The sequence below is a fragment of the Manis javanica genome, chromosome 13 (assembly GCF_040802235.1).
Source record: "Manis javanica isolate MJ-LG chromosome 13, MJ_LKY, whole genome shotgun sequence".
NCBI classification, from domain to species: Eukaryota; Metazoa; Chordata; class Mammalia; order Pholidota; family Manidae; genus Manis; species Manis javanica.
In genome coordinates this window covers 74070382-74294058 of record NC_133168.1, presented here as the reverse complement: position 1 = coordinate 74294058, position 223677 = coordinate 74070382, and the positions used below count along the sequence as shown (strand labels likewise).

Genomic DNA, 223677 nt, shown 5'->3' with positions numbered 1-223677 from the left:
CTAAATTTTCAATTTAAATGCAGGGGTTGTTGCCCAGGCTCAGGCCTCCAGCCCCAAGCCGCTCCAGTCCCCAGATTCCTTTTCCACCTACTCTGCTAGAGCGTCCGCTCCTGCAGGACAGGCGCCTTCTGTCATCCACCACTGGGACTCCCAACCACCCAGCAAGCGGTCCCATAACAAAGGGAAGTAGGTTCCATCTGCGCATTTCTGGTGCCTGGCACAGCACCCAGTGCATCACAGGACTTCAGTACATTCAGTATGTAGGTGTTTTTAATGTTAACATTGATGAACTATTATAGTTACATTTTTGTCTCTCGATTCATGACGGCTTAGCATGACTGATTTCATTGCTCTTAATCATGGTTTTAAAAACAATGACAACCCAAATCTTCAGAGGATTGCCTTTCACTCTGTCCTCAAGACTGAATCTACATAGCCCTTCTTGCATGTCTTTACTTTAAAACGAGTTACAAAAGCAAGATTAAAGTTTTACTGAAGATCCAGTTTAGAGTGAGCTATGTAACATTCTTAAGTTTGCTTACCACTTTTTCAGGCCCAATTGTGATACATGCCACCACTACTATGAAATCTCAAACATATATATACATATATATATATACCCCCATATATATGTACATAAATAGTATGCTATACAATACATAATACAATATCTATAGTATGTTTTATATATATGTAAGGTACTACAGTGATACCCTTTTACACAGATACCTGTAGTACCTTAGCATCTTACCAAGACTAGTATATTAGCAAAAAATCAGTGTGGGTTTTTTTGAAAAAGAATTTTTGTGCCAAGCTGTGCTGTAAATAGGGTTATGCCTTTGTTATAAAAACAAAAACAAAAAACTCCTAAGACTAGTTTTTTAAATCATTCTGAGCACAGTGCTGCATTTTACTTAGAATAAGTCATGCCCACCCCACCCCCTTAGTGAGCTTTCCACCCGGATTCCTGTGTCAATGCTCAAAGACTTCACCAACTCTGCTCTCTCCTCTCCAGCAGCTCCCAGGCAGTTCCGCCCAGCTCAGCAGAGGCAGAAAGAGAAGAGTACAAACATCCCAATCTGCTCATGACCAGAGGGGCTGATTCATTTGCACTCCAGCATACACACAGAAAGGCAGACTCAGTGAAAGAGCAATAAAAGCCTCACTCTGGTGAGGAGAAGCTGAACCGAACTTATACCCATCGGTTTATTTTTTCCATAATGATACAGTAACATCAATTTCTACCTACTAGTAAAACACAAAAAATACTGGATACCTACAAACGGTAATTCTCCACTAGGACACAAATTACTCCTCATTTCAGACATTCTTTTATACAAACAAAAACAAAGGTCCTAATAATGAGACCCCAGGACTCCAAATCATTAAATGATGGATAAAAAGTTACTCTATTTTTAATGGTTAGAAAAATGTGAATGAAACTAATAGAGGGAAGGCAGTGGCCTCCAACATAGAAGTTAGAATAGAGAGGGTGGGAAATGTGCTAGCAGAAATCCACAGATCAAAGCACACCCCACAGCATTTCCTTCTGGAGGTCGGGCGGTAAGATTCAGGCAAGCCCACATTGCTTCATCCCTGCTCTGACTTCTCATTTTGCCTCTTCACGATCCTGCCAATGTGAGGGCAGCTTTAAAAAATGAGACCCCCTGAGGGAGTACACTCTTCTTGCTAGACAAAAAATTCAAATATTTCTGCACCAAAACATCTACAGACTGGCCGATTGTCATCCTTTCATTGCTCTATTAGGTGTCCAGGTGTGAGTTTTAGAGAACTGCAAAACCAAAAGCTGCAGTTTCTAAGTGATTTTCAGATCCCTTCCAATCGATCAGCACACATTTTGCACAGGACCTGGAACCGAGCAAAGAGAATCCATGACTGAGCCAGCAAGGAGCTCCTCTGCCCTCTGCCAGAAGCTTCTGCTCTGCATGTACTTCCAGGGGGTAAAGTCACTCCTTCCCAGTGCAGTTCAAGGGACCCCCACTTGGGGGAGACTTGTCTGAGCTCCACCACCAGCCTGCCCTAACCTGACAGTAAGATACTTCCCTAAGGTCCCCATAAAATCTTGGGCAAATCCTTCCTGTAGCACTATCTCCCTACCTATCTGCATCTATATATTTGGTTGATTACATGTGTATTTCTTCTCCTGTGACCTTCTCAAGACCAAGCAATAGTTCTTGCTATCACTATATCTTCAGCACCTGGAATAACACTGCACATAGTACATGTTCAGTAAAATGTCTGTTGAAAAATATGAACTGGGTGGACAGATGAATATGTGGATGGATGGATAAATGGATGGATCTAACTGGGGAAATAAGCCCGTCACTGTAGTACAATAGACTCTAAGCAGATTCATAAGGCACATTTTTTTAAGTGTAACAGACATTCTAAAGAGTCCAAGATAACCAAGGTAGAAACAAGTAAGGAAGAAAAACTAAATAAAAAATAGACATTCAGTATGAGGGGTTAAAGACATTCTCATATTATGTGAAGCTTTATGTCACCAAAAAATGTTAGAAAGAACAGATAACTCAAATTCTTATATCGACAGTGGAGAATCTTAATGGCCCTTTTGGCTGTTCACATAAATACACTTACACACCAACAAATGAAAGACTCACATTATTCTGGTTAAAATAAGAGAACAGTAATCACAGATAAATATTGAAATAGAGTTTGAAATGCTGATTTTTTTTTGAGAGACGACACTGATGCACATCTGAAATATTTTCAGCCAATTGACTCATAACCAAAGGCCAGAAGTAAGTTCTCAGAAGTCAAAGACCCATCCTTCTGAAGTGTACATTTTCAAAGTAGTTATGCAACAACATAAAACCCTTGAGTTGGAAACATCTTTCAAAGTCACCTAATCGAACTTTTTTCTCAGAGCAAGATTTTTCTCTCCATCAATCACAAAAGCGTCAAAGGCTTGAATTTCCCAGTTTCATAAGGCACTCTATTCTGCACTTTGACAACTCTTATTCTTAGGAAATCAATGTTTATAATAGTTCCAAGCATGCCTCCCTAATACATCTACCAAAAGTTTTATCTAGGACTACATGAAATAAATGGTTGCATTTGAAAACAGCTATTTTGTGGTTCTCCCCCAGAAAGCAACAAAAAAATCTTTAAAAAATTTTTCCCACAGTCATCTTCCTCTTGCCCCCACTCCCTCCAGACCTGGGTAGTATCAGCTGGAGATAATTCCATTGGAAGATTTTCCTTACACTGGTTTACTTGATGATTCAGATATGATTAGAGAAGTTTCGATTAAGCTAATCAAGGAATTTGAAATCATAATTTCAGAATATTTTTCCTTCAAATATATTTCAAAATATAATTAGTAATAAGAAAAGAAATTTACTGTTTTATTTTCCTAAAGAAACAACATTATGTGTTCATAGTGACCAGGATTATCCACCAGTATAAAAGGAAGGTGAAACTTTTTTATTTAGACTACTGCTTTTCAAAATTTCAAGTGTATAATCCATCACTTGAAGACCTGGTCAAGCTGCAGATCCCCAAATCAGTAGATTCAGGCTGGAACCTGAGAATCTGCATTTCTAACAAGCTCCCAAATACTGTGGACGCTGCCTGAGAGTGGACCACACTTTGAATTTCAAACTCTGCTTTGGAAGTCTATAACAAACTTAAAGAAAATGACCAAGAGAAAAGATAGGGATGTTACTTTCAAGCAAAGATAACTAGCCCCCCTGGCAGATACAATTAGCAAGTATGTGAGTATGTGGTGATCCTGGTATTGTGGGTTGAATTGTGTCCCTTAAAAAGATATGGTGAAGTCCAGTAAAGTTGCAGAATACAAAATCAATACACAGAAATCTGTTGCATTTCTATATATTAATATCTAGCTGAAAGAGAAGTTAAGAAAACAATCTCATTTACAGCTGCATCAAAAAGAATAAAATACCTAGGAATAAATTTAACCCAAGTGAAAGAAAGACTTGTGTTTTGAAATCTATTTGAGACATTAATGAAAGAAAATAATATGACACAAATAAAGGGAAGATACACCATGCTCATGGATTGGAAGAACTAGTATTGCTAACATGACCATACTACCCAAAGCAATCTATGGAGTCAATGCAGTCCCATATCAAAATACCAAGGGCATTTTTCACAGAACTAGAATGAAAAAATCCTAAATTTTGTGTGGAAACACAAAAGACCCAAAAAAGCCAAAGCATTCTTGAGAAAGAACATAGTTGGAGGTATTGTGCTCCCTAATTTCAAACTATACCATAAAGCTATAGTAGCCAAAATAGTATGGTATGTCACAAAAATACACAAATCGATCAATGGAGCAGAACGGAGAGCCAGAAATAAACCCATGCTTACATGGTCAATTAATCTACAACAAAGGAGGCAAGAATACACAGTGGGGAAAGCACAATGTCTTCAAGAAATGGTGCTGGGAAAACTGGACAGCCACATGCAAAAGAATGAAACAGGACCACTGTCTTACACCATACACAAAAAGAAACTCAAAATGGATTAAAGACCTACATATAAGTCCTGAAATTATAAAACTCCTAGAAGAAAATATAGTAAACTCTTGAACATTTTTTTCTGGGTATGTCTCCCCAGGTAAGGAAACAAAAACAAAAACAAGTTGGACTACATTGAACTGAAAACATCTACACAGTAAAGGAAGCTATCAACGAAATGAAAAGGCAGCCTACTAAATGGGAGAATATATTTGCAAATGATATGGCCAGTAATGGGTTAGTATTCAAAATATATAAAGAACTCATACAACTCAACACCTAAAAAACAATCTGATTAAAAAATATGCAGAGGACCTGAATAGACATTTTTCCAAAGAAGATATAGAGATAGCCAACAGGCACATGAAAAGATGTTCAACATCACTAATTATCAAGGAAATGTAAATCAAAACCACAGTGAAATATCACCTCACACCTGTCACATGATGACTATTACCAAAAAGATAAGAATATAACAAGTGTTAGCAAGAATGTAGAGAAAAGGAAATCCCTGTGCACTGTTGGTGGGAATATTAACTGGTGCAGTCTCTATGGAAAAAAATTAAAAATAGAAGTACCATACAATCCAGTAATTCTTCTGGGTGTTTACCCAAGGGAAATGAAAAGACTAATTTGAAAAGAGATAGGCACCTCCATGTAACATTATTTACAATTGCCAAGATACAGAAGTCAAATAAGTGTTCATCGACAGATGAATAAAGAAAAGGTGGTATATATACACAATGGAATATTACTCAGCCATAAAAATGAATGAAATCTTGCCATTTGCAGCAAGAGGAATGGACCTAGAAGGTATTAGGCTCAGTGAAATAAGTCAGAGAAAGAAAAATACCATATGATTTTACTTATATAAAAAATCTAGAAAACAAAACAAATGAACAAACAACAACTACATAACCGAGAAACAGACTCATAAATGAAGAACATGGTGGTTTCCAGAGGGGAGGGGGTTGACTGAATTGGTTATTCATGTGGCTGCTGCCTCATCCCATTTATTTGCCTTCCCCATGGATTATAGACCTGTGCTGGAGTTGTCCAATGTCTGCAGTTGTTTGATATATGTTTAACAATTTTCTTGTTGTTGCTAGTGGGTAAGTATATGAGTTTTCCAGGGCCACCTAGAAAAGTACCACAAACTGGTAGTTTAAGACAACAGAAATTTATTCTCTCACAGTTCTGATGGTCAGGCATCCAAAATCAAGGTGTCAGCTGGATGGGTCCCTTCTTGGGGGCTCAGAGGGAGGATCTGTCCCATACCTCTCTCCTGGTTCTGGTGCTCAGCAATCCTTGGAATTCCTCAGCCTATAGCAAAAGGGCTCCAATCTCTGCTGTGTCATCACATGGCTGTCTTTTGTCTGCTTCTGTGACTCTCCTCTTCTTAAAAGGACACCAGTTACATTGGATAAACGGCCTACCCTCTTTGGGTATGACCGTGTCTTAACTAATTACATCTGTTTCCCTAGTGGAACCTGCATTTTCAAGGGCTCCTGGGGTGTTTGAATGGGGCTGGGCCTTGTTCTGCACCCTGGGAGACTGACTGCAGGTGTTTTTCAGTGAGAAGGAAATGAGTTCAAATTCTCATGGGATGTATTAGTCAGGGTTCTCTAGAGCAACAGAACCAATAGGAAGTGAGTAAGAGAGAGAGAGAGGTTTAAAGGAATTGGCTCACAAGATTATAGAGGCTGACAAGTCCAAGAAATGCAGTGTGGGCTGGCAGGCTGGAGCCCAGGAAAGAGCTGCTGTTGCCGATGAAACCCGAAGTCTGTCTGCTGGCAGGACTCTCTCTTACTCCACAGAGGTCAGGCTTTTGTTCTGTGTGGGCAGTCAACTGATTAGACAAGGCCCACCCACATTATGAAGGGCAATCTTTCACTCAAAGTCCACCAACTTTAATGTTAATCTCATCCCAGAACTCCCTCACAGAAACATTCAGAATAACGTATGACTGCATAGCTGGGCAGTGCAACCCAGCCAAGTTGACACATAAAATTAACCTCCACACAGGGATCTCATTGAGTCCAGCACTGCGAGAGGGCAAAAAAGAGAGGAGCAGGAGGGAGAAGGGGAAGGAGGAGCAGGCTGGCACATTCTAGGTTTGTATTTCTCTGAGCAATTTCTTTAACCACCAGCATTGGAAGCTCTATGTGGAAATACAAAAGCTCTAGGCTCCATCCAAGAATAAGTAAATCAGAACCCCTGGGGTAGGACCCTGCTGTCTATGTTTTAAATAAATTCCAAATAAATTCTATTAAGCAAATTATAAATAAATATAAGTAGTGTAAGTATTATAAATAATATAAAATATACAATGTATTTATTATATATATATCAATCTATCTCTATATTAAAGTAAATATTTACATATAAATATGACATAAGCCCACTGCATAAATATTACATAATAATGGATTTATATGAGAAGTCATATAAATCAGTGAGCGAGCCAGAGCCCATTGTCATGTGAGAGCTTCGGCTTTCTTGGCATCTTTGTTAAAATTCTGCACCTGGTGCAGCAAAGTGCCTTTAAGACATTATACTGACCAGCTGACTGCACAGTTAGACTGTTAATTGTCCATTTTACTAAACATGACTGTCAGAAAGCAATACATGTGGGCCTTTCTGGGAGGAGGCTGACAAGTAACAGCTTCAGCAGGAGGTGGCATTTGAGAGACCAAAGGGATATCAGAGGTTAAAAGGGTGGGAGGGCACTGAGGGAGAGGGAAGGACAGAAAGCAAAGGTGTGTGCAGGGCTCGGGGACAGACAGTTCAGATGACATGGTCATATTGCACAATGGGTGGGGATTACAAAGTGAAGCATTTCAATTGTCAGTCTGTACTTTGTGTGCAAACCCCAGTGGCTCCTGGATGGCCCTGAAGTTACTCTTGTCAGTTCAGAGTCTTAATTTTAGATTCTTAATACAATACAAACTATCACAACGAAAGAACAGATTAAAATGCATTTTGGAGTCACCTTGGTTCCCTAGCAGCAGCACAGAGTGGCCAGACACTGTCTGTCTGGGCCTGAAGCCCATGCCATGTCAGGAGAGAGTTTTAGCCTGTTCACATCTGAAAACTGAGCACTTAAGGCTGGACGCTGTCAAACTCCCTGTCAGCTGGCAGTCTTTAGTGTGATTCGTGCTGACCAGATCCCTAGGCAGCGCGTTTCTAGGTCCCGTTTGGCTGGGTGCTGGGGAGGCCTGGACACATTAGAGTATTTCAGGCCAAACCTCTTCATGTCCCCTGTGGCCTGCCAGGTCCCGACGCTTCTGTCATTGTTTGGTCGGCATCATGGCATGTTTCCAAACTGGCCGAACACCTGGGCCACACGAGGGCAGCTGTGGGAGAGTGAGCTGCTTACCTTATTTGGGCTCTTGGTTTGCCCCCGTTTTCCCTTGGGAAACCAAGGTGCTTATCAATATGAAATAAAAGTAGCTGGACAAAGTGAAAAATCAGACTAATGCATGAGGGTGCAGATAGCACTTGTCCTCCAGCTATAGGCTGCCAGGCAGCTTTGGTCCCCATCTTTGTCTTCTAGTCTGTGTCCTGCAAGAGAGGCGGGTCGGGAATGGACACCACACACGCCCCAAGGGCGCTCCTTACAGCTGGTGTCCAGAGTCCACTGCTCTCAGGCTTCCAAATTCAATGATCTCATCTCCTAATTATTACAAGTTTTTTTTTTTAAAGCCTCCTTAGCCAGTAACTTTAGGACGTGGCTTGCAAATCAGCCTCCCCTTTCCAAGAAGAGGCTCTTCTGCACTCTAATTTTAATGGAGATAAAAGTTGGTTTTAAAATAATACTCATGGTGAGTTTAAGAAAGAATATTGTCAACATCAGAGCATAAAACAAACAGCAATTTAAGATAAGCATTAGAAATCTCTAGCTTTATCATGATAATAGGCATTGAAATGTTTACAGAAGAATAATAGAGATTTTTTAAAGATGTCTCATTATCAACATTAGCCGTTGCAATCATTGTAAAGTAACCTCCTCCCTTTATTTTGAGCACTTTCAGGACAACCTCAGTCCAGGAGAGATTATTATTCACCTACTGTGTGCATAGCTCAGTGCTGGTTGGGAGGGAAGGGTCATTCTTCCCTGGGAGAGTGCAATCTGGTTAGGAGATCAGACAAAAGTGGGTAACAGCTAAGTAGCAACTTGAGGCTGTGTCTGCTCTGCTGTCTGCCCATCCTTCTGGACCCAGCCCGAACCCCACCTCCTCTGAGACAGAGCGTCAGCCTCTCTGGGTGGCCTGGCTCACCCTGCCCCCGCTAGGCACAGCCTGCTCACGGCTTCCTGGAGCTAAGCCTTCTCTTTAGACCTGATTGTCTCTGTGCGACATTTGTCCTCAAGCTGGATGGCCGCAAAGATTTACATTGTTTTGCATTCTAGACAGCAACTCGCACAGGAAAAAGACTCAATCAACAGTCATGTGATCAAGCACAGGTTTAAACTTGAGGAGTCACCACACCTGCACAGCTGTTAGCTCCCAGGCAGCTCAGAGAAGAGAATGACCCAGCAATCAACACCAGTGTGACAAGTTACAAGCTGGAGGCTCCAAAGGTGAAGGACAGTAGGTTATCTATTTTCTCATCAAGACGAGTCGTAACTAGCCTTGCGTGTTCTGAGCTAATTTCTAACAAACAAACAAACAAACAAAATCACCTCAAAACCCCAGTGCCCCCAGACTATCCAGGGGAACAAGGCAGGGAGGGGCCGGAAGGATTTTAGAAATGTTATTATTCTCCTCAAAACATTTCCATTTCAATGAATACAATCACAATAAAGCCAGATCTCTAATGCTTATCTTAAATTATTTGTCCTATGCTCTGATGTTGACATGTTCTTTCCTTAACATGAGTTTTTTAGAAGTCAACTTTATTTCTGTTTGAAGTGCCTAAGAGCCACTTCTACATTCAAGAATCAAAGTGAATCATGGTTATAGAAGTGTTTGTAGCAGTTCTTTACGTCTGCTGGAAGTGGATTTCTAAATTCTACCAAGTTTCCATATGTACAGCTATTATAAAAAAAATTCTACCAAGCTTCCATATACATATATAGCTATAAAAACAACACGATGTCCAGGTGGTAAATGCTTCAACTCCTTGTAGTTTTAAAATTCTGAGCAACAGTAATTTTACTGTGATATTTGGATTGAAATAAGATATGGTAGTTTTTTGAAATGGATCAACCATGTGGCTTCTGAGCTACAGAATCCTGCCACCATGTGCTCAGAAGAATTCTCATTCTGATTGGCATTAGGATATGGATGGCCCTGTCTCCCGGGGCGCAGCCCTCGCAGCCCCCATGACCCAACAGTACATTCTTCCGCCTCCATCAGCTGCTGACAGGTGGCCTCGTGGACATGTAAAACAAAGTGCTACATCACAGGTAATTTTATACCAGTTAAGTACAAGGAGTTTTGAATTAGACTATAAATGCTGCAATTCAAACAGCTTGATGTTCAAAATGTATTCCTGCAAATTGTCTCATGGTCTTGAGGAAAAGCCTTGGATTTGATGTGAGGGCTTTTCTTTGTGATCTGAGACTCACTTCGGCAACCAAGAGCCACTCTCTGACTGTCTCTATCTCATTTTCTTAGTGAGTGTTCTGAGAATGATGAAGCTGTGGACGAAGTGTCCTAGTTCAAGGAAGCTGCTGTCCAAATATCTGGTGCAGGTGGCTGTTTTTAGGGACCTCAACTGTGTTGCCTCTGGCTGCTGCACAAGGAGTGAACCCAGATTCCACACTGTCACAGGGAGCTAAGAGACCAGCTTAGTGAAGGACTTCCAGAAAGATTCTTCACCTTCCCTTGCTGGCTAGACCACAGGTTTACAGCTCAAACTGAAGAAATTCTTTCAGCTTTAAACTGAAATCCACACGTACAGACCACCTTAAGACCATTCATTCTGCCCAGCATCAGTGCAGATGGAACCCTACCGTGCATGGGCACCTATACAATGATGTACACGACTTCTCAATTTCTTCTAACTTCCTCTCTTTTCCTCAGGAAAAATAACACAATGCTTTGCTCACTAGACCTATTTTCCAAACCTGTCGTCATGATCTCTGTAAGTCTTTCAAATGATTTCTAAGTTTCCCTTTCTCTGCAGCTTGTGAAATCTAAAAGAGAGGCAGTATTTTCTTGGCCCTCCTTGAAGTTCACACATAGGGCTGGACACATCTTTATATTTTTGAGTTGCTGTTAGATTTCAAAACTTTTCTTCCTAAATTCCAGTTCCTTTCTCCTGGCCTTAGTGAGGAATAGGAGTTCAGGTTCATTTGCTCTCTTTTACACCTTTACCTCTTGTAAAAATATATATATATATATATATATATTCTTTGAAATATTAGTATTTTTAATGTGCTCAGGCTCAAAACAAGCTGAAATACATTTCTTCAAAATACACGAGCATTTCAAAAAGTTTAGAGGTGTTTCTCACGCGCAGGAAGTAGCTAATTCTTTAGTTACTGTAATTCCGTTTACCTTGACACAGTGAGGCTCAGGCAGCGCACAGCTAAGCCTGAGGAACTCTGTCGGCAGGCTCCTTCAGTTCGGTACCCATTCTTCCTGCACACTTCAAACCATGACACAGTTTTGGCTGACAACTTATTCCCAAATATCTTAGACTTTGAAATACCCTGCTCTTACTTAGATTTAGGAGAACTATATCTTACAGATAAGCGAAATGACACAGGGAGAGGAGAGGCACCATTTATTTATTTATAACCTATTTATCGAGCACCATTTGCCGTCCAGGACCTGTCTGAACTCTGTGAAGGATACCAAAGAGGAAGAACAAAGAGATGGCAGATATTTTTATACCTATACCAGTTACTGAGGGTTTCTGGTTTAATGTGAGAACAATCATATCACTTGAGTGAATTTTTGAACAATTCGTATATTTAAAGAAATTAGACCTCTGCCTAGTACATAATAAGCAAGAATTCAATAAATAGTAGCTATTACAATTATCATTACAGCTCCCTCTTATCAAGATACTTATATTTTCTCTAAAACTGTAGGTGAAGATATCCATTTGGTTATCAAAAGCCTCCTTTATAAATAATATAAAGTATATAATAATCTATTAATGCATAACATTTTATATTTAGATTACTATGTTATATATTTATAATATGTTGATATATATTATAATTATATATATAATTATAATTATATAATGGCATTTTATATCATTATAATCTTTTATGTTGATACAAAAATATTAATAAGTTACATTTAAAGTAGTGAGAGTAAAAAAAGTCCAGAATTGCCCAATAAAGATATAAGGCAAGTCACAAATGTGAGCCATATCTGAAATTTTTAATTTTCTAGTAGCCATACTAAAAAGGTAAAAAGAAGCAGGTGGAATTTTAATAATATATTTTATTTAATCCAGATAACCAAAATACCATAATTTCAGCAATGTAAAGCTTTATTAATGAGATATATTACTTTTTCACACTATATCTTCAAAATCCAATGTATTTCACTTTAATAGCACACCTCAATTCAGATGAGTCACATTTCAGAAGCTCAGTCATAGCCCATGTGTAGCTATGGTTACCATATTGGACAGCACAGCCCTAGATGACAACTGATATAATAATTATATAAACTGTTGTGCTTATTTTTATTGTCTTGGTTGCCAGGAAACCCACAACTAAATTTAGTGCTCAATTATAAAGCACCCTAAGTTCCTCTCAAATTTATTTCTTCTTTCTAAATGAGTTTGAGTTTTCTTTGCATTGTATATCCTTTACAGAAGTAAGTTAATGTTAATAACAACCATAATAAGAATTGCCTTTTATTGTTGATGACGATGATTTCTCAAGCACTCACTGTGTATGAGGCAGGGTGCTGTGTGATTTACATGTATCACACAGCAAGACAATGGCAGAACAGAGACTAGAGCCAAGGCTTGATTCAAAAGCCCTCACCCTCAATCATTTAACTCAGGATGACTGTGCATACCACTCTGCCAGGCGCCTCACACTCACTCCACCTTTGAATCCTCAGGAAAAACTTTTAGGGTAGTTACATTGTTCCCATTGTACAGGTTAGAACTGAGACTCAGAGGTCGGGTTTCCTTCTTGAGATCCAGCTAATAAAATACAGAGCCAGCCTATGAACTCAGATTCTAAGTCCATTCACTTTCTAAATGCTCCCTGCTTCAATTGTGTAAAAAATTATGCAAAACTAACTTTAAAGGGTCAAATCCCTTTTGGAGATCAACACATCACAAAGTTACTAACACTAACACAACTGAGTTCCTTTTATGAGCCAGTCACTACCCCCCCACTACCCAAAACTGCTGGGGATTCACAAGTGGATTCGACAATTCTCTGGCTTTCTGGAGTTCATAGTGGAAGAACTGCAAAGTGAAGGGAAATGTCGCAGACAGTAAGTGGAAATTCTCTACTGGATTTTCCATAGGAGGTGCTAAGCAAATATTTGTAAATAAACATATCTAGCTAAGGCTCAAGGAGTAAAATAAATCAGGAAAAATAGTTCAAAGCCCTTAGAATTCTGAGTGGACTCAGGAATGTGTTAATATTGAGCCACCCACTTAGTTCTCCTAAAATGCTGTATACACCCACCCGCATGTGCTCCCATAAGCTGTCTAAAAGGCAAAATGCCCATGAGAGGAGACAGCCCACACTCTGTCTCGGTATAAACTGATACTCAGCACCATCAGCTAAATTGCTCTGGTGGCTTATGGACTACACAGGATGGGAACTCACAGCTGTTTATTGTTTGGCAGGGGCCTGTGAATGCATTTCATCAAGTCTAACACACAGGGGCTGTTAGCAAACACATGTGGGAAACGTACTTTTGTTCTGTTGGGTGCTATCATTTTTGTTTTCTCCCTAACCTTGGGGCTGGCCTCAGACTTTGATAGCAAATTAATATATGAGACTTGCTGCCATGTAAAATGATTATGCTTTCATACAGGCACCATCTTTCAGCCCAGGTCCCTAATGCTCTCTTCCTGGGACTACGCAGGCAGGCAAGTAGAGAAATGATTTACTAAAGATCATTGATCAGGAATCAGTGGGGTGTTGTTGGGCCTGCAACCCCCTATTCTCCATCCCAAAATTATATCTGATGCTATTAATATCAGAGTTTTAAGCCTAACCTTTCAATAACATCACATTTTTCCTGCTATAGTGTTCATGATTATCCTTCCAAAGCCAGTGATTCTGAAAGTATTCCTTCCATGAGACTTTGGCATGAGTAAGTCACAGTTTTCACTGGAAGACTGTGTTTTCTGTATGCCTACCAGAGACAGTTTTCTGGTCAGGCTATTTTGGTTTCAAGGAACAGAAGCATGCTCTAAGTGACCCAGGAAAAGTGGAGCTTATCAAAAGAATGAGGGACATGGACCCTGACGTAGAAGGAGGCTGATGGAGGAGCTGAAGCACGGCATCTCCCTCCACTTGTTCCCTCTGGCCAGCTTCCTCTGCTAATCATAGCCTCGTCTCTCTCAAGGTCTCAGACTGCATGGCTCTGATGCTCACTCATGACACCCTTTCAGCTGCTGCCGCAGCATTCACCAATTCACACTAATCAAATCAGACATCACTGTTTTGGCCTAACCTGACTTTTAAGACCAGGTGGCACTGGCCAGCCTGTGGCTTTGTTTACCTGGGATCAGATACCCAACTGCGGCCCAGTTGGTTATGGATGGGGTGGGATGGGAATGATGTGGCACCAAAACCATGCCTGTCTAGCCAGCAGGGACCCTCAGTGGGCAGTTTCCCTTGGACGTATTGTCGTGGATGACATTTGAAGGTCTGCCTTGCCCAGTACAGACAAGTAAAATCACATAATATGCCAATTAACTAAGAAACAGCAAGGAATGAGGTATCATGTCAAAGAGGAGAAAAGGGAAAATAAATCAATTTAATCCAGCTGGAAGAACAGCTGAAATTAACATTACTGCTGCTTTGTGCTAAGCACTGTGCAGGCATTTTAATGCATGATTCCATCTAAATATCCTAAAATAGCCTGAAAATAAATTTCATTAACCCATTTTTATTTGTAGGCACTGAAGCTCAAAGACATTACCTCTCTGTGTGACTCAAGATCATAGAGCCAATAAGCAGTGAAGCCAGGGTTTAAACCCAGGTATACTTGACTCCAAAATTCTTTCCACAATAAAACACACAGATAAAGAGCTAGTAACATTATACTATTCTACCTGCTAAAAAATTTTTAAATATGGCTCTTCCCTTGCAGACCTCTGCTTATGGCTGAACCTTACCCATATTCATATGAGTGAACAATACCTCAGAGGAGACTTGACAACACTATAAAATCATTAATAGTAAATCACTGGATTATTACAATATGAATACTTATTACCTGAAAAAGGACCAGGCTTTTACAATAATTCATTTTAATCTACTATATAAATAATTGTTGTCAGTACCCAAACAATTCAACCTGGTAATTCACTGAACCAGTCTGCTTTTGGAATTCTCTCCGTTTTGACTTTTGATCTGAGTTTAAGGAAATAAAAATATTGGCGCATTTCTTTACAATGCAAATATCAACTTAATTAATTGTATCAGTAAGACACCATTAAACTCTGCAAGAAATAAAATATTTTTAAAACTCAGACCCAATTCTTAAAAGATTTAGAACAAAATGAGTCTAAAAAGTAGGACAGTGCCCAGTGTTGATCTGATGCACACTAACGCAAAAATGCAAACTTTCACTTGGGTAAACATGAGGGAGAAACACTGCCTGTTGATAATTTGTTTTATCCTGTTAAAAATGGGCACTGTCGGATATATTTCGGCCAAACAACTTTGCAAGGTTAAAAAAGCAAAAGCAGATACAAAATGACTTGTAAAATAAATATCAGTTTAGGCATAAGAATAGATAAGCCTTTACAATTGTCATCATAAGAAGAATCATAACATCTAACATCGTCATGTTAATTTACCTTTATTGTTCAAAGAGTCTTTAGCTTTCAGCTTTGAAATGGCCAGAGCACATGAGATCGGAGTTCTTGGTTAAAAACAAAGCTAATTCTAACTCATTTAAGTAGAAAAGGAATTTATTTTTATTTAAATATTAGCCCCAAAGATGTGTGGAGGAATGTTCATAGCAACACTAGTCTAAGAGCTCCTCGGGGACCCAGGCCATTGACAGTGGAAGGAGTTACATGAATTGGGACCAGTACGGCCTCCTGTGGAAAATAGCACCTTGTGTGAATAAACCATCAGCAAGCACACAGAACATGGAAGCCCCACACCAAAGAGTACATACTCTACGATTCCACCTTCTTCAGGTTCAAAACGCAGGCGGAACTGGTGAACGGAGTAAAAAGTCAAGGTGGTGATTTCCTTCTGGGGGCAGTGGGGACAGACAGGCATGTGAAGGGAAGTGAGAGGCATCTAGGGTTTTGTTTCTTGAAAGGAGTCCTAGAAAGAACTGGTTCACCTGGTGATAATTAAACCAACTATCCTCTTATGATTTGTTCAGCCTTGTGTGTGTGTGTGTTCTTTTTCAATAAATGATTTTATGTGCAGAAAACTGTGTGGCTTCAGTATTGCTAGGAGGGCTGGCAGACCAGGCTCTGGGCTTCCCAGGGGGGCACACCATGCTGAGGAAATGCCGGGACGAGGACACTGCTGCAACCTCGGCCGCTGCCAGCAGCCCATGCGGGCAGCCGAGGTGAGCAATCCCCTAGTCCCAGTGCCCCCACCCAGACAGGCTTCCTCCCCACCCTGCCTCCTGCACCCAAGGCTGGCTGGGCTCTGTCTGATGAGTGGAGCAGTTTCAGGGCTGGTGTCTGGAGTGTTCACCTTCTGCGCTAAGAAGCCACATGGAGACACCAGGCGGGAAAGACCGTCAGATACTGGGCCGGTAACAAGAAGGCAATGCCTTCTACCACATCTGCGTGGTACCCTGTTCTGGGGCAGACACTCTTTCAGATGACTCCAGGAAACTTGGGACCAGCTGCTGGATATGTGGAATGACTTAAAAGATGTTTTAGGAGATGTTTTGGTCCTAGAGAAGGAGAGATCCCCAAAGACAGGTCCCCAGTAGAGGGGCTGAGTTAGAACACGGAAGCAGGGGTGGCTAACCGGTGTTCATTTCTTCGCTGTGATGTTTCTATTTCCCCCTTTCCATGATCTACTCTTTTGGGAAGAAGTTGACATTTGAGCAGTGGGAGTTATGTTCCCCTATCTTGGGTGGATGGGGGTCCACCAAAGTTATTTGGAATTCTTGAGCAGGGGAAGTTGATAATTCTTTTTTGCATGAGAAGTTTTGTGTCTAAACAATCAATCAGATGCAATGTTTTAATTTTTACAAACTTAGTTAAGTAGTTGACATTTATTTAAAAAATAACCTAAGATTCCAGAGAAGACCAGAGTTGACTATTTTCCTGTGGTCTTGTCCACAGTCTCGTTACAGTAAACCCAGACATAGCTATGGTTTATTGATGTTAAGCGAGGGAAAACATGTATTTAGCAAATACTGATGAGGGGTGGAGTTTGGGGGGGGCTTCCAATTATATGAACATTTTAGATGTTTCACACATTTTGATGGCTGGCTGTTATGGAAATTTCTTAGTTTATATACAGACTTTTAATGATAGTAAGACAAACACCACCTTTACCAGATTTAATACTGCTAGACAGAAATGAACACAAGGGACTAGATTTTGAAGGGTGGGAGGATGAGGTGGCTTTTTAAAGATTTATAGGCTTGTAGTGTATGTATCACCCCATATCACTGCATTTGAGATCTGGGCCTATCACTGCACTACAAAAAAAAAAATTCTGGGACCACTGTCACTACAAAATTCTATTATTACTTTTTACATATCATGAATTTGCAGGCAAAAGTTTATGAACTTAACCATTTCTGAACATATTTCAGTTTTGCACTTGAAACAACGATTGTGTTTCTTGTAGGACATTCAAATTGATTTAAATCATATCATAAACATATCTGAGTGTCTCTGCAATGTTCTGAGAGGTGAGAGCAGGCATTTTAAACCTGCAGGCACAGCCCTGAAGAGTCTGTCCTCAGAGCTGGGGCAGACCGAGGGACAGAGTCTTGGGTCCAGGAGAGAAGGGTCCACAGTCGGGAAATGGAGAAGCAAAGCCTCAGTTATTGATTCTAACCTATCAATCTGAGGGCCCAGGTATTAGGAACTAAAACTCTAGAGAAGAGAACAAACTAAAAAGCAAGCTCTAGTAAGGATCAAGCATTCGGGGCCCAAGCCCCACACAGTCGATGTGTGTCGGAACTTGTTCCTCTTTGCCGGGTCTCATACAAGCCGTCAGGTAGTCTTGAACTTGCCAGGTGAAACAGATACCCTATACTTGGATTAGAAACTTGACTTTTACTCCTTCAGTCCCTGACCCCTAGCCATTACAGTCAACTCTCCTGATAAGGGTGGGCACCTCCAGGCATGAGAGAATAAGCGTGAATTCTTGGAGTCTAACTGGCATCCTAGAAATGAGAGAATTCTTACAATAGATTGAAAAGAAGGTTAATCCAGCCTTTTGGCCATTCTACAGTCCCAAAGTTGTAAAATCAACACAGCTGAATTTTCAAACAAGAGCCCCATTCTTTTACACACTGTCATCTCTGGGGACTAACCTTTGATATTTCAGACTTGGCTGGAAATTAGTTAATTGTGAGGCCTACTCTCATTACTTGGAACAAAATCATGTTTTGGAAATAATGTTTGAAAATACCTTTGGGTAAGACATGGGATTGTTGGCTCTTTAAGATGTGTTTATCATGCATTTAATGAGTGGCAGTTTGACATGGGTCTTACTTTACTGTTCTCAAGAGAGTCTTAGTAGTATTCTTAGTCTGGAAAAATAGACTCCTGGCATTCAGTCATGACAGGGAAGGAAGTCAGGAGATGGTGGTAGCTGAATGTGTATTTGGTAACTATTAGGTAAGTTAAAAGCCACATTAGGCTTAAGTTTTAGATACTTAAGTGTCCCAGGAAAAGTTTGAATATGGACTGTTAAAACAAACCATGTCTCTCAGCCCAGACAAGGATTTAATATGCATGTATGTTAGTGTATACATGTAATTGCTAGCTGTCACAGGCATGACAGGTTTTTAACACAGCCTCTATGGGTTGTAAGGTGCACGTATTTCTACTTAGCATTTTAAATAGATTTTGAGCACAAATAAGGCATAGGTAATGGGTAACACAAAGTCAACTTTATTTGGTCCTGTAAACCTCAGATGTCACCACAGCTAATTTTCTTGGCTGAAGTGTTGTGGAGAAATGTGGCCCTTGCAGACCCCTCATACCCAGACACCATCTGCCTCTGTGGGACCCTGAAGCCCCTGGGTGGGAAGGTGACAAAGAAGGAAAGCTTTTTTGTTCAAGGAGTACAAGACTGATCAAGGCAAATTTTCCTATCTAAAAATCATATGAGGAGTTGGAGAAGAGAACTATCCGAAGTCCCTTCCTCTTCCCCAACTAAGTCAGCAGAGACGTGAGACTTTCCCTCCCATTATCAGTGCAGTGACATTGTTTTCCTGGGTTGTCTACTTCCAGGAGACAGGTTCATTCAGGAGAAAACATGTAGCAGCAGGAAGCCCTGAAGAGCTGAAGCACAGAAACCGGATGTGATGGCATAGCTCGAGCAAACTGTATCATAAAAAGTCACAGTATCTCAATGAACTGATTATTGGTCATGCTCCCGGGAATGGTTCCTCAAATTGGTTAGTATCATGGTCTTCAGTCAACTGCATCTACTGGTGTACAATCCACTCAGCAAACTCGGCGGCCACGAGCCACAACTCGTGCTGACTGGGCTGGAGGGCACCATACGTGACAGGTGTTGACAAGAGGAAGATAGAGGCTCTGCCTTCAAGAATCTCAGACCAAAAGTTAATGATATAGGAAATAAATATTATAAGCATCTCTTTAAATTACAAGACATTTGGAGTACTAGTAAGTGGCAATGCATCCAGAAAATGGCAATGGGGATAAGAAACTAAGTCATAAAAAGAATGATCAAAAGATGAGGGTTTTGTTCTGAGAGCCAGCAGACTATGAAGGGTGCAAGGTGTGTGTATATGGGCACAGGTGTATGTGGATGAGTGTGATATGATTGCTATTTTCAAGTATTTGGAAGTGTATGTAATGAAAAGCTGATACAAATACCAAATAATCAGAGAATAGCAAATAAATTATAGCACACCCATGAGATGAAATACTATGGAGTCATTAAAGCCTTGTATGGGAATATATTTAATGACGTGGAAAATACTTCATGAAGTAATGCCAAGTTAAGAAGGCAAACACATATGTATATATGCATTTTGAATGTTGTACACATGCATATGGTATGATTTCAATTGGTAAAAGTATAATTAAGCATAAAAACATCACCACAAGTATTGAAAGCATTTGCTGTTGTTTGTTTTAAAAGTCTCTGTTCACTGAGTTTTCAAATTTTCCTCAATAAAAAAAGTACTGCTTTAATAATCAGGGAAAAAATACTCTAACACTCTAAAAGTACTCAATATCAGAAGGGAGTAGTAAGAAAATCTCTCTCTCTCATTTTGTGTGGCTGTGTATATTCCCACAGACTTTCTGAAAAGCAATTTGGCAATATTTAGTGAGTGCTCTAAAATGCTTATACCCTTGACTCCTCTTGACTAGTACCACATCTAGCTAGTTCTTCTATGAACTGACCTCCAATGAGCATAAAGAAGTTATTATCAATGCTATTTATGGTAGTTAAAAATTGGGAACTTAAATGCCCAGCAGTAGAGGAATAATTAAATAAATCATAATATAGAATAAGGCATTTGTAGTCCATTCACTAAAAATAATGCAGCTCTTTCAATGACCTGGGAATGTATGGTACAATATTAAGCTTATAAAAGAAGGTCACACATACCCACAAATACATATACATATCATCTCAAATATGTAAGGAAAAATGCATAGAAAAAACTGTCTATGGCTAGAGGGATTTGGAGTAATTTTTTCTGTTTCTCTTTATTTTTCATTCTCCTAAATTTCCACATGGAGCATATATATATTTCTATAAGAAAAACTTTAAAAAATTATAATTCATAAATAAATTTCTTGAAAAAGAAATAGGAGGCCAGCCTACTGAAGTTGCCTACACATTGCTATAACCGTGGTCATATCGCAGACTTTGGGACATGGACATGATGGCCCATATGGCAGAGGGGACCTCACCCTGCACTCTATTTCCCGGCTTCCCGGACATGGTCTCCCCACTCATCTCCCCATGGGCCCACTTTCTCCTCCTTTTCTGGTTCTTTGGAGTCCCTCAACTGTGTGATGTTGGAGTGCTACACTGACCCCAGCCACTTCCTTGTTTACACCCACTTTCCAGATGATTCCATCTACTTTCATGGGTTTAAACAGCATCTCCGTACTGATGTATCTGAATGTGTGTCTCCAACCCAGGTGGACCCCAGGCTCCTCTGAGACTCACTCCTGTCAATGCAATTATTGCACACCTCCTTTGGATATTGAATAAACCACACATCCCCCAAACTGAACTCCTGACTTCACCCGCATCCTTCAAAGAAAATACCAGACCAACTGAACCACCACATACCTGCTCGACCTGCAATCCCTCCCTCTTGGGGACATGGCAACCCCATTCTTCCAGTGGCTTGAGCCAGAAATTTGGAGTTAATTATAAATGTCTCTGTTTCCCTGGAAGCCTGCTTCCAATCTTTCAGCAGAATCTTCCAGTTCTACGTGCCCGACATCCAGAGGGAACCACCTCTCAACACCTGCACTCCTGCAGCTCTGGCCTCAGCTGCTGGCAATGCCCCCCGCCCCCTGCCCCGCCTCCCATCCCACTGCTGCTGCCTCTGGGTCTGTTGCAAGCTCTCCTGTCTCCCCTCGTCTCCCTTTAGTCTACTCAGCACGGCAGCAGAATGTTATTCCTCTCCCCAAATGCTCAATGCTTCCCATCTTGCACAGAGTAAAACTCAAAATTTTTTTTGATGGTCTAGAAAGCCAGGGAGGGCCTGGCCCTCTGCCCGCTCGCTGACCACCTCTCCCACACTCTCTCACCTGCCTACCGAGCTCCAGCTACTTGCCATGCTTCCAACACCCAAACATGGTCTTGCCTCGGGGACTTTGCACTGGTCTGTTCCCTCACTGCAGCACTGCCCAGGCCTGTCAGGCTCACTTCCGTCTCTGCCCGAATGTCACCTCTGCAGTCTCATAACATCCGATGCCACTCACCCTGCTTCCTTTTCTGAATAGCAAGAATCTCTACCTGGTATGTGACACATTTCCTTGCCACTCATCTGTGGGATTTTTAGCCCACTGGAGTGTACACTCCATGAGGACAGTCATTACTGCAGCCCCAGGGCCTGCAACAGTGCCTGGTATAGAATAAGCAGTCAGTATTCACGACGTAGATGTATGAGGGCTGTAAATGGTGAACGAACAGTTATCTGGAGTTCAGGGCACCTGGTAGCCACAGGCAGGTCATTTGAAACCTGACGTGCCATTTCTATTTCCTAGGCCAAGTGTAAGACCGTAACGTGCGGGCCAGACCACACATTGCAGGCACCGCACGAGTGCACACGCTGGAAGCAGGAACAGACAAAAGAAGTGTCCGCTTTACCCAGGGCAAAGGGAGAGAGTCTGATCCTTCACATGTCTGCTAAGGGTATGTGGTGGCAGAGCTTGGCAGGTCTGCTCTGCTCCAGTCCTGAAAGGTCCTCCCCACCCTCCAGGGTGCAGTGGCCAAGGACTTCCAGCAGGAAATCGGACCGTTCATTTGCTTTCTTAGAAGTTTGAAGGCACTGGGACAGCTGAGAAAATCTCTAGGACAGCTTTAAAGGATGACATCAAGCTTATGATTATTCCATTTAGGTGGTAATCATCAGTGTGGGCCAGGCACTTTATACACCTTATCTTTAATCCTCGCAACAATGCCAGGAATGTTCATGCACGTTTTCCTGATGTAGAAACTGAGAGCAAATGCTCTGGCTAAATCCTCAGTCCATGATCTCTTTCTACTGTCTTCTATGCCTCCCCCAGCTCAGTCCCATCATCAGGCCTCTGTGTTATAAAGAAGGTCCTGATTAGCTTGTTACAAACAATTTTTAGAATATACCCATCATAGACATTAGCCTTACCATGTAGTTTTATATGATAAAGAAAACCAAATTTGACTCCATTTAGATGACACATAGAAAATACTCAATTAATTCACTTATTCATTCATTCAACAAATATTCAGAACCCCTACTGTGTGCTGGCACCATGCTGGGCACTGGAAATAGAGCAGCTAACAAAACAAGAAAAATCAGCTTTCATTTAGCTTATGCTCTATTGATGAGGACAATAAGCAAAATCAATGGGCAAATACATGGTATGTCAGAAGGTGGAAAGGGCCTGGGACAGGGTAGGGAAAGAGGGTGAGGCGGGCAGAGTGGGGTGAAGGCTGGGGTCTGAAACTGAGTGGTTTCAGTTGGACTCACTGAGATGGCAGAGAGGAGGAAAACCTTGGAGGACAGAGGGCAGCGGCCACGCTGCAGCTGGGATGGGGTGCCAGGAAGAGGGGCCAGCAGCACAAAGACTGAGAGGGCAGAGCTCCTGGTGTAGTTTGCAAGGTGAGGTCCTCTGTAGGGACTTGGGATTCTCAGGATCACCGTGGCCGCTGGGTGAGAACTAGGGTGGAACTATGGGGCCAGTGAGGAGGTCACAACAACAGTCCAGATGAAGAAACAGCAGTGCCTTGGGTCAGAGGCAGGGCTGGGACAAGCAGTTATTCTGAAATAATAACACATAAGGTTAGCAAATAGGGAAGTTAGAAGACTACCCTATAAAGCAGATATTTCACTTTAAAAAAGAGCATGAGGAAGTCCATTCACCATCTCGCCTGGTATGTTTTGATCCACAGAAACTAAATTTGTGCACATCACTTCAGCACACTTCCCTATACAAGTGAGGTAGACCCATAGACAGATGTCTTACAAAGGTTATTATCAAACAGCAAAACAACAAATGGGTTTTTCAAGCATGTTGAAAACCTAGCATGAATAATGTGTACTTTCTTTTCTGGTCAAATTTTCAACAGTGAAATGTCCCTAGAAAGTCACAATAAATGGAACTATGGAAAAATATGTAAAGGCTTCTGCCAGAGTTAAACACATGCATCCATGAGGAAAGGACCTACTGTATGCTGAATGGCTCCAAAGTTCAAGGAATTTGCCTTCAAAGTTGTTTCAGACAAAGACGCCTCTGAGCTCACATTCTTTGGTACGGAGCATAATGATGCTTTGCAAGAAGTGGAAACCATTTAGGAGCAGAATCAATGCTGGGCTTCTTAGGGACAGAGAGACACTGGCGATAGCACACATGGAGCTGCTCTGGGGAAAGCCAGGCACATGCTCCCACACCATGAGCGCTGGTCCTTGTCGAACCAGACCAGCCACTGGAACAGCAAGACCTAAGGACACTGGCTATGGCACATGGCAACACCCAGCAAATATTACCCTTGAGCTGACTTCTCTTTGATTTAGTAAGTCCACGTACATCAAAAAGGCTGGAAAGCAGTGGAAAATTTAATGGTAGTGTACAGAGAGTATGGGCTTTCTGTTTTCCCAAGGTTTTTTTCCTGCTCAATAAAGTATGTAATGTATTACTATTTTTTTCCCTGTGGCCAGTCCTCTAAAATGTCTTCCTTTCTTGTAAAACATCAGGATTGGGCAGGACTTCAGCAAGCATGCCTGTCCAGAATCCTAACTATTTTCATGAAGATGTGATACCCAGAAGAGGGTGAAGTCCTTTGCCCAATATCACAAATTAAAAAAATATGTATAAAGACTATAGAAAACTAACTGAAAATGTACAGCTGATGCTTAATCGTCTGAAAACTGAACTCATTGCTTTTATGCATATTGATTGATGCTGCTACGTGCCAGGCAGCCTGCGAACTGTGGGATGGATAATGAAGAGCATGAACACTGCTCTCAAGGAGCTGACAGTCTAGTGAGGAAGACAGACCATTCAACAAGTAAATAAAATGAAGTGCAAAGATGTTCCTGTAGAGGAGGCACAGTGCACTATGGGAGCAAAACAGAGAGATTTAAATAGTGTGTGTGTTGCAGGCAGGGTGGTGCTGGCTTGGCAGGTGTAGGGAAAGCCTCACCCATTATCTGCCTTTGAAACACACCCTACTTCAGCCTCTCTCTTGCCACCCGTCCAGTCCTCTGAGCTAGGAGTCAACCTTCACTTCTCTTGCTCCTTCCCCCTCATGTCCCCTCGGTCGTGGGGCTCCGCCACCGGGTTCCTGTCCGTGTTGAGGATGTCTCCTCGCTCTGTTCCCGTCTGGTCCACCTCTCCCCCAACTCTCAGAAGAGTCACATGGTTCTCCTCCTGGGGTTCAGTCTCGCTGTTTTCAGTTCTGACCTCTGTAAATTGTTCTGCCTAAAACGCAACCCTGATCACATGAGCCGTGCCTCAGACTTCTGATGGCTCCCTGTAGGCTGACTAACGGTAAAGTCCAAGTGTATCAGCATGGCCCCAGCACGTCCAGGAGTCAGTCCAGCCTACTGTTCCTGCTTCCTCCTTGCCTCCCCGCTCATGTTCATTTCACAGGCCACCCCCGCCAAACTGCTTATACCCTCTTGGAGGACAGCATGCACTTCAATGTATCTTTGTGTGTGGACGTGGGCCCGTCTCTGCTGTCACTGACTCCCCCTCCCAAATGTGCCCTTCCCCCAGCTTCGGTTGGTGACACGTTGATGCTTATCTTCTTCAAATCAATTCAGGCATCTGCCATCAGGAAGCCTTTCTTGGCTGTCTCTCCCCCCAGCAAGCTGAGTTACAAATGCTTCTCTGTGTTCACATAATACCTGAGACACATACAAATAGTTGCATATTCCACATTAAATTATGATTATTTGTCTATGGCTCAGTCTCTCTCCCCAGCTTTTGACCTCCTGGAGGACAAGGATTGCCTCAATTCATCTCTGCATGCCTAGCCCAGTCCTGATACATAATAGGATATCAATACACGTCTGTGTAATGAAAGAATGGTCATCGCAGCTATTACACATGGGTAGTGTTCAGCCCAACAACAGAAAGTGATATTAGTATACATGGATGTAAAATAATGGGGTGTTGGTTTCCCAAAAATGTAACTTGGATTTAAGCTCCCTGAAAGTTACTGGTCTTGGCTAGACAGATAATAATAATACCTAAAGTTGTCTATATTTCCAAATACAACCACTGTTTGAATTACTAAAGAGATATAAAATTGATGTGCATACTGTTGAATATATTAAGTGCTTAAAATAATGCAGCATCAGTCCTGAGTCATAACCTAACTTGCTTCTAGAACAGTTTGAAGTAAACACACCGCTAGGAAACTGTCACCTGGGCAGGGTTCCGTGAATGATACATTGCCTGGTGATGTCACCATTCAAAATAGCAGATTACCAAGATGACATATTTATCTTCCTTTCTGGAAGGTCTGCCTTCAAGGACAGGTTTGACTGTCTTCAAAATTAATTCTGATTTTATAAACACTGCTAGGAAATTTAAGGAGGTCTTTGGAAAGAGAGGAAGTATTTAGATACAAAGCCGAGGCCAGCCAGATTTTAAAATGATTACCAAAGGGAACAAAGTAGCTATCAATAATCTACAAATTTTATAAATGAAAATGGACCGTTCTTCTCTAGCAATGTGTAATCTGAACTTCAAATTACAAACTATACAATAACTATGAAGAAAGAAATACCAGCCAATCCCTACAAATGCAAACCTATATACCACTTCTCTTGATGTAGCACAGCGAGGGAGTACAGGATTTTTACACTGTGCTCCAGGTGTTTGTTTATAATATGGGTGTGGAGGAAAACATCACATCACAACACGTTATATATTTCCATGTGAGCTCTTCTTTTCTGCCCTAGAACTTTTTCTACTTTCCTTCTCAACCTCTACTTTTAAAAGTCTATCTTGTCAAATTGTGATAAATTGTTACCTGAATGTCAAAGAACTTACTACCCAGAAGTAACTTCAGTCTTCTCTAAGTACATCCTTTATGGAACAAGTTGAATCTACTCTTTGTACTTCTGCAACCTTGAAAAAAACAAACAGGGAGGGGGCTCAGCAAAACAGTTGGATTATTCCCAAGAAGGTTCAAGCCTATTTTTAAAAACATTTTAAATGAAATATTGCTCTTAACTTTAAAAAAAAAAATGAAAGTGTATAGTTTGGTGCAGAACTCATCTAAAAATAGGAATTTGGTGAAAACAACCTTTCTGCCCATACACTAAAGCTGAGTGTTGGTGTGTTTGCATGTTAGGGAGCATTTAACCACAGGTTGTGTGTTGAGCTGCATGGCTGGAAAATGACAACATTGGCTCAAGAAAAGAAAAAGAAAAACATTTAAAAAGAAGTCTTCGGTGAAGTTCTTTCACAAAAACTAAAGTTTGAATGTTGAAACACTTTCAAGAAATTGTACATATAGTGAATAATGATTTTGTTTCATGAATGTGAACCTTCAAAATGTCTACAAAACATAATTGAGCAAAATGATCTGACCTTTTATACCTAGAATGTTTTAAAATGTTTTATGAAACCTAAATATGTATTCTCTTTTCATCATTGATTATCCTGTGCTCTGTTGAATCTAACTTTAAATTTCTGTATGTTCCCTTGCTGTTTTCTTTCTACGTGGTTGGGGATTACCTTGCGGAGGGATGGTCCTTTTGTCTTAAGGACGGGGGGAAGAAACCCAGGTAAATAAATATACATGTTGCAGTAGTGGTATGAGATGAGTGGGTGAGGAGGTATTTTCAGTATAAGTTTAGCTATAATGAACTTATTTGTTTGTTACTTTGGCTCAGCTCATTAAATAACAAAACCACATTTTATGTGATTTTGTTAGTATTTTTCTTTCAAACAAAATAGAAAAATAGCTAAGAGGCAAAAAATGATCTGTGGAGGGCTTATGGATATGCCACTGTCAGTATAATGACGGCTTAATTTTAAACTTCTATGTCTAACAAAGAATAGACCACGATGATCCACAAAGGTGCCTTTCTAGCTTAGTTAGTCCTACATCTGTGGATCGACAATCCTTCAGAAATTAAGATACCACTTAATAATAATGTAATTGGCCACAGAACCATCATCAAAAGCTATTATAAAAGTATCTCCTAGATTCAACTAATCATTTTCACAACCTGGCAAACAAATAAAAATTAAAACTGTTAGGCAATAACTAGTTCACCCAGGTAAATGCTGGGAATAATAAACTTTTAAGAAGTCTAGGTTCCTAAGAACAAATTAAGGTAGTTTCAACATCTGATATTGAGCCCTCTCTCTGACCAGAAAAAACATTTGGTGTTGCAAGGGGAAGTGATTTCATTAAAGATGTAAAAAGAATTTAAAATATCCTGTCATTTGCTCTGTAGCATTTATGTGATAGAAATACTGATACAAATGTTCACCTTTCTCCTGGATATTCACACCCTGACATAGTTATAAGTAGTCTTCGATCCATAGGCCCATACAAGGTAAGACATGGTTTGAACATAGAGCAGCAAAATAAAATTCTCCTTTTGCTCGGGGCAATGCACTTGTGAGAAACCTGATGGCTTACATATAATTTTACTGGTGGCTCAAACTCATATTTAAGGTCACAGAAAGTTCTGATATTCAAAACATACTGATAGTTACATTGACCTAAACAGGCATTGACCCAAACATTGAAAGTGTGTAAATAGCTCCTCAGTGGCATTTTCAATATACCTACAGAGAATTTGTGGCCCTCAATTTTCTTATTGAAGTGAGTAAGGCCAACTTATTGATGATTGTATTTTAAAGTCTCTTCTCACTTTTGCCAAAACCTTCCCTATAATAAAACAGGGAAAAAGAAAATGTGCAAAATGGAGGTGGTTAAAAATAAATCTGCAAAGAAACAGGAGCCTGTACGGAGCACACATTGAAAGAATGTCCTAATAGAATGACTGTCAAAAAGCCACATGGAAAAGCAGTCCATGTGAAGATAAAGACGCCCATGATACTCAGACACGGAACCAGCATGAGGGATGGCTCAAGGGACTCTGATAAGAGAAGGCTAGAGCAAGGGTTTTCCAGGGGACTGGGAGCAAAACATGCCAGACAGATTGGATGGGCATACAGTTAAGTTATGATAGTGCTGTGGGGACTCAGGGACGAGAGAGACGAGGGCCCAGGGACTGTGGAGGAGATTAGAGAGGGTTTCATTGTTTGTTTTTTAAGAATTACATTAAAATGATGATAGGTTCACAGTTGTTAATTTCAGGTTGAGGGAAGTTGGTAAATTGCTTCGGTATTTGTTCCACCTGTACTTTTCCATACAAGTGATATCTTAAATTAACATAAAATAATGAACTATATAATCAGTTACAAGTGGAACTTCAGGACAGTTACAAGCCCGGCTTCAGGACAGTTTCCACACAGCACAGCTAAACTATTAGTTTACAATGAATGGCCTTTTCAACAATGATTGCTCATAGAATGGAAATAGGGCATCCTGATTAAGGGATGCATTACAGCAGACCCACGGGCCTCTGTCTCAGTTCTCTAGACCACAGCTGGAGGGAAGTCATCTCTAAAGTGTCACATCTTCAGCGATGTAGATAACAGACCTGGGATAACCCACAGCACTGGGTGACATTGGTCTGGGAAGGAACCACTGGGGCAGAAGGGGCTGCTGCACATGTCTGAAGGACTGCTATCTAACAAGGGAGTGATCCTTATCACTGGAAACACGTGTGGATCACCTTCTATAAGCAGCATGCTGGAGTTGCATTCAATTCCCACTTTCTTAAGTGCAGCTTAGTATGCTTGTTTTCTCCTTTTGAAAGGAAGGCCAACAAAAACAAAACCAGTTACCTGCTCAAAAGAGCCATTTCCCAGGTATGACACCCAAGGAATGCGGATTCAGTCCTCTGCGGTGATCAGCCCTTCCACAGATGTTTGCTGACAAGGACAACCTCATTTGTGAAAGTATACCTTGTTCCTTTCACTTTTACTGTGTGTTTATGTAACCATAAAAAACATGCAGTGTTCTTGTGCTTGTTGTTTATTTCAGAGATCTACACAATCCACTTTGTAAAGTTAAATACAGTTTTGGAGATGGGCAGTAAAAGTTAGAGCACAATGTATAATATACCTTTTTCTCAAAATGATATCTACCAATCTCTACATACACATGCACATTATATGGGTCAGATGAACAGATGGAATAGAACTTTCAGAAATTGAAATGTTTTCTGATTATTAAGCATATCAGCTTATTAATGTTACTCTACTTATATACTAATCTATTGAAGCTTAAACTTCAGAATAGGGGGGGATAAATGTTAAAACTGTTCAAAGTAAAAGGGTCTCTCTTTATTTCTTCTGTAAATAAGAGAGAGATTTAAAGAGAAAAATAGGAGTTCCTCCACTCCTATATAACTATGAAGTAACCAGCTCAGTTTTGAAAACCAGTGAAAAAGATGATCTCATCTGTAGTTCTTCATAAAACGAAGAGAAAGAGCATATGAAAATCCATATTCAAGAGCATGTAAATCCGTTGCTACCTGGGATCCACATGTCCTATGTGGTAAGCTACCACTTTTAAATCAGATTCAGTAAAAATCGTTTTGCATAGCTTTCTAGGAACACATGTACCACCCCAAACAAGGTAAAGCTGCAGAAGGAGGATCACAGAGCCACACTGGGCACGTAAGGAGGCAGAACCAACCACACGGGCTTTTCCGGTGTTTGCATTTCTCTGGTCAAAAATACGGGCACCATCTCTCCCTAACCCAGCCAGTCACAGTCTCTGCACACGATTTCCTCAGGAAGGTGGTCAAGACGGGAATGGCACACAGGTGCCGTCCTCCAAAACATCTCTGCGCGCCAGTGGCCACCGGCAGGGAGCATCACGGCTCTGCATCAACACACAGGGGAAGTGGAAACGCCACTTCTTTTACGCAGATCGTGCACTGGAGCAGGCCTTCTGTGGTCACACCCTGGGCTAGCTGTCGGACTGGCTGGCCTTCCCCGGAGGACTTGGCGGCTGCGTCCCAGGCCATCGCGGCCCTGCTGCAGCCCGCCCCGAGGACCGCCTCGCCGCCCCGGTGGTGACCTGGCCGCGTGGGGACAGGGGCGGCCCCCCGGGCCTCCAGCGCCCCGCGGGCTGCTAGCGTCCCCAGCAACCTGCCACGCTCCCGCAGCCGCACCCAAACCTGCTTGTACGCCCCTCCGTCCCGGAGACTGCGGCCCCAGAAGGGAATGAACCCCTCTGTGGTGACGTCAGCGAGAATCATACCTGCGGCGTCGGTGCGGCCGGGAGGCTCCTCCTTGGGAGGCGCGGCAGACAAGGGTGGGCTCTGCCGCCCCCTGCCGGCGCTCGTCGGTGTGCGCCTCTGAGGAGCGCGCTGCGAGTGTCCGGGAAGTGGAGCACTTCACAGGCACCGTTGAAAATGAAGACTGGCGTCGGTGGATTGGAGTCAGGTCTTAAATGCGTCAGAGCTGTTGCCTCCGGGCGCTGGGATCGCCCAAGGGAAGGTAGTTCCAGTGCAGCTCTGGAAACTTCAAGCTCTTGCGGGAAGCCAACTTTCCACATTAAACATGTAACACAATCTACTTTATCTACATCTCTCCAAAGGAGCAAGCCTCTGCAAAATGAAGCTTTTATAAAGAGGTTTTTTATTTAGGAGAGGAAAATGTTGGATGTGCCGATTCCTTGTCTACTAGCTGTTGGCTGCTTTGAAAGCTGATGCCCTTAAAGGCATTTAGGGATATGAATAATCAATGAGGAAAGAGACCAAAAAAGGAATGTTTTAATCAATTGCACAGGGTTTTACTTGAGCACCACCACACCGTCTGCAGGTTTGCGAATATAAAGTGGAAATAAAATGTGCAGTGTGCCTCCTCCAGGAGTTTAACTTCTGCTTAGTTTCATTCTAAAACCAGAAAGCAAATAGAATCTGCACGATTAAGTGGAAAGCTCAATACGAGAAATGGAAATGTGCAAACCCAGGCAGAGGGTCCCTGGGCATCCCTGCCCGGGCTGGTCCCTGCAGCACACTTTAGCCTGTGGACTTGGGTTTGGAGTCTGCTCTCTACCAGCCCTTGACTTTGCTCCTTGCTAAGGGCCTCCTGTGATCGCAGAGTTCTGCAAACGCAGGAAGTGCTCCACCAGTGCTTATTCTGGGTGCCGCAGCTGCTGCTGATGGCAATGACCGGAAGCTGACAGGCTTCTGCAGCAGCGGGCACAGGGCTGAAGGGCCTGGCTCTGGCATCTGGTGCCCCTCCAATCCCTGACCCACACAGCCCCACTGGCTGTGTGACACTGGTCCCACTACTGAACCTCTCCTCCTTTCTTTATCAGTAAAAGGCAAACAATAATAACAGTACCTCCCTCTTAGGCTCAGGATGAAAGTAAATGAAAGAATGTGTTGAAGGGGCTTTGGACAAAGCCTGGTGTGTGGCCAGCACTCAGGCCGGTGCGGCTATTGTTGCTGGTGCTATACGTAGGTCCTTCTTCCCAGAAGTAAATTGCATTGCAGCAGTTAAAAGCAGTCACTTGAAGCCCAGGTAATTGGGTGGAAACCTGGCTCTGCCAATTTCCATTGGCATAACTTGGGGCAAGTGAGTTTCAATTTCCTGACCTATAAAGTGGTGTAATAATAATAGAGAAAACTCTGGTCATTATTTCATGATGTGGGGTTTTACTATACTTAATTCATAGCGTTGTTTGTGCCTGGCACTGAGTGGATAAGCCTACAATAAATAGTACCGAGTAGTAAGGTATCTTTTTTTAAAAAGGCTAGATATAGATTAGCCACCAGTCCTTAAATTTCCTCTGAAGTAAGAATATGCTTTTGCCTTTTTCACCTTTCCACTTACCTGCTTAGCAGACCAGTAATTCTTCGTGAACTGCCAGTGCCCAAACTCTGCCATATAAAGGTTGGTGACCGTCTGCAGCCTTTTCATTTAGTCTGAGTGGTTCTCATGCATCAGTTTCAGGGCAAGGGCCCTGAGGACTTGGTGGTGATCACTGTTGGGTATGGCCTCGGTCAGTAGAAAGGCTTTTAGAGGAAGTGCAATAATGCTTTAGTTCTTGTAGTTATTCAGATACCTGAACTTGGTTTTGTGAAGTAGGTCAAATAAAACTGAACGATGATTGCAATAACCTGTTACTCCTTGGGTAACAGGAAAGGATTCTGGAAGGAATTGGGTTGGCGAACCCCCGGCAGGAGGCTTAGCAGTAAGCTATTGGTTAGCTATCCCTTCTCTATATATCCTTCAAGACAATATCCATACAACTTTTTGAATTGGAATGTCAACTTAATGCATTTCTTTTTCCCTCTGGCATTCTGAAAGGACTCAGGAAACCAGGTTAGAATGATTCAGAAAGGGGCTTTTAAAAATCTAGGCAAGTGTTTTCTGTTGCCATGCTCTAAGACTAAGCACCCAAGAAACTATTCCTTTATGAAAGTCAAATGCCCCAGAAAAGGATTTCCTTTTCTCCACAAAGGACAGCCTTTTCTTTTCCGAGGAGCCTGGGGCCCCCAAGTGTATAGCATACTCTGCCTTCAGTCCAGTTCGCCTCCTGCACCCCGCCTGCCAAGGTTATTTTTCCTTCTCATGCTCCTGCCCCAAAGTGCCCCACACACTTCTGAGCACACCAGGCATTGCAAAGTCTGTTACCCTCAAGGGCCAGGCAGGTAAAATGAATTCTGATGAGCTAGCCAAATATAATTTTTTAAAACAGTCATTGGCAAACTAAATCATTGCCATCCCTGCCAGCCACACAAAGCCAAGGTCACGGTCCCTCTCTCCTCTGAGCTCCCTGACCCAGATTTGGCCAGAGCAGCTCAGGCACCGGTGGTGCTTCCAGCAGGGATGAAGCCAAGCAGTTGGCCTGCCCGCTGGGCTAGGGCACCATGCAGACATGATCAAACCAGGCCACCGAGCGTCCTCCTGAGAAGCTGGAGGGCCACCAGGCTCTGGAGTCCAGACCACACCTCCAGGCGGCCGGCCCTCACGTTCCTCCTGGTGCCTCGAGTCCTCTCCTGGACTGGTCCACAACTCCTCTACCTCCACCCGCCCCCGACCTCAGCCTGTCCACTTCAGGCTCTGAAGATGAACACACCTTCTACTCTGGGGGATGATGCCACCAGTTTCCTGCCTTGGGGACAGCAAAGCCCCTGTGTCTATGTCACAATTCTCATCTCTGGCATGTGGCTCTCCTCCTCCTTCTGGCCTGGCACTGGAACCCACAGTCTCAGCTTTTCCTGGTTCGCCTGCTCCCACCAGCGCTGCTCTGAGGCTCACCCCACTGCCCCTGCCCCTTTCTCCCTGCTGCTGCACAGCCACACTGCTTGGAAGAGCAGTTGTCTGCATGTGTTGTTCCCTTTTATTTCCACTGTCTCCTTGGTGTGGCCTGGCTTCTCCCCCACCACTCTGCTGACCCCTGTTGCTAGATTCAATGAACATTTTTCAGTCCTTAACCTTATCAAGGGACACTTTGGTTGAACAGGAGTAGGAGCTTGGGCAGAGCTGATGAACTGGCTGTTCTATAGCTGGGGCCTGATTGCTGTCTGAAGGAGAGGACCACCCCCTCCCTCTTTCCCTCGCCTGACTGGGCTGGAGACAGAGGAGTTGTCTCAGGAGAAAGTTCGGGGATGCTGACCCTGTAATGCCTAGTGAAGCTCAGGGGTAGAAAGGGGTGACTCTGGCTAGGGGAAACCACTCGTGATCCCTGACACAGGATGCACTACCAGGGAAAAAGGACCTTCCCCCACAGGTCTACCCAAACACCATGACACGGGGTTGGAAGACTACAGGTTGGAGCCAGGATAAGGGTCTAAGCTGGAAATCCTTTCCAAACTGACCACACATTTCTGACAATTAGAAACTGCAACTCCCCAGACTCCTAAGCAAGTTTTATGTTGTACCAGATGGAACATAATGTTGTTGGGGCTCATCTCAATTAGCAAAAGCCTCCTTTTCTGGGTACAACAGAATAAATACCTCAGAATAAAGAAACAAGCCTCTCTACCTAGGACAGACATGTGATACTGGGGTGTTTTGACACTAGTAGTGGGTCATGGGGGAGGAGGGCAAATCTCTGCTTGACCTTCAGTGGAAGCAGATGTCTTGAAGCTATTTGGCAAACTCCAAGGACATGATCTGTGCCAAGGTGGGAAATGGAGGTTTCAGGGGAGTACTTCTGATAAGCTGTAGGAAAGGAACACAAGTGAACTGATCCAGATTTACACTGAAACCAATGAAGCTTAGGCTGTGGACGCCTTACTCCCATGGGCCCCGTGGCAGATAGCATTTCCCAAGATGGTGGCAAAGGGACCGCCCATCACAAGTGCTCATCTTACACTGTGAGGTCAACACGCCTCCTGCTGAAAAGCGTCTCTGTGTGTTCTCCCCTTGAGCCTGGGCGACCTGTGCCCATGGCTGGGGTGTTGCATGTGACTTTCTAGGCTAGGTCATAACAGAGATAAGACTTCTGCCTCATTCTCTTGGAAGCTCGCTGCCACTCTGCCAGGAAGCCCAGGAAACATGCAGACACTCCGGGTGTTCTGGCCCACAGTACCAGCTGGGGTCCCAGTGACAGGAGGAAGGCTTTGAGATGATTCCAGCCCTCACAACCTTCTGTCAGCAACCTCAGAGGGAACCCATGTGCAAGAACCACCTGGCTGCGCCAGCCTCCAGAACTGTGAGAGATGATAAAATAATTGTTCTTATTTTAAGTCACCATGCTTTGAGGTGATGATTCATTCCACAGCAATAGACACATTCAACAGACCCCTCTGAAGCTCTGGAAGGGCCCTAGCCGTGTATTCATGTGATCAAATGCTTCTGCAAAATTTGTAAAAGAAAGATATTTTAGCCACATGGTTAAAATCTCTGTCTCTTTCCACCTGACTCCCCTGTCTATCTCTTCACATTAAGTGGTGGTGGAGTAGCCGTGGACATTTTTGGGATTCAGCTAAAGGCAAATTGAGTTGGGGTTCATTTAGTTTGACTTCACTGGGTGTATTCATGTGGTATGGAGTCACTTCTCTGTAAGTTACTGCTGGCTCTCCCAGTGTAAAATGGCTTCCAGAATATTCCTATCATTCACTGTGATGACTTACCTGTGATATGACAGGGATGTGCAGGACCACAAATTGTATCATGATAATGGGCTGTGATGTTGGATTTGAAATGTACAAAGCCAGAAGAGACTCCGTGGGAATTATTCCAAATCCTACAGCTCTTAGATAAAAATAGTTTGATGTAAGTTTTCGTAAATTTGACAACAATCCTAAAAATTTATCTTTCATTTTCAGTAATGACGTATGAAACTGAGAGAAACATTTACAACCTATCAATCATTCAATGAAAGAGAAAGAATGAATTCTTGTTCTGTTCACTCATAGAACACAGTGTTTTAAAATCTTTGTTAAATGAAGACTTAAAGAATGCACCACCCAAAATATTGGGGAAAGACTGTTACAGAGGTGGGCCATAGTTTAATACAAATATGTTCTTCATAGTTTAATACAAATATGTTCTTTTCCTGGGTTTTGAATATTGTATACATAGACTGTGTGGGGAGCCTGGGCTATTGAGGCTGGTTTAGTAAGGCTGCAACCTCATTTGTTCTCACCCGCTTGGACATCCAGGTGCGGTGCATTTCACTTAAATTCTCGAAAGTATTTGAAACTGTTGCCCACTTGCACCTTGAGAGTTCTCACTCCCCTTGGCTTCTCTGAGCCCCTCCTGACAGTGCCCTCTCCAGCTAACTGTTCCCCATCAGCCTAGAAGACTTGTCTTCTTCCAGGAACTTGAGTTGCTCAGAGTTCCACCTAGGCTCACTTTTCTCTCCCAGGGTGATCTCATCCACTCTCCTTGTTTCAATACCATGTACCTGTTGGCAACTGTGATTCTCTTCCAGCCCACACCTCTTTCTTGGGATTGAGAGCAGCAATCAGTAAACTTTTCTGCAAAGGGGAAGATACAAAGATTTCATAGGCTTGCTAGCCCACCCACCACCTCTGTTACATGTGCTCAACTGGGCTGTTGTCATGTAAATGCAGCCAAAGCCAGCAGTCAACCACTGGCGAGGCTGTGTGTGGGTATAACTTTATTTACAAAAACAGGAGGTTACCCCGTGGGCTATACTTCACCTGCTCTAGACCCAAGTAGCCAATTGACTTCGGAAAATTTCCACTTGGACTTTACACAGTTCCTAAGCACAACATGTCTCCAAACAAGCACATCTCATCCCCTCCTCTGTGTTCCTTCGCCTTGAACGATGCCGCTATCTGCCAGATGTCCAAGGTGAGAATTCGGGCACCAGCCCTGATTTCATTTCCCAAATTCAGTCGGTTAGAAAATCCTTCAGTTTTGCATTCTAACCATCTGCCCGATCCAATCCCTTTTCTCTTTCTCTGCATCTTCTTTCAGACCCCTCTGTCTCTCACCTGCTTTCTCCCTGCTGCTTATGATCCCTCACCGCACTGCAGAAGGGTGGGGCCACGCCTCCACTTTGAAACCTTTCAATGGTCCCTGCTGGTCTCTGGTCCAAGAGCCCTTGATGATGTACAGGCGACTGGCAGGATTGGCTTCCAAAGATTTTGCACCATTTCCCCAGTTGCACCTCAATCACTTTTAGCTGCCTGGACCTCTTGCCTCTGGGACTTCGCATGTTCATTCCTCTGCTGGAACATGCTTCTCCTCACTGCTGATATCTTCTACTTGTCTTCTAGGTCTCGACTCAGCTGCCCCTTCCTCTGGGAAGTGTGTCTTCACTTCCCGAGGCTGAGTGAGCTGTTACTCCGCACGCTCCAGGGCAAACTGGATGTCAGCTGTCAGAACACTGGCCACTTGACTTCACAGTCCAACTTACGGGCACGCACCATCCTCCCCCTGTTAGGGCGCAGACCCCAGAGGGTGGGTATGAGGGCTTCTTGCCTCCTGTTTGCTCAGGCCACCCACAGAACAGCACCCAACACCCTGCAGGCCCTGAAATGGCTCCTCCACCAGGAGGGTTGCTTGTAGCAACACTTACCTCCCTGGAGACTCCGGGCCTTGTCCCAGCCTCATGCTGCACTCCGGGACCTTTGGACACCTCCTCTGGACTCTGGGGCTGCTCTTGGGGTCCAGTGGGGTCCAGTGATGAAGGGGGCAGTGCCTCTGCCTGCCTGGTGTTTTACCTGTGTGCAGACATGGTGGGGATGTCCCTGGAGCAGCCGGGAGGCTGGAGCAGACCCGGCCTCCTTCAGTCTCTGGATTGCAGGCCCGCATGCACCAGTTGCTGCCCGGGTGGCATCAATCAGGCCTCAATAACTGCCTGCTCTGGGAGGGGGTGGAGGCAGTAGACGGGCCTCTCCATCCCTCTCACACTTCCCTGTACTCATGGAAATCAGTCAAACGCTGGGTTCTGCTCCCTAGTTAAAAAATTTTAAAAGCTTAGACTCTTAGACAATTTTCTGTGCTTTGGTAGTTCTCTTTAATATTATAGGAACATTTACATCATCCTCTTAAATATATGCATATATACCCAAACATACTCACATATGTTCCAATATATATGCACACACAAATACACACACACAAATGCTATACACACTTGTATGTATGTATGTACATGCAAACAAAAGCATATATGCAAACAAGCGCACATACAAATATACACACATATATGCAAATATATCCATATAGAGACATATATTTTTACTTTTTATCTTGAAATAATTATAAACACACAAGAAGATACAAAAAAAATATTGAGATATCCAGTGTACCCCTCACCCGGCCACCCAGCCTCCCCCAGGGGTAACATCTTACAGAATTATAGTCCATCACCAACACTAAGAGAGGGTCATTGGCACAACGTAATGAACGAGGCCACAGACCTTGCTCAGATTGCACCAGATGCGCTAATTTTTTTCTTAAAAGATTTTAACAGTTCCTACATATCTTGTCTCTCCCAAATACTGTGAAAAAAGACTTTTGTCTTAATTAGCTAAGAGAATAATCAATTTTAGAGATGGAAAGGATGATTTGGTTTCTCCGTTTTATCCACAGAGAGTGGTTCTTGGGTGTCCTCCTGCTGACTCCATGCAGGCTGGTAAATTATCTGGGAGTTTCTGTCTTCTCGGCTAGTATTTTTCTTACGCATGTAACAAGTTTAATAAGGACATGCCCAATGAGGACTAACTTTTTTCACAAATAAATAAACATCTCAATTCCCACAAGCACAATTCAGTTAAGAAAACACCGCCTTTCTGAGTACTGAATTAGTCACCCAGGTCTTAGGAAGTCTCCTGGGCTGGTTACATTTTAACCCCTGTGCTGAGGGAATGGCCCTGCTATCTCCTTACCGAAGCTGAGGGCTGATAAGCGTCTCATTGCTGCTCTCAGAGATTGAGGAATAAGGGCTCACAAACTTCAGACAAAGGTAGAATGAAGAAATGAAAGCCACCATCAGATTACTGAGAACATGCTTCCTAGGTGGCATGTCCTGACAAACTGGCACAAAAATGTAATTTGCAAACCCGCATCAAGGGCAAAGATGACCTGGCTAAGAACGCTCACAACAATGAAGGCACACTTTGTTTGAGCCGTAAACATTAATGTTTTGCTGTTTTTGTTTTGGAGTGGCATAGTTTTATTGGGCTATACAGAGATGTTGTGGTGAAGAAATGAGCTATCTAGAGTGACAGCTCCCAGATGGCAGCGCCTGGGCTGGAGGCCCTCTGATGGAGCTGGGGGACAGTGGAAAGGTCCGGGGGGAAGGGTGACAGGTGCAAATGTCAAGGTGCAAAAGGCCACAACTCAAGGTCTGCACAGTGAGAAAGCACATCACCTGAGAGGCTGTGACTGGCTATAGCTTCCACTTCTAGCAAGGTGGGCTCACATGAGATGCAAGGGAGACTCCACCTTACTCTCCCGGTGGGGCTGCCATTGCCTGGTATTCATGACTTTCCCTGGAAGGTACCTGTTAGGAATTGGCCACTTTAATACTGGGAGAGTAGGAGATGGCTAATTTGTCCCTTCCTCAGGGAACCTGGGTGGATCTTGGTTGCAGGGCCCTTGCTGGGCAGAGCTCAGGAACTTAGACCCATTTCCTCCTTATGCGGCTGTCTTGGGCCTGGCTCCAGTGGGCAGCAGTCTATGCAAATCTTCAGTTGCACAAGTTTTGTGGAGCTCCTGTAGATGGAGACTGGGGGAGGGTGGAGCCTGGGAATATACCTTTCATATGACCCTAAAAGAGTCTAACACAAGCAGGTGGTCAATAAATATTTAAGGAATTGAACGCAGTAAGACTACACATCTCAGGATTCGTTCAACCCGCTGATAGAATACAGAGATGAACTCTATGCCTTTCCTCAGTGTTGGCTGTTCTTTCAAGTAGAAAATGACTTTATTTGAATTAATCGTCTTTATGGTCTGGAGCAACATCTCTGCCACACATCCCCCTGCAAGCTCCAGTGTGGGATTCCCCCCACTGCCCTCCCCCGTGCCCGTGGTGCCTCTGCCCTCCTGTGGCGCTGCTGTGTTTTGAAGGCGGTGAAGGATGTACAGTCAGAAAGCCATGGGAGGGCAACCTGATTTACCAAAAAACATTTGTGGAATCACATGCATTCTGGAAGCTTCCAGGAGGAAAAGGAGCAAAAGGCATACCGCCATCACCCCAAATAAAAAAAATAAAACAGGGAAAGGAAAATTATGTGGATATAGACTTTCTGATAACGTCATTCCTGAGGTGTCTTATCCATGAGGCAGTCCGAAAATATTTCAGATGGAAATAAGTGGATACTGGAAACATGTATTAGTAGAGTCTGCTTTTTCCCTAAAGTACTTTCTCAAACACACCAATGTTATCCCCCTTAAAGGATGTTTCAGGTACTTTAATAAAAGAAAGTGCCCAGGTCTGATTTCTCATCCAGCTTCCACCCTGCGCCCCTTTAACAAACCAGCAGAAGAGAATAAAGGGGAGGGTTTGAGGACAGAGGAAAGCCAGGGTAGACTAGAAAATCAGGAAACATGGTGAGGCCGTCTTTACCCCTCCCAGTAGTGCCATCCTCTTGTTCTGGAGAATTCTGCACAGCACTTCAATGCCAGGGAATTCTGCGGGAAGTTCCATCCAAGACAATTTGGTGCCCACCTCTTGTTCATTAATTTATAGAAAGGAATTGCATAACCTGGAGAGAGGAATGTTTCTTGTTCTTATTTCACATTTAAAATAGAGTTGGTCGAACGATCCCTGGATATTTTTGAACACTGGAGTGGAGGTTTCAAAGCAGGGACTAAGTGGTCATTCTAGCCTTAAGCCAGGGAAAAGTACAGAATCAACAATGAAAATCAAGACCAACTCTTTAACCATAAGTTTATTGCTCTTGCTTTATGAGAATATAATGCACTGTGGGTGAGGAGGGAATATAATGCACCGTAAATTCACTGGGGAACAAGAGCCGTATTATTTTATGACATATTTATTATCATGGAAACCAGGTGAGTGTGCTAGGCACAAAGGACTTTTGATAATAATGAAATATTTTAACTTATGTAGCAATTTCTACACTGTTTGGTAGGATGTGTGGATGTTAATGACAAGACCTAGCTTACGTTTAATCAAAGGCCTAAATATTTTGTCTATTAGACTTGCCCTTTGTTAGCTAAGTAACCTTGAAAAAGTTAAACTTCCTTAGCCTGTGTCCCCCTATATAAGGTGAGGGTGATAAAATTACTGCTTGTTTTGAAGGTTGAATGAAACTATACATGTGTACCACTTAGAGTATCTGGTGCAGAAAAGTCCTCAGTCAATGTTAGCTACCATTGTGGTGGTGTTGTTGTTTTAAACTCAAAAGAAAGGGAAGGGAAGAAGATGTAAGGACACGAGACAAAATGAGAAAGCTGATGGAGGGGTAAGGAGAGGAACAGGGAGAAAAGAAGGCTCCTGGGGCAGGTGGGGGGGGGCGGGACCACGCTCACCTCTTCCCAGCATCTATTGCAGACAGACTGTGCTCGCAAACATTTTGTAAGATCCTCCCGTCAGGGTAATGTTTGAACCCTTGGGAGCCCAGTGGCAGTGGGCCCCCAGGAGAATCATTAACTCCATGTGACTGTCTTGTTTGTGGACCTACTTCCTCTCATGTAAGTCAGCGACCTCTTGGGATTGGGACACACTGTTTTCAGGATCCTGACAGCCAGTCCCATAATGGATCATAAGGAAGTGGTCTTTCTACTTCTTCTGTTTCTGAAATCAGGTAAGACGTAAAGATTTTTTTCACTTGATCAGTGTTTTTTCCCTTGCAATGTGTTAAAAAAAAATACACGATGGCTTTAGGCACAACTTGTTTGATTTAGCCTTTGTTTCATGGGAGTCCCAATTCAAAATCTAAATATAAGACTGAGGAATTCTTGAGGAAAGACGTTCAGTTTCCCTGTGAATGCTGGAGACAAATGGGCAGAGTAAACAATGAGTGAACTTTCTAAATCTAAAGATTGGGCCAAAATGATGTTTACTTAGTTGACAAAAGAGCGTAGATAGCTAACACCCCTACCAGTTGTTGGTTTCTTCGCCTGACTCTCAGCTCAGTTAATTTAGACAATTTTTGTTAAGGTATCATTCTATTCACTTTCAAATGTAAGCAATGAAATATCTCCTTGATTGCATTTTTCAGCCAGTCCACAGTTGTATTCACCAGTTCTGTGGGCTATGGCTGAAATAAGGCTTCCCATACATCCAGATTTGCTCCTTATGCCTGGAGAGGTCAAAGGCATCGCTCTGCTAAATGATGTTTGCATTCAGTAATCCAGCAAGATTCACTTAGAGCTTGAGGCAGGCCGGGCACATTGTACACGTTTTATTTATACATGTGTGTGTGTCCTTTACTCATACGGCTTATCCATGAGGCAGTCTGAAAATATTTTAGATGGAAATAAGTGGATACTGGAAACATGTATTAGTAGAGTCTGCTTTTTCCCTAAAGTACTTTCTCAAACACACCAATGTTATCCCCCTTAAAGGATGTTTCAGGTACTTTAATAAGAAAGTAGGGTAGCGTAGGATATTTCATAGATGAGGAAATCCATTCTTAGAAAAATCATATTGTCTTCCTGTGGACCAAACTCCCAAGTATAGGAAGTAAGGAAGCTAGGATTTAAACCAGGGCTTCCCAAGGGGGAATGTGATGCACTTCTCACTTCCTAAACTGTTTAAACCTTCCTTAAAATATTCTAAGCATGTCCTTATGGTTCTTTTTCTTTAATTTTTTTTTGACAGCTTTATTGAGATATCATTCACCTACTTAGAGCATACAGGACAGTGGTTTTCAGTGTATTCTGAGTTGTCCAACCAGCACCACAATACAGTTAGAACATTTTCATTGCCCCAAGAAGAAACCACTCCTCTCAGCTGTGACCCTCTGCCCTCCTTCCCCTTCCCCCACCTCAGCCCCCATCCAGCTCCCCAGCAACCACTGATCTACTTTCTGTCTCTGATTTGCCTCTATTTTGGACATTTCATACAAATGGAATCACACATTATGCCTGTAGGTCTTCATCTAAACAAAGGGTAGATACTTGAAATTCAATTTATAAATTGCCAGAGAAAGTTTTATAAGTTGTACTTTAAATTAGAGGCAAAGATATTTGAATTTAGTGGAGCCATTCAAAGAAATAGCAGAGAAAATACTGTGCAAAGATTCTTGTGGGAAGTGGTTATATGTGGGGTGCAGGCACGCTAGTCTATCAATTTAGCCTATGGAAAGCAGGGCCTAGAACACTCCGTGGGTCACACCCCAATGTCAGAACAAACTGCTCTTTGTTCAGCAGGACTAACATATGTCTTTCACCTCTAGAGGAGAAAATCTTTCATAAGCTCTTGTAAGGAAGGCACTTATTCTCACTTCCCGTGGAAGTGTTTCCATCTCTCCAGAGCACTGAAATGAGTGGTGAGAGGGCTTTTACAGCTTTGCTCAGTGAGAGATGCATAAGCCGTTTACATCTCACAAACCACTAAGTCTTTTCTTTCAAACACACAAGCCTGGGGACACATATACACACCACAGTGATGACAAAACAAAAACCTACATTATTGATGAAATACACTTGCTTTGGTAGCAAATACATCTACAATTGGCCTAGAATATAAAAATACTTTTCTTACTAACAAGATTTGTTTAATATTTCTTGGTCAACAAATAAACCGTATATACCCCATTATGAGCTCTGGAGTTGAAGCAAAGAAAATAGTTGGGGAAAACTTTTCAAGAAAAAAATGCATTCTCCTTTGGAGTATCAGCTCATAAGGTGGGTCTCAGTAGCTAAAAACAAAAAAATATAACATAACTAAAGGTAACTTAATTAAAGGGTGATATAAATGGAAATGTTCTTGTCTTGATATTTATATCCAGGCCTACTCTACTTTCTAGGAACTCTTCAGAAAGTTTAATTTAACTCTTTGTAGGATACGCTTTATTGTGTTTGTTTTTTATTTATTTATTTTTTTAGGAGAGCAAGGAACAGGCTTTTATTTAGAAATAAAGTGAAAGGACAGAGCTCCTGGCTCATGCCAGGAGGGGACAGGAGAGTCCCTATTATATTTGTTTTTTAAATCACATCTTGATCTACAGAATTTATCAAAACCCCACTCTTCTTGGAAATGAGAGTTCAAATGGGGAGAAAATGCAGGGTGAAGATATGAGGCTCTAAAACATCTATTTCTCCATACTCTTTTGATACATTTGTCAAGTGCTTTTTGGCATATCAAATTTAAATTGCATTAGCCCACTTCCTGTTCAGTATCCACCCTTCCAGTTTGGAGTATTTTGAGTTGAGGAATTACAGAGTGGGGGAGAGTGCGCTCCGGAAGGGGGCTTGGTCTCTTTCTCTAGAGTCCGTCGCCCATGCAGTGTGCATATTCTCGGGGTCGGGGATGGCCTTTCTGCCAACGCAGATCTGACCCTTCACAATCCTTCCGCCTGGATAATCTTCATTGGCATCCAATCATGCTCTAGAACATTCTCATCTTTTAAAAAGTTCCAGGACTGCATATGCCTCTAGGAAATGGTCATTTCACAGCCAGGCATCTGGGGAGACTTGTCTTCTCCTGCTGTTCCCATTGCCTCTCCTGTTCAGTCTGGCCTTGGTCCCCACCACTCCCCTTAGAGTGGTCAAGGTTGCCATGTTGCCTAATCCCATTTAAGCAAACTTTAGGAAACTTGCTGTCTTCATTTTATTAACTTCTTTTGACCTCTCGCCCTGTGAAACTCACTGGTGTTCACCTGAAAAGGATGGAGGCTGACACCCCCAGGCTTGGAGCAGAGCTGCTAAAGCCAGCTCTGGTGCTTGGAGGGGCCTCGGAACAGGGACCCTCTCTGCAGCCGTGCAGGGGAGCATGGCTGAGGCCCTCCTCACTGCAGAAGGGCCAGAACAACCTCCAGATTCTTCGCCTCCCATCTTATCTCACAGGAAAATTAAGGCCAGTGTTTGTCCCAGGCTCTACTTTCTTTGTAATTTCCTAGAAATACTAGATACTTGTCATCTTCCTGGAAAAACTGATTTCTCTTATATTAAATCTCTTCTATTAAAATCAGTTTTAATTAAAAATTGACATCTCTGATAATTAATAGGGAGGTGTCACTGTACTAAATCCCAGTATAAAAATGGCCTTTTAGCTGAGATTTTGTCCATGCCTTATTTATTCTCAATGTCATCAACTCGTCACATTTTTTGTATGTCAAGGTAGAGCCATTCAGAGAAGGCTTATGAGGTCTGTTTAAGTGACAGTGTGACAACCAAAGTTTATACTACTGGGAATTGAATAATAGCCTCCAAGTTGTATCCATACCCAGCGATGGACAAATCAATACTGGTGACACAGTTGCTACTGGTGGTCTCCTACTGTTTTCTCTTGACATAGCAATCAATAGGCAAACAGATCAAATGTATTCTTATTCAAGGTTTCATACCCATTAACAGGGTGACATAGAAGTTGTTAATTCATTCTAATCTATTAAGTTATCAACCTGGTCGGGCTTTTACTGTACTGCAATCTATTACTGAACCTTCTTCTGACAAAGCATTTTTACTCTTTGTTTGGCCACCCCTTCTGCTCCCAGTGAAGCAGCCAGTTTATTGGGTTATGCAAAGCAGAGAGATGAAACAGTCACAATAATAAAACAATGGTGCTGATTAATTTTATCAACTGTCCCACTTTTATCTTCCATTTGTAGGTCATGGAGATTCCCTGACTGACTATGTAAACACCCAGGGGGCTTCCCTGTTCAGTTTATCTAAGAAGTACCTAACAGCAGGAAGTGTACAGGAATGTGCTGCAAAATGTGAGGAGGAAGCCGGATTCCTCTGCAGGTATTTCCAGTGCCTCTGCACCTACCCAGAGAGCTGGCTCTTGGAGATACTGTTATTTTGATAACAAGAAATTTGTTCTTGGATATATTCATAAAAATAACATTTAAGAGGAAAGAAGAATTTCATGGAATCAGAGTTTGGAATCTGTGTTTGCTCCCATATCTGAAACCATAAGAACAATTTCTTGTTAACATTTATTAGTGTTCCCTTTAGAAAAATATCCCCAAAGTAAATTATTTATTTTTACACATGACATCAGCAGCTATTGCTCTGAGCTCTCATTTCTGACATCATCATCAGTAAATATTTATTGAGGGTCACGTGGCTGGAAGTGTCCTAGACCCTAAGGAGCAAAGAAATCTAGATACAGTGATCTAGCATATATGACATATATGATTGATATCAGTATATATAACAGATCTTTGTATAGAGGCAAGATCCAGTGCTTGCCCTTTGGATTTATGGTGTAGTTACAGAAACTGGATAAAGTGTAACAAGTTTTAAAAATATGATGTGAGATATTAATAAGTGATAATCAACAGGGGTCCTATAAAGATTCAGCAGAAAGAACAATTCCTAGGGTTGAGACAGCTGGAGAAGCCCTCAGGGAAGAGGTGGGAGTGAGGTGGGCTTTGGAGGTCAGTGGGATCGTGGCACTGCCCTGCAGGAGGGACAAGAATGGAGGACGGTGGTTAAAGCAAAGAGTCCAAGGAGGAGATGGGCTGGAAAGGTGGCTTCCATTGCCAGACTGCTCGCCCACAGGCAGGATCACAGGACGGGCAGGGAGGTGTGAGGTGACCTGGAGGGTAATGCAGGGGGGAAGGTGGAAGGGAGATGATAGGAGTCCGGAGGTTATATATAAACTATCTTGGGAAGGGATTCAAAGCACACGGAGTTGCTTCTTTCCAACACAAAAGCAAATATTCTGGCATTTATTTAATTAAGGAAATAAGTGAAGAAAGTAAAGCTGTCAAAACAGAAAGAGAAATTTTGGAGGGGGAGAAGGAGAAAGGAAAAGAAAAGCAAGAGTAACTGCCCTGCTGATGTCTCCTCTAACAGTACTTCACTGACACTGTGCCACATTCATTGAAAGTAACGACTGAGCTGCTTGACCCATCAACAGTCACGATTACCTTGAGTCTCTTGCTCAAACCACTTTGCTCTCTTTAAATAAAGCCAACATTTGTTTCTCGCCTGATTCTCTTCTGCAGGGCGTTCCAGTACCATAGTAAAGAGCAACAGTGTGTGCTGATACCTGAAAACAGCAAGTCTTCCCCGGTCATCAGGATGAGAGACGTTGTTTTATTTGAAAAGAGAAGTGAGTACAAGGTTTTCTCCTACCCCCCCTTCCCGTTCCTCTTCTTCCTCCCCTTGGCCCTCTCCCGCCCCTCCTCCTCCTGCGTTCTCCCCACCACCCCAATCCCCCACCGCTCTCCTCCTCCTCCTCTCTGATGCCTGTCATTCATCAGACCAGAGAATGGAGCAGGAGTGTGTGGCGAGATTGAATCTGGAGTCAGGACAAGGTTTGGCCACCAACCCACTTTGTCAACTTGACTATAGGACTTCACCTTCTGGGTTTCATTTTTCTTCATTTAAAAATGGAAGTATTGGGTTTACAATCTCACTTCTACCTCTATGACCCTGAAATTAAGATATTCAGATATTCATTTTATTTTTAAGGAGGAGAAGGGGAGTCTAAACGTTCCTTATGATCTTGGCTGTTCTGCAGGGACCACAGTCCTTGGACTCTCACTTTTAGACTGAAACCTGGAGGAACAGGAAAACTGAGGTGTTCTAAATCCCCAGTAACATTAGATGGGGACAAATCCTTATTTTTATTCTTAAATTTTCTACATATTTACAGTTGTAGTCTGTAGTTCCCTCAGGTTCTGAAATGTCTTTTGAAAATGTGCAAGTGTTAAGGTTCCTTTTCCATTGTTTTCCTTGAAAATTCTGGATCCATAGTCCTGTTGTTTAGGATAGCAGATAGCCTGGATTCCTATGGAAATTGTATGTCTTTATGTCTTTTTGGATATGCAAAAGCTTCATTAAGTATGAATAGGGATTTAAGTGACTGTATGATGCTTTTAAAGCTACATTCCACTCCACTGTTGGCTACATATTAACGTCATCTATAATAACAACTTAGTGTTGCAAATATTCTGCACCACAGGTGTTGAGACAAGAAACAGCCTATTTCATGTGTTCTTGACAGTGACTTGCGACATTCTCTCTAGACTCACCAAAATACGCTAAATAAGATTTTACAAAGTATTTCTTTAGTTTAGGATTATTTCTATGCACTGGTTCATTTTAGGTTTAACTAGTTGTGCCCCTGCTGAACTCCCTTCCTTAGCACTGTTCATCTCTAATTTTTGAGATTAAAATGCACATTAAATCTAAAGTTTATCTGTTGAAGTTACTAGTTCTTACAAATAGTGATTAAAAGATGTGCTCATAGAATTGCCTAGATTTTCAAAACAGTCCTGGTGGGCTTTTCCCTGCAGAATGCTAACATTTAAATATGTCATTTGTAAATTGTTAACCAGAAGGGACATGGGGGTAACCGCTAGGCTTAGTTTAAATAGTTGAATAGTTGCTTATTTTCAAGGTGATAGGAGAAGAGCAAAAGGTTATACAAACTCGGGTGGGTACATACAAACAGAAGAGGGGTAAAAAGTCAAAAGTCAGCCATTTTTTGGGTGCCTGTTTCTTTACTGTGGCATATCGCCCCAGTGCTGAGTTACCTGCCAGGGGTTTTCTGGGAAAAGTCAGCATCAGATCACATTCCTATCTGCCATTTGCTGCCATGGCCACCGCCACCAATGTGGGCTGAGCTGCCATCATCACTGGCTGGTCCCCACACAGGCTGGTCTGTAATTTCCCTGCTTCAAACCTTATGCCCTGAGAATATAACCCAAATGTGTATGAAATGCTACAGGGGGCTGCATCATCTGAGCCCGCCCCATTTGTGGGCTTCCTTAGCTTTTTTACCCTGGGTTTGTATCTGTTCCTCGCACATGCCAAGCACATGCCCTGTCAGCCTGGGACCCTCCTCTGCTCTCCCTGAGGCCAGCTCCTTCTCATCGCCCAGCTCTGAGCTCAAGCACCACCTTTTAAAAGTCTCCCCTGACCCCTGGGCCTCTGAAGTACCTTGAGCTTCCACTTTTGGCAAGGGTAATATGTCTACTGTAATAACATCTCTCAATGCAGATAGATCTGCAATCTGTATACATAGTGGGGTTAAAAGCATTGATTGTTGAAGGTGTGTTAGAAGTACTTTCTCCAGGCAATGGAACAATTTATTTAAAAACTTGGCTAAGTGGAAAATCATAAAAGATGATATAAATATACTTAGATATTTTATATGTTCACAATAAATGTTGAAAACACACAAGTTTATGTTCCCACCTTCTGCTACAGAGCAGAGGTTTTTTCCTTTGAGTTTGGGGCCACCAGCAGGAGCTAGCTGGTGTATTCTTTGCACAGACTGTGTTAAGTGCCTTGCCTATGAGGATCAGTTTCCTTCCCTTTGAAGTGAAGCAAGGTCTAGAGACATCTGTTAATCTAACAGTAACACATCTTTATATTTTATATGACTGGATTGCCCTCAGTGCATTTGAGAGCAGTTTTTAAAACTATTCATCTCTTTCAAGTTCTTAAAAGCATTCAACTTAGTTAAAAATGAACAAATTTTTTTTTCCCATTCATTTCTTAAGCTTAGATCGTTTTTAACCAAATGTAGCTGTATCAAAAGTTTTGACAATAAAACCAGTTGACTCTTGATAAGCATGTAACCCCACTGGTGGGAGCAGAAGCGGGTGGCCATGCTGGAAAGCAGTTTGCCAGCCACAGGTGCCCACCCTTCCACATGTGGGACACGGTGGGCACCTGACTGTGTATTTTAAAGGCAGGATGGAGCCCATTGGCTGGCCAGTGAGTTGGTTAGATGGAGGCTGATTGAGAGCATCTGCTGCCAACCTTTAAGGTAAACCTTAGATAATTTTAGAGCCCCATTTGGAATTTTTTCATGTTTAAAATACTGGGAGCATCAAGAAATGGAAATGGTTTAGATTTCTTTCCACCTCTGAAAAGCCTGCTTGCCACCTTGTCTAAAAGTCCCTGACTTCATTCCCATTCACTCGTGTCAAGCAACTTGTTTTCTCTGATATGTGTCACCATGAGGCTATCTCATTTCATAATTTGTGTCCGTGATGGCTTTCTGTAACCGGCCCTGCTGATTCCACCACAAGGTAAGCTCCGTGTGGGTAGGGCCTTTGCTCTCTACTCCATGTGCCCCCCAGCACCTAGCATGGTACCTGGTACACAGAAAGATGAAAGCTTTGAATAAATGAGTCAGAGCACCAGACGGCTTAGTTAACTGCACCTCCTAGGCTCATATAAGACTGTCATTTTAGAGAGTAAGAAAATGGTGTCTTCTGGTGTGCAAGTCATCTCAGCATGCCTGAGCAGTGCAGGCTTTCCCCACGCTGTTCCCTGCTGCAAAAGGTTTGACCACTGTGGGGATGTCTTTCAGTCTATCTTGCAGAATGCAAGACTGGAAATGGAAAGAACTACAGAGGGACCGCATCCAGAACGAAAACTGGCATCACCTGTCAAAAATGGAGTGACAGTTTTCCACACAAACCCAAGTAAGATCTCCTCTCTCACCTCCACATGCACCCATTAACACTTTGAATGACTCCCTCCTTCTAAATCGAAGCACAACGTGTGAATAAGCAGGCACAGAGGGAGCCTTATTGATTTTAATGTAGAATGGTTCAGTTATTCATAGCATAAAAACAGGAAATGGTGGCTTTCCACTCAATGCTGTGTATAGGCTTTGCTGGAAGACCTAGAACACTGGATGCCTAAAAACAGGACAATGAAACCATGAATTCTAGGCTGTCTGAGAAAAGACTCCCCAGGAGTTTGCTAGGACTGAATGAGTCTAAATCAAACATATCAAGTCAGAGCACTCACCATGTTCACCTTGATGTTGGAGAGTGAAAGATTTTAAACAAAATAGATATGAAAGACGGATTATCTTGCAACTTGCCGGTGACTCATCTTAGTATCATAGTGTCATTCTTTTTGTATTTCCCCCCATATGATATTAAGTGGCATTCAGTTCTCATCAAGTACTCTTATCAAGTAAGAATTTAGTGTCTATTACCCTGCCCCCAAACGAATTGCCTTTACTGCTTCTGGATCATATGGGCAGATCTACAATTCCCAGGTCATTAAGGCTTCTAGGGCAGAAAATGATTAAACCAAGTGGCCAAGTAAGAGAATGTCAGAGGCCTTGGTACGTGAGGAAAGCAAGGCCCTGAGAAAGTGTAATGTATCAAAAACAAGGACATAGAAGAACCAGAAACAAAATCTGCCATTTTATTCTTGGGCTTTTGATCTAATTTGTTATCTCTGCACAGCAGCCCATCTTCAGAACTGAAAATGAGCCAAACACCATTAAATGAGCCAAGCCAATTCTGGCTGGACTTCAGAGACCACACAGCATTTGACAAAATCAGACAAATCTGATTTTACCTTTTTGAGATGCTGTTTATTAAGGGTTCAAACTTAGGCAAAATTCATTTTGCTTTTCATTGCTACCCTTCTGTTTTCTCATCTGTAAAATAATATCTTTCTGATGAAGTTTCTATTAAGACTAAATGAACGTATGCATAGAGGTTAGTGTAATGCCTCATGCATAGTTCATGCCGATAAAATGGTATTAATTACTAATTCTTACAGAGAGCAGGGTGTTTGGAGTGAATCAAGAATTAGGCTGGCTTTTGAGGCCTTTATATTTCTACTGACTGCATAAAAACACTTGGCTCTACTTCTAAGTTTGTGTCTATGTCACTTTAGTAGTAATGGTAATATAAGCTACTGTACTGAAACACCTCATTAATAGAGAAATTGAAAATTGGACAATGTAAATGCTACAGCAGAGAGCTGCAATGCATTTGAAGGACAGAAGCTTGAACCTCAGGTGGGAAATAGAGCATCTTATCCTGCCTTGCTGAGAGCGCACTGATTTTTAAAATATAGTCAAAGTGATTCTTTCCTATCCTCCACAGCTATTCACCTGATGACTTCCCTTCAGAGGGGCTGGAGGAAAATTACTGCAGGAACCCAGACAATGACAAGAATGGGCCCTGGTGTTACACCACAGACCCAGAACAGAGATTTGACTTCTGCGACATTCCAGAATGTGAAGGTCAGGAGTGGCTCTAGAAAACCTTTTCCTATCTGCCCTTTATCTGTAAAGTCATTTGCTGGAAAACAATTTCCCACAAGGATATTGCTAATAATCAATTAGCGCTGTGTTTGACAAAATTGAGTAATGCGTGCTCTGCTTAGAAAGGACCAAAATTTTTCTCAGACCCCCATTACTGACTGAATTATTTTTATTAAAATGCGACTTCAATATGTGCAAATATAAAACTAGATATAAACTCTAGATGCACACTTTTTATGCTTAAAGCTCCTATAGAGTCTAAAGCCAACAACAGATTTGCAACTGAATAGTTAAAATAGAACCACAAAATCAATAAAATTCATATTAACAGTATTGATTTAAGGTGGTAGACTTTGTTGTTTTGTTGAAGCGAATCAATGAACCAGTTTTAAAATCAGCAGTCTATTATTTTAATGGACCAACAAATACAATAGTGCATCTCAACAGTTCTTGCTAAAAAATTTTAAAACATCCTATTGGAAATACTTTCTTCATTTCACATTTTCTGCTACGTTTATTTGTACAGAAGAGGAGGGGAAGGGATGAAGGCAGGATTTGTGCAACATCGTGGGGAATGTCTGCACAGTATGACAGCTCCATTCTCCCCTCTGTATCCATTTCAACCATGGGGATCCTTTATTTGTTATGAGGTCATTTGGTCCTTTATTGACATAATAGCATCCTTTTTGTATTAAGTCTGTTTCTGTTTTCCTTATTACTCCATAAAAATTACTCCATTGCACCATGTTGTTTCAATAATTGTAAGTCAAAATTCAGTTTTTAAATAATGTAAGAAAGCAAAAACAGCCAGTCATGCTTCTCAGTACAGGATGCCTCCTGGTCTGTGGGGAATACATTCTAAGGCTCCCAGTGGGTACTTGAAACTGGATAATACAGAAACTGTGTATACTATGTTTTTTCCTAAACAAACATACCTGTGATAAAATTTAACTTATAAACTAGGCACAATAAGAGATTAACAACAATAACTAGTAATAAAATGGAATAATCACAATAACATGCTGTAGTAAAAGTTGTGTAAATGTGGTCTCTCTTTCAAAATACCTCACTGTACTGTACTGACCCTTCTTGTGATGATGTGAGATGATAAAGTGCCTACAGGTGAGACTGAGCGAGGTGCGTGGTGTGGGCGTGGTGACTAGCCTTAGGTTACCACCGACCTTCTGACCACATGTCAAAAGGAGGATCATCTGCTTCCTGACTGTGGTTGACTGTAGGGAACTGAAACCACAGAAAGCGACACTGTATTAACGGGGATGACTGTAATATAAAAAGAGACGCATTGTCATTTTAGATGAATATTGTCTTCCACTAAGGTCGTGAGCACAGCACAAAAATCCTGGAAGGGTGCCAGCTTGCTTGACAGTCATCTGTATGATCAGAATAATTTCATAGGAAATGTTTAATATCATTATTTCAATGAAGGCACCAAATGTTTAAACCTCCTAGCAGAGAACTTGCAGACTTCTGAGAAAGTGTGCACTCTGCTCCCCACACACCTCCTAGGGCCAGCGCATCCTAGTTACATGGCCTTGTGGAATTTCTGAATGTGGTTGTGATTATAATAGTTGAGGGAGTATTGAACAAAATATACTAATTTTACCATTTAAAGGAGGGAGTGACTGTTTAGATTGTATTAGAAAATCAAGTCTTTATTGCCAAGGGATTGCTGAAAATAACATATGGATAAGTGGCTAGTAGTTGTTGAGACACTTCTAGAGGGATTGAAGTTTATAGTCTTTTTTGCTTCATCCATTTCGGTTTCTTTCTTCATTTCTTTCCTTCTTCTCCATGCTGACCAGATGAATGTATGCACTGCAGTGGAGAAAATTATGAAGGCAAAATTTCCACGACCGTGTCTGGACTTGAATGCCAGTCCTGGGACTCACAGAGCCCACATGCTCATGGCTACTTTCCCTCCAAGTAAGTCTCATGGGGAAAGAAACCAGCTGTTGATGACTCTACAGCTGTATGGGGCATCTCCAGTTATTTAGAAATTTAAGCATTCCTCAAGAAGTGAGCACACCTGATGTTTTCGAGTTTCAAAGTTGCATCTTCCCACATGACTGCAAAAATGACATGTACGTTCTTGCTATTTAAAATGTGGCTTAGAGAAGAGTGGTAACAGTTGAAAGTATGTTAGAAATGCAGAATCCCAGATTCTCTGAATCTGAATTGCATTATAACTGGGTTCCTGGCTGATTCATACGCACATTAAAATTTAAGCAATACAGGTGCATCTCACCTGTGCATTCTCCAATTATTTCTTTCTTCTCTTTATTCCTCTCCTTTTCCTTCATTCTGATGAGATTCAAAGCTTCCCAACTTATGATCTACAGATGGGCTTTAGGGCTTTGGGGAATCTCTCAACATTTTATGTGCATGTATATCAGTACATATTTCCAGGGTGAGGATTCCTAACTTCCATCAGATTCTCAAGCGGGATCATGCATTTATAATAGGAATAAGAGTCCCTCATCTAGAAGGTGATCATTCCTAGAGTAAGGTTTCTCAGGTCTTTTATTTTACATTAATCATACTGGAAAACATCTCCCTCTCTGTAACCACTTCTGGCCTTTCTCCTCATTCTATGATGACTGTAAGTACACTTAATTTTTAAGCTGAAGGGGTATGACTAAAAGTGGCAACTTACAAGTTTTGACAAGAAATGAGACTGAGCCATAGGTTTCACAGAGGAACAGCTCCACTGAATCTCCGCACCTTCCATTCCAAACAGCTAGTTTGAAACAAGGCTATTGCCATTTTCCTTTAAGGAAGAAACACAGTAAAGCCCTGAAGGCCAAGGAGAGGGTAAATTCACTTTGCAGAAATCAGAAGAAAAAGACTGCTTAAGCGACTGCTGGTTGCTCTGTCCATCCCTCTTCTAAGTCTGAGAGAGGGATGTGAAATGAGCCACAAGAGTGGCATGCATCTCACGTGCATCACGAGTTGAAGCTCCTGGGTCCCTGCTGGGCGTGCTCACTAGTCTGTATTATCCAGCTAGGTGCTCACAAGAGCATAGCTCATCCTCTTAAGTGTCTATAAGCTTGAAGGCTAACTACCTTCTGGTAGGCCAGAAGGACTATTCCTTTAAGTGACAGAGATGCCAACCTCTTGGTTGTATGGTTAAATGAGTATCTCTAGTCAGCAAGGACTTCATGTTTAAAAAACTGTTATTATTTGCAATTGAATAACTCGAGTTTGCTTACATCGATTTTCCAAATGGCCAAAATAATAACGTAGCTGCTCCTGTTCTGCAATTTTTGCACATTCAAAGTGTTAAAAAAAAACAGCCCTTAGAATACTGAACTCATCATCTTTCTTATGTGATTGCCATCTCTTGGAGGACAGCCTTCATCCAGTCACCACTTGGAGTGGCAGACTGCCTATCACACAGCAGATATTTTCTCATTTGAAATGATTCTCGTCTGTGAATGTGAATGTTCAGTACTGCCAATATCTTTTGGACCCATTCAGATTTCCAAGCAAGAATTTGAAGAAGAATTATTGCCGTAACCCTGATGGGGAGCCCCGTCCATGGTGTTTCACCACGGATCCCAACAAACGCTGGGAATTCTGTGACATACCACGCTGCAGTAAGTATGGCTCACATCCAGACCTCTGGGATCCTCACCTGCTCTTGAATCAAGAAAAAAAATGTATCAGTGCCTGAGCGCTATGCCTAAAAAGTACCCTGCTGGTCCTGTGGGATGTAACTGCTTTTTAAACGCAATTTATCAGTTTCTGTAGCTAACTGATCAGAGCATCCATTGATCATGTTGTTTGCTTGTCTGTTTGTTTGTTTTTACTATCAGAGACTTCTGTCTCTTCTGAGAGTAGTTGAATGAAGGCTCTTGGGAGGTGTCTCTGATTCCCTACTTTTCTCTAATGTTAAAGGGAAATCTCATGATCTCTGGTACACAGATTTCATTATCAATCAGAGTTCTTTCTGATTGTTATTTTGTAAACAAAGAGGTGTCTCTGGATGTCCGGTTTTTCACTATGTCCACCTTATGAGGAACACTGGAAGAATGGAGTTCAAGGGAAGAAGATAAAATGGCAGACTTAGGAATAGCTCAGAAGAACCAATTTTATGATATTTTTCTTCTATAAGAATTTGAAGCAAGGCACTAAACATTTAGATAAGGAGAGTCATCAAAAGTTCAAAAGGACCCAGCAGGCCCTGCGACTGGCCTCCACTCTCTGCTCTGACCTAGCCGCTGGGTTCTCAGGCACACTCCTTCTTCATGAACATCAGTTTCTCTTTTTGTCATCCCTTTTTTCTCAAGAATTTCTTGATTTCTGGATGCACACACTTTTCCTTGGAGAAATTTTTGCCTCCTTTCCATGAACTCCTAACAAGGAGGAATAGTGGGTGTCATTTATGGAATGAATGGTGGGTGTTATTTGGTTATGTTTACTCAGTGAATGATTTGTTCTTCGCAAAGGAAGCTGGATCATTGGTATATGTGAGGATTCAGGGTGCGGGTGACACATGTTGACCCATACCATATATGACAAACTGAGCAAAAAGAATGCAGAAAGAAGCATCTACTCCAAAGGTCTTGTGCCTGGAGGAGTTCCTCCTAAGAGGATCTCATATACAAAGATGCTACCAACTTGGCTTCATTTGAATAAGGTAAATGATCTTCAACTACCAAATTCCAGGAGAGGATGAGTAGAAAGGAAGATAGGCTGATGCCCCCTGTACCCATCCTCATAACATCATCTGTGTGTTCTTTATTTTAAAAATATTCGTTGTATTATTACCCCTATTCAAGCAACGGCCCCACCACCTTCTGGCCCAACATATCAGTGTCTGAAAGGAAAAGGTGAAAACTACCGAGGGAATGTGGCAGTCACTGTGTCTGGGCACACCTGTCAGCACTGGAACGAACAGACCCCTCACAAGCACAACAGGACCCCAGAAAACTTTCCCTGCAAGTAAGCCTGCCTCCGGTTGCCCCATTCCCTGTCTGCGGAATGGAATGTGAAATCCCACTGACTTTGCTTGAGTTTTAGTTACCATAGGAGGCTAGGTGAAGGTGTTCTGGAATGAAAACTTGTCAAGTAATATGCAAGGAAAGTGAAATTTTGAAAGTGATTTTCCGACAGCACTGGTTCCAAAAGTGTTCCCCAGAGCAGCAACTTCAGTGCCATCAGGAATGTGTTAGAAATGCAAATTCTTGGGCCCTACTCCAGATCTACTAAATCAGAAGCTCGGAGTGGGTCCCAGCAATGTTTTGATAAGCCTGCACTGTGATGTAAGCACTTTGCAAGCACTTAAATTCCAGGCTGTTCATGCTTCAATTCCATGACTACAAGGGTCCCTTTTTGAGGCAGGAACAGTGTGGAAAACCCGTATTGTATTTTTAGCATATAGCACAGCACCCAGAACATAGAAAAAGACCTATTTTGCTGGACTATACTGTCAAGGGATATATTTCAATCATTTACCCAAGAGAAGCATCTGTGCCAGGATTCTGTGGAATACTAGAATCCCGCTCTGCTTAAGTACCCACTATTATTCAGTTTGAGTACTTCTAGAGAATTAGAGGGATCCATATCTGATATCAGCAGCAGCAGGCAGGTGTGCACCTAGGCTTTTTGGAAAGCTCACAGAACTTCTTTTTCAGAAATTTGGATGAAAACTACTGTCGTAACCCTGATGGAGAGACAGCTCCATGGTGCTATACAACAAACAGTGAGGTGAGGTGGGAATACTGCAAGATACCATCCTGTGAGTCGTCTCCAGTATCCGCGGAACATGCTGATGTCCCAGGTAAGAAAGGGCCGGGAGAGCTTACGGAGGATACCAGTGCTCTCCGTTTTCTCTTCCCTGTGGAATCACGAAAGACAGAAGCTTTGTTTCTACTTTAATTTTGTTCTGGTCAGAGAACATGCTCGAGGATTTCCATTGTTTTAAATGTGTTGGGTCTTGTTTTGTGGTTCAGAATAAGGTCATCTTGGTGAATGTTTTACATGCTCTTCAAAAGAATGTGGCTTCCGCTGTTGTTGAGTAAAGTGTTCTATAAAGGCCAATTAGGTCAAGTTATTTGCTATTGTTTAGTTCTTCTGAATCCTTACTAATCGTCTCTCTTTTGTTCTGTCTATTACTTAGAGCTGAATGATGATCTCTCCAACTTCAGCTATGGATTCATCTATTCCTGTTCAGTCTTGTGTTTGCTTTAGCTATTCTGAATCTCTTGGTTAGGCACATAACCAAGGCAACATAGAAAAAGAACTATTTTGCTGGACTATACTGTCAAGGGATATATTTCAATCATTTACCCAAGAGAAGCATCTGTGCCAGGATTCTGTGGAATACTATAGAATCCCTCTCTGCTTAAGTACCCACTATTATTCAGTTTGAGTACTTCTAGAGAATTAGAGGGATCCATATCTGATATCATCAGCAGACAGGTGTGCACCTAGGCTTTTTGTTATGCTTAGGATTGTTATGTCTTCTTAAAGATATGACCCCTTTATTCTTTGTAATGTCTCTTCTTATTTCTGGAAATATTCCTTGTTCTAAAGTCAACTTTTGCTGATGTGAATACAGCAGTACAGCTCTATTTTCACTAGTGTTCATCTGATGTTTCTTTTTCCTCAGTCTTTTAGTTGAGATGGTTACATCATTTGCATTTAATGTAATTATTAATATGGTTGGATTTATATATAACAACGAGTTAGTTATTTCTAATGATCTTACTGGAACTTTGTTGCTTTTTTATCTTCTTTGCCTTTGCATTATTTGAGTACTTTTATTGTCTTTTATCATCACTATTCGCTTATTAGTAAACCAATTTTTAATGGTTTTATTATTCTTTTCTAAGTTTACAATAAAAGTCTTTAAGAGATCACATTCTACCTTCAAATTACATTATTTTACTTGGTGTATAACCTAAGAACCTTCAGTATTGTACTTCTATTTCTTCCCTCATAAAATATTGTGTTATTGTTCTCAAAGAGCTTGTGTTATGAACCTCACAATACATTATACTATTTTTGCCTCAAGCAGTCATGTTTTAAAGTGACTATAAATTAAAAGTGTCTTTATTTATTTATTTAGATTCTTCCGGGTGTTCTCCATTTCTTTTTGTAGATTTTAATTTCTACCTGGTATGATATTCTTCTGCAAAAAGCTTAACCTCTAACATTTTTTATAGTACAGGTCCGCTGATGATAATCTTTCAGCCTTTGTGTGCCTGAAAAAGTCTTTATTTTGCATTCAGTTAAAAAAAATAACTTTGTTAAGCATAGAGCTATGGGCTGAAAAATTGTTTTTCCTTTTACTCCTTTAAAGATGTTAGTCTTTGACGAGAACTAGGCTTGAGATGGATTAATGATTGTGCATTGAGCATTGGCCCCCCTATACAGAATTTTATTGTTGTTAACCATTCAATCAATAAATATGAGAGATGCCCTCTCAAAAAAAAAATGTTAGTCTTGAATAGTTTCCAACTGGAAATCTTACCTTTGTTCCTCTGTATATTTGATATTTCTTTTCTCTCTGACTGCCTTTAAGACTTCCTGTCATCTTTCGTTTTCAGCACTTTGATTATGGTGGGTCCAGGTGCATCTGTCTATTTATTTATGTATTTATTTGTATTTACCCTCCCTGAGGTTGTCTGAGCTTCCTGTATTTGTGGACTGTTGATGTTCACTACTTTTATAAAATTCTCAGCCATTGCTACTCAAATATTTCTTATTCCCTGCCCTATCATCACTCCCTGATTTTCTTTTCTGGACTCCAGTTTTGTCTTGTCTCATACCTCTTATACTCTTGCTCTGCTTTTTTCTCCTTACCCTTTTCTTCCCTGTGCCTCAGTTTGGATAGTTTATGGTAACCTGTTTTCAAGTTTTCTGATGCTTTCCTTGGTTGTCTCTAGTATGTTGATCAGCCCTTTGAAGGAATTCTTTTTTTAAATTGATATACAGTTTTATTTTAGTCCATTGAGGGAATTGTTCAACTCTCATGTCATGGTTTTTATTTTTAGCATTTTCATTTTATTCTTTTTCACAGTTTCCATCTCTGCCGAAATTCTTCCTCAGTACATGCCTGTTGCCCCCCCTTGGTTACGAGATGCTCTAACGTACTGCTCATAGTCATCACACTCTGTCACTTTGATAGTCTCTGCATCTAGTCCGATCTGAGCGGGGCCCTGTGGATTGCTTTATTACTCAGTTTTTTTCCCCTGGATTTTTTGGTGTGTCTTGTAAATTTTTGAATCAAATATTAGACATTATACACAGAAGAACAGTAGAGATTGCAGTAAATATTACTTATACTTTAAAATGGGCACTCCTCTTTTATGTCAGTATGTTGTGTGGGTAGTTGAGTCAATCTCATCAGCAGATGAACTGAATTTGAGTTTTGTTGTTACTGTTTTTATTTCAAGTGCCCCACAGGTTTCACATTCCTCCCGTGAGGGGCTGCTGTTACCTTGTGCTTTGAGTGCCATCTGGGGATGCTGAAGAGTTTTCTCTGTATTCCTGATCCGGCCTCAGTTTTTAGCTGTCACTGCATGCCTGCAGCACAGAGGCTGTCTCTCTAAACTTGACCTTGCTGATAGACTGCTGTTTCTTATTACGCAATGCTAAGCTTTTGGTAGATGCAGGCATTCTCTACCTTCCTGGTCTACCATTAGTCTTAGACAGGCTTGTGCACCTGGATTTTGAAGGCAGTTCTTTCTCAGTGTTCTTGCCTCTTCTTCCCATGGAACTAAATTCTAACTTGTATCTGTGGTGGCTCTTGAGTGGAAAAGCAGCAGACTTCTGCTGTGTTGGTAAAGGGCCCTGGGCACAAGAGAATTTTCCATCCCACCAACAGGGGAAAAGATTTTTGCTTCTTTCCCTCTCTGAGAAGCAATGGATCTTTGCCCAGAGTCCTAGATGCAGAGCCGTTTCTTGCCCCATCTCCCAGCAGCTTGAGGCTCTGGCTTTGTTTAAGCAAAGGGTCTCAAGAAACGCACAAGGGTTCCACATCTGCACCCCCTGGCAGCTAATCGCCACCTGGAGGCTGCACCAGCGAATGTGCCTCCCTCTGTTCTCCTGCCCAGTGGTTCTCATGAATACCCATGGAGATCCATAAGAAAGAGCTTGCATGTGAGCACAATTTCTAATTATAAGCACTCCAACCTGCTAAGTTTTTCCTGAGTTTTGAATTAAATATTTACAAGAAAAATTAGGTCATTAAAGTTCTAGAATGTGATGGATCTGTTGTTTTCTTCACATATCTGCCTGCCAGGATGGAAAAGAGAACAGTGATAATTCCCAGAGACTACTGCTCTGTTTGTCATATTTCTGTGTTATACTCACTATTCAGCTGATTTCTCCTATTTCAACTGCAGTGCCACCTGAACAAACTCCTGTGGTCCAGGACTGCTACCAAGGTAACGGACAGAGTTATCGAGGCACATCATCCACCACAATCACAGGAAAGAAATGCCAGTCTTGGTCATCTATGACACCACACCGGCATATGAAGACCCCAGAAAAATTCCCAAATGCGTATGTCTTTGATTTTAACCATAGAGAAGCAATGTGCCAACTTAAATTTCTGTTACAAGAGCCATGCTTTAAACCAACTTCTGAGGATTAAGTTCTCTTGACTCTAGAATGTGAGGCAAAATGTCTTAGGTACCTTGCTTTTGAGCAAAAGCTCTGAAAGAAGAGAGGTTAGAGACTGGCTATCTTTCCTGAGTAGTTTTGTGGAAGTGGGTGTGAGGGGGCAATATTTGGAGTGCTGAGGTCACTCTAGTGGAAAGCTTGGGAGCGCAAATGACCAAAAGCTTAGAAACAGCACTATCCCACAACACCTGCTAAAGATCAGTGCAGTCTTTTATCTCTGGAATTGTATCATCCCAACCTCCAACCCCCAAAGTAAAGTTTGTATTTTCACTGGGTCACACACACACACACACACACACACACACACACACACACACACACATATATATATTAATAAATATCCCATAACTTGTACAGACACACTGGGTCCCAAGTACAAGCAGTGTGAAGGAATACGAGTTGCCAGGACATGAAGAGCAAAAGCAGAAAGGCAGATGAGAGTCAGGAATACACAAATGCTGACTGGCAAAACGGACAAAAATTCTGGTCTGAATCAGACCAGCGTTTCTACTATAAATGGCTATAAAATATGCGCAAAAATTGTTTTCACATGATGAACAGATATCACATGACCAAGACCTTTTAAGAAGGGAAAGAAATTAGATCCACCCCATAATCACCCTGGCTTCCTTCCTGGAGATACTTTCTGGCCTGCAGTGCAAGGAGATGGAGCCAGCATTGTGTGGGACCAGGGAGACAGAGACGGGGCTTCAGGGCCACTGGGACAGTTAGGGCTGTGTAGGCCTGGAAGTGATGAGAAAAGATCTGTGCAGAGAAGCAGCTTCAGGAACATGCATACAAGTTTCCTTGAGTCTTTGGCTGAATATAAAGCTGCACATATGCAGAAAAAGATTCCACAAAAGAAATTTGTTTTCTAGACAAAAAACAACTCCTGGGGAAAGAACATCTACAAGGGAATGGTGAGATAAATGGAGTTTACAGAACTCAGAGCACTGGGAGAATGTATTCAGAGAACTGATACTCTGGCTAGAGGAGAGGAGACACCTCATGGAACACTGGGCCTTCACTAGAGAGTCTAGACAAGTTGCACTTTAGGAGTAGGATTAGTGTATTTCTAGAATAAAGGCTACTTTAGAAACACCCTAGCAAGGCTTAAAAGCAATCCCCAAAGAATAAAAATAATCTCTATTTAACTATTTAACTTCTAGTAAATTAACTGCCTGCCAGAAGAAAACTCAACTCTTTAGAGGAAAACAACATGATCAAGTCACTAAGGAATGTTGCATTACAATATCTGGCATAAAGTCAAAAATTACTAGACATATGAGGATCATTAAATGTGATCCATAACAAGGAGAAAAATGAGTCACTGCAAGGAGCCCTAGAAATGATAGAAATGATGGAATTAGCAGATAAATTTTAAAAGCTATTCTAATTGTGTTCAAGGATGTAAAGGAAAACATAAATATAAGGAAAAAAAATGGATACTCTAATGAGAAAAAAAACTATGAAAGAGTCAAACAGAAAAGATAGAAATAAAAAAGTATATATTTTAAATGAAAAATTTATTGGGTGGCCATACCATCAGGTTAAACATCACAGAAGAAAAGGTTAGCTTGAAAACACTGCAGTACAAGCTATACAGATGGCAGCACAAAGGAAAGCAAAGGTGAGAAAATAAAACAAAAACAGAACTTCGTGGATAGACAAAAATAATCAGAAAGGTTTAAAGGAAAATGTAACACTATGCCCAACTACGGAATAGAGTCAGGTGCACATGGACCATTGACCAAAGTCCCACCTTTTTTTTGAAAAAAAAAAAAACAAAAAACAAATGACCTTGAATCATCAAAAAATCTATAAATGAAGAACAAAGTTGGAAGACTTACCTTGATTAAAAAACTTATTATAAAAGTTAAGTAATTAAAACACAGTATACAAATAGCTAAAGTAAACAAATAGAAAAAGGGGTAGTCCAAAAACAGACCCACATATATATGGTCAATTAATTTTTCTAGATAGATGGCAAAGCAATGCAATAGAAAAAGGAAATATTTTCCAAAATGGTTCTGACAACAACTGGATATCCATTTAGAAAACAACCACCACCAAAACCTTGACTCTTACCTCCTGTCTGAAATTAATTTGAGAAAGCTCTTAGACCTAAATGTATAAGCTAAAACTAAAGCTGAAACATAAAGCTTCTAGGAAAAAAGGTAAGGAAATATTTTTGCAACCTTGGGGAAGGAAGTTTTTTTTTTAGACAGGACCTGAAAAGCAGTATTTAAAAAATGTGTAATTTAGACTTCAAGAAAATAAAACTTCTGCTTATCAAAAGTCATTGTTAGGAAAATAGGTAAGTCACAGACTGGGGAAAAAACACTCTCAATCCATATATCTGACAAATGGCTTGTATTCAGCATATGTAAATATTCTTTCCACTCATTAATAAGAAGACAAACAACCTAAAAAAATGGGCAAAAGAATTCAAAAGGCATTCCACAGGGGATGATGTACAAGTGGTCATTAAACATCTAAAAATGCTCAAAGTCTTAGCCATCAAGGAAATGAAGAATTATATGTATAACTACAGCTAGATGCCACCATGACCACCAATGGCAATGGCTGTTATTAAAAGAACAGACAACAACGAACAGTGCCAGGAATGTGGAACAACTGCACCTCTCATGCACACTGGCATGTGGATGAAATGGTACAACCAGTTTGGAAATCAGTCTGATGGTTTCTTATAAAGTTATGTATGCATCTACCCTACAAATCTATGATTCTATTCCTGGAAATTTATCCAAGGGAAACGAAAAAACCTAAGTCCACAGAAAGATCTGCTAGAATATTCATAGCAACTTTATTCATAGTAGCTCCAAACTGGAAACTGCTTCAATGCCCATCAATAAGACCATGAGTCATTTTGGAATACTATTCAGCAATACAAAGGAACAAACTACTGATACTTTCAAATTGCGTGAATAAGGCTCAAACCACTATGCTAAGGAAAGAAGCCAGGCACGAAAGAGTGTATATTGTATGAGTCCCTTCATATGAAGTTCTTGACAAGGCAAAACTAGTTTACTGTGAAGGAAATCAAGCATATTTGCTCCTGGAGGAGCAGCAGAGATGGACCGAGCAGTGACCCAACGGAACTTTCTGTGGGTGATGGAAGTGTTCTCTATTAGGAGAGTAGTGTGGGTTATAAGGTGTGTGCGCTGATCGGAACTCATCAAATGACCTTTATGGTCTATGCGTTTCAATCCATGTCAAGTCTACTGCAATTTTCAAAAAGTGCAGGAGCCTCTTTCAAACAAAAAGCCTTTTAACACATCCAGTTACTCAGAGATCTGCTGAAGGGCTTCCTCATACTGTGGGCACAGGCCCAAGACTGTCACTTGTCTGTGGTATCTGCAGACTTAGTGTTGGATCCCATAATATACAATATACTTCAATTTCCTCAGACAGCCACAAGTCGTGGGTCTAAATTGTAAAGGGGATTCCAAAGCTGTGAATTCTGAAAGCTGGGGACCCTGTCCTGGGGAGGCTCAGGGAGCCGACTGCCCCGTGTTCCCAGGCTCCCCACCTGCTGTGGCTCTTATGACTTGAACACTAGCCCTCAGCTCTCTCACGTCCCCTGCTTTACCTGGACATCCCCCTCACTGCCTCAGTCCCACTGTTGTAAGTGTCACCCCCACTCCCTCAGCCCCAAGGCAGAAAGCTGGTGCGGTAGGCAGGGTGGTGAGAGAGACAGGTGAGCTCCTCCCTGGCTTCCACAGAACACACTTAGAGTAGCAAAATCCTGCCTGGAAGCTAGCCTTTCAAACCTTGAACCTACTTCATCTACCTGGTGTGATATTATTTTCATGGCAAATGCATTGTATTTTAGCTACGTTGTGAGTAAATAGACTAAGAGGACTGGCCTGGGAACATCCTCATCTTCTACATAGTTTCTTCCTTAGTGAAATGTTAGTTCCAACATACATAGTGCTACACATTCACATATAGAATGTGTATATGGTATAGATACATTTCTACGTGCATAGAAAAAACTAAATGCTTCAAAATCAATACTGGTTCTCCCTAGGGAATATACCTAACATCTCCACGAAAAGGAGAACATTCTGATACTTTCCCTTACACATTTATATATTATTTCAGTTTTTATATGGAGCATATGTTACCTTTTTAAAAATAAAAATTATAATTTGTTTTTTAAATCAAAAACAGTTGTTCAGAAGTAAAGGATCACCTCTGATTGTGGCATTATAGTAATAATTGACTCCTTTGTTATTGTTAATGGACATATTTCCAAGTCACTTGTTAACATTTTGTTGTAACAAAACTCAGGGTGCTGGGGTGCCCCTGAAGATCCGCTCAGCCCTCATGACCTGTAATGTGGAATTTGCAGTGGCCTGACCATGAACTACTGCAGGAATCCAGACGAAGACAAGAGCCCTTGGTGTTACACCACTGACCCGAGAGTCAGGTGGGAGTACTGCAACTTGAAAAAATGCTCCGAAACAGAAGGGCAAGTCCCGGTCTTCCAGCCCGGTGCCCAAGAACCAAGTGTGGAGGACCCTTCTGAATCAGGTATGACGCCTGTTGTACACATACACACTCTTGGGCATCGGGATGGTGAGAGATGGAAATCTGACCGATGCCAAAGGCTTCACTGCCACAGGGAGCTTGAAGGCTGGCTGAGGGGCCGTCACATGGAAGGAAGCTCCCGCAGGTCATCTGGGGGCCAGGGCTGCCTCGCTGATGGAAAGTGGGTTTTCTTTAGGGCTGGAAACCTAATTGGCTGTGAGGGATGGATAAAGTTTTGAGCCTGAGTGGATTGAAAGGTTGATAATGATGGCACTGACCCAAATGAGACATTCTAGAAAAGCAAGTCCCTGCTTCTTTTTGGAGGAATGGACACTATGAGTTTGGATTTGAATATGCTGAATGGTATAGGATAGTCAAGGGACGCTCTCCAACAAACACCTGTGGCTATGCAGTGGCTGGGGAAAAGTGGATATGTGGCTTGAAGGTATGAACGTGGTTGTCATCTGAGGTGGGAGGCGAAGTGTGATCATACTCCTCTCTGCCTCCCCGGCCCTTGCAGTGTAGCTCGGAGTGCTTAGCGTCTGGTCCTGCAGCTGCTCAGCACCATTGCAGCAGGAGAAAGCAGAGGGGCTAGATCTCCCCTGGCCCCAGCAGGAGAATTCAGGGGGGCCCACGACTTGTCTAACCACACTTGGATAATCCAAAATCCCCCCAGACACTAATGCTTAAATGAGAACTTGGCTTGAAGCTGAGACTCTCTTCTTCCCTGAGGTGGGGCTTGCTTCCTCCCCATGCTGTAGGGCTCCCCCCGTTTGGCCTCAGCAGGGTCGGGCCGGCGCTCCTCCCTCCTTCTCAGCGAGGCTCTGGGCTCTGCGGCCGGCCCGTGCGGGCATCCCTCCGAGAGAAGACTTGAGAGGACCTCCCACAGCTCCACACGTGCACACCCCACACCCGGCGCGCGGGTAATTTACACACCCTGGCCCCGGCAAACACCAGAGGTGCAGGCTGCCCAGCACGGCAACCCCCTGTGCAGAGAAGCCAGCTGGCCCTGCTTTCGCTTTTTGGATTTTCCAAGTGGTCATCTGGTGTACTGGGTCCCCGTGCGCATCACACATCAAGTTCACCGAGGGCTCCCGTGGGAGGCTCGCTCTCTAGGCTTGAGATGACGCCACGCTTGGGGAAGGCGTCCCAGGATGCCTCTTCATACCACGCCCACCCTGAAGGGTGGGGCCGCACAGCACAGTCCAGCCAAAATAACATTTTTGTATGCAATTATTTTCAGTTTCTACTCTTTCTGTCTACCTTGATGAAAGGGAGCTGTTCAAGAGCCTTCCACCGTTCATAGCAGCCTCCTGGATGCTTGTTATTATCTTAGTGTATTGGCCAAACTGCCCATTTTAACATCTTGGTTCGTGATGCTTTCCAAGTAATCTTTCCAGGAACTCATGAAAATAGGCAGTGTTGGCGGGACTGCGGCATTCCCGGGCTCTGCAGGGCGTGTTCCAGGGTTATGACCGGAGAGCCGCCGCGCACTAGAGAATCCTGACCGTGCTGCGTTCATTCCCAGGACTGTGCAGGAAAATAAAACCACCGTTTTCTTTGCCCTGCAGACTGCATGTTTGGGAATGGTAAAGGATACCGGGGCAAGAAGGCGAGCACCGTGACTGGCACCCCCTGCCAGGAGTGGGCTGCCCAGGAACCCCACCGACACACCATTTTCACTCCACGGACAAATCCACAGGCGGGTCTGGAGAAAAATGTAAGCCACCCTGATTTGGACTCTGTTTTGCCTTTTGCTGACCAGTCTTGCTGAACAGAATTGGCCCCACATGACCAAAAGTCAGCCTGGGCTGCTCTTTGATGTGGGGTGGGGGAAGGAAATGTGCGAGAGATTTCTGGAAACTGAGCTACACCACGCTCGGCCTCAGCATGGAAAGTAGAGGGCAGCAGGCCTCCGTGCCTGTTGTTACTGTCTGCAGGCCTCACCTTTCCTATTCATGACATTTCCTGCCTGCTTTTATTACTTCATGCTGTTTCCAGTTTCTAGTGTTTGTCCTCTGGGTTCCAGGGATCAAAGATTACCTTCATGACATTTTAGTCAGATTTTTCGAGAAAAAAACTTAGCTGGCCTGTTAGGACTCCATGCAGTAGGATTTCCCCATGTCACCCCCTCTCTGGGATGGCTTACTTTGAGGAGTGTGTATGGGGAGGGCAAAGAACGGCATTGCCTGGCTATGGCTTGACCCGTGGAAAGTGCACATCATGGGAATAAGTATGTTTAAAGCAACAGCAAAGTCTTTGTTGCGCAGAAGACTGCTAAGTGAACCAGGGACCAGATGTGGCCATCATGCACCATGGTCCTCTACTGCGGGGTTGTTAAGAGCTCTGCTGCCAGAGGCTGCCTGGGGGCAGCCCTTTATATGAGCTCTACCTTAAGACCCCTCAGGGTCTCCACCCTCCCTCCAGGGAAGTGGCTCATATGTGGAGCTCCTTTTGAACAAGAAGACATGGCCGATGGCATACTGAGTCAGAGGCTTTATAACATCCTAAGAAAGAACTAGTCCTCCCCCCCAAAATAGGAACCCTAGCTTCCACCTTCAAAGGACAGTACTGAATGACCTGGGCCTCAGGAAGCCTTCTCCCTTGCCCCGCCCCCTGTACACCTGCCTTTTTTTTCCAGTACTGCCGGAACCCAGATGGTGATGTTAATGGTCCCTGGTGCTACACCACAAACCCAAGAAAACTTTTTGACTACTGTGATGTCCCTCAGTGTGGTAAGGTGCTTCTCTTTCTGGAAGGAAATGATTTCTCAAATGCAGGGCCACCACCACATACAGCTCTACAAGAGAAGGGCTGTGAGCCGAGCACCTCAGAAGGGGTGCTGTCTCCCCCTGGGCCCTCTCTTCATCATCGGCCTCTTGATCCGCTCTGCTGGTGGCCCCTTCCCCTCCCCTGGGCTTACCTTAAATAAACTGAACAGTCTTCTGAAAGAGCTTAGAGGGCTTCTAATCAGCCTCAGGATGGTCCCACTGAACTCTCCAGGGTCTGGCTTATGAGGCCTGAAGAGCAAAGTTAGATGCAGTCACTCAGATGGGAAGGTTTCCTTGCAACAGCTGAAAGGAAAACATACAGCGTAAAACAACTAAGCTTATACATTGTAAACCTATAAATTATCACCCTAAAATGCAATGAAAAGTCATGCAGACTCCCATTTTAACATCTTGGCCTCTGATTATTTCCAAGTAATCTTTCTGGTAATTTGTTCCTAAGCCCCAAATTGCCTTCATTCTGAGAGTAGTGTTCATTAGCCGTGCATGAGCTGTGTGACTTACAGAGGGCTCATCTGGGTTCCTTCCTCCTTTCTCTGAGACTTTTCTAGAGAGTTAGAAGCTTGGGTCAGGAAGGGGGAGTTGACATTATTATGAATAGTTGGGACGACAAATCCATGGGCAGGTCTGGAGAGCAATGTTAAGCCACTTGGACTTGGACCCCGTTTTACTTTCTGCTGCCCCGTCTTTGCAAACAGAATCTGCCCTGGTTACAGAACGCCAGCCTGGCCTTCTCCTGTGCACAGTTGGCTTGTGTGCTGTATCTGCCATGTGGGGGGCCTAGAGCTCATGGGGAGAAGCTGGGGCTGCAAAGCCACTGGACCAGCATCTGGAGATGGTTGTGGGGAGTCCAGGGTCTGCCCTTGGGCCACTTCTGGGAAGAGCAGTAGGAGAGAGGTGAGGGAGGTAGGAAGGGTCTACTTGGCCGTTGTTACTGTGCTGTCTGGATTTAGGGGAAGTTTATAGTGGACTCTTTCTGAAGTGGGTGTGTTCTGTTCTGCAGCAGCTCTTGGGGCCTGTTCACCTCAAAGTCCCTGAATGGGGTGAGTGCCTCCCCTTCAGCTGGTCACTCCCTATCCTCAGCTCTGTCCCTTCTGGTTCACCTGCTGCCAGGCTGCCTGCTTGGCAGGATTGCCTTTAAGCTGTCATATCAGCCTGACATTCCTGCTGTGGCTGCACAGCCATGCCTGCGATTTGTGCACCTCTGACTCCCCCCTGAGGGGAAGGATAGTGACTCCCAGGGCCACCCTTGGCCTCGGTCAGATACCCAAGCCTTCCCAAGCATGAGCCAGGCCTGGGTATCACCCCTCTGCAGGTAACAGGTCTCAAGGGCAGACCAAGTGGAATGATTGGAACCTTCTCACCAGCTCAGGGTTAACCTCACATCCCCACATCACAGTGAACTTGGGGGAACCTCATCATCTACTGGGAAAATCCTCTTTCTATCCCTTCTTCTTTCTGCAATCTCTAAGAACTTTATTCTTTCACATCCTGGACTTGGGTGAGGGTACCAGAATTATAGAAGACGCTATTTCCTTTGAAATGTACATGGGGAGGTGGGTCTTAGTCCTCCGCTGGGCATCTCTTGGGCCTCAGCTGAACCTGCCAATTGAATATGTTCTGACTTACCCACTCCTTACAATGTAAAGATTAAAACAGGGATCTTAGCTGTTTTCTTATTTTTAGTGCTTAGAATAATGCATGGCATATACTAAGCACTACATATATTTGAATACATATTTGCTAAATGAATAAATAAATTAAATCATCAATCACAGTTCCTCCAGTACCCCAAGTCACAAGCTTGCAAGGGTGGCTAAGGAATTTTTGATGTGCTTGTGTGGTTTAATCTAATTTTATTTGGATTTTTCAGAATGAGAAATTTCTTTGGGGTATGACTTTGTCTATGTAGGTTTTTGCATTTTTTTCTTTTTTTCCTTAAAGATCGTATTTCTCATTCCCTGAGATTTTGAATTCTCTATATTTAAGCAGAAAATTTCCTAATAATCATTTGCCTTAATTTCCAAACTTGACATTGTTTCTAACACACAAGGAAAACTCGTCTTTAAAATAAAAATGTACCACTGATGAACTTTTTAGGCTATACATAAACTCTGTTAAGCACCTCACCTGAAAAATTTGTGTAAATACAGGGTATTATTAAAACAAATAGCACTGTATGAATTGTACATGATTAAAAGCGTTAAGTACAACAAACTGAACTTAACTATAAGAACTATATTCTCTGATTATAAGAATCAGAACTATATTTAGCCCAATATTCTGTTTCTCAGTTTCATGAAAGGATTATATAGATTTTTTCTTTATTAACTTCAAAAATTGAAGGATGCCCACCTAAACATAATTTTTTATTTGTGTGTTGTCTATTACTACTATCGAAACTTGGGAAAAATATTCCAAAGGAAGCTTATAATCTTAGTATTTAGTTTGGGCTTTGAGAAGTCAAAAATTCAGTGCTTTGGCCATGAGCCATTAATTTCTCTTGAGTTATATGACGGAACTGCTATTTCCACTTCTCCAAATGTGACTCTTTTTCCCACTTTGTGCCACAGCATCCTCTTCATTTGATTGTGGAAAGCCCCAGGTGGAGCCGAAGAAATGTCCTGGAAGGGTTGTAGGTGGGTGTGTGGCCCACCCGCATTCCTGGCCCTGGCAGATCAGTCTTAGAACAAGGTAACAGCTTTTCTAGAAACTATTCATTCCATCCTTCTGTGTAAGCCCTGCAAAACCTTTCTGCATTCACACAGAATCCACAAAGCTCTGGTGTTAGTACCCACCTCTGTATTCTCCTAAGCAGGAAGAAAAATCATAAAGATTACAAGATTATATTTTTTTCTAGATTCTCTACTTTGAAAATAGCCAGATTTGGAGTCTTTTGTTTGCTTTGGACAGCTTTCATCAAAACGGGTAGCTGCAGCAATTTATACTAAGTGACGGTATTTCTGGAAAAGCATTGAAAATACCTATGTAAGCTGGAGGATTATGTGGGTATCCATGGTCTCTTTGTAAAATGAAGAGAAAGATACGTTTAGAAACATGACTTCTGGGGGGAGTCAAGGACAAAATGATCTATAGTCTTTCACAGATAAAGATTCTATTTTTTACACTTTGGTGAATCATTAAACTTAATCAAAGGGTGCCCCCCTGTTCACATACTCATCTTCTTCAGTGTAGGGTAGCTCATGATCACCGTAACCTGAGGTCTGATGCATTTGGGTTATTGTGTCAGCAGTATGGGCCTTCCTAAGTTCGGCTTCCTGGGGTCTCATAATGCCTGTGAGTGACAGGCTCCTCCACCCGCCCACGCTGCTTCCCTGTCTCACTTTGAGAGCCGCACATGCCCTCAACAGTCGCTCTCAGTTGCTTTCCTTCCATGTGCTGGTGAGATGCTATCCAGTGAGCTTGATTCCAGTGCATTCCATTCTGGCATGGGGTTGACTTTTCTGTCCTTTGCCTTATCATTTAGTATCTACTTGCTATGCAGAGCTTCACCTCTCACGTATTTCAAACTCCTTCTTTCCCAAACTGCTCTTGGGCCTATTGCCTGACTATGGATGTGTCTCCTACCACACATGTGCTCTTCGTGCTCTTTCCATCACGATGGGCTTTGGAGGGGTTCACACCATGTTATGAGCCATCTCATGCCAAGAAGTCCTATAAATTATAATAAGCGTATTAGGAGACATCCCCCCAAAGGGCATTTTCCCAGGTAAAATTAGCAGACTCCCATGAGGCATGGGAATTCAGGACCACATTTGGCTCCTGAAGAATGACTCGTCAGGTCTTGCATGGATCTCGCCAAAAAGAAACAAAATGGTGTCAAGGGGATGGTCTGTGGCTGGTCATTTTTGTTGGAGTCCAGGGCCAACAGGTCAAAGCCATGGATGTGGGCTCCATGTTGGAGTCACATGGCCTTGTTTTACTGTGGACAGGCTGGGCTTGAACCTCTCCCAGCATCTAAAGAGTGGTGTGGATAGAACCTTCTGGAAAATCGGCTACTGAAGCACAACTCAAAGTGTCTTTTCTTTTGGGAATATCAACATTACCAAAGTTGAACAAACACTTCTTTCTGGTTTTCTGTAGAAATAAATCATCAGATTTGAACTAAAATCCTGGCATGTTTTCCTTCTAGATTTGGAAAGCACTTCTGTGGAGGCACGTTAATATCCCCGGAGTGGGTCTTGACTGCTGCCCACTGCTTGGAGAGGTATGTTTAGGGGACACAGATATGAGGACTTGTCTTAAGGATTTCCTCCTTCCCTCTCCTCCTTCTTTTCCTTTTTCCTTTTCTCTCTTTTCCCTCCTTCCTTCTATGGCAGCAACACCAGGCACCAGGGAGTGGGTATGAGGGCCGCTGGATAAGAGAGGACAGTGTTTCTAGAGAGAAATGAAGAGGAAGGACCCATTTCCAGTGGGTCTGCAGGCCTGGATAAATGGCAGGACAGAGCCACCCACTGTGACAGGCACTGGGTCCCTGACTCCCCGACCTGGGCATTTGTCCGTGTGCCAGCTTCAGGGCTGGTTTCAGTCTTCCTCTGTGGTCAGACCAAAAGCAGCCTGGGAACATCCCTTAATGGCCAGGTTCAGGCAAATCATGAACTTTCTTTCTTGCCACTCAGAGGTCACTGACTGTGGGCACCACGTGGGGAGAGGACGCAGCATTGACGGCGCTGAAGGGCTCCTGATGGGGAGGCTGGCCCTGTTTTGCTCATGACATCACTGTCTTCTGTAGGTCCTCAAGGCCCACATCGTACAAGGTCATCCTGGGCGCACACCAAGAAGAGATACAGAATGCGGATGTTCAGGAACTAGACGTGTCCAGGCTGTTCTTGGAACCCACACGAGCAGATATCGCCTTGCTCCGGCTACAGAGGTAGGAGGCACCTGTGGCTTTTACCCTGAGAGGAGTGGAAACATCTGTCTACACCTGGGTTTTATTAGTTGTAAGAACTGTGCTGGCGAGGCACCACTAGGACATGAAAGACACAAGGGCTTTGGGGAAGAGCATTGAACTTCACGTGAGAAACCTGGCTCAGCCCCATTCTGCACACACGAGCTGTGCTCTTGGAAAGGACACCAGGATTCAGTTTCCATCTGGGGAAACAGTGAATTGAAACATGAAGTACATGGGTAGCCCTAAAACTCTCTCAGTGTCAACAGTCAGCTAATATGCATTCAAAGCCAGAGAATTATTCAGCCTTCCAGACTGACAGTCTTCTTCTCAACATAATGACCTTTGGGGGAACCAAATGAGATGGTGAATTTCAAAGCACTTAAAAAAACCGCTGTGTGAACACACACACACAATTCACAGTATACAAATGCAAATGCTTCTTTTATCTTTGGTTTTAGTTTTCCTGTTGAAATGGCGTTTTATTAAGCCTGACAAAATGATACTTTGCTTGTACCACTTAAAGTTAACGATATTTGGAAACAGACCTCAGTGGAGACAACTAAATAGTCATAAATGTTTAGAATAGGCCAAGACCGTTACCAAGGCCCACAGAGCACTTCAGCCATGTCCGATGGATCCCAAAGACAGCGAGGCAGTGCTGACAGTGATAAGGATGGGCCAGGCCAGCACAAGAAGAGAGGTTGTTTTCTGAATCCCACAGAGTCAGTTAAGCAAGAAAATAGCAGCTCAGAGGGTTCTGGGACCTCAGAGCAGATGGCATCGAAGGGCGCCCACACTGTACCTGACCACAGATGGGTGGGACAAGTCCACTAGGAGGGCAGTCAGCTCTTATTTTAATACGTTCCTTTCAGCCCTGCCACCATCACTGACAAGGTGATCCCAGCTTGTCTGCCATCCCCAAACTATGTGGTCGCTGACCGGACAGAATGCTACATCACTGGCTGGGGAGAAACTCAAGGTGAGAGACATTCTGTGACTTATTTAATGAGTTGGTCTTGACCTCCAGCCTACGGGAGAAAATGAGCATTTGTACAGATTCCCACCAGTGAATGAGGTCCCCTCCTTCTGGCCTTTGTCTGGGCCCCAGCCTTTGCCCCCCTGATCAGTCACGGAGGGACATGGGTGAGAGGGGAGGTACTGTTCCTTCAAGTCCCTTAGCCCAAAATACAGTGTTAATATTGGGTCCCCAGGTAAGTAGAATTTTGACAGAAGCCTACAAATTAGAGGTGCTGGATTATTTTTCAGGTGAAGTTAGCTATACTGAGTTCCCAAACATGGTGTAAAACAACGACAAAAACTATAGTTAAACTAATGTTCCCTAATACCCACATGTCTGCTGTGGGTGTAGGTGAGAGAGGACGCATTCACACAGGATCCTGCATCCGCACCTGTACTGCCTTGAGGGGCCCCATCTTCTCTCTGTGGTATGCCCGACAACTCTTATATCCCTCTGGCTTGAGCCAAGAAGCACCATAATGAAGTCTTTGGTTTCTGCCTCCCTGTCTTGGGAGAGGTGGAGAGAGCATTGGAGTGGGAGTCAGGAGCCCGGGAAGGTTTTGATTCTGCCACTGGCTGAGCAAACTGGCCTTACCTCTTTTTACCCCGTGGCATCTAAACCCTTCTGCATAAAATCGATGTTTTTTTACATGCCAGCCTTTGTGTAAGCTTTCATTTCAAGAAAGGTTTTCTGGTATAAAAAGAGGTTTAAAACTATTGGTATAGATCATTTCAAACTTGTTTTCCTTCTTTCTGCACTTTTCCTATGATTTTTCAAACCTTATCTCCTGGGTTTCCCACACTCCCCCTTTCTGCTCTGAGAAGCAGAGGGAACTCAGCAAATGAGGTGTCACCATAGATGTCCCAGGCTGTTCCAGTGTGTTGCACATTAAAAAAAATTTAAACACCACAAACCCCTATGAGCTTAATATTTTGGTCCCATTTTGCACATGAGGGCTCTAAGGCGCTAAGCAGGTGCAGCACAGCCCCTCAGGAACTGCATGTGTTGTGGGTGTTCGAGAAGGCAGACGGCCCTGAGCTGGAACCCCGACTCCCACATACCAGCTGCAGGAACTTAGAAAAGTCACAGACTCTTTTTGAACCTGTTTCCTCAGCTGGAAAGTGGGCTGCAGGCCGTTGTGGGGGAAACCATTAGAAAGTGTATGCAAAGGCCCGAGCACAGCCAGGTCTTGTTAATGACCGGGGGCACACTTGTTCCCAGTGAGTTTCTTTTGCAAGTGGCAGAAAATTCAGTGTAAGTTGGATTCAAAGCAAAAAAAATGAAATCCTTTGGGAACTGCAAAGTCTACTAGCTCCCATGTTGTCCCTGGGACCAGGCCCTCTCCCGCTGCGCAGTGGGCACCATTCGTGTGCACAAAGGCGCATCCCTGGCAGTTCAGATGCCACAGCGGCAGTGGCTCTGCTGGAAGGAATAAGGCAGGCTGCTTCCCCCAGACCCAGCAATAGCCTACCTGGTCCTGATTGGTCTGATGGGGTCATATGCCCACCCTGAGATGATCACTGACTGGCTCAGCCCTGCATCACCTGCACCCGAGAATGCCACGCCCACCCAGAAGGGGCCCAGGGTAGAGCCCTCTGCAGGATTATGGGATGGAGGGTGAAAACTTGCTAAGCAGCCAGAAAACCGACAGATGTCTTCTATATCTGACTGATTAAATCATATGGATCTGGGTGTAAATTCTGGCTCTACCATCTTCCATGGGACATTAGGAAGTTATTTAATCTCTCTAAACCTCAGTTTTCTCATGTGTGCTACCCTATCAAGTCCTTGTGAGGATTAAGACGCTGTGTATGAAGTGCTCAGTGCTTTGGCGGTGGTATTTTAACACCTCCTATGCTCATTATATGACCACAACTGTCACCACCATCACCATTATCATCACCACCAGCACCACCAGCACCACCACTATCACTATTATCACTGTCTTGCCAATGGGTTTCAGCCCCAGACAAGTTCATTATGGACTCAGTGAGACTGAGGAATGACAATGGAACGTTCTTGGAGTAAAAGAATTTATTACCTGGCTTGTTCTCCTGGCGATGGGTGAAGCACTAGAATCATGCCTGCATCCCACAGTCCGCAGGTCTGTAATCCTCCTCGTCTCTGCCTCCCGCAACAGTCCTGGGCAGAGCTCTTTATACAGTGACTAGTCAATAATAGCTTATTGCCTACAGGTGTGGGAACATTAGCCTAGCTGGAGGCCAGTTACATCATCAAGTAGGTTAGGGTCAGGTGGGCATCCTGGCCATAGGCACTTCCATTTTCCCCACAATCATCAACACCCAACCCTCTCTGTCATCACCGTCATGATCAATAAAGGTCATATAGCCTCTGCTAGCCGAGTCCTGATGGGACCCAGGCCTGTCTGACCCCAAGCCCATTCTGTTTCTTCTGTCTCACCTACCACCCACACTTTTCTAACTACTGTCCTGCACAGAGCTCCCCCATCTCCGGCCTCACCCACATGTCTCCTGAGAGGATGATTCTCAGTATATTCATTGGACCAGGCAGAACCACAAAACATGAGTCAAGCCTGTTGACCCGTTTTCTCTGTGTCAACAACATCAGACCAGTGTCCTCAGCCTCTTGGTGTGAGGTCAGAACCTCCAGACATTCCCTGGAGCCTGACTGTGATATTCCAAAGCCAGGTAAGTGTGAGGCCAGGGGCTCATTCAGTTCAACCCCTCTTCAGCAGTCACTGGGTGCTTTCAGAGGTCCTGCTTCCTCCCCGCGCCCCTGCACCCACCTGGGCTTGGCCTCAGTCACCCCTCAGCCTCCGAGCCCTCAGAATTGCCATCTCTACCTTGGCCACAGGATGGCAGCACGTGCACACAGACCACATCAAGGAGCTGTGGCTTTTGTCACTAGCGTCAGGATGTTTGTCTTCTCAGAAAGCAGATGCAAGAGCAGAACACTTGAATAATTGCCAGCAACATATTTTGAGACACCCTCCACACCCCTACTCAATTCAAGTAATGCACCCTCACCCCTCAAACTCAAGGCTTCCCTGCTCAGGCCCTGCTTCCAGAGTGGCTCTGCCAGCCAGGGTGGGGACAAACCTCTGCACAGCGAGGGTTAAGTTTTCCAAACTCTAATTATCTAAGTGTATTCAAAGTCTTTGGAGAAGAAACAGTACCTCATCTCTTGGCTGCTAGCAAAGCAAAGATTTTTGAAAACTCTAGTAAAAAGCTGGCCCTGCAAAATTGGAAAACTGGATTATTTGTGAAATCACCAAGATATACCCGGGTGTGTCCATCTGGAAAAACAGCATTTCCTCTGGTGATTTTACAAGTGTTCTATTTTAATTTGCCAAAATAAAAAAAAGGAGTTTTTCACAAAAGAAGAAATATGAGTCAAACAAGCACATGGGAGAAGGTTTACTTTCCCTAATTGGAAAAGAAATCTAAATTAGGAAATGAACTAGGACAATTTCTACCTATTATTAGAAAATAGCTCATATATATAAACAAATAATTTTAAAATATTAAATACTCAAAAAGGATGTGGTGAAGTGATTTTTTTTCTAGTGACATTTTATATTGTCCTATACTTGTAGAAAATAATTTGGTAATTTATGGGGAGCCATAAATAAGTCTATATAATTTCTGGGAACTTAGACTTAAGAAAACAGTAAGGAACAGAAATGACTGTATGAATAAAGATGTGGAACATCAGAAGCAACTGTAGGAGCCAACGAGCGTGGTAGTGCAGAATTTGGGCAAGGATGTCACAGACAGGTTCAAATCCCAGCTCCGCCACCTAATTGCTGGGTGATCTTGGGCAAACTGCACATCCTCTCTAAGCCTCAGTTTCTTTAACTGTACAACAAGAATGACAAAAGTACCTATTTCATAGGCTGATTAAATTGGGGATTAAATGAAATGCACCAGAGACTGAACTCGTGTCTATAAAGGTTAATTCTCAGGAAATGATACCTATTCTTTTTTTAACATTGTGGAAAAATATAGATGACATAGAATTTACTATTTTCACTATTTTGAAGAGTACAATTCAGCAGCATTTCGTACATTTCAAATGTTGTGCAACTTTCACTACTGTCCCCAGAACACTTCCCCCAACCCAAAAGAAAATCCCATACCCTTTAAGCGGTTACTCCCCATTAAAATATTACTTGTGAAGTTGTAGCATTATTTTTAAAAAAGTCCTTATAATGTAATATTGTGAGATTTTTTTTTCAAATTGTGCAATATGATGTAAGTAGTAAAAGAAACATACATAAAAGCCTGAAAGACAATACACAAAAACAGTAGCAGCTGTATTTCTCAATCTCACTTTACATATTAAAAAATTTTTCTTTATGGTTTAAGAAAAAGGAAAAAAAAAACAAAAACAACCCAAGTCCAAAAACACCATAAAGAAGCCCAGATTATTAAGTTTAGGTTTTGGGAATGTGAAATCTTATATAATGTTTATACTTTCAAGGATCAAAAGAAAGAAGAGTGCTAGTGTCTTAGGAACTGACACTCTCTGTTATCCAACCTCATGGACAAGCGAGAGATCTATCATTATTGCTCTGTTGTTCTGGAAGCTTCCTTGTGAACACATTTTGTATGCAATAACCATTTCTCGGATTTTCTTGAACACAGGCACCTTTGGTGCTGGTCTCCTGAAGGAAGCCCAGCTGCCTGTGATTGAGAATAAAGTGTGCAATCGCTATGAGTACCTGAATGGAAAAGTGAAGTCCACGGAGCTTTGCGCTGGACATTTGGCCGGAGGCACTGATAGTTGCCAGGTAAGCAGAGACTAAAGAGGTCTAAGTTAAATTGTGCTGGCCTGTCTTTGCCCCTTAGACATTTCAGCTCCAAAGCAGCAAATTCAAGAAGGTTTTGTCAACCGAAGACCAACCATTTAGGTCTGTCCATGAATGCCGCTTCTGATCATCAAGGGAGTTCTTGGATCCTGAGCTCCAGATGGGTTGTATGGAGCCACAGCCTGCATACCTTCTGGGAATGTGCTGGGGGGATGGGACTTGGGTCGTAGCTTTTCCAGTCAGGAGAAAAAGGAAGGTTTAGGAGACAGGCCAGCTGTACCTACTCTACAGTTGTTCTGGGGTTATCCTGCCTAAGAGAAACCCCAAGGCAGGAAAGGATGAATACAATAGTTCCAAGGGAATTTTTCCCCAGGAAACACTAAACTTTGTTCTGTTGACTATACTTTCCTAAGTACTGAAGCATGGCAGATGTTCAAATAATATGTTAATAAGTTCCTCTCTGATTGGAAACGAATGTTTGAATACTGGGAAAACTTGCTTTTGCATAATAGAAGGATGACCTCCCGTAACACCAGAATGGTTGTTTGACCCTCACATGCCTTCTCCCCTCCCTCTGTACAGGGTGACAGTGGAGGGCCTCTGGTTTGCTTTGAGAAGGACAAGTACGTTTTACAAGGAGTCACTTCTTGGGGTCTTGGTTGTGCACGCCCCAATAAGCCTGGTGTCTATGTTCGTGTCTCAAGGTTTGTGACTTGGATTGAAGGAATAATGAGAAATAATTAACTGGATGAGAGACAAAATGAAGCATCAACGTATCTAAAAGCTGGAACAGGAGTAGGGAATTTAGCATGCTCAGGAATAATTGACAATAATCAAACTAAGACACTGTACTTAGCTACCATCTACGGCCAAGCTGCAACATTTTTTAGTATTATTATGGATAAACTTTTTGCCCATGGACTGCTGCATCCTGTAATAATAAGGTACTACAGCTGTGACAGTTCTTGGAAATAAACTCTGTACTTCAATTGTTTTGATCTTTATTGTTCTCATGTTCTTTGTTCATGCTACCAATTTTAAACAGTGTAACTCTAACAGGCTTAAGTGATTCTGTACTTTCTCATGGAATAGTTTCATAAAGGATAAGAAGCCTGTAAGATCATAGAGAAGTCCTAGTAAGTCACCCATATATTTACTATATGTCAGCAAAAGATAGCTTGACATACATCTTTAATGTCTTTTTTTCTGGCGCTGACAAGAATGTTTGCAAAACTGCAGCATGTATGGGGAGTCATAAGAACTGGTTCTATTCTTGGGGATGAATTGGTACTGACAACTTGACTTTAGCCCAGCGCATGGAACAACGGGCAGAGAGTTGTACACCGTGAAGTGAACTGGGCAATTGAAGTACGAGGCAAGACCAGCTGAGAGTCAAAATGTTATCCTGGTTCGCCCTGGAGTCTAGGAATGGTGCCAACAGCCTGCAAAGGAACAACGACATATATTGAAGATAGAGCACCTAATTCCCATCACTAATTGGGTGCTCGGGGATGCAGTACACGCTGTCACATGGGAAGAGTGTTTTACAGTGGCACATGTTGAAAGGAAGATAAAGAATAAACATTGGATTTTTCTTGAGAATTTAAAATTTTTTATTGTTACTGCAACCAAATTATTAACTCAAAATACAATTCAGAGGTGAATAGTATCAAGGAGCAAGTCATCCTACAGCAAAGAGAAATGCAAAGAAAGCAAAAATGTGCATGAATAAAGGGTGAATGCAGTATTAAATCCTCAAAGAATGGTGTTTAGCTCATTGAAAAACAACACATTCATACTCATTTCTGATGTGCTTTAAGGATTAAAGGCTTACAATTAGCACACACATCATACATATTGTCACGTGTTCTTCCTCATTGGCAAGATTTCCCTTTGTTGCCCATTTTGATTGTTCACACAAAATAATTCATTAAAAAATTCTGCATAAGATACACACTGAATCTGAAAATATAACAAATATATACAGCAGAACATCAGAAAAAGATAGCATATTTGTATTTAAGCTGCACATTTCAAAGTCTCAGTAACAAAAAAGAAAGATCAAATCTCTTATTCATGTCTATAAAGTCACTTAATAAAGCTTCTGCCAATTCTTTTACACGTGGGTATAATCAACCTTTCTTTTAAGTTAAAATGAAAGTTTCTTTCCAAGACAAGTTAAAAGTGTCAAGATTGAATGCGAACTGTCCATAGTTTTCACTCTTGACCACAGGCATCATCATAGAACTGAACACACAAATATAAGATAAATACCCCTTTATGAATAAAATCTTAAGACTCACAAAATCATACTCCAGGGGTTTTGTTCGGTAAAGGATTGAATATATGACTAAGTATCCACTACAGGACCAAAACTATACCAGATCACCTCAGGACCAAACCTGAGTTTATAAATAATAGCGCCAAATCCTGAAATTATACAGCAGATTTGTTCTTATGCTTGGAACAAGCCTGAACATGTCTGCAAACCCAGATGCTATGTTGCTTATGGACTCAGGGTGAGAAGAGAAAACAAAGGCTCCATCCCATGGGGTCCAAGGTCCTTAGATGCAACCTCTTCATGAACAGGATTCCCAGGTCTCCATCCTTCTTGGAATTTTCAGAACACTTAGTTCAGAGCCTTAGTTCCTTGATCGTGTTTGATGAGCCATTTCTGTTCACTTTCCCCACATCCATGGTCTGCATATCCTACATTCTTGATGGAGCTGTCCTGAGGATTTGGTGGGGGCTTCTCTCACCCCTCTCTAACTGAATGGGTCAGAGGCACTGCTCCAACTTAAGAAAAAAACCTCAGGAGGAGCTTGCACACAACAGGCTCCTGGCTAAACCGCCCACCTATTATGTGTTCCCAGAAACTTCAATAGCATTATAAACTCTAATTCACCCAACATCATATAAAAATACTCTGGATAATTTGAGTGTCTTTGTACAGTATTAAAAAACACTTGGAACTGCACAGCATAATACAGGTGGAAAGGACACACACACGTCTCTGCAAGGCACGTTGGCTCCTTGAGGGCATCCGCTGAAGAGCTCCTTCCTTCAGTCTGCAGGGGGCCTCAAAGGTGAGCATTAGAAACTTGGGGTTTTCTTTTTCTGCCACATTTATAGGAAAATGCACTAGTTAAAAAAAGGAGAAAAGAGAAAGTCCTTATGCAAGATTTTACAGCTACTCAGAAGAAAGTTTTCTAGTCACTATTCAACATCAGCTGTTTTGATCAAATACATTCATGCATAACTACTCATAAAAACCCAACTCAAAGCTAACAAAAATAACTTGTCTCCAGGTTCACTTTTTAAACCTGCTTTCAGACCCTTAGGCAGGTATTAATTAGCATTACAGCCTATGAGTTCTTTATGAATTTCTACTGAATAAGAGATGGGAAATGAACTGCTCATGTGAGCAAAAGACAGCTGGAACAATATAATGATTCAGTGAGTTTTAGCAGGGAAATTGCTAACAAGTTTCAGTGATTTGGGGCTATGGAATTTTTTCCCAGAGTAAGTAATGATGGAATGCAATGAATGTGGTCATATTCTTACTAGATTTTTTATTTCAAGGTAGGGACTTGGCATAAATAATTAATTTACCCAACTTTTATGAAAAGTTGCAAAATGAAAAAATGAGAATTGGTGTAACTAGAATTTTCATTGGTATAGTTCTTCATGCTTACATACTGGCTGGGTATTAATTTTCCCTGTACACCATTTAGATGCCCTTCTGCATTCCAAAATTCTAATTTTAATGTGACTGAATTGGTAAAAGCATCCTGATCTCAAATGACCCCTTCTTTCTCCATTTTTTTTCTTGATGAGTTTGAAAATCTGACCCCTGACTGGTTTGGGAATCAAGAATGAGTGTATTACTCTCACTATTTAAACAAACAGCCATACATGGAGGAGAATCCGAAGCAAGAAGGCAGTTCCTCTTGCTAGAATGTTGGCATGGTGTGCGAGCATAAGTGGGGGCCGCCCCAGGATGCAAACGGAGCCTTAGAGCTCTTGAAGCTCCAGTGACACAGCTGCAGCCTGTGCCACCAGCAGTGAGCACTGACTTCCTTCTTACTTTCCACCCCACAATCCTGACTGGGATGCTCTCCTGGGCATCCAAGCCTGGCTACAGATCCTTTAGGGCACATCACCCAAGGGAAGTCACCCTTAGCATTCCGGTATCTTATTTTAAGATAATTCCATTTCCTTTCTCATCATGTTCACCTGTATCATTTAACTGTCTTGAATATTCTCTCTCCTGGTCTCCAGCAGGGCTACATGTGAGATGACAGGGCTGCACACCAGTCACTCTGCCCCGGCTCTACACCCTGACACAAACCAAGCAATCTTCTGTGATGACACAGTGAGAGAAATGTTTCTCCTTTCTGGACGAAGCAAAACCTTACCGTTGTATATCCCTCAAGAGGACTTCACACGATTTGCCTACCTTTTATACATTTCTTAACTTCATTTTGTTTTACAAAAATAATAGCACCTTAAAGAAAATCCTCCACCTCATTCCAAACTCCAGGAGGTAGCATTGTTCCAGGGTGAGACAGAGGTATAGCTTTGGGTGAGGAATAAGCCTCTGATGTGACTTCCAAACAAGCTTAAGAATCTAGGATACCTGATGGGGCAAACTTTACCTGTCTTCTGCTGGTCGGTCCTGTTAGAAGTCAGCTGCTGGGATATGAGCTGCTGGATTTATTTGGAATACACTGATAAGCCTTTCTTAGGAAAGTCCTGGGATGATTAATCAATCTTATTTTTCAAAATAGCATCACGAAACAGGGCAATAAAATCCAGTGAAATCACTGTCAGTTTTAAAGGTTTGGTAAAGTACCTGTTAGACACTTAGCAAGGGTTGCCTTCCTCGGGGGTGGGGGCAGTGAGGTGGAGGGACTATGAAAAGAGAAATTTCTAAACCTACCAGGGGGATACTCAGTATTTTTTTTTAATCACAATCATTAGGATACAGCATAAAATAATAAAACTACACAAACCAACCGAGTCACAGCTGTTCCCAGGACGACCCCAGTCCTAGCTGTAAAAGTTGTGAAATCTTTCTGAGCGTAGAGTTCCTAGTATCTAAGACAGTGAACATAAGAACTTCTATTGCATAAAACTGTTTTGAGTATTAAATGAAATTATGCATGTGAAGCCATTGATCTCACAGGTACTTAACAAATGTCAGCTTCTGGTTTCTTCCCAGTCAACCAGTGAACACAGAACTTTCATGAAGTTACTAATAGTTCAGTCTTGGAAATATTTTTGATACAGTAAAAAAAAATTAGACATTCACAACCTAAATTTCCAGGTGATTATTTAGAAGATTGATTTCTATTGTTAAAATTACCTGTTAAATTATTTTTTAACATTATACAAGTAATACAAGGTCATGTGTTTCAATTAAAAAATAAACCAAACAATACGAAAGTCTGTGGAGTATAAAAGTGATGCCCTTCCTTCCCCACCCTCTTCCCAAGCCATCTACCCCCGGAGGGTGTGTATTATCATTTTAGATCTTCTCCTGCACATCCTCATATTCATATTCTCTCTTCCTATCTTCATATTGTGAAAAATTTCAAGAAGAGAAAATTAGGAAGAATTTCTATAATGTGAATTTTTGTTGATACAACTCTGAATGTTTATTAACTTGCCCTGCCCAACATTTAGATGCTCTTCTCTAAAACTTAATCTCTCTCTTCTTCCCCTATGTCCTTCCTATCTGTCTGTCCATAACTATGTATCTATCTATGTATCTGTGTATGTATACATGTATGTATGTATGTATGTATGCATCTATCTCCCCACCTAGCTACAGAGAGGGATTGCTATTGGATTTATTTGTAAATAAATACTATAACACACTGTTCAGCAACTTTTCACTTTATAATCAATCTTGAAAATCTTCCCATGTCATTTCATATAGACAGATATTTGTTACTTTCATCTCTGTATACTAATACTAATTTCATGTTATGAATAATTATCATTTCATAATGAGTCTACTACTGATGCCAATTAAGTTGCTTCTATTTTATCAAATCATCAATTCCTTTCCTTTAGATTGCTTCTGAGTTTTAACACTTTACTTGAGAATGTTTCCCTACTCATAACCACATTTAAAAGATAATATATATCCTTTTATAGGTTTGGGTTTTTTTAACATTAGCCTTTTAAATCTACTTTGAATTCTTTGCTTAAGATGTGAGATGGGGATTTAATACAACTTTTTCATTGTGGGAACTCCATTTCCTCGAGGCTGGCCCTTCCCCTGTTGTTTGAAACGCTGCTTTTCCTTACCTATATATGTGTTTACTTATATAGCCATATTCATTATATTTTATTTATTTGTCTCATACAATACCTGCCCAGCTTCTCTACGTCATCCACTGTCTCCGGCAAGGCTATCCCCCTGGTTTCAGGCAAAAGCATCACGAGGGCACCGCAGACAGACGCCAGGATCCCTGCGGGTGGGGAAGGCATTACGGCTGGGGGGCCCTCCGCCCTCCGCGCGTCTGCCGCCTTCAGACGCCGCCACCTTTCGGGGACCCTGTGCAGCCCGGTCCCCCTCCTCTGGGCGGATGCCCACCATTCACTCATTTAACGATTTTTCGCTGAGCACTTACTAAGCCCCCACCCCTCAGAGGCGATCACCTCCTGCTTCCCAGGGGCGGTAGAAGCCCCCCCAGGACGCCCCGCAGCCCTTTCCCGCACTGGAGGCTCACTGCGTCCTCTCCCCCCGCCCCCCCGTCCCCCTCCCGCCTGTCGGGTAGAGCCTTGTCCCCACTTGTGCGCGTGGCCGTCCCTGGGCCCCTCACCGCGGTGCCCAGTCGCGTCTCTCCAGCTCCCCTGGGCCGCACGCAGGCCCTCGTGCCTAGGGAGCCCCCTCCCGGCCCCACCTTGCCCTCCATCACCCCCTCTGCTGGCCTTCGGAGCCTCCCCTTTCTTCTACACCTTTTCACATCCTGGCGGTTTGCTGGTAGAAGACCCAGGGGCCCCTGCCTCTCGGCCTCGCCGCCTGGCTTCGTGGCAGCAGAGGCCACTGCTCAGCACGCCCGCCTCCCCGCTTCCCGCCCGGGCCCCCCTCCAGCACCCCCCAGCCTCCTGACCCGCTCCTGTCCCTGTCTCCTGACCCGCTGCGCTGTGGCCCTCCGGGCTCTGTCCTGGGCCCTGTTCCTCCTCCTCACTCTGGTCTGCTTACTGGGGGGGTCTCGGCCGCTCCCACATTTCGGTGGTTATCCCCATTCGGACGGCTTCCAAACCTTTGTCACTGGGCCTCACTGCTCCTCTGGCTCAGCAACTCAGGCCTCCTAGCTTCTCACGACCCGACCTGGATTTCCTGAGGCAGCTCATGCCAGAAACGGCCAGACGGAATCGCTCTGCGTCCTCCGGCAGACCCGGCCTTCCAGGGCTCGCGGACCCAGGGCCGGGCTGCTCAAACTGCTCCTGCCAGGGCCTGGGGCGCCCCTCTCCCTGCCCGCTCTGGGCCTCACCCAGTCAGCCGTCCAGTCTGGCCAGTTTAACTTCTATTTCTTGGTCTGTCCACTCCTCAGCAGCCCCACTGCCAGACCCTGAAACCCCGCCACCATGTCCTCGTCCCTGATGACACACGCCCTTCTAGCCGTCTTACTGCTAGCAGTGTCTCCCTCCACTTCGTTTGCATATTTGCCGCGGGAGCCATATTTCTGAACTGCAAATCTAACCCTGCCAACCCCAGCTTGACACTCTTGGAAAGCTCCCCCTGCTGTTCGGATCAAGGGCAAATCCCTGGCAGGTTGGATCTGGCCCCAGGTGGTCCGGCCCCAGCCTGCCTCGCCAGCTGCATCCCCTTTCTGGCCCCACCTCCCCCACTGCAACCCCTCCTTCAGCTCCCGGATGCTGAGAGTCCCTTCCTCCTCCTGCTCTCGGCCCGCCCTCTCCGGGAGGACCAGCCCACACTTCTCCCAGGGATAACTGCTGCTCATCTGCAGATCTCAACCTGGGCATCCTTCCTCCTCCCTGATGTTCCCCCCTTGACTCAACCGGTCAGGTGTCCCGGGGATGTGTGACAGCACCCTTTACTTCCAGCCTTTACCAGGTTTCCTCCCCAGCCAGACATTGCAGTTAGGGCCTGCCCTGTGGTAGGAGCACCCAGCTTCTCCAGGACCCCTTGCAGGCCAGCAGCAGTTGTAATGACTGGGCTCCTAGTCCACTATGTCTTGGCTGAGAAATGGCTCTCTCTGCTTTTTCATGCTGGCCACAGAATCCACACAGAGCATGTGGATCAGATCCCATGAAATAATGTGAAATGATCTTTTTCAAAGTTCACTAGTGTTGAATGGCTAGAAGCCAGCTGTTAGGATTTTTAAATCACTCAGGATATATGCCCCCATGGACTCCACATTTTCACTGCGATTTAAATTGCTGAGCAATGAATGAAAAACATTCTCTGCCAGGATTAATGTGGAGGTGGAGGAAAGGTGAGTAAGAAGTGGGCCAGTCGGTGTTCTCTCTTGCTGAGGGGTGCAGAGGAGGGTGTGGGACCTGGGCAGCGCGGCTGGAACACCGTCGGACTGAATCACCCGAAGCCCTCCCTATGCTGTGGTCCTATCTATTAAGTCTGGAGTAGGAGGGGCAGGGTATGAACTTAAGTGCATCAGAGAAGATCTGGTACATATGCAAGGGGTTCTGTGTCCTCTGTTCTCCCAGCACAGCATACTTAGCGTCAAAGCAAATGAAGATATGTCAACAGATGTAGAACATTTAAAAATGCAATTCATTTTTAGTCTTTTAAAATTTTTTTTCAAAGTGAGGTCCAGTATATTTTTAAATATACTATAGGTCCAATTTGATTCCCCAATATCATAAAAGAATGTCATAGTATTCAATTTTAACTCAGAACCTAAACAAAGAAAGCTAAATTGAATACTGTTCATCACAACCCTTTAGTATAAAGTAAATTGAAATTGTTTAGGGTTTCAGTTTTCACTGTAATCAGATTGGCTACTTAAAAATGAAACAACTTGTCATAAAAAGATTAGATAGATATCATTAATATAAAATCTAATTTTCATTATAAAGTTCTATTAATGCAAAGAACGTAGATAAAAGTGTTTAAGAACAGTATATAAAACGAATTCTTACCGAAGATGATAAGAGGTAGTTCTAGCCAAACAGCTGCTAGCCGGAAGAGTAGAAATGGGGCTATGATCCCCCCAAAATCACACAAGCCTGAACAAAGCGAAACTCCAAAGTTTCTGTTTTAAATGAAAAATATTTAAGTAAATTCAGGATAAGTAAAATATGCAGATATAGAAGTAACAAGGAGAGAGTAACAATATTTTCCATTTCTATAGTTTTTAACTCTGAAAACAACTTGTGCCTCACTCTAAGCAGGCATATCCATTGGACACCAGGCCACACCTGAGTAAATACTGCGCCACATGTAGGAAAGTGAGGCGGTCTACAGTGTGGGTGAGGTCATTTTCCATCAGCAGCTCATTTCGTAGCCTGCCTGGTCTGTGGCACCTTGTTGTGACGGTAAGGTGTGCCCATGAACAGTCCCCCAGGAACGGAGGCCAATTTGCAGTGCACGCATGCTGTTTCATTTCATCCTCCACTGACCAGCTGTTCACAGCTCCCAGACGTGGAGTGTGGTTGAAATAGAGGCTGTAGCCTTAAACAGGGTGAGGCTGATAAAGACCCATTTAACCCACCTCTGAGCAAGTACGATAACCAGGTTTTCTGTTTCCAAGTCTCATGGCACTTCCCCAAACCATGGTTGTGTATAAAGATACTGATATGAGAAATACTTCTCTCAAAAAATGTTTCAATGCAGAAAGCGGCTATAACTCAAAGCATATCTTTGTTACTGACTGAATTCAGCTCAGGCTAATATATCATGAAGCTAAGGAAGCTATTTCATGGTTTTTAAGTCAAAACATTTGGCTGCAGAATTACTTAGGAGAAATCATGACATATATGTTAGAATTACCGTAATGTTGTTGGGTACAATTCTGAATTTACCAAATAAACAATTTCAAAGGCCATGGTAATCCCTAGTCTTCCCAGGGTAGCGACTGTGGTCCTCAACCATGGTATTCCTGCAGACACAGAAAGTTTGGAAGGGAAGAGTCAGGAGTCTGCTTTCAACAGAATTTCATACACCAACAAAAAGCATTTGCTTAGTATTCTCCCAGCCCTAAAGTCTTTGCTAATTTTAAGCACAAATGATAGATACTTTCTAATATTGCAGCCAAATTTCCACAGCAATAACCACCACCAAGATGATGGCTCATATTTAGTGAACTAGCTGCCTTTCTTATAAACATATAATTCAAGAACTGTTTGTAGAGCAGCTGCTACAATGAAAACCAGGTTCCAGGCATTGCCTTTCCTAGAAGGCCTGAACACCCTGGCCTTTTACATGGAAGGAGTCTTTGGTTAAGCCCTTGAAAACTGCCCACAGTCTGGACCCCTTTTGCCCCCTTTCTGCTCATACTCTGTAGTGATAACACACAGAAGAGCTGTTTCCAACCCAGCAGGAAAATCTGGACACGCAACTGACTTTGTTTCTAAAGAGTAGTAAGGCTTCAAGGACTGGATCTCGGAAAGGGCCACCTATGCCTGTGATGTCACTAGGGGGCATTCATTCATTGTCCTCATCCCCAATCTTCCTACTTCCCCCAAGAAGTGATCCAGAAGGAGCCAGATTCCAAAATGCTAGTTGGTTCACTCATGTAAAACTGAACAATTTCAGGGCTCCGGTTATATGAGGAAACTCTTCTGCATAGGAACTCGTGGGAAATGCCAAGTGCTCTCTATGAAATATGTTCTTCCTTTTGTGTTTTAAGGGAAGAAGGAGTAAACCATTTTTGCTCTCAAGTCAATAAATTTCTTAAGAAATCTGTTTCTTAATCAAGGATGTGCAATTTATGCCATCTTTTCTTAGTGAATTTGGTATGAGGACATATGCCTGCCTGACACAGAAGCATGTCTGTTCTCTGAAGCAAAGCTAAGGACGTCCAGCATGTGTCTGATTTCCGTCTTTGAAAACAAATCCTTACCCTTTTATACTTATTTAGGCTCACTCAGCACTAAGGGCTCTCATGTGTTCTCTCTAGAAAATATTTAACAAATTTAAAAAGCTAAAACTTACTAAACAAAATAATTGCCGAGGAAGGCAAGAAGAGAAAAAATAAAAAGGTTTAAGAATCCAGATCATCACAGGGAAGCTCCAATTGATTATATTTTGATGGCAAACTGGCCGAGGACATCCTGGTATTTTTCCCAGATGAGAGCCCCTGTCGCTGTCACGTTATCAGTTAGATCAGGGAGTGAGCAATCACCAGCACTGCGCTGATGCGCTAGGCTGCCATCTGCTCTGGCACAGGTCAGCTGTAAACACGTGTTTTATTTAGGCTTTACTTTTTCATTAAGGGAGGGGGACTAGGAAATGCATTCCACCACTGCCTTCACTGAGCAGGAGGTGCAGAGCCAGGTGCTGGGGAGTGGAAAGTGAGAGCCAGTGCCCAGATTCCCTGGGTCCGAGCCCAAGTGGGCCACCTCTCCCTGCTCCCAGCCTGCCCAGAAGAATACCACCTGCTGCTGTGAACATAACCTGATTGTCCAGGTTAGGGTCATAAGTTCTAGGTTTTTCCTACTGAGTTAAGACTGCTGCCCATGTGAGTCCCTGTGACAGCTGCAAGGACAGTTTAAGATCACAGCTGAGGCTAGGACTGTTTGCTGGGAAGAACCAAACAACAATGAGAAGCCAAATTAAAACAAACACACACACACACACACACACACACACACACACACATGAGAAACATATGTGGTTAGCACAGCGAATACAGATAAATACCTAGTGGAGTCAGTAAAACGTGCAGGAGACACTGTTAAGCTGATACCCTTGAGGAGACATGGTCTGTCCTACACACTGACTTGCATTTGAATATCTCTCAACTCATTCCAAGCAGTAGAGGCCAGTGTCTGACTACACCGGGGGATAGAGATTTTGTTAAAAAGGGTAGCAAGAAATCCCAAAGGCACTGCCCTGCCCATTAACTAAAGAGTGAAATGAAAATAATTTCGCTTGTGTAAATGATGTGTGAATATTATGTGTGCACACAAAAAACTTTTGGTTATCCCAGTAACATACTAAGTTTATCTTGGAATGGCAATAGATATCTTCTGGTAGCAATGATAAAAGAAACACATGACGATTTAAGAATGAGTCCTGAAGCTGGAACTCCCTCCCATGGGGTCCTGAGAGCAGAGAAGGAGGGTCTCTCTGAATGGAGATTTGGTCAAGCTACTAGAGACTATTGGGAATAATACTTTAATTTTTGAAGAAAGGATGCAGGATTTTAAATATAATTTCATGTCTCCTGGGAATGTACCACCTTCTCCGAGTCCTGAAATAAAATGCAGTGAACATTCCTAACAAAGATATGTAAATAAAGATAGGCGGACTTTTCATTTAAAGAGAAATGAAACTAAAAGACAACTTTTTCATGTCAGGAAGACTTATCAAAGTGGTAGGCTTGTAGCCCCTAAATAAACCCAAACAAGCCCAAATTAAAGATGGCAGATGGGTATGGATAATGAAAGCTCTTAATTATTCAGATTTTAATTAGTATTCAAAAATTTGGGTCAAAAGTACTGAGTCTTCAATGAGCATACAACCAGAACGACTTTCTTTTTCTAGAATTTCATTCTTCAGACCATAAAAATTCATGCTTAGTGGAGGAGAAGCCAGTTAAACTGTTCTCTATGAGGAAATTTTGGAGCTCACTCCTCTAGAAGACTAATCAGTATTCTGTGCAGGGGCTATCTTCCTGCTGATACTGTAGAGAGCTAGGGAGAGGAAAAGTCTTTCTAATGTTAATTCAACAGCCCCAGCAACCAAGTCCAAATGCTCCCTTAAGTGGAAGTAAGGGCTGTCTACCACAGTGAGGAGCCTCTGTTAATATTTGGGACTCAAATGGAGCATTAGGGATTTGAAGTTCCTCTTGCCAGTCAATCATGACCGAAGGGTGGCTATAAAAACAGCCAGATCTGCAGAATAAACAAATATAATGTGTCCAGAAAAAGAGCGATTAGTTTTCAATACTGCCAAAAACAATTCTAAAGCTTAAATCAGGGAAATATGTCTACAAAATTAAACTGATCAGAACAAACAGAAAAGTCTATGCTTTGCCTTATACTTCCCAACATAGGAAAGTGTTCTCTTCAAACTGGCTTGATTTCCACTCAGTTACTTCAACATCAGTTTGAACACATGGTCTTGAAAGCTGTGAGATTGTGCTGAACACAACAAACAAAAATCATCCCAAACAGACTAAAGGCAGGTGAAACCTTCAAGGGGAAAGTTTCATTGTGAAATAACAGGCTACACTTAAGCCATTGATCTTTCTACTTTCCTAATTTCATGTGCAATGAATAGTTAATTCCTACTTCATATGTGATGAGAAGAGAAGACCTCATCTTAGGGGACTTCATTCCAAAATTAAACCTTAAATTATACAGCATCGAAGTAAAATAGAAACAACAGCGAAATCTCCAGTGTTCCAGATCTGTCACCCTTCTACTTAAATTGTATGTGATTCCTCAGTACAGGAATTATGTCTATCATGTTCTCTAGACTACCCCCATTCCTAGTTTAATAGTAGCAACTAACAGAAACTACATAGACACGTACTGACTTATACTGATTATACAGATTCCCCAACACTCAGAATGTGTTAACTCAAGCTACTGGGTTGAATGGTATCCCTCAAAGTTCATGTCCACCCAGGACCTCAGAGCATGACCTTATTTCAGAATAAAGTCTTTGTAGATGTGATAGTTAAGACACGGGGACGAGAAGGTCATGTGAAGATGAAGGCAAAGACTGCAATGCTGTCAAGGAATGCCAAGAATTGCTGACAACCATCAGAGGCTGGAAGAGGCAAGGAGGGATTCTCATCTAGAACCTTCAGAGAGAGCACAGCCCTGCCCCCACCTGCATTTCAGATTTGCAGCTTCAGGAATGTGAGGAAGTGAATTTCCATTGGTGCAAGCCTCGCAGTTTGTGGTAATTTGTTACTTCAGCCCTAGGAAACCAATTTGCTTCAGGAAAATGAGATGCATGTAAATAGTTGTGTCTGTCATCACTACTCTGATATGACAGCGGACTTTACATCTCTTTTCTCTTCTGTTTACAAGATGACCATTTCTGTAATTTTATTTAAATAGGGTCCATCTGATGTTTTGGGACTTCATAAACCTTCATAAGTTACTAAACTCGGTTATAAATAATCTGCCTGTTTTGACTCAGTTCTTGCCTGATCCTCGGAGGATTCTCAAAGACAAGACAGCCTCTCTTGTGCTGACACAAAGGACTACCAGAGAATCCAGCTCTTTCAGTGACCCCCCAAGCCATAGCCCCTGGAACACAAAATAATTAACTTGCTCTAATTCACAAATTCCCTGGGAGTTTGAAAGGCCTTCTCTGTCTGGTGCCTGCTCTGTTCCATGGCAGAGATAATCTGGGTTGTGTTAACAGTTTGGAATCACCCACAACCTCTGTACTGTGCGTCAGTCACCAAAACCCCCAAATTTAAGTCTGCCACATCTCTGAAATTACCCTCTCCCGTGCAGGCCTGATGCACATGGCCTCGATTCCCACTCTCAGCATCTCTCCTTCCTCATGGCCATTTTTCAAACTCCTGCCACTACGAGGAGGCCACGCTCCTCCTCCCGATGCCCACAGGACCATGCCCAGGCCCCTGGGGTGACCTGTGAGGCCATTCACAGCTGGCAACAGTCTCTCTGAGTCCCCTTGCCTGGATATTCCCGTGATAACAAAGGACATTCAGCTCCTGACCCCTCAAAGGGGGGGTCACACTTCCAAGAACTGTGCTCTAGTTGGGAAAAGTCACTCCTGCCCTCCTTTGTGCCCCATAGATTTCTTTTCCTTCTTCATACATGCCCAGTTCTCACCTCTGGGAAGCTCTTCCTGATTAATCATTTCTTGGACCTACTTTTTTTTTCTATTTCTGTAAGCTTATAAATAATTCTATTAATTCATTTATCACAGTGAGTTATGAGAGCATCAAAGTGTCTATATCCTTACTAGGTCATGAACCTTTAGAACTCAAGAAATATGCTTTTCTTCCTTTCATAGCCTGGTGTTTTGCATGGGGCCAGTGATAGAGAAGATGCTCAGGAAATATGTTAAGCATGGCCAACATATAGTATCATAAAAGTAAATCAGAGAAAGGTGATCAAAAGTAAATGACATCACTATGAACTAGATAATGCACATCCATTTCCTCCATCAATAGACCTAAAAATAGAGAAAACAGAAAAATCTGTAGAACCGATCTCATAAGCAAAGTCATTATGCTGATTAAGCAGAAAATGAGTGACGTCACTAGAGGGTGCCTGGCACTAAGATTTTGATGCAGTGGTACATTTTCTAAGGACAAGAGGTCATCATTCTTGAGTATTCTGATTTCAGATTTTTTTCAAGTTCTTAGCTGCCAAACAGATCTGGGGAACAGTTACCTTCCGACAAGAATGCAGTGACAAGGCATGCCACTCCTGCCACTAGATTGCTTGCTGCAAAGGGAAGGCGTCGTCCAAAACGCTCAATGGTGAGTAAGATCAAGAGGGCTCCTGGCAGTTCCACAACTCCTGAGATGAAAAAGTCGACATAGAGGTTGCCTCCTATAATCCCCAGGCGCATGACGAGGCCCTGATAGACCACTGCACTTGTGAACCTGGAGCAATATTGAAAGACAACAGAGAACAAATCAGAGATGACTTCAACCTGCTTTGAAGAAAGGGATGCATTGTAAATTTGACACAAGCTTTTGAATCATCACAAGTCAAACTTACCAAGCAAACATAAGTATAAGTGTGCACTTCCTCATTTGGGGAGTTCTCACCAGATCTAAAAAGGATGGATTACTAACCTCCTCATCTGTAACAGTGATCTATATAAGAGAAGCAGATTTCAGTAGCAATATATAGCAAGAAACACCTGCATATTATAGATTTGTCATTGACCAGATTCAAAGCCACCTAACCAAATGATCTCACTGAACTGACCAGGGTCTGCCCTATCAAATCTGAAAACCTGAGAATGCAGTCTGGTTATCCAGCCTTTTTTAATAGTCATATTCACAATGATGAGTCTGCTGCACTGAGAATCCATTCCTAGGTGAACATCCGCAGTACCTTATACTAAGCTGCTCTGAGTGAACAAGGGAAGAAAGTGCGTTCTAAAATAAAATACATTTGTGCACTTATTAATGTGGAGGAAATGGGTGTAAAAGTGGCAAAGTAGGTGGGGTCCTTTATTAAATCCTCAAACCTTACGTTGACAAATGAGATAGAGTAATGTTAAGTTCAAAAGCAAGCGTGGCCCCAAAGGTGTCGTTTGCTCCTGTCTGTTTACTGGTCTTGCGCCTTTCTGGTCTTCCTTCTTCCGTGAGCCCTGGAGCCCGTGGAGGGCAGGGGCTGTATTGCAGCACCAAGCCAAGTCCCTGGTGCTCAACCAGTTTTGGCCACAGACTGAGTGTTCAAACAAGAAGTCAAGTGTCTTGGCCACAGAGTGTGGCCCTCAGTCTTTGTCCTTCTATTCAGTGAAAACCCTGACTGGTAAAGATGGGACCCCTCCTGTCTGATTATCAACTTCAGATCTGGTCCAGATTGAATGGAAATCTAAGCAAAATTTCCCCACACCTTTGAGCCAAGTTTCTTCCCAAGCAGCCACAGGCATCTGACTTAGAGGAAATTCACACCGACAGTACCTTCTCAATCACCTATTTGAAACATTATGGTCACCCGAAGCTTGATACTTCCTGCCCATGCCTGCTCCAAGGAAAGTTTCACACACACACACACACACACTCACATGCACACACTCACACTCACACACACACACACACACACACACACTCTCTCTCTCTCTCTCTCTCTCTCTCTTTCTCACACCAGAAGACTGCAACACGGATGTCTGTGGGTCATTTCCTTTTCCTGCATCTTTCCAGCACTGCATTTCTTCTATACCAAGACACATATTTTTCACATTTTATCAACTCTTCAATTGGGATGCATCTTACAATGGAGCTGGTAAGAAAGCAACGTGTCACTGTTTAGATATTAGATAGCATGGTTTTTTTTTTATTTCGTGGCACATTCAGTGATGAGGTGTCTTAAAACAATAGTGCCTTGGAGTCAGTGCAACAACAGCAGTTTCCACGGCAGCACCCATGGAAGACTGCTAACTGATTCCACCACCCATTCCTTCCTTCTCCCTTTTGATAACAGAATCCACTGAATTTTAGTTGAGCACATGGCTGCTTAGCTAAAGTCACATTTTCTAGTCTCCCAACTATGGGTGGCCTGCGGCTAAGATCTCAGGAATGAGGTGGGCGTAGGAGCCAAGTGTACACCGTCTGGACCCAACCCTTCAAAGAAGAGATGGCCTGCTCTTCATCTAGCACCTTCCACTTCCTGAGGAACGAGAGAAGCTGCTGGTGAACCCACTTCATCTACACAACCTGTCACTGGTGGTGGTGGAGAAACCAGGTAAACAGAGCCTGGTTCCCGGAGGGCCTCAGGGAGCACAGCTGCCTCCCAGGCTGGGCTGCTCACCTCCAGGGAGGGAGAAGGACCATTTTTGTTTTTGTTATCACTGCACATTTTGGGTCTCTGTTTCAGCAGCAAGTTGGCCTACACTCTAACTAATACAATGCTTATTAAAAGTCCTGAGCTAATCTTCTAAATTCTAAGACCCCAATGAAGGATTTATTTATTTTTTCACATTTGCTGTTCCAAAAATAAGGCAAGAATACTAAAAGTGAAAAGACTTAGTATATTACAACAATATATGATTACATGGTTGGTTATCAAAATGTTTTCCACAATAAGTTTCTATATATTGCTCACATTAAATGGTAACTTCTATGGAGTGTGTAATACTTGCTGGATTCTGGGCTAAGTACTTTACATGGACTAGTTTATTTAATTTCATCAAAACTCTCTGAAGGTAGTACTTTTATTAATTCTATTTTATAAATAAGAAAAACAAGGCTTAGAACATTAAGGATTAGACAGAAGGAAGAGAGCTGAGCCCGGATTTGAAATCAGGCAGTTGATGGAGAGCTGACTTCTTATTCCCTGCACTGCACTGCTGCATGTATAAGAAGCTCCTTATTCTAGAAAACTGCTTTGTAGTTGATGGTCACTTCTATGTATTTTAAAAGAAGGATATTATGCACTTGACTGTAATCTTTAGTTAAAACTCTGTTTCATAAAAAAGTTATTTTGACTAAAATAACTTAGATTTTGAGGGTCTTTTGATGCAGGACTAAAACCACTCACAGTGTGAGGGCAGTTTCCTTCCGTGGGTGAATCACTTTCCCAGGGGTTCTTTGCTTTTCACTTGGGCCTTCTCTGCAACTCAGACGTGGCTTGGCCCAGTCATGCTCGCTGCAGACACCTCTGCTCTCTGCAGGGAGTCCCTGATGGCTGCTCAACACTGGACACATCTGCACCACTGTTCACCCAGCGCTCACAGGTGGCAACTGTTTTCTTTCCTTCTCAAAAGCAGTATTCTCAACAATTTATTTATTACGGGTTCTCTTACTTCCTCTTCAGGCTTCTGATTTCCTGCCTGTAGCTATGACTTCTATCCACCAAATCAGACTGTGGACAAATTTGTTTTCTTTCAGGTCCCAATGTCCACATCTCAGCATTCAAAGGAAATCATACATCATGTATTTCAAGTTCTCTGCTCAGTTCAGGTAGATAACTTGACATCTATGCACCTTTATACATTTTTCAATTACTCATGGTTCTTAACTCTTTCTAACTGATTAAATAACTAAGCATCTCTTGCCTTCATGTTAGCTCTGCAGATGTCAGTTCTTCCCGATCACCAGTCTCCAGGCTGGTGACGTTACCACAGGACCACCCAATTATGACAATAAGGCAACAAAAGTCTGATGGTCTAACCCAGAGGTCAGCAAACTTTTCCGCGAAGGGCCATACCATAAGTACTTCGGGGCGTGTGGGCTATGCAGTCTTGGTCAGAACAATTTAACTTTGCCATTGCAGTGCGAGAGCAGCCATGGATGGGTGCATCAGTGGAAGACTGTGGCTGGGTCCCATAAAACTTTATTTACAAAAATAGGCAACAAGCCAGGTTGGCCCACAGGCTGTAGGTTGCTGACCCCTCATTTCCCTTACAATGAGGGAGAAGTTGAGACACAGGGAGGCTAAGCAGCTTTCCCAGCAAGGAGTTGAAGCAGGAGGTCGACACCGAAGGCCGCATGGCTAACCATCACGGTATACTCCTTCTCCAGAGAATAATATGTATTTTATCATTTAAAAGTATGCTTATATCATCTCACTAATGGTTCTCACACAGCAGTGGGATTATGATGGCTTTTATTTTCTTCTTTTTGACTATAAATATCCTCTTAAATTAAAATGTAAACCTATATTATTTTTTGTAACAAAAAAAATAGCTCACTTTTAAAGTAAGGGATTTAAATGAGACACTCCTGTACCTTTTTGCTGTTGACTCAGTATCATTCTTTCTCTGTCTTAATAGAACCCCCACTACACCTACCCAACCCTCTCACCTGCCAAGTCATCAATTCATGTTCTCTGCGGAGCTGACTCGGTTTTCAGTTACAGGGGAGGGCCTGATAATTAATCGAAGCCTAGTTCCATTCTCTGTGCTAGCGATTGGCCATGCGACCCCATTCTGAACTATGGAGGAATACGTAGGTGACCCAGTTTGAGCCAAAGAGAAAAGGGCTTCTGGAAAAGTCCCTCACTGCTCTTAAGTCAGAGGTTCCTGAAGGCATCTTCTCTCTCTCTCCCCTCTGGGAGTTAATGAAGAAATGGTGGGCTCAAATAGGTCTCAGCAGCCACCCTACACCCAGGAGGGAACCGGTTCAGTGATGAAGCTGCCTGTCAGCATAGCAGACAGAGGGAGAAACCATGGCCTGATGAGGTTGCTGAGACCCAGGTCTGGCCAACCCTACATGATGCTATAACTCTAGATTTCCAGATACACAAGCCAAGAAATGTGCTTATCGTCTAAGCCCATTTAATTTGATTTTCTGTTACATGTTCCCAAAAGCATAGTTATCTGAAGAATTCAGTCCAGAATAATGCTTTTGCATTAATAACTGAATATTACAGGCAAAATAATTTAGTACAAAAAAAGTAAAATAGTTGCTTCAGTACTTAGGTTTACTTGATAAAAATATTTAGTATTTGACTTAATTTCAAACTTTAAAAATTTAGAACCAAACCATCACATGACCTCTGGTTTACCAAAGCACAAGCTTAATGCGTATCCTCTACTAAAACACTATGAAGCACTCGCCAAAAACGAAGGTAATCGAGACCATAAAACCAATCTTCCCTGTCCAGCGAATGAGAGGATTAGTAGTACTTCCAAGTAGGCAAGTGTTTTGCCAATTTAAGAACAAATCCAGCTGGTCTTTGATTTACTAACATGTTCTCCACGATGACGCAGATAATCTGAAAGATGACCCACTTTCTGGTGCCCAAGACCATGAGAGACTAGAAGGCGTATCTTGGATGTAATTCATCCAGCGAAGTCTTGGCAACTTGTGGGCCATGATTCCTGCAGCTATAACTCTTTTACGACAACTCCCAGCTCTGCACTTTGAAATTAAGCCATGCTTTTTTTCTATTGCCAAAGGGTTCCCAAATTTTGCCTCGTCTGAGTCAGATACAAAGAATAGAAATGGTATATCGGGTTCCTATACCTACAGATAGATAGATATCATATGAAATGTGCTTTGTTGAGATATAAGTGACATACAGTAGAATTCAGCCATGTTAACTGTATTTTGACAAATGGGTCAAATGATATAACCACCACCACCACAACCGCCATGATATGAACATACCACCATTACCCAAAAAGTTTCCTCCTGTTTCTCTACAGTCAATCCTCTTCCCCCACATTTGCTTTCTGTCATTACAGTGTGCCTTTTCTAGAATCTCATATAAACCAGGCAGTACGTTGTCTTTTGTATCTGGCTTGTCATTGTGCCAGTCCCACATTGATGTCATCTGCAGGGTGCCCACCTGCTTTAATGTGGAAGGCACCCAGGCGATGCTCTTGGTACATTTGTCTGTTTAGAGACTTGTTGCTTTGTTACGTCACTTGCAGAAAAGGGTGCTGCTCCAGGGAAGCCGCATGTGTCGGTTTACTTGTATTTATTTACTGAGCTGACTGCTGTTTGCTCTATCCATATCTTAGCTGTCTTTTAATTCTGCCAAGATTTTTGTTTTACACAACAGTGATGTACCCGATTTTAAGGGAGTATTTTATTCATCTTTCTTTGATTAATTTAGCTCTATTTACAGTTCTTCCTGGAGACTTTCTGAAACATTTCTTCAAGTTGACATTTTAATTTAAATCGCCAAAGAAGAGAAAGACATTATAAATAGCAATCTGTTATAAATAATGGTGTTCAAAGCTCCCCCGATGGGGGACTGGTTTCTAGTCAAGAAAAACAACTATCGAGGATCAGGCCAAAGAAGCTGTATTTCACTCAGAACATTTTCTTCCCAGTATATTGCTTAAACTCTATGAGCCTTACTTCTCTCATCAGTAGCATGGAGATAGTAACACATACTTCATTCCTATTTTGAAGATTCAATTAGGTAGCCTGTCTGTATACACACACACACACACACACACACACACACACGTCTGGCACACCGTAGTGCTCAGTAATGGAGGCAGTCAGCATTAATGTTATTTTTATAACAGTTTAGAGCTATTTTACTCCCAGATGATAAACCACCTGGTACTTTTTATCTTTTCAGTTAGTAATTTATAACTGATGCTATAAATGCATAAAGGGTGAATGCATTTCAATGAATCACTTTGCAAAGAGAACTGTCATTGTGCTTTTTTTTTTTTTAGGAATGGGTTTCTTTTTACATTGTATTTTCTTAAGTATACCAGATATTTGCTGCCAATTTGGCTCTGCTGACCCGGCGGGCCTCAGGCAGGGAGACTCCTGTGAGTATACACACAAGCAAAGGACACGCAGGGAACTTGCCACTCAAAGCGTGCTCCATGAATCAGCTGCGTGGCCATCATTTGGGAGCTTGGTAAACATGCTCCACCCCAGACTAGGGAATCTGAATCTGCATTTTAACAAAATCCCAGAAGATGAGTGTGAAAAGGACTGATCTTCAACAGATTACAAGCTCTGCCTCACCTGCTGCTCTTAGCGTTTATTCTTCCCGGTCTGGGCAGGAATGGGAGTTCTCTAGGCTGAGGAGGGGATCCACAGGGTCTCAGCCCCTCAGCACCCCATGGGTCTGCCGCAGGCAGGGGAGCAGAGCTGGGCCCGGCAGCCTCATCTGCAGCCTGGCAGGGTCACCGGGGTGTTACCAGCTGGCAGCCTCTCCATCAGTTGCCATGTTTCATAACGGAAAGTGAAGCCACTGAGAAGGAGGGATTTCTCCAGCCTTGAGTTTAACGCTGGGATTCAGCCACTGCAGCCTCCCTACAAGCTCTGTTTTCTAGAAGCTTTTAAACCCTAAGTCTGTGTGAATAAAATATTACTTGGGGACTTGGGGCTCACTGATTTGGAGGACCAGGGGCCACCTTCAAAGTTAAACTACCCTCTGATGAACAGTGACTGTGAAGGGGTATGTTGGCGGGGGGGACTTGGTGAAGGGGGGAGCCTAGTAAACATAATGTTCTTCATTTAATTGTAGATTAATGATAGCAAAATAAATAAATAAATAAATAAGTCAAGGTTAAACTACCCTCAGGCCTTTTATGCAAGCACCAGGGGCTGAAGACTGGGCATGGGAGGGGGTACCGCGTGACTGTTGCGTATGCCCATGATGCCCCCACCAGGCGCGCCCGCTTTGCTCAGATGAAGGAAGCACCCGAAGGACGGTCCAAGTGTAAGTGTGCCAAGTGTGCCCTGGCCTGCTTCTAGGTGGCAATAGTGCCGCCAATATCCATGAAAGAGAATTCTTCAAGTGACCAGTAGTGCTTCTGGGAATTTAAAAAACCTCATTATACTTTAAAAGTAGATAAAATATTTACCATACAGAGTTCACCACAACCAGCCCCGTCCAGTAAAAATAGAGTGTGAGTCACATGTCAGTTTAAGTGTTCTGCAAGCCACATTAAAAAAGGTAAAAAGAAACAGGAAAATAAATTTTAATAATATGTTTGACATATTAAAATTATTATTTAATCTATACCAAATATCATTCCAACAGGTAATCAATATGAAATTAATGACAGATGTGCCTTATGTCATACTAAGTCTCTGAAGTGTGCTACCAGTTGACTCTTACTGCCCATCTCAGTTCAGACTAGCCACGTTTCTGGGTTCCGTGGCTGCATGTGGCTAGCAGCTACCATACTGGACAGAGCAGGTCCAAACAGCCTCAAGCCCAGCCAGCTCTTTTGTTAGGATGCCCTATAGAGAAGATATTTATTCCATTCCCTGGAGTCTGGCCTGAGAGAGTCCCCCCGCCTCCGCAGCTGGGCACGCTGCCTAGAACAGTAAAAGTGCATCTAATGGGAGGTCTCCCCGGGGATCTAAATGCAGCCTCAGTGTTAGCAAAGGTTAACGGGTTGCAGCTATGGGTCACATGTTGGAACATTTCTTCATTTCTCAATAATAAATTTGAAAGATTTTTTTTGGTGTGGGGGGGGTGGTGTTAAAGTAAGAGAAAGAGAGGAGAGAATGTTTTTTCTGCTCTCAAACTCAAACCCTAAAGATTCAGAGTGTAGGTGATGTTGATGGGCTGAAGTAAACACATCAGTGTCGATAATGATCATTACTGACACAGAAAAGTTCTCAAATGCTAAAGAACGTCCAGCATCTTAAACTATAGTTGCTTGTTTGCATACACAGTGGTTTAGTTCTCTGAATAGGTGAGTGAGTATCCATAAATCCCAATTTAGCCAAGGGTGGTTTTTGAAGAGGGTGAAAAAGCTGGTGAGTGAATTAGAGCAGGCATACCCCACCCATCAACACTCTTCTCCATCATTTGTTTTTAGTCTTCCATATGCTTCAGAAACTGCTTTAATAAGAATAAAGTCTTTAACACAAAAATAATAGAAAATAACCCCCCGGAATGCTTGCTCCTTACTAGCTGGGGGAATATTTTGCACCCGCTTCTGTTAGCCCTTGCCCACATCCAGCTCGAGCTCTCAGTGTTCAGGTGTTTGCAGGATTCCAGCAAAAACTGTAGCTTTGCTCAGTTAGATTCCTGGCAGGTTATCTTTCTGCCTGGGCATGGGAGCATAAGGCACTCCTGCCACTACTCTGGGTTGGCAGCCCTTTCTGTACAGGCCCAGGACAGCCAGGCAACATCAGGTCCTGCCATGCCAGTGCCCAGGGCCATGGGGATGGGGCGAGTCCAGCACCATATTCTTGGAGGCCCTCAGGTGTCCTGCCATCTTTCTTGGGGGCCTGGGCCCTCTCGTTCTCCTTCAGACAGTTCTCACCAGCCCCTCTGCAAGCAAAGGCCCTGGCACTCCCCATGGGCTGGTCCACAGGCCATTTGTCCGAGTTCCTGCCCTGAAATGGCCCCGGCCCCCAGCTGTGGCATGGGGAGGCCTGGCTGCCCTTCTGTTCCCTCCACTCTCCATGTGCGTGAAGCTGTGCTTCCTCTGATTGGGAGACCGGTCTTCCTATTTCCTATTTTCCATAAGAACTTTTAAAATTGTGTTTGCACTTTGGCCATATTATTTTTTTGACCATTCTTAAAGGTGAAACCTATTTTGCAGTAACGATGAACTGAAAAGCATTTGCATCCCTGAGCCAGTGTTTCCAAACTGAATCTGTATTATTATTCATTTTTTTCTTTCAAAAAATGGTACACATTAGCAGTGCTTGGAAAATATTTTTGGTTCCCCACCCCATTACACCCCATTACAGGATTGCTCTTCTTGGCCCTGGAGAGTGGGTGGGGTTACCTACTCAAATCTGCCAGGGACTTGTGAGCATTTAATGGTAAAGCAAGACCCTGCAGACCTCTCTCTTTCTGCGAGGGTCTAGGTGGTATCGAAGACAGCCTCGATTACAGGACCAGCAACAAGGGAAGGAGCCCCCAGGGAACCCACACCGCACAGACAGCGACTCTTCCCTTGTCCCCAGCTCTTGAGATTTCAGTAGTGTTTGTTACACACTCCCAGCTTATCCTGAGTGATGAAGTGTCCGCGATTTCTCACGTTTACCCCAAAATCCTCTGGTCCACACCTTTTTCTTGATAGGAATTTATATGCTAAGTACTAAGTTTCTATTTTGAAGTAGTAAAACTTAGACTCTTCAATTTAAATTTGGAAAACTGCAATTTTTATGATTTTGTTGGTTTCTTATAATGAATAAGTCCTTCTGATAAAAATCATACCACTGAAACTCCTAAGAAAATTAATGAGGACTATTTATTGCATTTTCAATTAATAGGCACTAATCAATTTATCACTGGGATAAGCATAAAAGTGCAACACAGGGCTCACAGAAAGAGCTCTGGGTAGAACTGGTGTCCTGCTGAAGATGTTTAACTGAAAGTTGGTCCTGATGCTCAGGTAATGGAAAAGTTAGCAGATCTAATCTCAGCCCCCAGTAAGCCTAATGAAGGTATTGGTGGGGGCTAAAATTCAACACATTTATGAAGTGTGCTCATACACACCACCTCCTTTTGAGAGGTACAGAAGGTAGGCATTGTTGCCTCAGCAAGCCTAGTTTTTTAAAGAAATGCTTGAGCTTCTTGGGGGAGCAATCATAATCCCTGCTACCTTTGCATTACTCATGTTTAACCTTGGAAAAAAGTACTGCTTTATTTAAGCGATGCATAGTTAGAGAATGAATTCAGAATCATAAAGTGTGCATAAGAGGATGATACGTGTTTAGAGCATTTTCTAACAAAAGCATATTTATCTTGTAAGGCCGAGACTGTGAGGATGACTGTTTGGTAGTTGTCTATGAATCTGAGGTCGACATGTAATGGCTTCGTGTCTGTGTCTTCAGCCTTACCGACCCTCACAAGTTTGCTCCATTCTCTGATAAGCCCAGTGACTTGTCCGTATCCTAGCTAATATCTGCAGCACAGAAGCACATGTTTAAGTTACTAATGATCGGGTTTAAAATAGGCAGGTTTTAGATCGTAAACTAATTCAAACTCAGAAACAGCTCCTGATTTGCTTCTTAGCTGGTGCTCAGAGAACTGGCTCAGTACTGAGACCAGTTAAGGTGGCTCTCTACTTGAATGTTAAAACACTGGTAGAGTCTAGATAAACTCAGGCCTGAAGGTGACGGTCAAAGTCATGAGCTCATAGGGCAACGAATATCTTTGTGACCTTTGGGTGTAGAAGAATATTTCTTAAACAAAACCCATAAAACAATCAAGTGAACATAAACACTGATTTGACTGTATCAAATCAGTTTGAGGACTTCTGTTCAATGAAGAAAATAATAGACAAAGATAATGGGTGTCTAACACATTGAGAGGAAGATGCTTGCAGTGTCCAAAACCAGTAAGGGGGTGATTCTTAGAATATGAGAGGAGATTCTGTAAGTTGAAGGAGACAAATACCAGAAAATCCAATAGACAGGGGCAAGGATATGGGGTGGAATCTACAGAGGAGAAACCCAAATAGCAAAGAACAGGCATAAAGACGTGCCAGGTCTCATTAGCCAGAGATGTGCAATGTAAAATACTCAGGAGGCTGGGCAAAATGAGAAGATTGGAAAATACCCAATGCATATGTAGGTGAATGTGACACTGTGTGGGTGGATACAGAATCTCGTGCCACCTAGGGCAGTAAGCTTGCATGCATCCCAGGACCCAGCAAGTAGTTCCACTTCTAGACATAATACCCCATGGGAAACCTCACAAAGGTCCGAAGGGGACAATATGAAAACATTTATCACAATGGTTGGAGGCAACCTAGGTGCTTATCATGAGAGGCAGATGGGGGGAGCCATGAAACAGAGCAGCTGGCATTGATGGAACCTCACAGAGCACTCACACGTGAGCAGCACAGGCAGACATTTTAAGATACAGCTGTGTGTAAAAGTCAGAAAAGAAACAAGACTAAGAATAGCATGATACCGTTTGTGTAATCTAAACACATTCCCCCAACAAGCTGTAGTTTATATGGGCACATGAATATCAGAGGGCAAAAGTTAAGCATATTTGATTGTAAACCTGTTACAGGAAAGAGTAGGGAGAGAGGAGGGAGGGAAAATAGAACCAGGCAGATGTGAGAGGGACCCTGCCCAGCCCAGTGATGGCCGTGCCTCGCAGAGAGGCATCGTTAACTCTGCCCTCAAAGAAAAAGGACAATAACCGAACAACCTCAGACAAACTAACTGGAGTCGGAATTTCCTCTGTTTTCAGCGCTTCCACATTTGCCAACTATCCACACTTTGCCTTCCTTCCGTAACTCAGAAGGCCCTTAGTTTCAAGTTTGTTACTTGACTTTGGGGCGTTGAGACAGTTTCCCAAAGAAAGTCAAGCACAGGTGAACAGTTAAAAGAGCAGCTGGCATGCACCTCAATAAAAACCTGTCTTTGGAGTGCTTGGAATTTGCAAGCTGCTCCCTTTTCTGTTTCTTAAGTTGCAAAATAGTTTTTACGTAGGGTTACTTATCGTTCATGGGTATGTCCTTTATTGTTCAAGACAGAATTGTCTTTAGAGAGGGAAGAGATGTTTTTATGTGCAAGCCACTTGTAGGTGGCCCACGCCACCCCTGCAATTCTGATAATTGAGCATTTTCATCCTGAACCATGTTCGGTGTCATGGCTTGACTCTGGCCCACAGGAGTGTGCATCAGTGTTATGTTGAATGCACCCTTCAACTCTGAACCGTGTGACTTGTTTTATTGTATTCCAACAAATGTATAGGTTAGTTTCCATCAAACAGGAAGGCAAGTACTGGTGAGATCCAACTAGAATATCTATTTATAAACAAATGTAGTCAAACTTAAAACACACTGAAATGGTTTTTGGAAAGTGGTTTCCAAACACTACACACGAGATTTCAGCTGTCCTTCAACTTTGAGAAGAAAAATTGATACTTAGTTCTATTAAGCTTAGCTATATGGTGAAAGTGGGTATACCTGGATAGGTAAAGAATTATTTATAGGAGGAGACTTTGAACAGCTCAAAAAAGGAGAAAAAAAAAAAAAGGAAAAAGAAAAGAAACTATAGAGAATTGGAGAAAATATTAGGTGTCTTGAATGCATGTTGGGAGACATTTTTGAAAGTGAATATTGCACAGAGGTTGTTTAAAAAGTAGGTGTTTTGAACACAGTGCTCACAACTATTTGCTGACCCAATCGATGAACTAGTGAACACAAACCCTGGCCACACTGTGTGTGTTACTCTTCTGTTTCTAGGACAGCCTCATGTCAATTACATTTAAATGTTTTTCTAAACATGTGGTGACCAAATAAAATACTCTGTGATTCCATTTGTAATGTGAAAAACATTTTTACTGCAATGATTAATGATCGGCTTGTTGAATTTAGGAGGCTGGCTATTTTTAGACAACAAAGCCTAGCAAAGAGTTTACAGAACTGGAGGAGGAAAGGAGACTGTAAGAAATGCTACATGAAGGAGACTCTGTGCTTCACTCAACAGCCATCAAAACTCTGTTCCCTGCCAAGGTTAGAGCAGCTGATATAAACACAGCACGCACACCGCTATGGGTTGCACAGTGAATACTTGAGTTGTCTTTAGTAAAACCTGTCTAAGTTTGATCTCCAAGAGAAGTATTTAAGCCTGGAGATGATACACAGTGGTCAAAACAGGAGGGCAAGTAACTTCAACCCTATTGAACTCTGAGCTTAGCAGTGATTGTGCTGCGTATTCATTCAAAAAGCCTTCCTCAGCCTGTCTCCGGATCTGAACTATTGGTCATGTAACGGCTCTGAAATGTGAGCAGGGAAGAAAGCAAGGGTCCACCTGTGACAGGGAGGAAGGTGACTGTACACCAAGATGCTCCAGTCTCCCTACTTAACTACCTGTAGGACATGTCCCTGAGATCAGTGAAAGAGCAAGAATATAATGTTTTTATTCTGAATTTTACTTTTATATTTTTTTTACTCTGAGTTTTATTTTACTGAATGAAAAATGGGAATGACTCTTGGAAGTTGTCAAGAATTCTGTTTGTTGAGACTCTATGGGGTTCATCGGCTTTTCTATGACTTTGGAAACTCAGGCAACAGTTGTGCAACAGATGGAGACTACTCCTATTCGTGCTTACAGATCAGTGACTCTTTTTTGAGTATGAGAACTTCTGATTAATGTAAGAATTTAATGGTTGCCCAATGATAGAAACTGTGCTTTTAACTTTTGTTCATTAAGACCACACAGTGACACAAGTTTCCTATGAACTTAATAACACCTTTCAATGCATTAGTAATTATTAAACATATCTACATACATCTTCATCTGAAAAAAATAGTACATATTTATCCAAGATGTATTTATTCATTCTACACACAAGGCTTGGTTGCAAAGAATTTGCGAACTTTTGCAATAACTCCATGGTCCCCAAGGATCTCCAATGGGACAGACTGCCATGTGATTTTCCATCAGCTCTGGGGCTGAGGTTAAAGCTGCTGGGAGACAGGAGTGTGCTTGGGAGAACACTGCAACCTGCTGGGCAGGACTTCCTCGCTGGCCACCCTCCATGCCTGTTAGTAGGGAAGGTGACAGAGTTTTGCTTTGACATGAAAGTTTCTTCTAGCAGAAAGAGTGACCTTGGTTCTGACCCTTTCTTCACACCCCCTATGCTCTTCTCCTGGGAAGACTGTAAAGACATCTCTACTCCTTCAGACCACCTGAAGGAAGCTACACCCACTCTCTGGAGAAGGAAGGCTTCCTTGCAATCAGGTCTCCTTTCTGTACATTAAAATATACCTCTGCCCCTCCAATAGCACCAAATTCAAAGAAAAAAAGAAAACTAGATCCATATTAGTTGTTCTAAGCCATGAAACCTAGCCATCTCTGGATTGCGTGGCCTAGTCCTATTTGCAGGCCCACAGGAGGCAGCTTGCTATAGTAACACACCCCTACTGGTCTTCATCCAGCCATCTGACCGCCTGTCTAGGGAGGAGAGGAGTTATCCCACGCAAATCTAGCACCTGGTACCTGCCACACATCTTCCTGGAGGGGTGGGAACAAATGGATCTTGGTGTTTCCCCCCTTGCTGTAGCCCCTGGAGCACAGTTTTCTGCTGTACTTATCTGCAGCAGAGGAGGATGTCTGTGTGCACAACAGTCCACTGAGCCCTGGAGAACTGAAATGATTCCACTTAATTAAAGGCCACATCTCTTTTCTTAGGATTATTTCATGAAGAAAGGCAGTTTTCCTGGTGGGTGGAAGATCAAGCAGGCAGTACTGTCATGGTGACACCAGCTCTGATTAGGAATAATGCCCCGGAATTCCTGCTAGGTAGCTGGCCGTGCAGGATTTTGGAAGTCATACCCACCATTGCCTCCACGGCAGGGAGCTAGTATTTTCTCTTTTATTCACATGGGGGAGGCACAGCAATTTGGGTCGCAGAGATTGGTTTTGCCAAAAACACAAGAATGGGCCAAGTGGCACAGAAACAAAGAGCTTGAGAAAGCCGACCACGTCCCTCTCTCACACAGACAGGGTGAGAAAATTTCAAAGACTGTGTTAGAAGGCTGTTCTCCTGGCAGGGGCTCAAAAAGCAAAAGCAAACTCACTCTCCTGTGTCACCAGGGAGAAACGCAGAATGAAAAGGAATCAAATGAGGCACTTGCACAATTCCCACAAAAGAGAGCAACCGACATTAACAGAGTGAAATAAGCCTGTGTAGCTGATTTTGTTTTCTGTGTTAATTAATTTTGTTTGAAATGCCACCAGGGCTTGGGCTGGGCCAGAAAGAGGCACATGCCCCTCTGCACACCACTAGGGCGCTGTGCCTGGCAGGGGGGGCCTGCTGCTAAAGGGCAAGGCTTGGTCTTTGAGGAGGAAGAGGGGAGAAGTCCATGATTCCCAGCTTACATAACTAATGAGTGACTCCTTGAAACAACTCTAAATGTCACTATGCAAAGCTTGGAGCTCTGCCCGCGTGTCATAATTCACAGTCTTGCCTGTGAGGTTTGCAGGGCTCTCAACAGAAGGGAGAGCAGACCTAGTGTGAAGGGAAGGGACTTTGGCTCTGCACTGTGCCCAGAAAGCAGAGGCTGGTGGAGAAGCCAGCTGGTGATGGCGAGGGCATGCCCAGGTCTTCTGAGGCCCCCGCACTGCCTCAGAAGTCAGGGACCATGTAGAGAAGGGGTTCCCAGCAGCGGTGGCCTCTAGAAGAGCAGGTGCCAGCCATCAAGAGGGCACAGCCTCCAGCTTTAAGACAATGGATGAGTGAAGACATAGGCAACAGGACCCTACTTTCAGGAGACAGGACAGGCAGAAATTAAGTAGGCAGCCAGGGCCCCAGTCAACAAGCTAGGGTTCAAGACCAGATTAAGAACTAGAATTAGAAACTGGGGATTGGGCAAACTTACACATTAAAGGCATAGTTTTTCGTGTTTATCATACTTCAACAAAGTGGTTTAAAAAAATGGACTATCACTTCATGTTGGAACTTCAAATAAAGGTCAGAAAGTTAAAACAAACAAACAAACCAGGAATTGTGGAAAAAGCTGCTGAGGAAAAGAAGAGAGAGGAAGCCTGGTAGGCACAGGGGGCCCAGCTGCTCGCCTCTGACACTGGGCAGAGTCCCACAGGCAGCTTCCAGGCCCAACCTCTGGTCAGGTCAGGACACCCACTACCTTCTTGTAGGCATCGGGTCCATCAGGGGGTGGGAGGGACTTGTGAACCAAGAAATGTCAATCTTTGTCATTTGCAATCAATCAGTCTTCCTCTGAGCTTAGCCAGGAAGGCAAGGCCTGACACCATCACCAGGTGACCAGTTCTTCCTAGTTTGCATGGGACTGTCTCAGGTTCAGCTCTGAAACTCCCACACCCTAGGAATTCCCTGAGTCCTGGGCAAATAGGAACAGCTGGTCACCCTACAGTCACCATCTGAGTCCAATAGGTGATCTGGGTTCCAGAGATCCAATTTCTCATTAGTAATGGATTCAGTTCTCCAGGGCTCAGAGTATTTTTGAACTTTAACTTGTATTTAAAAGACATTGTAAGGTTTGACCCTTAAAGGTGTGGCCCAGTTATTTCAAGAGGGCCTCTGGAACGTGAGTGTAAGGTAGTGGGGGAGAAGCCCTCTCTCTCCAGGTTCAAAATGCTGCTCTTTGGGGAAGTGTTCCCAAATGCTGCCTCACCTGTCCAAGATGGTAATCTCATTCTTTAAGAGATGTGTCACTTAGATTCCTAGTTCAATTAAAGCCATATGGTGCTCTGGACCATCTTCCCCTCAATATGTGAACAGGTTAAACGGAAGTCCACTGGATGACTGTGGGCTGAATTTCCTTCAGTGGAAAGGTTACTATTTAGTCACCTAACTGGGGAAAGGAGCTCACTCCAGATTCAACAGTCCATCAGTACTGTTTTATGGCTTTTTAAAAAAATTATAGCATAAATCTTCTTTCCTTTTCGGGCAATATTGTCTTATTTTTAAAAAGTTAAAGACATGGGAACTACTTAGAATAATTCATTTAAATATAGGCCATTTACAGAACTCAGGCTATTTCCAAAAATGCATTTAAGTGGAGTACTATTAAATTAATTGTCAGCTCCAAAGGTGCATTTTATATTTGGTATATGAAGTGTCCTGACATTTCTTATGCACTCAAGAATATGCAAAATTAAAGCTAATGTAGTAGCATTCATATTATAGTAATCATTTTCAAGTGTCATCTTTAATGAACCAGCATCATTTATTCTGTGTGAAGGCAAAGAATGAAGATTGACCTCTGTTAAGGGAAAGTGTTGTATGAGTTTCCAGGGACTTTCTTTCCAATATCTTTTACTATTTTCTAGACTCACCCTTTCCCCTCTCTTGACATGAGCACTGGACTGGAGGCCCCCTGGGGCATTGCCTGGACCTAAACCACTTTCTTTGGCTCATTTGAAGTGAATTCCATGCAGAGAGTGTTCAAGTCCCAAGTCTCAGAGAAGAATAAAACAGTTAACAATTAACAAAGACTGCACGATTGGATACAACCCTGATGGGCTTTGTGGCAGCCAGAATCATGATGTGGTTCCTCTTTGGGGAGAATAAAAATTATTCCTAAAAATTCCCATTTGAGAGGAAATGTCAGAAACAGACATTCCCAAAACTGGAAAGTCCCTCTTTGCAAAAAAATTGGGTGTTTGTGTGATAGTTCATTAAAATAGAGAAAAAATGCCAGCTATGAAAGTTGGAAGTCTCTCTGGTGACTAAGGTCATATAAAAATTGGCCTGGCACTTTCTAATGAGATTTTAATCTCTTCTATTTTGGAAATATATCAAAGGTGGGATCATTTATATTGACAATGACCCCTTTGGGATCAGAAAACTGAAATTTCAGTTCCTTGATGTCACCTGAACTTGCCATCCAGGGAACTGCTCATGAGCATGTTCATGCCTAATGAGTGTTGATGTAACCTCTGTTACTTACATTTCAATAGCTGTAGATTAGCTGTCAACAATGGGCCACATAGGCATACCATAAAGATAAATAAATTACAGTTGTCTCTTATAGGTTTGTTGGGCCAAAAAAACATAACAAATCACTAACAAATATGGATACATTCAGTTGTGCCATTTAGAGGCTCCGTTAACTAGAGTTGTAACATACTATTTGCCATGACCATATCCCATACAAAGACATAAAATGGAGGAGTAGGGAAAGAAGAGGGATCTTGAGGATAAGGGACTTAAAAATCCTTTAAAAAAAAAAAGTAAAACCAAAGCCACTGCCATATTACTACCTATGTAGTTGTATAATCTTGGTCAGTATGTGACAATACACTATTTAGTCAGCGTATCAGTCAGTTAAATAATGCTGCATAACAACCACTAATCTTAGTGGCATAAAATACTAAGCACTCATTTAGCTCACATGTTTGTGGGTTGGCTGGGAGACGGCTGATCTGGGTTTGGGGAAGCTTTGCTAGAACAGCTCACTCCAAATGCCACTGAGACTCCTCTGGGGCCAGTTGGTGAGCCTGGGAATATTCTTCTCATGGGGATGGATGAAGCGCAGAGATAAAGCCCAACCACACAAGCATATTTCAAGACTCTACTGCACCACCTCTGGTAACCCTACCACCGGCCAGAGCAATTCACATGGCCAAGCCCAGGGTCAAAGGGCAGGACAAACTCTACCCACCATGAGAACAAAGCAAATGACATGGACACACCCCAAATCAATGGAGCCAGGAAGTATTTTCACCCAGTGGACATGAGGGGGAGGATGTGACTATTTCAAACAGTAACCTAATCAACCACAATCCAGTGTCATCTAGAAAACCAAAAATGTGTTGAATTGCTAAATCTGATTCTGGCCATTGAACCAGTATAATTATAATCGGCTACATTAATTGCTTTAGCTGCAAAACCAAACATCCTCAAATCTCTGTAGCCCATGGAGACACAATTAGCAGACTGTAGTGTATTGAGGAAATAATGATTTCTGGGTCACATTACATAGTGGTCACAGGTCAGCTTTGCAGGTCTGTTCCAAGCTGTAGGCTTTCTCGTGCTGAGACCCACTGAAGGTGCAGCACCAGCCTGGGACTGCTGTTCTTGTGGCCGACGGGAAGAGCAAGAGGGCTGTCGGAAACTCGTGGTGCCTTCACAGCTTCTGCTGAAACCCATTCCCTCCCACCGCTGCTCCTCAGGCCGCCAAGTTGGGGGGCCGAGCCTGACTCAGTGGGGCAGCATCCCAGCCTGCACAGGGGCACCGCTGCAAGGCCACGGCCATGAGCAGTGGGGTGAGACCCTCTTACCGAGAGGGGTGAAGAGCCAGGAACACCAACACAGCCTACCACCGACAGTACCACTTCATGATGAGAACAGGGCACTCGGAAACAATCCCAGCTCTCCACCACTAACCAGCGGACCTGGTCTACTACTATGAAAAGCTTGAGCACTCTCATATATTTGCCCACCCCTTATCTATTTTGACAAGCAACACTTTTAGCCTAGGGGGCAATGGCCACCTCTTCAGAGGAGTGTTGCCATTGAAGGCACCGTCCATCGATACACACCATGCTACGACATGTCTACTGCATGCGAACACGAAGCTGGGTTGATCAGCAATGGACTAAGTGTAAGGCGAGCGACAACCCACTACAAGTAACAGGCAGAAAGTAATGTCAAACTGATGCCCCCCAAAATTTAACTGCAACCTGTAAGAACTTTGCCTTATGGACAAAACTGAGAGTGTGGCCAAAGCAGGAAACAGTTGTCCCACCGGCGTGCTCTGTTGGAGGGTGACTGTGCAAGCCTTGAAAGCCATCGGGAGCCATGTGTGCTCTGGCTGTGCCTGTGTTGTAACTATTGGGGACTTGCCAACAGTGCGGTTTTGTTTTTTTAAAGGGTGCCTTAAAAACTGCAGCATGTCAGTGCACCATGTAGGTGTCTAAGCTAATCGTCCTTCTATGTGGGGGAACTAAGTAGTGTTGAACATCTACATGACTTCAACCCACTTGCGTCGTTTGCATTGGTTTTTGATTTTTGGACTTTTCAGTGAATAATAGTTACACTGATGGTGCATTCAGGGAGCCCGAGGTTCTCACCACCTATATCCTACCTTCTAAGAGCTATGGCTTCGACAGAGTCAGGGGCCAGCTAGGAATTTTGGCAAATGGAGCATAGGGACAGTAAAACAAAGAGCCTGGGTTTATTCACCTTTGAAATGGGTAACATTCACATGAACTGTAGTTGAGATTATTTACAGGACAACCAACCCATAAAATAGTCCAGCTGGTTGAATGCTGGACTCAAATTTATCACATGTATTTCTTCCTATAGAGCCTCCTTCCACCCACAACTTACAGGGAATACAAGAGACAATGATCCTAAATGATCCTAAGAGAGGTAATCAACAAAATACAGACTACGGAAAGCTCTACAGAAAAAAACAAAAAACAACCCTAACATTCTTCACCCCAAAAGTTGCAAGGAAAAAGAAAAGAGCAGCGCCTACAGACTGAAGAAGGCCGAGGAGGCTAATCAGCCAATCACAAGGGATGAATGTTGTTAAGCTCTTAGTGCTGACAGCAGACGCTAGGCTGCTAATTCCCTAGAGAAACTGAAGTCTGACTTCAAGCTTGACTTTCAAATGGAGACCGTCTGTCTAACTGCCTAAAACTAAAGTTAAAAATGTCTTATAAGCCACTGGATCTATATAGGTTCATGTCTTTTACAAGCACAGCCATGTAGAGCATTTAACTACTTCCCTGTTGAAACGATCTCTACAGTGCTACTGAATGAGAAGCAGGTCTGTGGGAGCAGCATTGAACTGGACATTCATGGGATGAGTAACAGCAGTTGCTTTTGGGAATCATCCTCTGGCATCTCAGCAATGCTTATGACATCACACAACATGCCTAGTTAATGCAGCATTTTCTTCAATAAGCCATCAGCACACACTATTTTTTCTATATTCTTAAAACCTTGATTTAGATCTTATATATGCTTAGCTCTGGGCCTACATGTGCAATGTCTTTAGGACACTACTGAATGAATAGCAAAACATTCATTTGACTATTAAAACTGACCGCAAATGATCATATATTTGATCCCGCTGTGAAAGCAGACGGCTGATGTGGTGCGAGCAAGCAGAGAAGGCAGTGGGATATTTTTTCCTCTAAAAGGAATACTCAGCTCAGATGTGCCTGCTCAAAGCATGACAAGGATAGATTAGTCTTAGTGCTTAAAACTGATCGTGTTTTATCTTTATCGTGTAGATTATGATCTGTAAACTTCAAGGTACACCAATAATCTATTTCAATGGTGACAACCGCTCAGTTGAAACCTTAGTAAACACTGCGGCTGCAGCTTGCGGTTTAATATAAGCGTGAAGGAGGAAGGCAGAAATCCAAATACATCTGAATAAGTTCTGGGGGGCTGGAAGGTTATCAGAACATTTCTGTCAAAACAAACTGAATGTTATGGAGAAACAATGTTAGCAACCTGATAGTCTTCAAGGTTTATATCAAAGATTCGTGCCTTCCCAAAATTCTTCTTAATATTCTTTTCATAATAATCCTTTTGTTACTCTGCATTTGCTGAGTCTTTGCAGATAAAGTCTTGTCACATATTTTTTATTGCTATTCTCTCATTATTCAGGGGTTGCTTCAAATATATGTATATGTTTTCAACTGCATATCAAGTCTTCCAAAGGTCAAAGGTTGAGCTTTTACCCCCTCCTGCTCCCTGTTCCTCCCGGTGCAGCGATGCAGAGGCCCCCACAAGCCTTTGCTTTGCCCAAGTAATAAAATATTACTTTACTGCTCAACCTCTGATTTGAATAAATGGTGTCTCCAAGACTAAATCTAAAAACAAATCTTTCAACTAAATTGAATGGCAATGAAAGATTTACAGTTGGGGCAATTAAGATGTATGAATGATTAGATACAATGGTGCCTACAGTAAGTAAAGTATAATAACTCAAGTAACTTGGTGTAACTACTAAAATATGGACTAAATGGCCAATTCACGTTGCGGTAATGCTATTAAGACCTCACAATCTTTTCTCCTTTAATATACCGTAAGATTATTCCCAAGATATCCTTTTAAGGCAAACTAAAAATGATTTAGTCAGATGTTTGGTAATATGGGCATAAGTGACAGATAAACTCACCCTCTTTAACAATATTTGTTGCTAGTAATAAATAAAATTACCTCTGAGTAATTTGGCGAGAGATATTTCCCATTGCATTTAGCAATGCTCCTCAGAATTTGTAACGCTTTCTCTCCTTTCTTTCGCGTAATCAGCCAGCGGGGAGATTCAGGAACCACCCTATTGAGAAGAAGGCTTCTCTGAGTTACACCTAGGAATTTCAGGACCAAAAAGTTCATGACTTGAGTTTCTCTATCAAAATGGATCCTGCAATTAGATACAAGTTTAGGAGATTCTGAGAGTTTAGTGTAGGCTCTCTGAAATACAGATTATCTTTGGAAGTTTATAATGGAAGGGAAGAAATGCTCATTTGTCAACGGGATCATTGCTCATAATAAAAATAATCAATATTACATTTTTCTTGCAAGACCAGGCTATCCTAGAATATAGTGTCCTCAATTAAACATATGAAAATAACTGGGATACAGTGAGCATTTAGGAAAAGGTTAAAAACCCAATTTAAGTAAATGGTTTGCCCACATATTAAATTACAGAAGTGGTTAAAATATGTTCAATCCAGTAAGAGTCAAATGCATATACCTGGGGCTTTCTGACAACTTGGTTTTCTGATGCTCTTAAAATGTTCTTATTCCTCAGAGAATTCCTGAGTAATATTAACTTGCTTAATAGAACACACAGAGGGATGAATTGATTTCATTGCATTTAATTTGTATGTTGAAATACTGGCAGAAATGGTTTGTTGCCTTGTCATTTTCATGAAGATGTTACAACATGATAAAACATAATTAATAGTCTATTTACAATGGTATGTTTCATATTTTATTAATTTTAATAACAACTACTAGTCAGATAATCGATAAATAATCTCTATGACTTCTCCAATATTCCAGAAATTCTCAAAGCCCACAGCCATTCTGGAGATGTTGGAAAATCTCCATCACTGCTTTCATTTGCATGTTGGTTTAGAAGCATAGATTCTACATGTCCATGGAATGAGAAAAAATTCAGTAATGACCAAAACTACATTACCAGTAATAAAGGAGGAAGAGAAAGTTGGGCAGAGTTATGGCTAGCTGGATTCCTTGCCAATTGGGAATAAAGTAGGCGATTCCAGGGAGAATTATGATCCCAAGGGTGAAGAACATTTGAATCACTATTCCCACAATCCTCCTTTGCTTTGAACCCACTATTTCTGTCACTGAAGGAAAACAAACAGAAGTTAGGAAAGCTCAAGATCAGCTCCAGAATAAACAGACACACACAGACGTGACACCTGCCACATGCCTCAGATTGCTGGAATACCGCGGGACCCAAGGCTACGGTGACTTTGTGCCGGCGCAAGGCAGGGGCTGCCCACCCACAGGTGCTCCCCTCACGCATCTCTGCCAGCCAGCAGCTCCTCCTCCACACGGAGCCCAGCACTCCTCGGGGCTTATGAGGAAAATACGTAATGGTTTTAGGAAAGCTTAAATGATGGCATTTGAAAGGTCACTGTAATTATCGAAACAGAAATATAATATATTGGTTCGATTTTATCACTGTATCTCTAAAGATTTGCTCACTACACTCTCTTTAGGAGAGTCAGTATGAATGTTAGACTCTACAAATAATTTTTTCACTATCACAAGATTTCTATCACAGAGTTCTCTCCACAGTGCTGGACTTGTCATTTATGTGGTATTTCTTTAAGAACTACATGGGGGAATTTCCTGCTGGCATCTTTTCTTCCTCCCTTCCCACTAATCAGTGTCTGTCACTAATTTGATTCTGATCATCCTGGATATGTTGCCTTATTGTTGCCATAAGATCACAGCTTTGAAAATTCACCTAGACTTGGGTCTCCTTAAAAATGCTTTGTATTCCAAAGTTATCCTTTCTGCCCCAGCCAGTGATAGTCAACCCTGCCAGCACTTTCTCTCCTTCCCTGCCCATTAAAAGACCTTCAGTGGATCCCCAGAGAGGGAACTGCTTGGGGACAGATTGCCTAGCAGTAGGAGTGGAAGCTCAGAGAGCTGGAGCAGTGATCGAAGAAGATTGTGGGCATTTCCCTGCTCCGCACCCACCAAGACTCTCAGGGTAGGTGGCCCATCATAGACACAACTGGAAATATAGCCAAAGGCAGCAGCCAGGACTTTTCCCAGTAATATGACCAAAGAGCAAAGGGGAGGTTTTTTCTTTTTTCATAACCAGAAGGTCAAACTTTCTAGCTATAGAAGACAGCAAAAGTTCACAAATGAACTTCTCATTTTTAGGTCATATCCCTGCATGGTAAAAAATTCTCCACTTGTCCAGAAGGAATGTATTTAAGAAATAATATTTGAGACCACAGGAATGTCATCTCAAAGTATATCTCAAAACTACCCAGAAAATGCTTTTAAAATGTTTCAAGGAACTACTGAAATTTTTATAAAACCAATCTCTACTAAAACAAAGCTAGAAACCATATGTGATAACAGCGCAGCGGTGCTTAAAAGTGGCTCACCCAGTATTTTGTGATATTCCGTACTTGTCTCCCAAAGTAAGACAGTGTTTTAATTTCTAAAGAGTCAGATTGTTGCTCCCATATCTTCCTGTCCCAGCCATGGAGCCTTGCCGTACCTGCATGAGGCTGACTAGCTGGCACTTCTGAGCCATCTACCTGTGGTTCTCAAACACACAAGGAGGCATAGCAATGACTTACCAATCACGTAGCAAGTCATCCATGTCCCCTTTCCGAACACACCTTGTAGGAAGCGGAAGACCACAAACACAGGGAAATTTGGTGCAAATGCCACCACAATGCCAGTGACACCAACACCGAAACAGGATATTAAGTAAACGACTATTCTGCCGAACCTTTTTGAGAAAGAGACAGGAAGAGATCACCTTAAACGTTCACATAAACACAGTGAAAGAGATTATCATTGTACATGTTGTTCACAGAGGTTTAAGTACAGAAATTTGATTATGCCATCCTCCGTAATTTCATTATTACCCTGTGAAGGATTGAAGACAATTCTCCATTGTGTTTTATAGCAAAATCAGAGCAAATAAAAACATGTGCCTCTGAAATGACATTTAAATTCAAATTTAAAGCACAAAAGGCATCCTTTGGGATTGCAGTTTCCAAAAAAGATGCCCTTCTCCATTACAGTGTTTTTTCACATACAGTCTCCCCAGTGGCACAGCTTTGACACTTCCCAGCATTTTGGTGAATGGAGTCAGAGGAGAAAAGAAGAGAAAGAAGTAGAAATAGTCACTATAGCCAGAAGGTCTGGGCTTCAGTCCCGGCTCAATCACCCACTAGCCATGCGACTGTGTTTGCTGGGGTTCTTTTTTTCTTTTTTTTCCCACCTTTTCTACAGTGAGTTTTCTACTGAGTAAAGACTCAAATGAGATGCTAATGTGGAAGCTCCTTACAAATGATAAAGTTCATAACCAGTGTGAGTTGTCCTTAAGCTCTGGATTATTGTCACCATTCATGTGACTTATAAATAGCTTAGGGAAGGGCACAGGTTATCAAGCACAATATTCTGAGAGTCTGATGATAAATGATTCAATAGAGTTGTGCCAAATTATTGGCTGATAAAAGCCTGTCGTCAATGACCTTTAAGAGATTTGATTCAAAGACATCTTCCCATAGAAATTTCCACCAAATTCACACATATGGCATCTTGCTTCAGCCAATGGAGTGGAGGCCAAAGTAGTCTTGGTCTATCTGGGTTTATCAATTCACTCTTCATCCTTCCCACACTGTCCTCTCATAGAAATGTGGTTCATTCAATTGTTCTTTCCTTCAGGGACATAAAGGAGACAAGGATGGTTGGCTCTGAGGAAGGGCAGAATTATTCACATGTCTGTCTTCCTCTGCAAAAGCACCAAGTCATCTCTGAGGACAGATGCTCAGTCCCCTCCTTGAACATAGGTAGGAAGGAAAAGCACCCCTCTATCAGCGGAGTCCCTTGAGTTTGGAGAAGAGTTGATTGATAGTGAAGGAGAAACATTCAGAAGAAGCAAAGCCTAAAGAAATACATGTTGAAAATACACAGCTCAAATAAAAAACACACCGGCCAGGAGAGCAAGGGGCACATGTGGAAGATAAAGAAAGGAAAGGGGAATTGAAAGGCCTACAAGTAGAAACAGTAGACAAAAACACAGATGAAGAGAGGGAAAGGGGGAAAAGCATCCGAGGCAAGAGGGTCGAGGAAAATGCCACATGCAGGAGCAGGGTGTGGGGAGCAGCAAGAGGAAAATAAGAGATAGGCAGAGGCAGAGGGGCAGAAAGAGAAGCCAAAGGTTCTGCCCATTTTGAAGTCCTGATCTGGTCAAACTCAGATTATCAACTGGCTGCAAGATTTGGGTCTTGTACTGTCTTAAATGAGCTAAGTAATCACTGTCAGCTTTTCCTGAAGCGGTACCCTCAGTGCTGTCTGCTGCAAGCATGGTCACAGGGACCCACCCAGGTGGGGCTGGAGTCACCAGACAACATTCATTCAGACACAGCCAAGGACCCAAGCTCTCCTGTCCTTGTCCGAAGGGGTATAGAGGGATTACTAAGTTACTGCAAGTCTTTTCATGGTTAGAATTGGGATAAAGAAATAGTTCAACATGAATACAATAACCAAAATCAACAGTGTCTGAAACAGGAATATTTGAATGGAAAACATGCTCTCCTGAATATACACACTCACTGTGTCTGCCAATAACTGGCATATTTATGAATGTTAAATAACAGAAAAAACTCTTGTAATGGTTTTTGGAAAGGACTGTATTTTTTTTTGTTTTAAATTTGTAGAATAAAATATAAGAATTTCTTTTTTAAAAATTAGATGAAACAAAGTTGGAAGGGGCCAACTAAAGGGTAATTCATGACTAAATTAACCAAACCATAGCCAGTAAATTATTGAAGCACATGGAATCAACTTGGCAGTGTCCAGCCAGCCAGCCGTCAGCCCGCCATAAAGTCACTGCCTGGTGTTGCTGATCTGTTTCCACTCAGACCCTTACAGACCCACTGAGAGCGGCCCCACCCACTTGTACAGTTAAAAGAATAAGGAGATGCAGTTTAAGAAGGAAGAATTCGTCCAGCCAAAAGTATGAAAGTCATGATTAGAGGAATTAAGTATTTTTCTTCCCCAAAGTTAGCAAGAATAGTTTTCTATTAGTTGACATAAAACATATTCATCTCCACATGTGTACATCATATTCTGGTGATGTCAAATGGCAGTCCTCTCCAGACCTACCTGTCTGCTGCATAGCCTAAGGTAAACGCTCCAGTCAGGAAGCCCAGGTTGAGGATGGCTTGTGTGAAGTCCAGCATCCACGCGTTGCCACACACGAGGTCAAACTGGGGAAAAAGAAGGAAATGCATGGAAGATGCGGCAATGCTCATCCACAAGATACCTGATCCTTTGTCTAGCTAGATCCGTGATCTTTAAACATCTGGGCTCATATAGTCTTTAAATAAATGTTAAAAATGTATCACATGCATATTTTTACATTGATATATAAATGTATTCTTTGTTAATTTCAATAACTGCCAAGGATGTAATTTCCAGTACACTATATGTACTGACCTTTTAAAATTATGTTACATCATTCTTCAGCTGTATCCAAGAGTCTAATGCCATAGACATTTGGTTTTTACCATCATCCTCTAAAAACAAGTTCTTCAAAAGTCTCAACTGTGTCAGTATTTTTTCTGTTTGAATTCTTATGTTCATTCTGGCATACTTATATTCTAATATTTTATGCAGAAAATGTTTTATTGTGTTTTGTGTTAATATGTATTGTGTTAATGGTGAGGTAAATAAATATTTTGGTGTGTAATAAATGGTGTATGTAAATTGACATTTAATTAAAAATTTTTTTTCCTGTGCCCATATCTATAAATATTTGAATCCTTTTTGATTGGGCTATAATTACAGTTATTTTTAGACCTTACTTGATAAAAACACAAAATATGATGAATTTTGAAAAATAATTATCACGCAGGAGTAGAATTTTGTTGGAAGAATGTAAGAAAGCCTTGGGTTTCTAGCTGTTTCATGTAATCTGCAGATGAAAACTGCTTATCATTAGAACAGGTTAGGGTTCCACATCAGTTCTATTCCTGTTATACATTTTTATAAATTTATGTGCCAAGACGCCTCATCTGCATCAGTAAATTAATGGGAATGGAGAGGGTTTTGTTAGAGCAATGTTCCCACGTTCTTTTGCTCCCTTCTCAGATATATGCCAAGATTCATACAACCATCTATCCATCAAATAATTTTGACTTTTCTATTAGCCAACATGCCGTTTAAGTCCTCCCACAATCTTGCTGTAAGGAAAGAAATGAAACCAGCAGATTTACAAAAAGTTGTTCAGTCAAGTCATTAGGGTCCTTTACTTTCTTCATTCCTTTCTTAATACCCAAACCAATATTCCAAACTGCCCCACTGTTTGGTTCCCCAGAGGCTTTAAAACCCCAGGTCAGTGCATCACAGCAGGAGGCAGGATTCCCTTTGCCAAGCAGGAGGCCTCATCATATGCATATTCTCAGGCAGATCCATTTGGGACAAAGACAAGTTGAGGCTCTGCAATGGATTCGTTTCAAGGCACCCAGGCCCTCCACCCTGTGGCCGCTTTTGCATCCCTCCAAAGGCATGCTGGCCCCAAATTGAAGCCCACTGCTGTAGACCGTAGCAGGATGAGAAAATTAATGTTGTTGGAATAGGAACTCTGAGTAGTCTCACAAATACAGATTCACAAGCAAACTGTCACGTTTACTTACAGAACATTACTCCTTGTCTTAGTTCTATAGCTAAGGACTCATCACCTAACATAGTTGGGAAAAAAATTGGTGGCAGTAGTAGCTGGCCCACCTGACAGAGTTGCTGAGATTTACGAAGTTTAAAGTAAAATTAGCTACAGATATGCATAGTAATAATAGTCATGGTAACTTCAAAGTTTTATCATTAATGCAGGTACTGGTTTCTTAAGGCACAACAATTTTATTTTAAAAAAGCTTGCCGATACCTAGCTGAAATAATCTCTCATTGGAATTAAACATGTAAAGAATGCAACTGAAATGAAAGTACAAAAATTCTTAGAAACCAAGCAAGTTATTTAACTGCCAGAGAAAACATTTTGCTTCAGAAAAGTACTAACCAGGGTCAAATATCATTCCACAGAGTAGAATTTGCTTCCTCCAGCTGTACTTCAGATAACTGGGTTGCTAGGGATACAGGCACACTGGAAGGTCCGGCAAGAGCTACCCTTTTAATGAAGTTGTTCAGCTGTTTTGAATCCTATACATTAAAATGCCCCACAAATACTCTTAAAACCACAAAATATTCTTTAATATAAAACTGATTCTTTTTCACTTTCCCATAAGAGAAATGGTCAAAAGGATTTTTTTCATACTTCATATTAAAAATAAAATTAATTGAAAATACATGTCTAAGTGGTTAAAGCACTTTGATAACATTTCCTAAAGTACTATGATGCCATCTGGACCACATATGGTCAGCCTCCGTGTTTTGTTCTGCATCCCAGAGACTGGAGGAGTGGAAACTATATGTCTCAGAATCCTTTGCCAGCAGGGTTCTGTTCATCTTCTGGTGGGGTGGGGTGGGGGAGGCTGTGTGTGTAGTACAAGATCAAGATCAGAAAGCAAGGGGGGTATTCTGCTTCTGGCCGTGGCAGCAGCTCCAACTCTAACCTTGGCAGTGATAACAAAAGTTTGTAGCTGCAGAAGTTAGCTAGTGTTTCTAACCACTCCCTACCCACATGGAGCAAAAGAATATGAGTCACCGTCACAGTGATGCCACAGAGCAGGGCAGGGGCTCTGCAGGAGTTGTCCCTCCTGACCTCTCCCCTCATGCTTTTCTGGCCCTTCCAAAATAGCTCAAACCCAATTCCTTTCATTAAACCCCTTCCTGCTTGACATATCTAGCCTGGTTTCTGTTTCTATGACTGGGAGCATGCTATCTCTCAAAAGTACAAAATAAATCCACTTCAACAAATTATGTACCTGTAAAACAATGCACACAAGCACACATACTTATGTTTCCAATACAGGTAATAAACATGGCAATCACAGGATTCGAGGGCTTGATTGTGACTCTTGTTTGTACAGTCAGAAGGCAGACCTGTTTCCTGGAGCTGGCATTTTCTAAATCAGCTCTGAGCCCTCTGCCTGCTGCCCTAACAGCTCTGGGTCTGTAGTACATTTTCATGGTTAAAGAGAGGTCAACAGGCCCCTAAGGCAATGAGCATGATAGGCTGAGGACTTTTTCCTGAAATAAAGTACTGAAAGTTTATTATAGTTCCCAGGGAGACCTACAACCCTCCTTTTGTCAAACTTACCTAAGTTTAAATCAAGAAACCAAACATTTAAATCTCTCTCCTAAGGTAATCTGTCCAGAGTAAGTGAGGATCTCCTTTTTTTCATTAAGTGTACATATACAAAGACACAAAATTATTTTTAAATGCTCATAAATCCATGTGTATGCATTCTGCCCCTTATTAATCTTCCAATTCACTTTTGCACAAAGTGAATGACTCTCCTTGGCATGAATAGAAAGCTGATCTGATAAAAGACTCAAACAACTGCTCATGTAATGCCGAAAAGATCACATTGCTTCATTTTGCAGAAAGTGCAACAACTCTAGTCTAATTAGTTACTTTTGAAGGGCTTCTAATTTAGGGCTTTTCTTCCAGATCCAAATAGACACTATGTTAATTTGAGTTGTAAAGATAAAATACTGGGGCAAGTCATTATTAGATAAATATTAACCTTTTGATTTCTAAATTATCCTTCAAACTAGAGCAACAGACTACCTCTAATACACAAAGGTCAAAGGTAAGAAGGTAAAAATAATGCAGGTATGCAAAGACGTAGACACTCAGGAAGAGATCACCTGCTTCTTGAACTGCAGGGACTGGACCCAGATGATGGGCTGTTCTGAAGAAAATTCTAAGTTCAGAGGACATCAGAGTGTATGACTTCAGTCATGGCCATGCATAATAGGACTCTTTCATTGTTTGTACTGTTGCAGGAGACAGGGAGTCTCTGAAGTCAAATGACAAGATCTATGTGCTCCTCTTTTGATTTTTCTAAAGCTGAGTTATAAACTGAACCGTTCCTGATCAGCTCTTAGTTTGAGAACAGTGGCCATTAAACTTTTCACCAGTGTCAAAAACATCATTTACACCTTTGGCTTGGCCACTGGGTGTGGGGTGCCCCTGGCTACATTTAGCATTGGCCAGACAATTACATATTGACCTCCATGACAAGGTTCCATTTCTGATTATCAGGCCACCAGAGCAGAGCCTAATAGGGGTTAAAACTGATTGTAATCATAAAGATATAATTTGGGTTGGGTCTCTGTGAGGAGAAAGATGTCATTAATAATTCTAGTAATAATGAAAATTTCCTTAACGTGATCTGATGGCATTACTGGGCATCTTAATATCAAAAAAATTAATGCTTTTCTGATATATATGAACCATCATGAAAAGCTGCAGCTGTGAGAACTAATCATCAGGCATTTACAGATAACTCCCAGTAGTGTGCTTGGCATTACACGGACAAGGTTGGGAAAAATACCTGTAGCACGCGCGCTTTGTTTCTACTTCTGTGAGGAGCTTATGACATAGTTTAGAGAGCCAAGGTCAATCTATGTGAAGTGAATGTGGAGCAGCTGAGGTCTAAACTGATGAAATCTACTATCTATGCAAGCAGGCCTCAGAGAAAATGACTGATGGGTCAATACCAGTCAGACACCCGAGGAAGGTGGCATATAAACAGACCCTTTTACAATGAGCTGCCTATAGAATGGAAAAGTGGAAAAAAGGAGCCCTTCAGCAGTGATTGGCAGGAGCACGAATGCCAATGGGTGCAGGTGCACCTGTAGCTCAGAGTTTAAGTGGAGGAACCACTTATCTCCATTCCTCTCAGTGGGGAAGGGAGTGGATCCAGTGGGTGGGACAGTGTGTTTCTTACTCAGGAAACCAGAGGCATTAAGGGAGCTCAGGACAGAGGGAGGAGAAAGTTCTAAAGGATAAAGGAAGAATCGGAAGGCTGCAAATAGAAAGGCCAAGTGCAGATATCCTGGCACCAGGACAGAATAAGATTCCAGGGAGATGACAGCAAAACCAAGAGGCAGAGCAAACCCATGAGTCTGTGACAATTGCCCAGAGTGGCGCCTTGGCCTGGTGTGGAGAGGCTCCATCATGTCATCAGTAGCCTGTGAGACCCCACTTGTCACGTCCACTGCTCTCCAAGCCCATAATAGACCTGCTTTAAGGTACCGTTAAAACCTTGAAATTTGATGGAGAGATGTCCTTTAAATGCATTGCTTTTTGTCTGAGTCTGCAAACTTGGGAAAAAAATGAAAAAACAAAATCTACTTTAATAATAATAGTGCTTGGTCATTTGTTAACTTGGGATTCTGGACTTGGCCTCAAATCTTAGAAGAGCAGCTGTTTTATTTCTTTGTAGTGAAGACATACAGTGACTCTTCTTAAAATGTTTATAATTTCTTTAAATAACGGAGATTGTCTGAAGATATAGAGGAAGGTAAAAGGCCCTGAATTTGTGCAGACCAAGGGCAGAGAGGAGCCATGGTTCCAGAGTCAGACGGCCCGGGCTTCCTGGCCGGCACTCCTAGCTCTGTGTCCTCTGGGTCCCTGTCTGTAAGAGGAGATGAACACAGGAGGGATGTCATCACTCAGGTAGTATATATGCAGTACTTAGCCCTAAGCCTGACACATATCAAATGTCCCATAAATGTTACCAACTGCATTATGATTACTGATGATAATAATAAATAACATAATGACGGCATTAACATGTAGTTTACAACACTGGCTGCTCATTAGAATCACTTGGGAAATTTGAAAAATGCCTGAGGCCCACTTCAGACCAGTTAAATGAGAATCTAATCTAATGGGCAGCTGAGGTTGAGAACCTGGTGTAGAGTTTATTAGCTATTTAAATACCAGATGGAAATGGTTAATTTTTGCTATGTACTGAGTTGAATAGTGTCTGTCTCCTCTACCCCTAGCCCTCCAGTTTTCACTACCTGGAATCTCAGAATGTGACCTTGCTTGGAAAAAGGGTCTTTGCAGATGTAATTAGTTAAATGAGGTCATACTGATCAGGGTGGGCCCTAATCCAGCCTCCGGTGTCCCTGCAGGAAGAGAAGACAGATGCAGACCCAGGCCCGGGAGAACAGCACAGAGACCAGTGCAACGCGCCTACGAGCTCAGGAAGGACAGGAGGGCCTGTGCTTTCCTTTGCTCCGGCTTCCATGACAAAGTACCTCAGACTGGGGGGGCATGAACAACAGAAACTTATTTCCTTACAGTTCTGGAGGCTGGACGGCTGGGATCCAGGTGTCAGCAGGCTTGGCTTCCTCTGAGGCCTGTCTCCTGGAGTTGGAGCTGGCCATTTCCTGCCTGCATCCTGCCATGGTCTTCCTCTGTGCGCGTCCCTGTCCTAAGCTCTTTAAATAAGGTTATCAGTCATTTGGATTTGGACCCATCCTAGTGACCTCATTTCAACTTAATTTCCCCTTTAAAAGTCTGCCTCCAAACACAGTCACATTCTGAGCTGCATATGAGAGTGGGGTGATATATCTCAGCACCTAACAGCCATAGGCCGGAAGTGCATGGGGCAGCCTGGTGCAGTTTCTCCCCAGAGCCTTCAGAGGGAGCGGGTCCTGCAGGGACCTGGATTTCAGGCTTCCGGCCTCCAGAACCCTGAGAATGAATTTCTGCTCTTTCACACCACTCAGTTTGTGATCATTTGTTATGCCAACCCTAGGAAATAAATACACATATCACCTGGGATATTTTGCAAGTTTCTGTATAAAATGAAGCATTATTTTAAAGAAAGAGAGAGCGTTCTCCCTTCCTAATCCTGGCTTCTTGGAATTCAGGGGTGAGCTCCATACTGGATTCAGACCCAGGGGGCTACACAAACTTGCTTTCTGGAGAGCACCCTGTGGATCTTTCTCTCTGTAAAAGCCAGCAGCCACTGCTGCCCGGCGTGAAGGCCTTCCGATGTGCGAGGTGGCACACATGCTAAGGGGCCCTCACACGTGCGCTGGCTGCCCAAGCAGAGAGGGCCTGACAGCCTGGACATGGGAGGAAACTCCTGCCCCTTGGGACCCACTGACCAGCAGGGGGCAAGAGAAGGGAGAGGGGAAGGCGTCCTAGCCCCACTGCTGTCCTGAGGTGCAGATGGTCACACAGCCTCACCAAGACACCGACACTGAGCACCCAGCGGTATCTGCTGAGGAGCTGCTGCCGGCATGGGGCTCTCTGCCTCCAGGCTGTCCCCCGTCCTCACCTGCCTCTTTCCTTTTCTCTTTCACTCTCCTTCTCTGGGGCTGTAGCTCCTGACAAAGAATTCATGCGCAAGCTTTTGCCCCAGGCTTCATGTTTTAGGGAACCTAGGTTACGATCGCTGAATAAGTGGATCATGGTCATTTCCACAAGCACAGCTCTGTTTTAAATTCATGACTCCATGTTTGGTGTTTATTTAAAAATTATGCATTTTAAGCAGTGACTTATCAGTTTTTAATTAATTGAAGGCCCATATAGTGCCAATCATAGCTCCTGTTTTCTATGATTGAGTGCAATTCCATCTAAGAAGGAAGACCCCTCCTAAGTCCATTCAGGGGCAGTGATGTTAGGCGTCACTCTTCAGACTCTGCCCGCTTCTGTGCTTTCGCCAGGTTCAAGAGTATACCCTCAGATCCCAGGCCTACCTGCAGGTCCTGCGGCCACAAACTTGGAACTACCACGGTTTGTCCCCTTCTAGAAAGGGAGCCCTTTGTGAAATCAGGGCATGAGTTAGGAACTGGGCCTCCAACCTGGCCCTGACCACCAGGTTGTGAGCATCTTCAACACAGGGAGCAAGAATAGTCAAAAAGAACTCATTTCTGACCCCTGTACCATGGGACAGGAAGAGGACACTTAGAAGCACTGCATGCAGGGGACACTTGTTCTGTCTGCCAGAATCCACTGCCTCCTCTCGTAGCACCGCTGGACTGACTTCTGGGGACTCTCCTGCCACACTGCAAGCAGGAACGGAGGGCTGTCTGTCCAGGGGCTCTGCCAAGGCTACCGCATGGCCTGAGGTGCACTGACCTGGGATTAAATTGATATTTACTTGCTTGACACTCGTAGACAATCAATAAATGTTTGTCCATTGATGGGTTCAGTCAGTTGGTTCTTCCAAGAAAATGGTACAGGACGATTAATATTAGCACAAGACTTAAACAAAATGGCTCATGATGGAAGATCAGTTGTACGAAACCAAGTCACAATGTTTTTATCAGGTGAGATCACCAGTCTTCACTCTCAGATTCTTCATCATGTCACTTGGCAATGAAGGTTCTAGGAAGATAACAAAATGACCCCTCTGGCCAGTGAATATCGACTATCCTTCCTTTTGGGGAAGGCAAACAGGACATGCTGCTCCCTTTTGCTGGATTTTTGTGTTTCCTAAAGCAGGTCTCATATGTGTATTGTTAAAATACAGTGGGGCATCTCAGTTATTCTGTCTTTTTACCTTTGCCCTTTAGTAAATAACTGCAATCAGGTAACATCCTTATTTTAATGTTTATTCTAATTGTAGATACACTTGCTGTTGGCTTCTTAAACTATAACCCCAAATAGCACACACATACTTTGTGATAAAGCTGATTTCTGAGAAAATAAAAATGATGAATAAGGGAGCATATATAGTTCTCAGAGGGGAAAATGACTAAATATGGAAGAAGAATGTGGAGAGACAACTAAATGAGGGATTAGGCTCACAGTGAAATGCATCTCAATGAGCATTTTATTAGAAATATTTTTTCTAACTAGAAAATAAGCCATTAAAGCAGACATTTAGAAATATCAGCAATTTGGTATATCATTCTTTTCATAATACTAACTGGATTAACACAGTGGATCTCCAAGTATGGTCCCTGTCCCAGCAACAACAGTAAGGTCTTGGAATTTGTGAGAAATGCAATTCTTGGAGTTCACTTCAGACCCACCGAATCAGAAACTCTGGGGGCGGGGCCCAGAAATCTGTGAACAAGTCTTCCAGGACGTTCTGCTGCACACTGGAGTTTGAGAACCACAGACTCCAACATGTTGCTTAGATGCTCTGTTTGTACTGTTGGCCACCTGCAGGGAAGCCAAGAGATATTACTATGGGCCTCTTACAAGACTGAGTGGGCCTTGTATAGTTTTGCTTGGTGTATTAGTCTTCAATCGCTGTGTGCTAAATTACCAGCTTAGAACAACGCCTATTCATTAGCTCATGGAACTGTCGGTCAAAAGTCTGGGCGGGCTTATAGGCACTCCCTGCTCAGAATCTCACATGCATGGTGTGGGCCAGGCTGGGCTCCCACCCACTGGCTCCAGCAAGAATCTGCTTCCAAGTTTACACAGGCTGTTGGGAGAACCCAGTTCCTTGTGGCTGGTAGGAGAGAACCAACATCCATGTGGAAATGGATTGGGGTACCATTTCCTTGTTGGCTGCAGGTTGAGAATCACTTTCAGCAACTAAAGATTGCTCTCAGGCCCTTTGCACATGGTTCCCTCCAACTTCAAAACCATGACATGTATCAAGCCTTATTCATGCTTCGGGTGTCTCTGACTTCTTCATCTGCCACCACCAAAACTCTATTTTTACAGAGCTTATGTGATGAGGTAAGCCCTCTCAGATACTCTTCCTATCTTAAGGTCAACTGATCAGTAGGCTTAATTACATCTCCAAGGTCCCTTTGCCATGTAGGTAACATGATCATGCCATCTAAGGAACACTGGGTCAAAGGCCATGGGACACCTTAGAATTCTGTCCACCATTTGAGCTTAACACCTCTGCTGGCATAGACATTAAAACTATATTCAGTTTCAGAATTCCCAGGACTTAAAAACAGTGCAGAAGTGTTACATTATCTCAAAAGAAAATTAGAGATGCATGAGTTTAAATGAATCATTGTTCAAAGTTATTTATTAACAAAGACAAATTGCTTGAGTTGTATCTCATTTTATCAATGGTTCATTTATATTTTGGGGATGTTAAGGGAGTAAAGTTCACTTCACAGAATATAAATTATATGTTTTCCCTAGTGCAAACAATAAAGTACATGAAATACAACGTAGGAGGGAAATATATGGGTTTTAATATAGAAAATAAAATATTAGTAAATTAAGTATAAAACACACTTGAAACTTTTACCGATGAATATCAAGGTTAAAAAACTGGATGATGACTTACTATTAAAATTGTATTAAAAATTCAAAATGGAAACATCCTGAGGGGACCTTTGTGTTAGAGTCACAGGTGATTTTCAAAGCGGGAAGTTATTTTGAAAGTTGGCTTTCAATCCCAGGGCATTCTCTCCTGGCTGACTCCACAGCAAGTTTATGGAAATGTCTCCCCCTCAAGGTGGAGAGAGTGCTCTGGAGAACCGTGGCTCTCACACAGCTTCTGTCAAGCTGAGCTTCCTTTCTGGAGTGCCCACAATAGCCTGAGGGCCTCCTCCATCTCTGCAGCTTCATAGCCAGGGGCCTCTGGCCCTAAGCAGCTCTCCTGCCTACCCCAATGCACCTTACAAACATCACAACCAGAAAGGGCTGTGAAGAACTGTCCTGAAGAACATTAACTGTGGTTTTCAGGAACAACCACTTGTTACACATAGGATACCCCACAGTGACTCACTCACCTGGAAGAATTCAATAAGGGGCACAGAAACACAGCCATGCCCGTAATCAAGGAATTAGAATCCATCTCTGTAATTCAACCCAGACAACAGACACAACCTCCAGGGCAAGGATGAAATGTACATGTTACGTAGGTTCTAGAAGAACGATTAACTGAGCACATTTCTGGATGTTTTGTTCTGTTTGTTTTTCCCTTGGGAAACATTGTCAGCATTTCTGAAGACATGAGAAATGAAGTTCAAAAATGGTAGGAAAAGTCTAGAGCATCATTTCTGAAGGTGAAGCCCGTAAACATGACTCCACTGAGGCCCTCTGAAAGCTTATGGTGAGATACCTGGCATTTGTAAAATGTCCAGAATAGCCTTTGAGTGAGACTTCCAATTTACATTAACATGGTGAAGGCTCTGAGAAGTTCTGCAGTAAAGAGCTCTACCTGCATAAGCTAAGATGACCTACATTTGTTTCCCGGGAGCAGTGGGAGCACCACTCCTATGTGAGCTGGTTGTCACTGTCAGGGTGTGGGACTGGGAGACACCCACTCACCAGCAGGCAGTGAAGGCAGTTTGCCCTGACTCCTCCCTTCCCCTTGGGCCTCCTCCTTATCAGATGCTCTTCTCCTGTCTGCTCCCTTTTTACCTCCATGTTCTCCCTCCCATTTGCCATACTCTGCCAATTTGCAACATACAGAAAAAAGAAAATGATATTGGGCATCTCCCAACACATATTATATTCATTTATGAGACTCCCCAGCTTCTCTGGGCTCCACACACCCCTGGCAGCTGAGTCATGTGTGTGTTGGGGGCAAGGTTTGCAGGACATCAGCTGCTGAGTGGCTGGAGGAAAAAGGGGTTTCCTCCTTCCTTAGCTGTCTTGTGCAGCATATCAAGGAGAAACTGCTAGAAGCCCCTGAACCCACGGATAACTCCTCATGATCCCAGGCAAACCAGAGAACACAATCAATGGGAACCAGAAGAACCGAACAGGCATTGTGTATTCCTTGCCAGGATCCACACCTGTGCCAGTCCTGAGCCAGCAACGTCCCCATATGTAAACCAAAGCCAGAGAAAAATGCCAGGCCGGGGCAACACCCCACAGTTCAGAAGAGAAGACCCACCTGAGCACCCGGAGCAAATGCTCATCAGTAAAAGAGTAACCGTGAGAAACAATCCTAATTCAGAATTCCAGTGAGAAGCTAGAGCCCGTTGCATTGATAAAAGTAAGAGCACTGGTTGGGAAAAAGGATTATTCTGCAGAAAGGTATTACTTGAGATTAAAATCATAAGCTCTAGAATTAAAAACAAATGCAGACAGTGAGTGGCAGATCGAACGTGGGAGGAAACTCGGTTAGTGACCTGAAATGCTCTCTTGAAGGGGTTCTTCAGGAACCTGAGGAAAAAGACAAAGGGGGAGAAATCTGAGGGAAAAGAGAAGCACAGAGGAGTCCAACGTGCTAACATTGGCGTTTCCTTAAGTGGGAAACAGGGAAGAGAAGTTACAATAAAGTTGACAGAGAAAGATTTGACTTGAGTGGCAGATAGTGTTCTGCAAGCATGTGCACTTTGACCCCAGTGTTCTGGGGAGGGAGTCAGCTTGTTTGGTATTGTTCCCCACCTCTCCCCAAAAACCACCCTCTACCTTTGCCCTTGTCCCCAACCCTTTCACCCCTAGCTTCGGGTTCAGCTTCCTCTGCTGGGCTAAGTCATTAATTGGTCTATATTTAATGATTTGGAAAGATAGTCACATTTTAGTAGATTAAAGAACCAGATCATAAAACAAAGTATATGGCTTCATATGTGTACAATAAACCTGTATTTATGCATATACATAGGAAATGTCAGAAGGGAGCTACCCATTAAGTCACTGAAAAGTTCTGCATGGTCGGATGACAGGTGATTTCGTTTTCATACTTTTTTGTCTTTTCTTAATGTGCTTTGCACGGGGTATGTGTTATTTTTATATATTTTATTAGAAAAATGAAAAACTACATGCACTTTGGCAAAACAATGACATTCTATACTGAATATAAAAACATTTATTAGGAGGCGAGGGAGTTTTGTTGAGCACAGCAAGGGGAAGGGGCGCAAAGGGGCGTCCACAGGCAGATGCAGCTGCCTCCCAGGGGCTGCTAAGGGGTAGAGAAAGGCACTCCTCCTGACAGTTATGTTTGAAATGATTGTTTGTGGGGAACTAGAGGTGAGTGAGTGTGAGGTGGGCAGACTGTCTTATTAAAAGTCAATGACATTTAGATTTAAATTATTTCCAGTGAAATTTAGGAGTAATTTAAATTGCAAAAACACAAATCAAGAACCTCTGTCTGGGAACGGGTACACCCCTTAGTGCCTAAGGCCAGTCTGCTCTTACTCCTGACAAATCCAGTTCTGGTACAGGAGTTTTCTGGGTAGAATGTAGCTCCCAGCTCATTGCCATCACCACCTGTTCTGAAGCCTAATACACAGGCAGAACTGGGGTTCTATGTGCTGGACCCCTTGATATTATCCTCAGGTCTCTGAGGCACCCTTGTCTTCAATCTTTTTCATTTCTTCAGACTGGGTCATTTCTATTGATTTGCCTTCAAGTTCACTTATTTTTCCTTTTGCTATCTCCAATCTGCTATTGAGCCCATTTAGTGAATGTGTCATCTCAGTTATTGTACTTTTTCAGCTCTGGAATTTCTATTTTTTAACAGTTCAGTTCTCTATTGAGATTCTCTATCTACTCATTCATTAAGACCATTTTTCCTTTAACTCTTTGAATATCCTTTAATTGGTTGAATGTATTTTTAATAGCTGCTTTGAAGTCTTTGGCTACTAAATCCAAGGCCTAGGACCACATAGAGTTAGTTTCTATTGGCTGCCTTTTCCACTACCCCCCAGCTCCCCTCCATGATCACATTTCCTGTTTCTTTGCATGTCTTACTGGCTTGAAATGGCAAAGGCCAGGGCCTAAAGCTAGCAGAAAATAGTCACTTCTGCCTCTCTGAATCATGTCATGCTCTTCTAATGATTATAGGCTTTGGTACTTGTAGGAAGTTAATTTCTCTGGACTCAAAGTGTAAACTCTGACAGCCCTGTGTAGTACAGTAGCTGATAGCTCAGTATTACAGCTTCTGGCAGTTGCTTTTGTCCAGCTGGGCCCTTGGTGGCCACTCCTAGAATTTGGGAAGAGCTTATAATCAGATTCTGGGATTCGTGCTTTCTGTTGTTCTCTTGATTCTTGGGCATCGCACTCCCCTACTTCCCTGCTGGCCTGCTGGCTTAGGGCTCTGCTCTCTTACATCTTTAGCCCATAGGGCTTTAGCTGTCTACACCTAAGCTGTAATTGGTTGGGCAATGCATTCAGTTAATAAGTAAAAAAGTGAAGCTGGACTTATTTTATTTTTCTAAGACAAGTTAAGTTGGATAAAGTTGAGAATTAGCACACTTGGACTCTGATAACATAATGCCTATGTGATAATATTGAACTTTCCACATTGAAAAGGCATGTGAAGTGAGCTTTCAGGATATAAAATAACTCTAAATATTTTATTTCAGTAAAAAGCCCAAATAGCTCCTACTGATATGATTATGTCCTTCAGAGTTTTGGATTTTTAAAATTTTCTCCATTCCAATGGACCCATTGGAAATATAACAGAATGAATTGTTACTATCATTATGTGTGATGCTGGAATCTCACAGGTAAGATATTGCTGGTCCTCCCTTTGTTCCTGACTGCAACACATCACATTAACTCACTTGTTGGCTCAGCTTTCCAGAATGGTAGAAAAATGACGGCTGAAAATAGACATCAAGATAATCTCTTTGCTAACAAAGGGTTCTATTATTACTCTTGATAGTTGAAAAGATATAATTCAAGAAAATAAAATAAATTTATATTAACCTACTTCTTTCTTAAGACTAAGTGTGTTTCAATTTATATGTTATACCTTGAAGATGTTTTAAGATTACTTTTTTCTGTTAGTGTTTGAGATGATGTGCTCATCTAACCTCCCTCTAAAACAGTGTTTATGTAAAGTTGTGCCACATTTTTGCCAATTTTCTCAGTCCAGAGATCCAGTCAGCCTTGAGCACTGGAGAGGGGTTGGCTTCTGCGTGGCACCTTGCTCCATAACATCTAGTGCCTGAAGCTCAGGCTTCACAGTGGACCCTTCTCAGAATGGGTGGGCTAAGTATCTGCTCATTCTGAGATATGATCAAAGTAATCATCTATCTTAGAACAACAATAGGTCCTACATTTAGTATTGGGAGGCAGTAGCTTTGAAAAATGTTTGCCTTGGAAATGAGATTACCCATCCTTTGATTAAACCCTTCAATAGCTCCTCACTTTTTTTTTTTTTCGTTTGATTTTTTTTTTTTTTGAGAGGGCATCTCTCATATTTATTGATCAAATGGTTGTTAACAACAATAAAATTCAGTATAAGGGGGTCAATGCTCAATGTACAATCATTAATCCATCTCAAGCCTAACTCTCATCAGTCTCCAATCTTCTGAAGCATAACGAACAAGTTCTTACTTGGTGAACAAATTCTTACATAGTGAATAAATTCTTACATGGTGAACAGTACAAGGGCATTCATCACAGAAACTTTCAGTTTTGATCATGCATTATGAACTATAAACAATCAGGTCATATATGAATATTCATTTGATTTTTATACTTGATTTATATGTTGATCCCACATTTCTCCTATTATTATTATTTTTTTTTATTTTATTTTATTTTATTTATTTATATTTATTTATTTATTTATTTTTATTTTTATTATTTTTTTTGAGAGGGCATCTCTCATATTTATTGATCAAATGGTTGTTAACAACAATAAAATTCAGTATGGGGGGGGTCAACGCTCAATGTACAATCATTAATCCATCTCAAGCCTAATTCTCGTCAGTCTCCAATCTTCTGAAGCATAATGAACAAGTTCTTACATGGTGAACGAATTCTTACATAGTGAATAAATTCTTACATGGTGAACAGTACAAGGGCATTCATCACAGAAACTTTCGGTTTTGATCATGCATTATGACCTATAAACAATCAGGTCAAATATGAATATTCGTTTGATTTTTGTACTTGATTTATATGTTGATCCCACATTTCTCCTATTATTATTATTTTTATTTTTAACAAAATGCTGAAGTGGTAGGTAGATGCAAGATAAAGGTAGAAAACATAGTTTAGTGCTGTAAGAGGGCAAATGTAGATGATCAGATGATCAGGTGTGTGCCTATGGACTAAGTATTAATCCAGGCTAGACAAGGGCAGCAAGACATCCACGGATGCAGAAGATTTCGCTCAAAGCAGGGGGGGTGAGGTTCTGAGCCTCACCTCTGTTGATCCCCAAATTCTCACCTGATGCCCCCCCTGCGACTGTGCCTGTCTTAGGTTGTTCCTCCCTTGAGGAATCTTACCCGTCTCTGGCTAACCAGTCATCTTCCGGGGCCATACAGGGAAATGTAAAGTTGGTAAGTGAGAGAGAAGCCATATTGTTTGCAAAGGTTAGCTTTTTACTTCTTTGCAGATTTATGCCCTATGGCTTCTATGCCCAGCACTTGTCTCGAGGTATCTTTACCACCTGGAGGAATTATGATACTCGGTAAATTCGATATGAGGCACGAATTCTATTTAAGGGGCTCCTCACTTTTTATAGACCAAAGTTCAGGCTTTTTATTATGGTTCCAAGGCCATAATGTGTCAACACATTTCCAATCTTATCACCATGGCTTTTCACTCTCTCAGCTACACTGGCATGTTCACACATACCTGAACCACTTCTGCCATTTTGAGCTCCCAGCTGTTCTAGCTGGCACACAATTTTTCCATCTCTTCTCTGCCTCATAAAATCCTATTCCTTGGTTCTTCAAGGTCTAGATAAAATATATCCACTGGATTGGGGGTTCCCTATCAGAACTTTCATGGATATCTATTTCGGTTTGCTCCAAAAATTACACAACTTAATTATGACCACATATCCTGAATTTCCCAAAAAACACCCAATTCCATAATTTTCTTCATCTCTAAACTAAACTTGTTACTTCTCCAACTACATGTCCCTGTTTTTGAGTTTGAAAATAAGGTTTACTACATTTTCATTCTGTATCAGCACATTAAAAAGCTGAAGAAAAAATTATTTGAAAAGACTGTTGCCCATCATTTTTAAAGCTTATTTTTTATTTAAGCAGCATGGTAACTACATATATGTAAATTAGAAAGAAAACTTATTATGATTACCCACAGTACCATTCTGATATGAATATTCTTCTAGACTTCTATCTATGCATATATACGTATACGTTTTCAAAAGACAAGGTTATATTCTATTTTATGGAGTCTGCATATGATTTATGAGTTTATGAATCTCTCTTCTATACCATCACTATAAATGGCTATATTTATCCATTGCATATCTGACAATAATTATTAAACCAATCCTTTATTTTGGATAAGGGATTTAGTATTCTTTGTACCATTATAGAAATATACTACAAGCCTTATCTTTAAAAAGGAATGCTAAATCTTTAGGAGTTTTGAAATATACCCAAGTATATAGCAAGCATGATAAATGCATTTGGGATAAAAATACTAACTTATAATTAAGTTAATAGAAAATATTATATATACAAAAAAATTTTTGATATATATAATAAAAAATTATTCCAGTTGTTTTGTTAACCTTTCCATATTTCAACTTACTACAAAACAAGTTTTGAAACATGTTATGTAAAGCAACTTGTTAATTTATATAGATAGAATTCTTACATAGACTTTCTACAATAAATGTCTATGAGCATATTCCATAGAAATTCATTATCCCCCAGTTTTTAAAAAAATGAAAAGTAGGATCTGTCTAGGTTAACCTCAGTGTTAATTAAAATGATCACAGCTTCTTGATGGAATTGGTTTTGTATCTCTTATGTGATAATAATCTTCTGAAATAACTAGGAGATATAGACATCTTTAAGAAGACATGATAAATATATTAAAAATGACAACATTTTGGAAACAAGATATTTGGACTAGACAATGGGAAAAATAAAAACAGGTGACATATCGCTATGTGTTTGCAGAGGTACTTATTTACATATGATTTATGAGAAAAGATAATAAATGATGAGATACAAGTCAAAAACTATGACAAGTACTGTACTGTATGAGTCACAATTTCTTTATTACTTATGACTCTAACTGCAATTATATATGGGGGATGATTTGTATTTGAAATCACACAATTAGCACAAAAATGGGCCCATTATTTGATAATTATAACTACTAAAGGGGAAAAAAAGAACCTACACAGAAATTATCCTTAGCAACATATAATCATAATAATAAAAGTTTAGCTGCCTTGTCTAACTTTTTGGTTTGAGAAAAGAAAGGTACCAAAGTACCTTATCATGAAGAAGAGAATTGGCGACTTATACGGGTACAAAAAGTAGTTCTAGCACATCTTGGCATTTTGAAAGCAGTAAGCAGGGATATTTTGCTACTGGAAAATTTCCTCAAATACAGATAAAATCCTAGTAGGCAGCTTTCTGGGCTGGAAGACCCAGTGGAATGTGTAGGAAAAATGTCACAGCCATAGGCTGGCCGAAACAAACAGAGGAAAACTACTAAAAACTAAAGAAGAAGAAGAAGAAGAAATCCCTCAATTAACTTAACCATCCCTTTTGAGGTAGTAAACACATGACCTCAATCTGTCCTTTGGAGAGAAAAACAGACTCCCACCTCCCACCTCCCGCCTTCCGCCTCCCATTAACCACAGGGGCCTTTCCCAGAACAGCAAGTCTCCAATCCCTGTTAGAAATCTGCTGTCCTGAGATGTTAAGGATTTCCCCATGTACATTACCGTCCATCAAACCTTTCCCAAGGAGGAACTCTAGGACGGAGAGGAGGCCCATTACATATGATGAGAGTTTAGTTTCTGTCTTTCAAAATTATCGGTGACACCTTTTCTCCACTTGGTAACCACAGTGGTCAAAGATTTTCAAAATCTAGTTAGAACATGGAGTAACATACATACCTTCTAAAGTCTGCCAAAGCCTGTATTTTCTAAGAACACACTCTTAGGACACAGTCAGTCAAGATGATGAAACGTCGGCAACAGGGCCACCCAAAAATCGGCTTCTCCAGAATGCAAAAAGTAGATTGTAGAATTTAAATCTTTGATATTTCCCAAGTTTAACATATGTCTTTTCTAAACTTTTCTAAAAGTCATTGATTTTGATACAATTAGCAGAAGGCTGTATTTCAATCCTATTGCCACCTTTCTATGACTTTTACATAACATTCTAGAATCTTCTGAGTGTTAGTTTTGTTCACACATCATATTAGGAGACACTGTCAAGACAGAGAGTCTTGACAGTCCGTGCTTTCCTCTTCTGATAATTTCTGATTCTGTAACCATAGAGTGAGTGTTAGAAACACCAGGTCACTCATATCACTAAAATAATTACTATTAGATTGGGGGAGAAACAAACATACAAGGAAAAGTTTTAGAAGAGAAATAACATGAAATAAACTTATAAAGAAACCAAGAAGGAGCTATTGTCAGTGTAAGTCAACAAGTTATCACAAGGTTAAAATTATAAACTGATTCAAACAAACAAAAATCCTTAAGCCTGAATTAGGCAGCCTGGGCACATGGCCTCTTCCTCCTTTTGTGTCTTGTGTTCATTCCTTCTTTGTTTTTTCTTCTCTTGGTGCTTTGTATGTGAGAGCAAGAATAAGTGGGCCTTGACAACAGCTTTATTTTTCTAACATTTCCAATTGATGAGAATCAGGAAAGAGACTTAATCGTAGGAGAGCGTTGGCCAGGATTTTCAGTAGAGAACTTCAAGGAAGTCCAGGGACAATAGGATTATTGACTGAACTCTACCTGGACATCCCAGCTTTGCAAACATTCCCTTGTGACTGCAAAGCTTGTGATCATTTGAGCTCAAGTGCAGACCCAACTTTGTTATCTATGTAACTGAAGAGTGTGCCTAGCACCACACACACACACACACACACACACACACACACACACACATACACCCTCCGCGCCCTCCTTTGTCTTTCCCAGACTCCTGAGGATGCCCCAAACCGTCCTTGCCCAGGTGTCAAGTGTGTTAGCAGGAAGACATAAAAGGCATCCTAGCTTTCCTCCCAGGACAGGGATGCACTTTGATTCCGGGTGCTCCGGGGCACAATTACATATCATTCAAGATGGCCATTCTAGTTTGCCGTAGGACCTGAGACCACATCACGGTTAGTTGTACAAGCCCTCAAATTGAAATATTTGCTTCTTAATGCATTTTTCACAACAAATATTTTTCATTGCAAATATTTGGATTTATTGAAGCAAAAAATGTAGATGAGGTTCGCAAAGGAAGTGTTTTAAGGCCTCTAAAGGAAGTGTTGGTGAGGGAAGCACCCTGAGCACACATTAACCAAGGAAGCAGGACACAGCAATACAGCAGCTTCGACAATCTGGTAACTTGAATCTACACGTCCAGGGATTCAGGTGAACAAACGCACATGGATGATGCCTTGTTCTAAGAACTGTGCAGGTTTCACATCCAAGTCCAGTGGCCATAACAGATTTCTATTGATACCTAACATCACTGCGTGCCAGGCTTTAGATGAATTGCTTTGCCTACATACCTCACTTAATCCCCTAGCAGCCTCATGAGAAAGACATGATTATTATCATCATTTTACAGCCAAGAAGACAGAGATTAGAGAGATCTGGGAGGCCACTGGCAGTCACACACTAGTTAGTAGGTGGGAGGAAGGCTGAAAAGAAAAGCACTTGATTGCTGAGCCCCTGACTTTGACCGCAGCCCAGTACACCCCGACATGTGGCCCCCTCCTCCATGTCGCCCCTGCAGTCTTTTACAAAGAAATGCAGTTTTAAAAAGTTGCTGAAATACATCTCCTTCGTTTGAGCAGGTGCAAGAGATCATTCTTAAACTACTTTTTGGACAGATGTGTAGTATGGCAAATATTCAAAACTCTCATGTTTTGGGCTTATTAAAAAAACTTTTGCATTTCCTTTAAGTAAATAAGTGTTAAGAATTACATAGACTTCATTACATGACTTCTTTTTAGTAAGTGAGCTACTGCCATATTTTTGCCAACTGAATATTGCTTCACACTTGCTCTAAAATTGTCTGTAATGGGTATAATGCAATAAAAAAAGTTGGTATTTGTACAGTCTGGTTTTTCTTGTTCTTCAGGCATTGCTCTCACAGTATGATCTTGCTATTATAACCAATTGCTGGGGGTGCGGACAGGAGGAAGGCACAAGCTATTAAGTACAAGAGTTATGCACTGTGGTCTTAAAATTATGTTTGTTTTGAGAAGAAGAGAAGGTTCTAGAGTAGAGTGTCACCTTGGCTGCTTACGTCTCTTGGCTCAGAATAGGTAATAACAGAAAAAAGGACCATTGTTAAGACTGTTCTCATCATGTTGAAGCTAACGGGCATTTCAGAAAGGCCCTGGTGCTGGCCTTGTACACAGAGGTGGCTCTGGCCCAAAGCTGGGCTGGGGAGTTTCTGCAGAGACACACACCTGACACTAAGGTTTAAGGATACCACGTGCTCTTTCTTTCTTGTGATGCTGTCCACCTACCCACTTGGGAAAGGTGGACCAGACTTCCAAAGCTAATCACTCAGCAAACTGTGTGCACCCACTCTCTGTCTGGGTTTTGGGGGACCTGGAAGCAGGTGCAGCTGTTCCTGCTGACTGACAGAGAGGCTCCAACTGCTATCTCTGTGGAGCTTACAAGCTCAAGGTGGAGACAAGACACACGTTCATTTAGTTTAGTGACTTAATGCTTAAGCCAGAGGTTGGCATCCATCCTGGAATAGGCCTGAAAGGCCTCCCCACTGCCAAGTCCATTCTCTTTCTTGAGGCTTCTCCGAATCCACATCTGCTCCAAGCTGGGAAGCAGAGTCCCCAGAGATGAGTGTCATGGTGCCTGGAAAGGGTGAGTCATGGAAAACACCTATCCAACGTCCTCTCACGAAAACTGTGAGTTGGGGAAGATTTCTTTGGGAAGATTCCTGTTTCACCAGATACTGCCACATTTAAAGTACTTTCTAGATCCTATACTCTTCAGGCCTGAGAGAGGGGCAAGCAAGCTATGCACAGCAAAAACACAGTTCATTCACTCACTCATTCAAGAGCTCTACAGCTCACTCCTGTGGGGGGCATGTTGCTATGCACTTAGAAGGGGGTCAAGGCTGGACTCTGATTTGCTAGAAGCTTCCAACTGAGCTCCAGTGATGTAGTAGGTGAAATAGAAAACAAAGTGGAATTCAAGTGCCACACAAGAAACGCATAATGCTGTACAAGCACGGGAGAGAGAGAGATGAGTTCCAGCTGGGAGATATGTGTCAGGAAAGGCTTGGGGAGGAGGCAGCATCTGAGCCAGAAACGGTTGTACTTCAACACACAGACATGAGGTGGAAGCGAAGGGAACAGGGTCAGCAAGAGATAAAGGAGGGGAAGTGTGGGGCAGGATTGCAGTCTGCAACTCGCTAGTCAGAAAAATTTCCCTGTGAGACTGAATAACAAGGGTATCTTAACATCTCTATAGTTTCCAAAGCATTTTATTATGCATTATCTTATTTGGGCATGCAAAATATGAATTAAGTCTATAGATCCTTATCACGTTTTATTTTCATAAAGCCTCAGCTGAGGGAAGAAATGTGAATGTAGTGTGAGCACTGTAAAATGCTACACTAAGTGAAACATGAATCCTTATTACTAATGATTGGAAAGTGTGAGAAAGGGAAGAGTACAGTACAGTGAAATCAAATGTACAAACTGCTTTTAATACCCTGTTTACCCTTACCTGGCTTGATAAATAATAATGTAAGAGCGTTAACCAAGCCTGTTTTTAACATTGGATCTCCATGGCTCACTGTGATTAGTGTTTGGAAAGACAGAGACACAGCAAGCAGACATTCACATGGATGCCCACATACGTAGGACGGCCATACAAAACTGACTAGAAACCCACCAGGGCAGCCAATGCCCCTGAGGACTGTGGCCTACCCGAAGATGGTGTGGCCAGGGTTCCCACGCCACATGCTCATCTGGAACCTTGCCACACCCCTGTCAAGAGGTAGAGTCTAATCCCCTGTCCCTTGAATCTGGGCAGGGCTTGTGCCTCTTCTGGAACAGACAGAATGCAGTCGAAGTGATGCGATGTGACTTCCGAGCATAGGCCATGAGAAAGATACAGCTTCTGCCTTGGGAGCTGCCGCGTGAGGAGACTGGGGCTGCCATGCTAGGAGGAAGCCCAAGCTACATGGAGAGATCAGGGGCAGCTGCTCCTGCTGACTGACAGGTGAGGTCCCGGTGGACAGCAGGACCAACTGCCATATACATGAATGAAGACACCTCAGGCATCTGCCTCCAGCTATCAGGTCACCGCAGCCTCCGAGCCTTCCTATCTGAGGCTGCACATCACAGGGAAGAGATGAGCATTCCACACACACTGACTGAATCCCTGACCTACAGAATCTCTGAGTATAAGAAAATGGTTGCTTTAAGCATAATTTGTATGTGGAAATAATAAGGGGAATCTCAACTTGATCTGTAATGGTCTATTTCTTAAAAAGAAAAATCTAGAGTAAATATGACAGAAAACTAACATTTGTTCATTTGGGGTAGTGGGCAAGTGAATATTTGTTAAGTTTTACACTGAAAAATTCTGTATTTTTTAATTGAAAAGTTTACATGAATTACATTTGTATTTTTAGCATGAAATACAAATTGTGAAGTTTCTAGCAAATTTCTAAGTGCTAATGCTGAAAAAAAAAAAAAAAGAAATTCCAAGACTCACAGGTAAGACAATTTGTATTTTACTTTGTTTACTTAAGGCTTTAAAGGGAGAAGAAAGTATTATGAAGTGGCTAATGAGAATCATTGTCACAGGAATTGCTCTGAAAATGGTCTCCACAGTAGCAAATTCTGATATTGTTTCCCATTATTTATAAATGAGTTAAAATTTTTCATAATAGTCTGGAAAATGTTAGCATGCTAAAGCAACATCACATGATTTTTGAGATGCTAATGGATTTTGGCCTTCTTGAGAAGGTTCAACAAGTAAACACAGGTGTTCAGGGATAATTTATTAATATACTGTATCAGGCATTGAAGCTTGAGTTGTTTACAGATGGAGTTACTGAAAAGTAAAAAACAATGGAAAAATGAAATCAATATGAAAATCTCCCAAGAGCATGTACTTTCCAGGTAGGCACTTGGAAATAATCATGAAATATGTGACAAACCTAATTACTTAACATTATACTAAATGACCATTTTCTGCAGACCTTCTCCAGATTTTGGATTCACAGTTCCTGGAAGTTTGCAGGAACCAGCAGCCTGGGACCAGCTGTGCCCATTTGCATAAGTGTGCTTGGCTTCAGCAGATGTTGGGCAGGGCTGGCAGAAGCGAGATGGGAGATGTATCTGGGAGCACAAAATGGGCAGAACAGTGAAATACGACCTGGTGACTATGGCAGCAGGGTCCCTAAAGAGTATGAATGCTGCTCCTCCCTCCAGCACAGGTGGCACTGCAGTGTGACGCACAAGGCCAGGAAGGGCCAGGTGAGTGAACAGCAGCCCAGGGGCTCCAGAGCTGGGTAAGAGCCGATTCTGTGGGGTGCTGGGGACAGACACCACTGAGATAAGGGGGGAGTGGGAGGTGAGAACGAGGAGGCAATAAGAGGAGGTAAGGTCAAGAATGTGCTTACGATGGGGAAATATGGGGGCGGAGCCTCGGCGAGATGCAGGCCTTGGGGAGGGCGCTGTGTGGATCAACTGCCCTGGAGTGTGTTTAAATGTGTGTGGGCCACATGCCAAGGGAGGCCAGGCCACAGGTGGGAGCAGCCTCCACAGGAAGGGAGTGGCCTTCGGGACCCACAGGGGCACAGGAGGAGAGCAGGGGAGCAGGTGCCCGCAACCTCTGTCTTGTGGCACCACATGGAAGGCGCTTTTTGCTCTGAATCTTCCAGCGTCAGGAAGTGGGAGTGAGGCGGTTTGCTAGGAGTGAGGGCAGAGGGCGCGTGGGGAGCACAGGTGGGCATGTGGAGGAGAGCAGACTGGAGAAGCCAAGTGAGGGCTGAGGAGATGCACTGGGGGGGCCTGGGAGCCAGGAGGGCAGAGCCCCAGCTGTGACAGGCACCCCCTGTCTAGGCACCCCCGCAGCAGCCTGTGGCGCAGGGGAGGGGCAGTGTGCAGACTGAGGCCCAGAACTGGGCCTCACCCCTATGCCACAGGGAAGGAAGAGGAGGAAAGGTCAAGGGGGAGGCTGCAGGGGCAGAGGACAGGAAACAGAGGCAGCCAGCTGGAGGGGCAGGAGGAGGGAGCCCACGGTGGAAGGCGGGGCCTGCGGCTGCAGAGGCACAGGAGGGACCTGCACATAGTACTCAGCGGGCACCACAGCCCCAGCACCTACTCCTGCCCTGCTCACACTGGCCACTGCATAGACGCCTCCTCTGAATGAGGAGATCAGTGCGTTCCAGAGGATGGCACGGCCCGTGGCTGGGGGCGGGTGGAGAAGCCACTGAGGGGCAGCTGGCCCAGCAGGGGCAGAGGCGCCTCTGTGCAGAGCAGAGGAAGGTTCGATTACACGGGAAATCTGCATGCAGGGTGGTGAGGTCAGGGGCAAATTGAGGTACTTGAACTTCATTTCACTGACAAAAATAGAAATGTGCAATGATCAATAGGATGTTTTCCTAAGACTCATCCATCTAGTGACATGCAGGTTGGCAGGGTAACCACCGTGGAAGAGACCGCATGAGTGAGCTGAAATTTTAAGAAGAGCCAAGCTTCCTGTGGACTCTACCTGAAGAGAGTCATGATTTCCTTGCACATGTAAGGTTAGCCAGTCAGTATCACATGGAAGAGCCATGAGCTAAAGCTAAGCCTCTTTCTAGACCAGTGTCCAAGCGTGGTCCTGGGACCTGCAGCATCGACACACCTGGGACCTTGGAAATGCAGATTCTCAGGCCTGACCCCACACTGACTGACTCAAACTCCAGGCTGGGACCCAGCCATCTGACGTTCATAAGCCCTCCGGGGATTATAAACCCTGAGAGTCACTGCTCAGGAGGTAGGTGGGTGCCAACAGGATATTAGTTTAGGGTGAGGCTGACTGCGGAAAGAAACCAACTCATACTGGTTTCAAGTGTGAACTGAAATGAATCAAGTAAATGTATCTTATCACATAATAATAAAAAAAATCGCTAATATAAATCCAAATATAAACGAAATAAGGCAAAATATAATGTGGTCACTCACTAAGATGTTTAAAGAGACTCTAGCTTATTAAAAGCTAGGTAAGGCTCCCATCTTAGTTCCTGATAAATGGGACCACTGCTCTTTGGAGGAGTCAGATCAAGCGAGGCAGTTGCAGGTTTCATGAATCCACTTCGCCCAGCTTTGTTTTCTGAGCCTGTGAAGCAAAGGCTTCTGGTCCCCTTACGACAGTTTCCAGACTGGGTGCCTTTGATGCCACAGGCTTTATTCTCCCCCAGGCCACCCTCTTGGAGCAGGCCCCCTCCCTTCTGGACTTCTTCATGTAAGCAACGAGGCAACTATTTGGGGTAAGAGATCATCAACAGCGCTCTTTCAGTGACTATGGGACTTCACATTCCTTTCTGAGAAGGAATCGGGCCCCTTTTCCTTGGCTGACCACTGAATCTTACTGCCACACTTTAATTTTTGCAGGTTTGACTTGTTTCTTAGCAACCTTACTAAATTGAACAAAATAACTGCAGTTAAGTATGAATAATCTGCATGCAGTCTACTCGTCAGTTTAAAATGTAGCATATACATAATGTTCACGCGGCTCTACATCTACGTTAGCACGTCTTTGGCAGGAGAGAATCGTGGTTAGTTAGGAAAACTGTGTAAACGGCAATAAATAAAACTCTCTCCATCAAGGCCTCTGTGTAAGCAGTCTCTGCTTTTCAACATCATATTCCATGCGAAGTGCACACATTGATATCCCAACCTTTTGTTTTAACTTAATATGGTATCATAAATATTTCTTCATTATTATTTCCTAAACAGTTTTATCATCTCTGTCGTATCCCACCATATGGGTACACTATGTTTATTTAACCATATTCCGCTCTATTACACGTCCAAGCTGTTCATCACTTTTCATGATTATACATCCTGTGAATCATGTTTTCTTCTTGTGGAGTGCTCAGGGTGACCGACTGTCCCAGGCTACCCTGGGCTCTCCCACATTTAGCCCTGAAAGTCCTAAGTCACCCCTGCTGGCAGACAGGGACATCTGGTCACCCTCGGAGAGCCCCAGGTGCGAGCAGTAGAAAAATGTGAGGGCTGGCATGCACAACACATAACCATTAGGGGAAGACTCTATGAAGTGGGGGACTCGAGGCAGCCCTTTGCAAGGGGGCAGGGGCCATATGGAGCCTGACATGAAGTGGGTGGAAGATGGTGGCAGGGAATCCATAGGGTGCAGGTGTCTGGAAACGAGGCAAAAACCCAGTCAGTGTGGCACTAGGATTTTGTGACAGTCTGAGCAGGAGCTAATGATCTACTGGTTCCTGTACCGGACTCTCTCTGCACCTCTCCTATCTTTTGACCTCACCTGCCTCCTGACCTGGCCCTGTGGGGCTCTGACCACCTCAGGCTCCTGGCCTTGTGCCCATGCTCTTGCCTCTGACCTCCCACATCAGGGATCTCACCAGGCACCCACCCATGGGACAACCCAAAGTGTGAGGGAGTTGATGCTGGGGGAGGGAACCTTTGCCCACCAGGAGGCAGAAGCCAGTGGCTAAATTCTCTCCCATTTCTCCCTTCCTACTTTCTGAGTCCCCATCCTCCACCCCACTTCCCAGGGGCAATCACACAGTGGCTTAAAAGATTTCATGGTGAGGTGGAATATGCCCTTCTCCCCTACTTCCCCCTTCTTTCCCCCACATATGTTCCCTGGCTGTCCTGATGCTACCACATAGACCCTTGCCTCAGGCTCTGCTTTCTGGGGAACTAGGATGAAGACAGTACATCACTGAAGAACCAAAAGACAAAAAGGAAAAGGGCAAAATTAAAAGGAAAATGGTGACAGGCCAAAACATTTTGTTTCAAGAAGACTTGCAGATTAGCCTAGTCACACAACTGCAAGAACCTAGACCCCCAGGAGATTCTAAACAGTATCTGTTACCTTCATCTTCCTAACGAGGGAGATTATATGATCTTTGAAGATTAAAGTATCTGAGAACACACAAAAGCATAATAAAAACTGTGAATTAACTAAAAGGCAATGTTGGGAATGCATTATTAGACTTGATTGAATTAATACATTTTATGTTAGACTTTAGAGATGGACACTGAGACATCGTCCATGTGACACATTCGGGAAAGGCCTTATCTATGCACCAGTGGTCCACACCTGAGGACACAGCATCCCCAGGTGACCACTGAAATCACCTGTGCCTGTCCATCAGCAGTGCTCTCTCCTGTTCCCGCAGGTGCACAGCTCTGGGACATCTCAGGTCAGTTGTCACAAGTGGATAGAGAAACCCGCAGTAGCAGTAGACACTTAAAATGGATTTAGTTCATAGGATGCAAATCATGCAGAGGTTTACTTTAAACCATATCTTTAAATAAATTATACATGGAAAGTCAACAGAAAGAACCTGAATGAGCATCAGAAGGAAAATCTTTTAACACCTTCCCAAGAAAATATCTTATATACAGTTACATGTGGAGCTGGCATTTCAAACTGAGTTTTAAAACATTTTAAATTGGTTGTTTCGATCAAAATGTAGAATTTTAGATGGGGGAGGGATCCTGGGGAATAGCCTGGGTCTTTTCAAACACTGTTTTAGAAACAGAATTCTAGCTCCCCTCTAAAAAAACAAGCAAAACAAATAAACAGAATTTTCACACTAAAATAGAACTGGTGAAAGTAAAATTATTCTGCTAGCAACTGCTGCAATGTCTAGGACTGGCAAAATGTAGTTGGAGATCCACAGATCTACAGGCCATCTAGATTCCAGATCACAGGCCAATCCATCCAATAGGCCAGGGGTTGGGTGATTTCTAAGGCAGCTTACAAGACCCAGAAGTGCTTTAGCAGAAAAACACATCTTTTTCTTTTTACCCCTTTGTTCTTTTTGGACCTCAAGGGCAGAAAGTTGAGCTAATTATGTATTATAATCATTGGTTATACAAGACCCCTGTCTTATTTTATTTATTTATTCATTCTCTTTTATCCCTATTCCTATTCCCATCCCATCCCCACAAAAGAACCATCCTCATATGTTGAAGTGTATCTTTTTGTTTGTATTCGTGTAGAATCTACATTGTTATGTGTGCACGTATTTTTAAGTTTATGTAAATGGTATTGTATCCTAAATCTCATTCTGTTCCTTGCTTTTTTATTCTGTCCTGTGCCTTAACGGACCCTCCGTGATGCTAGGTGGACATCTAATACATCCTTTCTGACTGTGGCATGGAGCCTCCACTACATTTGACATTTGCTCTCTCCTGTATTGTACCAACTCCCCGCCACGCAAATACTGCAGCAGTGAACATGCCCGCCTTCTGATGGAGGGCTTGAGAACTTCCTTCGGGATCTGTGCATAGCAGTGGAATGGCTGGGTCATAGCATATGGACACGGGCACCTAATTTGCATCAGTAGCTCCAGATGGTTCCTGAGAATAGTCCCACATGCCCTGCGGTCAACCTACAACCTACCAACACTTGGCATTGGGTTTTTCATTCCTAACCAGCCTGACGAGGGCCAAGTTCTATCTTGCTTGCATTTGCATTTGCATTTCTCTGATTGTGAGTGAATCTGCAGGCTTCCTGTTCTCAATGAGATTTTTGGTTTCCTTTCCTGAAAACTGTCTGTACCCTTTGTCAGTTCTTCAAAAACCTGTTCTTTTTCTTGTTGATTTATCACAATCCCTGTCATATTCTATAGATATCAGTTAATCCCTGTTGGTTGACACATCAAAAATATCTTTTCCAATTTTCCCTTCTGGCAGCTGCAGACCTGGGAGGAGTCACTTAATCTCTCTGTGCCTCACTTCCCTTCTCTATAAAATGGGGTAACAACACAGGCTCATGGGGTGTGTGAGGGTTAGATGAATTGACTGTTTACTATGTTGCAATGTTTTCTGGTAATTAAAGAAGAAAGTGAGTTTCTAAGCAGGAAGTATGTATTAATAACCGTCAGCTTATATGTAGTATATTATAGTGTGGCTTTTTGTTCTTCTTGGATATTAAGCTATGCTCGTGGATTAAATTTTAGTGTCTATTCAGTGTCAAGAGAACTGGATTGCTTAATATACTGCCCCAAAATAGGAGGCAAATTTGTCCTTTTAACCAACTAGAATACAGGCACAGGCCATGCTGGGACCTTTCCAACCACAGTACCTTTGGGGCAGCTTCTGCAGCCCAAACTTATGGAAGGATTTCTGTGCTCGTGAAAAACATGGAATGAAGAGGGCTTCATGGTGGATGGGATTTTAGTTCTTTTCAAAATGCCTCACTCCCAAAGGGCCTCGGAGAAGGCCCGGGAGCCACCAAGGATGCTCACACCTCCCAGATCCATACAGGCCCTGCTGAGGGGACAGCTGGGGATGGGTGGCAGCTGCCATCTGAGTTGGCAGAGAAGTGCAGCCTGCACTGGGCCAGGGCTCTAAGGTGTGCCACCCGCACTCCCCAGTGAGTCTCCAAGGCTGGAACCTGCTCCCAGGGCTACAGGACACACCAGTCTCCAGAGCATCGTTCAGCTTCAACACTCACCAAGACTGCTCACCTGTAGACGGACCGCTGGACCCTGCCAACAAGCAGGCACTGACTATCCACTAGGTCAGAGGCACTGGCTCTCTTAGGCCTTTATCAAAGGCCAAAGGTCAAAGGTACCCGAGTCGTTGTTCCTGCCTTGAAGCAGCTGGCGGTGGTGTGGAGAAGGCAGAGTGTGTCTCAGCACAGAACAATCGAGGCCCCACAGTCAGGCCACAGGTGAGAGGGAAACTCCCCCACCAAATCTTCATTCTGTTACTTAGCTGTGTGATTCTGAGAAAGTCGCGTATTTCCTCCTTCTGTGCTTTAGGGGTTTTTTTTGTTCATGTAAAATGAACAATAATATTTATACAGCACAGCATTGTGGGAGAACTAGATGAGATATTATGCATTGTGCATAGAGCAAATGTCCAATAAATACAAGCTCCTGTGATGAGGATGGTGGAGAACCAGGCACCGGAGGAGGGCAGAGGTGGTATCGCCTTCTGGTGCGAGGGAGGACAGTTTCATGGGGACGTGGGTTTTGCGAGAGGTAGGCGGAAGCCAAGGACAAGAACAAAGACGGGAACAGAGAAGAAAGGGTCAAGGGACAGAGCCATCCAGTTTGGAGGCCCAGCCAGTGCCACACTGGCCTGCTGTCCCCGGCACCAAGCCCCTGCCCCAACAACCATCTCCTGCGGGGGGTGATTCACACTCTGCTCTCGCAGCTCTCCCTTCCCCTGGCTTCTGCTCTCCAATCCCTTTCCTCTCTGGCTCCTCTCTTGGGACGCACTACAGCCATGGTGACAGGCAGACCCGAAACTGACCCCAACTCAGGAGGAAACCCCCACCTCCCGAAGGCAATATCCAAGCATGAGGAGACCTTCAGGGTGACAAGGGACTCAGCCCTGCCTGCTGTGGCCTGGCATCCACACTGGGCTGACTCCCAGGGCTGTCGAGTCTGGGCCTGTTGCTTTCCTCAGACGGCATCCAGCAGGGCAGCAGATGAGTATAGAGGGGAAGCTGCGGCAAGGCTGGGCAGAGCCCCGATTACAAGCCCCAGTCCCTTGCTCCACCCAGTAGGCACTTGGGATGCTTAAATGCAAGAAGGGACACGATCAGAGCAATAATTCAGGAAGATTAGGAGATGACATTTCTTTTGCAAGACACTGGCTTGCACTGCTGGGAGTGGGTGGAGGATGCAACACAAATCTGAGCAACACACCATCGGGTCCTTGAAGAGCCTGTATCTGCTGGGACAGTGGCCCCACCACTTACCTCCAAACAATGGCAGATAATCATAACTTCAATCAGAAAGCTGGGGCTTTTCTCTCTTGTGTGTAAAATGTGAGGAAAAGCATCTCTAGATGCTGCCAGGCTTCCCGCCCACGGCCGGTAGCACCCCAGCTGTCTAGGCGGCTAAAGGATTTCCCTGGGTTTAGGGAATCCAAGGCCCTTCCCAGCGTCTCTGCTCTGCCTGCCGTCAGAGGACAGTGTGAGGTCTGAACCAGCCTGACTCCAGGAGCCCCAAACCAGAACAGGCACACGGACGCCTCGGGCCTCGGGCCCGCATTTGGTGACAAAGAGCAAGAAGGAGGCACCCGGCCAGGGGGTGGGAGGGTGTCAATTCCAGGTCATGACTGAAGAAATGGAGGCTTGGGAAGTCTTGCCAAAGCTTGTAGCTCTGGCCTTACATCCTGGGTCTCTCCTTGGTGTTTATCACTGAGCCCCAGTTATGCCAGCCCTAAAGAGTAGATCACTGCCATGTCCCTTAGTTCTGGAATCTTGGTGCCCTGCCCGACAAAAGCTTTCCTCAGACTGCGGGGTTCACAGTCCACCTCTAATTCCCAGCTGCCCCAGGCTGCCTCTCTGAGTTGATCTCCTCAATATCCGTGTTCACCAACTACAATCATCACCCGTCCCTGAGCACCTATGATGGACCAGACAACATGCTAAACACTTCGCATGCCTCCTGTCAACCCCACACAACAGTCATGATTCCCATTTGGTAAGAACCTCAGCTCAGAAAAATCTCAAACTAAGCAGTTTGCCCGTATTCACGCAACCAGTGAGCTCATGTTCTTGGCCGCTCCTTTGTCCTAGAGATAGGCCACACTAAACCAGTTCAGATCTAGAATTTGATAATTTCTTGACATAACTGTCCATCGATAAATGGTAATTATCTATGTCTAGAGTGGATAAGCACAAAAACAGTTTTATTTGATTTTGCAATATACTTACTTGGTTTAGTTTATTTTTTGTTTTATGTATTGAACTATAGTTTATATACAATCATGTATCGGTTTCAAGGATAAAGTATACAACATAATGATTGACAGTTATCTACATTATCAGATGCTCACCCCAACTGGTGTGGTACTGCTATGTGTCAACATAGAAAAATGTTATGGAATTAATGACTATATTCTCCATGCTGTACTTTTATCCCCATGACTAACTTTATTATGATTGAGTGGTTTAGATTAAAGTCAAAATTCTTCTGTATGTGCTCTATATGCTCACATCCTAGACAGGGGATCACAGTCACCCTACAGGGCACCCTACATGGCTCCCTACAAGGGGCCTCAAACAAGTCTATCACATTGTTGCTCAGTAGTGCAGACCCAGAAGGTGCACCAGCTACTCTAGGAAAGGTTCTTGGAACAATTTCTTCTATCCTACAGAAACTGTGGAATTTATTCATTTAATTTTTTAAAAGTTGAGGCCAAATTAATCTTCATTCATTTCAATTCAGTTTTCTCCTCTACCCTGTATATTTAATATTTTTAATTATCTATGTGTCTTCCCTGTGAATGTTCACTTTGAAGGAATTCTTTGAAGAAAATGAAAGGGAACTCATTTCTCACGAGATGCCTGTAAAGCATTGTTTTAAAAAAATCACCCATATTAAATGTGCACACTGTTTTCTGCACGATCCCTTAATCCCCATAAACGTGCTACAATCAGTCTTCAGAATAAGAGATTCTGGTGCTTGTCCCTTCTGTTTATGTCTCAGAGGCATCGGCTGTAGCTTCCCTTCCCAGGGGCTTGGGACACAAATGTTGTCTTTCATCTTGTGCTGCCTGCCGGCCATGAAATGCTTCCAACTGGCGGAGGGCCTGTGAAATCAGAGCTGCCCTGCCTGTGCGTACGCGGGACATAAGCAACAACTGGAACGAACGTGAGACACTGTCAGGCAGAGAGGATGAGCAGAGCATTACGCAGAGTCGTCATCACCATGGCCGGGCAGCCCCTGCGGCTCTGTGCAGCGCTGCCCAGGTAATGGAAGCTCTGTCTCCTCTTGGGAGTGTGCCCTACCCTCAGCCTCCTTCACTCTTGTGGATGTGGGCTCCAACTCCAGAAACCTGACAATACTAACAGCAAAAACTTTCAAAGCCATCAGACTTCATTAAGACCAGACTGTCTCATAGGTCCCATTGCTCTAAAAGTCAAGGCTGGTCCACCTTGTTTCGTTTCTTCTAGCCAGAGGGACCTGCTCAGGCCCTGGCTGCATCCGCTCTTACAAAGCCGTCCTTGGGTCTCCCACACTGGACGCCAGTGCCAATGGCATTTCACAGAAAACCACCATTTCCCAAATCTGCCCCCGGGTCACACAAGCACCAGTCAAATAAACTTTCATTCCATGTAAAATTGCATCCTGTACTATGACACACTAATTCAAGTCTTCCATGGGAAACTCCTATTTCTGCATTATAAAGCCAGCAAAAGTTAAATAATTCTATCTCAATATACAAGTGCTGAAAGAGCTGACACCCACCAGGAAGAGAAAGCCCTCGATCGTTTGGGCGAGGAGAGTTGGACCACTGGTTTGTCGTCATCCACACACAGGAACAGGAAACCTACAAGGCCCCATCTAATGCCTCACATCATTTAGAGCCTTCAAATTTCATCTCTGAACTGTTTTTGAAGAAATGAGAAAACACAGCCTCCCACACTTACTTGCAGGCATTATCACAAATAAGTACAACGTCAGTTCACAGTAAGACCTACAAAAGAAATGCTATATACCCCCTGAATTGATGCACTCCTGTCAGAATTACTATACAATTCTTAAATGTCTTCACATTTAAGTTAAACATTAAGTGTAATGTGTACATGTAAATAACCTGATACTTGAAGCCGAAGGTGTGGGTATGCACTGGGAGGCTCTGGTCCATTTTTCCACATGATGGTCTCCAGTTTCTGGTCCCAGCATTCACTGTTAACATGGAACATCGGAGACTCGCCAATCACTTGGTCATTTCCCCTGCTCCTACCCTGTGACAGTCTTACAGGGAGGTCACCTGCCTCATAAGACTAGGTCTGAGAGCAGAAGAATCACCTTTGTTTCCAAATCCAGACACGCAGCTGTCTGTCTCCCTCGGGTAGTTTCCAGTGTGTGAACGGCCTACGGCATGTCGCCCTCCTGAGATTCTCCGTAAGGCCCTACAGTCTCACGTAAATGTTAAAGAAGGCAGAATGGGCGCCCATCCTAGTGCCAGGGACATCTCCCACTCCACCCCTACTCCTGCTGACATCACGCACAGCACAGCACGCTCACCTGGAGGAAGGCGTCCTGGGGAAGAATCCACCCAGATTTCTGGAAACTAACCCCTTCAGCTTTCAAGTTAGCTTCATCCTAAGACATCTTCTCACCCTGGCATGACTATCGCAACCCTGAGCTTAGGGTCAAGAATGAAACAGGTCAGGGGCCTGAAAACAGGCTGTAGAATAATAGAAATCAAGGAATCTTGGTATTCAGTTGACAGTTGATTGCTTTACTCAGATAAGGTAACAGAGGTCCACCAATGCTGCCATCACCCCCGGTCACTCACGTGACCTTAGCGCCGAGTCGGCACCTTTCCCACCACAGCTTCTCTATCATTGATCACAGGCCAGCATCCAAGCTTTCAGAAAATACTCAACAAAATCACCATACTCCTTCCCTGGCTTTAATTTTTAATTCCCCTGAATACAGGTTTTAAAGTTAAATGGCTGAATCAATTTTACACTTTGAGGGATGGGCTGCATGAGGCCCGTACTAGCCACACAATTTAAGTGCAGGAATTGCCTTAAAATACTTCTCGTATGCCCCTAACCTGCATTCCTCACTGCTTTCTTCTAGATTTACCCACGTATCAGCCCCCAGGTTACTCTGTTGTACTACAGTCACAGCAACTTAGAGCACAGCACCCCCTTTGAACGCCACGCCATGATCCCTGGCCTAGACCAGATGGCCTTGACACCGTTTGCCATGCTAACCATCCTTTGTGATTCCTAAAAGCTACACCAAGAACCATAAGGAACTTTGCCTTTTCCTCATAGTATGGAAATAATATTCCTTTCGTGGTTTTGGTTGAAGAAAGGGACAAAAAAAGAGGAAGAATTTTGGAAAGGTTTCATTTTGTCTTGCACGGTAGGCAGCATGTGCTCCCCTTCACATCCTCGGAGGGCTCACCACTGTGCTCTCAACCACTGGAGGCCAGGCCCCCCGAGTGTCCCTCGCTGACCCCGGCCTGTGCCCAGCTGTCCCTGGGCCGCATCTTGGTTGATGACACAGATGTGCCTGGAAGTATCAGAAGAGCTGAGAAAAGCCTTTTGAACATCAGCACATAACAGTTATGACCTCAAAAGCCTGTAGTTTCTAATCTTTCCTGTTTGTTTCATGTCCCAAGTTGCATCCCCCCAAATTAGGATTCTGAGACCATGCAGACAGGGGCAGGGGTGTCGTCTATTGTCCCTCCGCTGCAGAGGGCTGGGTGGGGGAGGGGAGGGGTCAGTTTTTGCAAGGCCATGACCACCTGATGATTTGCCAGACCTCGTGGGTATGAGGGAGACACATGTCTCCTCACGGCGTGTCATTCAGCAGCACTGTGCCAGAGCATCCGACAACTGCTAAAATTTGTGTAAGATCTTCATACTGAGAACTACACACATTGCTGACAGAAACTGAATAGTGCCGAAGGCAGCAATACATCATGTTGAAATGATATCAAGTATATCATGTTCAATGGATCAAAATTGTTAAAGTGTTCATTTTCTCTAAATTGATACATAGAATTAATGCACGCACATGCACGCACACACACACGCAGTGGCCATTGGGGAGAAGAACTGATTTTAACCTATGAAGGTCAATTTCAGAGTTGGCCTAGCCAAAATTATAAAAGGGGGTCAAATTTGTCACTCAATCCTTTTTTCAGTAATTTAATTATGAAATTTATTAAATGCCAGGTAATTTCATCACAAGTATTTATTACCACAGTCTCTAATCTCAAGACCCCTGCAGCCTGGTGAGGGAGGCAGCCATGGGCACAGTCCGTACCTGGTGAGGGATACCGGCAGACAAAGGACATCAGACACCCCAGGGCGGTGGAGGGCAGGAGGTGGGCGAAGGTATTTCTAGAATAGGTAACCCTTAGCCGCATCTTCAGGTAAAAAATGGAACAGCCTTGTGAGGAAAGAGGGAAGGTATTTTGAGAATGGGAAACAGCATGTTTGAGAGCCCGGGAAGGACAGCCGGGTGTGCCCTGGAGAGGCCAGGGGCCAGCGGGGCTGCAGACACCCATGGACAAGGGCACGGCGGCCCAGGTACAGACCAAGCAGAGGACGGTCTTGAAGGAAAGAGCCTCCCTACCATTTTATCAGGAAATACACTACAGTGCCTACAGTCAGGGTAGGCTCACAGTTAGAGTTGTAACAAATAACCCCCCAAATCTCACTGGTTCAACACAAGAAAATTTCTCATTAATTTAACATTTGTTTGCAGAAGAGATGGAGGGGAGGAAGGTGGTGGCTCCCCTTCCCACAGGCTTTCAGAAATGCATCTCCTTTCATGCAAGGACCCTACCGTCTCTTCAGGCTTCAGGGCTCTCTGGAGGCAGGTGAGGGAAGAAAGGAAAAGATGGGGATTGTGAAGAGGGTTACCCTGGCTCCAGACCTGGCAGTGTGACATGTCATTTCTCCCAATATCACTGACTAGAGCTCTGTCACCGGCCTCACTAGCTGGAAGGGAGGCTGGGAAATATAATCAGTTGTGTGTCCTGGAGGAAAAGTAAAGATATTCTTTGCCTTAAGGGCAAATTAGTGCCTAAGAGATGTTGGTTGTTTTAATATTGAAGGCAAGTTTACTAGTACTGTATCAGGCTAGACCAGAAGCCGGCACACTACAGATCCCAAGTCGAATCTGGCCCAACACTTATTCCTTCTCTCCCTCCCCCAGCCCTATCCACCTGTTCTTTTGCCCATTCTAGAGCTGAGGAAACTGAGGCACAGGCAGATTCTGTGACTTGCCCTTGAAGACAGAATACAGAATTGCTGGGACTTAGGCCCAGGTATATCTGACCCCAGAGGACATGTATATTCTTTCCACTGTACTAACCTGCCTTATACCAAGAATCTTAACCCATACATCAACAAGCATAGACATCCACGCCCTCCTGTTGTATATCCCAATCGCTTGTACCTCTGCCTTTGCCCAAAGCTCCACCCTAAGATTTCCCAAGATTCCCAGGGAGTGTGGTTCAGCTGTGGACACCCCAAACAGTTACAGGACTTCACTAACTGTTGCCCATCTCTGGAAAGCCCCACACCTTCTGCAAACAAACAGCAGCATTTCATCGGATAAAATCTGGATTCCTGTCTTGAGGTAAAAGGATATTGCTTCTATCCCAAGGTCTACAGAGTGTGTCTGGGGGAACTGGCACTGGCTGCACCCACACAGAAGGTGTCCCTGCTCACGATGCTCCCCTACTGCTGCTCAAGGAAACGCCCAGCGAGTCTCCCTGTGTGGTCCAAGAACCACCTGCTTGGGCCTTACATGCTTGTGAGAAACAAAGATTCCTGAACCCCACCCTGATCTTTGGATTGGAAATCTCTGTGGGTGGGTCACAGGAACACACACTGACCAGTACTCCAGAGGGCACCTAATTAGCAGCCACTGATAAAATGATGATGAAGATAAGGGAATGTGGGAATGGAACATGCTTTTCCTCACATATTCCTCCTGGACTCCTCATCCTCTGAGGCTGAGGTCAAGGTCAGCACAGTTCAATCACAAGATTGAATCATAAGTTCAATCATAAGAAAACATGCCTTCCCCACGCCCGTCACCACTCTCATTGTCTCAGGGCAAGTTTCTCTGCCAGGACTTGAGCTCGTCAGAAAAAGAAACTTACCCATCTTTATATCTGTAGCTTAGTCCAGTGCTTAGCATACAATAAACGCTAAATAAATTTCAATTGAAGAGTAGTTGATAATCTAATATCCCAATTGACGGAAAGAAGCAGATGTGCTCTTTCACACTCTCATTCCTTTTGTATATATTTTCCTTGCTGTTGTTCTGGGGTCCATACTGCATGGATCTGTTTGGTTATCCTACTGTCTAGACCAAGGAGCAGATACCTAGTGGGGTGCCTGTTTACTCCTTAGGGTCCTGTCTTTACTCCATTTAGAAAAAAACTGCTCTACTATTAAATCCCCTTTGCTATCAGCAGAAAGGGCTAGTTACTTTGAGGGATGCTTGCTGAAAAATTATTTTTTTTCATAATTTTTGTTGAATAGTTGGTATTTCAGGAAGTAAGAAAACCATAGACCTCTAATAAAAACAAACAATGACAGATCCAGCTGTTGTAGATTCAGCCAGGAGAGAAAAAAGTCATTCCAGGTCAAAGTGGTGTTTCCCAGCCCAGAGAAAAGCAAGTAAATCCTCTTTGGAGGCAGCCAGATTTCCCACAGAGAAGATCAGTCAGCTGGGAGCTCATAATCAACAAACACCAAACACACAACCCATGACAAATGACAGGTTTCTAATACCAGGGATTCAGGTCATGTAGTTACTTCAGACAGTGTAATTACCAGATACAAAATACAGAGTCATCACATATACAACCTTTAAAGAAACTGAAAAATGGAAACACAAAATGGAGCCAGAAATACAGAGACTACCAAAAAAATGACTAGGTGTATTTGAAAGATAACAAACATAACTTTGATAAACGAAAAAAGATAATTGTTGAAATAAGAAGTTCAATGGATGGCGTAAATGTCAGATTTAATACTGCTGAACAGAAAGGCAGTGTTCTGAAATTATAGTGTTCTGAAGTGTGTCTGAAGAAATATCTAGACCATATCTATAGACACAGAAATGGGAACTCTGAGAGAGAGGTTGAGTCATGAGGAACAGAAGAGGAAGGTCCACCTTACATCTAATTAGAATCTCAGAAAAACAGAATAGAGAATAGAAAAGGCAACATTGAAGATAGAATGGCTGAGAATTTTCCAGAACTTTTAAAAGAACCAAAATTCACAGGTAAAGGAAAACAACAATTTGTTCATTCAACAAATATTTTTTGCGTGTTTACCATAGGCCAGATGCCCTTAAAGGCAATGTACACCAAGCTGGATAAATAAAAGAAATAGCCGCTAGACACAACCTGAGAGAAAAGGACACTTAGACTGACAACAGACTTCTCAAAAGCAAAATAAAAGCTGTAAGACAGAACCAGCATCTTCAAAGGACTGAGGAAAAATAATAGCAACATAGAAGTATTTACCTAGCAAAACCATCTTTCAAGAATAATGGTGAAATAAAGACATTTCCACATAAACAAATACTAAGAACATTTACTACCTAGTAATACACTTAAAGTTTTTAAAGATCTGCATCAAAAGGAAATGGGGAAAAGAGACACCATATAAAATAATGAGCAAATATAAACCCAAGCATACATGATCTACACAAAAACCATATATTAACAATAAAAGGGTAGATGTAGATGATTGACTGCTATGGTCTATAAGACAGGAAGGCAAGTGACTGAGTCTAAGTGTTTAAGATTCCTAAATTGTTTCAGAGAAGGTCACAGTAGTAAATGTAGGTTTCTTAAGTAAACTCTGTAAAATTTCAAGGGTAATGATTGAAATAGTTGAAATAAAGGATCTAAAGTCCAGACAAATAAAGAAAGGAATAAAATAGAATAAGAAAAAATTTTTAATCATTTTTAATGAAAGGAAAAATGAGGGATAAAAAGCATAGAAAGAATAAGGTAAAGGAAAAAAATAGATGGTATAAGAAGCCGGAACATATCAATTACCACAATAAACGTAATGAGACTAAGCATACGCGTTTAAAGGAGGCTAAGCACACTAGTTAAAAACAAAATCAGGTTATTTGCATTTTACAAGAGACACATCTAAACTATCTGAACATGGGAAGTTTGCAAGTGAAGGATAACAAAAGATCTAGCACACAAATGTTGACTAAGAGAAAGTTGAGGTGGCTATATTAATATCAGACAAAAAGGACATTAATGCAATATACATCATGGATTTTAGATAGGGTCCCTACACCATAATAAAAGGTCCAATTCATTATATAGGTTTTAAAAATTCTAAATTTGTATGTACATGCATCAAATAAAATTGCTTCATGTATATTTACTCTAATTTTTCTTAATAGGCCAAGCAGATGGAAACTTGATCAAACTCTAAACTATTTTAACAGCACAACTGACAAGCTCCAAATATTGGACATCTATAAAACCCTGCACCCAGTAGTTAAAGACATTCTTTTCAAGCATGTATGAAAAGTTTATAAAAACTGGCCTCTCTTAGAAGGCCAAAAAGCAAGTTTCAATAAAATTCAAAGAATCAGTATCATATAGACCACATTTTCTGACCATACCAACATTAAATTAGAAGTCAGCAATTGAAAGATAAAAATATCAACATACATTTGAAATTTTAAAACAAGTCTCTGAATAAATCATGGGTCAAAGAAGAAATAATAATGGAAATCTAAAATACTGAGAATGTGTTAATAATAATTAAAATCTGCATTTCAAAACTTGAATGCAATAAAAAAAGTACATAGAAGGAAATCTGGAGTTTCAAATATTTATACTAGAAAAGAAGAAGCTGGAATTTACCGAGCTAAGCATCCAACTTAAATTGGAAGAAATGTGCCAAAAATAAATTCCAAAAGCTAGAAAAAATAAGAAGGGGCAAAAATTAATGAAATAGAAAATGAACAATGCCATAGTTGGGTCTTTAAAGTAATAATAAAACAGATGTTCTCCTGATGAGGTTGATACAGCAAAAAACAGGGAAGGCACAAATAATATTAGAAAAAAAAAAGAAAAGTAAAATCTTTGCCTAAAGTGCACAAAGCAAATCAGAGGGGCAGTCCAGGCTCACATTTAAGCCCGGCTAAACTCCTTTCTCCAATATCCACAACAGTGCACGCCAGTGAGGACAGGATGCTGGTGGCACTGATGTCTGTGGGTTGGCCTCCTGCGTTGGCCTTACCGTGTGAGATGGATGTTGAGAAGCGAAGCAGAGACACGTGAAACACAAGGACAACCCCAGAGACCAAAGCAGCCACCACTCTCTTCAATGGGACAGCTACTTAACTCAAATAGACTTGCCCTTTATTGTGGGGGAAGAAGGATCTGGAAAGGAAAAACCAGATCCTATTTCTAAAGGTGCTCTGAAGGCTGGTTCCTACTGACAGATTAGAGAGAACCTCTTCTTTTGTTTTTTTCTTCATGGATGGCAAAAGTCCTCACATCAGTTTCAAAGACTCACTCCCTGGGCAGTGAATTGGAATATCTGGTTGGTGGGGGCTCAGATTTCTCTGCATTACATCATAATTTATTCTTCACAATGTCTGACAACCAGATAAGGTTGAGGTCCAGACATGAGGGAGGTTTGCACCGAGGAAGGTATATGCAGGTGAAAATGCACCACCCTGGGCTGAGCAGGAGAAACAAGCGGGGGGTGGGGTGGGGGGGGCAGGAGTGCATCCGCCCTGCACTTGGCATTGACTTCTGACTTAATTCCTTGAAGCTATTTTGCTTTGTCAAATGAAAGGAGGATAGATGAAGTTCACACCAAGAGTAAAGAGCCATTCCAAGCAGTGAAGCCTCCCATCTGCCTGAATAACCAGCTGTACACAGAGTGGCATGGAGGCCAGAGGACCAACAAAACAAGTAACAAGGTCAACAAGGTTCAACAAGATTTCCAGCAGGTTCTCAAGTGTGAGTGATCTGCATTGCCTGGACTTGTGCTAAGAACTCAGAACACTGCATGGAGGGAAGGGGACCAATTACAATCAAGACCTCTGTGTCTGAACCCATCTCAGCTACACAGAAGGTGTGGGACTCTGGCAGGCTCTTCAATCTCCTGCCTCACGAGCATCTTCTATAAAGCCAGGACTAAGAGTTCTCCCTGAGCATAGTGCAAGGGTGGAATACAGTAGCCATGTGAAGACATTCCGGAATCTGCTGCCCTTCCACCTTATAAGCTCTCACAATGCACCCCTTCTCCTGATTAAGATATTATACTTCAAGTCTATAAAGATACATTGGTTACTGGTGTTAGCCACATTCATTCTTCTAATCCTTGACAGTACATGAAAAAAACAAAAACGAATTGGATCACATTCAAAAACCAAAGACAGCAAAGTATTAGCAGGGCAGTGCTCTGAAAGAATAGTTGTTCTGCACGGCCGAACCTCCTGAATAGAGGGGGCTTTCCTCTCAAGAATCAAAGCATTGAAAACAAACAAGCCAGAAGAAGCAATTTGGGATTAAAAAAAAAAATCTCTCCAATAAACTTCAAAACTTCAAAAGTATGTCGGCAGCCCTCAGGAGCACCTACTGAGTATCGTTTTACTTTTCCTTGAAGGTTTTTATCATTATTCTGAGCACACGGGGCAGCCATTCAGTGACGACGCTGATGGCATTTGCAGGGACTGTAAAGGTTTAATCCAGCCCCTAATTTTACAGATGAAAAATTGAATTCCAGAAAAGCTGATTCACCCACGCGATAGAGTTAGTTGGAGACCGTGCCAGACCCGGGCCTCCCAACCTTCCGCCCCAGACACCACTTTTTAGGAGCTCCTGACCTTTGTAAGACCCCCTGGCCCACCTTGAAATAACCTCTGAATGCCTGAAATAAATCTGGAACCCCAGAAAGTACCTGGGCACTGACTTTTATGTCTCCCTTCCCTGAGGTCCATGGATGATGTTTGCCCATGGAAACCCCACTCGACTGTGTGTGCATTCTGCCTTCAAGGCTCATTTTATTCTTCATTTGGGGTTTAAATGTCTTCAAAACTCAGTTATACCTGAGTGTTGTTCAAAACTCTCCAAGGGGAGTTCTATAGTCTGCCTGGGAAGTAAGCGCTAAGCAGCCATGTGGAGTGGAATAGAACAGCCACGGAAGAGAGGCAACTCACCGTGCAAATGCCCTCTCCTACCCAGGGCCACACCCTGTCCACTCCAGCTGTGAAATCCCTGACAACAAGGCCGCTGCAGTTTATAAAGCAGTCCCCAGCGTTACCCACAGAATAAGTAGAAATCAAAGTACCCCAAGCACACATGCACACTGCCTGGTGGCCTGCCGTAGGTGGTGTCTCCGTGTAGCACATCACAGTATGTGCACACACCCACACATGGCATTACAGAACATGCACCACGTCAAAGATCTATAATCCCAACCCCAGAGAGAGGAGGTCACTAGACCGCGGTACACCATTAACAGTCGAAGAAGGGGCACTAACTCCCAGCCCAGCCTAGCGCAGAAACCAGTGCCGCCGCCAAGGGCTCATGAGGACCCACCTAACCCCCGATGCAGTGCCTGCCCAAAACACACTCAAGGAAATGTGGAAGCAGTCCCTACCCGGCCCCCAGCAGCCACCGCCCGGTAAGTGGGGGGTGAGGGGTGGGTCCATTTTGAAGGACTTGTAGCCCCTTTTTGCTGCATTCCTATAACGTATTAGCAGGGGGAAAAATGTAAACCCTTAATCAAAACCTCAGCTTTCCCAACTTATCTCAGATGTTGCCCTTTGCCCCAAAGCAGTTTTACCAGTCATTTCCCGGGGAAAGCCTCAACCTTTGTCCTCTGCATTTCCAATAATCATTTGGGCAACTAGAGAAAGTTTGCTGCCTTCCCCCGGGTGGTTTCGCCTTCACTCTGCCCTCTGGAGACCGTGAGCCGGTCCCGACCAGACCAGCGGCGCTGGCGCACGGACCGCACTTCCCTACTGCGAGTTCGCGCAGCATTTCCGAATGCTGAGCAAACACCCCGCAGCCGTCCCGCACATCGTCCCGGGCGCTGCCATTCCCGAGGAGGCGTGTGCCACGCATCTCGGCACCTGGCTTCCATGACAGTTCCCGCTCGCACCTGAAACCAAAGCCTCGCTCTGTTAACGCACTCGCACCGAAAACTGCACGAAAGGCATCCGCCACGCAGCTCTTCCAAATGCGGGGCGCCCCCAGAGGGAACCGGCGGGCCCCGGCCTCGGCGGACCTTCCAGGGGGCGCCGCCCATGCTCCCGCGCGCGCGGCGCCCAGAGCACCGTCCGCTCCCCGCCGGCGTGCAAGCGCGGGGCGGGCGCGTCGGGCCGGACGGCCGCGTGTGTCCCATGCCGGCCTTACCTCGCTGACGATGGTGGCGGGGGCCTGCGCGTACCGCCAGCCGCCCCCGCACGCCACGAGCGGCGCCGAGCGGTTGGGGAAGGCGGCGAGCGGGTCGGCGCAGCTGAGCGCGCCCGCGGCGGGGGCGGCGGCGGCGCTGGCGTTGGCCGCCTCCAACAGGAAGCGCCGGCAGCGGGCCCCGGGGGGCGCCGTGCGGTTCCACTCCTCCTCGGGGCTCCAGCCGCAGCGCTCGGCCAGCGCGGCGGCGCCCGGCCCGCGGCACCAGTAGCGCTCGGGCCGGCGGCCCAGGAAGACCACGCCGACGAAGAGGAAAGCGAAGGTGACGCCCGTCAGGCACAGCAGCAGGAACACGCGCCGCTGGAAGCGCCCGAACTCGCCCGCCCGCTTCAGCGCCTCGTCGAAGGAGAGCATGGTGCGCGCGGCCGCCCGCCCGCCGCCCGGGCCTCCGAGTGCCCCGCGGGCCCGCCGGCCGCCGCCTTCACCCGCCGCCTCCCCCGCGCACCCGCCTCCCGCCCCGGGCGCCGAGCCAGAGGCCGCCGCGCCCGCGGCCCCCTCCCCCCATCCCTGGGTGCCCGCGGCGGCCGGGCCGCTATCCCCTGGGGCGCCGCCGGGGGTCGGGGTGGGCGCGCTGCGGGTCCGGGGGGTGGGGCGCGGCCTGGCCTCTGGCTCTCTGGCTGCTCTCAGTTGGGCCTGGCGCGGAGCTCCATTCGGTCCCTGCCAGCAGCCGGCTCTGCAGTCGGCCCCGGGTCGGGCTCCAGAAGAAAATTCCAGGGTCACCCAGCTACTCCCGGGCTCCCCGGGCCTGGCCTCCCGGCGGACCCGAGCTCAACCTGGAGGCACTGACTAGGCGTGCGCTCCGGTCTGCACCTGTGCCCCCGAAGCCCCCAGCAGGCCTCGTCCTCTCGGTGAGCAGAGGCCGCTCTGCGCACCCCTGGGGCGGGACAGCCAGGTCCTGGAAGAGTGGGCGACTGCGGAGCTAGAACCACGCGGGACTGGATTTTGGCAACATCTCAGAGATCGGCCCACTTTTCCAAGGGCATTTGGGCACCCACAGGGGTTACACGTCTTGTTTGGAGTCCTGAAGTTCAAAGACAGAGGGACTTCAGTTCGAAACATGTTCCCGTAGTCAGGGCCTCAACCACTTACTCTAGGCCTGAAATTGCCCAGAAAGGGTGTTTATTGTTTGGCTTGAACCGTTGATTTTAGCTTCTTTATTTGCTTGCTCCCCAAGATCCACAGAGCCATGTTCGCCCTGCCCTTCCGGCGGCTGCTCTCAGTTGGGGCTGCGCGATCCGTGTCCACGCCAGGATGGCTTCCCTGGGTGCTACCGTCCACTTCCAGGCTTCAGTCCTCAGCTGTGCTGGTCACCCCGCCTGCTACCAGCACTCTCCCTGCCCTGCCTAGCCTCCTGTCTCACCACGTGTTTTCTGAGAATTTCTCCAACTTCTCTCCAGACTCAGTCCCATCCTCAAAAATCGTTCTACCCTTAGCTTACTTATCTTGAAGGGCCAAGAGGCTGGGAGCGCACAGACACGTTCCCAGAGCACCCGGCCCGGTGCCTTAGATTCCCCTGGCCTCATATCCTCACCAGCTGGTGACCTTGGGCTACTTAATTGCCAGACCAGTTTTCTCATTAGTTAGATGAGGCTAATACCCTCTCTGTGGATTGAATGAGTTGATAATAAAGTGCCAGAAAAGCTCCTGGTGCATACATAGGTCATGCATTTTAGGTTTTAGCTACTGTAACTGCTGTTCACTTGTTTCTGAGTTAATAATGTGGGTTGAGCAGAGAGGTCCTCAGGATCACAGATACCGTTTGGGATAAAACCCTTGGCAGCGTGCGGGCATCCGGCAGCGGTGCACTGAATGACAGTTTTTATTGTCCTCTCGTTCCTTGACCTCGGCTACTGAAGCACACCTATCGCCTAGTTAGCAGTACCTTCTGTGTCTACCTGTCTCACACTCCAGAGTCTTGCCCACACTTTTCACTGCCTCTGGACGCCCCCAGACTCAACTGTCCTCCCCTCCCCTATTCCTCCTGCTCTCCCTTCTGGTGTGGCCATGGCCCGGCACCAGACTCAGTCTCAGCATCATCTCAGCACCCCTCACTTCTCAGGCCTTTACTCAAGTGTTACCTCAGCTCAGGCTCCCTTTGCTACCCAGCCCTCTGGCCCAGCACACATACACACATACACACAAAAGCACACATACACAGCCTAGCGCCCTTCCCTGCTTTCTCTATCTCCAAAGTCCTTATCACCATCTAGCATATGCACATTTTTATTCCTTTGTCTACTATATATTTTTACTTATTTACTTATCTTTGTGTACACTAGATAGAATGCAGGTTTCGTGAGGCAGAAAGTTCTGTATTATTTCTATATTGCTACCACCTAGAACAGGGCCTACTTCATAGTAGGTGCTCAGTCAAAGAATATTTGCAGAGTAGATGGGTGCTTCCTTAAACCCCCCCTCCACCCCTACTCAGGTAGCACCCTCTCTCCTCTGCTGTCCGCCATCTTGATGGCCAGTGCCCCTGGGGGTTCCTCACCTGTGGTCCAGCCAGCCTGCCTTCCCCACTCTACTCCCACAGTTCACCTTGGAGGTGCCACCTTCTGAGCTGGCCTTACTTTCCAAATTACATCCTCATTTCTCACCTCCCCTTTCAAAATCTTAACCTATGTCCCTCACTGAGTTGTTCCCTCAGGTGACAGCCAAACACAACCACTTGCCAATCCTCAAGTCCTTCTTGAACTTTCCTAGATACCCCTGTAGGTATCCCATGCAGTTCCCTCTCCCTGGCCTTTCACCGTCATGCCCACCCCTGCCCTCTGCCCAGCAAGGGCTGGGTTGAATATCAGCACCCCCTTCTCAAAGGCTGTGCCCACCATGACTGCCTTTCTTCCTAAGGAATACCATTGTCATCTGTGCTCCTAACACACCTAAGAACTTTCTTAGGGAATTTTGCTACATTTTTCTTTGTATTGTACTTGTCAGGGTATTTTCATTTTAATTACTTTTTTTTTTTAAGCGAAGTTATCTGAGCATACAGACAAAAAGACCTAGAGTAGCTGCGAAGATTGTGAACTGCAGACCACTGATCCCAATCCCCTTCTACTCATTATAGTAAGTGATCTCAGGCAAGTTATTTAGGCTTTTTCTGTAGCATTGAATAATAATAGAAACTTCTTATTTTAATACAAATCACTTAGAATGATAATTGAGACATGATAAGTCCTATATAAGAGCCAGCTGTCAAAAAAAGGGTGATAAAAAAATAACACCCACCCCTAGAATTAGCAAATGTCATATTATCATGTTTGTTTTATTTATACTGTTATAAAGAACCAACACTCAAAGACACAACTGAAGTCTCCCTGGGCTTCAGGTCCTGTTCCCTGTCCCCTCCCTTTCTTTCTGAGGTTTGCCCCAGGCTCTTTCTTCAGAAGGTACGTCCAGCATGAAGGCTCAGGTCCACTGGGTAGAGAACCCTGGGGTCCCACCTCCCAGAGCACAAGGCGGCAGGAGGGCAAAGGGAGATAGGCTTCAGGTGGGTGCAACCTCTTGGCCCTGGAGCTAGGGGAGGTAGGGGAGTGGAAGGAAGACCAGAGTGCGGCCCCCAAAGGCATAGGACCTCTCTTCCCCGGTATAACTATCAAGAAATTATCCATCTAATCCATGTTTTAATCCTTTTAATCCCTAGGTATTACACACAGGCAATATGTAGTACTCAGAGTGCTTTGAAAGTTGCATAAATGGTACCCAACTCTGTAACTGTTCCATCACTTCTCTTTTTCACTCCACATTATATTTTTCAGACCTTGATATATAAGGATCTTGCTCACTTACTCTGCTGTTCATCATTCTGTTCAATGGCTGTAATTCATTCATTCCCCTATTGACAGACATTTAGCTCATTTTTTACTTTTCACAATTATAGATGATGCTACGGTGAGCCTTTCAGCACATCCCCTTGTGCATCTGTGCAGGAGTCTAAGATAAATGCCTAGAAATAGACCAGCGCAACAATAGCATGTAGATTTTGAGCTTTGCCAGACATTGACAAACTGCTTTGGAGGGGTGGCCCCAATTTGCACCCTACTGGCAGCATATGAGATTATCCCTGTTGACATCAACATTTGGGCTTGCTGGATGGATTCAAGCACGTTCCTGGGCACTCTGGGTGTGAAATGAAACCTCATTGTTCTTGTTAACATGTCCCTGATTTAATCAGATTGAACATATTTTACATGTTTATGTATCTCCTCTTCATATGCTCTGCTGTGTTCTCTTTGTTACTTGTTTTTCTTACTGAACTTCTGGGAAGTTTTTTGTGTATACTCGTGTAATCTGCTCCTTTGTCAGCTGTATCTGTTTTACATTCTCAGTCTGTGGCTTCACTTTTAACTTTGTTTATAGTGTCTCAGTGACTACAAAAAGTTTAAATTCAGATGTAAAGAAAATGCATCAAATTTCTTCAAAGCTCCTGCTTTTTGCATCTTGCTAAAAAGAAATCCTACATGAGTATGTTTCTGGGCTCTTCATTCTGTTCTACTGTTCTATTTGTCCATCTCCATGCCTATTTTTCCCTGTTAATTGTGAGTGCCCTCCATATGCATTTTATACTTGATTAAGTTCCATAGAAATTCAGTTGAGATTTTGGTATAAAATTGTGCATGCATTTTATTTCTCCCATTACTTTGTACGTTTTTGAGAGAAATGTCAAAGCACATTCATCTTTCTATCTTAAAGCATTGATATGTATGCTATATCTGCACTGTTTAATAGGGTGGCCATCATCCACATGATGCTATTTAAATTTAAGTTAATTAGAATTAAATACAATGAAAAGTTCTGTTCACCATGAGCCAGGTGTCAGGTGCTCAGTAGTCAGTGTCGCTAACTGGCTGTATATTGGACCATGCAGATCCAGAACATTCCCATCATCACAGAAGTTTTGTGGAACAGGGCTGTACCAGACACAGGGATCAATAAATGATAGTTGAATAGGAACAATAAGAATCAACTGGTCCACAATCTTGAGCTTTTGTAACAATACTGACTTTAGCTCTTTTTGAAAAAGTGATCTAAAATTCTATAGTTGATATTTTCTATTGCCTTTAGAAATGGATAGAGCAGGCATTAAGGTATATTCATCACCTATTGAGCTACCAAAATATGTCATAATGACATTTATGCTGTTCATTAAGCATGAAAAAGATTAGCTTTTCATAATGTAAGAAGATTTATACTATAATAAATCTCAAAATAAAACATTTTAAAAAGATCCATTGAGAGAAAACTTGGCAAGTGCATTGGTGCCCGTGCTGAGGCCTAAGGGAAAACTTAGGGATCATATTTTTTGTTTTGTTTCTTAACAAACTGGTGAGAATATTTGAAACACTTCCCTTCTTACCTTATTTGGCATGGAGAAGCTATTTTTTTACCTTAGTGTGTGACTATAGTGAAAACTACAGAGCTCTGCCTTTGTGACGTGGCCTAACACCGACTTAGGTGAACCAATATTCATCATTTTTTTGTCTCGCTCACTCTCTTGCTGGTTGATTACAATTTGGACTTCCCTAGAGGAACATTTCTGTTTTCTGGGAAAATATTACAGATTCTTTGATCCTTTTGAAGTAGATTCTCTCTCTATCCTTGAAGCATGTAGGACCTTAGACTTTAAAATCATCTTTGGAGAACATTGTAGCCATGAAGAAAAAACACTGAGTAGGCCTGAAATATCCAAAGTTGAATTTTGACAAGGTAGAAAGACCTAGTGATGCCTAAGAGACTCCTAGAGTTCCTGGCTACTCTCCTAAAGTGTGTGACAGCAAGTCCCCCACCACTTCCAACACCTGTAGCTTTGTGCTGTTATAGCAAGCACAAGGTGAAGCGTGCTCTGTGACTCTTGGAAACCTGTTCATCACAAATGTTTTAGAGCAGGAATGGCAAGTGGGTTTCTTCTTATGTCTCACTCCATCATTTGGCAGGAGCTATCTAGAACACAGTGTTGAGGATACCTTTGAGATTGAGTGGAAAACAGGCCCCACCTGATTAGAGATGTCGGGTAGGGGGTGGTCAGCACCATGAATGCAATAAAGTTGTCATCCCTGTATTGGTCATGGCAGCCGGGAAAGTGCCAAATTTCCCTAATACTCCCTGTAAGTCTCCAAAACACTTAGAACATCTACTACTTTGGGGATTTCTGAAGGTCTCAGAGCGGAGGCTGCTATACTAGTCACATGATACACTGTTGCCCAGAGGTTTCTGCAGAGGTACTTCATTATGGCTGTAACTCTCAGTGAGGCGCCACCAGAGGCTTGGTGCTGGTCCACCTGGCAGAGAACTGGAGAGAGACCCAGTGTTTGTGAATCTCAGTGCCATTGCACGTGAGTCACATTAATGACCCTTCAAACAGGAGAGGCAGTCTCCGGAAAGTTGCAGGCATCAATTAATACTTGAGTCACCCCTCCATCCCATTTAAAAACTGACTTCGCACCTGGCCTCCAGGCTTTATTAACATCTGTGACCAGTCTCTGCCCCCAACTCTGCTGTGTCTCCTGTCCTCCTGTTCCTCAGAGCTGCACGAACAGGGCATACATGGGGAAACGGAGGCTTGGAAAGGTTAACATCATTCGTCCAAATGTCACCCAAGATTAAGGGGTTTACGGGGACCACAGGCCATTTCTGGCATCGCCCATGCCTGGACAGGTCTCCTTACGCCCTCCGGTGGTGCCGCCCTTGTGTTTTCTGTGTGTTTTTTCCATGACTTTCCTGTGAGTAGGTGGCATTGTTTCTTTTTGCTTTAGATTTAGGTCTGTTTTTGTCTTGTTTGTTTTTGATAAAACCGTCTAATACATCTTAGAATGATCTCTGTATCTTTTGACATGTTGGTATCATAGGGTTTCTTAATTTAACTAGAAGAAATTGTAGAAGTCATGTAGTCTGAGTTCCTTATTTTGCAGTCAAGTAATTTAGGGCCAAAGAGATCAACTGACTCAACTAAAATGACTTGACTCAGTTTATAAAAGCAGGACTAGGACCTAGGCCCACACATTTATAAAATTCTGACTCAGATTATTTTTTGAACTTGTCATTTCATGAAATACTATTTTGTTTACACATACAGCATATTCTAGAAATTTTTTAAATCTTGGCATTTTAATGTCAAAATTAAAGTAATTTGAATGAATAGAAAGCCTACACAGTCTTGATTCAAATAACATTGTCAGCAAGATTTTTTTATAGTAAAGAATGGGAGATTTTGTTGCAAAAAAAAAGATTTCTCACATCTGTTACACTGGAAAGATGGAAGGATCTAATCATTCCAAAGCACAATATTTGTTTAGGGGAAATAAAGACAACTGGTCAAATCTGGTTAAGCTTGCTACCTGAGTTAATGGTATCATGCCAATGGGTTTCCTGGTTTTGACAATGGGCCATGGCTGTGTAAGATGTGATTATCAGGGAAACCGGGGAAGGCACACAGAAACTCTCCCGTACTATTTTTGCAACTTCATGTGAATCTTAAACTATTTCAAAATAAAAATTGTTTTTTAAAAAAAGTATTGATACATTGCTATGACAACCAGTCCTGAAAAAATTGCACCAAAAATGACTGCGCCATTGGGCTCTTCCTTTCAAGGACATGACAGTGCCTGCACTCCAAACCCAGCCCACCTCCCTGGCCCTGCTCTGTCCACAGTCTCAGAGAAGCACAGTGGCTCTTGGAACAGGCTGCGGAACGCAGGGGGCTGAAGGGACCTCAGCAGGCTGGCCCGAGGATGGCGGCCTCCTCCTTACCACTGTGTCCCTGCAGGAATGCCCTTGAGTACCAAGACCCAGCTTACAGTGTACGGCCAGGACTCCACCTTCCCATTGGCCATGCACTTTGTACACTGGGGGCTGTCGGTGTGCATGCTGTCTTGGTGTGACCTTGGGTTAGCAGAGAGGACAAGTGAAAGTGAGCCCCGAGCTATGGATTTCTTCTGCTTCCAAATCATCATTCATCTTTAGATGGGCAAAGAAAGTTTTACCAATAGGTGATCAATCATATTTTCCCAAAGTCCAAGTCAGATAAGAAGGCTGCACCAACTTAAGAAATAAAAAGGTTTTGTGTTTCTTCTATTTTTTTACCGTTTTAGTCATTGGTGTTAATTAGTGATCTTACTGGAAAAGACTTGCTGTCTTGACCTACGCACATGCAGGGTATGGGGCCTTGTGTGCACATCCCTAACTCACCTGCAGACACACCAAAACAGTTTGTATTGGATAACCTGGCTCCCCTGGGCATCACAAATGCAGCCACTTCGAGATGACTGTGTGACTCAGCAGCTTTCCGTCCCTTCCACTCCCACAGGAAGTCCTACCCCTGGCTAGGTTCTCAAAAGCAAGCATTTCTGGGAATCCCCAGGGGCTGTGTGACGTGTCCCTCACGTGCCGTTTGGATGGTGTTCTCACTCCTCGTCCTTGTATCTTCCAGGCATCTCTATGACAATGCGGACAGGGGGTGGGGGGATCCCCGTGTGCTCTGTGGGATCTCCTCACGGGTTCTCAAGTCAGAGCACACAGGGAAGAGAGTAGATGGGGAAAATCTCACTTGACAATCTTCTCAGTGGTCCAGAACTAGAGCGCATCGTGGTTTCTCTGGGCAGGGACCACATGAAGTGATGGGCACAGATTAAGAGATCATCTTGCTTGAAACTATAAAATGAGAACATTGTGTATACATACGGGATGCTTGCGAATGCCAGGGAAGAGCAGGTCATAACTTCTAGTTCACATTCACAGGGGCCTCTGCTCATTGAGTGGGGGGTTGGCGGGCACTGAGTGGGGCTTCCCTACAAGGCTCAGCCCTCAGTTTCCATTGTTCCCACTTTCAGTTTATCCTTCAAGTCTACATGTGTTTGACCCCCAAATACAGTCAGGTTTCAGGCTCATTCCCATAAGTCTCCTGGGCTATAAAATCAGGGGGCACACCGGGGCATTTGTCCCCAAATATTCTGTCTATATGCCCAAAGCACACAAATGACAGTGCCCACTTATCTGGCCAGCCAGTCCACGCCTGAATCTCAGCTCCAGACCAGCCCAAACTCCCTGCCACCTGCTAACACTGGCCCATCCACTGGGTCTTCCATAAACCACAGCCCCACCCCATCATCTAACCCCTCCAAAGGTAAGCCCACCTTCCCAGTTAGACAAGGATCTTCACTGACACCCCAAACCCATGCCAGTTCCTACCTTTACATTTACACTGAATCCTTCTCTCATACCTGAAATGCTCTCTCTTATGACTGTCTTCTGCCTACATCACATCTAACATATATATATTTGTCCATATCCACTTATACCCACGTTCATATCTATACCCATGTTTTTTTCTAACAACATAGCAAGGTGGCTCAGTGGTCAGCTTCTGGCAGCTGCTGTGGAATTGCACCTCTGTCATTTATTTGCTGTGTATCTTAGACACATCATTTATCCTTATTGAGTCTCAGTTTCATCATCAGTAAATTAAGGACAAGTAGCAGTATTAAACCCATAGGATTGTAGGGGAAATAAGTGAAACACTGTAAGTTGATTGCATAGTACTGGACAAAAGGAAGGGTTCAATCAATGTTGACTATTTTTCATAAATTTCCATTTCTAAGTTGCCTCATCCCTCTTTCCTCCACTATGCCTCTTTACTAAACTCATTTCTCTTAATCCCTCCTAAGAATTTATGCCCATATTATACCACTTATTGCTCAATAACATACCACTTACCAGGAGGTACTCCTCCCTAATTGTGCCTTAGAGTTATTATTACCTTCTTAATCTTACTGACAACTAGGACCACATTATATATTTCTCTTGAGTGTATTTCCCACTGTAATGCTGGACATTTCACGAGATATTCTACAAATAATCCATCAGCTCTCCATGTTATTTTTAAGGGAAACTCAATAACTGATTTGATTAGCAGTCTAGAATACTCCTATTTTCTGAACCTCTTTTGCTTTTAATGTTTTCGTCTAACAATACCTTCCCCTGTACACAAGTGGGAAAAATAAATTAGGTCCTCTGTGGTGTCCAGAAGCCATTCGTTCCTGTTCACCCAAGAGGAAGAGAGCCATGATCTCACATTACCAAAATGGGCCCAGACGCCTGACGCAGTTGCTAATTATTGTTCCACTGACGTTTTCTGATGTGCTTTTGCTCTGCCTGTCATGAGCTGGTGATGCCAAAAAAACAAGTTTACAAAGGAAGGAAACTTGGCAGGCACCAGGCCGTTTATGCCTTATTGCCTCGCAGGTGTAATATAGACACAATTTAAAATGTCTTCAGTTTGTATTGTTGGCAGACATTTGTTTGATGTAGTGCATTTCATATGCCAGATGCAATGATAGACAAATGGATTTTTTTTTAATCTTTCCACTTAGCGATTTTATGACTGTGAAATCCCCGTTAGAGAACATCAAGCAACATTTTAGTCTGAAGTGATCAGCATAAAGCTCATTCAGATGCGAAATGACGCAAATACCCCAGGAAAACATAATTCCAAGTGTGACTTTTCAGATGGCAAGTCTCTTCTTCATGGTATTAATTAATCCAAACAGGAAATTTGGCTTGGAAAAAAAAGGTGAAATTGAGCTTTTAAATACCAGTTCTGCAATAGGATTTGAGGTATTATTTGTTCAAGAAAAGCAATACTAATGAATGTGAGGCCCAGAGACTTTCAGATGTTGCATGAATGAACTGCTGGGTGGGCTCCCCACTCACTGCAATGCCTTCAACATCCCTTAGTGGGTAGTCCAAAGTGTTACGATATTAAAGAAAGATCATTTCACACTATACAAACTTGCCTGTAGAAATCAACTGGACAGGTGGATATTTTTAAATAATGAAATGCTTTTTAACTTTTAGAAAAGAAGTATAGGTTTTAGTTTAGGATGTATGTATACATACACTGTAAATTTCTGAAATCTCAAATTTAAAAACATGAAATATTCAGGTTTGACGTTTGCCATCTAGCACGTTAGAAAACTACTTGCCTTTCCTTAGGGAGCCTGGAGTACAGTCCTAAAGGAAGCAAAATTTGACTTTCACCTACTTCTATTTCAAATAAGAAATCAAAATAATAACCTTATATATCATTTCATTTAATCCTTAAGCAAGTAGGATTAACAAAAATTGTTGTACAACAAAAAGATGTAAATCTCTCATAAGATAAATGGAGTCTTTCAGACAGGCATAGAATTTCTTAATTGAGGAAAAATCCTTGATTTCTTAAACGTCATAAATTCAAAATATATTGCTCTTTGGGAAACAAATATCCTGAAAACTGTCATATGTCATTTTGTTTTCAGAAAATGGCATCTGAAAGCCCCTGCATAGGGACCAAATAAGAATGGAGTGTGATATGTTACTACAATAACCCCACTGTGTTAGGAAATTGAAAGACTATAATAGGCAGGCTTTAAGAGATAGTAAAGCTTCAAAGTATGACTTGAAGGAAAAAAAGTTTGAATTAAGTTTGTAGTGACTTGGCAACCAAACTAAACTTATTTACTGTGAAACATCTCAGTCCTTCAGGTGTGCTGCACACCTGTAAGAGGAGAGTGTGGTCTGCACTGCTTCCTAAACTGACTTTGACCTTGGAGACTTTCTCTTACAGAACATCTTAAAGAACCAATCTTTCCTGGTGGCATATTTTGGAAAACATAAATCCATGAGGTCTGTGATGGGATCGTGGGGGTAAATGAGAGGCATGTGGCTGGACAATGATAATATGACTTGGTGACTTGATGGCTGGTTAGAGAACTGAAAACATTCCTTCGAAAGATGAGCTTGCTTAACTGAGGACAGATCCTTTAAGGACATGAGACTAGAGGCAAGGTGGCCCAAGGGAAAGAAAGTGGAGGTCCCTCTAGGAGTGACCGTGGGGACAAAAGATTGTCAGATGTGATGGCTGCTAGGGAGGTATTAGGGCAGCACTGGTGGCTGGGGGAGGTGGAATCCAGGGTGACCCATAGGTCTCTGACTCGGGGCGCGGATGAGGTGCCAGTCAAGAGGATAAAAGTAGCAACAGACTGGGAGAAAAGAGATCAGTTTTAGACATGTTGAACTTGGAGCACCAAGGGACCTCCAGATGGAGGAGTGTGACTGGCACTTTATTGGGTAGATGAGAAAGCCATCTATCTGGGCAGCAGGTGAGAGTTTTGGAAATCGCTTGCCTATATCTTCAGTGTCTTTTTTCATTAGAATTTGAGCATGCTTAGGTCTCTCTACCCAAAGAAGCGATAGAAGGGTGGGAGATAGGAAAGTATAGAGGGAAAGAGAATGAAAAGAAAGACATGAAAGGCGTGAGAAGGAAGAAAGCCCACCTTCCCCACCCACCACACCCCACTCCAGGGTGCCCCGCCCTCCCCCACTGGGCCGCTCCTCCTCTCCCGCCCCCTTCCCACCACTGCAGTTTTGCTGTTCCGCGTGTACGCACCACTCCACTAAAACTATGGTGACAAGATCATGAAAGGCCCCCTTTGCTAAATCCAGTTGATAAGACTCAGACGTTTGACCGCCTGGCCACCTTTGGGTCAGTGAGCACGTCTTCCCTTCTGGGGCACTTTCTTCCCTTGGCCTCTGTGAGGCGCCAGAGCCCCTCTCAGCCCTGCTGGTGGGCTCTTCCCTTCTGCGCATGCCCTCCACAAGGGAATTCCACAGATTCTGCCCAAATACTCTCTCTCCTTATTTTTACCATCGCTCCTAGGGTAACCTCAGTTACCCCAGAGCCCGGGTTACCAATACTAGAGCCGTTGGGGCTGCGGTAGGCGGATGTGCCCCAAAGAGGTCCTGCCCCCAAGCTCACGGACGCTGGTCTCGTTCACTCAAGGAGCAAGTCAGTCTCACCTCGTGTTCCACACGTTGCTCTCCCCCTTAACTCTGGTCCTGCCGCCCTCTCACCCTTCTCCCCTACCTCATTTTGGTAGGCAGAAGTTTTAGTTATGTATTTGTTTCACTTCCTCAGCTCTTACCTCTTTGGTGGAATAGAATTAGAAAGTCCCAGACATTTTCACACACTTCATTTTCACTTAAGCAGTTATGTTATTTTTTTCATTTTGCTATCATTAACATACAATTACATGAGCAACAGTATGGTTACTAGACTCCCCCCATTATCAAGTCCCCACCACACACCCCATTACAGTCACTGTCCATCGGTGTAGTAAGATGCCAGAGTCACTACTTGTCTTCTCTGTGTTGCACAGCCTTCGCCGTGCCCCTCCCACATTACGTGTGCTTATCGTAATGCCCCCTTTCCCCCTTATTCCTCCCTTCCCACCCAGCCTCCCCAGTCCCTTTCCCTTTGCTAACTGTTAGTCCATTTGTTATGCTATTTTTAAAGAGAAAACCCAGACTTGGAAAGAGTTAACTCATACAAACATAGCAAGGACAGAACCCAAGTCCAAGTCTGTCAGACTCTGAAACTGATGGTTTTCCCACCTGGTAACACTACTTTTTTCCCTTTCAAACAGACTGAAGTTCAGGTAACAAACAAACCGTTGGCAAGAGAGAGTTGGGATTCAGCCCCAGCATTCTAAGCCTAAACCCAGGGCTCTAAGTCCTTCCTGGATTACTCTGTTCTTTATCTTCATCAGCATTAATAAAGAATTTCCCAAGCTCCTGGCTCTACATTTGCCAATTAATTGACATTTGCCAGGGAGGGACTTGGGCAGAACCCCAGGAATGCCATGGATCACTGCTGACGTCATTCACATTACTTTTAGCTCCTGCGTCTGTCATAGAAAAGGCCCTCCTTGTTGCTCTAAATGATACACAGCTACTGCTTGCATTCTGAGTCAGTATGGTCAAGAATACAGAAAATACAACTTCCACCCCAAAAAGTGGTGCATGGCAGACAGCCCCTTGCATTTCTGAGTACAGGCTCCTGCAGTACCTAGTGGAATTTTAGTCTCTGGCAAGCACAGCTACATGGTCCCCAAAGAATTAAAGTTACCTCCCTCAATCTGTCTTTGAAATGAATTCTAAATTGAGTGAGGAGAGAGGGAGAGAAAACTGGATGGGACCCGATGGAAATGACTCCTCTATCCTCTACTCTTTAATAAGCAAATCTAAAAAACCTCCCACCTCCAAAAATAACCAGGGTTTTCCGGGTATCTCAAAAGCCCGTGAAATCTGGCAACATGCTTTGCTACTTGCTACAGATATTAATGCTATTGTACCATCTCGAATGAAGTCAGGAGCCATTGTCTATCACCAGCAGAGCTATTTTTGTATAAAAAGCATCCCAGGGATTTAACCACTGATTTCATCAGTCTTTAAATTCCTCCGTTATTCTGTCCTCACAGATTTGTGATGCAAGCCCAGGCTTGGCAAGGATGCCCCTTGGTGCCGCCAATGGTGGCTTTATGGAATGTGAGCCTTCAGGCATAAGTACAACCAGGGGCTCTAGGACACTGGAAACCACCCAGGAACTCTTGAGCCCATTACAAGTTGTCCTTTTTGGGGACAGGCACCGGATACCCAGAATGGGGAAGGGACAGAGGGGCCTGACTCCATGGCTGTACTGCTCCTCAGTCCTTCTTCCTCAATTTCTACCCTGAAATACACTTGACTGTTGGATTATTTTATTCCCCCAAAATGTAATTAAAATAATGCAGCACATGAAAAAATGTCAGCTGATACAGAAGGAAATATGGGAAAGCCACAATCTCTCCTATGACCCTGGGCATCCTTGGGGCCACTTTCCAGAGCTGACCATTTTTTAATGATTTCAGTCACTCTCAAAGTTACTGCTGTAACAGGGAACTATAAGCCTATGCTTCTATTTCTTGTTGAGCAATTCTTGGTAGTGTCTGTTGACTCCCTTCTGCAAAAGATAAGCATTCCTTTCCCATAATCCTCTAAGCATTTTGTGACTAGAGAATAACTTTTAGTTCTTCCTTACTAAAATAGAGTTATTTATCTCACTCTCTTGTTCTAGAAACTAGGGCAGTGTCTCAACTCCACCACAAAAAAACATTGACATCCCTCCATTCCTGAGCTTCCACGTTCCTTACCTCCCCCAGTGGTAAGTGATAAGATAAATGAAAGTGACAAGAACCTCCAGGGTGGACAATGAAATGGACAATAATGAACAAATCTCCCCGAGTCTCAGGTGCCCACTTGCGTGTCCACTGACATCCGAGTCTCAGTGGTCTGCTGGTGTTTGAAGGTGATTAGGACTCTCTCATCCCACCTTCTGTTACTGCTGTTTCACTGTTGACTTTTACGTTAGTCTGCTAGAGGCATGGTCACAGATTAAAACATCAGAAAAATGTAGCCGTCTCCTGAACAGAGCCACAAGTCAGAGAAAGGAAAAAAGTGGAGAGTGTAGGCTATGGTATAAGGAAGATCCAGTTCCTGTAACTGTGTGTATCCGTTTCTTGTGGCTGCTGTAACAAATTACCACAAAACGTGTTGCCCAAAACAGCAGAAATGTATTGTTGCTTTGGAGATCAGATCAAGGGGAGAATGTGTTTCTTATTTCTTCCATCTTCTGGTGGCTGCAGGCGTTCCTCGGCCGTGGCTGCATCACTCCATTCTCTGCTACTGCCTTCCCATGCCCTCTGCTTCTCTCCCTGTATGTCTGTCTCTCCTCCGTGTGTCTCTTCTAAGGACACTTGTCTTTGGATTTAGGTCCCACCCAGATAATCCAGGATGATCACGTCTTGACTTCCCTATCTTAATTAAATCTCCAAAGACCCTTTGTCCAAATAAGGTCACATGCACAGCTTCCAGAGGTTAGGATATGGACATGTCTTTTTTGGGGGGCCCCCCATTCAACCCACTACATTGTAGCTGGAAAAAAAATGTGTTTTGATATAAAAATTAAGGGAGAGTCCCTTTCACTTTGTCCTCTAAAAATAGGACAGGAAAGAAAGCAAACATCTGGAGGCTCTCACCCAAACCAGGGCAAGAAATTGTATACGCGTTCTTCCTTTCCAGCCCCATGAAGACTAATAAATTATTTTCTCCTGTGATCCTTTCCAAGTTCCATGTAGGTCTGCATTTCTCATTCCTCACTGGGAATATAATTCCCAAAATACCCTGAGAAAGCTTATTTTTGTGGTATTGCCAACCTGCTTGGAGGAAGGTTAATTAAGAATTCCATGATTGGAAATTCCTAGCCCCCTGTGCTGCATCTACCAGTAAGATGACGCTGACTTTCAGTTAAGGATACCAGTTATTTTATCACTTATTGTGATATAAAAAAAAACCTTATTAGGGTGCACTTACAGGCCTATTGTACATGGAGATGCCCCAAGGATAGACAGGAATGCTTGACCTGAACTTTTATTTTCCTTTTTCTTTTTCTGTTTGTTTGCTTTGAACCAGATGGTAAAAAGAGGGCAGTTTCAGCCATGAGAACGGAACTGGATCCCAAGGTGGTGCTGACGTGCCCCAGAGGATTGTTGTGTTTTTTTTCTATTGCTGCAGTACTAAACACTAGAAATACAGTGACTTGAAGCAAGACCCATTCATTAGGTTACAGTGTCACTGGGTCTCAGCTGGGTTCTCTGTTCAGGGTCTCACAAACTGAAGTCAAGGAGCTGGCCAACCTGGGCTCCTATCTGGAGAGTCCATTTCCTGGCTCATTTAAGTCACTGGCCAAATTCAGTTCCACAAGATTAGGGAACAGAGGTACTCCTTTCCTTGCTGCTTATCAGTCAAGAGTTGTTCTCAGCTTTCCTTGGCTTGCGACCCCCTCCACCTTCAAAGCCAGAAATGGTGTGTTGAGTCCTTCTCCTGCATGGATCCTCTCTTCCCCTTCTGCCCTCTTCTTCTGCTTTTAAAGGAGTACAATGCACCCACCCTGATAATGCAGGATAATCTTATCTAAAAATCAAGTGATTGGTAACCTTACGGGCACCTGCCAAGTCCTTTCACAGCAGTATCTAGATGTGTGTTTGATTGAATAGCCAGGGGAGGGGGAAGCCTGGGGGAACAGCTTTAGAATTCACGGCCACAGCAATTCTGGACCTGATAACCTCACAGAGCCCTGGCACAGTGACCTTCCAGTCCCATCCCAGTGACTGGGTTCTTTTTCTTCTTTGTTCCCATTGTTGTTTGGTTACAAGTAATTAAAATTAAGTATAAATAATATAATTGTTGGCTACAAGTTGCAAATTATTACTGGTAATAAGTAATAAAACCAACTCAGAGGTTGCTGGCTCCAAGTAATAGATTATTTTTGTTTCTAAAAATAGAAATTTGCTTTAATTAGCTGGAGTTGAACCAGGACTTTATTAGAAGAAATAAGAGTACCTCTGGGAGTCCAAGGGCAGGTGAAACACCGTGGTGACACACAAGACCGGAAGTGGGTACTGTGAAGCCTAGAACTGGACACTGTAGAGCCCGGGACTGGATGCTGTGAAGCCTGGGACTGGACACTGTGAAGCCTGGGACTGGACACTGTAGAGCCTGGGACTGGATGCTATAGAGCCTGGGACTGGATGCTGTAGAGCCTGGGACTGGGCACTGTAGAGCCTGGGACTGGGCACTGTGAAGCCTGGGACTGGACACTGTAGAACCTGGGACTGGACACTGTGAAGCCTGGGACTGGACACTGTAGAGCCTGGGACTGGATGCTATGAAGCCTGGGACTGGACACTGTGACCTGGGACTGGACACTGTAGAGCCTGAACTGGATACTGTGAAGCCTGGGACTGGACACTGTAGAGCCTGGAATGGACACTATAAGCCATCAGCAAGCAAAGAACTTACTCATTCTGTCTCTCTCTTACTGGAAGACGTAGAGTTTCTGCTGATTGTTGGATGTCAACTCATCTTTCTCTCACTTTCCGTAGATCTGCTTGGTTCTCTTCTTTACACATGGCAAAAGTATTCGCCTAATCTATAAGGCCTACCAGACAAGAAGTCCAGGAAAGTTGGAATGTCCTGAGTTCTCATTTCAAATTCACAGAACAGAGTATCTGTGAAGCTTTAATCAGGTATCTACATCTGGCCTGATTAGTGGGCAGGGCGTATAACTTGTTCCACAAGGCTGCAGCAGCTGACAGCCCTCAGATGGGCTACAGGCAGGGTGCTTGCCCTCTAGGATAGATGGAGTTGGATAAAGCCCCTATCATGCCTGGTTTTCTATGAAATACTGTGTTTAGGATTAATCAAAAGGAATTTCTTAGGCTTGGAATTTGATGGACTTTTAAATTAACAGAATTCTTATTATAGTTTCTGGTTATATTTTTATCTTGGTGGTCACTTTTTATAAATTTTCTTAAAATATATTTGTAAATGAATGCAATACTTCCACTCTGTTTTGACAAAAGCAAAGAGCTGTCTCTATTCATACTAAGATACCATCTCCATGAACTGTCCCCACATTCCTGAACAGAGTTAATATAAGTTGATACCCTTGTGAGTAATGTACATCTTTTATCCATGGGCAACTTTTGCAAAGGGACTCTAAAAGTGGGAAATAGAGGTAAAAGGAAAATTCTGCTGAAAGAATAAAGCATAGAGAACTTGTGAGGAAGGAAGTCTGCAGGGTAATAAGAATGTAAAATTTGCAAGTTGTGGATAAAATGAGAGTTTCTGTGGCCAGGATTCTCACCAGGCCGTGGTTGCCTAGCTCACTGCACACCTATGGGCAATACATGGCTGTTGACTCTATAAAAAGAACTCTGCTCAGTGCTCTGGGCACGACATGGTGGTACGGCTGCAAGACTGCAGGACAGCAGAGCAAAGGCTGGAGTGGTGGCAGCGCTGAGGACAGAGGCCCAGAGGACAGCTGTGCGGGCAGAGGGGCCCAGAGGCAGAGACTGGCTCGCTGCGCGCAGACTTGCTCTGAGTGAACGGGATTTTAGTGACTGACCTGCCACTTATATAAAGTTGGGTATAACCCTTTCACCCCAAGAACGTTTTGCTGTCATTTTCTTTGGTCACATTGAATCCATAGCAAACTTGCCCAGGGCTGAAACCCATTGGGAAGACACAAGTGTACTTAGCCAAGCCTCATATTAGGAATTGTTTAAGCCACATTAAACCTGTGATCAGATTTCCTAAAACAGGTGTTTTTCTTCATTTTCCTGCCTTGCCTTCCCTTCATGACCCCTCCTCACTGATCTTCTTGTGTTCAAAAAAAGTTACTAGTCTCTTTCTTAACTTTTTTATAGGACTAGTTACAAAAGTAGAAATGAGGAAAATAGACTGTGGCCATTTGTTGAAAAAAAAAAAACCATTCTTTGTACAAATAGCTGGACTTTTCCAGATATAGGCTAGAGCTTCCCAGTGCCCTAAGACCTGGAGTCCATGAGCAACAAGATTTGAGGCAGGCTCCAAACAGCCAGTGTCTGTTCTTGCTGGAGATGTGGACATCACCATCAGGAGTGCCTTTGGGAAATCGTCCCAGTAATATATTTGAACACATTTTCTGATGGAATTTATTCTTCCTGTACGTCATGAATTTGCTAGAAGTCTTTCTATTACATTTGTTTCCCTTTCAATAAAGCATGAGTTATCTAGATGTCCACCACCACCACCACCACCACCAAATTACAAGGAAGGAAAGAAAGGAAAAGGCAGAGAGAAGGAAAGGAGAGTGTTTTAGAAGCTGAACCAACCTCAAACCTTGTTAAGTCAGAGGTTGATTATTTAATAAAATAATGGCATCAATGGGTAGTCAGAGTGGTGCTAAACAGAGCAGAACACATGCAAATTCTTATGTTCTAAACACAGTATCTCCAAAACAAATTTAATAATGCTTGCATACAAAAATTACAATCATGATTCAAGTCCATGTGCAGAAAGTATTAAAGATCAGTAGTATACATTTAATAGTGCAAGACTTTGCTTCCGTCTTTAAAACTATTCTATGATTCTCTTTTGTACAATTCTGATGGGACTTTTCTCCACTAACTAGTCATTCCAATTGAGTTGAACCTGTTTCCTATTTCCTATACAAAGCTGCTGTCCTTTTGATAATCTTATTGTCATATGAAACAATGACACAGAAGTATATTTTTTCAGTAATTTCAGCACTGCCAATTACCTGGGCCATCCAAACCATGACAGGTTTTGTTCTGACACTAAGTTGATAGAGTTACATACCAAAGTGAAACACTTATTATACACCAAACCTTTCCCTACTGTGAATAAACAGCTGATTATAGGTATCAGAAATTACATTCTATTGAATAGTAATCAAATAGAAACTCCCTTTGTTAAGTGCTGTGACCAAATCTTGCCTAAAAACCTGGGGGGAAAGTGTGTCCTCCTTTCAGCATTCTGTAATAAGTACACCAGCTGAATGACATCTGTAAGGGCTTTGATAATGCACATCTGTGCTATTCAAATTCAATTTGTTTGTTTATGGAATGGACTGGATCCATTCTTGGCACCAACCAAATGGATTCTTTTTAAGTCTCTCTTTGTGGAAGTCAACTAAAATATCTACAACTGGAATCTTGTGTTCAAAGAATATTTAATTATTTGAAAATAGTCATGTTATTACTGTAGTATGGAGCAATAGTTGAATTTCCAAATTATGTTTTACTTTTTCTAAAAAATCTATATTTGGAAACAAAGGTGTTTATTCCATAATTTCTCTCATGGTTTCAATGTAAATCCCAGATACAGCTTACAAACTGTTCACACTGAATGTTTACAAATGGTGTCCTTTCCTGAGCACACATTTTGAGGACAAGGTAAAGAAACGAAGGCTCTGCGTGCCTGAAAGTGAGAAGGAAAAGACAGAGGGAGGGAAATCGTCTCAGAGAAGGAGGCTGGTGGTGCTGAAAACCAACTTTACTCACTTCCAGAGTGCTGAGAACCTCAGCCCGGAACCAGGAGGTGATTGGCCCTCGTAATGGGAACCATGGATATATTCGGGCAGCTGTAACTTCCATACATTTGTCTTATTTTTTTAAACTGCAGACAGTCTAGCCTTGATCACGCTTCAATCAAACCCTTACTTTATTTAAAGTGAATGGATTAAGTTCCGCCATTAGAAGGAGCCTCTGTTCAGAATGGATCAGAAGCTGAACTGAGAGCAACGTGCTCTTCTGAAATGAGATGAACCCATGAGTTTGAAAATAAAATACACCATATGATAAAATTATCTTTTCATATACAGACTTCCGTTGTAAAGAGCTTTTTAAAATAATGTTTTCAGCCTTTGGGAAATCATAGTAGTTTATTCAAATCGAGGGTCATTTATAAATGGAAATAATGTTTTACATCTCTTTCTATCACCTTCAAGTGTTAATTTAAAACACTTGGAATACTTTTGGCTAAATGTATTTATTTCCTTATTCAAAAAGTTTATCCATAGTAGTCAATGCCTTCAAGTAAGAGAGGAGATCAGATTGTACATTTAGGATTCAGACATTAAATATTTTGTGACTGGTGTGTTAGATGCCAGAATAAAACGATTTTTTTTAAAAAAAGAAAACAGTTGCCTTCTACCTTCAGAACATTCAAACTGGTGATAAATAGACAATTATCACACACACAGAAATGGAAATTTTCACTGTGATAACTGTTCTGAAGAAAGGACAAAATGCCATGGTAATGTATAACCTCTTATTGGGGAAGGGAGGTGCCATCAGGCTGGCTGGTGTCTTTGATACCGTTCCCGAGGTGTGTGCCGTTGCCTGGAGGACCGGGCATGGAGCAGGCGGATGAAGGGCTGGTCCAGCACCCCTTGGGGTGGGTTGTGGAGAGTGTTTAATCACCACTTACTACGGCCCCAAGGCCACATCACAGGACGATGGGGCTGAGGATCGGGTTCTCTATACTACACACCATTCCTGGTACTCCCCTGAGCTTACCGACTAAGCATGGATGCTCCCCTTCTGCCCTCTTCCCTCTGCCCCATAGATATTTATGTCACTTCATGCTGTCCTCCACCCCAGGGTCTCACCTCTTTGTGTGGGTGGCCTTCTGGGTGGCCTGCATGGGTGACACTTGGTTTGTTCTCAATTAGCCTCTGCAGCTGGAAGGGGCACAGAGGAGGTCAGGCCCCAGGCTGGGATGAGAGAGGCTCCACCCAGGGTGGGACACCTAAAACCAGTCAGATTCCCAGCACTGTGGAGGTCAGCGAGCTGCTGGCACGTCTCCACCTCACTGGGGGCAAAAATTGTCAGTGTCCTTTCTGGCCGGGAATTACAAAAAGGCCATCGTATTTTAAACCTATAAGGTGCCAGGCTTCAGAAAGAAAAGAGGGAGAAAGGAAAACATCTTTCCAAAGGTATGATGGTGAGATGAGACCCAAGCAGACGAGCAGGAAAGGATCTAGGAGGAAATGCCATTAGGGCTGAGAGCTCCGAGACAGTGGGGCGTGCAGGGGAGAGGGGAGAGGAGAACGTAGCAGGTGCCGTGGCTCTCTGGCAGGATGGCACACGGCTTGTAAGGAGCTGAAAAAATCCAGGGAAGCTGGACTCTGAAGTATAAAGGAAGTTCCCGGTTCAGGATGAGACTAAAGAGGCAGCAGGGGCTGCAGGGACCACCCGAGGCTTTGTAGCCCATGGTAAGGGTTTCGGCCTTTGCCTTAAGAGCAATGGGAAGCCATCAAATGCTTTTAACTGGGGGGGCAAGAGGATCTGATTTCCACTGGAAAAGATGAGAGTGGCTCCTCTGGGCTCAATCAGTTGGAGAGGGTCAGTGATACAAAGAGGGAAAAACAATTAATTAGGAGGCTATTCCAGGAGTTCTGGTAAGACGAGTCATGTTAACTGGACAGATTAAGGGAAGGATCTGGAAAAAATAGATGATCCCAGAGGTACTTAAGAGGTGATGATTAACAGTAGTTGGTGATGGTAGCTGAGTGAGGGAAGGAGAAGAAAGTGTGAAGAGGACTCCTGGGATTCTGGTGGGTGGAGGTGCTATTAACTGAGATAACAAACTTTTAGGAAAAGGTAATAAATTTGGTATTGGACATTGTTACGGGATGAATTGTCTCCAAAAATTAATGTAATTGAAGTCCTAATCCCCAGCACATCAGAATGTGACTGTATTTGGTGACAGAGCCTTTAAATTGTTAAATAAATTAAAATGGGGTCATCAGGGTCCTGATCCAGTATTTCTGGTGTCCTTATAAGAACAGGAGATGAGAACACAGACACGGAAGGGCCAAGAAGAAACCAACTTACCAACACTTTGATGTCAGACTTCCAGCCTCCAAAGTTATGAGAAAATTAATTTCCATGGTTTAAGCCCCCAGTCTGCAGTTCCTTTAATGGCGGCCCTGGCAGACTAGACTGATACAGACATACTGAGCTTAGGGTGCCCTGGAGACATGGAGACAATAAGTAGGCAGTCAACTGGTCTGCAAGTCTAAGCAGAAGGCACAGCTGGGTATGCAAGTTCGAGTCATTTCTATGCATATTTAAAGCCAAGGTCAGTGATAAGATTATGAGTGAAAAAGATAGAGAAAAAACAAAGAACCTGTAATTGATGAATTCTTACATGTAATGGATGAGTTGAGAGGAAAGAGCCTCAAAAGAGACATAGATGTGGGAGGAAGCTGAGGGTGCAGCGTCCAAGAGACCAAAATGAAACAGTGTTTCCAGAAGAAACAGGTGGTCCAGAGTGTTTAATGGTGCTGAAAGGCCAAATAAGGTAAGGTCTAGGAAACGTCCTTTAGATCTGGTGACACGTATGGGACCATTGTCCGTAGTTACTGGCAGGGAGATGGGAAGCAGTGAAACTGCAGTGCTGTGAGGGGCTTAATTCTAAGGTGAAAGGCTTGAACATGTTTAAATGCTACTAGAAGAGACCCAGTTCCAATAAAGAGATTGAACCTAAACTAAACTTAAGAAAGGAAAGTGGATCATCGGTCCCTAGAGGGCCCAGAGGGGTGGAAGCTACAGCACCGAATAAGGACCAAGGGTTGGGTGGTCTTGGCTCCTGACGTTGTGGGGAATATTAAGAGAACCTCTTTTCTGCATTAGCTTACCACCTTCTTTACCACGATGTTAGGGCCAGTCTTTGCCTTCCAAGTGCACTATTAAGTTGTATTCCTATACTTAAATATTAGAGCCAAAACCATAAAATTCATCACTTAAATATTAGAGCTAAAACTATAAACTTCTTAGAAGGGAACATACGTGCAAATCTGAGTGACCTGAGGCCCACTATGACATGCATGACCCTAAAAAATACTGTGTGCTAAGTGACGGAAGCCAGATACAAAAACACCACATTTTGTAAGATTCCATATGAAATGTCCAGAATAGGCACATTTGTAGAGACAGAAAGTAATTTAGTGGTTTCCATGGTATGGGAGAAAGAGGGAGTTGGGAGGTACATGGTTTCTTTTGGGTATGAAGAGAATGTTCTGGAATTAGATAGTGCTGATGGTCGTACATTTTGGATATACCAAAAAACCACTGCATTGAAGACTATAAAATCATTATGATGGTATCCATCAAGCTGTACACTAAGATTTGTGCATTTTATTGTATGTACCTCAATAAAAATAAAATAAAATCATTATGATGGTGAACTTTTTATCTCAAACAAATTTTTAAACCCCGTTGGCCCTGTTCCATGAATCCTGGTCATTTTCTTTCCCAGAAGGTTCCCAGCTCTGGCATTCCAGACCTGCCTTGATTGCATTTAACCTGGTTTGGAGCGAGGCTACTGATGAGCATGTTTGGGGCTCACCCTCAGGTGTGTCTCCCCTCCTGCTGCAGACGATGGGAGCACCTTTAAATGCTACCAAGGAGGACTTCCCTCACTGGTTAATCAGTCTCAGGCTATATTTCTCTTAATGTGTCATATCAGCTATATTACATTACATCCTTTTCCCTGTTTTACCTTCCCAGAGAAAACCTAAACCACGAGACTCCTGCCTTGTCCCAGGGGTTCTCTCTGCCTACTGCCTACCACCAGTGATGGGGTCCTCATGACCAGCCAGACAGAGGAGTGTGCCAGCTCCAAATCTCAAATTTTTCACCTGCTTTCTCAGCACATTTCTGCTACCAACAGTTGTATGTTGGGTTCCCCAGGGAAGGAAGTCTCAGCAGAGGAATTCACCATGCCTGGCGCTTGGTCAGGAGAGTCCAAGAGAGCAACGGCTGAGGGAGGGAGGAGAAAGGAGGATAGGCAGAGGAAGCTGCCGAGCTGCACTGCACGTTCAACAACAGCCCCAGAAGACGCCTTAGAGGCTTCTGGAACTACGCTGGTCCCTCCGAGTTATCCTGACTTGGACCAAAATGGCCAGACCTTAATACCTTTTAATTGGTCGGTCATTTCACGGGCGCTGCCCAAGGAAAGGGTGGGCCAGACAGCTCTGCAGCTAATGAAGGTGTGACAGCAGGAGACTGTCTGCCAACAGCCCTCCTGGCAGCTGGGCCAACAGCCTTCCCGGAAGGGGAATGAGGAGGTATACAGCTCAGCACCCATCCGTTCTTCCACTGGCTTTGCAGCCGATCTCTTTACCTCTTCTACTTGTTCCTCTAGGGACTGCAGTATAAATCCTTTTCTCATCACAATCTGCTCACAGTTAATATCAGACCCCTTCTCAGAAAATAGAGGAACCTCGTAACAATATACAGTAGTTCCATCTATTGCCATCCCTGCTTCTATTGTCATATATATGACATCTGTCTGTTTTATAAGCCCCTGACACAGTGTTGTTACACAGTATTATGTCTTTTAAAGAAATGAGAGACATAATAGGTACTCAGCAAATAATGAATGAACATTTTAAAGAGAGAGAAAAGAAATTAGGAGAATAAAAAACTATGTAATCTTTTATATTGCCTATATATTTACTATATTCCTGGTGCTCTTTTTTTCCCCCCTGTAGATAGAAATTTCTGTTTGGGGTCAACTCTCTTCAGCCTGAAGAACTTCTTTTATTTCTTATAATGTGGATCTGCTGGGACCAAGTTCAATTTTCAGACATCTGAAAAGTTCACCTTCATTTTTGAAAGATATTTTTGCTGAACATAGAATTCTAGGTTACCTCAATGCAAAAATTTTAAATATATAAGTAAGAATTTTGGGTTGGCAGGTATTTTCTTTCTGTATTTGAAAATATTATTCCATTGTATTCTCATTGATGCTTTTTTCTGATGTCAAGTCAGTATTTTGCTTCCCTGTAGTTACTGTGGGTTTTTTGTTATTGTTTTTGTTTTGCCATTTCGAAGGTTTTTCTCTTTCTCTTTGTTTTTTACTATAATGTGCCAAAATTAGTTTCTTTGTATTCACCATACTTAGCTTTACTGAACTATTCGGATCTATAAGATACGGTTTTTCATCAAATTTGGGGCAATTGAAATCATTTTTTTTCCAAATAATATTTTTGTCCTATTTTTCTCTTCTTTCTCCTTGTGAGACTCCAGCTACATGTATTTAGAATGCTTGATCTTATCTCACAAGTCAAGATCTTTTCAGTTTCTCTTTGTTTTTCATAATTGATCATTTTCATTAATCAATCTGCAAGTTCACTGATTATTTTGTCACATGCAATCTACTATTAAGCCTATCTTTTGTGTAATTTTGGATATTTCATTTTCTGAAATTTCCATTTGATTGTTTTTATGGTTTCCTTTACTCTACCAAAATACTATAATTATTTTTCCATTATAAACATTTTTACCTTTAATTCCATGACTGTACTTACAATGGCCTTTTACAGTACTTCTCTACTTCCGGTGACCACATTTGGGTTCTTTTGGGGTAGTTTTCAACCGACTTCCCTTCCCCCACCCCTTGATGATAGGTCAGATTTTTCTGTTTATCACATGTCTGTCAGTTATGATTTTATTTGTGAATGCTGCACTGTTGAGAGCTCATATTTTGATGTCTTCCTCTAGAAACTGTTTTGTGCCAACAGGCAGTTAATTTACTAGTAGAGCAGCTTGATTCTTGTGAAGCTTGTTTTTAAATCCCATCAGGATGGGTCTAGAGTAGCCCTTACTCGAACCAGAGTAGCTGTGCTCTCATGTGTGGCCATTCCAGGGTGCCAGCTGAAAGCTGGGATGTTCAGTGAGGTCCCTCTACTCTGGCGGGCTGGACCCCATGATTCCCAGCACTGGACAATCTCCATTATCTTTGCTGAGCTTGGGCTTCTCAGCAGCTACTCAGCCAAGCCGCATAGTGTTCATAAGCAAGTTACATTTATTGTTCAGCCAGTGATTCCATGACTCCATGAGGGTGAAGTCTGTGCCACATTCATATCAGCTTCCTGTGGGGCCTTCCAGAGCCCTGCACCCAATACCATCCAAGAGAGACATTCTACTTACATCTATCAGATAGTCAGGGCTGACCCAGTTCCAGTGATCAAGTATTTTCCCCACTTGCTTTAGTCATCTCCTTCCCTCCCTCCTTCTCTTTCCTTGTATGTCTTGAGTTCTAGAAAAAATTTTTGTACTATGGAATGATTTCTGGAAAGATAGTATCTAAAATTCAAATGAAGAATAAGTGAATAAGTAGTCCCTTTTTTTTTACTCAAACCAACAAATCAAAACATTGATAGAACAGTTGTACTTCTGGGACCACCAAATCTCTTCTTCTCTACCAATGAGGCCACTGTGGAAGAGGGCAGCAAGCCAGCTTTGGGGTGATGGTGATGTGCACCCCAGGGCTCCCACAGCCTCTCCTCCCATCATCCCCCACCCCCAGTATTCTCCTGACATAGGCAGGGTGAGGGAGACTCATGCATCAGCAAGACAGAAACTTCTGGAAGACACCCGGGAAGGACTTTAGAGGCAGAAGATGGAGAGAGGAGAGAACGTGGTGGTCATCAAGATCCTGGTTATATCCCTGAGAAAACTGTCCCAGAGAGGGGCAAGGACATACTGTGAGCTTGCATTACCGAGACACAACCCGGAAGTCCTTTGGTCACATCACACAGCTGCTGTGCTGCCCTCCAACAGACATTCACTTTGAGATGATTTAATTCACTTTCAGATGATCAACCTAAATGCATCTGTCAGCAAAGAGCTTGAGAGGCCCTGGAGGGGTTCTGGGAAGGAAGAGCGCTGGACCCAAAGTCCACAGCACCCCACCACACCCCCGACCCCTGCCAGCTGTGTCACACTGGGTAAATCACTTTCTCCTTCAGCTGTTTCCTCCTCTGTGAAGTCAAGGCACCACCTGCACCCCACTTCCCCCCTCCCTCTCTTCCTTCCATCCTTCCTCCCTTCATTCAAGTTGAACCCCTGCCAGATAGCTGGCATGGTGGCCCAGAAATGAATTAGTCCCTCTCCTGGGTAGCTTCTACACCCCCGACTTTACTGGGTCATTGTGGGGGTCCAACAAAGAGGCAGATGTGATGGTGTTTGGTACAGCAAAGGTACTTTCCAGCAGTCATCATAGCTATTTTTAAAGCATTCCTATTTTAAAGGCAAGGCTGCTTTTAGCAGCATGTGGTGTGAATAACAATTGCCTGTCTCCGAGGGAGAGCTACAGTGACCCTCCTGCATTCTGCTCCAGTGAAAGCACTGTGTTGTCTGGCTGGCCTCTGAGCACAGAGCCAGCCTGGCATCCATGGGGAGATGCCCTGCCTGCCCCCTCCCCTGTCCGGCACCCCTCACCCCTTCCCAGGAGCACACAGGGCAGGCGAGCTGGAGAGGGTCCAGGCTTTCTTGTGCCATCACCTTAATCCTCAAACAACGTCATTAGAAAGTGAGCATAGCACGTTGATATTTTGGAAACTTTACTTTAGAGTTCTTCCACAGATGTCAGTGTGCCATTTAAACAATTTAAAATGTCTCCCCATTTAACATGTTTCCACAACAAATATTCATGTAGAAAGTTCCAATCAGATATGTTTTCCCTCCCCACAGTGGTTAATTATAGCCCCACAATTACTAATATTACTCAGTAATTGCCATCCTTCAAACCCCTGGGGCTGACACATGGCTTCAGAGTTTTATCAGGGGCCTAGGTTTCTTCCAGCCCCCCACTAAATCAATCATGAGGGGCTTCCACCGCTTCAGTCCACTCATCTGCTGAACGGAGACAGGCAGGTGGAACTGCGAAGCCTTCATATTTCCATAATTCTGCAATTTTAATTCTAAAGTTTCTGGAGTTTATAGTATACTTTAGATTTAAAGCTAACACGAAAGTATAAAACAAAGGTCTCTAGCTACCTTTCCCTCAACAATCCCCTACAAATAAAAGCAAGACACAACCTTTTCAGAGATCTTGCTCAAGTGCTCTATACACTGAGACACCCAGGAAAGTTAAGGAGCAGCGTGATTCTAGCTCCCCACAGTCAGTCCCTCTGTCGGTTAAAACGGGTTAGTTAGATGACGGTGCTGGCCTGTGACACGTCTGGCTGATTTGTGTCAAAATGGGGAAGAGATGTGAGACCAGTGTCATTCAATTTTTTTAACCTGCGGTCTTGCCAATGGGTTTCAGCCCTGGGCAAGTTCACTATGAACTCAATGAGACCGAAAAAAGACAATGGAACGTTCTTGGGGTGAAAGGGTTTATACCCAACTTTATTTCCACATTGGCTGGCCAATCACTAGAATCCTGTCCACTCAGAGTGAGTCTGCACACAGCAAGCTGGTCTCTGCCTCTGGGCCTCTCTGTCCCGCAACCATCTCAGTCTCTGTCCTCGGAGCTGCCACCACTCCAGCCTCTGCTCTCCTGCAGCCATGCAGCCCTACAGCCATGCCACTGTGTAAGTCCAGGGAGAGGAAATCCTGGGGCAAAATACCTCTAAAACCGAAATCAGTCAAAGGGAGAAATAAAGTTTAAAATCCGTTTATTGCTTACAAACTGCAGTCTAGGGCCATCTCTCTTTCCTGCTCCAGCAGAAGCAAAACCAGCCCTCCCCTCACCTCTCAGGTTCAGATAAGCCCTCCATTGCCCAGGTAATTATCCATTAATATGGAGATAACCCTGTCTCCATCCCCTGAGGAACACCTGTTGATATGCAGATGCACTAAAGCCAGGCGAAATATTCTGAAAATATTACAATTTTACCCACACACCATGTCACCCAAAGCACTGGGCAGAGCTCTTTATCAACCAGGGCCAGGTGAGAATCCTGCCATAGGAACCTTCACTTTATCCACACCTACATTTATTTTATTTCTAAATTCTGAGGTGGTTCCTACAAGTCCTAGTATTCATGTGATCTTTGCTGTAATCTGAGCAACAGAAGAAACATTTTGTTGCTGCTTTTGCCTTAGTTGGGGGTTTGCTTTTGAGAATCTTCCTGGCAACCCCATGGTCAGTCACTGTGGTTTGGAAATTGAAGTACAACCAACTGGAGCTAATAGACCAGCAGATCTCTCATACACATTCACTGTTCCCTTTTCAACAAGTCTGTGCCTTATCTACCTCAACAAATCAATCCAAGCATTTTGCTCCTCCCTTCTTTCTAAATTCAAGTGAAGACTTGCTTATTTCACAAACCTTTCCTGAGTAGCTCCACCTTTCCAGTCACTGTACTCTAAGTGATTATGGCCTGATAACATTCATGCACAGAAATAGGACCAACTCATTTTAGAAAGTATAGAGGGTTATGGGATACATGTTTCTCTTTTTTCTTATCAGTATTGCCTTTCTTTATCTAATATTCTCTAACTATGACCAAAAAGTCAATAAATCAGAGCATTTAGGACTGGAAGAGGTCTTGGAGACAAAGCGACTTGCCCAATGTCACAACACTAGTTCAGGAGAAGAGCAGGGACTGGAGCCAGTCCCCTGCCTCTTTCTGCCAGGTCTGGTGACATTGGCCATGCTACCCTCCCATCACAATTCCTGGGGAAACCTCTGCTGGTCATATGGGGTGATTTCAGAATCTAACCAGGTGACACCTCTTAGATAAAGAGTACTCTTAGAGATGGTCTACCAGTTACACCCCTTCCTAGAAATCACCTCTGCCCAGATAATCTGCCCTATGCAGAACAGGACTTGGATGTCAATAATTTCAGGAAGCTCATGAAGCCTTTCAAGCAGGCCCACACACCTGGTCCAGACCACTCGGCCCCTGCATACCTACCTCTTGGCATAAACATCTAATTCCTTAATATGCGATGACTTCCACCACCAAACATGGGTTTCTTCTCATTATTTTAATTCAAGATGAAGTGCAACTTTTGTTTAGACTATAAAATACTGACCAAAGACAAGGATCTCTAGAGATTAGCTGTAATGACAAATTTTGTAACTCTCACAAGAAAGACCTCAAAAGTGCCAATTCTGTCTTAGCCGCGTGAGTGGGTCTCAGCTGTCCTCATTCATCACTGGCAGGGTGGTGTTCAGTGGCTGGCCAGACAACTGTGAGAGGCCAGGGGCTTGGCTACCACCCACCTGGTGCTGGGAAGGCTCTTAAACCTGGAGGAGCCCAGCAGTGGGGCTGCTTGTGACCTCTCCTGCCTCCACTCACTAGTTTGGAGCTGTGATGATTTATAAGCTGGGCTTATAACGTGCTCCTGATCTACTTGTAAGCTCCCTGAACCAGATATTTAAGCTAAATCCTTATAGGCTCACAAGAGATAGGGATTACTCAGCTCGCCAACATTTAGTCACTTTGTGTGCCATGGTGGGAAGGGGAAACGGGAAGAAAACCCCCTCTTCTCTGTCCACTGGTAGAATCTCTCTCTCATGCCCCCACCGCCCACCCTCAACCCTTGGGATGGAAAAGCTGGACATCAGATTGCTTTCCAGAAAACAGAAACTGGAGCAGGATTTTGCTTGGGCATCCACCTTCCCAACAGCGCCTCCGAATGGTGTGAGATTTTCAGGGGATGAGACCCTGTGATGTCTGAGGACAACCACACAAAGCTGCTCCTCCTCTCAGGCCCTGCCCAGCCGCACTCCAGCGGTGCAACCGAGGGCCGGCCTCTCCCATGAACTACAGGCTAGGTGGGAGCAGGAGCTCTAAACCCCACTGCAGAGAACAGCCTCAGATGCCCGGGTCATAAGCTCTGCAGGCGTGGGATAAACCAAAGGGCCAGGCCCTGGGCTCATGATTTCCAGGGAAAGAGATCGGCATGACCTGCAGCACTAGGGGAGGTTTGCACCCCAGGTGCAAGGAACGGCTTTACCTGGGAGAAAGATAAGGGGGTGCAGGAGGAAAGGCACAAACTTGCTGGAGCCTGCTGCCTCTGGGGGTCAGTGAGGGGCAGGGGCCAGGCAGAGTGAGATCAGGAGTGAGGGGTGCTCCATACCTCACTGCAGGGCATGCACTCTGAGTTTCCCACTTGGGCCCCCCTCCCTCTCCTTATTTTCCTCTAGGGGACACGCCCTGCCTCTCCTTTGCAGGCTGGCACCTCCCCAGCCTTCAAGACAGGAGTCATGTGTCACTCTTCCGGGAAGCCCTCGTTGCCCTCCCCACCCACCTCTGTGTCCAAGCTGCCCAGTCCTGCGTCCCCACAGCCCTTGGCAAACCCGGTGACAAGGACTGGCTTGCTGGTCGACCTCTCCACTAGGTGGTGAGCACTGTCAGGCTGTACCCCACTGCCTGCTCCGTGCCACATACAGTCACAGTCTGCTGCACCGTGGGGCTGGCTGGGAGGGAGGAGCTGGTGAATTCTGAAAGTTGAGGGGTAAGGGGGTATACTTTTCCCCCTGATGGAGACCTGCAAGGACTAGAAGGGAGCCTCTGTGGCTGGCACAGCTACTGGAGAAGATTCGTCATCTCTGGGCTCATGCACCTGCATTCCCGGAGTCTTGCGAAAATTTGCCAGGCTCAGTGGCTGCTAAGGATCGCAGACATCCATCAGAGCTGTGGTTCCCCCATGTGAAGAAATACTCAGTCTCTCAGAGAGCATCACAGAATTGCCAGACAGACATTATCAAAATCTTTAAAAATCTTTACCTTTGACCCAGCAATGCCACTGCTGAGAATCTGTCCCACAGATAAAAGCATATTCCAGTACGTAGGCACATGCAAGGGTATGTTGTTTATTGCAACTTTGTTAGTGGTGGTAAAACACCAGAAATAAAGGGAATGCCATCCATGCAGGTGACTGTTCTCACACTCCCCTACCACGGAAAGTCCTCACCATTGGAAAAGGGTGCCCACCTCGATGAAGTGACTTGAAATCATTTACCTGAAAGTAATAGATGTGGTTCTGCTTTCCCTGCCCTTCTCTTACTTTCCAGAACAATTCGATCCTACAGCCATTTGGTGAGCTGAGTAATGGGGTGGCCTGGTCAGCATGAGGAAGACATACTAATAGGACAAGTCAGATTCAGAACAGGGCGTGGAAGGTGTCCACGTATGCAGGCTCCTGAGCGATCGGGCCTGAGGGAGCAAGGAGGGGTCCACTTAGAGGGGCTGCCTGGCAGAGAGAAGGGGTCCTGTGGGCGGAGAGTGTCGCCTGTGACCTCAGCACCCTGCAGAGTGAGGAGGCGCTCACATGGGGGCCCCCCAGCTCACATAAGAAGACCAGGAGGACCGAGAGGGACTCTGCCCGGGAGCGGTCCAACAGGGACCCTGGAGCCCCAGCAGGGAGGCACGACGCAGAGTGGGGGTGACAATGGCATCCACTCGGGAGAGGGTGTGGAGGCACAAGGGAAATTGCCTAAAGGCAGAGGGAGTCGTCACAGATGTGGATATACTGAGGATAAAGGAGCCAGATTCCTCACTGTAGGAGGGAAAAGGTGCAGGTAGGCAAACTTGAGAACTAGAATAAACCTCGCATGTGAAATTGGAAGCAGAAGCATCAGTGTGAATTCACGGGTGTCAAAATACATAGTAAGAATAGCTTTGAACATGTGTATGCATATATATGTGGGGGGGGGTGAATATATTCACATGTGTATGTGTGTTCATGTATATATAATTCCTAACTCTACTGACTGGGAAAGCAACGGGCATCCAGCTTCCAGACCTTGGCTTGTAAATATTCCCTGTGAAAGGAGGAGCAGCACCTTAGAGAGGGTGATTGTGGTGCTGCAGCAGGGAAAGTAAGGGATGCACTGAAATGTCTCATAACAAAAAGCAAGAAAGTGTTCAAATAATGGTGGGGATATGCCAAAAAGTCACAGACATGAACCTCAAAATAAATAAGGATAGGCAGATTATATGCCACTAAACACAAAAGGGAACTGAGTCCATAATTATAAAAATGAGTAAACTGATCAAAGTTTTGTGAGGAACACAATTTACATAGTATCAAAGTACCTCCCCACCAACTAATCATCAATTACAAAGAGGAACTGTGTAGTGAAAAAAACACTGGCAGACACCATCTTAATTAAGCAATTAAAGTGAATGTCAACAGCAATGGTCAATCAATCCTATTGATAAATCACCACGGGATTGCATGAGAAAAACCCAAAGTCATTTCGGTAATATTCCTGCCAAAGATGCCAACCTGTTTGTAGGAAACGCCCACCAAAGTGTTCAGAGGTCACCTAAACAACTTTGTCTCAAATGGGTCAGGTTTCTTTTTTAAGAAATATAAAGCAGGCATTTTGTATTGTACTTGGCAACTTTTCTGTAAGCTAGAAAGTGTTTCAGAATTTAAGAGATGTAAAGAGTAATGCAAAGTAAGACATGGCAAACTGTGAAATATGATCCTGATTGTGTAAAACAAGAACCTGCCCTGACTTCCATGTACGTGTGTGTGCATACATGTGTACATCTCCCTTTGATTACATGAGTGCCCAGAGAAGCATGGACTCCTATGCCACAAGCTGTATGCCAGTGGCCTTGGGTGGATGGAGGGGGAAAAGGAGAAGGAGTCAAGCATGTGGAGAACAGGTAAAAGATGACGTGAAAATTAAAAACGTGCAACGTATGGAATCATCATGCACTTAATGTAAAATAATGTGTGTCTCAGTTGACAGAATACCACAGCCTGGGGGTTTAAACAGCAGATTTATTTTCTTATAGTCCTAAATCAGAAGTCCAAGATTGAGGTATTGGCAGGTGTTTCATTTTGACGCCTGTCCTGGACTTGCAGGTGGGCACCTTCTTGCTGTGCCCTCCCTCCCATACATCCTCAGTGTCTCTTTAAGCACCCAAACTTCCTCTTCTTATAAGAACGCAGGTCCATTGGATTAGGGCCCACCCTAACAGCTTCCACTTAATTTAATCTTTAAAGGCTCTGTTTCCAAAAACAAACACATTCTGAAGTTAGGACTTAAACATATGAATTTGGGAGGGACATTATCCAGCCACATCTGTGAGGATATGTGTGTGTGTGTGTGTATAAATATATTTTATACACACATTTTATATACCTAAAAGCCTTGACTCTGAACATGCTGTGTGTCCCCCTCTTAGCAAACATCCATTATGACTTGTTCTGGACCTCTTGGTGATTTAGTGACTTTCACTCTTCAAAAAAAATATTTTTATAGGGTTGAGTGTTCCCTGAGTTTTCTTAATTCCAGTCAAAAGCAGAGCGACTGTTGCTTCGTTTTAGGTTAACCCAGTCTTGGTGAGTGGCATTTCACTCGGTGAAACAGGGTGTTTGTGAAGTGATACACAGAGTCCTCTTCCCTTTGGGGTCAAATGGTCAGAAACCAAGTCTGGCCCCCTGCCGCCAGCTCCGCCTCTCATGGAACCCCTGCCTTCGCCCCCGCCGTTTCTCCGTCTGCTGTGTCGCTCTGCGGCCTCTTCAAGACAATTCCATCCCCCATTCCCACTCGTTTTTCTTTCTCCTACAGTTTTTGGTTTCACAGAATTCAGTTCCACACATTTGGAATTGTCTTCTCCCAAAACGAAGTCCCACATACCCAAGCTCAATGGACAGTCCGAAACAGCCTGAAGACAGAAGTGCCCACCATCTCCAGAGCCTTATTTGTGAAAAAGAACAGTCTGTGTTTCTGTGCAATGCCTACCATGGGTCTGGTGAGGCGGCGTCTCAGTTCCCAGTCTTGTCATGCGCACAGGCAAGCGGGCAGTGATTGCTTGCTCTAGAAATGTCTCGAATAAACCTTCGGATCTCTCCTTTTTCCTTTTCCAATCACTCTAACGAGATGTGCAAACCATGGAGTAGATGGAAACAAGCCACCTGCACAGTGCTGCTAAGTAGACCAGGTTGTGTCAGTTCCACGCTGTGTATCATTCTTCAGATCCAAAGCCGGAATTGTGAGCGCAGGCATTTTGCAAGACCCACAGCAGCAGGAACAAACGGATTCTGAAAACTTGGCCCCTGTGCTGGGGCACGGAGGGGGCTGGCCTGGGCCCAGTCCCACCCTGCTGCTGCTCACTGGACCTTGCCTGCCCATCTTCTCACCCTATAATCGGAAGGTCACGGGTGGCGTCCGTGGAGTGAAGATGGCAGGACCGGCAGGGAGCAGGGGAGCTGGTCGGTGTGTTTCCCGGACTTCCCTGTGCACCTCGGAGTGCTCGCTGCGCATCAGGGCCTACCTCCCACCTGCCTCCTCGGCGCATCCGGGACACCCAGACAGCATTTCCCCAGGAGGCTTTTTTGTCCTGTTTCCTGTTCCAGAGACTGAGAAGGCGGCCCCAGGAGGTGCTGCTCAGGGGGCCGGATCAGACAAGCAGAGCCCGCAGCTCCTGGGAGGTCTGAATCCGGCTTTTCTCGGAGACAGCAGATTTCCCTGGGGTCTCACTCAGCCCCCCCCAGCTCCCCCCTGGGGGTCTCCCACCCCTTGAAGCACATGCCTGAGTGACCGCGCGCTGCTGGCTCAGCCGCTCTCCTCCTCCTGCTTTCATCCACGTTCCCAGGACTCTGGAAACACCACAAGGTGGAGTCCACAACTCAGTGTCCCTCGGGAGAGGATGGCTTTGGAGCTCTGCCCCGATCAGAGTGCACCTTCCTGCCGAGTGTGGCTACCGCACTCAAGCACACTCCAGAAGGTGGGTGGCAGGGAGCCCTGTGCCCCTAACCCACAGCCGAGGCATCTAAAGCTACTGTAGCCAGAACTGCACAGTCTTCAGCCTCTCACAGAGGACGGGGAATGTGCTGTGTATTTCTTCTACATTGTTCACACGTTGGGGGCTCATTCACTCAGCTATTCTTTCATACCTTTATTTAAACCTACCCTATTCGGGGCCCAGTGCTAGGGACTGACAAGAATGAATGAAGCTGTCCTCACCCTTGGCAAGTGAGCGTATAGAAGGCACAGGCATTCAACCAATACTTGATTGGCATGTAAAGATAAAACCACCACCCATGTTTCAGATGCTCCTCTCCATTAATAAGGAATGTTGACTTTTTCATCGAAAACGTTTAAGGTACAGACTGTGACCATGGAATAATCCAGTCTAATGGGGCCACGTGAGGAGTCAATTTTTGATTGTGAACCCGTGAGGCCAGGTCTCTGGTAATCCATGAAACTAGTTCCTACGGTTTTACAGCGTGGTAAGTAGGAAGGGCTGAATGCAGGTGACTGGAAGTCATGCTTTGGGTTCTTTGTTTTCATTGGAAGACAATTTTTTCTTGCTTAATAATTGAAGCGTGTGATAGCACAGATTGCCCTGTACCTGTGTATCTTTAAAAGGCACCTGTGTGCCTAATGCCTGCTGAATAATTCCATCACCAGAACACTGACTCCATATTAGAGGGCCAAGGGCTTGCTCTGCTACCCCAAAAGGAAAGTAGAGAAGCTTCTGGTGAAAGTCCGTGTCCCGGGCTTCCTTTGGCCGTGCTCAGCTTCAGCTCCTCTGGAAACCACCTCTCCCAGCAAGTCTTCCTGAGTCATCCCACCTTACATACCCATAACCTCGTGGCACACAGGCATACGGATTGCGTGTGCCATTACAGAGACCCACAACCCATCAAAATCACCACTGTTTTCTCTCTAAACCCTCAACTCAATGCTTTATCTAACTAAGGTGTGCTATCTTGGGGGAATTTTTGTTTAGTTTGGCAGAATAGAGGTTTCATACACATGCTCTGCAGTCTAGGAAAATAAACATATATTTAACCAAAATCTTACTCTTTGGTTAGAAAAATAATGATCATGGATATTTAAATTCTAATTGTTGGGTATAAGTGTCCGTTTGCTTCACTATGATATTAACACTATGATAACCAATGTTGGTCAACTTGAAATTAAGCTATTTCTATAAGAACCTACCAGTCAAACTATATACGTGGAAGATTTTATATTTACAAAATCTTACAGACTTTTTCTCCATAAATGTCTCAACAGCATTGTGACATAGATATAGATATTTCCATTTTACAGATGAGGAAACAGACATTCAGAGTTCAAGATCACATAGGTGAGAAGAGCACAAATCCCAGTCCTGGTGTTCTGATATGTTCCAGTATTTTTCACTCCTTTATAACTTCCATATGCAATATACACAAGGGCCACTGTACTCATTATAACATATTCCCTTAAACTACTCTGAGTGTATCACATCAAGCTTGACACTTACAGGTGAAAATAAGAAAGACTCTCTAACTGGACACGGATGTCTCTCCTTACTTCCTGCCCACACTTAGGAAACGATTTTCCTGATGGCCGCAACCATGTCTTTCACATCCTCCGTAACTTAAGGTCTAGGATACATAACAAAGTCACTCTTATTTGTTGAATAAGTTAATGAATGCTCTCTGTGAAGTTGGAAATTCAGTCCCCATCCCATTTTATCTGAGCTTTGGAGGTCACAGTGCAAAAATGAGCTGTCCTCAGCCATCTGGGAACTTGGCTGCACCTAATCCTGGGGGTCAAGCTCCCCACCCCCACCCCCCTGCAGGGAGTCACTCTCAGAGGGTTTCCAAACTACAGCAGGAGCAAAGATGTGAGGAGAGCAAGATCATTCCAGGCCGGTGGCGAATGATGAAAAAGGTCTGTATTATCTGTCTCTGATCTCTGGGCACCAGTCAACCACTTTGCAAAGCTGGCTCCCTGCAGGGGATTTGGATCATGGCCTGTCCTTCAGGGCAAATAAAAGCTGTGTGCTTGTAGAGCTCTTTAAAGTGTTTTTGGTGATTTTAGCAATACAAGTTCCCACCGGGGTCTATTCCTGTGGACCTACCCTGAGTTCCAGGCACATCCCACCCCCAGCCCCCTGACACAAGTGACCCTAGAGCAGTGGGTTTCCATTTGCAGGATCCCAGGTTGTTTATGTTGGCCATTGCACATGCTCTCTGAGATATGACCAGCGCAACAGCATGTCCCATGGCACGCTGCCGACTTAGAAAATGGCTTGGAAAACCAGCTTGCAGGAGCTGGTTAAACCTTCATTTCTGCCTCTGCTCTGAAATTAATTGTGTCATTCTGAAACCAAAGGAAGCTATGCTGAGATCACTTACGGAGAGTTACAGCTAACAAAAGTTTAACATTACTAGAATATGTTGCAGTTCCAATGACTGTTCATGATAAAGCGGACATTGTTTCTTTCTCCCCCACCGCCCCCAGCATCTAACATTATAATAGCTGCATATCAGAGATTGTTTCTCGGCTCTCTGAAAATGAAAAAGTTAGATTTGTTCTACCTAAAGTTCTACTCATCTCTAAGGAATTCTAGGATTTTGTAGCAAAATACATCATACAGTGAATATATTATTTTAGAAGTTTGCAGTTAGTGAATCCCCTCTCCAACTCAGCATTTCATAGAGCTTCATGGTATTCATTAAATAGAATCCTAAGTCAAGATAATGTAAGAATTTCAAGTTACTTAGTGATTAAAGAACACACCATACAAAACCTACTGAAAATTGTAGGAAATCATTAAAATAGTCTGATGAAAAATGTACAAACATCAATATCTTTCCTACCAACCAGCAAAACTTAGTTATAAAGTCTAAAGTCCCCAGTCACAGTAGCAATAACAACAAAAACAAGTAACTTGGAAAAGATTTTATAAAAATGCTCAGGAAATATACATATATCTCTGTAAACATATAGTGTTTACACATATTTACATAATTGAGCTGCATAAAATGTGGGATAAAATATTTCTGGATGGGATGTTTGAGAAGGTTAAAATATTGTAAAAATGGCACATTTTTCCCCTGAAAGAATTGAAAAGTTCTATTTCACCCCAGAGAATATTTTAATGATATTTTTTAACTTGATAAAGGTAACAATGTTTATCTGGACGATAGACTGAGTAATAGTGAGTGAATGGGAACAGTATGAGTCTTTCCTCCAGAAAACCTTTTCTATAATTTAGAGTAGCAGTAGAGAGGTAAAAAACAGAAAAACAAACAGAACCGAGCTGAGAACCCCAAAACAGATCTTCGTACACATAAGAAGTCCATATTTTATAAAAGTAATATCACATATCAATGGAAATGAGTAATTTTTAAAGTAATAGTGCTAGGGAAATTTCTTGATATTTTGGAAAATATACTATTGTTTTTTTATCTTATAAGCCTAATAAATTCCATATGAATTAAATAATGATATATAGAAAAGTAACACAATAATAATAATAATTGTTAACACTTTATGTCCTGTCAGTAAAGAGAGTGTCAAGACATAAAAGCAATGAAAGAAATTATTTTTTAATCTGCTTATTTAAATTTTGAGTACCTTTGTAAGATAAAATTCCTTAAAATAAAAAAAGCAAAAATAAGCTTGGGAAACGAAATCATTGGCACAAATTTCCACCTTTCTTTGCCTTGCTCCCCCGTCTGGCAGAGGACAGGCTATTCCTGAGTTGGTGTGTTGGGCGGCTCCTATTTCTGCCTCCAAGACCTCTGTGCCTATGCAGCAGAGACCTGACGACACCTCGTGTGGAAATCCCACCATTGACTTATGAACCATTTACTTACTGAACATCTATATAAAATATCTAAACATTTCCATGCATGTAAAATATCTAAATCATTTCTGTGATTCTTTACTCATCATAGTAAGTATATTTTTAGAAGTTGTATTACTTTAGACTTGATTTTTTATACTGGTGTTGTGTCATGGTCCCTGTAGGAGAAGTCAGTTCATAAATTCTCAGTGAACCAAAACCTGAAATTTGAAGGAGAAAACTGAACCAGATTTCAAGTGGATACTTAATGGGAGAAAAGAACAATGGAATGTTATTTGCTTGATAGAAAAAGAAGTCTCTGAATGCACATCCGTGATAGGCAGGTAAGTGAGGGTAGGAATTCTCCAGCTTGTTCAGGACCTGGCAGGTATGAAAAGTCCTAGCAGACAAAACCCAATAATTATTCATTTGTTTGGTTCCAGTATAAAACTAGGCCAATTTTACTTACAGAAAATAGCTGTTAAATACATGTGCAATGTAAAATCCTACCCACACACATATAAGTTTTTTAGAAGGAAATAAAAGTTAATTCATTTGCATCTTCTGCTTTTGAACAAGGTGATGTAGTTGAGACCAGATTTACCCTCCTGCCTGAAACCATCATAGCAATGAAATGAAATACATCAGACAGCAATTTTCAAGGCTCTGGATATGGGACGAAGGAGAGTAATCCTGACAGACAGAAAATAGACTAGGCGAGCCCAGTGATCACCCCCGCTTGCTGTCATGGGAGTTTCCAGGCCATGGTGCAGGGACAAGGAATCCAGGTGGTGTCCAGTGGGCTCTGGGGGAAACAGAGCCCTACTGAATGAACAGAACTAAGAATATGGTAGACCAAGGTACCCAGAGCTTGCAGAATAAAGTACCAGAGAGGAGACAGATGAATGCAGAGAATTCCCAAGATATGCAAAGGGTTTCCCTCAGTAATCCAGCAGAGTACTGATAGGCACATGCAACGAGGGAACTCGGAGGCTGGGGAAAGAACTGTCATGAGAGGGATTAGAGGGAAGGGTGCCTTGTACTTATACAGAGTCAGAAAAAGTGTCTGTCCCCACAGCAAGATGGGAAAGCCTCATAATAAATGGCTACTGGGTAGGGTACCCAAAGTTGTCTTTAAATGGTAGCGTGGAATAACTAGCCTGAGACTAAATGCTACACTGTTCCAAAGAGCTTCTTAAAAGCAAGCCCCAAAAGGATCTAACTTTTTCCAAGGAACTTAACTGCATCCCAAACAAAGCATGAGAATAGATATACTAACAGCAACACCAAAAAAGTTCAAGAACAGACATACAAAAATACTCAGTACCAAAATAAAATTCACAACCAGGCAAAGAAACATCTATAATGAGGAGAAAAATCAACCAGTCAAAACCAACCGAGAACTGATCAAATGTTAGAATTAGCAGACAAGATCATAAAACAGTTATTATAACCCTATAACTGCATTCTAGATGTTCAAGAGCTTAAGCAGACCCAAATCAAACTTCTAGAGATGAAAACTACAAATTACTAAATGAAAAAATACACTGAATGAGATTAACAGCTGATTAGACATTACAGAAGAAAATATTAGTGACTTTGAAGACAGCAATGGACACTACCAAAATAAAATACAAAGAAAAAAAAAACTTAAAAATGACAAGATCATCAGTAATCTGTGGGACATCTTCTAATGACCTAATACACATATATTTGGAGTTTTTAAAGAATAGAAAAGGGAACAACAGAAAAAATTGCAAAGAATAATCACGCAATTTTTCCAAATGTGGTGAGAAGTATAAAACCACAGATCCAAGATAGCCATCTAATCCTGAGCACAAGGAGTATTTTAAAATCATTAAGTCATTTCATACTCAAATTGCACAAACCACTGATAAAAATCTGAAAAAATGGGCAAAGGTGTGGGGAGGGGCAAAAAGCATAATAGATACAAAGGAACAAAGATAAGGATGATAATTCTACAACTAAGATGAAATGGACAGATTTTTTGCCATACAGGTTAAACCCAAATTCACTTAAGAAGAAATATGTAACCTGAATAGATTTCTATGTATTAAAGGAATTGGTTGGTAGATTAAACCTTCTCAGTAAGAAAACTCCATGTCCAGATAGCTTCACTGAAGAATTCTACCAAATATTTAAGAAAGAAATAAAGCAGTTCTGCACAAACTCTTCAGAAATTTGAAAAGAATATTTCCTAATGACACTTTTTAAATTAACATGGCCTTTCCTCCCATGCACTTGCCACCTTTCAAAGCTCAAAGCCATCACTTGGCCATTTGCTACTATCAGGGCAGCCATACTTCAATGGCTGTACACAGTCCTATGGAACAGCATCTGTAGACTTCTGGGACCACCTCTGCTAGGGCTGAGGAGACCAGCTGCTCAATTCCATAGATGTTTAGGTGACCTTGGGAACAGCTGGTCAGGTGCTGTCCAAGCCAAGACACATCATCCTGATAGATATGCAGGGAGAATGCCAGAGCATCCACATGTGACCTGCCGGGGCCTCATGGCCTCACTCCACATTCACAGACATCAGAGGCCAGGGGCCCTACTCAGGGGTCCCCAGAAAAGACATCATTTTGCCCAAATGCTTGCATTTTCTAAATCTTGTAAAATCTCAATGAAGCTTATATAACAAAGCATTTTTTATGTTTCTACACGACTCCTTAGTTATGAGCTTTATATCTGTACGTCTAGCATGTAACTCTGGCAAGGCTCTGGGGTACAGGACAGGAACCACAGTGCTGAGCTTCATGAAATGTGGCTTTGAGCTTTGAAATGTGGCAAGTGCACCAGAAGAACAGCAATTTCCTTGTTAATTTTATTTAATGTTAACTGATTTAAATGTAAACCTACACAGTTGCATGTGGTGATACAGTCCCATGTGGCTGAGACACGCAGGCTGTCTGGGACTCACTTCCTTCGACCATAAAATAAAGCAGCTTGATAGCAATTTGGGGAACCTACAGCTGTGTGAGCTGACCGGATTTTCAGAAAACATAGAGTGACTTTAACTGTTAGTTAGATTCTTAAGAGGAAGCCTGCAGGTCTGTGAGCTTGCAAGCAAGAAAATGCAGCCTCCTGTGACTAAGCAATTTACACAAACTTATAAAAATTGTCAGAGCGTGAGTGTAATCCAGACCTTTAGACTCACCGCAGTCAGGCCCCTTTCTGGCATCCTATGCTGCCACATGGGACCTTGTGCTGTGCATGAGTGGGACCAGCAGGTAGGCCTTACCCACCTGGAATTAATCACAGCACAATTCTGGGTACAATGCAGACGTAGTAATTCAGGGGAAAGAGTTTGGTGGTAGATGGGACCTCCAGCTACCCAGGCAGCACTGAATTGATTTTGTTTCCAACCCCAGAATTCTGTTGGACTATGGATATTTCTAGGTTCTGCACAAAGCCAGCACAAAATTCATCAGCTGGCACACTGAGGATGGCTCTCAGTACGGACACAGTTCCTCTTACCACCTGGCGGAGTCATCGCGTAAGCAGGTAGGAGTGCTGAGCCCCCGGCTGGCGTCAGCAGAATTCCTGAGCTATCTCCCGGGGCTGCAGGTCATTTCAACAAGGGCAAGAAGCACCTGCTGTGGCTGCTGGCACTGGCTGTCAGTGAGGATTTGCCCTGTCAGTCACACGCTGGGCAGGGCTGAAGGAGAATCATGAATTTTGTCACTGGCACACTGACATAAATCAGAGTTGGGTTTGAGTGTCACAGGCCATCTGCTGGCTCAGGTGGTCTTTCCACAAGCCACTGGACTCAGTGACAACAGCTCTGCCATGTCAGAATCCAAGCCGGGCCTGCCAAGTTACCCTGAGCAACCTGAGAGTGAGTAAGCCCTCGGATAACCAGGAAGGGCTGGCTTACCCGGGAACAATCCTGAAGGAAGAACATTCTGGAACCTGGACCCATTCACCCTTTGCTGTCTCCTTTACTTATTTGTTAATGTAGAGAATAAGAGGCACATGACCATAAGGGTTTCAAGGTGTAATTATCTGGTTTTTTTTTTTTTTGGTGTCTGAACATCTACCAGAAGAAAAGACCTCAGATAAAACTGGATGTTTTGATGAAGTGAACTTTAAATTTGGATATATTACACCAAATTATCAAATAAACAAAAGCTGAGTACTGATTTATTTACTGTTCGGCAAGCATATGGTTACCCAATCACCAGTACCACGGAAAATGATCAAGTATACAGAAATCCTCCAGGACCTACTCAAGGCATTTGTGTTTTCACACGTAAAGGAGATGGAAGAGAAACAGCTACTTTCTAAAAAAGAGAATGTGAGCTTGGACAGAAAGATTTGGTTACTTAGAATCAACTCAGTGAGTATCATTGAGATTTCACAAAAATCTTGCTTCTTAAGTAAATTGGAGACAACTCAGATAGTACAAACTGCCCAAGCCTGAGTTTTTCAATAGAAGTTACAGTATTCTGAGGGTCTAAGCCCAGGGATTTGATGCAAATAGGACTGCGTGGTTAACTAACATTAGCTAGGAGGTACTGTCACAGTTTCTGGGCCCCAAAAAAGAGGGCAGCAGACCAGGGTGCTCTCCCAGGGTCTGCTGCTAACCAGCAGCAGCTTCTCAGGCACATGGCTCACGCTCTCTGGGCCTCCATGGCCCACTCGCTGAAATAAAGGATTTGGATCAGCTATTCACATCTGGGGGCATTTAGCAACGTCTGAGGTATTTTGTCATGAATTCGGGTGGGATGATGGTAAAAGATCCTGCATGCTAAGACCAGAAGCCCTGGTTTCAACCAGATGGAACTCAATTTTCAACAAGGTAATGTCCAGGGCAAACATCCTGTGGTTCTCTAGATAGTTAAATATGTTTCTTCCATTCCAGATCCCTTATTTTTAAATTGTCTCAAATTATTTATCTTCAATACAAATGATAATTTCCATATATTTACCAAAAATGTGTAGATAATAAGCACTTTTTTAATGTTTAGAAACAACAACAGATTGATTCTTCCTCGGTCATTGAGAACAGCCTCCTAGTAAATATTTACAATGACGGTTAGTAATTCAGTCTTCCAGGGTAAAATCCATACTTTGGCAATAAAATAATCTTTTAGGAAGCTACCTTAACAGTTGCTTGACGGTGCTTGCTGAAGAAATGATTCATCGAAGAACAGATTTGGCACTGAAAGAAACACAAAGCTTGTGAAAGTCCTAGACAGTGAGAACCAGGGAGGTGAGTGTTTCTGGGCCCACACACAGATTTTGAAAATAAAATAAAGCTAACACGTTTTCCCCACAAAATTCCCTTTCATATTCATCTTTTCCAACAGAAGGCTTTGTTTAGAAGAATATGCCTTTTCTCTGCTGACGCCTCTTCTCCGCCCAACGCCGGAGTCAGATGCCTCCTCTTTGGTGCTTCCATTCCACCCCCATGATTCTTGCCACACTAGACTGCTTGTATTTTACTATAAATGTTTTGTTTGGCTGGCCCTCTGGAATCTACGTTTCCTGAGCAGAATGCCTGTGCTTGGTTTATTTCTCATCTTCAGCTCCTAGCTACCACAGCTACACAACAAGCACATCAAACGTGTCTGTTGACACTGTTCAGTGTGGCATAGTTAGCAATCCCACTTCTCCTTGCAGAGAAATGTTGGAGAGAATCACTGCTGACCAGAGAGTCAAGCTCAAAAGCTAGGAAAGGATATCCCGAGGTGCTGGAGTCATAGAAGGACTTTGAAATCAGAGAGGTGGCTCTTGAGTTTCAATATGAGTTGAGCCCATGGAGTGCCAATGAAGCCCTTGGCGCTGGGGTTTAATACCCAAGGAAAAACAGAAGTCATGGATTCAAGCCCTGGATGTGATGAGCAGCTGAGACTGAGTTCCCAAAATAAAACTAAGGGTTGAGATAATTCATCCCCAGACACACATAAACAAGGGAATCTGAAAATATTTTAAACTAAGTATACTTAAAAGCCTTGAATATATAAAGGAAGTAGTTGAATGTGTAATGCAAGAGAACACAATTATGTTAAAAAAGAACAAGGAGATTGGAAAGGTGCCAAATAGAAATTCAGCCATTGGAATCAAATGCTATACACAAGTTACACTGTAGGCTAAACACAGCAGAAGAGGAAACTAGTGAGTTGAAAATATATCTGAGAATATAACATAGATTTCAACCCAGAAAAATAGAGAGATGGATAAAATAGTCAAAAAGTTAAAAGAAATGGAGGAAAGAATGGAAAGCTCCAACTTATTTTTGAAAAGACTCCAGTTGAGAAAATGGAGCAGAAATAACATTTGAAGGGAAAATGGGTAGAGAATTTTCTGGAACAAAACCCCCTACCAGACTTTTTTCCCCATATACAGTGGAGCTGATTTTCTCAGATTAAATGGGTAAATGTGATTGCTGATTGCATTATTACAACTTCAGAGACTTGAAGTCTAGGGGAAAGTTTCCTCCATGCAAATTCTCTTTGCTCAGAGCTCTGAATTTTCCTGATGGGACCTCAGGACCACAGCCCCAAATAGTATACCACATATTACTATCTATGACTGCTTTGGGCACATTGTTCTGCCTTCCCAACTAATACTGGCTCAGTTTCTTTGCATAGAGTAGCTGAAGTTTATTTTAGCAAATGAGTAGCTTCTGAGATATGCAACATACAGACAGACAATTTCCAGACAAGATTAAAGACAGAACTCTGAATACACAGTCAGTCCAGGAAGCCAAAAAGCCTCTAGCAATTAAACCATAATAGTCAGGACTTAATTAGTAATTGACAACTTCCCTAATTTTTGTCCTTGCCTCCCATTCTGGCCCAACCAGAGAAGGCTAAATATGCACCCCTAGCCAGTCACATGGATGCCCCTCTTCTAGCTGGCCGCCTCCAACTTTCGGGGGACAACCTGAAGCCATTCGTGTCCTCACTAGGAAGCCCACCCCTCTGTCTGCCTTGGGGTCTCTGCCAGAAGGAAGTGATGGGGGCTGAGCCCTTGCTACAGCAGCTCTGAATAGCACTTCCTTCTTCTCATGGAGGGTTTTGTTCACATCCACACTTGCTAATTGTAGTTTTCACCACCAATTCATTCTTTCCTCTAAAATAATGAATTATTTCACCTTCTAGAATTAATATGAAGAGGTAAAAAATATTATTTTCAGTTATACACTATTTTCTTCACATTGTGTTCCTTTCCTGTTCCTTCTGCATAAATGAGTATGGCTTGTTGCTCCCCTAATTTGCTTCCAATCCTATGAAAACTGTGACCTGACGCTGCCTGGTCTTTATATTCCTGAATCAAGAAACCGAAACTCTGAGACTTGATCCCGAGGAGTTCTCAAGTATAAACAAAACTCTAATCTCATCATTCTCTCTCATTTCCACCGGAAGTCTACAAGTCCTTCCCCAATCTTCTCCTTGAATTTGTCATTCTTAGGAAAATGAAGAATTTCTGGAGGGATTTCTTATGTCAGTGATAAACTTGATGACTTCTTTCTCTGACTTAACGAGGGTGGTAATCCAAGGAAATGAAGAGGACGTAGGATCCAGGGACCATACACCTCACACAAAACAGCTTGGCTCCTCCTAGTTATAATGAAAGATTGGGAGAAACAAGGAATCATTTACATATATTTATGCGACGATGATAGATCTATAGCATAATAAGCATTCTGAGGCTCTCTGTGTGTGACAATAAAAGACTAGATTTGCCACTGGCAAATCACTAAATTCCTAAATTATGATGTGAAAAGAATCCCTAGAGATTTGGTTCATCCCCTTCCTCATTCTAAGTTTATGGCTTTGCTATGAATTAAAAGATGTGTTTCTGACACCTGCTTTGGTTTTTTTAAAAATCAGCTTGGGATTAATTGCCATGACATGAGCATTATGTAGGCCCTTGGACTCTGGCACACACACCTGTGTTCAAATCCCCACAGCGCAAGCAGGTAAGAGCATTACAGGTGTTGTTATCCTTGTGCTCAGGGTAAACATCCTTAAGACATAGTAACGTGGTCAAGGAGGAAATTGGTCACTCATGCAGGCTTTAAAAAATAAAAGCTAAGGATTATGGAAACAAAAATCTTCCAGATTCTTCTTTTCTCATTCTCGGAGAGTGCTCTGTGTAACATTTAAAGGGCAAGCGCTTCTATCCCAATTGGCTTCATTCCTTCCTCGAAGAAAGAAGCAGTCGAGTGGACCCACCTCCTGGGTTTCGGAGCGGCTAAGTGCCCACCGAAGCTCTGATTGTGTTTGGGTATTAGGAAGGCATTTGCTTTGGCAAACACAAGTGTGTGCAGGTCCCGAGCTGCCGGGTCAAAGAGCTCTGCACACGGAAGGCCTGCACACCTGTGCTGCTCACGGTGCCTTGGGAGCCCAAGCCAACCCGATACTCCGGGACTAATTTTACATGAGAAATTATTGTTTTTAAAGACAAGTGTGGCCCATGGAAAAAGGAAGCTTAGTAATAAACTGCTGGGGTCTTTTAAAATATGGTTTCCCTGCCGCTCTTCAAATTAAGCCCGTGGAGTCTGCCGGGCTGCCCCTGTGGATGGCGGCAGGCTCGTGTCCTGGATCTGGAAGGGAAGGGCGCCTTCTGAGACCCCCGCAGCCTGGGCGTGGACACCCAACCAGAAGAGCGGCAAGATGGGTCCCCAGAAGTAGGCCACTCAGAGCCACAGCGAACCCCCGGCCTCCCCCACCCCAGAGACGGCCTCCTGAGCTCATGCCAGTCTAATCCTAATTGCGAGGCCTAAAGGAAATGAGCACAGAACCACCCTTTTGTAGGAAAAACAGAACCAATAAAGTTAAATCACAGAAGAGATTTATTGGACGAGGGAGCCCTGTCCCGTGGTGGGAGGGCCACGGAGCTGCCCCCTCTGCTGGTGTCGGCCCCGCCTCGGCCCGGGAGGGCAGCCGCTGGCCCAGCACACCCTGGGCGGCCCTACCAGGGTGCCCTGCGGGTGGTGAGGAGGATCAGGCAACTGCTCTGGGGAGCTGGGTGTTTCCACTGGAAGGAGAATTATCTGAGGTCAAAACCATCTTCAAATATCTGAAGTTCTGCAGGAAAGGTTTAGTCTTTAAGCTATCTGACCCCCAAAGGGAGAGTAGCGCGCAAATGCAAGATTCTGGAAGACAAATCTTGCTGCAATATGAGGAAGGTCTTCCCAGCAGCCATTAATGTCCTACTGTGGAGTGGGCTCACATGACACAGGAAGCATGTGTGTGTAACCACTTGAGGAATGTAGGCATCAGACAGGCTGTCCTGATGTCCTCTGAGGCCCCTTCCACCCGGAGGCTCTGTGAAGCCATGATTCCGGGTCAGCACAGACCTCTTGCTGCCGTGCCTGGCCACCAGGCCCTATAACAGGCCACCTGGCCGTGATGTGGAAAGTACAGAGGACCACAGCAAGTGAATGACAGGGTAGGGGCAGGGAGGAAGGAGGGGAGGGAGAGGGCAGGAGTGGATGCCCCTGATGACCCCTAGCTGCTGTGAGCCACTGGGCTGGGCAGTCCTGTGCTCCTCTCATCAGCTCTCTGACTTGGCACAGTGGCCAGTGTACAAGCAGGAGCCTGCCCAGGTGACACAGATGCTCTAGGGCAAGGCTGGACCACAGTCCATGTTGTGTGGTCCCCTTCTGGGCTCCCCCTGGTCTGCTCCTTTATCCCTGTGAGCCCGTGAGAGCACGCGACACAGATCACTGTCAGGCCGTCTGTTTCCAACCATCCCTGTCTCCAGATGGCTCCAACTTACCTAAGGGACAACTCTGGCCACCCCAAGGCCACATGGTGCCTTTTCACTGTATCAAAGACCTATCACTGACACCATCCTGTATAGATCAGTACCTTAGGACCTCAAGACCCCTCCCCCTGCTGACGGACCACCTGCTTCTGCCCTGCCACCCTCCGGGGACCAGCTGCCCAGCTGGTCATTGGTAGAATTCCAAGTTTCTAACTGCCCGGTCTTCAGCAGCCAGAGCTGAGAGAATTAGTCCAGACACAGCGGGCCTTGCTCCATGCTGCCAGAAGACAGCATCCCGGGGGCAGTATTTATTTCCATTACAAAAGAACCTGATAAAAGATTGAGAAATACTTCTGACATGAATTACACAAATCATTTGATTATATGGATTAAATGATTGCTGGGCACTGGATCCGATTAGCCTCTTATCACAATTCTGCATATGTAAGCACCCCCGACAAATGAAGCCGTGCCTGCACCAGGGACCAGACTCACATCACAGGCATCGAATCAGCTCCTTCACTAAGCTCCCTCCCCTCTGTGTTTCCTCCCCCCAGTTGCTCATGGCCTGTGTGGCTGTAGAGAAGAGTCTGTCCCCCATGGGAAGGGATGTTGTGGCAGCCATACTGTGGGGCTCTGCCCCTGGGATCGACAGGAAAGTGTTGGGTGACTGTGCAATCCTATGGCTGTAAGCAATCTGAGGTCTCACCTTCTCCTTATCTCCTCAGTGCCTATAGATGATTCAACGTGAATTTCAACATCACCTCTCTTGACAAATGTCTTTCCTCTTGCCTCTCACCTGGTACTCTCTTCTCCCTGCATGAAGGTCTAGCTAGTGTCTTGAAATCGCCTGTGTTAGTGACTCAAACCCAGGGTGCAGATGTTTGTAAATATACCAGTGAATCTTCTAATTTCAGTTTCTGCAAAGGACCCAAAGTTAGGTACCCTCATGTTCTTTTTTATTGGAGTATCATTGATATACAATCTTATATTGGTTTCAAATACATACCACAGTGGTTCAATAGTTACATTATTAAATCCTCACCCCTACTAGTGTAGTTACTATCTGTCAACAGATGTTACAGAATCATTGGCTATATTCTCCATGCAGTACTACCATCCCCATGACCAACTTATATCATAATTGAGAATTTTTGTGCCTCTTCAGCCCCCTCACACTCCTTACTCACCTACTCCAACCCCTCCCCCACAGTAACCACCAGTCACTTCTCAGTGCCTCTGAGTCTACAACTATTTTGTTCATTATATTTTTAGATTCCAAAAATAAGTGAAATCATATGGCATTTGTCTTTCTCTACCTGGCTTATTTCTCTTAGCATAATACCCTATGGGTCCATCCATAGTGTTCAAATGCCAGATTTCTTTCTTTTTTATGGCTGAATAATATTCCATTGTGTATATTATCCACTCATTTATTGATGGACACTTTGGTTGCTTCCATATCTTGCCTATTGTAAATAACATGGCAATAAACATAGGAGTGCATGTATCTTTTTGAATCAAGGATTTTGTTTTCCTTGGGTAAATTCCTAGAAGTGGAATTACTGGGTGATAAGATATACCCATTTTTTAGTTTTTTGAGAAACTTCCATACTGCTTTTCACAGTGGCTGCACCAATTTACATTCCCACCAACAGGGTAGGAGGGTTCCCTCTTCTCTGCTTCCTTGCCAACACTGGTTACGTCTTGTCTTTTGGATAGTGGCCATTTTAACCACTGTGGTTTTGATTCACATTTCCCTGATAATTAGTAGTGGAGCATCTTTTCATGTGCCTGCTTGTCATCTGTATTTCTTCTTTGGAAAAGTCTGTTCAGGTCCTCCACCTATTTTTTTAATTTTTTTTTTTTGGTGTTGAGTCATGTGACTTCTTTATGTATTTTAGATGTTAACCCCCTATCAGTTAAATCATTTATGAATATATTCTCCTAATATTTTTGTTCAGCTGATAGTGTCCTTTGCTGTACAGCTTTTTACTTGGGTGTAGTCCCACTTATTTTTTATTTTGTTTCCCTTGTCAAGGGAGATGTGTCCAGAAAAAAATTGCTAATTCTTATGTTCAAGAGATTTTTGCCCATGTTTTCTTCTAAGAGTTCTATGGTTACATATCTTTCATTTAGATCTGTGATCCATTTTGAGTTTACTTTTATGTATGGAGTTAAACCGTAATCCAGTTTCATGCTCTTGCATGTAGCTGTCCAATTTCCCCAACATCAGTTATTGAACAGACTGTCTTTTCCCCATTGTATATCCATGGCACCTTTATCATATGTTAATTGACTATATATGCATGGGTTTATATCTGGGCTCTCCATTCTGTTCCACTGATTTGTGGGTCTATTCTTGTGCCAGTACCATACTGTTTTGATTACTGTAGCTTTGTAATATAGCTTTAAGTCAAAGACTTTAATACCCCCAGCTTTGTTGTTCGTTTTCAGGATCAGGATTGTTTGAGCTATTTGGTGTCTTTTGTAGTTTTATACGAATTTTAGGATTATTTGCTCTAGTTAATTGAAAAATGCCATTGGTATTTCAATAGAGATTGCACCAAATCTGTAAATTGCTTTGGACAGGATGGCCATTTTAACAATATTAATTCTTCCTATCCATGAGCATGGGATAGATTTCCATTTACTTGTGTCTTTAATTTCTCTCATGAGTGTCTTATAGTTTTCAGAGCACAGGTCTTTCACATCCTTGGTTAGGTTTATTCCTAGGTATTTTACTCTTTTTTATGCAATTATAAATGGAATTGTTTCCCTGGTTTCTCTTTCTACTAATTCATTGTTAGTATATAGGAATACAACAGATTTCTGTGCATTAATTTTGTATACTGCAACTTTGCTGAATCCAATTATCAGTTCTAAAAGTTTTTGGTGGAGTCTTTAGGGTTTTCTATATATATAGTATCATGTCACCTGCAAATAGTGACAATTTTACTTCTTCCTTACCAATTTGGGTGTTTTTATCTCTCTGTTTTGTCTGATTGCCATGGCTAGGACTTCCAGTATTATTTTGAACAAAAGTGGTGAAAGTGGACATCCTTGTCTTGTTCCTGATCTTAGAGGAAAAACTTTTAGCTTTTTGCCATTGAGTATGATGTTAGCTGTAGGTTTGTCATATATGGCCTTTATTATGTTGAGGTACATACCATCTACACCTATTTTGTTGAGAGTTTTTGTCATGAATGGGTGTTGAATTTTGTCAAATGTTTTTCATCACTTATTGAGATGATCATAAGGTTTTTGTTAATATGATGATTGGTACTGATTGCTTTATGAATATTATACCATCCTTGCATCCCTGAGATAAATCCCACTTGATCATGATGGATGATCCTTTTGATGTGTTTTTGAATTTTGTTTGCTAATACCTTGTTGAGGATTTTTGCATCTGTGTTCATCAGGGATATTGGTCTATAATTTTCTCTCTTTTTTTTGTAGTGTCTTTTTCTGGCTTTTGTATTAGAATGATGCTGGCCTCATTGAATGAGTTTGGAAGTATTCCCTCCTCTTCTACTTTTTGGAATACTTTAAGGAGGATGGGTATTAGCTCTTCTTTAAATGTTGGGTAGAATTCAGCTGTGAAGCCATCTAGTCCTGGACTTTTGTTTGTCGGAGTTTCTTGATTACCAATTCAATTTCATTACTGGTAATTGGTCTGTTCAGATTTTCTGCTTCTTTCTGGGTCAGTCCTGGAAGGTTGTGCTTTTCTAGGAATTTGTTCTTTTCTTCTAGGTTGTCCAATTTGTTGGCACATAATTTTTCATGGAATTCTCTAATAATTATTTATGTTTCTGTGGTGTCAATTGTAACTATTCCTTTTTCATTTCTGATTTTTTTAATTTGTGTTCTCTTTTTTTCTTGATAAGTCTGGCTAGGGGTTTATCTGTTTTATCTTCTCTCAGAACCAGCTCTTAGTAGCATTGATTTTTTTCTATTGTTTTATTCTTCTCTATTTTATTTATTTCTTCTCTGATCTGTGTTATGTCCTTCCTTCTACTAACTAAGAGGTTGATTTTTCATTTTGTTGATGATTTCCTTTGCTGTGAAGGTTTTTAATTTGATATGGTCCCATTTACTTATTTTTGCTTTTGCCTGGAGAAACATATCCAGAAAAAACTAATGCTGATGTTCAAGAGTTTACTGCCTGTACTTTCTTCTAGGAGTTTTATAGTTTCATGTCTTATATTGAGGTCTTTAATCCATTTTGAGTTTATTTTTGTGTATGGTTTAAGACGGTGATTCAGTTTCATTCTTTTGCATGTAACTGTCTAGCTTTCCAGAAACCACTCATTAAAGAGACTGTCTTTTCCCCTGTTGTACATTATAGCCTCCTTTGTCATATATTATTGACCATACAGGTTTGAGTTTATTTCTGGGCTCTCTATTCTGTTCCTTTGGTCAATGTATCTGTTCTTATTTTGATTACTGTGGCTTTATAATATAGTTTGAAATCAGGGAGATGATCCCCTCAGCTGCTTAGGGTATTCAGGATTTTTGTTTGTGGTTATGCACATTTTAGGATTATTTGCTCTATTTCAGTGAAAAATGACAGGTATTTTGATAGGGATTGCACTGAATCTATAGATTGCTTTAGGCAGTATGGCCATTTTAAGAATATTAATTTTTCCTTTCCATGAACATTGAATAGCTTTGCATTTAATTGTGTCTTTTTCAGTTTCTTTCATCAATGTCTTACAGTTTTCAAAATACAGGTCTTTCATCTCCTTAGTTAAATTTATTCCTAGTTATTTTATTCCTTTTGATGCAATTATAAATAAGATTGATTTCTTAATTTCTCTTTCTTTTAGTTTATTACTTGTATATAGAAACACAACATATTTCTGTGTATTGATTTAGTATCCTGAGAATTTACTGAATTTATTTCTACTAGATTTTTGGTGGAGTCTCTAGGGATTCTATATATAGTATCATGTCATCTGCAAATAGTGACAATTTTCCTCCTTCCTTACCAATTTAGATGACTTTTTTCTTTTCCTTGCCTTCTGGCATTTCTTTAAGATTACTTTAAGAGAAAATGATGATTTAGGGATAATAAAAAGACCCAAAATTCCAGAGAGAAGAGAAATGAGATATCCACAGGGTCACTGAAAAGTTCCAACCTATTCCTGGAATGCTAGAGAGAGCAACCTTTTGTTGGGGTTTTGACATCCATGCCCACTGGTATTTCTGGCTTGCTGGCTTCTCCAGCACCCAGTCTGGGTTATGTGAAGGGGAAAGAAAACCCAGGAAGAAAACTTGCCACCATGTCTTTGGGCCCAGCGGTCCCTACCTAGTCTGCTTTCTCTTCAATGTTCCTTCTTCCTATGATCGTTTCATGTATAGTGGCCCAGGTTTTTCATTGTATTCAGGAGGAAGAATAAGGAAAAGTACATCTAATCCATTTTTCATAGAAGCAGAAATTAAAGGTATATTTTTCTTGCTTGACGTTGCCTTATCTTTTCACTGGTTGGCATTATTTATCTGCCCTTTTTTTATTAGTGGTTTTTCATTTTTAATTGAAAAATACCTCTTCATCTGCAGATTCTAAGCAAAGCACTGGAATGCATCTTCAGACTCATGGTCACACCAGCCACAGCCTCACCTCTCCTTAGAACACATCCTGTTATCCAGTGGCTCAGAATGAG

At 43.2% G+C, this 223677-nt stretch overlaps 2 protein-coding genes and 1 long non-coding RNA gene across 5 annotated transcripts; 1 reads left to right on the top strand and 2 right to left on the bottom strand.

Annotated features, from left to right (window-relative positions):
• Positions 1–21365: 21365 nt before the first annotated feature.
• LOC108403111 (uncharacterized) lies at positions 21366–31609 on the bottom strand. Its single transcript, XR_001854617.3, has 3 exons — positions 29460–31609; positions 26557–26654; positions 21366–23336 (listed from the first exon to the last, which is right to left on the bottom strand). It is a non-coding gene; the product is annotated as an uncharacterized lncRNA (long non-coding RNA).
• Positions 31610–41685: 10076 nt separating this feature from the next.
• PLG (plasminogen) lies at positions 41686–80912 on the top strand. The gene is made up of 19 exons (XM_017670050.3): positions 41686–41842; positions 45815–45950; positions 47162–47268; positions 50488–50602; positions 52034–52173; positions 54018–54138; positions 55693–55811; positions 56997–57159; positions 57852–57997; positions 61569–61728; positions 66227–66408; positions 67977–68125; positions 69047–69140; positions 71768–71888; positions 73348–73422; positions 73948–74088; positions 74982–75088; positions 79756–79901; positions 80502–80912. Exons 1-19 carry the CDS (start codon positions 41794–41796, stop codon positions 80661–80663), a joined length of 2433 nt encoding a protein of 810 aa, XP_017525539.2. The 5' UTR covers positions 41686–41793; the 3' UTR covers positions 80664–80912.
• A 596-nt stretch (positions 80913–81508) lies between these two features.
• SLC22A3 (solute carrier family 22 member 3) lies at positions 81509–168074 on the bottom strand. 3 transcript variants are annotated; one of them, XM_037023867.2, is made up of 11 exons: positions 167656–168074; positions 122970–123073; positions 120428–120582; positions 118777–118945; positions 117789–117906; positions 95805–95902; positions 95472–95686; positions 89911–90019; positions 89061–89173; positions 86302–86401; positions 81509–83060 (listed from the first exon to the last, which is right to left on the bottom strand). In XM_037023867.2, the coding sequence occupies exons 1-11, from the start codon at positions 168064–168066 to the stop codon at positions 83000–83002; spliced, it is 1653 nt and encodes a 550-aa protein (XP_036879762.1). In that variant the 5' UTR covers positions 168067–168074; the 3' UTR covers positions 81509–82999. The 3 variants fall into 3 exon arrangements, with proteins under 3 accessions (XP_036879762.1, XP_036879766.1, XP_036879772.1); XM_037023871.2 differs by having other exon boundaries at positions 81509–83036; XM_037023877.2 differs by lacking the exon at positions 86302–86401.
• Between the last annotated feature and the right edge of the window lie 55603 nt (positions 168075–223677).

Coding starts and splice junctions, on each gene's coding strand:
- PLG (XM_017670050.3), top strand. CDS start 41,794: ATGGATCATAAGGAAGTGGTCTTTCTACTTCTTCTGTTTCTGAAATCA. Junction 55,812..56,996: donor CTGTGACATACCACGCTGCA/GTAAGTATGGCT, acceptor CCCCTATTCAAG/CAACGGCCCCACCACCTTCT. Junction 75,089..79,755: donor TGGCTGGGGAGAAACTCAAG/GTGAGAGACATT, acceptor TCTTGAACACAG/GCACCTTTGGTGCTGGTCTC.
- SLC22A3 (XM_037023877.2), bottom strand. CDS start 168,066: ATGCTCTCCTTCGACGAGGCGCTGAAGCGGGCGGGCGAGTTCGGGCGC. Junction 117,907..118,776: donor CTCTTCCTCCTTTATTACTG/GTAATGTAGTTT, acceptor TCTTCTCAATAG/GGTGGTTCCTGAATCTCCCC. Junction 95,903..117,788: donor TCTCGCCAAATTACTCAGAG/GTAATTTTATTT, acceptor TCTCTTATATAG/ATCACTGTTACAGATGAGGA.